Source organism: Pelophylax lessonae, assembly GCF_965119305.1.
Source record: "Pelophylax lessonae genome assembly, chromosome: 1".
Lineage (NCBI taxonomy): Eukaryota > Metazoa > Chordata > Amphibia > Anura > Ranidae > Pelophylax > Pelophylax lessonae.
The window spans coordinates 566166234-566454591 of record NC_138768.1 but is presented as its reverse complement, the minus strand read 5'-3'; the positions used below and the strand labels follow the sequence as shown (position 1 = coordinate 566454591).

The 288358-nt window shown below is 43.3% G+C and overlaps 2 protein-coding genes across 7 annotated transcripts in view; one reads left to right on the top strand and one right to left on the bottom strand.

The window, feature by feature from the left end:
- The first annotated feature begins 96714 nt into the window (after positions 1 to 96714).
- CDS1 (CDP-diacylglycerol synthase 1) lies at positions 96715 to 232240 on the top strand. The gene is made up of 13 exons (XM_082243857.1): positions 96715 to 96981; positions 150789 to 150919; positions 154964 to 155060; positions 167070 to 167167; positions 178081 to 178220; positions 193522 to 193580; positions 209476 to 209558; positions 214451 to 214538; positions 217664 to 217732; positions 220496 to 220648; positions 227521 to 227640; positions 228469 to 228572; positions 231736 to 232240. The coding sequence occupies exons 1-13, from the start codon at positions 96922 to 96924 to the stop codon at positions 231866 to 231868; spliced, it is 1335 nt and encodes a 444-aa protein (XP_082099983.1). The 5' UTR covers positions 96715 to 96921; the 3' UTR covers positions 231869 to 232240.
- Positions 232241 to 281548: 49308 nt separating this feature from the next.
- Positions 281549 to 288358, bottom strand: part of WDFY3 (WD repeat and FYVE domain containing 3) — a 265268-nt gene continuing 258458 nt past the window's right edge. For all 6 annotated transcript variants that reach the window (XM_082259297.1, XM_082259299.1, XM_082259298.1 and 3 more), the window contains 2 exons: positions 286825 to 287022; positions 281549 to 284043 (listed from right to left, as the gene is read on the bottom strand). In XM_082259297.1, the coding sequence (XP_082115423.1) occupies positions 283923 to 284043; positions 286825 to 287022 (319 nt within the window). In that variant the 3' untranslated portion in view covers positions 281549 to 283922. The remainder of the gene's footprint in view (positions 284044 to 286824; positions 287023 to 288358) is intronic.

Below are 288358 nucleotides of genomic sequence, written 5' to 3'. Positions count from 1 at the left end.
TGCAATTTTGACCTGGAGCTGTATCTTGGAAACAGGAGCCAATTAATACTCAGGACTTAATTTTCCATTATTAGTGACCCAATTCTGGTAAAATTTAGCTACTTTCATTTCCAAGGCTTTCACCTTGTAGACCAGTGTATTCACAAGGACAGGGAGAAAAGCCTGTGTATTTAAGAAGCAAAAAATTTTTTTTTGCATCAAAAAGTACAAAATATAAAAAGGCAACAGAAATGATAGAGGAAACAATGAGTATGAAATACTCGCGTGAACGCCCCTAGGTATTTTTATAAGTTATTTGGTGTTATGGAAAAAATATAATATGAGTTTTGAATAAATTATAAATTATAGGATTATAAAAGATAAAAAAAACTTTGAGCTGCTAGTCAAAACAATATAAATTGTGATAAATGCAATACAAGGGGACAGCGCTCAAAATTATAAGGTGAAAAATATTGATATACAATTATCTCAAACTGCGTATTCAATGATATAAAGAAAGTGCTAAAGAGATAAAGTGGCTGTGCTTAAAAAGATTAATGGTATAAATGGTAACAATCCCTTTAAGTGCCAAGTGCAAACAGTAATAATAGTAGCACAATCCTTAGTGAAAATCCAATTTCAATAACAATAATACAGTCCTTAGTGTTGTATTTTGTGAAAAGTGCTGGTGCTCAATAAGGTGCGATTCCACATGCAGACACAAGGAGGAGAATCCGTCACCAGGTGTTCAGCCCACTTACCAGACGACCCCTTGGGGTCTAGCATGGGTAAATGGTCCCTTTTGACGCGTTTTGTCATCAACGATGACATCATACGTTGATGACGAAATGCGTCGGGTCATGTGCTACGCCCTAACGTCACTTCCGCCTTCCGGAACGCAAGCTAGAATGCAAACCGACTCCATTGCTATTTCAATGTACCAGCTGAATATCATGTTCTGTAATGTAAGTGACTTCTTTATTTATTAAAATTACCTATGCATATCACGCTATGAGCCTCCCCATTGTGTTTTATTCTGCTTACTGAGACCACCAGGGTGCCGACGGACACACAGAGGACCCCCACACAGCCCCTCCCATACAGTGGACTGGACCCCTGAATACACATCCTAAAGCCCACAGAGGATTTGTGACCAGCAAAAGGGACCATTTACCCACGCTAGACCCCAAGGGGTCGTCTAGTAAGTGGGCTGAACACCTGGTGATGGAATCTCCTCCTTGTGTCTGCATGTGGAATCACACCTTATTGAGCACCAGCACTTTTCACAAAATACAACACTAAGGACTGTATTATTGTTATTGAAATTTGATTTTCTAGCACCAGCACTTTTTTCACTAAGGATTGTGCTAGTATTATTACTGTTTGCACTTGGCACTTAAAGGGATTGTTACCATTTATACCATTAACAGAAATGATAGCCTGCACTGCTGCTCGCTGTAGCTCACTTCTGTATATACTACTAATGCTGTAAGCTCCACTTACCATCCCCACCAAACGTAGAAAAATGACAGTCTCCAACATAGATCAACTCTTATCCACACAGCTTACTGAATCCTTATACTTGTGTCTCTTCCTACACTGCCTTCTTGCTCCCCCACAGTGAGGATGCTCCCTTTTACACCAGAGAGGATGGAACATCGTTCATTGTCTTTGGCTGGGCCATTGGAGACTACAGGGCATTTTGGAAAACCAAACTACCAATAAACATGCTGAAATGCTGATTCAGACTTTTGCCGTTACATTTTGTTTAATTTAGACTAATTTTAGACTCACCTCTAGGGTTAGGAATGCTGAAGACCTTTATTCATTCCCTTATCCTAAACTAAAGGCTAGTTAAAAAAGAAGTGAACTCAGGTGGAGGGCAAAAAACGTGTCACCAGCATTGCCTGTTGTCTCCCTGCAAGTGATGTTACCCCCTTACAGACTTACCATTGTTACCTTGGTTTGCACTGGGTCTCTGTGCGGAAGCAGCCATTTTGGTTGGATCTGCTTCCTTATGTCAAAGCAGCACAATAGAAACATAACATTCTCACTTCCATCCTAAGACTTGCAGTCAGAGGTAGTAGTGCTGTAAATCTATATACAGTATATACAGCTATGAGGTTGCAGGCACAGGAGTGTCTAGCTACCCTTTTTTATTGTCAATGTTTATAAAGGTTTTACAATAGAAAATAAGAATACAATAGAAAACACAAAGTTACATGGGTGCAAAAAAAGCAACAGGTATCCAATAGTGTAAACAGCGACACAGGTGATATACAACCTTCACATTCTTCTGTCTTTCCCCCCCCCTTTTTTTGAATAAAGGTGAAGGAAAAATAGAGAATTTCCTTTAGGTTGGGGCAAATTGCTCCCTCTTTTGCATGTAAGGCAAGGACCTAAACTTACCCACTCACATTACAATGAGAGCAGAATTAATGCCCCAACCTCCAGTGGGGGTTTAGGGGATTTTGTTAGAAGGGGTGATTTGGAGGGGGGGTTTGTGTTATGAAGGGGGATTTGGGGGGGGGGTGGTTTTGTGCCAATAGGGATGATTGGGTGATTTGTACTAGGAGGGGACATTTGGGGGGATTAGTGCTAGAAGAGGGGATTTGGGGTAATTTGTCCTAGGAATTTGGAGGAGGGGGAGAGAAGACTTATGCTCAGAGAGCACATTTGAGGGGATTGATGCTAGGAGGGGGGTTCTGGGGAGGGAGAGGATTTGCGCTTGGAGAGGGGATTTGTACCGGAAGAGGGGAACTTTTCGTTTGGGGAGAATTTTGGCTTGCAAAGGGACTTTATGCTTAGGGGGTAAGTGTGAAGATTAGAGGGGATGCAGGGGATTTTTGCTGACACATAATGCTCATACATTTTGAGAGACAGGGGGCACCGTTTGGCATCTTTGCCCTGGGCGCCAGATGACCTTTTCCTGGCACTGCTCCTGCTTTGTGTTTGGTGCCAGAATACTAGCTGCATGTCCACTTGTAGGCAGGTGCCCACAGAAGGATTCATGTTTTTTTTTTTTTTTTTTATACTGACCCATGTCCTACAGTTATCTGGGTCAAGTCTGCAGTCTGTCCTGTGAAGTTGTTACCATGTAGCTGTGTGGTGGATCTGAGTTGATGTTCTGGATTTACCCAAAATTCTACAGATCAACATAAAAATGGGCTCTCTAGTGCCCCAAAGAGTTCTACTGAAAACCACTACTGGTTGGTGACCCCTCTGAGGGGCACATGGGGTTCTCTGTGGGCCTGAGAACCTGAGGACTCTTATGGACACTTAAGGAACTCCTATGGACTTTTGCTATCTTTTGTGGATTACTTGCCAATCACGGACTCTGCCTTTCATGGACTCTGAGGATTCTTTGCTGCTACTTAGCTATGATACCCTATGGGTACTAAAGAACCTATGTACAAAAATATACATAAGAAGTTGCCTACAAGAACTGTTCCAGTATGTTTGGCTTGCTTCAGCAAAGTTCCAGTCAACGGATTGATGCCTGGCCTGAAGTTGTGTAATGCATGCCGTCTCTGAAAGAACTGGGCTTGTTTTAATGAGACTTAGATTAGAGTAGACACTACACATAGAGTCCAGCCTGGTGCTGCTGTCTAGTGTAGGCTATAATGCTGAACCTAGGGACAACTATGTTAATGTGTTATTTGCTTAAGGCAGCCAACCAGCCAGGGGATGGTGACTTTGCAAGGAAGACAGTTACTCTGGTGGTGAAGGAGTATTATGCTTGGCCCCTTCACCAGCACCTGGCTACCCTAGTTCAGGGACCAGCTCTGCATCACAGAGTACCTAGAGAACTAGCCTGGGAAGTCACGGGTATGAGGTATAGAGGCCTCTAGGGTAGTACAGGCATGTAATTACAGTTTGGTGTAATGAGTTGCCCTGTATCCAGTAGCAACCAGCTGGCATGTCACTGGGATTGGTGGTGACTGGGACCTGCTCTGCTGTTCAGTCTTTAAACACTGCCCACCTGGGTGTTGGTGTCTCTAACCTTAATGTGGTGGTTATAGTGTTAACCATGAAGATTGTTAGCAATGTGTTGCCAAGGGGTAAGAGTGTTAGTTGTGCGCTCTTGGGCCAGAGTGCCACTTTAAATGAAAGTTTCGCACTCACCCATAGAGCAAGGCATCCTGTAGTTAGGGTATAGACATGAGGTTCCCATTCTGGGTGGTTATGTTCCCAAAACGAGGCATAGTTAGCTAGTGGAAGGTAGAGGGTTAATGGTGAAGTAGCTGCTCGCTCTTTAGCTGAATGGACACTTTAATGTAGACTAATGCATCGGGGAGAAAGGGGGTCAATGACCCCATACACACACTGTGGGCACGTAGATGCTTTGGCGTAGTTAGTAAGAGTAGTCGTTTACAGTCCCTGTACATGCATTGGGCATGAGAAGCCCCGCCCACACACTTGAGGGCGGTAGAAACATCTGGGCCAGTAGCTGAAGGATGCGCTGGAGCCATATTGTGAAGAAGAAGGACCCTGTGAGTGTCCCCCTTTTGGAAGAACTGTTCTTTTGGAACCAATTCCTTTGTCTCTCTTCTTTCCCCAATTGTGCTTCTTTTTAGTCTGACTTCTTTAAAAACGCATTATTTAACAAACTAAATTGTTACATTGCAATAACCCCTTCACCTAGCCAAAAAATGATTGCATTTCTTTATTTGAAGAACAAATATAAAGGAAAAGGAGAAGTGAAAAAAAAATGTTTGGTTTAACAAAAGAACATTTTTTCATTTTACTTATTCATGGTCTTCACAATGTGTAACAGGACTGTATCCTTTTCAAACATACTTTGTATGAAGTTGGGCAGCACAATAATAGTTATATGGATGGTGGAGTCACAAGCCTAGAACTAATATATACAGTATTGTGCAAAAGGTTGTTACACACAGACCTAATATCAGCCAGTTTAACAGAAACCAGCTGACATTCAGCCAGTGTGTATGGCAGCCTGTCTGACAGAAGCCGGCCCAATGTCCAACATCTGTTGAATGGGCATGCTGGAAAACCAGCAGTGAATGGTCATCCGATCAGCGCTCACAGCTAATGGCTGCAAACACTAATCAGTGTGTCCTGGCAGGGTTGTAGTCCCCTTGTCAGAACACAATAGCACAGTGGGGGAGATCACTATACAAACATTGTTTGGGTTAGTATAGAGATCTGTCAGTTTTTTTCATTCAGTGTACCCCGCATTAGGCAGGTATCTGCCTGTATTTCTCAGCATTGAGGACACAACTGATCCTGACCAAATCTCAGAAATGCAGCCCCAAACTTGCAAGGAACCTCCACCATACTTTACTGTTGCCTGCAGACACTCTGTCACAGTCTGGAGTCAGACTCGGAGGCCAGAAACTATAGCAGTGGAGCAGCACAGACATACAGGACATGTACACAAGCCGGTCACCGTGACTGATGACACAGGTTCACCTGAGATGCAGGATCTAAGTACTAATCGGTATTCACCAGAGCTCTTGATGATGGAGATGGAGGTTTTGCTGCGTGTTAGTACCAGGCCACGGTCCTCAGGATCACCCCAGCAGGAGGTGAGCAAGACGGGGTCCAGTAGCAGGCAGGCCGGTAGGGGTCAAGCAGAAGCATTGTCAGTAAACAAGCCAAAGGTCAGTAACGAATAGTTGCAGGTTGGGATTAAGCAGAAGCGTAGTTGAGGAACAAGCCAATGGTAACAAATGGTAGCAAAGATATGGACAGAAGCAGGAGAGACAAGAGCAAGATATTGGCTGGAAAGAGCATAATAATCTGGCAAATAGGAAGTTCAGAGACAAGGCTTAAATCAGGAAGTTCATGAGAGGAGCAAAGAGTTCAAGGTTCAAGACTAACAAAGCTCAAGGCAGGATCATTCAAGTAATTGTCCAGGTAACTGTCCAGGTGTCCAGGTAGCTCAGCAAGGGGAATCATTGTTAAACACAGCAGAGGTCCCAGGTTCAAGTCCAGGCTCTGACACATTCATTATTGTACTGCTCTCCAGCCCTTTACAAACAAACTGCCTTTTGCTACAGCCAAATATTTAAAAATTTTACTCATCAGTCCAAAGCACCCGCTGCCATTTTTCTGCACCACCATTTCTATGTTTTCATGCATAGTTGACTTGCTTAGCCTTGTTTCCATATCTTATGCATGAAAACATAGGAACTGGGGTGCAGAAAAATTGGAGCAGATACTCTGGACTTATGAGTTGCATTTTTGGGGGCTGCATTTCTGCAAATAGAGTTGTAAATTTAGTCAGGATCAATGGTGTTCTCAATGCTGAGAAATCCAGGCAGATACAGTACTTATCCATCATGCCATACCATCAGGGAGGCGAGTGAATGGCCCCAAATGTATTCTAAAGCAGGACAATTAACCCAAACATACAGCCAATGTAATTATGAACTATCTTTAATGTAAAGAAGGAAAAGGAGCCCTGATCCCAGCATTATCAATTCTGTCTGGGATTACATGAAGAGACAGAAAGATTTGAGGCAGCTTACATCCACAGATCTGTGGTTAGTTCTCCAAGATGTTTGGTACTACCTACCTGCCGAGTTGCTTTAAACTGTTTGCAAGTGAATTGAAAGTGAATCACCTAGAAGAATTGAAGAGTTGATGATGGTTTGAAGGCAAAAGGTGGTCACACCAATTATTGATTTGATTTTAATTTCTCTTCTGTTCATTTACTTTCTATTTTGTTAATTCAAAATATTAAACTTTACCACTGCTATGTCTGAAAGCATTCTGAATTTACAGCATTTTTTCACACCTGCCTAAAACTTTTGTACATTACTGTACCTCCCCACTGTCCCTCATTTGTAGGGTCTGTCCCTCTTTTACAACCAAATCCCTCTGTCCCTCTTTCGTTCTCAGTTGTGTCCCTCATTTTGAACAGATATGTAGGCCTCTATAAAAAGTGCAATTCTCAACTACCAAAAATGCACTAGACCTTTATTACAAACCTTATTATCACACTATTATTTTAAAAAGACAGTACAAAAGAAACATAGTGATCAAAAAAGCACTTTTGGGTTTAGTCAATCATTGTTTGTTTATAGTGGCAGGTAAGGTAATATAATATTAGGAGTTCTGACCTTTACTCTGATTTTCCTGATCAGAACTTTATTCTATGTCAGTAACTCAGAAACGATTGAAGTCAAAGACAGAAAACTAGCATTGTCAGAGGTAGGTCAGCAATGGCAGCCTTCATAAACCTATTAGGCTTGAGGTCATTGTAGCCATATTAGTGCACTTGCGACAGAGACAATTGAGTAATGTCCATGATACTTTTTTATTTGCACTAACATACAATTTTTCAGGACGAGCTTTCGGGGTATGTCCCCTTCATCAAGATCCAAGCAGTACTGATACACAAAATGTTTAGCAGAATGGTAAAAAAAAAAACACACAATCTCTAAGCCAAAGGAAAAAAAAGAGAAAACCAAACAAACATAAACAAATGTAACTGGCAATGGTAATAAAACTAGAATAGTTAGTGAGATAAGACAGAGGGAGAGCTGAAGACAGGGGGGAAGGTGGGGGGGATAGTCACAGAGGGGGTCGTAAAACTGTAGGATAATGAGTAAGGAAACCCATATCTAAATTTAAGCCGTTATTGTATGTTAGTGCAAATAAAAAAGTATCACGGACAGTACTCAATTGTCTCTATACCTATTAGCATAGTTTAACTTCAAATTGTATTTGATTTACATTTCTGAACTTGTTGTTTTGCTCCTTGCATTGCCTATTGAATAAGCATTTTAGGGTTTGTTAGTCCTAAAAAACAATCCCTACACAAAAAAATAGAAGCGGCAGGGCGTGTAAACATAAAAGTGGATGCTAATACTTGCTGTGTGATGCACATAAAACCCGTTTTTGAAAATTAGGCAAAGTAATATCAGTCACAGATGAGTTGCAGAGAAATTGAAGGGTTAAAACTGTCCCCACATTCAAAGCAGGGGTGTCAATGCTGTACCTTGTTGGTACAAACCTAAGGTACACTAACCCAAGTGTACTAGATAGTAAGGTTATGAAAATTCATATAAAAAAATAGGCTGTTTATTGGTTGTGAACCATATACCCCAAAAAATGTTGCCAGCATCAATTTAGAGTATAAAAGAATAATCTCAAAGTGTCATAGTCGATCTTGCTTGGCCTTCTAATGGCCGTCAGACAGAAACATTGGAGCTCCTCTTCCACACCAACAATTTTGGAACTCAAAAACGATTTTAGGGCTCTCTTACTCAGCGAAACACTGGACATTTTTTTACAGCCTGACCAATCCTCAAAATGATATGAACTCAGATGGCGCTCCTTTATCAATAAATGTGTTACCCCCACTGAGAGAGAGGAGATACAACCTTCTTCCATCTGATCCTCTGATTTACCCCCTAAAAACCATACCTCTTCTCCCCCCACCCCCTCTTCCCCCTCTCTCAATTAGTATTGTTATTGGTATTTCGCTATTCTACCATAGTCCAGGTTCTCTGGGACCTTGCCATTTATAGGTTAAGTATAAGTAGGTTTTTTTTTTTCTTTTTCTCTCACGGATTAATTGGACGTCCAATGTATATCTAAATGGGCAAAGGCCCCTTAATCACAGCTATACCAGAGTATTTGCAGTCTATTGTTTTATACTGTTTTATTTGATTTATTTTCTTTTCTCTGTGTAAAGAATGCATTGTATTCTATGCTCTGTCTTTTTTTAAAAAAACCCAATAAAAATTAGTTGAAAAAAAAGGTGTCATAGTCTGCGAGGAGTATAATAGTAGTAGATGAGGATTTCAATGGCCAGCTAAAACAGATGTTGTTTCATTTGTATGTGCATTAATCACATATTAAAATCGTCTAGATTCTAGCATGTCTATCATTCTTCATTCAGTAGTCAGGGTTTGACACCTCCACATTCAGCAAAGATGAACACCTGACACATTGCCAAGCCCATGGCATAACATTTTCTATGACCAATCCAGTTTAACCAACTGGTAGTTATACCCAACTTTTTTTACCTCACTTTTTAGGTCTCTTACAATTCCTTCTCTATTATATTTATAATATTCAATGGTAAGCTCAGACAGCAGCTGACCATGCATCAAATAAATCAAATGCTCAATACTATTTTAAAAAACCATAGTATCACAACTTATGCAATTCAGTGTACCATTGAATATTTATAATATTCAATGGTAAGCTCAGACAGCAGCTGACCATGCATCAAATAAATCAAATGCTCAATACTATTTTAAAAACCATAGTATCACAACTTATGCAATTTGGAATTGTGTAATAGAACAATCGCATTGCTATATTACCTTCTGAACACTGGATGGCAGTATAATACTGAATATAACCACAAAAATAAGAAATGATTAGAATGTTTTAACAGCCAGAGTATAATAAAGTAATTTATGTTAAACTAGCCATTATAATATCAGGTAAACAATTGTAACCATTGTAAATGCAAAGTTTTCAAGGCTAAACAACATGTGCATAAAATGTGTGCATTTTATGCAATGGAACTGATTTTACTATTGTTAAATGAACAAGAGCAGGCATAAATCGCTATTGTATGACCAAACCTATCTAGTAAATCATATTATTATTATTTATTTATTACAGGTACTTATACATTTTACTCAGTGCTTTACATATACTGTGTACATTCAAATCAGTCTCTTCCCTCAATACATTATGTATCATACAGGATTTCTATTGTGCCAACGGTTTTGGCAGCATATTACAAACAAAAGGGGGACAGTACAGGTACAATACAATTAAATACAAAAGGGATTAGAGGGCCTGCTGCTTGTGAGAGCTTACAATATAAAAGAGAGGGTAAAGTGATACAAAAGGTAATAACCAAGTAGAGATTATTAGGTGGATGTGGGATAGGCCTCGCTAAAGAAATTAGTTTTCATGTTTCGTCTAAAAGAAGAGAGAGTATGAGATAATTGGACAAATTGGAGTATGGCTTTCCACGGGATGAGAGAGGCTGGGGGAGGAGGTAATAAGGGAGCTAGAGAGGGTGAGGTCTTGGGAGAAGTGAAGAGGAAAGTTTGGGTAATATTTTGAGAATATGGCGGAGTGGTGGTTGGCTAGGTAAGTTGTTAGTATTTTAAATACTATTTGTTGGGCGAGCAGAAGCCAGTAAAGGGATTGGCAGAGAGGATGGTGGACACTGAGCAGTTGATAAGCTGGATAAGTCTTTCACTAGCATTCATGATGCATTGAGGGTGGGGGTAACCTATGTAAAGGTAGGCCAACGGGGAGAGAGTTGCAGTAGTTAAGGCGTGAAATAACCAGGGAGTGAATTAGTAGATTTCTGGTGTCATTAAGAAAGGTCATATTTTGGAAATGTTATGGAGGTTAAGAGTCAAGGAATACACCTAGCATCCTGGCATGGGTGGAGGGATGGATAGTTGTGCCATTGAACTTGATGGAGAAGCCAGCTGCTTATCTGAATCTGCAACAAAGTTTGTTAAAATCCCTACTATCCCTGCCAGAGGGCAATGTTTTTTTTTCTCAATATAAGTGTAGTTACTGTTTAAGTCCTTATGTATAGTCTGCAATTTGTTTACTGATGCAAAATCTAAACATTATACAGATTTCTGCACAAAATTGAATTATTTTTCTAGGAGGCAATTAAAGAGGGAGAGAGCAGGTACACTTCATTTTTTATGACAATTGATGGTTCCTGACGAAGCAACCAATAAGCAATCTGTTCTGTGAAATGTGTTGGCCCGTCCTATTATGTTTCTCAACAGATCAAGCATTTATAGTTTGCACTGATGCTGATGGAATTTATGCTTTAAATACTCTCTCTATGAGGATATATCATAAATAAAATTAGTTTTTTTACCTAATAAATTCTGGTGCTCACTAATTTTTGAAAACTCTACATCCTTTAAAGTCCTGATAACTGGAGTGAGATGTAGGGAGGTCAATTTTGGACTTTCCGTGTCCTCTCCATGCTTTTTATGGTTTTACAGAATAAAAAGATTGTATTCTCCCTGTGTACAAATTACCAGCGCAAAAATTAAAAATGTTGTATAGGCCACAAATTTCAGAGGAGAGTGTGACCAAGTGGTTTCAATTTAAGGAATCACTGTTAATCCATACCACTTAACATAGTGTATATCCCAAAAGATTTGGGATTGTGCCAGCACACTAAAATAGGCCCCAGAGAACTATACAGTGTGATGTAGACTGCATAAAAGTTATAATGGTATAAACTGGATTCAGGAGGATGATCAATCATTAATGGTCCCTCTCTTTGATGCCATGAATTCTGGGGTCCTTTTGTAGGCACTGGAGTATGAAGGAGCACCACACATTAGGCTTGTTGAGGACAGAATTGTCCTCAGCTATCTCCCCAAACCAACCATGTATGAGTCTCATCCTTTACTGTGACCATGGGACTGAGACTGTAGGAATAAAATAAGCCCAGTTGGGGCAAAAAGTGAAAACCCCTCAGCCTAATTTTCCCTTGTGGGGCAGTCAAATAGTGGGTGTGACCAGCAAGTGGGCGTTTCTTCATGGTCTATGGCTTGTAGTGTGACACTTTTTTCCCTTTATATAGACCAAATTTGAACTGGGGTGAACTGACCAGACTGTGGGAATAAAATAAACCCAGTTGTGACTGGAAGTGATAATCCCTCAGCCTACCATTCCCTTTTAAGCGTGGCCAAAAAGTGGGCATGGCCTGTGTGATGGTACTCACCGTCACTGGGAGTGAAAGACAGATACTTAATGGACACTTAATGGAGAAAATGGCTTGGATAACTTCAAATGGGAGAGTAATATTTATCAACAATATCTCTCAAAAAATTTGAAGATTTAATCCCACTTTAAACTGTGAGACCTAGAGCCTGTTGTCATGAAGTCTGTGACTCCTAAATAATCAAAGCAAATGTTAGATGTGTATTCCATGTACTTCAATGTAGGAGACGGACAGACAGGCAGTCTTTTCCTATTGTCTGTCTATTGAGGTGTGATGTGGATTGTGTTACGTCTGTATGTTCCATTGTTAAATGTTAATGACCTCACATTGTTTCTGTCCAGATGGCTAGATAATTGGAAAAAAAGATAATTAGTTCAGGTTAGTTATATTTCTGTATACAATTTCATCTGCATAGGATAATGTAATCAGGCAACACCTGACCTGTGTGTGGTAATCTGATCAGGAGGGGGAGGTCCATGCTGTATGTCAATTCTGTGTGACTGTTCAATAAACTGAGATTCCAGTAGAAGCTAAGTTGTTGGCTAGCTTTGTATGGGGCGGCTGGGAATATTTGATATCTATGTCCACGACTGGGAGGAAGCCGTATAATGACGGAAGTTTACAAGTACAGTGTGGGTAACGGTTCCGTTACAGCCTGAAAGTGGGTGTTTCTTTATGGTCATGTTCCTCAGGGGAATCTGACTACGTGTCTTCCTCTGAGATCCCCCTGAGGAAGACACGTAGACCCTTGTGTCGTCAAGCGTAGGGGAGGGGCCAGGCCAGTGTCAGTGATCGGAGTACTCCACAGTGGCAGGTACGCTGGATCAGATCCCACTACAACTGGTCTGCATTCGATCACTCGTCATTTTATGCAAATATACAATTTGTATATTCCCTGCTTGGATAGATTGGTGTGCTCAAGCACCAAGTACATGTGAGTGATACCTACGTTTTTTAATTAAGCTGATTTTACCATACGTTATTTGCACCATGGATCTATGTTTTTTTCCATATGTGAGAGAGCTGCTGGAGCTATATATCTAGTATTGGGAGCCTGGATTGAAAAGGAAAAAAAGGAGATAATCCACCACTACCCTGTGGGGGTATACCAGCTCCTTTAGACCAGGCTTAATTGCGAGGTCACACTCAGTAAGGTGAGAACCCATCCATTAGGGGGTCACAAGAGTGGAGGTGACACATCTGACAAGCCGTTATATTGTTTCACCTATTTTCCCAGCACTGGTGATTGGAATCATTTATCACTTTCTCATCATTTTTTTTATAATCATTTACTTTGTTTTATTTATACTGTTTATTACTTTTTATTCTTGTTTATGATGATCAATCACATGTGTTTTTATATTTTATGAATTTATCTATCATTGGAAATTTGAATTAGTTTATCAATTACTGTGCAGCACTTTTAATGATTACTTTTGGCTTTTCACAATAACTGATTGGGAAGTGATTAGTGCAGGCTGCAGTTTAAAGACATAGTAGCTCACAGGATCACACCTATATACCCATTGGGATAGAGTCTGGATAAAGTGGGCCCTAAAACACCAGGAAGTTCCCTTCTTCCTCCAGCTTATAAGTGCCTGCCTCAAGTGCCCGTTCTATAATCCCATGCAGTGTCTGCTCTGAGAAGGAACACTACAGGAATGTTGACTCTAATGCCCATATTGTCACAGCTCTCTGTTCTGGCTGCCTCCTCGAATGATGACAATATGGTGCATCTGTCCTGAATTAGCAGTCACTGATGTGGGGAAAAACCCCCAGCTACCCCAAGCCTCTCCCCATGCCATACTGGCAAAGGTAGAGTTCTAACAGGTGGACATTTCAAATATCAGGAGGTTTGTGGGCAGATGGAGTTCATGCTGGGTATTGCCACCTGAAATGGCTACAAGCTCTTCTCACCTGGCTCAGAATATTCTGTAAACCAGGGTACCTAAGCAGAGGATGTGCCAGGCAAGGCATGTGCGTGAAATTATCTGCTGAAGGGCAGACAGCAGGTTGGTGCTGTTGCCACACACAACCTTCCCTGGCACAAGATGGCATGAGGTGAACCACCACTGGGTCTGCCCCTGCAAAACTGACAGAATCTCTGCCTCGGTGTGGCTCTTGTCTCCTGGCCAAACCAGCTGCAAAATGGCATGCCAGCATTTTGCCTGAGCTGTTGCATAGCCTCATGAGTGCTTGGGGACTGATGGTTCTGAGGATGACTCACCAGAAGAGGGCATTGAAAAGAAGTAAAGGCTGGAGGTGACTGATACGTCACTGTCACTAGGTGTCAGGATTGGTGGCGGCACAACCAGCTCCATTTATGTACCCCATTCTGCATTCTTCCCTGCTGCCACCAAAATGACCCAGAGGGCAGGGCCATGTATGTATATACTTGCTGGGCCATGTATGTATGGGTATGTTGGTCAGCTTTCAGCTGAGTGTGTGGACCAGCAATACGGAAACATTACCTTTCATATGATGGTGGAGGGAGGGATAGCCTTACAGATGAGAAAGTGGCCAGGAACTTGCAAGTGTTGTACAGCACAGACCACAAATTCACAGAAAGGGCATACTCAACTAGCTAGAATGGCAGAAGCATAAAAGCAAGCAATTTGAGGAAGCTAGCATTGAGATACATGGCATGGGGTAGCTCGATGCTGCGGCAAAGAAACCTGTCTGATTAGAGCTAAAGCTGGAGATGGCAGAGTGGGGTTAGTAGAATGAGAGCATGATTTCAGCCTACGCTTGCCCCTAATCTGTATTTGTCCATGCTCACCCTCTTCCCCACTGGAAGTGCCATAAAGTAAACCTCTGACACCCTTTGAAATACTTTCTCCACTTCGTCACTGAAAGCTGCAGGGCTCTAATGAGGAAAATGGCAAGATCTGCATCCCTTTAGATTTGATAACCCTTTGGGAGTATCTCATTAAACTGGGAATGTTCAGAATCTGATTTGTAACTTAGTGCAGACTTCTGGGAAAATCAGTATATAAAAGGATCACAGGGACTCTATGATCATTCCAGGGAGAAGAATGGTCAGCTGTGTTTACAACAGCTGACTGTTCTTCTCTCTCAGCGGGGAATGATCTATACTCGTTCTACTCGATCTACACTTGACAAAGTGCATGCACTGAAAAGAAAATCACAAGCTATGCAATGTGACTTGTTTTTTACACATTTTGGCAATTTGTATAAAGCCTTAGCTTTATTTTTATTTTTTTATAAAGTGTATGCTTTCCATTAGATTTTAGCTATATTGTCCTTCTAAAAGCAAATACAAAAAATAATTTGGTCTCCCTCAAACTCCATCAACCCAAGCTGCTTTATAAATATCTGAATGATATTGAAAAAACTTTAATTTTACTGTTCACCACTTGCCGACCAGCCGTCATAGATATACTGCGGCAGGTCGGCTCTGTTACGCGAAACGAGGTACATGTACGTCGCTCCGTGTAGCAGTTAGTGTGGGCTAGAGGGGGAGCCAATCAGTGGGTCCGGCAGCCGCGATGTCCGCTGGGCACCAGCAATCACTTCCCATGGTGACAGAACGGCGGTCTGCTGATGTAAACACGGCAGACCGCTGATCTGTCACTGATGGACACAGGGATTCTATGTTCCTCCTATTTAGGAACACAGGTCTCTGTGTTCATCCAGTGAGCCTATGCCCCACACAGTTAGAAAGCACCCCCTAGGCACACGTTTAACCCTTTGATCACCCCTGGTGTTAACCCCTTCCCTGCCAGTGTCATTAGTACAGTAACAGTGCATATTTTTAGCACTGATTTCTGTAGTAATGTCACAGGTCCCCCCAAAAGTGTCAAAAATGTCAGTTAGGTGTCCAATCTGTTCGCCGCAATGTTGAGGTCCCGCTAAAAATCGCTGATTGCCACCATTACTAGTAAAAAAATAAATACATAAATAAAAATGACATAAATCTTTCCCTAAGTTTGTAGATGCAATAACTTTTGCGCAAACCAATCAATATACACCTATTAGGATTTTGTTTACCAAAAATATGTAGCAGAATACACATTGGCCTAAAAAGAAGAAAAAATTTGATTTTTTTTTTTTTATTGGGAATGATTTATAGCATAAAGTAAAAAATATTGTTATTTTTTTTTTCAGGATTGTCGCTCTTTTTGTTTATAGCGCAAAAAATAAAAAACACAGAGGTGATCAAATACCACCAAAAGAAAGCTCTATTTGTGAAAAAAAAAGGACATCAATTTTTTTGGGGTACAGCGTCGCACGACCACGCAATTGTCAGTTAAAATAATTCAGTGCCGTATCGCAAAAAATGGCCTTGTCATTAAGAGGGGTAAAACCTTCTGGTCCTTAAGTGCTTAAAAAAAACTCAATAATATTATATATTAAAAAAATTAAGAGTCCCTGGGCAGGGATTGAGTACTGTGATGTCAGCACACTGAGAGGAGACTGCTTATAGAGCAGGAAGTTCATTGGTGAGGTCCTCACTTTATGCCTTAGCTACCAGATCCTTAGTGCTGGGCTGGGCACCCTGTTTCTCAATACCTCTGAACTGTTTTTAATGTGATTTTTCAAAAAGAAAATTTTACGCTATAAGCTCTTTCTACTTTTGTATTTTTTTGACTGGAGCCTTCTTTTCATGAGTATTAAAAAGATTGTAGGAACCCTGAGATTTGTAGGCTTTTGAGCAATGTTACCCTGCACTGTTTAATTATTCTGTAACAAGTGGTCAAAAAAATCTGGTGAGTAAGTTATACCACTGGTGTGCATCTTGAAGGGTGTTTAACACAAGCACTTTACCACAGTGAAGACTTGCTATCACATTTCTCAAAAAACAACAGGAAGAACAACATTCTCTAGACTGGTTAAAGGTGATCGACTGAGCCATGGGAATACATCCCCGAATATATTCAATGTAAGCCAGGTGTCAAAGCATCATTGTTAATTGTCCCAAATATAAAAAGTTAAAATCAATATGTAAAATGAACGATACCACGCTGGAAGCTTGTAGGCGTTGGTGGGAAAGAAACATTCCTAGTGGATAATTTAATAGACTAGGGAGAATTTGTTCCAAAATGGAGGACTACACAAGGAGCAACATTGTCACAAAAGTTCTTAGAGAAAGGTTATCCTTCAGGATTGATGCAAGAGGCCTTTAACATGCATATGGATCCTTCTACTAGGAAAAAAGCAAGAGTTACATCACCAGATAGGAATCCAGACAATGACCTACAATGACCAACATAGGTCTATCTCTAAGATTAACAAACATTATAACATCTTAAGGTTGGATCCAGTTCTACCATCAGCTCCTCAGGTCACTTTCAGGAGGGCACACACTATAAAAAACATCTTGATTCTGAATAAATTACAGGCCCCAGACAAATGGCCCAATTCAGATATTAGATCTTATTTGGCAATAGGACAGGGGTGTTCCAGTGTAAGAAAAGAGGATGCCTTACATGTCAACTTAAAACGGGTGGGTGCTCCAAAATCACTGACAGTAAAATTAATGTTTTTCAGAGAAAACTATTTATTACCTGCTCGACCAAATTTGTTATTTATGTTCTCAGGTGCCCTTGAAACCTGCATTATGTGGGGCGCAGGATGCGCACATTGCGGAAACAGGTAGGTAAGCACCACAAATTTTTTCAGAAAGGTTGCGATGAACACAGCGTTCATCACTATTTCCTCCATGCACACAATAAGGACACCAGTTGCTTAGAGGCCATGGCAATCAACTCAGTTACTGATAATGAAAGATTCTCCCTCCTACGTAGGGGGTAAACATTTTGGTTTTAAACGTTTGGATCTTTGTCCCCCAATGGCCTCAATGAGGACCTAGAGATACATATCATCATTTGATTGGAAGATTCTTTTATTGGATTCTTTGATTGGGTATATTAGGGGTCAGTCCATTATGCTTTGTTTTCCATTGTCATACACATTGTTACTCTGGGTTGTTTGTTTTCATAAGCCATTACCTATTCTCTCTATCATTATCAAAAACATTTTAAATTTTTTTTTAGCTATTTTCATCACCTTTTTACAATATACACTACGATTATTTATTATTATTTTTTTTTATCTTTATAATTTTTGTGTTTATTTTATTTAAATTTAGATTTATAATTTATATTATCATGAATAACCAATTGTTCTTTCTTTAGTAAAATATTACCCCCTCCCATCTTTTTTCCCCCTCCCGCTTTAATAATATCATTATTAAATTGTGATTGTTTTCATTATTTATCAAAAGTTTCTTAAAACAATTCAGTAGCATTCATAACACATTGGGTTTAAATGCTCTGTTTGCCATACCTTCCATGACTCGACAATGTGCATGCGTGCGAAACGCATAGTCATGGCCACAGGCCGGTTTAAGTGCCATCCATCTCCGGTCCCAAGCTTCTGTCTTTTGGCCTACGGTGACGTCAATACTTGCGCGCCGGTGGGTCCCAGGGAGTTTATCTCTGTATGCCGGACCTGAGGAGATTAGCCCACCAATGCCTACAAGCTTCCAGCGTGGTATCGTTGATTTTACATATTTATTTTAACTTTTTATATTGTGGACAACAAACTGTGATGCTTTGACACCTGGCTTACATTGCTTTATTTGGGGATGTATTCTCATGGCTCAATGGATCACCATTACCCAGTCTAGAGAGCGCTATCAATCCTGATAATTTTTTGTTCATAGTTTCCTTTGCTATGCATTGTGACAGCTGCATTAGTTCTGGTTCCTCCATACAGTGTGCGGGTTTACATTTTCCAGCGCTTGGGACACATTGTGTTTTTATCACATATTCCACCTTGTGGAATATACTTTATTTACACACCACATGGTTTAACAGACTTTTATTTATTTTATTATATACTAGATTGATTTTGCACAATTCTATTTATTTCTCTTTTTCAATGCATTGTTTGATGGATGAAAAAATAATGTATTGATTTGATGCACCACCATTAATTTGCACATCATTTTTTGTTTTGAAGTATTTTGATTTTTTTTTTTTTTTGATGTATTGATTTAATGCATTCCTTTTTGCTGTAGTTATTGTGGTATGAACTATTCCTTTTTTACTTATTTATTTTTGAGTAGCACTGTAGGTTGTATTTAATTTATTGTTGTTCTGCTTCTACTGCTCAATCCTAACCTATCACTACTACACCCAAAAATCGGTTGTCTTTGCAAAAACTACCTAACAAAGTTTTTTTTGGCATGGAAATCAGTCATAATAGGTTGCTGCTGCTGTATGTAAGTCAATGAATATTGCAAAAGTAAACTAAATGAATGCATATGTAATCTATACGATGCCACAATACAGTGTCACTGATGTCACTCAATATTGTAATGTTCTGTAAAAATATGTACAACTTTAGGGCATCCCCCAAGCATGTTATTTAAAGGAATTGCATATTTTTGATCTTGCCCTACCTGAAAAGACCCTCTACCCCACTAATTGTTTTTTTTTTTTGCTTTGGTACATGTCCCCCTGGGCACTACCCAGGTCCCCGTGCCCTTTGTTTGATATTGCCTTGCCTATTAGCCTAAAAAATGGCCATTATTGACTGCTAAGATATTATATGCTTATATGCAGTACACCACCGCCTACTAGCTCAACAAGATGAGTGCAAAACCACTAAAGCTACAGTAGGCTGCTGGAGGTAGAGGAGGCTGCCAGTTGTTCTGAGATCTTTAGCAAGGATTATCAAAGGGAAGAGGTCAGTCAGGATTCAGTCATTGGAAAGTATAGTTACCCCTTAAAAGCTAATTACTTACTTCTGGTAATGAGGGAAGAGAAAGATAGTCAAGCCAACTGATATAGAACCAAAATTAGTTTCACAGAGCACAATGTAAACTGGTCATGTAAAAGGCTAAACACAGAGGTGAAGCAGAACATAAGACACATAGGGCTCTTTCACAATGGTGGTTATGCCCCACTTGCCTGTTTTTTACCACCCCCTGGCCAGGCCACCTACTGGAATTGTAACATTACAGCCAGAAAGGTCTGTACACGTTCTGCAGCCACGACGCTTTGCTTCGCGGTCAAGGCAGTTTTAACTCTGGCTGCTCACCCATTGAGATCAATTGGGCCACACCACAACCATGAGCTCACTAATGGCTCGTTTCCACTGAGCGGTATGGTACGGTTTGGTTCGGTACGGTACGCTATTTTTTGCCGTTTCCATTGTGAATGGTATCCTAATTCCGAACCGTACCGTACCACTTTTTTGGGACCCTTTTGTTTGGGGTACCAAGCACATTAGTACTGTACCAACAGGGTGGAGCTACACTCTGCAGAACTTTGATTGGTTGACAGAGAATCGTCTATCACAGCTTTCCTGCTAAACCACGCCTATCATGAAAGGGTACTATTGGCAGTGGAAACGCAAGGTGTACTGTTCCGAACCGTACCGTACTGAACCAAACCTTACCGTACCACTCAGTGGAAACGAGGCATTAGCTCACTGTTGAGGCATGGTCCAACAATGTATTAAAATATGAAATAAATACATTTAAAAAAAAAAAGGCAGCAAGATGTGGTAATAGCCCCTTGTGAAAGCCTGACAGCTGCTGCTATCCTGCCCTCTGATTTTTCATATTGCGGTAAGCATTCCTGCCTGACTTATACAGCAATTCATGGCAGACTCCCAAACTTGGAAATTCTTTTTGGTCACATGCCTGGTTTGCCCAGGTGGTGAAATCTCCTCCAGTCACAGAATTCCCTCTCTCATTTTAGCAATGTCCTTCTTTGTTAAGTGTGCCATATTGCAGACATACTGCTTACATTGTCCACAGCAACTTGCACAGTTCCAACCCACTGGTGTACTGCCAGGTTATAGGTCGTGTCCTCTTTAACTCTTCCAGGTACACACCATCTGCCACACATGATGTGCTGTGTTTTTGGCTCCAAATCATCTATGGCCAGCTTTAAGTTAAAGGTAAAGCTTAAAGTATATGTGAGCCCTTACCTTAAAAAACAACCCATTCAGTTTAAAATAGAAATGAAAAGCAAAACATTTGTGAACAGACATACAAAAAAAAAAAAAATTATAAATACTTTTTGTTCTCTTTTTTATAAGTGATCACATACCCTCTGCATAAGGAGCTCAGAGAGCTAGGAGAGGAGAAACAGTGGCACACTGGTCTTCCCAGTGAATGGTTGTGAGGGAAAAGGGGTGTCAGGACAAGTCTGATCATTGAAGGAGAGCAGACTGAGTTCTCAGCACAGCTAGAAAATGGACCATTCCTACCTTTTGTTTTTCTTTTATGTCACTATTTATTCCTCTGTGCCCCTGAGCTGCGTGAGTCTAATGGGAGTGGTTTCAAAATTATTAGTCACCTTTGCACCTGCAGAACACTAATGAGGCAATCTGCTGGGCCTGCATCCCTTTAGATTTCCTATTGGGAGTATCTCACCAAAAATGACATTTTTGTTGCAGGGATGCCAGAAATCTGACTTGTATCTTTAGAGACATGCAAAAATCTAGAATATTGCTGCACTCCTTGGTAACTTTATTGAAGGATCAAAATCACATCACAGGTATGACAGGAACATAAAAGGTAATGTGTTTCGCGTTAAAGTCTGTGCTTACTCAAACCTCATATGACTTATCTTTAGTGTATCTTTAGTGTAGACTTCTGGGAAAATCAGTGAGCCAATCACACAAGCAGGAAATTAGGTGTCTGGGGGGCATTCTGTGTACAAAACAGCTCTAGGTAGCCATATTGCATTGCATTTTCAGAAAATTACAACAGCTGCAGACTGAAAAAGAAAGGTAATTTTTAATTACATTCAATTACAATATGACTTGTGTTGCAATTGTATACGCTATATAATTTTTTCTTTATTTGCTATTTTTTACCCCACGAAAGTGGAGTTATCCTTTAACTAGGCTGTCGCTAGAAGGGAAATAGTTTGTGTCTGTGCATTTACAGACTGACGGACTAAGCAGTGCAGATAGGCAGGAGACTTTTTTTTGTGTTGTGTCTTATGTGATGCTGAAGCCCCTGCATGGTTAAATTCTTAGCACATACCCACTGAATTTTTTCACCGAGTGAATGCTGTTTCACGGTTATCTGCTCACCATTCTGATTAAGCACCAAGAGCACTTTTCAGCAAATTGGACTCTTTTGTGATATAACACTATTGGCACTATTCATAATCACTTTGGACTTTCCACTATCACCTATAAATGTTTGAATATATTTATTGGTCTTTTTTTAATATTGGAATTCATGTATTTATATAATGATCATATTTATTTATTGATTTTTCACATATTGGAGATATTTATATGAATTCATTTATCTTATTTATGGTACATATTGGAGAACTATAGAGGTAGATATTATTTATCACTATCATATTTTTCATATATTTATATATTTTTATATTTATATATATTCATTTATTCATTTATTTACACAAGCAATTGAGTGTGGTCCCTACCATATTCACTATGGTTAAATTCTTGTAATGAACTTTTCTTTTTAATAAAAGTGGGTAAAGAAGCCCTAAAACGAATGTTTGGTGAGTGGGTGAAGTCTTTAGAAGCTGAACCCTCCCAATATCTACATAAATCAAACTGTTATTGAGTCTCAAAGAAGTAAAACTTTTTTTTTTTTTTAACTCTTCTCTTATAGTCTTTATCCAGAGCTACTCAATGGACATTTTTACATGCTAAAAGATAACCTGCAGTATAGTACACCCAACGCAGAACTGTGCACACCCTAGAAGGTACTTGTACTTTTTACTTTAACTTTTTTTATAGCCATACTGTGGGTATAGCAAGTTATATCACCCTGAAGCAATGTGCTTGCCAAAAGTGCAATACGATACAGTACAAAGTTACCCAGATCATAATAAGCCCAGAAGATGCCTAGCAGCAATGTGCAGTAGCCCATAGCAAGAAATCACATTTCACTGTTCCTAATGCTCTGAAATCATTAACGTCCATTATCTGCTAGTATCAGGTGTCGACATTTTCAGTCCTATTGTTGCAGTACTGAAGAATACTGTTTAAACAACCCTTTAAGACTAATTTATTTTCTTACTTCCTATATTCTTGTTGACCCCATCACTATAGCCTCTTAACAGCCTATGTTTAGAATTCCTCGTTCAAGCTGCATCAAAGTCAATAGAAGATGATATCTTTGATATTTTTATTTGTCGTTCCATTGCTTCTTTAGGCTTATCTAAGAAATATCAAGATATCACAACTAAGCCAGCAAAAAATGACAAGTGAGAGCTTGACAGAAATACAAAGTTGAATCAACATGCACCCGAGTTTCAAGTTAACCACTTAAGCCCCGGAAGATTTTACCCCCTTCCTGACCAGGGGGTATTTTGCGATTCGGCACTGCGTGACTTTAACGGACAATTGCGCGGTCGTGCGACGCTGTACCTAAACGAATTTGACGTCCTTTTTTTCCCACAACCAGAGCTTTCTTTTGGTGGTATTTGATCACCTGTGCGATTTTTTGATCACGCGCTATAAACAAAAAAAGAGCGTCAATTTTGCAAAAATAACAATATTTTTCACATTTTTTTATATGAAATTCCCCCAAAAAAAAAGTAAAAATCAAAATTTTTTAAAGTTTTCGGCCAATTTGTTTTATGCTACATATGTTTGGTAAAAAAAAAATCGCAAAAAGCGTATTTTGATTGGTTTGCGCAAAAGTTATCGCGTTTACTAACAAAGAGAAAGATTTTTGTCATTTTTGTTGTTTTTTTTTTAACGCGTAATGGCGGCGATCTGCGATTTTTTTTGCGGTACTGCGACATTGGGGCGGACAGATCGGACCCTTGGCTGACATTTGTGACACTTTTGGGGTTACCAGTGACATTTCTACAGTAATCAGTGCTATATATATGCACTGTTACTGTAAAAATACACTGGTTGTGAAGGGGTTAACTTTATTTGGGAGGGAGGGGCTGTGTGTGTCCCTAGGGGCGTGCTTTCTACTGTGATTGGCTGTGGCTTGAGCTGTATGGACACTGATCAACGGATCTACATTCTAGATCCGTTTGATCAGTGTCTTTACAGCGAGGAGAATGACAGGTGGCTTGTTTACACAAGCTGCCTGACATTCTCCCTCTCCCCCGCCGATCGCCGAGTGACCGGCGGACATCGGGTCCGCTGGTCACACGCGCGGGGGGGTCCGTGACCACGCGGGAGCGGGAGCGCGCCTCCGGGGGCGCGCGCTCGCTCCCTAGACCCTCACAAGCTAGTGACGTAGCCCTACGTCACTTTGCCTGTGAGGGGCTGACTGCCGACGTAGATCGGCGTTAGGCAGTCGGCAAGTGGTTAAAGTGCTAGCCATTATCACTAGAATAAAGTGAAGGATGACCCAGAATTTTAAAATTTTCATTAAAATGGGGGTTGAAGGGAAATCTTTCCATTGGGGCTCCTGTTCCAATGATAATTGTCAGAGGTAAAATGTTTCTGCCCTTGGGGAAATTTCCACTTACAGCTGTATTTCTGGATCAACAAGGGAAAAATATATGGAATTTTACTTTAAGTTTCACATTTTCATATGAGACAATAGATTATGATGACCGAGTGTTAGGCCCCTTTCACATGGGCGGGCTGATTTGGTCCACCTGTCCGTTTTTTAGGCAGACCCGATATGGCCACCCATTGATCTCTATAGAGCGGTAGATTTCAAAGGGACATCTGATCCTATCCGCTAAAAACAGACGGATGGGGGATCTTTTCCCCATTTGTCTGGCAGATCGGATGACAGCTGGCTGGAAACAGACAGGCAGTCCGTTTCCATCCGGCCACCCATAGAGGAAAGCGGATTGTGTCCGTGTCCACTCTGAATCAACGGAATAGACACAGACCTGTCGTCTGCCTGCTTAGCAGGGAACAGCAGATAGATTCCCTGCTGAGCAGGCAGATGCACTAGCGGAGTCTACCCGTCTGAAAGGAGCCTTATCTGCCAAACTGGCAAAAATGTATATTCTCCAGGTCCTATTTTTTTAAAACATAACTCTATAATATATATAATGAGTTAGGCTTTATATCTGACTTCAACATCCACAAACATTTATTTAAAGTACTTTCACTTTATGGCTACATTCACATGGGTATAACATTTTTACTGTTATTATTATGCATGTTTTTTTTTCAAGCAAAAAAGTTCTGCATATTGATCAGTAAATACTTGCAAACAATTGTCCAGTTTTTTTTTTTTTTCAATACCTGCATCTGGCATACATGTATATGTATGTCCTCAGACACATATTTTTGGATTTTGTTTTACAGATTTGAACGCAGTGCATGTTTACGCACCTGTGTGAATGTCTCTACTGTATTAAAAACAATGCAACCGCATTCAGATCCCTAAAAAAAAAAACCTGTGTAAATTCATTTTTTTACAGCCATGTGAATGAAGCTTTACTAGCAATCTGATCTTGCTTAAAGCGGTAGTAAACCATGGGCAAAATAAAAAAGAAAATCAGGCCCTGGGCAGTTTATGCCATAATGTGCTAATATGCACCGCATACCTGAAAACAAAGCCCTCCAGCGGTGCGCTGTCACTGCTGTAAGCACTTTCATCTTCACCCGGTCTTCCTTCCGGGTTCACGGGCTTCAGCCGTATGAATGGCCGAGCCGCGATGACATCACTCCTGCGCATGTGCACGGGAATAACGGCCGCGGCACAGAGTTCTGAATGGATGTCAAAGTCCATTCAGAGCCCAGTGTGCATTCGCAGGTGACATCACCAACGATTTCTAAAGTAAATATCTCCTAAAGGTGGCACCTTTAGGAGATATTTACTGTACCTATAAGTAAGGCTTATTATAGGCTTACCTATAGGTAAAAATCAACAAAAGGAGTTTACTCCCACTTTAACTAAGTGACAAAATCTGAAGGTATAGCTAAATATTCAGAAGGCATTTGCACATAAAATTAATTACAATACTGCCTTTTACACAGCTCTTGATACAAGAGTGCTGATCCTGATTGAGGTGTCTGTTTATGAACCAGAGAAAAGCCTTGATGCTTAGGATCATGGCTGATCTCTTGTGCATCATGGCTGATCTCTTGTGCATACCAGTTTATGTAGCTTAGATTAGGAGCAGAGAACATGTGCTCGGCTTCTCATCACAGCACACAACCATTCTATCACAAATGTCCAGTTTATGAAAGTGAGATCTGAAGATCTCACCGGCTGTTACATTGAAATATCTCCATCCCAGATCTTCCAGCTCCAATGGGTTAAAAATTTATATAAATAATATATATATATATATATATATATATATATACACACACAAACCCGAATCCAAAAAAGTTGGGACACTGTACAAATTGTGAATAAAAACAGAATGCAATGATGTGGAAGTTTCAAATTTCAATATTTTATTCAGAATACAACATAGATGTCATATCAAATGTTTAAACTGAGAAAATGTATAATTTTAAGGGAATAATAAGTTGATTTTAAATTTCATGGCACCAACACATCTCAAAAAAGTTGGGACAAGGCCATGTTTACCACTTACCACTGTGTGGCATCCCCTCTTCTTTTTATAACAGTCTGCAAACGTCTGGGGACTGAGGAGACAAGTTGCTCAAGTTTAGGAACAGGAATGTTGTCCCATTCTTGTCTAATACAGGCTTTTAGTTGCTCAACTGTCTTAGGTCTTCTTTGTCGCATCTTCCTCTTTATGATGCGCCAAATGTTTTCTATGGGTAAAAGATCTGGAATGCAGGCTGGCCATTTCAGTACCTGGATCCTACTTCTACACAGCCATGATGTTGGAATTGATGCAGTATGTGGTCTGGCATTGTCATGTTGGAAAATGCAAGGTCTTCCATGAAAGAGACGACGTCTGGATGGGATCATATGTTGTTCTAGAACTTGGATATACCTTTCAGCATTGATGGTGCCTTTCCAGATGTGTAAGCTGCCCATGCCACGCGCACTCATGCAACCCCATACCATCAGAGATGCCGGCTTCTGAACTGAGCGCTGATGACAACTTGGGTTGTCCTTGTCCTCTAGTGCAGATGACATGGCGTCCCAGTTTTCCAAAAAGAACTTCAAATTTTGATTTGTCTGACCACAGAACAGTTTTCCACTTTGCCACAGTCCATTTTAAATGAGCCTTGGCCCAAAGAAAACACCTGCGCTTCTGGATCATGTTTAGATATGGCTTCTTTTTTGGCCTAATGAGTTTTAGCCGGCAACGGCGAATGGCTCGGTGGATTGTGCTCACCTACAATGTTTTCTGGAAGTATTCCTGAGCCCATGTTGTGATTTCCATTACAGTAGCATTCCTGTATGTGATGCAGTGCCGTCTAAGGGCCCGAAGATCACGGGCATCCAGTATGGTTTTCCGGCCTTGACCCTTACGCACAGAGATTGTTCCACATTCTCTGAATCTTTGGTTGATATTATGCACTGTAGATGATGATAACTTCAAACTCTTTGCAATTTTTCTCTGAGAAACTCCTTTCTGATATTCCTCCACTATTTTTCGCCGCAGCATTGGGGGAATTGGTGATCCTCTGCCCATCTTGACTTCTGAGAGACACTGCCACTCTGAGAGGCTCTTTTTATACCCAATCATGTTGCCAACTGACCTAATACGTTGCAAATTGGTCCTGCAGCTGTTCCTTATATCTACATTTAACTTTTCCAGCCTCCTATTGCTACCTGTCCCAACTTTTTTGGAATGTGTAGCTCTCATGAAATCCAAAATGAGCCAATATTTGACATGACCTTTCAAAATGTCTCACTTTCAACATTTGATATGTTATCTATATTATATTGTGAATAAAATATAATTTTATGAGATTTGTAAATTAGTCCAATCCTTTTTTACTCACAATTTGTACAGTGTCTCAGCTTTTTTGGAATTGGGTTTGTATATACCATACATGTAAGTATGTGTGTGTATATATCTATATATAGAGAGAGAAATCTATCTATCTATCTATCTATCTATCTATCTATCTATCTATCTATCTATCTATCTATCTATCTATCTATCTAGTTATCTTTTGTTTCACTTTTTAAATTCGGCGGCACTGTAATCTCACAATATCTCACGAGATTACAGGCAGCCTACCTCTTTCTATAGAGATCTCAGAAGTTTTTTAGAGGAAAAATGTCTTCTGTTCTCCCTCTGAGAACTGATGTTCTCAGCTTCATAACCGAGAACTGAACTGAGAAAAAACTTCTCAGTTTATAAAAAAAAAACACCTAAGGAGGGGATCACTCCATTGATTCCTGCTGAGCAGGAGGATGACAGGTCCGTCTCCACTCACTGTGCAGAGACGGACCTGTCAGAGTCCAATTCTCCTCTATGGGGAGATTGGATAAAAACGGACAGCCCCGATCGTTCTGATTGTGTGAAAGGGTACTAAGAGTGCAAAACAGTGTTGAAAAATATTGTCATATCTCTAAACAGATCAAAAAACTGTTCCCTGCAATAGAAAGTATACTTACCTGCTGGCCTATGTCTCCTAGCTTCCCTTTATTCTAGTATTGCAGCCCAGCTAGATGATGCACACAGAGGGCTACCCCCTCAATTTGGATTAAACTGCAGCCTTCTCCCTCCCTGGGGTCCTTAGCAATAATGGCAGATCCTCAGTCCCCACACCAGGCAGTACACAGCAGGATGAGGAAACAGGGGTCTCAGTATTTACTGTTTCCCCTCTCTCAGGCCTGTAGCAGCACAACCGCGGACTGGTTGGGAAGCTTGTCCCCTTGCAGCAGCTTAGTCCACGCAGGCAGGTGTGCAGCCTGGGGCCTAATGCCTGCGTTCAATTACCTTTCCTCCAGCAGCTGCCTGTCACAGATCCTCTTGCTTCTCTCCTCCATCCGCAGCACACTCCATATCATGTACCCGCAGCCTCTGTATCCTCACATGTGATGTTTTTTTGTCCACGCGCAGACTCCCAAGTTTCCTCTCCCTCTTGCCCTGTTTCTTAGGCTCCCTGGGTATTGTAATGCCTTTTTCTCATTCCCAGGAGGCACAGCAATCAATATCTTATTTCTCTCTTTTCCCTGGGTGGTGGGCTGAGCTTAAGCAGGCTTACAGGCAGTGACCTCCTTCTCTTCTTCACAGTTGTTCCTGTCCCTCTGTCAGCTGCAGCAAGGAGTGGTGAGAGGGGGAGGGAATAACAGAGACAAAGTAAGCTGAAAGCCCAGTTCCTGCAGTAGCTCCTCAGCTTCCAGTGTGGGGAACATGGTACACATGGAATGGAATGAAGCCTGACCTCAAACACATCCAAATTCAAAATGGAAGCAAAGTATACATACATATTCCAAAAGAAGTGTACAAAATGAGAACCTTGTAATAGGGAAATTATATTTGTCTGCCACAGTTAGCCTCAAAGGCTCAAAAGGATTACAGAATTCTGCATCCAGACACCAATAAGGTAATATTCATCAGAAGTGTAATTATTCATGAAACACCTAATAGACCCAATTTATTCAGTCAGCACCATTTGAACAACAACCTGAGCAAAAATCCCCACCAGTACTACAGGAAAAGGAACAGACAACAACTGAATCTGGTGTCAGTGATTTATTCTTTGAAAAAGAAGAAGCTAAACTACTTGCCATTAAGGGCATGCCAGCTAGACACTTGTCATTTGGTTTGTACAGTGTCACAACCAGAGGCAGCATCATAGGAAGAAATGCAAAAGCTACCTTTTCACGAGGAGAAAATATTTATGTCCATTTGTACATCTTAAAAAAAAAGCAGAGAAAAATATGTTTTACTTAAATGGCTTCTCAGAAAAAAAAAATGACATAATAGTTTGTGGTTATATACTGCATAAATATACAAATATCAGTGTTTTTTGTTTAAAGTCAATACTATCCAGCCTCAGCAACTTTTGCTGGTCACTAGGGTTTTCAGTAAATTGGCAGTTGACACTTGTCAACTGCACTCTGAAAGGTGATACACCATAGATAGCTATTTCTAAAAGGCTGGTGTTAAAAAGGAACATGCAGAATAAGAGGTACCTGATTCAAAACATTATACAAACAAAATAAAAATCAATTAAAAAATGTTAACTATTATTTATGAAACAATTGAAGTTCCATTCTTTGTTCAGCACAAACAGGGAAAAGTCCTAAGGGCATAGATCCATCTCATTTCCCGTTTTGAGATCTCTACCCTAATATGGCTACATCTACAATGTGGAGTAGATTTATCTATGCCATAAAGCGTAGAACAAAAAGGATTTTTAATCTGAGCCCTGGCTTAGTGTTTGGACATACTATGTCCCAGGAGTTCACACTGAATGTTGCCCACATGCTTGCTAAGCCACACCTGCAAGGACCTTGTTGTTCTCCCTATATACTGCAGGCCACAAGGGCACTGCATCATGTAGACTACATTTTTAGATGAACAAGTTATAATAGTTCTAATGATATACACTTGTAATGTTTGTTGGGACTGGAAAATGGTTAGTTTACATTTTTATTAGTTTCCTTTTTATTTAATTTTACAAAGAGTGTTGTTGTACATACGCTTTGTGAAATATTTTGTTTTGCATACCATTTTATTGGGATCCTGGATTCTTTTGGCAGTCCTTAATGCTGAATTATCCTTTAGCTAACATCAAGTGCTTTTTGACCACTCGTAATTAGAGGGTCAACTAATTCTGGTAAGTGGTAAGGTGTGTCATCCTGTATCACATTCAGAAAGTGTTATGATTTGCATGAAATGTTATCATGGACTAAATTTTAAAACATTTATGTTTTTTCTCGCAGTATTTTAATTTTTTTAGTGTTGCACACTGTTTTGGTTTTATGCTTTAAAAGTAATGTAAGTCCTATAGCTCAATATGTTAATTTGTGGTGAAAACATCTATACATCTACAGAAGCTGCAAAAGTGACACTGCTACAACAATTTGACTGCAGAAGGAAATGCATTTCCACTCTCTCATAGGACACGCCTATTTAATGTTTCTATTGGCAAGACATTTACAAAATATTCCACAGGATACTAAGAAAAACAGAAAGCCCAGTCATACTGATATAGGTAGCTGAGAAAAACAGAAAGCCCAGTCATTCTAATATAAGTAGCCTACTTTAAATATGTGATATTATAGTTTGATCATAGTTCTAATTTAAAGCAGAACTCCAGCTTATACATCCCACCACCAGCCTCCACACCTCAAGAAAAAAGGTCCCTCTTCTTCTTCGGCAGCAACAGTGTGTGGTCTCTACCTATTTATCAAACAGCCCACACATTATGACATGTGAGCACCATTCAGTACAGTAGTGTTCAGAGCCCAGGCAGACGTGAACACGCACCCCCAAATATTGGGTTAAATGACACTAGTTGTCATTCAACCTAGAACACGCCGGACCTAGTAACAAGGTAGCATAGATTATTAATGATATGCAAATTGGATTTTAAATTTAAAAATTGAAGATGTGCTATGTCATTCTATTGTGGTATTACACTTCCTGGTATGTACCCACACAATTATAACTGTATTATCTGCAGTGTGAAAACGAAGGCACTGCTGCCGCAGATTTGGTCAAGTCACTGCTTTGCTGTTCACTGTATCAAAGCTGTAAACTCTGAAAAGGGAAATCAAAATCCTGACACTACCAAGATGGTTGTCTCCAAACAGTGCAGAATAAGGGATGGTAAGACAGTAACGGGAAAAGATCAGCTACTGGTGACCAGTCTAGTGCCCTCTTCCTGCCTTTTGTAGGCACAGAGTTTAGTTCCTCTTTAAATAAACTCATAGGTGTTAAACCAAATGTGAACTTGCATGTTTGCAGAAGGATCTTTCATTGGAAAGGTCATTTGGCAGTTGGCTGCTGTTTGATGTTTTTAGGCGGCTTGAAGCCAACAAATATTAGTCCAGAGCAAGATGATCCCCGGCTGAAGTGAAATTAAACCTTTTTCAGTGTTTTAACAAATTCTATTTTCTAAGGTAGAGGAGTGAGATAATCAGCTTTTTTTTTTATTGGATTTAGTGTACTGGCAGTCTTGCCGTCTGCCTATATATGTCTATAATAATCTTCAAATTAAAATAGGATGTTTGTGTAACTGCAGTAAAAACAGGGCTGATAAAAGAAGACTTCGCATAAGAAGAAGTCTAAAGGGTCCATTTTTATGCTGGGAGTTTGAAAACTATGCAGGGGATTTATTAAGACTGAAGCACTCAGAATCTGGTTCAGCAGTGCATGGTAGCCAATCAGTTTCTAACTTCAAACTGTTCAGTTAAGCATTGACAATAGAACCTGGAAGCTGATTGTTTTTTTTATGCAGAGCTGCACCAGATTTTGTACTCTCCAGTTTTAGTAAATCTCCCCCAATGAGTGGGCATCTTCTGAAATCAATAGGGGAAAAAGCTGTAGTCTGCATATTGCTTACTCTCGACTCACAAAACCACAGAGATGGAAACTCTACCGCTGAATAGTATGCATCCACATTTTCTAAGATTAGCAAGGGGGACACCTTTTAGTACAAAACATTTAAAGCAACACTGTTGCTTCCCCCTTAGACTGACTTACCAGTGGGTGGTGTGTTTGGGCTGTTAGCAAATACAAAACCAAAGTCTTTGGCATTACACATTTTTGGGAGTGTTGAAAGCCTGAGCCCCCCCCCCCATTTCACTCAATAGTTCTTTCCACTGACCTCTAGGTCAGTACTGTGTCTTTTAATAAAGAAGGGGCAGACAGGAGAAACTAAATGGTACAAGGGAGCATGTAGGAATTCAACGCTCCAAGAAGTTGAAGACAGAGAAGTTTGGGCTTGCCGGGACAGAGTTGCTTTACAGCTGAACTCCAAGTATAGATTTTATAGCTGCCCTGCTACATAGTAATACCAGGGGGTCGCTACCTTGGCATGGGCACCATTCACAGAACCCCTTGCTTTTTCTCAATGAGTACAAGAGATTCTCTGATTATATGAGATGGGGCAGTGATGTCACGCTCTCCATCCCGTCCAATTGGTGTTCTTTGAGCGGCACCTGTATCAAGCCAGTGATCTCTTGGGTGATAGTTGTGATAGTCGGAAGACAGCAGTGATCACTGCAATAGCACTGACTACTATAGTGATTCTTCCCTTTCACAGCATCCTCTATGTATGGCATATGCATACATAGAAGTGAAAGTGGATAGTAATGCGCTTCAATAGTAAACCAACAATATTAATGTGTGAAACAATCAAATCTTGTAGGTGCAAAAATAGTGCACAAAATTGGAGGACTTCAGAATCATGTGTAAACAAAATACAGTTCATCAATTAAAGTCCATAATCAAACATGTGCAAATAATATGTTCAGTGGTGAGTGCACATTTAAATGGTGACTGTGTTCAAATTCCAACGTAGTGAATAGCCTCTTACCATGTGTTAGACAAAACAGAGCCTCCAAATAAACTTGACAATGTGATAATAAAATAACGCCCAGTGATAAAGATGGACTCTTACCAGAGATGATGGAGGTAAAAACTTCAAGCAAAGTAGGTAGATGATCCCGTGTTAGCAGGACTGAAGAGGTGGAGCACTCTCCTTGAGGATCCTCCAGATCACATCCACCCACAGCATCCAGAAAAAAACTTGGTGCGGCTCAAGATGAAATGGCCAAAAGATGCATTCCCAAAAGAAAGAAAGGGACTAATAGTGCATTATCCTTTAAAACCAAATTTAATAAAGGCAAATACACTTACAGCAATCCAAGTTAAAAAGATGCAACAAGCTGAAGAATGTCACGGCCATCTGCAGACCGGTATCGTGACAAAATGACAGCGCGACCAGCTCCTTCCGACAAGTTTCCACACAAGGGGTCGTCTACTGGGACTGGAGCATAAAGGCGCGCTGTCAACCTCCATGTTTAAACAGCCGCATGTAATGTGCAAATCTGGTCCAGCTGCGGCGTTCCGGAAGTCTGATGACATCACTTCCGGTTTCATGAACCGGATGTACTCATACCACTTCCGGTTTAGCGATCCAGGATATCAACACTGACTTTAACCCAGGAAGAGAAACGTCAGCACATTGTTGGAGAACACCCCTAGTGTCTGCAAGATGTTAAATATGAAAACCTTTAGGGTGCATAAATGTTCAGCCACACTTGCCACATCAAGAATATCCTGGTGTAAAAAAAGGGGGGGGGCAAACTTCAATTATGAATATGCTTATTATCAAAACAATTGCCAAATATATACATTTAAAGGGCTGAACGTGGCTTCCTGTACCATGAACCGGAAGTGCTCATACTCCTCCATGAACCGGAAGTGCTCACACTACTTCCTGTGCCATGAACAGGAAGTGCTCCTACTCCTCTATGAACTGGAAGTGCTCACACTACTTCCGGTTTAGCGATCAAAGCTGTCAGCAGGAAAAATGACATGAGCAGGATATTAGGAACCCTTAAATGCCCGCAAGATATTAAAATAAAAAAGCATTTATGGCTGGAAATACCCAGTCACATCAGTCCCATTATAGCAATCTGATGCAAAGGGGATATATATACGTATGTGGAACAAATGTCACACAAATCAAAAAATTATATGTAGATAGCCAGACCGGAAGTGGACATATTGTATCAGGCATGTATACATTTAAAAAAATATTAAACATATGTATAAATTATAAGTGTATCATATTAAAAATGCACATAAAAACATATTATATAAAATATATACAACATATACTAAAATATTAAAATATTTAAAATGAGAAAATTTCTAAATAGGAAAAGAGGAAGAAATAGTAAAGGAATTAGAGGAAAGAGGTCTGTTTAACCCTCTAAAACGGAATTCACTGATTATTAATGTGGGCATTTATATCCCATTCAACATTCATACCATGAGGCTGGTAGCATTTCAGTTCGTGGATCCAAAAGGTTTCTCTTCTTGAAATGCTACGCTTCATGTCACTACCTCTCCAAAGGGGGGAATAGCTCTCAATGGCAATAACCTCCAATTGGGAATAGTTTCTCCTATGGCATCTGTCATGGTGTAATGACACACTGTGCTTAGGGAAACCTGTTTTGATATTATTCAGGTGTTCCCCTATTCTTATGCTGGATGTTCTTATCGTTCTGCCCACATATTTTAAGCCGCAACTACAGGTAAGGAGATAAACCACCCCTTTGGTATGGCATGTAATGCAGCTCTTTATATTATACTTCCGTTTCGTGACTGTTGAACAGAAGGTTTTGGTTCTGATGGTATTCGTTTCTCGACACACCCGGCAGCTTTTACAAGCAAAGAAACCCTTTAGGTCGCCAAACATATTTGGGACTACAGGTTTTTCTATAGGATTTGGCGCTATCCAGTCCTTAAGATTCCTGGTCCTTTTGAAGATGATTTGGGGCTTATCCGGAAGGGTAGGGCCTAATATCTTATCCCCTTTTAATACGTCCCAATATTTGTGAAAGGTGTTATTAATCCACTTATATCCATTGGAAAAGGATGTGACAAAAGCATACTCAAACTTGGAAAAGATGCCTCTGTCTTGTTTCACTTTGGTAACAATTAGATCCCTTTGTTGTAGAGAACTTGTTGTTTGGATGTCTTCCTCCAAAGATTTCTTATCAAAATCCTTTTCAAGAAATCTTTTCTTCAGAACCTCACTTTGTTTCCAAAAGACCTCAGTGTCAGTACAGTTGCGTCTGAATTGGCTCTTGGGGACAGAGGAAATCCACCTGGGATGAAGACAACTGTCCGTCGAGATGAAACCGTTTTTATCTGTCGGCTTGAAATAAGTGGCCGTACAAAAACTAGACCCTCTTCTCGAGATAGTCACATCAAGAAAATGAATGGACTCCTTGCTGAATTCATATGTAAGGCATATCCCCCAGTCATTACAGTTCAGCCTTTCCATAAAACGGTGTAAAGAGTCCACATCCCCTTTCCATACTATCAACACGTCATCTACGTATCTTCTCCATAGAAATACCTCCTTCTCCATATTTGCAAAGATATTACGGTCTTCCCACAAGGCCATAAACAAGTTTGCGAGGCTAGGGGCGAATTTCGCACCCATAGCTACTCCGTTTTTTTGCAAATAGAAGTTGCCACCATAATAAAAATAATTGTGTTCCATTCCGAACCTAAGAAGCTCAAGGATGAAACACTTTTGTTGTAAGGGAAGGTCATGACTTTGGTCTAAAAAGATACTGACAGCTTCGTAACCCATATGGTGGGGTATGCTAGTATAAAGGGAAGAGACGTCAGCCGTCACTAGTAACAGCTCACCTTCCACTTCCAACTGTGTCACATCTCATATACATTGGGAAGTGTCCTTTAAAAATGCAGGTGTGTCTTGAACTAGGGGTTGGGGGAAAAAATCCACATACTTGCCGATTCTGACGTAACGGAATCAATTCCGCTTACGATCGGTCTTCCAGGGGGCTTGACCAGGCTCTTATGAATTTTCGGCAAGTAGTAGATCCTAGGTATTCTGGGGGCCAAAGGTACCAAATATTGTTTTCCTTTTTTTATCCAGAATGCCTTCCTCATGTGCCTCATTAATTAGACCTTCAAGTTTCTTTTTGTAGGCGGACGTCGGATCTTTCGGGAGAGTTTGGTATGTCTTTGTATCCGAGAGAAGGTTTTCCATCTCCTCGAGTTAATCTTCTTTTTTGAGAAGAACTACACCTCCTCCTTTGTCGGCGGGTCGTATAATGAAATCCTTCCGCTGGCAAAGCGACTTAACCCCACGCATAAGGTCTTGTTAAGGTTGAAAACGAAATTCCGCTTCTTCCAAGTCTTTAAGAACAAGATCTCAAAAGACAGTGATGTTACTACTCTTCACACCGGAAGGGTTGAACAAAGAAGCGTTTCTTAAATCTGAATGTGTGTAGGGTGAGACTTTATAAGAAGTATAATTTCTATAATTTGCCTTCGACAGGAAATGTCTCTTGACGTTCAGTTTCCTAATAAATTTATGAACGTCTATAAACGTCTCAAATTTATTAATCGCTCTTTTCGGTGCAAATTTCAAACCTTTGTCCAAAAACGTGTTTCTCAGGTTCTGTAAACTTGACTCCACTCAGGTTAAAGATACCCTGACCTTTTACCTTTTTTTTTTCCTCGAGTTGCCTCCTCTACACCCCCTTGTTTTTTTCTTTTGCCTTTGTTGTGTCCCTTCCCTAAAAAACCCCTCTGCTTGGAGCTGATCGGGGTTCTGGGGTGGTTTTCTTGTTGTGGTCTATAATCGTCATCCTCACTCTCCTCATCACTGTAGTATAAAGATTCATATCTATTCTGACCAGTGATTTGTCTAACATCCACTTGACGAGAAGGGCCTAGGTAATTACCCTCGTAGTCTAATGAGACCCTTCTGGGAGACTTGTACATAGACGGATCTTGTTGTCTGCCAGAAGGTGGATGGGCTGAGGAATTTTTCCCCCTCAGATTCTTATCTTTGGTGTGTTGTCGATTAGACTCCTTTTTTCCAGGGGCATTCTTCCCCTTCTGATGTATCGGTGGTGGAGGATTCTCCCTCAAGGGTTTGAACTTCTGTTGTGAGCCCCTAGGTCCAGAGCTCAAAGGGCCTACTGGTTTAGGATATGATCCTCTGGGGTTCAAGGGCTGAGCTTGAGAAGTATCCATCCCTTCTCTACTGTCAAAAGTCTCCCCTGTGTGAGAATCTACAACTCCTTCACTTTGTTGTGGGGTGTCCACCGTATTTAATTGCCATTTAAACACGTATGTGGACTTGTAATCTTCTAAGTCACGAAAATATTTTTTCCTCTTTTTCCTTTTTTGTTCTTCCTCTTCCATAGCTAAAATTTCTTTAAGTTCCTGGGTGTACACCTTGTAAGCCTCCTCTTGAGTACAAGGTGACAACTTATCTTTAATTTCCAGGATTTCCTTATTCAGCCTTATAATCTTTCGTCTTTTCTTTTTTTTTTTCAAATACGAAATTTTATTGAAATAGACAAGAAAGAAATAACAACATGGTACATATAGCACAACCATAGTAGACAGTTTTTCCATAAGGTTAGGCAGAATGGTAGAAGATACAACACCATCAGGCAAGCAACCACATAACTGAGTCGTTTGTTAGGTATAAGAAGAGCAGTTAACGTGGGTCCCACCACAGTGGGCCGGAAAACGTAGGACCTGAGAGCAGATTACATGGTCAATGATATGTCAGAGTAAAACAATAAAACCAAGGTTGTATGCAAACGGTAGGACATGGGGAGGAAGCAATCCCTCCACAGTTGGTGCACATGGAATGTTACTCGGTGTCGGAAAAACCATAGCAGACAACAGAAGACAGGGAAACATGAGAGTACCATAGCGAGGACACAAAAAAGGAGCAGAGAAAAACAGGAGAACGAGGAGGGGGGGAGGAGGACAAGAAGAACAGGGGGAGGAAGGGGAGACAGGCGGGGAGGGGGTGACAAGGGGGGGGGGGGGAGGGTAGGGGGGAAAGCGGACACAGTACCAGGACAAACCCCCCAATCAAGGGCGGCCATATAGCAGAGTTAAGGGCACATCAGGGCTTTCCCCCTATCAGAGACGAGAAACACATTCCAGTATCCCCAAGTTTTTTCATATCTGTCTCGTTTGTGAAGTGCCAAGAGGGTGAGGTCTTCCATCTTGTTGATGTCCTCCACCCTGCGCATACAATCACTGATGGAGGGCGATCGAGTGGTTTTCCAATAAAGTGGAATGCAAGACCTCGCTGCGGATAGCACATGCGGTACAATAGATTTCTTATACTTCCGCATCGGAATACTCGACAGTTGCAAAATGTAAAAGGCCGGGGTGTCAGGTATGGTGTGGTCTGTGAGGTCCCGTAAGAGAGAACCCACCGCCAACCAGAAGTCACGGAGTTTAGAGCAGGACCAAAAAATGTGAAGGATAGTGCCACGTTCCTCCCGGCACCGCCAGCACAAATCAGATGTCCCCGGGAACATCTTACTCAGGAGAGATGGAACCCTATACCATCGAGTCAGTACCTTATAATTAGATTCCTGCAACTTCGTACAGGTCGGGGTTTTCAGAGCACTGGTGTAGAGGTTAGATCGTTGGGTCGGCGAAAGGGTCAGCTGAAGATCCCGTTCCCACTTAGAGACAAAAGCAGGGGCAAAGTCCTCCGCAGGAGTCACCAGCAGGGTATAAGTCTGCGAAAGGGCGTGGGGAAGGGTCCCCTCTCCAGAACACAACGTCTCGTATGTTGTGAGCTCCCTACTAAACTTATCAGGTGCAGGCAAGGAGTGCAAGAAGTGGCGAAGTTGCGCCGCCTGCCAGAGATTCAATGCATTGGGACCGGTAGGATCCGTCAAGTCCGCGATAGAGGGCCAACCGTCCGCGCGTAGAAAATGTGTAACCGCGCCCCGGTTCCGAGCCAACAAGGTCTGAAATGGTCGGTCCGAGATACCGGGTTTAAAAGCCGGGTTACCCAGTACTGGGAACAAAGGTGAGGTGGGGGTGGACGCGGTCGGATTCGAAAGGAGGGAGGCTGTGACAGCCAAAGTAACACCAATGGTCGGATGGGATTTAAGCGACAAGGGGCAGGAGTCCCGACACCAAGGCGTGCCTCCCAGCGGGATCGGCGACTGTGCTTGTTCCAGCTTGACCCACAGTTTATTATCTCCATGGCGCCTCCAATCTAACAAACGGCTGAGATGGACCGCTTGATAGTACTTAACCACATTGGGGAGAGCAATGCCGCCGTATTGCTTGGGAAGGGATAGGAGGGAACGAGCTATACGTGGCGAACCGGAGCGCCAGATGTAACGTACTAACATGGAGTGGAGTTGTCGGAAAAACGGTGGAGGTAGCCTGATTGGTAGGGCCTGGAGGAGGTATAAAACCTTGGGAAGAAGTGACATTTTTACAAGGTTACACCTCCCGAACCAAGAGTGAATACCCTTGGACCAAGTCGAGAGAAGCTGGCGGGTGGTAACTAGAAGTGGGGAGAAACTGAGTGCGTATATTTTGGAGAGGTCGGGGGCTATGCGGGTACCCAGATACGTCAACGCCGTCGAGGTCCAGCGGAACGGCAGGGACGCCGTTACCTGTGCCAAGAGAGCCGGCGGCATCGCCACCCTCATCGCCTCAGACTTACCCAGATTTATCTTCAAGTTGGAGCAGGAGCCGTAAAGGTCCATTTCTCTAAGGAGGTTGGGAGCGGATATCACCGGGTTGGAGATGGAAAACAACATATCGTCCGCATACGCCGACACCTTGCACTCTACATCTCCAACCCGTAACCCCGTGATATCGGGATTGGCCCTGACCCTGCAAAGGAAGGGCTCCAAGGAGAGCGTGTATAGTAGGGGGGAGAGCGGGCAGCCCTGTCGGGTGCCGTTGGTGATAGAGAAGGACCCCGACAGTATCCCGTTGCACTTTACTTGAGCGGTGGGGTTGGAGTAAATGTGGCTAATCCAAGACAACATGGAGGAGCCAAGACCAATCGACCTCAACGTCGCCGTCATGAACCGCCAGCTGACGCGATCGAAGGCCTTCTCCGCGTCGGTGTTCAAGAGAACGCAGGGCACGTGTGACGTCTGTGCAAGGTGGATAATGTTAAGCACCTTGAAGGTGTTATCTCGCGCTTCGCGGGAGGAGATAAACCCCGCCTGATCCAGGTGAATGAGGCGCGGCATCAAAGGCCCTATGCGGTTCGCGATAATTTTGGAGAAGACCTTCAGATCGACGTTCAGCAACGAAATCGGGCGGTAGCTACTGCAGAGAGCCGGGTCTTTCCCCTCTTTCGGGATAAGCGAGATATGGGCTCTCAGCGAGTCAGTCGGGAAGGCAGATTTGTTAGAACCAAGGAGATTCAGCCAAGCCAGCCAATGGGGGACCAAGGTCTGAAAAAAGGTGGTATAATAAGGGAGGGTAAAGCCATCCGGGCCCGGAGCCTTACCCACCTTAAAGGAACCCATCGCTCCCTGTAGTTCCAACAGGGAGATCGGCGCCTCCAGTTGCTCCCTCTCTTCCGGTGAAAGACATGGCAGACGTGCCGAAGCCACATAGTCATCAATTTGTGTCGGGGAGGCAGCCTGGGGCGGCAGATTATAAAGATCAGAGTAGAACGCCCTAAACTCCTCAGCAATCAACCTGGGTAAGGCTACCCTCTGGCCACCATTCGTTAGAACGTGAGGAATGTAGTTTGCAGTACGTTGAGCGCGAACAGAGGTAGCCAGTAGGCGGCCACATTTTTCGCCAGAGGAGTAGAAGGCCTGACGTGAACGCTGGAGATCTGCCTTGGCCTTCGCAAAGAGAAGGTCCTTCACCTTCTGTCTGAGGGCGAAAAGTTCCCTCTCATCGTCCCTGGTCAGCGAGCGCTTGTGTTTAGCTTCCAGAGTGTGGATGTCCGCTAGCAATTTATTCAGGAGCAATAAGCGATCCTTCTTAAGGCGCGAGCCATGTTTAATAAAGAGGCCGTGAATCACGGTCTTGTGCGCCTCCCAGACCATGCCAGGGTCACAGTCTTCAGTAGCGTTTTCGCGAAAGTAGTTTGCAAGTTCCCGAAGGACCTCAGCATTCACCTCGGGGTTTTGCAGCAGGGAGTCACTGAGACGCCATACCTTGGTCCCCCCATCGCCACCATCCGCCAGATTATACATCAAGGAGATCGGCGCATGATCCGAAAAAGTGATCGAACCGATCTCCGAGTCACGTACTGCATGGAGTTGGCGGTGGGGTAGGAGGAAGTAGTCAATACGCGAGTATGCTTTGTGGGGCGAGGAGAAGAATGTGTAATCACGCTCACCGCCATGTTGTACACGCCAGGCGTCCACCAATTGGGCACCGTGTAGCGCCTGCAAGAACCGCTTCCGCACGCCATGGGGGATCGAGGAGACCCCCGGAGGAGGTATCCACTGACGGGACTAGGGGGATATTGAAATCTCCCCCCATAATCAATTGGCCCTCCTGGAACCCAGTGAGCTTGTCCAGAACCCCTGTCAAGAAGGCATCTTGGCCCTCGTTGGGGGCATATATACATGCAAAAGTAAGGTGGAATGACCCAATAGATCCTTTGAGGAAAAGAAAACGCCCACCCGGGTCCAGCAGGGAGGCCTCACACTTCCACGGGATCCGAGCCGACAACAAGATGGAGACTCCCTTAGATTTCACAACCGGATTGGTAGCGTGATATGAAAACGGGTAAAACCGGTTCTTGAGGAACGGAAGGCGATCATCCCTGAAATGGGTCTCCTGAATGAAGGCCACATCTGCACGAGCGCGATGCAATTCATTAAGGAGTACCTTGCGTTTTTCTGGTACGTTGAGCCCTTTAGCGTTCAGGGAGTATAGCCTGAGAGCATCCATCGCCCGCCACTGCACCCGCCTCACCCACCTATAAGGGAGGGAGAGGAGGAGGGAGAAGGAACTAGGAGGGAAGGGGGGGGTAGATAGGGGAGGACGAAGGGAGAAGTAAGGTAGAAAGGAGGTGAAGCACAGCTAAGAGGGAGTAGATAAGGGGGAGACACACCAGCGGAGGGTGGAAGTGAAACAAATCGGGAGAAGAACAGACAAAGAGAGGGAAGAGAGGGTGAAACCCAAAGACACTAACAAAGCAGGAATGCTGCACTAGCACAGGGGCGAAACCAGCACCCCGTGTGCTATCCTACGGGGGGTCGAGGTTGGAAACGACTCAACTAGGTAGGCCCGAGTCCGGCAGCCCGGCCCCCCCAGCTCATAGTGAAATAGTGAGAGATTAAAGAGGGGAAGAGTGTGGGAGCAGCGTAAGGAGAGTTGACCAACAGAGGGGGTACTCGAGGTAAGTCAGTAGTATCAGGATGTAATGCATCCAGGTGAGACATGGGGGTCCGGGGTCCACGGGATAACAACATACAGAAACATAGAAAAGGACTTACCAGAACCCCCCAGCTGGGACATCTGGACTAGAACGTCAAAACCAGGACACAGACAGGGCCATTCAGACTCAGGCAGGTAGAAAGAAAGAACAGGGAACAATAATATGCACATCAAGACTCACACAGTGTAGCATGCCCCGTTGAGGACGTATGGCAAAACCAGCCATCCCTCACGGGGAAATCGCACCGCGGAGACCACCCAACAGGGCACAACAGAACAGTAGATGCATAAAAAAAAACGTGCAACAGTAAGTCAAGGTTCCCCCGGCTAACCACCATGCCCGGACCCACTAGTGACCATGGATAGCTGGATAATCGGCCATGCGACAGCAGGCAGCCGGGGGAGGGACTCACTCTCCCCATCCCGAGTATGGATACCACCCGGAGGCAAAACAGTGTATAACCCACAGCCTCCCCTCCCAACCATGTGAGCTGGTCCCAACAAGTCAAGTTCCAATAGACCCACACCCAGCAAACGACCCCCCTCCATCCCAGCCACCCATCCACCCCGATCCCAAGAGCAATGATAATGTCCCCCATGTACTTCAGTCTTACGGGGAAGGAACAGAAGTGGGGTCCAACGTCCTATAGACCAGAGCAGGTAGTTCCGGGCAGAACAAAGTCACGGGGCAGCATACAGCCACAGCTGTGAGTTCTGGATGCAGAAGAGGGGGGGGCGCTGCCATGGGGACCCACAGAGCACAAAACATCAGAGTCCGCGAGGGCCACACCAATGGAGCGCGGGGGGGCAAATTAGAGAAAGACTGGGGGTCAAGTCACAGGGGGGGACTCAGCAGGGGGGGAAGCTACAGATCAGCGTCTACTCGGGAGGTCATCCAAGCCGAAACAGGGGGTGGACTAATAGGTAATAAGGCCTCACCGGTGGTAGCAGCAGGATAGAGCCACGTCAAGGGACAAAGCCGTCAGGAAGGGGACATCGAAGGTCAAGGCATCTAGCAGAACTCATTGTTCCCTGGGGGTCTCCGCTGAGCGCGGCCTAGAGCCACGGCGGGACCGTTGCGGGCGGGGAGAGCCAGACAGGCCACCAGCAGTAGCAGCACGGCGGTCCGAGGGACGGGGTAGCAAGACGAGCCAGTCCGGTACCTGGATGGGCTCCGTTCCCAGGAAGGCGAACAGGGCCGGGAGGTCTGCTTGTGAACGAAGGGTGAAGAAGGAGTTAGTGTTCCGGAATGTGACAGATAGGGGATAACCCCATCTATAGGCGACTCCAGTCCTCCTGGCCAGATCCAGCAACGGGCGTAAGAGTGCCCTACGGTAGAGGGTGGCACAGGATAAGTCTGGCAGCAACTTTAGAGGGGCACCATCAAAATCGAGTGTACCAGTGTCCCAGGCCTTCCTTATAATCATCTCCCGATGAGAGAATCTGTGCAGGCGACATATCACATCCCTGGGCCTCTCCGGGTCTGGTGATCGCGGACCTAGGGCCCTGTGAACACGATCAAATTCCATGCTAGCAGGCATCGATTCTCCCAGGAGTTGGGCAAAGATAGCTGACACAGTATCAGGGAGATCCTCGGGGCCAGTCGCTTCAGGGAGACCTTTGAGCCTCACATTGTTTCGCCTGCTGCGGTCTTCAATGTCCTCCATATGCAGCTGCATGGCAGTAGTGGAGGCCGCCTGAGCCTGGTGGGCAGTTTCTAGGGCACCAATGCGGCGATCTATGGCTGTAAGTGCAGTTTCACCAGCCGCCACTCTCACCGTGACCTGCTGGACTTCTGTGCGGACCTCCTGCAGGGCTCGCTGATGTGCTGCCTCGAGGCGGCCTACCATGGCCTCAATGTCCGCCTTACTAGGTAAGGCACGCAACAGGGAGCGCAGTTCTTCGTCCATCACGATCCGTTGCGACAGTGAAGCGGGTTCGGGATCACCCGAGCGGAGGACTGCAGGGGTGTTCGTAAGGACATCTGAAGCGGCCGAGGGTGTCGGGGATGCCGGGAGCAGGTCCGCGGTATCGTGCGGTGAGGAGCCAGGCGCCGCCATATTGGCTGAGGTGGCGGGAGTATGAGAAGGGGAGAAAAATTGACTGATTTCGCCTCTCACCGGCGCCCTGCGGGGTGTGGAAGAAGTCCCTGCCGTTCCCCTAGTCTTCCGGCGCTTCACCGACTGCATCCCCTCCGTCAGCAGGTAACATAGGCTGGGTTAGGCACGGGCAGGCACGGAGCTCAGCAGAAACACAGCCTCAGCCGGCCATGTCCAGACCACGCCCCCCTTACGTCTTTTCTTATCGATAAGGAAATTCAATAGACCAAGGCCAGCACCATTGAAGTATTGGAACCATTCCAGAATATCTGGATCTCCCTGATCTGGACTGATGTTCCACCTGAGGCTTCTAGGTACCATTTTTTCCTCAATGTATTTTTCAAGGAATACTACGTCCCATGCAGCGTGCAATTCCACTACCATGATGTTTTTCAGGCGCATAAATATTCCACTCATATCTGAAGTTTCAGATGATGTCCTAACAAAGACATCCTCAACCGTTAACTTGCGGGAGCTATGATATCCAAAGATATCCATCTAATAGAAATGCCGCTACCCGAAATAATAATAAAGTGATGAAAAGTCAAAAAAAGGTGCGCAAATCAATAAGTAGAAGCAGCACTAGAGAAATATGTAAATGAAGTGAAAGTGGATAGTAATGCGCTTCAATAGTAAACCAACAATATTAATGTGTAAAACAATCAAATCTTGTAGATGCAAAAATAGTGCACAAAATTGGAGGACTTTAGAATCATGTGTAAACAAAATACAGTTCATCAATTAAAGTCCATAATCAAACATGTGCAAATAATATGTTCAGTGGTGAGTCCACATTTAAATGGTGACTGTGTTCAAATTCCAACGTAGTGAATAGCCTCTTACCATGTGTTAGACAAAACAGAGCCTCCAAATAAACTTGACAATGTGATAATAAAATAACGCCCAGTGATAAAGATGGACTCTTACCAGAGATGATGGATGTAAAAACTTCAAGCAAAGTAGGTAGATGATCCCGTGTTAGCAGGACTGAAGAGGTGGAGCACTCTCCTTGAGGATCCTCCAGATCACATCCACCCACAGCATCCAGAAAAAAACTTGGTGTGGCTCAAGATGAAATGGCCCAAAGATGCATTCCCAAAAGAAAGAAAGGGACTAATAGTGCATTATTCTTTAAAACCAAATTTAATAAAGGCAAATACACTTACAGCAATCCAAGTTAAAAAAATGCAACAAGCTGAAGAACGTCACGGCCGTCTGCAGACCGGTATCATGACAAAATGACAGCGCGACCAGCTCCTTCCGACGCGTTTCCACACAAGGGGTCATCTACTGGGACTGGAGCATAAAGGCGCTCTGTCAACCTCCATGTTTAAATAGCCGCATGTAATGTGCAAATCTGGTCCAGCTGCGGCGTTCCGAAAGTCTGATGACATCACGTCCGGTTTCATGAACCGGATGTACTCATTCCACTTCCGGTTTAGCGATCCAGGATATCAACATTGACTTTAACCCAGGAAGGGAAATGTCTGCAAATTGTTGGAGAACACCCCTAGTGTCTGCAAGATGTTAAATATGAAAACCTCTAGGGTGCAAAAATGTTCAGCCACACTTGCCACATCAAGAATATCCCGGTGTAAAAAAAAAAGGGGGGGCAAACTTCAATTATGAATATGCTTATTATCAAAACAATTGCCAAATATATACATTTAAAGGGCTGAACGTGGCTTCCTGTACCATGAACCGGAAGTGCTCATACTCCTCCATGAACCGGAAGTGCTCACACTACTTCCTTAGCCATGAACAGGAAGTGCTCATACTCCTCCATGAACTGGAAGTGCTCACACTACTTCCGGTTTAGCGATCAAAGCTGTCAGCAGGAAAAATTACATGAGCAGGATATTAGGAAACCTCAAATGCCCGCAAGATATTAAAATACAAAAGCATTTATGGCTGGAAATACCCAGTCACATCAGTCTCATGTGTGTTTGGGCTGTTAGCAAATACAAAACCAAAGTCTTTGGCATTAAACATTTTTGGGAGTGTTGAAAGCCTGAGCCCCCCCCCATTTCACTCAATGGTTCTTTCCACTGACCTCTAGGTCAGTACTGTGTCTTTTAATAAAGAAGGAGCAGACAGGAGAAACTAAATGGTACAAGGGAGCATGTAGGAATTCAACGCTCCAAGAAGTTGAAGCCAGAGAAGTTTGGGCTTGCCGGGACAGAGTTGCTTTAAAGCTGAACTCCAAGTATAGATTTTATAGCTTCCCTGCTGCATAGTAATACCAGGGGGTCGCTACTAGGGATGATCAAACGGTTTGGGTCGACCATGGGTTCGACCCGAACATTGGCTGTTCAAAGTTCGGCCGAAGTTTGGAATTCGGGAACCAGAACTGACCAAAATGCAATGGTTCAGGAAATGGGCTTTAAAAGCCCGTGATTGGACCAGAACCATCAGTAAAAGCCAATTGAGGGGGGCAGGAGAATGCTAGGAATGTGATTGGAGTGACTAGGGGGTCCATAGTCCAATCATTAATGAATACGCCCCCCAGTATATAAGATAGCCCCCGCCAAATTCCTAGCATTGTTATACAGGGACATGGAAGAGAGTGGAAGCAGTTTTCTGTTACTTCTGCTTCAAAGTGTCATTTAGCAATTTTTAGTGTGAGGAAAGGGATATCTAGTGTAGTTAGGGTGCTATTTTCCACTATAGTTAGCTTTAATTATTCAGTTTCTGTAGGGAAAGTGTTAAGTGTAAGGGGACCGTAGTGTAGTGTAGGGTTAACTGACTCTGACTGCTATGGCAGGGTGACAAAACCCTTCCATATCAGGGTGACCGCTATAGAGAAAAGATTGTTTCTCTTATGTCACTTTCAGAGCACTGATATGGCTTCTCACCGGTCAGCTTGCTTTTTGGCTGCAGGCGTTTATAGGGCTTTTTTGAGGATATGTTTGGAGTCAGGCATGACATCTGAACATCTGTGTAGGTGTATATATACATACACCCATGTCTGTATATATACACATAGGTGTGAAAGTAGCAGAAACATATGCTTGCGCTAATTAAATAATTAACAGGCATATGGCTCCGCTCCTATAACACCTATATGTGTGTATGTGTATAAATATATACAAGTGTGTGTGTATATATATATATAACCCTATACAGAAGTTCAGATGTTTTGCCTGCCTCCAAAGACCCCAAAAAAAATGCCCAAAAAAAATGCCTGCGCCAAAAAAAAATGCCCAGGTGTGTTCTTGCAGGCGTTTTTTTTTTGGGCATTTTTTTGGGGTCTTTGGAGGCAGGCAAAACATCTGAACTTCTGTACAGGGTTATATATACACACACACTTATATGTATTTTACACATACACATATATAGGTGTTATAGGAGAGAAGCCATATTAGTGTGAATTAGCGCAAGCATAGATTTCTGCTATTTTCACACCTATATATGTGTATGCGTATATATACATACATGGGTGTATATACCCCTACACAGAAGTTCAGATGTTTTGCCTGCCTCCAAAGTCCCCCAAAAAATGCCCAAAAAAATGCTTGCTACTAAACCGGCAAGGTGTGAAAATAGCGGAGCCATATCCCTGTTCTATAAGTGACCTAATACAAACAATCTTTTTTTTTTTATGGTTCTGGACATGCTACAGAGCTGAAACTTCACAGGTACACTTTTTAGACCCCCAGAAACTCAGAGTCGCAGGATCTAAGGAGCCACTTGGTTTCACCAGAGCCACTGGAGGTGTGGATGTTGTGATACAAGGCAGACCCGCAGGTTGCAGCTCTTTTACACACCCGGGCAGGCACAGTAGCAGCAGATAGCACACAGGATGGACTAAGGGTACACACAGGATACAAGGACCAAGGGAAAGACTAGGGCAGCTAGCAAGGAGAGACTCTAGGGGGAGGACCCAGGGAGAGAGGTGGAAGCTGGGCAATAGTGCAGAGAGAGATGAAGACAGCAAGCAGGAATGAGGGGCAAAGCAAAATGGCAAGAAACAATGCTGTGAAGAGCACCCACAGCAACAGAAAATTAAGGGATACATGGACAGAAACTGAAGGAAAACAAGAGCGTAGCAAGAGGGAAAACACTGAAAACCACGTTGTTCGAACACTAACCCATAGGAGCAAATACTTAATAATACCTAAGATTGACAGAAACCTGAGCAGCTCAGACAGGGGGGGAAACCCCGCGCTGGACGAAACTGACACCTGGAAGTTCACCTGCAGCTAAAAGAATCCATTTTGGGGTCCCAGCTTTTGCCTTTGGCCTAGCCTCCTGAAGATTGCAGAGAGCTTATCTAAGGATCCAGGACACAGGCAATCCATGTACAGAAACGAACTGATACTGCCGGCAGCTACACAGTATTCAGTAAACAGTGAGTACCAGTCTTCTGAATCTAAAGACTTTCTTTGGTCTTTTGTGGGAGAGCTTTACCTTTGTACATTCAATCAGGACTATATGTCTCTGAGGAGTCCCTGTTTAGTATCAGTTTACCTTCACTTTAAAGGGGGTGCCTTCAACCTGAGGGGTTAGTTCAGATTACGTGTCCTCTACTGCAAGTTGCTAAAGTATCCCTAGACTCACCCTTACCCTGCCCCAACTCCCAAACAAAATAGAAAAAAACAGCCTGTTCTCTAACTCGGATGATTGGGAAATGCTATGTGCCTGGCTGATGGAAAAACTCTACCGGATGCTATATTCCAAGCAGATAACAGCGCTTGCTTATATATACAAAGCACCATCAGCCTAGGCCATATATAGCAAACATGTCAAATAAAATTAACTGTGCAACATATCAAATAAAAATATCTCTGCAACACCATGCACTTCTATAGTGCATAAAGAATCCAATAAAGGAAGTTCAGGTGAATGATAGGAAGAAAAAAAACAACCCCACAAGAAGAGAACCCCCTCCGTGTCCTTTCAAAACAGTGTGTTCCTCTTATCATGCTGGATCAGTGTATCCCAATCATGGATGGATGGATGGATGCAGGGAGCCAGGTGCACGACGTACCTATCCGTAGGTGGAACGCGCTCCGATCTCTACTTGGCTCCCTGTGATTAATGCAGTAGCCTACAAGGGAGTCCTATATAAGACCATTTTATTGCATAAAGTTTTTAGCCTTGTTAGGATTTTTTTATATACAAATAAAGACTACCTTACATTATTATACAAAGTAGAGCTTGCTCTCCATTTTTTTATATCTTTCCTGCAAAACCATCCCTGGAACTTGGATCCCTTGAGGCAGAGGAGGAAGCTTCGCAGGATATGCCATTCGGGTCACAGCGACCAAACAAGCCCGTTTTGATCCTATTGCCGTAAGGTAAGGAGGATCAACACCATCCGGTGAGTGGGAATTCTTACACTCACTAAACACACTGGGTGGCACCTGGCTCCCTGCATCCACCCATCCATGGTTGGGATACACTGATCTAGAACGATAAGAGGAATACACTGTTTTGAAAGGACACGGAGGGGGTTCTCTCCTTTGTGGGTTTTTTTTTTTTTCTATCATTCACCTGGATTTCCTTTATTGGATTCTTTATGCACTATAGAAGTGTATAGTGTTGCAGAGATATTTTTATTTGATATGTTTGCTATATACAGTATCTCACAAAAGTGAGTACACCCCTCACATTTTTGTACATTTTTTATTATATCTTTTCATGTGACACCACTGGAAAAATGACACTTTGCTACAATGTAAAGTAGTGAGTGTACAGATTGTATAACAGTGTAGGCCCAATTCGCCTTTTTTCCTCCCCGGTGTCATGTGACTCATTAGTGTTACAAGTTCTCAGGTGTGAATAGGGAGCAGGTGTGTTAAATTTGGTGTTACCGCTCTCACTCTCTCATATTGGTCACTGGAAGTTCAACATGGCACCTCATGGCAAAGAACTCTCTGAGGATCTGAAAAAAAGAATGTTTTCTCTATATAAAGATGGCCTAGGGCCTAGGCAATAAGTAGATTGCCAAGACCCCGAAACTGGGCTGCAGCATGGTGGCAAAGACCATACAGCAGTTTAACAGGACAGGTTCCACTCAGAGCAGTCCTTGCCATGGTCGACCAAAGAGGTTGAGTGCATGTGCTCAGCGTGATATCCAGAGGCTGTCTTTAGGAAATAGACGTACGAGTGCTGCCAGCATTTCTGCAGAGGTTGAAGGGGTGGGGGGGTGGGGGGGTCAGCCATTCAGTGCTCAGACCATACGCCACACACTGCATCAAATTGGTCTGTATTGCTGTTGTCCCAGAAGGAAGCCTCTTCTAAAGATGATGCACAATAAAGCCCGCAGACAGTTTGCTGAAGACAAGCAGACTAAAGGCCCGTACACACGTGCAGATTGTCGGCCGAAAAGCTTCGGCCGACGACCGATCGGCCGATTGTAGGCTTGTTAGTATGATGCTTCCGACAGCCGACAGCGCACTTTCGGCCGAACAGAATCTGTCGTGCAAGCATTAAAATTTTTGTATGCCGACACCAGAGCGGCCGATTGTTCGCCAGTCAATAAAGAATTCGGCCGACAGACAGCAGATTTGCAAGACTGGGCATGCTCAGAAAAGAAAAAACATAGGGAAAGTTAACCATCACATGACATCACTTCTGCAGTCGGCTGTTGTCGGCGGACAAAATTCTTGTGCAGTCTTTTGCACTTTTCAACAGACACGACAGCCCGGGGACAAAAGACGGCCGATCGTTCGGCCGACGATCTGCACGTGTGTACGGGGCATAAGGATATGGATTACTGGAACCATGTTCTCTGGTCTGATGAGACCAAGATAAACTTATTTGGTTTAGATGGTGTCAAGTGTGTGTGTGGTGGCAACCAGGTGAGGAGTACAAAGACAAGTGTGTCTTGCCTACAGTCAAGCATGGAGGTGGGAGTGTCATGGTCTGGGGCTGCATGAGTGCTACCAGCACTGGGGAGCTACAGTTCATTGTGGGAACCATGAATGCCAACATGTACTGTGACATACTGAATCAAAGCATGATCCCCTCCCTTCGGAGACTGGCCGTAGGGCAATATTCCAACATGATACCGACCCCAAACACACCTCCAAGATGACCACTGTCTTGCTAAAGAAGCTGAGGGTAAAGGTGATGGACTAGCCAAGCATGTCTCCAGACCTAAACCCTATTGAGCATCTGTGGGGCATCCTCAAACATAAGGTGGAGGAGCGCGAAGTCTCTAACATCCACCAGCTCCGTGATGTCATCATGGAGGAGTGAAAGCAACCTGTGAAGCTCTGGTCAACTCCATGCCCAAGAGGGTTGAGGCAGTGCTGGAAAAATATTGGGGGCCACAAAAATTTTTGACACTATAGGCCCAATTTTGACATGTTCACTCAGGAGGGTACTCACTTTTGTTGCCAGCAGTTTAGACATTAATGGCTGTGTGTTGAGTTTTATTGAGGGGACAGTAGATTTACACTGTTATACAAGCTGTATACTAACTTCTTTACATTGTAGCAAAGTGTAATTTCTTCAGTGTTGTCACATGGAAAGATACATTGTAGCAAAGCGTAATTTCTTCAGTGTTGTCACATGGAAAGATACATTGTAGCAAAGTCTAATTTCTTCAGTGTTGTCACATGGAAAGATATAATAAAATATTTACAAAAATATGACAATTTGTACTCACTTTTGTGAGATACTGTGTGGCTTAGGCTGATTGTGCACTGTATATATAAGCAAGCACTGTTATCTGCTTGGAATATAGCATCCGGTAGAGTTTTTCCATCATCACTTTCCTATTGGTTGACACAGCAGCTGATTATTACACTAATATTATTGTTTATTACACGGTTTGGCACGAGTGGGTATATACTATCAGTATATACAAATTTTTCTGTATATGTGTCTGGCTGCTGTGTGGCTATCAGGGAGTGGAACCTGGGACCAAACAGCCAGACCAGTCCCGGTTCTGCGCTACAGTGTTTGGAATGGACCAATGCAATATTCTGAAGCGTGAATTAAATGTATTGAGTAGAAATACACCCTACACCAGAGCTAAAATAGAGACATTTGAGGAAGTTTAAATAAGAAACCGAGGGACTGTCTACCCCAGGGCTAAAGGAGGGACATCTAAATATAAGGGACAGGGGGCATTATTTGCACTGTAGCTTAAAGTGGGATATTTAAAGCGGAGTTCCAACCAAAAATGGAACTTTCACTTTAAGCACTCCTCACCCCCTTACATGCCACATTTGGCATGTAATTATTTTGAGGGGGAGTGGGTACCTAGATTCGACAGGTACCTGCTCCCACTTCTGCTCGTGCCGCCTATAACTGCATAATGCCGTTATACAGTGGCAAAGTGGCTCTCCTGTACTGGATCACATACCTAGTGAAAGAAGTAGTTCTCCTCTCCCCCTCCATCCCTGCAATCTTCTGGGACACGTGACAGATCCCAGAGGACTGCCCGGCCACTAAGGGAGCACAGCACGACTCGCACATGCGCAGTGAGCACCCGGCTGAGAAGCCGCAAGCTGTCACAGCTGGGTGCTCACACTTGTGATGCTGGCGCCGGGGGAGGCGAGAGAGAGGAGCCGCATCGCTGGATCGTGGGACAGGTGAATGCATGTTTATTAAATTTCAGTAGCTACACTTTTTGTAGCTGCTGACATTTAATAAACCTAAAAACGATTGCAACTCCGCTTTGAAGATAAATGAGGGACAGAGGGATTCTGTATACAAGAACTAAGAGAAGAACGTTTGAGGAGGAATGAGACACAGAGGGTTTCTGTGCACAAGAACTAAGAGAAGAATGTTTGAGGAGGAACAAGGAACATAGAGATTCCATATACAAGAACCAAGAGTAGGACGTTTGAGGAGGAAAGAGGAACAGAGGGGATTCTGTATACAAGAACTAAGAGAAAGATGTTTTAGAAGGAATGAGACACAGAGGGATTCTGTGCACAAGAACTAAGAGAAGAATGTTTGAGGAGGAACAGAGGGATTCTGTATACAAGAACTAAGAGAAGGATGTTTGAGTAGGAATGAGACACAAAGGGATTCAGGGCCGGCGCTCCCGCTAGGCAAACTAGGCAGCCGCCTAGGGCTCGCTGTTGCCTAGGGTAGAGTTACCAGTCCCCAGTTTTGTCCCCGCTTTGCAGGGCCGATCCTGGGTGGGTGCACTGTGAGCTGGGGCAGAGGGGGCGCGCCCAAGGCCGGCCCTGCCATAGGTTCCTTGGGCTGCCTTCAGAAGGGAAGGGGGAGGGGCGAAAGCGAGCACCTCATGATTAAACAGAGCAGGGTTCTTCTGCTTACCCAGCGTGGCCCCTGTAATGTGAAGTCCCGCCTCCTGGACCGCCGCCAACCTATGATAGACTGCACACTGCTAACGTCTATCATAGGTGCCAGTCCAGGAAGCGGGACTTTACATTACAACGGCCGCCCCGGGTAAGCAGAAGAACCCTGATGGGGGCACACTGGTCACTCTGCATTGATGGGGGCATACTGGTCACTCTGTATTGATGGGGGCACACTGGTCACTCTGTATTAATGGGGGCACACTGGTCACTGATCACTCTGCATTGATGCGGGCACTGGTCACTCTGCATTGATGGGGGCACTGGTCACTGATCACTCTGCATGGATGGGGCACTGGTCACTGGTCACTCTGCATTGATAGGGGCACTGATCACTCTGCATTGATAGGGTCACTGGTCACTCTGCATTGATGGAGCCACTGGTCACTCTGCATTGATGGGGGCACTGGTCACTCTGCATTGGTGACTGGTCACTCTGCATTGATGGGGGCACTGGTCACTCTGCATTGGTGACTGGTCACTCTGCATTGATGGGGGCACTGGTCACTGGTTACTCTGCATTGATGGGGGCACTGGTCACTGGTCACTCTGCATTGATGGGGGCACTTGCCACTCTGCATTAATGGAGCACTGGTCACCCCCCTCTCTGACACACTGCTCCCCCTTCTCTGACACATTGCTCCCCCACCCTGACACACTGCTCCCCCCTCTGAAACACTGAGAGTGATGCAAGTATAGGGGGAGTATGGGGAATGCATGGGGTGTGCTGTGAGTATAGGGAAATAAGGAAATTTATTTTTTTTTTAATTTATTGGTGGGGGGGGGGGGGGGGCGCAATTAGCTGGTCTTGCCTAGTGCCCAAAATAGTCTAGCACCGGCCCTGAAGGGATTCTGTGCACAAGAACTAAGAGAAGAATATTTGAGGAGGAACTGAGGGATTCTGTGCACAAGAACTAAGAGAAGAATATTTGAGGAGGAACTGAGGGATTCTGTGCACAAGAACTAAGAGAAGAATGTTTGAGGAGGAACGAGGAACTGAGGGATACTGTACACAAGAACTAAGAGAAGGATGTTTAAGGAGGAACAGGGAACAGAGGGATTTTGTACACAAGAACTAAGAGAAGGATGTTTGAGGAGGAACGAGGAACTGAGGGATTATGTACACAGGAACAGTGTGCACGCTGCTTGTACTGTGATTAGTAAGATCACAAGCCAATCAGCGGGTGCTGGCCAATGGATGACCGCTGGCACCGGCTGATCAGTGAGAAGTAGGGATGAGCTGAACACCCCCCTGTTCGGTTCGCACCAGAACACCGCAAACAGGGGAAAAGTTAGTTAGAACAAACAAACTCCATTAAAGTCTATGGGACTCGAACGTCAAAAATCAAAAGTCCTAATTTTGAAGGATTAAATGCAAGTTATTACCCAAAAAAAGTGTATGGGGGTCCAGGTACTGACCTGGGGAAAATGTACCAATTCAAATTTTTTTTTAAAAACGATCGTTTTTTAAAGGAGCAGTGATTCACTGATTTTAATGAGGCTTAAAGTGAAACTATAAAAATGAAAAATTCTGTTAAATCTCATGCCTGGGGGTCCCCTTAATGTGCCTGTAAAGTAGCACATCTGTATGATTTCTTCAGCCTGCTGCAGCAATACTGACATTTCTAAAGGAAAAAACGTCATATACAAATATACATACAAAATTTCAAATCGCATGTACTTGTCATACAGGTGCAGAAAAATTGGGCCTTGGTTGTTGGTGGTGCCTGAACACCGCAACCACTCAAAGTTACTCTTGCTGGGCACAGGAATGGGACCTGCTGGTAAGAATTCCATACAAATTTGAAATCGCATGTACTTGTCATAGAGGTGCATAAAAATTGGGCCTTGGGTGTTGGTGGTGCCTGAACACCGTAACCCCTCACAGTTACTTTTGCTTGGCGCAGGAACGGGCCCTGCTGTTAAAAATTCCATACAAATCTCAAATCGCATGTACTTGTCATACAGGTGCAGAAAAATTGGGCCTTGGTTGTTGGTGGTGCCTGAACACCGCAACCCCTCGCAGTTACTCTTGCTGGGCGCAGGAACAGGACCTGCTGGTAAGAATTCCATACAAATTTGAAATCGCATGTACTTGTCATAGAGGTGCATAAAAATTGGGCCTTGGATGTTGGTGGAGCCTGAACACCGTAACCCCTCACAGTTACTTTTGCTGGGCACAGGGACATGCCCTGCTGTTAGAAATTAGATCCGAAATTGAAATCGCATGAACTTGTCATACAGGTGCAGAAAAATTGGGCCTTGGTTGTTGGTGGTGCCTGGACACCGTAACCCCTCGCAGTTACTTTTGCTGGGCGTAGGAACGGGACCTGCTGGTAAGAATTCCATACAAATTTGAAATCGCATGTACTTGTCATAGAGGTGCATAAAAATTGGGCCTTGGGTGTTGGTGGTGACTGAACACCGTAACCCCTCACAGTTACTCTTGCTGGGCGCAGGGCACAGGGACAAGGCCTGCTGTTAAAAATTACATAATAAATTTAAATTGTATCCACCTGTCATACAAGTGCAGAAAAATTAGGCCTTGGGGGTTGGGGGCAGTGTTGGTCATGTAACTTAAAAAAAGTAATTAGTTATAGTTACTAGTTACTTCTCCCAAAAAGTAACTGAGTTAGTGACTGAGTTACTTTTTTACTGATGTAACTCAATTACCAGGGAAAGTAACTATCGCGTTACTTTATAAAAATAATCAAATATGTCAAATAACTTGTATGCCCCTTGTATGTGTGGTATTTGCTTAGTGGTACCTGCATGGTATTTGCTGAGTGGTACCTGCGTGGTATTTTCTTAGTGGTAACTGCGTGGTACACTGGTACGGTGCCTGAGTGGTATTTGCTGAGTGGTACTGGCTGGCTGCGTGGTACACTGGTACCTGAGTGGTATTTGCTGAGTGGTACCTGCGTCTGCTGCCTGGAGTGTATGGCTGCTGGTAGTGGCTGGTGGTGGTGTGGCACACTGGTGGTGGGGGTCTGAGTCCCGAGCCCTCCTGTCCTGACTGTGAGTAACCGTATTTTTTTTTTTTTGTACCTGTGCTGCTGCTGCAGTGCTGCCTGGCTGGCTGCTGGTGGCTGCTGCTGGAGGTGGCGGTGGCTGGCTGCTGCTGCTGGTGGCTGCTGCTGCTGGTGGTGGTGGCTGGCTGCTGCTGCTGGTGATGGTGGTGGCTGGCTGCTGCTGCTGGTGATGGTGGTGGCTGGCGGCTGCTGCTGCTGGTGGTGATGGTGGTGGCTGGCTGGGGATGGTGGTGGCTGGCTGCTGCTGGTGGTTGGCTGGGGATGATGGTGGTGGCTGGCTGGGGATGATGGTGGTGGCTGGCTGGGGATGATGGCGGTGGCTGGCTGGGGATGATGGCGGTGGCTGGCTGGGGATGATGGCGGTGGCTGGCTGGGGATGATGGCGGTGGCTGGCTGGGGATGATGATGGTGGTGGCTGGCTGGGGATGATGATGGTGGTGGCTGGCTGGGGATGATGATGGTGGTGGCTGGCTGGGGATGATGGTGGTGGTGGTGGCTGGCTGGGGATGATGGTGGTGGTGGTGGCTGGCTGGGGATGATGGTGGTGGTGGCTGGCTGGGGATGATGGTGGTGGTGGCTGGCTGGGGATGATGGTGGTGGTGGCTGGCTGGGGATGATGGTGGTGGTGGCTGGCTGGGGATGATGGCGGTGGTGGCTGGCTGGGGATGATGGTGGTGCTGGCTAGGGATGATGGTGGTGCTGGCTGTGGATGATGGTGGCTGGGGATGATGGTGGTGGTGGCTGGGGATGATGGTGGTGGTGGCTGGGGATGATGGTGGTGGTGGCTGGGGATGATGGTGGTGGTTGCTGGGGATGATGGTGGTGGTGGGTGGCTGGGGATGATGGTGGTGGCTGGGGATGATGGTGGTGGCTGGGGATGATGGTGGTGGCTGGGGATGATGGTGGTGGCTGGGGACGATGGTGGTGGTGGCTGGGGATGATGGTGGTGGTTGCTGGGGATGATGGTGGTGGTTGCTGGGGATGATGGTGGTGGTGGCTGGAGATGATGGTGGTGGTGGCTGGAGATGATGGTGGTGGTGGCTGGAGATGATGGTGGTGGTGGCTGGGGATGATGGTGGTGGCTGGGGATGATGTTGGTGGTTGCTGGGGATGATGGTGGTGGTGGGTGGCTGGGGATGATGGTGGTGGCTGGCTGGGGATGATGGTGGTGGTGGCTGGGGATGATGGTGGTGGTGGCTGGCTGGGGATGATGGTGGTGGTGGCTGGGGATGATGGTGGTGGTGGCCGGCTGGGGATGATGGTGGTGGTGGCTGGGGATGATGGTGGTGGCTGGCTGCTGCTGGGCTTGGCGTGCTGTACTCACTCAGTCCGGAGTCCGCGCTCGTCCTCTCTGCTCACTCACAGTCTCCTCCTCCTCCTCCTCTCTCGTCCTCGGTCATAGAGGAGAGGGGGAATTACAATTACATCTACTGCCATCTAGTGGCGGTAGATGTAATTGCGGTAACGCAACCGAAAGTACCGGCAGCGGCGTTACAATGAGAGAACGAGTAATCTGATAAATTACTCGTTACCCTCAAAAGTAACTGCGTTAAGTAACGCCGTTTACTTAAACGCAGTTACTACCAACACTGGTTGGGGGTGACCTAAACCAAAAACATTGTTGGAAGCTAGCAGAATCAAGGTTGAGGAATAGGATAGGCAGTATATGCAGTCTTCAAGGGATGGCAGACCCCTAGCAAATTCAATCAGTTACATCAGCATCAGGGGCTTGATAGCTGCTGTTGATCCAGGACTGATTCATTTTGATAAAAGTCATCTGGTCTTTTGTCTGTCACAAAACCTCCAGCAGCACTGAACGTCTGTTCAGAAAGCATGCTGGAAGCAGGACAGGCCAGTAGCTCCACTGCATATTGAGCAAGTTCTGGCCAGTGGTCCATCCTCAAGACCCAGTAAGGGCTCTTTCACACGGTCCGCTCCGTAGGCGGATCCGTGTTGCTCAGCGGGGATCGATCCGCGATCCCCACTGAGCCGGGCGGATGACAGCTCCGTCTCCGCTTGCAGAGCGGAGAGGGAGGTGTCTAAGCCCCCGCTGCCCTCTATGGGGGATCGGATGAGAGCGGACCGCTTGTCGGCTCTCATCAGATCCAATCCGCTCCGATTACTGAACGGATGGAAAAATAGGGTTTCCATCCGTCCAGATTTCAAGCACAGGATCAGATGCGGATGCAGCGGGTGTCAGCGGAGATGTCTCCGCTGACGCCCGCTGTCCCATAGAGCTGCATGGAGGATCCGATCAGATCCGCCTAAAAAACTGACAGGCGGATCTGATCGGATCGCCCGTGTGAAAGAGCCCTTACCCAGTGAATGCTCAGTTGAAAAGGTCTCCAAGTCTGCTCTTGCCACTATATAATCATGTGCCATATGATGGAGACGCTGGCAATGGTTGAATAAACCTAACAGCCCTAGGTGCTGCTGAGGACTAAAGAACTGTTTAAAGGCATTGGTCAGGCGGCCGCCTTCTCCACCACTCTTTGGCTGAACGATGCCTCAGAAACACGTCCAGAGAATGTTAACCTCCCAGTGTCTTTCCTGGACACATACGTATACAAGGATGATGAAGGGAACTTAATGACAACTCTATATAGAAAGGAAACGGCGGGTAATACTATACTCCAAACAGTGGCGTAGCGTGGGTTGTCAGCGCCCGGGGCAAGGCAAGTAAATTGCGCCCCCCCACCTGTGGAAGTCCCGCCCCGAGGGACGTAACGCATGCGGAAGGGAGGGAGGAGAGTCTGACGCCACCCGCAGTCAATAAGGAAGCGGAACAGCGGCGCTTGGACGCCGATTGCATTGTATTTTATGCTGGAATATGTCTTTTATCAATAAATGTGAAAGTTCATACAGTATCACACTATGGTCGGTCCCTTCTTATTCCATTTGGGGGATTGGAGATGACCACAGTGTGCAGTGGAGAGAGGTGCTTTGAGTCCATACCTTCTTCCCAGTGACGGCTTATATCCCTGGAGGTTGCCTGATGGATTTATATGCTCATAGACACACTCCTCAGGTGAGAGGCTGGTACATCTGGTGGAGGATCACAGCACTGTGTGTGGGCACAATTACTCAAGGTGTCATTGGGATTTTGCACGGAGCACTTTTCAAGCACAAGCAATACTGCATGGACTATATTTTATTGCTCATTTTATATGCACCCAGACCTGCCCTGCTGCCTGATCCAAGGCCGAGCTCAGCAGTGCACCATTTGGCTGCTTCCAAATGGCAACAAGTGGATTTTCTCCTCTCTGTGGATGGTTGCCAACACAGCCACTGATTGAGTGGATTTTTACCAACATGTCTGTTCAACAGAAGTCCATTGTTAGATTGACTTCCATTGAGCGGCAGTGGGGACACATGGAACACATACAGTATGCACACACAGACACAGTATACATACAGTATGTACACATACACAGTATACATAGACACACAATATACATACATACAGTATACACACGCATACACAGTATACATACAGTATACACACGCATACACACACACAGTATACATACAGTATACACATACACTATACACACAGTATATATACACAGTATACACATACATTATACACACAGTATATATACACATACATTATACACACAGTATATATACACAGTATACACATACACTATACACACAGTATATATACACAGTATACACATACACTATACACACAGTATATATAAAGTATACACATACACTATACACTATATACACAGTATACACATACATTATACACACAGTATACACATACATTATACACACAGTATATATACACAGTATACACATACATTATACACACAGTATACACATACATTATACACACAGTATACACATACATTATACACACACAGTATACACATACATTATACACACACACAGTATACACATACATTATACACACACACAGTATACACATACATTATACACACAGTATACACATACATTATACACACACACACAGTATACACATACATTATACACACAGTATACACATACATTATACACACAGTATATATACACAGTATACACACACATTATACACACAGTATACACATACATTATACACACACACAGTATATATACACAGTATACACATACACACAGTATATATAAAGTATACACATACACTATACACACAGTATATATAAAATATACACACAGTACACATAAAGTACACACACCATCTAAATATCAGCCTGATTGAACACACTGCTGCTGCCCCCATTTCCTGGCATGCTGGTACTTGTAGTGCTCCAGCAGCTCACAGACATTGGATATGGTAATGCAGAAGAGGAGGGGGTGGGCAGGTAATGAGTAGGGAGATGTAGCAGGGATTGGGGGAGAAGTTTAGGGCATGTCCTTCCTCCAGAAGCAGTGCACTGCTACTCACATGAAATCTATCGATCAGGCTCAGAGACAGGAGGAGCCCTGCAAGAGGAAACACAGCCTCTGCCCTTCCTCCTCCTCAGCAGGGTAAATACTGACAAGAAAACATTTGGTTTATCTTCCCGAGCTCACCTTCTTCTATAAGGCTGCAGCCTGTCCTCTCCTCTCTTCTCCAGCTGTCCACGTCTTCTGCTCCGTTATCAAACAAGGCGCGCTGGGGAAGGGGGCGTGTACACTGTGATCCCATAGGCTGAGAAGGCAGTGGAGAGGCGGAGCAGCTATAGACTGAATCTTCACAGTGAAAGGACGTCGGTAACTGACATTTCAGGGACAGCACAGCCGCCCTAACTGCGCCCCCCTGAATATTGCGCCCGGGGCGGCCCGCACCGGCAGCACCCCCCACGCTACGCCACTGACTCCAAAAGATCTATTCCATATAGTCAATTCCTCAGACTAAAAAGGAACTGCACAAATTAATCGGAATTTCAAAAAAGAAGTGGATGATTTGAACATCAGACTACAAGAAAGAGGTTATACAAAAACATGCCTCAGAAAAGCTTTCAACAAAGTGCAAAAGAGGGACAGACAAGACATACTCTTCAAAAAAGACACCCCAAGGGACAACGCGACCAAGCAACAACCAACAAGAATAATAATGCGGTTCTCAAATGAACACCGGCAAATTAAGAATATCGCAAAAACAGAGGGGATTGTGGGACTTTGAATGAGTACAGCTAGATATGTATGTATGTATGTATGTATGATTGTATTTATGTCATGGATGACCTATGAAATACCAAGTCGGGGACCCATAATGAACTGACATTAGATATATCATTCATGATTAATAAAATAGCATAAATGGATATAAATGATACATTGTATATATAATTGATATAGGTAAGAATAAATGCAGTAAAAATATATTCAAAATCATTATTAATAAATAACAGATTTATTGTGACAACTAAATCTCTGTAGGTACACAATCTTACAAATATACATCAATTATTATGACCCAGAAAATGGGGACCTACAGAGGGCTGACACATAGTTCACATATTAAATTCAAAATTCATAACCTAAAATATAACATATATCGATACCAATAACAGGTCATATATATAAAATTCACATAGACAAAAAACACATTGGTAACATCTCCAAAATGATTCTTCATATGAAGCAGATGAAATATGAGAATGTATTCTTTGTAGATACATAATCCTTAATAGGAGCGGGCTTAAATATGATGGCTGAGTAATTGTAGGCTCAACGCGTTTCGTGGACCTCCGTCCACTCATCAGGAGCATAAAAATTAGATTGTATGTCTGGAAATGTAAATTTGAATTGTATCAAGATAATGATATGAACAAGGGGAAAGAAAGAGAAAAAAAAAAGAAAAAAATAAAAAAATAAAAAATAATAAAAATATATCATAGTATGCATGGAGTGAACGCTACCTTGAGTAGTGTCATTTATCCAAAAGTCCAATCCTAGAAAGGAGGCACCGGGCTGAGCCGAGAGATGCCTGACCCGGGGCTGAGGCATGGACGGCATCCAATAGAATGGGGATAAGCAGCAAAAAAGTATAAGCCCCATGTGAGAGTGAAAAGACAGTGGATGACCAAGGAATTCGTCAAGGAATGAGATAGTGAATACTTCAATACCAGTAAATTCTGAAATTATATGATATAATAGACTTTGTTTAATTTTATTTTTCTGATATAATAGAGATATAACTGGTAGTAATAAAAAGGAGAGAAGAGAGTATGTCCAGATGTAGAAAATTCTATATATGGTAGATGAAGGTCAATAAACCACCAAAGAAAGTACCGCCAATATGGAGATACCAGAGAGTTAACCAAGAAGAAAGTGTCAAGCATAATAGTGAACAAATGATATTAATGTGAGAATTAAGGGGACAAGTGAGAGTGAAAAAATTATTGTGATGACAGGTTGTATTGGAAGTGATCCCAAGATAAAAATGAGATTCAGAAGAGAAATGAGAAAGAAATACAAATGAAGACCAGAGCCGTGATGAAATAAAGAACCCCAGTGAAGTGCATATATGTCCCAAACAGCAGGTGAATAATACACAACCAGAAAAAAGCATGCCGTGACTAGAAGGAGTAGTATAGCGTATTGAAAACCAAATTACCACACAACAAATGTGCAGGGATTCGCCAATATGGACTGAGAAGATGAAAGCTGAAATTGTAACCGAACTGCATTTCCCCAACTATAGATGTAATCCACGCCAACGCCATGTCGGCGTCGGATATATATGGACGGAAAACAGACCCACCCACATCCGGTCAAAGACCGAATGCTGGTCGGAGAGGACCGCCTCCGATGCGGATGGATGACAGTAACCATAGCGTTGCAGCGTCAGAAGGACGCCGCACCGCTCGCCCACTGTGCATGGCGCCGATGGTGGTAGCAGCCACGCCCCCAGCCTGGATGTAACACACAGAGACAGGCAAGAGGAAGCGGCAGCTGTGTACCATCGCAGCCCCGAAGCAGGAAACCCGGACCAAAGCTCTGACCTCACTTATCTGCATAGGACTATATGATAATTATGGAGCTGAGAGGTGTAAAAAATACTAGCAATAAAAGGAACGGGATATTTGTATATAAATAGTATAATAGATAATATTGAGGGGTTATTAATAAATTTCTATATAGATTACCAAAAAAAAAAAAAACCCCAAAAAAGTAATTGTATATAAATGTAAAAGGAAAAAGGTAAATGTGGCAGACCTAGAAAGACGGGTGTCTTCCACCCAAAATACACTAGGACAAGCAGAGAGAATAGATCTGCCACATCAATAAAGTATCTAGCTGTCTCCATCCCTAATGAAATATGGCAAAAACAGAGGGGATTGTGGGACTTTGAATGAGTACAGCTAGATATGTATGTATGTATGTATGTATGTATGATTGTATTTATGTCATGGATGACCTATGAAATACCAAGTCGGGGACCCATAATGAACTGACATTAGATATATCATTCATGATTAATAAAATAGCATAAATGGATATAAATGATACATTGTATATATAAATGATATAGGTAAGAATAAATGCAGTAAAAATATATTCAAAATCATTATTAATAAATAACAGATTTATTGTGACAACTAAATCTCTGTAGGTACACAATCTTACAAATATACATCAATTATTATGACCCAGAAAATGGGGACCTACAGAGGGCTGACACATAGTTCACATATTAAATTCAAAATTCATAACCTAAAATATAACATATATATCGATACCAATAACAGGTCATATATATAAAATTCACATAGACAAAAAACACATTGGTAACATCTCCAAAATGATTCTTCATATGAAGCAGATGAAATATGAGAATGTATTCTTTGTAGATACATAATCCTTAATAGGAGCGGGCTTAAATATGATGGCTGAGTAATTGTAGGCTCAACGCGTTTCGTGGACCTCCGTCCACTCATCAGGAGCATAAAAATTAGATTGTATGTCTGGAAATGTAAATTTGAATTGTATCAAGATAATGATATGAACAAGGGGAAAGAAAGAGAAAAAAAAAATAAAAAAAGAAAAAAATAAAAAATAATAAAAATATATCATAGTATGCATGGAGTGAACGCTACCTTGAGTAGTGTCATTTATCCAAAAGTCCAATCCTAGAAAGGAGGCACCGGGCTGAGCCGAGAGATGCCTGACCCGGGGCTGAGGCATGGACGGCATCCAATAGAATGGGGATAAGCAGCAAAAAAGTATAAGCCCCATGTGAGAGTGAAAAGACAGTGGATGACCAAGGAATTCGTCAAGGAATGAGATAGTGAATACTTCAATACCAGTAAATTCTGAAATTATATGATATAATAGACTTTGTTTAATTTTATTTTTCTGATATAATAGAGATATAACTGGTAGTAATAAAAAGGAGAGAAGAGAGTATGTCCAGATGTAGAAAATTCTATATATGGTAGATGAAGGTCAATAAACCACCAAAGAAAGTACCGCCAATATGGAGATACCAGAGAGTTAACCAAGAAGAAAGTGTCAAGCATAATAGTGAACAAATTATATTAATGTGAGAATTAAGGGGACAAGTGAGAGTGAAAAAATTATTGTGATGACAGGTTGTATTGGAAGTGATCCCAAGATAAAAATGAGATTCAGAAGAGAAATGAGAAAGAAATACAAATGAAGACCAGAGCCGTGATGAAATAAAGAACCCCAGTGAAGTGCATATATGTCCCAAACAGCAGGTGAATAATACACAACCAGAAAAAAGCATGCCGTGACTAGAAGGAGTAGTATAGCGTATTGAAAACCAAATTACCACACAACAAATGTGCAGGGATTCGCCAATATGGACTGAGAAGATGAAAGCTGAAATTGTAACCGAACTGCATTTCCCCAACTATAGATGTAATCCACGCCAACGCCATGTCGGCGTCGGATATATATGGACGGAAAACAGACCCACCCACATCCGGTCAAAGACCGAATGCTGGTCGGAGAGGACCGCCTCCGATGCGGATGGATGACAGTAACCATAGCGTTGCAGCGTCAGAAGGACGCCGCACCGCTCGCCCACTGTGCATGGCGCCGATGGTGGTAGCAGCCACGCCCCCAGCCTGGATGTAACACACAGAGACAGGCAAGAGGAAGCGGCAGCTGTGTACCATCGCAGCCCCGAAGCAGGAAACCCGGACCAAAGCTCTGACCTCACTTATCTGCATAGGACTATATGATAATTATGGAGCTGAGAGGTGTAAAAAATACTAGCAATAAAAGGAACGGGATATTTGTATATAAATAGTATAATAGATAATATTGAGGGGTTATTAATAAATTTCTATATAGATTACCAAAAAAAAAACCCAAAAAAGTAATTGTATATAAATGTAAAAGGAAAAAGGTAAATGTGGCAGACCTAGAAAGACGGGTGTCTTCCACCCAAAATACACTAGGACAAGCAGAGAGAAGGGACATGGCTGCTACCACCATCGGCGCCATGCACAGTGGGCGAGCGGTGCGGCGTCCTTCTGACGCTGCATCGCTATGGTTACTGTCATCCATCCGCATCGGAGGCGGTCCTCTCCGACCAGCATCCGGTCTTTGACCGGATGTGGGTGGGTCTGTTTTCCGTCCATATATATCCGACGCCGACATGGCGTTGGCGTGGATTACATCTATAGTTGGGGAAATGCAGTTCGGTTACAATTTCAGCTTTCATCTTCTCAGTCCATATTGGCGAATCCCTGCACATTTGTTGTGTGGTAATTTGGTTTTCAATACGCTATACTACTCCTTCTAGTCACGGCATGCTTTTTTCTGGTTGTGTATTATTCACCTGCTGTTTGGGACATATATGCACTTCACTGGGGTTCTTTATTTCATCACGGCTCTGGTCTTCATTTGTATTTCTTTCTCATTTCTCTTCTGAATCTCATTTTTATCTTGGGATCACTTCCAATACAACCTGTCATCACAATATTTTTTTCACTCTCACTTGTCCCCTTAATTCTCACATTAATATCATTTGTTCACTATTATGCTTGACACTTTCTTCTTGGTTAACTCTCTGGTATCTCCATATTGGCGGTACTTTCTTTGGTGGTTTATTGACCTTCATCTACCATATATAGAATTTTCTACATCTGGACATACTCTCTTCTCTCCTTTTTATTACTACCAGTTATATCTCTATTATATCAGAAAAATAAAATTAAACAAAGTCTATTATATCATATAATTTCAGAATTTACTGGTATTGAAGTATTCACTATCTCATTCCTTGACGAATTCCTTGGTCATCCACTGTCTTTTCACTCTCACATGGGGCTTATACTTTTTTGCTGCTTATCCCAATTCTATTGGATGCCGTCCATGCCTCAGCCCCGGGTCAGGCATCTCTCGGCTCAGCCCGGTGCCTCCTTTCTAGGATTGGACTTTTGGATAAATGACACTACTCAAGGTAGCGTTCACTCCATGCATACTTTGATATATTTTTATTATTTTTTATTTTTTTCTTTTTTTATTTTTTTTTTCCTCTTTCTTTCCCCTTGTTCATATCATTATCTTGATACAATTCAAATTTACATTTCCAGACATACAATCTAATTTTTATGCTCCTGATGAGTGGACGGAGGTCCACGAAACGCGTCGAGCCTACAATTACTCAGCCATCATATTTAAGCCCGCTCCTATTAAGGATTATGTATCTACAAAGAATACATTCTCATATTTCATCTGCTTCATATGAAGAATCATTTTGGAGATGTTACCAATGTGTTTTTTGTCTATGTGAATTTTATATATATGACCTGTTATTGGTATCGATATATGTTATATTTTAGGTTATGAATTTTGAATTTAATATGTGAACTATGTGTCAGCCCTCTGTAGGTCCCCATTTTCTGGGTCATAATAATTGATGTATATTTGTAAGATTGTGTACCTACAGAGATTTAGTTGTCACAATAAATCTGTTATTTATTAATAATGATTTTGAATATATTTTTACTGCATTTATTCTTACCTATATCATTTATATATACAATGTATCATTTATATCCATTTATGCTATTTTATTAATCATGAATGATATATCTAATGTCAGTTCATTATGGGTCCCCGACTTGGTATTTCATAGGTCATCCATGACATAAATACAATCATACATACATACATACATACATACATATCTAGCTGTACTCATTCAAAGTCCCACAATCCCCTCTGTTTTTGCCATATTTCATTAGGGATGGAGACAGCTAGATACTTTATTGATGTGGCAGATCTATTCTCTCTGCTTGTCCTAGTGTATTTTGGGTGGAAGACACCCGTCTTTCTAGGTCTGCCACATTTACCTTTTTCCTTTTACATTTATATACAATTACTTTTTTGGGGTTTTTTTTTTTTTGGTAATCTATATAGAAATTTATTAATAACCCCTCAATATTATCTATTATACTATTTATATACAAATATCCCGTTCCTTTTATTGCTAGTATTTTTTACACCTCTCAGCTCCATAATTATCATATAGTCCTATGCAGATAAGTGAGGTCAGAGCTTTGGTCCGGGTTTCCTGCTTCGGGGCTGCGATGGTACACAGCTGCCGCTTCCTCTTGCCTGTCTCTGTGTGTTACATCCAGGCTGGGGGCGTGGCTGCTACCACCATCGGCGCCATGCACAGTGGGCGAGCGGTGCGGCGTCCTTCTGACGCTGCAACGCTATGGTTACTGTCATCCATCCGCATCGGAGGCGGTCCTCTCCGACCAGCATTCGGTCTTTGACCGGATGTGGGTGGGTCTGTTTTCCGTCCATATATATCCGACGCCGACATGGCGTTGGCATGGATTACATCTATAGTTGGGGAAATGCAGTTCGGTTACAATTTCAGCTTTCATCTTCTCAGTCCATATTGGCGAATCCCTGCACATTTGTTGTGTGGTAATTTGGTTTTCAATACGCTATACTACTCCTTCTAGTCACGGCATGCTTTTTTCTGGTTGTGTATTATTCACCTGCTGTTTGGGACATATATGCACTTCACTGGGGTTCTTTATTTCATCACGGCTCTGGTCTTCATTTGTATTTCTTTCTCATTTCTCTTCTGAATCTCATTTTTATCTTGGGATCACTTCCAATACAACCTGTCATCACAATAATTTTTTCACTCTCACTTGTCCCCTTAATTCTCACATTAATATCATTTGTTCACTATTATGCTTGACACTTTCTTCTTGGTTAACTCTCTGGTATCTCCATATTGGCGGTACTTTCTTTGGTGGTTTATTGACCTTCATCTACTATATATAGAATTTTCTACATCTGGACATACTCTCTTCTCTCTCCTGCCTCCTTTCTAGGATTGGACTTTTGGATAAATGACACTACTCAAGGTAGCGTTCACTCCATGCATACTTTGATATATTTTTATTATTTTTTTTTTTTTTTATTTTTTTATTTTTTTTTTCCTCTTTCTTTCCCCTTGTTCATATCATTATCTTGATACAATTCAAATTTACATTTCCAGACATACAATCTAATTTTTATGCTCCTGATGAGTGGACGGAGGTCCACGAAACGCGTCGAGCCTACAATTACTCAGCCATCATATTTAAGCCCGCTCCTATTAAGGATTATGTATCTACAAAGAATACATTCTCATATTTCATCTGCTTCATATGAAGAATCATTTTGGAGATGTTACCAATGTGTTTTTTGTCTATGTGAATTTTATATATATGACCTGTTATTGGTATCGATATATGTTATATTTTAGGTTATGAATTTTGAATTTAATATGTGAACTATGTGTCAGCCCTCTGTAGGTCCCCATTTTCTGGGTCATAATAATTGATGTATATTTGTAAGATTGTGTACCTACAGAGATTTAGTTGTCACAATAAATCTGTTATTTATTAATCATGATTTTGAATATATTTTTACTGCATTTATTCTTACCTATATCAATTATATATACAATGTATCATTTATATCCATTTATGCTATTTTATTAATCATGAATGATATATCTAATGTCAGTTCATTATGGGTCCCCGACTTGGTATTTCATAGGTCATCCATGACATAAATACAATCATACATACATACATACATACATATCTAGCTGTACTCATTCAAAGTCCCACAATCCCCTCTGTTTTTGCCATATTTCATTAGGGATGGAGACAGCTAGATACTTTATTGATGTGGCAGATCTATTCTCTCTGCTTGTCCAAATTAAGAATATCCTACAAAAGAACTGGTCAACACTCACGGAAGACCCCACTATAAAGGACCTGGTACCACAGAACCCCATGATCACCTACAGGAAAACCCATTCCTTACAACAAACACTGGTCCACAGTGAACTAAAACCCAGAAAGGACCCCTGTAAGACTAAGGGCACATTTCCATGTGGGTCCTGCGCACAGTGCGCAGTAATCCAGAAGTCTACTTACAAGATACTACCAAATTTCCCTTACCCCTTCACCCCCAAACATTTTGCCAACTGTAAGACCAAAGGTGTGGTCTACCTAATGGAATGCGAGTGTGGAGCCTTCTATGTCGTCAAGACACGCCAAGAGCTGAGTCTCAGAGTAAATAAACACCTTCACAGCATGTCCATAGGTAATTTCTATCTCCCACTAGGCTGTCACGTCACCAATTACCATAAATATAGGATGCCCAAGGTTAAATTTTCAATACTGGATAGAATACATGTCCCCCCTAGAGGGGAGGATTGGAATAAATCCCTCCTCCAGATGGAGATGTGCTGGATTAAAAAACAGAACGCGGCCCAGCCGCCAAGTCTAAATGAAAATGTGAGTTACCGCCCATTTTTGGAGGGCTTCTCCTCAGGCAAAACCGACTGAGACATACATTTGTATGAGCCATAACGGCATCTCAGACCTCCCAATAGCACTCATGCTATTTTCTGCTATTCTTTGATCGATACCTGACTTAGGGGATAAACCAAATATTGGACCCCTGACCCAAAGACCCAGGGACCCGTTGCACCTCATGGAACCATGCATAAAACCCCCACCAGGGATACACACACTCACTATATGCCATGCCAATACCTCCGGTTGTTATCCCAATCCTACCTGTATATATGTATATATTGCTGCAAAAAAGTTATTTATATCATCAGATGGTATATATTGCATGTCCCTTTATTATCTCTAAATACTTATGAGGCGGCTATTTGCCAGTCTCAAAAAGAAATCCTTCCACTTTCTTTCATTATATATTTTTATTTATTTTATTTATTATGCATCAAAATATAAACTCCAAGCCTGCTTCTGCTTTATAATACACATCCGGCACGGGTGATCCCGGTAAAGCTAAAACCGGGGGCTATAGGAGGAAGTGGAAGATGCTGCTCTCTACTGATGATCCCCCTGTGGGATCTCTCCTTCATCCCAGTGTCGGCGGCCGCTCTGTTCGTAACTTCGAAAAATCGGACAGGATGCGCGCGCACACGCGCTACATCATCCGCACCAAACCGGAAGTCGGCATATGCCACGTCAATGCGCACATCTGCGAATGCGCAAGGGGTATATAAGGCCGGAAATCAGAACAGGGCGCCACTTCCCTCAAGCAGAGGGACTGAGAGGACGCCCGGACCTGCTGCATGGACCAATACCCTAATGGACACCTCGGATACCAGTTAACTGTGAGTAACCACAATGCTATTTAAATGCTATTTAAATGCATTGATGGTCTCCCTCCTTGAATACTAAACAAAGTTTCCCCTTTCTCTATCCTTGATAGAACAAACGGGATCAGTTTTTGACTAGCACCCCCTAGTGGGTCTTTTTGGAACTACAACCAAAACAGTCTAAGTAAGTTAACATTGTGGACATAAATCTTACTATAAATATGCAATCAGGTCATCCGACCCAAACAAGTACTAATTCACGTTCTTGTCAAATATAGATTGGACCAGGATTGGGACTGCGTCCCCTATTCTTGACGGCCCAATAACACTATATGGATACAAGTACCTTAAGGCACAAGCTACTAGTAACACCAAATATCGTCCAAAATATTTACTATCATCACATATTGTATACCCCAGCAGCAGTGTCCAATACCTAATTCTTATTTGGAAATAAAGGACCAGAAGCAAGGCTTAGGAGCAGAACTCTTACTAACAAGTATGTATCTCACTATGTGACCAATATGAAAAAAATGTTTCAATTGGTAAACATAATATATACTTAACCCTATCACCTACTATACCCACAGATATGGTGGACATAACATCCTTGATAAAGGAATCACGCCGAAACATGTAGGAAAACAAAGGATACTCTCCCTATAGATCCAACGCTAAACAAGAAGCGTGGACAGATAGAGAGACATACCACTGTCACCATATCACCATGTCACCAAACTTCTTACTTTGATTCACTATCACTTATGGGTCTATAACCCATACACCTAATGTATATACTCTCCCTCTCTTATATATATTTATATATGCTTGCATGTTGTTAAACCTTTCAAATAAATTGTACAAAACCAACAACTGTGTATTAGCCCATAAAGTCCCAAAACTTTTGGCCTGAGGCACCAATCTCTCCTTCAAATACTTTCTCGGGATGATGGCTAAACCAAATTAAAAATTTTTTTGGGAATCGCACACCTACAACAACCTCCCAGTGTCTGGAAAGGTGTTACACAATTTTTTTTCAAGGCCTCCTCACGATGTTTCATCCTCTGCTCCCTCTGCGAAGGCAGGATGAGCTCTGCAACTTTCGCCTTGTAACGTGGATCAAGAAGGGTTGCCAGTAATTATCCCTCTCCTTGATAGCATGAATCCTCGGGGCCTTTGCAGAATTAGGGAGCCCATGCAACATAAGTTTGAGGAGGCATGAGCTTCTGAGTCCTCTGGGTCACTAAGGATGACATTGTCAGGAGCAACCTCTCCCCAACCATGTACAACTCCTGGGGTTTCTGGGGAATGAAAACTATCCCTTGAAGACTGCTGTATGCTATCCTCTACATCCATTCTGCCACAATCATCCTCCTCCTCTTCCTCTTTCTCCTGTGTGTTTTGTGTCCCTGCAGGCAAGATATCTGCATAAAGGGGGCCTTGTGAGAAAAGGAAGTCCTCCTCTTCCTCCCGCTGTTCTGCCTCAAGTGCCCTGTCCATGATTCCACGAATAGTGTCACTGATGCATGCATCGTCCTGGCTCACCATCCTTGTGGCCTCCTCAAATGGTGACAGGACGGTGCATGCATCCTTTATCAAAAGCCACTGGCACGGCAATAAAAAGCCAAGCTCCCCTGAGCCTGTCCTTGTGCCATACTCACACAGGTACTCATTGATGACCCTCTGCTGTGTGTGCAGCTGCTGCAGCATTGCCAATGTTGAGTTCCTCCTGGTGGGCATGTCACAAATAAGGCGGTTTGTGGGCAGGTTGAATTCCCATTCAATGTCAAATAGGCAAGCACTGGCATTGTATGAATGCCGGAAATGGCCACAGACTTTTCTGGCCTGCCTCAGGAGATCTTGGAAGTCCGGGTATCTGGTCAAGAAACGCTGCACCACCAGATTCAGGAAATGTGCCAAGCATGGAACATGTGTCAAGTGTTCCCTGTAGGAGGGCAGAGAGAAGGCTGGTGCCATTGTCACTACAACCTTTCCTGGCTCAAGCTGTCGTGGCGTCAACCATCTCTGAGCCTGCCCCTGCAGGACTGACAGAATCTCTACCCCGATGTGACTCCTATCCCCTAGACAGACCAACTGAAGCACTGCATGGCATCTTTTAGCCTGACTGCTTGCGTAGCCCCTTGAATGCTTAGGGAGCACTGCTGCTTCAGAGGACAATTCAGCAGAAGAGGACATGGAGGAAGAAGAAGAGGAGGAAGAGGTGGTGGAGTAGCCAGCACAAGCTTTTTGGAGGCGTAGTGGCAAAACAAGCTGCAGCACTGAACCCTGTCCTGCATCCATCCCAGCTGCCAGCAGAGTTACCCAGTGCGCCGTGAAGGAAATGTAACGTCCCTGTCCATGCCTGCTGGACCAAGAGTCAGCAGAAATGTGAACCTTCCTGCTGACTTTTCTGTCCAACGAGGCCAAAACACTACCTCCCACATGACGGTAGAGAGCCTGAATGGCCTTATGCGAAAAGAAATGTATTTTTGGAACCTGCCACTGTGGTACAGCACATTCCACAAATTCGTGAAAGGGAGCAGAGTCTACCAGATGAAAAGACAGCAATTGTAGTGCTAGCAAATTGACCAAGCCAGCATTAGGACACTGAGCATGTGGATGGCTGGGACAGTATTTCTTTCTACGGTTCAGCAACTGGGGTAATTAAATTTCCTGCTGCTCAAATAAAGCAGTGGTGTACTGCTAGCAGATTGGGTGCAAGTCCTTTTGGCACTCATTACTATACTATCATTCCTCTCAATGCAGGTTTTTGAGAAGACATGAGGTATAGTAGGGTTAGACATCCCAGATGAGGACCAAGGTGAAGTATGCTTGTTTTTATCTTGTGGCTCTTTCATGTGCTGTTGCCAATGGACTGCATGGCAGGTCTTCATATGTCTTGTCAAGTATGTGGTGCCCAAGCAGCTGGTGTTCTGGCTACGCTTGATCCGCTTCAGACAGATGTTGCAAACAGCAACACTGTGATCTACTGCACATGTGCTTAAAAAAAGGCGCACACTAATGAACTTTTGGAAGTCCGTAGGGAGTTTGCAGCACCCGGCACCTGTGGAGCTCTGTGCTGTGATGCAATAGGTTGGCTACTCCTATGGCAGCCCCTGGAGCACATTCTGCCTCGTTGGAGTTGTGCCTCCTCCCCCTCACTTTCCTCCTCTATCCTGTCAGGCACCTACTGTAAGAACAGTCAGTGACCTCATCATCCCCTCCCTACTCATCACTGGAGCAAACTTGGCAGTTTTTCATTATTCCCTTCATCAACCTGGGAACCAACATCACAGCATTCAAATTGCTGTGCATTCTCCAGCAGCATGTCACTGACACTATGATAGAATAGTTCAGGTGACTCCTTTGTGCATGATGGTGGGGTGACAGAAGGGGTAGCTGTGGAGAAGGAGCATGTGGAACGGGCCGCTTTGGCAGCTACAGTGGAAGGCAAACTAGTATGAGCGTGGGTGTCAGAGGACAGGGAGGATGAGGACGGCTCATTTATCCACTCCACCAACTCTCCTGCATGTTGTGGCTGAATAACAGGGGACAGCACCGGAAAAAAAGGATGGGCGTGCCCTGCCTGCAGAGGATGCGCTATGTCTGTGACCACCACTTTTCACTGGACACAGAGGCTGCTTGCCCTCTTTTCCTGGCCTATGAGCATCTGCCTCTTCTTGTCGGCCTTTCGGACAAGATATGGATTTTGGGGGGGTTTTATTAATGGTTGATCAATATATAATCTATATATAATGCACTGCTTATATGTACTGAACTAACCGATAGATACTGAAGGGTCTGATATATACTCAAGTGGCCTATATACAGTATATATATATATATATATATATCAATATATGCTCTATACTGAACTGACCGATAGATACTCAATGACCTAATATTTACTCAATTGTCCGATAGATAGATAGATAGATAGATAGATAGATAGATAGATAGATAGATAGATAGATAGATAGATAGATAGATAGATAGATAGATAGATAGATAGATATCAATGTATGCTCTATACTGAACTGATCGATAGATACTCAATGGCCTAATATATAATGAATTGTCCTATATATATGTAGCACCACCCCCGCAGGAGCTGCTGATTAGATTATTGGGTCTACGTCCTGCCTACCAACCCCTAAAATTGGCTCGAACCCTCCCTAGGCACAACTGACACGAAATGGGACTATAATACCAAATGGCTACAGGAGAACACAATTCAGGATATATCACCCCAATAAGTAATAATAACTTATTACCTTTCTCCAGCCGCAGTCCCTCTGGGTGACACAAGGTGCAACACACAGACTTTTGCTTAACCAAAGTAGCTTTACTGAGAGTTAAAGTACAAGTTGACTCCAAAAGACATCACAAGAGTCAACTAAGAAAGATAAAGTTATTGACACAATAATAAACAATATGATTAAGATAGCTATTTTTGTATACTTATGCAACTAAAAGATAACTCATAGGCTTTCTTTTACCCAATTCAGGCTATACTTTACACACGTCTAGTCTCTTGTATCAGGTAGGCAGAACCTATTTGAATCCCACACACAGTTCCTTCCTTTTGGTTTGGAATCTTCGCTAGCAATCGTTGGTGCACAAGCTATTTGTAATCCAAAAGTAAGGATATATATTCAAAAAGGGTGAGAAAAAAAAAGGTTACAATCACCCGCAATGTTACTGCGTAATTGGGCGTATGAATCTTCTTAGTGGTGCATATATAGGCCCCTGACACCTTATGTACTTGTATTTAAATGCTTAGTCTCCTGGAAGGTGCACTAGGCCGCTGAGTGTACTGCGTACTATCTGAAGTGTAGTTAGCACCGGCTAAAGTTACTTTCTTCCAAGCGAGAATCAGATTTGGGCATGTGCCCTGCTCACCAAACAGCCTCTTTCTTCAGGAGCTCTCCACCTCCGATTTCTGTCACCAGCTGCGCTTGTGGTTAGATGTGGGCAACACCAGTCTCTGCAGAGCATCAATGGGTTCTCTGGGAAGGCTCCTTTACTGAAGATGAAATGCTTCCACTCAGTCACTTCAGGCCCAGGCTTCAGGACTAGTCCACAGCATCAGCCCACAGCACTTGCTTCCTTCTAGCTGTTGTGTGTGGAGACAAGAGAGAGAGCCTGGCTCCTCCCTTCCTTTATAAAGCTTCCCCCAAAAGGCTGTGCGGTGAAGCAATGCACCCTGGTGTTCCAACTGAATTGTGGGTATCGTAGTATCTGATGAAAATCATCAAGCTGCAGTGTGGCAGTTTGGCCACTAGATGGAGCCGAGTTCCTTCAAAATGTTATACAGTCATTCTAATGAACAATTGTAAAGGGGAGAATGCCTGCTACACACTCCCCCACTTTAGAAACTTTGGTCCCCAAAGATAACGACAGTATGTATCCTGTCACATACGTTGGAAAGAAAAAACAATTAACTCATGCACAACGGTAAACCATGTCCCTTATCAGAAGCAGAGTTCAAACCCAACAACTGCACATTAAAACACAGGGCCGACAGCGGAACCTCCCACCAATTGTTGGGGAAGGGAAGGTGGTTCTGTTCACAAACCCCCGACACTTGAGTGGCTTTTACAGATGTGCCTGGGGGTGAGCTAGGGTTGTCCTCCACTAAATCTGCAGTGGAACAACTAGGCTGATCAAGAGTTCTCTTAGAAGTAAGGACAGCTTCTTCCGAGCATTCCCCCAATTGGTCGTAAGTTAGTCTTTTGGGTGGGTGAATGACTCTTCTTTCCCTCTGTTCTTTGGGAGTCACAATCTTAGAAGTGCTGGAACCAGCTGCTCCTGGGGATTCTTCAAGAGCTTCCTCCTCTTGTCCCAACGCATTGGACTCTGGGGTTTCAGAAGCAGTTAATTCTTCTTCAGAGAAAGGTGCAACCTCCTCCTCAGGATCTTCACCATCAGCTACTTCTTCTGTAAGCATGTGGAAAGGCACAAATTCAGGAGCTTCTGCCCGAAGGGTTCCTCTTTCAACCAGTTCGGATGAAGACAGGTACGCAGTCGTGGGTTCTGGTAACTGAGATGACCACATCCAATCAGGTACCTCCTCTTCATCTTCCAGATCTTCAATTGGAGAATCTCCATCCCTCACATCTGGAAATGCTGTTTGAGATCTGGTAACTGGCCTGTGCCCTTGAGACGTTGAAGGGACTTCATGTGAGACTGGGTCAGGAGGTAGGCAAACTGCTTCTGAGAGAGGTAATAGGTGGTTCCTATGCCAAGTCTTCAGTGGGCCCACTCTCCCTTCCGGCCTAATCTGATACACAGGAAGGTTTGGCAGCTGCTTACAGATGACATAGGGCTGGGATTTCCAATGGTCAGCCAACTTGTGTTTCCCAGGGATACCTAAGTTCCTCAACAACACTTTATCCCCTGGCTGCAAATCCTGGATCCTAACTTTCAGGTCAAAGTTTCTTTTATTTCTCAGCCCCCGTTGATCAGATGAGACTTGGGCTTTTTCGTAGGCAGTTTTTAGGCTCTTCCTCAACCGGTCCACATACCCCTTGTGAGATGCTGCTGAGGTGTGATCAGGTGATATGCCGAAAGCCAAGTCCACTGGCAGCCGAGCCTCCCGCCCGAACATTAATCGGTATGGGGAGTATCCTGTAACATCACTGACAGTACTATTGTAGGCATGTCCGATGGCAGCTACATGTTTACTCCAGTGTTGTTTCTTTTCTGAGCTCAGGGTCCCCAACATGTTCAAAAGAGTCCGGTTAAACCGTTCAGGCTGAGCATCCCCTTGTGGGTGGTAGGGAGTAGTCCTAGTCTTTTGGATGCCTAACAAGTCAAGCAACTTCTTAATCAGCCGGCTTTTAAAGTCTCTTCCCTGATGTGAATGGAGGCGTTGCGGTAAACCATAGTGCACAAAGAACTTTTCCACTAATACTTTGGCCACTGTTGTGGCTTTCTGGTCTTTTGTTGGAAACGCCTGGGCGTATCTGGTGAAATGATCTGTTACCACAAGGACATTCCCTTGACCACTCAAGTCAGGCTCCAGGCAAAGGAAATCAATGCACACCAGTTCCATAGGCCCCTGACTTTGCAGATGGCCCATTGGGGCTGCTTGACGTGGCAAAGTTTTCCTCTGGATGCAGCGAGCACAAGAACGACAGTATCCTTCAACTTCACCCCGCATACAGGGCCAGAAAAAACCTGTCTCTCACAAGTTGAAAAGTCCTTTCAGGCCCCAGATGACCATGATTGTCATGGAGAGCAGCCAAGACTCCTTCCCTGAATTTAGCTGGTAGGAACAGTTGCCACTTCTCTTCCAGATCATCAGAAGGGCCCCTTCGGTAGACCACCCCTTGGCGTATCTGTAGCCGGTCCCATTCTTTATGCAACAATCGAGCTTCCCGAGGGGAGTCTGTTAGAAGCAGCTCAGGGCGCTGAGTCTCCATGGCCTTCAGCAAAAGTTTCCCCAAAGGGTCTATTAACTGTTCCTTCCTCAAGTCCCCTTTTGATAGCCTAGGCAAACCTTCTTCTTCAACCTGGGTCACCCTGCAATAACACCTGGGTACTCCAGCAGCTAAGACCCCAATCTCTTCGGCTCTTGCTCCTCCACTGGATCGAAATTCCGTTCCCTGACATAGGGCGCGCACTCCCTCCGAGGTCAAGTGGGCCCATTCTTCAGTAGGATCGTTGGGGGCATGAGACCTTCTGGAGAGGGCGTCTGCATCCCTATTCCCAACTCCTGGTCGGTATTTTAAACTGAACATAAAGCTAGAGAGAGAGGCTAACCACCTATGTCCTGTAGCGTCCAGTTTGGCAGTGGTCAGCAGGTAGGTAAGTGGATTATTATCCGTTTTGACTATGAATTCTGCTCCATATAAGTAATCTCTCAGTTTGTCTACTACAGCCCACTTCAAGGCCAGAAATTCGAGCTTGTGTGTGGGGTAATTTCTCTCGGAAGGTATCAGACTTCTGCTCACATAAGCAACGGGCCGCAGGTGACAACACCCCACCTAGCCCATCTCTGCTGGCATCGACATGTAGTTCGTAGGGTTTTGAGGGGTCTGCGTAGGCCAACACAGGGGCAGTAGTCAGGCTCTTCTTTAACTGAATGAAGGCTTCCTCACATTTCGAGGTCCACTGATCCTGAATAGATTCCTTAGGCTTTCTAGGCCCAATGGCGGGTTTCACTGGTTTTACTGGTTCTGGAACATCATCTTCCCCTTCGATTCTGAGTAATTCAATGAGGGGTCAGGCAATTTTGGCAAACCCTTCCACAAATCTCCTGTAATAGGAGCAGAAACCCAGGAATGATCGGAGCTCAGTCACATTTGTGGGCCTCGGCCAAGAAGTAACAGCATCCAGCTTCTCTGGGTCGGTGGACACTCCTTCTGCAGACACAATGTGACCCAGGTAATGGACCGAGGACTGGTAAAACTGGCACTTCTCCGGAGAAAGTTTCAGGCCTTCTTCATATAACCTCTTTAGGACCTTTTCCAACCTCTCTTCATGCTCTTCTAGGGTTCTGCCGAACACAATAATATCGTCCAAGTATACCAGTACCTCTATCAGGTTCATATCCCCAACAGTTCTCTCCATCAGTCTTTGGAAGGTGGCTGGGGCTCCTGACAACCCTTGAGGCATGCGGTTAAACTCAAAGAACCCCACGGGGGTGATGAAGGCTGTCTTCTCCCTATCCTCAGGGTTCATGGGGATCTGGTAGTATCCGCTCTTCAAGTCCATCACACTGAACCACTTGGCCCCTGACAAACTTTGTAAAGCGTCTTCAATCCGGGGGGTGGTATACTGGTCTGGAATAGTCCTTCTGTTCAGTGTTTGGTAGTCGATACAGAGCCTCAGGGTGAAAAGGAAGTTATCACAATAGTGATAACTATAGCGCTTGCAGTGTCCCCTAGTGGGAAAAATAACTTACAATAGTGCTAAACTTATATATATATATATATATATATATATATATATATATATATATATATATATATATATATATATATATAAGATGCTCTCAAATAAATACACTAATAAATAGGTAGTAGATAAATAAGCAGATACATGAATAAACCACTTATAAATATTGTCCTTCACAGTGTGCAGTGATAAAAAAACTTTCAATGTGCCAAAAAAATAAAATATTAAATCAAAAAAGTCCAAAAAGGTTAAGATGACTAAAGTGCTGGTGCTTGTTGCTTGATTTCTTGGTGCTTCCTTCACCGTGAAAAATAAATGAAATGCCCACTCACCAGATGCTGTGGGTTCTATATGTCTTACGACATTAGAACCATCTCTGCTTAATACGAGATCCTTCCCGGTTCGGATAGCTCTCCCTGGGTCTTTGCAGCCACTGCGGGTTAGACTTCCACCTTCGGGTATGTCTCCTCCAGCCACGATCCCAACCTTGGAATGTGCCCCACCTGCAAGTCACCTCCAATCACAAGCCGTGACGGGGAAATAAAAAGCGGATAGTGTGGTATTGTTTCCAATGTTTTATTCACACACCCCATGCACTACAATGGTAAAATCCATAAAAATTCCAACAGGTGATTCAAAAAGGTGGCATGCTCATCCAAAGTTCAAATAAACAGCAAAAATTGTGAGGTAAAAACGTGGTCAATCCAAACAATACAGACAAACGGATAGGACCGTCATACGTATGGACTCAGGAAGTGGAGAGCGGTAGTTCCGGTTTGCGTTCCACTCGAGTGCGTATGACGTCACGACGTGCGTTCCACCTAACGCGTTTCGTCATTGGCTAGACGTCTTCAGAGGTGGAGTCACACATCTAGCACGGGTCTTAAATACCCGGGCTGCCGCTCTACACTCCGCCCATCTCCGCCCTAAAGAATCTACCCGGAAACCGGAAGTAACTCCGTGTCCCCGCAGTGTTAATATGCATTTCAAAATATACAATCTATTTTGCGGAACTCAAGTTTTTATAATCATACTCCTCTATCTTTTTAGCAATTACCTTCTCATATCATATATAAATACTTTATGCTATATTATGGAAAATAAATAAGGCACATATATAAATATATTCATGCTTTCAATAATAAATTTTATTTAATGAAATAATTAAAATTATTTTAAAATTTAATCAATATTAGTGTTGAGTAGCATGAATATATTTCATTAAATAAAATGTATTATTGAAAGCATGAATATATTTATATATGTGCCTTTTATTTTCCATAATATAGCATAAAGTATTTATATATGATATGAGAAGGTAATTGCTAAAAAGATAGAGTATGATTATAAAAACTTGAGTTCCGCAAAATAGATTGTATATTTTGAAATGCATATTAACACTGCGGGGACACGGAGTTACTTCCGGTTTCCGGGTAGATTCTTTAGGGCGGAGATGGGCGGAGTGTAGAGCGGCAGCCCGGGTATTTAAGACCCGTGCTAGATGTGTGACTCCACCTCTGAAGACGTCTAGCCAATGACGAAACGCGTTAGGTGGAACGCACGTCGTGACGTCATACGCACTCGAGTGGAACGCAAACCGGAACTACCGCTCTCCACTTCCTGAGTCCATACGTATGACGGTCCTATCCATTTGTCTGTATTGTTTGGATTGACCACGTTTTTACCTCACAATTTTTGCTGTTTATTTGAACTTTGGATGAGCATGCCACCTTTTTGAATCACCTGTTGGAATTTTTATGGATTTTACCATTGTAGTGCATGGGGTGTGTGAATAAAACATTGGAAACAATACCACACTATCTGCTTTTTATTTCCCCGTCACGGCTTGTGATTGGAGGTGACTTGCAGGTGGGGCACATTCCAAGGTTGGGATCGTGGCTGGAGGAGACATACCCGAAGGTGGAAGTCTAACCCGCAGTGGCTGCAAAGACCCAGGGAGAGCTATCCGAACCGGGAAGGATCTCGTATTAAGCAGAGATGGTTCTAATGTCGTAAGACATATAGAACCCACAGCATCTGGTGAGTGGGCATTTCATTTATTTTTCACGGTGAAGGAAGCACCAAGAAATCAAGCAACAAGCCCCAGCACTTTAGTCATCTTAACCTTTTTGGACTTTTTTGATTTAATATTTTATTTTTTTGGCACATTGAAAGTTTTTTTTATCACTGCACACTGTGAAGGACAATATTTATAAGTGGTTTATTCATTTATCTGCTTATTTATCTACTACCTATTTATTAGTGTATTTATTTGAGAGCATCTTATATATATATATATATATATATATATATAAGTTTAGCACTATTGTAAGTTATTTTTCCCACTAGGGGACACTGCAAGCGCTATAGTTATCACTATTGTGATCACTTCCTTTTCATCATTAGCACCCGCACTTTACATAGCAGCTGCAATTAATTTATTAATTTAATTTAATTTATTAATTTAATAATCACTTTATTTATCCACACTTATATTTATTTATTTATACGAGATTCTGTTTTAATCTCCTTGGCGCGCTAATATATACAAATTGTATATATTTCTTTCCCACAGAGCCTCAGGGACCCAGTTTTCTTCCGGACTACCACTATTGGAGAAGCGTACGGGCTCCTGGATTCTCGAATAATCCCTGTTCTCTTGAGTTCCCCCAACTGCTCCCGTAGATCTTCTAAGTCACCCAAGGGAACCCGTCGGACTCTCTCCCGAAAGGGTTTATCTTCATGTAGGCGGATATTATGGGTGGCACTCTTTGCACACCCCACATCGAATTCATCTCTACAGAATATTTCTTTCCATTGAATCAGTTGGGCCCTGGCTCTCTTCTTCCATTCCGGTGGGAGGGCCGTATTTCCAGAGCAGAGCTCCTCTATGGTGATTTCGCCCCCGTCTTCCCTCTTCAAATCCGATGGGGCAACTGGGGTGGCCGGGTTCACCTGGCCCAACAGCACCCTGGCCGGCACCTTCACCGGAGTAGTAGCAGTATTTCTGACACTCACCAAAACCTTCCCATTACTTTTCTGTAATGCCTTCAATGGGATCACTTCGGGGATCACTTCTATCCCTTTCTGTGCCTCCGATGGGCCTCATTCAAGAACCATGAAAGGGCCTGGCTGCTTCCAAGTGAGCTTGAGAGAAGCCCTCAAGCAGGTCACCTCTCCCAGCTGCAAAACCTTCTCTGTTTTATCCAGCTTCCAGATCTTTCCAACTCCTTCGGCAGGGGCCTTCTGTTCCAGTCCTAGACGTTGATAGGCCTGCCTTAACATTGGATGAACTTTCAGAGTTGGGGCATCCTGTCCCTGGACTAGTTGTGTCAGCAATCGCCTGACTAGGTCAGTGTTGGTCCCTATAATGAGGGAACTCTTATTGGCCCCTGGTGGGCAAGGGCATACCACTGCTAAAGTATCGAAGGTTTCAGCTTTGCCGGCCAAGGAGGGGTCAAAAGTTAATTTGATTGGCAAATACCCGTCATGGGGAAAACTTTGTGTTCCAATACCCCATATCTCCAGGTCTTCCAGCCTCTGCAGGGGCAGATGTTTGAGGTGTCTATCGTAGAAATCCCTATACTGGAGAGTCACCTGGGCTCCTGTGTCCAGTAAAGCCTTTGTATAAATTCCTTCCACTTGGATTGAGACTACAGGGGAAGGCCCCACTAGCTTGACAGGAAATTCTTTTGGAGTAGCCCTTCTGCCGGGCTCAGCTACCTGCACCCGTACTCCTTTCCTTTTTGAGTTTCTACTGGGCCTCATCTCCTCCTGGGCCTGGTGTGCATTGATTCCCCGCCTCTTATTGGCCCAAGTCGTGGAATGAGAGGCATTTAAAGAGGGCCTTACTCCCTGACTGTGGCTCTTAAATTTAAGGGATCTCTTGGAGTCCATTAAAACTGTTGGGCGCCCGGTTGACTCCTTCAACGGAGCCCTCTGAAGTTTTCCGCCAGCTTGCGGTGTTTGAAGGCAGCCTCCTCTGGACTGGGTCATACTCCTCTGACATGCCCTACCCCTCCAGTCTTTAAGAGCTCAACTTGTGAGTCGCCTTCTTCCGCACTTATCACTCTAACTCGGGCGGTTGTTTCCCGTTCTTGGCTCTTCCTTTTGTTATCTAACACGACCTCTTCTTCCCAGACCATCCTGATCAGATCAGGGTACTCCAGGATGCCACCGTCCTGGCGAGTTCGCAACAGTATAGCAATAGGGTCTAGAGGTTAAGCTCCCCTCAGCACCTGTTGTGCTCGAGTCTCATCCACCTTCCGGGGATCCAACCCCTTTTTTAACAGAATCTGATGTATGATCCTATCCAGACGCCCGATGAATTCAGACAGTTTTTCTCCTTCCTTCTGGTAACAGTGCTCCAGTTGGTAAAGAAGTTCGGTAACCTTTTCTGTCCGGCCAAACACATCTTGTAGAATATCCAGATAGTCTTGTGCAGTACAATCCTTCTTGCTTAGCTTGAGGTTGCGTACGGCCTCCAATGCAGACCCCTTCAAACTCTCTGTGATTCGCTGCTTCTTATGCTGTTCTGGTATCTCCCACTCCTCCAAGGCCTGAGTAGCGTTATCTAGCCACTCCTCGAATCCATCTTCCACTGAAGGTACAGGTTGCTTCCCAGAAAAAGTCCTGAGCTTCCTGTATCCAGCCATCAGATAGTTTGGAGGATCCTTGTTACATTTGGCTACTATTTCCCCCCAGGACAGCGCATAGTTCTGAGCTAAGGGTAGTCAAAGGTGGTGCACTGAATCCCTCCTTTTTGGCACTTTCTTCTGTGCTCAGTCCCCCTGTAGTAGTGGGTATAGGGTCTTCCTCTGAACCTTCTGGATGTATCAGGAATAACTCTACTTGATCTATAGTTTTTATGCTGGTGCCCTTGAAGTGATCTGGAACCCCCTTCTTCCATTCACACAATGCGTAGGTGCGTTGATTGGTGGTATCTGTCCTCATGTCCATCACCCAAAGTTTCCTGTCCTTGGAGTATGTTCTCAGAACTGAGAGTAGCTGTTCCTCTGTCCAGTTCTCTCCTTTGATTCCAATCACCAGACCATGGCCGATAAGGACATTTTCTTCTCTGCACCACCGGGCTGCAGCGGCAGGGTCCATTTCTGTGCGAACAGCGATTTTGTCAATGAGAGGGAACTGTTGCAGGACCGTAGATATCCCGGACGAGCCCCCACGTGTAGCACCACCCCCGCAGGAGCTGCTGATTAGATTATTGGGTCTACGTCCTGCCTACCAAACCCTGAAATTGGCTCGAACCCTCCCTAGGCACAACTGACACGAAATGGGACTATAATACCAAATGGCTACAGGAGAACACAATTCAGGATATATCACCCCAATAAGTAATAATAACTTGTTACCTTTCTCCAGCCGCAGTCCCTCTGGGTGACACAAGGTGCAACACACAGACTTTTGCTTAACCAAAGTAGCTTTACTGAGAGTTAAAGCACAAGTTGATTCCAAAAGACATCACAAGAGTCAACTAAGAAAGATAAAGTTATTGACACAATAATAAACAATATGATTAAGATAGCTATTTTTGTATACTTATGCAACTAAAAGATAACTCATAGGCTTTCTTTTACCCAATTCAGGCTATACTTTACACACGTCTAGTCTCTTGTATCAGGTAGGCAGAACCTATTTGAATCCCACACACAGTTCCTTCCTTTTGGTTTGGAATCTTCGCTAGCAATCGTTGGTGCACAAGCTATTTGTAATCCAAAAGTAAGGATATATATTCAAAAAGGGTGAGAAAAAAAAAGGTTACAATCACCCGCAATGTTACTGCGTAATTGGGCGTATGAATCTTCTTAGTGGTGCATATATAGGCCCCTGACACCTTATGTACTTGTATTTAAATGCTTAGTCTCCTGGAAGGTGCACTAGGCCGCTGAGTGTACTGCGTACTATCTGAAGTGTAGTTAGCACCGGCAAAAGTTACTTTCTTCCAAGCAAGAATCAGATTTGGGCATGTGCCCTGCTCACCAAACAGCCTCTTTCTTCAGGAGCTCTCCACCTCCGATTTCTGTCACCCGCTGCGCTTGTGGTTAGATGTGGGTAACACCAGTCTCTGCAGAGCATCAATGGGTTCTCTGGGAAGGCTCCTTTACTGAAGATGAAATGCTTCCACTCAGTCACTTCAGGCCCAGGCTTCAGGCCTAGTCCACAGCATCAGCCCACAGCACTTGCTTCCTTCTAGCTGTTGTGTATGGAGACAAGAGAGAGAGCCTGGCTCCTCCCTTCCTTTATAAAGCTTCCCCCAAAAGGCTGTGCGGTGAAGCAATGCACCCTGGTGTTCCAACTGAATTGTGGGTATCGTAGTATCTGATGAAAATCATCAAGCTGCAGTGTGGCAGTTTGGCCACTAGATGGAGCCGAGTTCCTTCAAAATGTTATACAGTCATTCTAATGAACAATTGTAAAGGGGAGAATGCCTGCTACATACATATATATATATATATATATATATATATATATATATATATATATATATATATATATATATATATATATTATATATATATATTGTGAGGGATTAGCTCGGTGGCGGGTGTGGATGACCCCTTGGGGGGTGCGTTTTCCCAGAGAGGTAGCCGACAAGTGCTTGCAAACAAACAGTGTGGTTTATTAAATGGTGTTTTCTTCACCAGGCTGTATGCAGCAAAACATCCAAAATAAAATAAAACAGAAAATAAATCCTTGCCTCTGTGGGCGGCTACCTTCTCACAACTGGAACCTGCCTAAGTGTCTGTCTCCAACCTACCGTCGGGCAGACTTCCTTGTCCTACAGCGGACACTCAATAGTCCTTTTATAATAGCTTCACAGGGCAACACAGTCCTTTGTTTCTTTCACATCAACAGTTCGTCTTCTCACCTTTGAGACGTATTCACCCTTGGTTACCGTCCCGGGCACACATCACTCCGGGGGGTCTTCTCCCAGGCCCACACATCCTGTCGGGAGGCACACGCTGACTGTCCTCCTGCTCCCAGCCCACATGGCTTCAGGACACAGCTTCTGGAGGCAGCAAACAATAGGAATTTCTCTGAACAAATTATAGAGCCTTAACTCCCTCATTCTGAACAGGTGAAGGCCTTTCAACTTCCTGCTGGCTAGCTCTGTAGCCAACACCCTAAATTAATTAATGGACTTTCTAAATCAGGTAGAAATGTATCTCCTTCCTGTGACTACATTCCCAGATTTAGCTGACTTCCTGTTACATACCCCCCCCTCTTGTTTCAACCCTAGGGTTGGGACACAGATTTCCAGGCACGCATGTGTCAAGCACTGCTGACTCACTGATAAGCCTCCTATTATCCTCAAGCTTCCGGATGAAACTGTTTTGTCATCTTCATTGACGGATTTCTCATAAATGCCACACAGTTTGTCTCTCATCTCGTATACACATTCTTCAACTGCATTTTTGGCATCATTTCGCTCCTTCTCGTTTCTGTCATCTTCATTGACAGCTTTCTCATAAATGTCAGACAGCTTGTCCCTCATAACCGTCTGTCCAATCCACCATGGAGGACCGTGATCCATAGGCAACTCAATTGGGCTAGTCTTAATGTCTTCAACATTCTTAAGACGCCTCTCTCTGCAATCCATAAATGTTTTCCACAAAACTTTGAGAACCTTTGCTTCACTAAGCTTTGTTCCAAGTAGGGACTCTTGACATCCCTCTGTGACTTGAGTTGCCTCTCCATACAGCTGTACACAATCATTGACTTTTTGTTGTAAAAGGGAATGATCTTCCTTCTTGAGCTTTGCTTGCTCTAAGATGCTGTGCAGAGGATTTTCCAATTGAGACAACAGGCTGTCACACATTTCTTCAAAGTGACCCCTGTTCCTTTTCCCAGAGATATCAATATCATTCACCAAACATTTCATATTCATAGGCAGATCTGAAGCATTTGCACTCATCAACTTCTTAAACTTTTCGCCCTCCTGAGCGAGTCGCAGTAAAGGCCTACTATTTGATTTGATATTCAGTTTATATTTCTTGCCAAACTCTTCACAGAAGTAGCCAACCAGAACCTCATCAACTTTCCTTCCACCAACATAGGGGTCAAAGGCAACAACACAGTTGAACCCAGCGATCTGGGTGGTATCCATTATAGACCTCCTCTCTGCATCAGTGAAGAAGCATGGAACTGCAACACATTCTTTTACAGGTTTCTTCAATGCACTTTCTGCTGAACTATTTGACCGCTCAAGGTCACCTAGTTCTTTTTCTCTATCTGAATTCCACATGGAATGCATCTCAAGATCACGATCAAACTTCTGCCACCCGTCTTTCACCAGTTCCATTTTGGAAACACTCCCTGAAAGGCACTTATTCATTTGCTTCACGTTTTCACCAACAGCCTTAGTTTTCTCCACTAGGTTTTCAGCCTGAACTGAGAAATCACCACATTTCTTACTCAGCTCCTTTGTTTGCTGAAGTTCTAATGATACATTTTCCAATGCTTGAAGTTTTTGAAGGAACGGTTTATTCCAAAGGGGTGATTCAAGCCACATGTCGTCACATTTCTGAGGCTCACTCAGGACAGACCCCAAAACACTGATCCTTTTAAAAACTGCATCAGGCCCACTATCCCCTCTTTGGGACAGATCCTCTGTTGCCTGGAATTCCTCTTCCAGTTCCTGCAACGGAATCTTCATCTCTTCTACTTGCTGTTCTAAGGCTCGCTTAGACTTTTCTAGCTCCTGAACGCTTTTCACAACATCATCCTTGGAGCTGACCAATTCTTCCATTTCTGTACGCAGCTGTTTAACACTTTCTAGTTCAGCCTTACACTCTAGAGCTTCCTCCAAAGAGCGAGCCAAGAACAGGGCTTTGCTCTCGTTATCACGCACCTCCGTTTCTGCACGTGCGCGTTCTTCTGCATATTTTGCAGACACAGTCTTCTCTTCACCAAGCATCTGATCAAACTTCTTTTTCACATCTTCAACACACTGTAATGAACCAACGCTTTCTTCCATGCGTTTTTTCATATCCGCTATCTGAGCTTGCAATGTTGCGACTTGCTCTGATAGGTTTTTCTTTGCTTCCGCCTCCTCTTTTAATTGTTCCAGGAAGCCATTTTTCTCATCTTCCATTTGTTTGAGCTTTGTGCTAAAACTCAGCCTTTGACACCTCTCTTCCTGTAAGAGTTCCTGCGTGTCTTGCAGCTGCGATTCCAAGATAGAAAAATCTTCCGCAATTTCTCTAGATTTGCTGTCTGCTTGAGAAAGCTGATTTGTAACATTGTCCAACTCAACCTGCAGTCGGTTTGCCTTCTCTGACAGCTTAGCACACAATCGGTCACCTTCTGACACCTTGACTTGCGATTCCAGAAGCTGTGCCTCTACTTTTTCCCTCTTATGTTCACAATCTCCTTTTCCCTGCATAAGAGCCTTCACCTCATTGGCTAGTTTCTGGGAATGAGACTGTAATTCTGCCACACAGGCTTCTTTCTCCTTTAACTGCTGCTGGACACGTTGGGCTTCCCCTTTCCAACTTTCACAGTCCGCACGCCATTCATCTACCACATTGCTTAAAGTAGTGAGCTCATACACAGTACTCAGTAATTTAGCCTCTCTTTCACTTTTCTCTTTGTCGCTGAGAGACAATGTCGCTTCCAGAGCAACATTCTGTTCCTGCGACTCCTGCAGGTCTATTTTTGTAGCTCCCAAAGACTGAAGACTTTTTTCCAGCTGATTACGCAACTCCAACATATCAGCCATACTTTGCTTCTGCAAAGTCTGAATTTCACTTTCCTTTTCCATGAGGATGGTATCTTTCTCCATTATAGTCTCTCTGCTTTTTTGCAACTCGACCAAAAGAAGAGCAGTGGATTCTTCCCACTGTAACACATGAGACTTGAGTAGTTCATTCATTTCCTGCAAGTTTCTATGCTCCATTTTAAGCAATTCCAAGGCTTGTTCCTTTTCTTCCATTTTCCGTTGCAAGGCATCCAACTCAGCCCTGCACACATACTCGGTTTCCTCCAAACCGATGGCCTCCATTGGCTGCTGGCGTCTCTGTTTCCAGCCTGCCATGCTCTCTTGATGAGCCTTTTGTTGAGCTGCAAAGCTCTGCTGAAAATCCGCATTTGCCTGCTGTTGAGCTGCATTTGCTTGCTGTTGAGCTGCATTTGATATAATCAGATGTTTCAACATCTCCTCCATTTTGAGTTTACTTTTTATCTGAGCACACTGCGTCTCCATAGCGGTTTCATCAGTGTTGCTAGGGACAACAACCTTCCTCTTTAGTAGACTCTCTTTAGGCATGGATGGGGCTGGTTCAGACGGCAACATCCCCTCCATCCATAGAATCCGGTCTCTCATTTCATCTATCTTTGCATTCTTCAGGCGTTTTGAACGCCCCATCTTCAATAACTCCACAAACAAATTTTTCACAGTCCAGCAAAAATTTTTCAGACCACTGTCTCTTCAACACATGTAGTTTTTCTCTCTCTCTTGCAAGATCTCTTTTCCTGCACACACAGTTTGTGCAGTCACTTGCACCAGACACAACAAAGTTCATCAAATAATTTTGAGACCGCTGTCTCTTTAAAACACTTTTTTTTTCTGTCAGGATCTTCTCTCCTGCACACATAGATTGTGCAATCTCATGCACCAGATAAAGTTCATCAAACATATGCACTTCCTTGCAGGGATCTCTGCTTATGCCCACTGCATACCTCCACCATATGTGAGGGATTAGCTCGGTGGCGGGTGTGGATGACCCCTTGGGGGGTGCGTTTTCCCAGAGAGGTAGCCGACAAGTGCTTGCAAACAAACAGTGTGGTTTATTAAATGGTGTTTTCTTCACCAGGCTGTATGCAGCAAAACATCCAAAATAAAATAAAACAGAAAATAAATCCTTGCCTCTGTGGGCGGCTACCTTCTCACAACTGGAACCTGCCTAAGTGTCTGTCTCCAACCTACCGTCGGGCAGACTTCCTTGTCCTACAGCGGACACTCAATAGTCCTTTTATAATAGCTTCACAGGGCAACACAGTCCTTTGTTTCTTTCACATCAACAGTTCGTCTTCTCACCTTTGAGACGTATTCACCCTTGGTTACCGTCCCGGGCACACATCACTCCGGGGGGTCTTCTCCCAGGCCCACACATCCTGTCGGGAGGCACACGCTGACTGTCCTCCTGCTCCCAGCCCACATGGCTTCAGGACACAGCTTCTGGAGGCAGCAAACAATAGGAATTTCTCTGAACAAATTATAGAGCCTTAACTCCCTCATTCTGAACAGGTGAAGGCCTTTCAACTTCCTGCTGGCTAGCTCTGTAGCCAACACCCTAAATTAATTAATGGACTTTCTAAATCAGGTAGAAATGTATCTCCTTCCTGTGACTACATTCCCAGATTTAGCTGACTTCCTGTTACAATATGTATATGTATATATATATATATATATATATATATATATATATATAGATATCAATGTATGCTCTATACGGAGCTGACCCTTGGAGATAATACTCCTTGCTGGGAAAGATGTGCAAATGCACTACAGGGGACTCCTCCTATATCCACTTGATAGTGGACACTGATAGAGTACAGGTGTGTGTGGGGGGTGGGATGGGTCCCCTGTAGTGCATTTGCACATCTTTCCCAGCAAGGAGTATTATCTCCAAGGGTTAGAAAGGCTGGATTCATCTCTTTTTCATGGATAGTGTAGGACCCACTGATAATGGGGTACTTTGGCGTAGTGGTGGGCTTGAGCACTATATGGCCATATGGTGGGACCAAATCCCCATTTTTATTTATGGATTGTCTTCAAATTTGGTAGTAATTTCTTTTGCATGTGTGCGCTTTTCTTTTTTAATATACATGTCTTTTGGTTCATAGCTGCACCAGCTTCAGAAATACATGGGTATGCTCCCCCAAATGTTTTGCTTCTTTATATATACAAACCCAATTCCAAAAATGTTGGGACACTGTACAAATTGTGAGTAAAAAAGGAATGGACTAATTTACAAATCTCATAAACTTATATTTTTTTTCACAATATAATATAGATAACATATCAAATGTTGAAAGTGAGACATTTTGAAATGTCATGCCAAATATTGGCTCATTTCGCATTTCATGAGAGCTACACATTCCAAAAATGTTGGGACAGGTAGCAATAAGAGGCTGGAAAAGTTAAATGTACATATAAAGAACAGATGGAGGACCAATTTGCAACCTATTAGTTCGCTTGGCAACATGACTGGGTATAAAAAGAGCCTCTCAGAGTGGCAGTGTCTCTCAGAAGTCAAGATGTGCAGAGGATCACCAATTCCCCCAATGCTGCGGCGAAAAATAGTGGAGCAATATCAGAAAGGAAGTAAGCATATAAAAAGGTTGTAGTAGCGCCAAACACTAAATGATAAAATATCAATAAGAATCAATAAAATATCAATGTAAGGTGTCCACAGAAAGTCCTAAAAGTCCACAAGATGGAGGAATAGTGAAGACAAATTCCCAACTTCCGACTGTGCAGATGATAAAGAGCCAACACCCAAACGTGTAGTAACACCAACTGCTTACCAGATGACAATGGATACAGGGCGGTGAAACAAGCTCAGAGTATACCATCAGACAAGGGATAGTTCAAATCGTGTAGTCACATCAACTCCAATATACCTCGATAAAAAAGCAGGACAATAGTGTAGACTGTATGGACACTTGTTTATTTAAAATAGCAGAAACATACTCACACATTGGTGGATAAGTAAAAGCATCATAGGATAAAAACCGCGGTATAAGGTGGCGTGCTGCTCGTTTCCAGGTCGCCTGCCGCGTGTCGTCAAAGTAATGACATCATCAGAGGCGGACCTGGCTCAAACGGCAGCACGCTTATGAAGAGCTGAACCGGAAATGACAGAGGCGGAAACTAACCGCTAGTGCGTTCCACTCGATCGTACCCCGGAACCGGAAGTGACGCAGGCGGAACAGCCCGACCATGCGTCCGCCTCTGATGATGTCATTACTTTGACGACACGCGTCAGGCGACCTGGAAATGAGCAGCACGCCACCTTATACCGCGGTTTTTATCCTATGATGCTTTTACTTATCCACCAATGTGTGAGTATGTTTCTGCTATTTTAAATAAACAAGTGTCCATACAGTCTACACTATTGTCCTGCTTTTTTATCGAGGTATATTGGAGTTGATGTGACTACACGATTTGAATTATCCCTTGTCTGATGGTATACTCTGAGCTTGTTTCACCGCCCTGTATCCATTGTCATCTTGTAAGCAGTTGGTGTTACTACACGTTTGGGTGTTGGCTCTTTATCATCTGCACAGTCGGAAGTTGGGAATTTGTCTTCACGATTCCTCCATCTTGTGGACTTTTGGGACTTTCTGTGGACACCTTACATTGATATTTTATTGATTCTTATTGATATTTTATCATTTAGTGTTTGGCGCTACTACAACCTTTTTATATGCTTACTTAGTTTGTAATCCACTATTTAGTTGGCTGCCTTCACTTATATGTGTTTTTGTGATCTTTCATTTGATTCTTATTGTGTTTTGCTGTCCGAGCGCAGATTCTTCCATTTTTTTTACAATATCAGAAAAGAGTTTCTCAGAGAAAAATTGCAAAGAGTTTGATGTTATCAACATCTACAGTGCATAATATCATCCAAAGGTTCAGAGAATCTGGAACACTCTCTGTGCGTAAGGGTCAAGGCCGGAAAAACCATACTGGATGCCCGTGATCTTCGGGTCCTTAGAGGGCACTGCATCACATACAGGAATGCTACTGTAATGGAAATCACAACATGGGCTCAAGAATACTTCCAGAAAACATTGTCGGTGAACACAATCCACCGTGCCATTTACAGTTGCTGGCTAAAACTCTATAGGCCAAAAAAGAAGCCATATCTAAACATGCGCAGGCGTTATCTCTGGGCCAAGGCTCATTTAAAATGGACTGTGGTAAAGTAGAAAACTGTTCTGTGGTCAGATAAATCAAAATTTGAAGTTCTTTTTGGAAAACTGGTATGCCATGTCATCCAGACTAAAGAGGACAAGGACAACCCAAGTTGTTATCAGCGCTCAGTTCAGAAGTCTGCATCTCTGATGGTATGGGGTTGCATGAGTGCATCTGGCATGGGCAGCTTACACATCTGGAAAGGCACCATCAATGCTGAAAGGTATATCCAAGTTCTAGAACAACATATGCTCCCATCCAGACGTCGTCTCTTTCAGGGAAGACCTTGGATTTTCCAACATGATAATGATAGACCAATTACAACATCATGGCTGTGTAGAAGAAGGAAGTGAGTACTGAAATGGCCAGCCTGCAGTCCAGATCTTTCACCCATAGAAAAATGTGGCACATCATAAAGAGGAAGATGCGACAAAGAAGACCTTAGACAGTTGAGAAACTAGAAGCCTGTATTAGACAAGAATGGGACAACATTCCTATTCCTAAACTTGAGCAACTTGTCTCCTCAGTCCCCAGTTTGTAGTCTGTTATAAAAAGACGAGGGGATGCCACACAGTGGTAAACATGGCCTTGTCCCAACTTTTTTGAGATGTGTTGATCAGTGTGGGTAACTGTGGGTGCTCTGACCTTTCTGTGTTTATATCAACTGTTTTGGTAATGGTTACAGAGGCAGTATCTTTAATATTGGTGACATAAAAGATTGTGCTGACCACCATTGGACCTGATGCGACCCTTGATTAATGCTCAGCATTCATGAGAATTAGGGACCGGTCAGCGACCAGAAATGGTTAACCTCTGGAGGAGATTGGTAGATAGTCACCAGTGCTGGATATGTTTATAATCAATGATCAGGGGAGGACTGGGCCAGGGGGCAGGGGGGCATTTGCCCCCTGGGCCGCTCTGATGTCCCATAAAAAGGCTGCACCGCTTCTGCCACAGACATTCCTAAAGGATTCCTGGTTAAGAAAAGTAAAAAGTCCCCACTGCTGACCTACTGAGTGAGGGATGAAGACAAGGACAGAGCGCAGGCCTCCCCCAGCATGGATGGTGTAAACTGTGTCTTAGCAGAGGCCGGTTCCATGCCCCACTGGAGACTCTTCTCCCTGGCCAAACCCAACCCCAAGCTGTCCCAGCTCCCCCCAACCGCCCCATGCTGGCCAGGTCGGGAACCCAGATTCAGCTGGTAAGTAGAGTACCTGGAGCAGGGCTTCAGCCTGGAATGGGGGTCAGGAGGATGGAAAGAGGGAGAGTGGGAGGGGGGCCGAGTTGCTTCCCCATGGGCCTCTGGTTTTTACTTGCCCCCTGGGCCGAAAGTTGCCAGTCTGCCCCTGTCAATGATCTCCCATGAAGTGCATATTGCTCCTTGCCGGCTATGATGGCTTGCCTGTGTGTCGGCTGTAGGGGTTGATGGCGCGGAGAGGAGAGAGAGATAAGTATCGGTGTCCGTGCCGTGTGCCCACACCCTCCATAGAAGTACTTGATGATAAAACGCGTAAGGGCTTGAGCACGCGGTCACCATGACGGCGAGACGCCGAGCGGCTGATAAGCGCCTTTCCGGGAACCTCCGAAGAGCCGAATACTACCGAGCAGCGGAGGGTGAGAGGCTGATGCCGCACTGGCACTCTGAGTCACTGCTTTATCTGTTTCAATTGGATCGGAAGATCTGATGAGTTGGTACATATCTGAGGAGAGTACTGGCAGAAATCGAGGGGTGTCAGTATCACCTCTGGAGATTGATGTACTGTCTCATCAGTAATTATCTGTGATATTTTAAGAGACTGCACATCTGCCTGATTATTACTATTTTAAACCTGGCTGTGGGTTTCAGCAAAGACTTTAATAAGCGCTGCTAGTGTGACTCACTTTTCAGGAGGAACATGTATTGGATCTGAGCTGTGTAACACATATGTTTGTTAAGTGGAAATAATGGTGTTGTCATTTGTAGGAATAGTGCCCCAGGGACCTGATGGAAGGCAATCAAAGTGGCTCAGTTTGGAGGTCACTGGTCTAGGTGTTCTTATTCCCCATCATGCAGTGCTTGTAGTCTCTTGTAGCAGTAAGAAGTCGCTGAGTATGAGCTGCCCCTAGGTGGCGCTCTTGTGTACAGTCACCATATAGAAGAGTCATTAGAATACAATAATGGCTGTAAGGTCTCTCGGAGTGGATGAACAATGTCGGGGAAGGTGAGAGTGAAGCGTACATTCCATTGCTCGGTGTCGTCACGTGCTCTCCCTCAGCTCATGTATTGTATACTGCAGTTCACTCTGTTGTGTATTGCTGAGCGCTGTGTTGTTTATGATGCGCCGTGGCCCCTCCCTCTGTCTCTGACACGCACACTCCCCGTAAGATGTGAATGGTCGGTGCCCCCCTCCTCACTGAGCTCGCCCCGCCCTTCTGTCAGAGGGGAAGGTACAGCTCACCGTCACCTCCAGAACAACCCGCAGTAGCAGGGAAGCCACTGGTGTCCCTTGGTAACGGGGCTGGGGGGAGGACAGAGCTGAGAGAAGACGAGTCCACACTTCTTCCGGGAGTGCTGGGAGCCGCCCCCTCCCCTCTGATCCCTCCATCCACTTACCTGCTGCTAATCCTCAGCCCTCATCACCGCACATACACCGACATGACTGAGGTCCGGAGGAGAGGCCCGGGGGAGCCCGAGCACGACAACAGCAGTGACAGGGTGAGTGTGAGCGGACACTGGCTGGGAATGGGAGCAGGTCACCTGTCTGCATGGAGTGTGCAGGGCCTGGCTACTGGGGGCACTACCTTCATCAGTGGGGGCACTACCTTCATCAGTGGGGGCACTACCTTCATCAGTGGGGGCACTACCTTCATCAGTGGGGGCACTACCTTCATCAGTGGGGGCACTACCTTCATCAGTGGGGGCACTACCTTCATCAGTGGGGGCATTACCTTCATTTGTGGGGGCACTACCGTCATCAGTGGGGGCACTACCGTCATCAGTGGGGGCATTACCTTTATCTGTGTGGGCACTACCGTCATCAGTGGGGGCATTACCTTTACCTGTGTGGGCACTACCTTCATCTGTGGGGGCACTACCTTCATCAGTGGGGGCACTACCTTCATCTGTGGGGGCACTACCTTCATCAGTGGGGGCATTACCTTCATCTGTGGGGGCATTACCTTCATCAGTGGGGGCATTACCTTCATCTGTAAGGGCATTACCTTCATCTGTGGGGGCACTACCGTCATCAGTGGGGGCATTACCTTTATCTGTGTGGGCACTACCTTCATCTGTGGGGGCACTACCTTCATCTGTGGGGGCACTACCTTCATCAGTGGGGGCACTACCTTCATCAGTGGGGGCACTACCTTCATCAGTGGGGGCACTACCTTCATCTGTGGGGGCACTACCTTCATCTGTGGGGGCACTACCTTCATCAGTGGGGGCATTACCTTCATTTGTGGGGGCACTACCGTCATCAGTGGGGGCATTACCTTTATCTGTGTGGGCACTACCGTCATCAGTGGGGGCATTACCTTTACCTGTGTGGGCACTACCTTCATCTGTGGGGGCACTACCTTCATCAGTGGGGGCACTACCTTCATCTGTGGGGGCACTACCTTCATCAGTGGGGGCATTACCTTCATCTGTGGGGGCATTACCTTCATCAGTGGGGGCATTACCTTCATCTGTAAGGGCATTACCTTCATCTGTGGGGGCACTACCGTCATCAGTGGGGGCATTACCTTTATCTGTGTGGGCACTACCTTCATCTGTGGGGGCACTACCTTCATCTGTGGGGGCACTACCTTCATCAGTGGGGGCACTACCTTCATCAGTGGGGGGCACTACCTTCATCAGTGGGGGGCACTACCTTCATCAGTGGGGGGCACTACCTTCATCAGTGGGGGGCACTACCTTCATCAGTGGGGGCACTACATTCATCAGTGGGGGCACTACCTTCATCTGTGGGGGCACTACCTTCATCTGTGGGGGCACTACCTTCATCTGTGGGGGCACTACCTTCATCTGTGGGGGCACTACCTTCATCAGTGGGGGCATTACCTTCATCAGTGGGGGCATTACCTTCATTTGTGGGGGCACTACCGTCATCAGTGGGGGCATTACCTTTATCTGTGTGGGCACTACCGTCATCAGTGGGGGCATTACCTTTACCTGTGTGGGCACTACCTTCATCTGTGGGGGCACTACCTTCATCAGTGGGGGCACTACCTTCATCAGTGGGGGCACTACCTTCATCAGTGGGGGCATTACCTTCATCTGTGGGGGCACTACCTTCATCAGTGGGGGCACTACCTTCATCAGTGGGGGGCACTACCTTCATCAGTGGGGGGCACTACCTTCATCAGTGGGGGGCACTACCTTCATCAGTGGGGGCACTATCTTCATCTGTAAGGGCACTACATTCATCTGTGGGGGCACTATCTTCATCTGTAAGGGCACTACCTTCATCAGTGGGGGCACTACCTTCATCTGTGGGGGACACTATCTTCATCTGTGGGGGGCACTATCTTCATCTGTAAGGGCACTACCTTCATCAGTGGGGGGCACTACCTTCATCAGTGGGGGCACTACCTTCATCAGTGGGGGGCACTACCTTCATCAGTGAGGGGCACTACCTTCATCAGTGAGGGGCACTACCTTCATCAGTGGGGGGCACTACCTTCATCAGTGGGGGGCACTACCTTCATCAGTGGGGGGCACTACCTTCATCAGTGGGGGGCACTATCTTCATCTGTAAGGGCACTACATTCATCTGTGGGGGCACTATCTTCATCAGTGGGGGCACTACCTTCATCTGTGGGGGACACTATCTTCATCTGTGGGGGACACTATCTTCATCTGTGGGGGACACTATCTTCATCTGTGGGGGGCACTATCTTCATCTGTGGGGGCACTACCTTCATCAGTGGGGGGCACTACCTTCATCTGTAAGGGCACTACCTTCATCTGTGGGGGCACTACCTTCATCTGTAAGGGCACTACTACCTTCATCAGTGGGGGCACTACCTTCATCTGTAAGGGCACTACCTTCATCAGTGGGGCACTACCTTCATCTGTGGGGGCACTATCTTCATCTGTAAGGGCACTAGCTTCATCTGTGGGGGCACTAGCTTCATCTGTGGGGGCACTATCTTCATCTGTAAGGGCACTAGCTTCATCTGTGGGGGCACTAGCTTCATCTGTGGGGGCACTAGCTTCATCTGTGGGGGCACTAGCTTCATCTGTGGGGGCACTAGCTTCATCTGTGGGGGCACTAGCTTCATCTGTGGGGGCACTAGCTTCATCTGTGGGGGCACTAGCTTCATCTGTGGGGGCACTAGCTTCATCTGTGGGGGCACTAGCTTCATCTGTAGGGGCACTACCTTCATCCGTAAGGGTACTACCTTCATCAGTGGGCGCACTAGCTTCATCTGTGGGGGCACTAGCTTCATCTGTGGGGGCACTACCTTCATCTGTGGGGGCACTACCTTCATCTGTGGGGGCACTACCTTCATCTGTGGGGGCACTACCTTCATCTGTGGGGGCACTACCTTCATCTGTGCTTCATCAGTGGGGTTACTACTTTCATCTGTGGGGTTACTACTTTCATCTGTGGGGGCACTACCTTTCATTCTCTGGGGGCACTACCTTTTTTTCTCTGGGGGCACTACCTTTTACTCTCTGGGGGCACTACCTTTTATTCTCTGGGGGCACTACCTTTTATTCTCTGGGGGCACTACCTTTTATTCTCTGGGGGCACTACCTTTTACTCTCTGGGGGCACTACCTTTTACTCTCTGGGGGCACTACCTTTCATTCTCTGGGGGCACTACCTTTCATTCTCTGGGGGCACTACCTTTTATTCTCTGGTGGCACTACCCTTCATTCTCTGGTGGCACTACCTTTTATTCTCTGGTGGCACTACCTTTTATTCTCTGGTGGCACTACCTTTTATTCTTTGGGGGCACTACCTTTTATTCTCTGGGGGCACTACCTTTTATTCTCTGGGGGCACTCCTTTTTATTCTCTGGGGGCACTACCTTTTATTCTCTGGGGGCACTACCTTTTACTCTCTGGGGGCACTACCTTTTACTCTCTGGGGGCACTACCTTTTACTCTCTGGGGGCACTACCTTTTGTGTTTCAATGATTTTTATTGAAAGTTTTCACAAAAATAGTGCAAGATATACACACATAATAAAAAATCAGTGCATAATAAACGTAAACAGTGGTATAGCCATAGCAAACATTAGATAATACTTCTATAAAAGGTCGAAACTATAACGTGGCAAGGGCTAGCATCTCAAAACACAAAAAACAGGAGCCTCAAGGTATCTAGAGGGACCTTCACCGAGGGTAAACAGGGCCAACCACCCCGAGCATTTAATCACACTGTGCGTACTACACAGGATAAGTGGCTAGATCGTGATCCCACAGAACTTTGCCCCAGCCTGGGCTGGGGACATGGGGTACTAAGCCCTTAGAATACAGTACCACTGTTAACCCCATATCGTAAACTGAGACAAATCGTAGAAAGAGAGAAAGAGAAAGGACAATAGAGCCACAAGAAAAGAAGAGAAAAGGGAAAAGAGAGAAGAGAAAAGATTTGTAAGATTGGACCCGACCCCGCCCCCGCACCCCACCCCCAGACCTTCCCGAGTCCATCAGGTACCCCCAGTGAGGTAGTTAATCCACGATCCCCATACCCTGTCAAACACACGCAATTTGTCCTCCAGTTGAGCCGTCAGGCGCTCATTAACCATAATCCAATTCAGTTTGTGCCTAAGCAGCTCAAATGGTATCGTAGGAGACTTCCAGGATCTCGCTATTGTTATTTTTGCTGCAGTAAATATGAACGTTATGAGCCGCCTCTGCGCTCTATTGGCTGTATCCACCTTTTTGCCCAATAGTGCCTGCTGAGGAGACTTGAGTAGGTTTATTTGCGTGAGGGTGTAGATGAAATTGTACACTCTAATCCAAAAGCGTCGGGCCTTCGGGCATTGCCACCAAACATGAAACATCGTACCCTCTTGGCCACACCCCCGGAAACACCGCGAGGATGCTCCTGGCACAAAGGATGCTATCCCAACTGGTACCATGTACCAGCGCAGGAGCACTTTGTAGTTGGCCTCGATGATTGAAGTGTTAACTAGAGACCTGGAAGCCTCTCGAGCCATGTCGTGCCAGTCCGCCAACCCCACAACCTCCCCGACATCCGCCTCCCATCGTTCCATGTATGGAAGCTTCAGGGGCGAGTCCATAAGCATATTATAAATCATGGAAATATACCCCCGTAATTTATCGTATTTGCGGCACAAAAATTCCATGGAGGTCATGGTAGTCAGATCGGACAGGCGAGACAGGGATCGCAGGTAATGATCAATGGGGCACTACCTTTTATTCTCTGGGGGCACTACCTTTTATTCTCTGGGGGCACTACCTTTTACTTTCTGGGGGCACTACCTTTTACTCTCTGGGGGCACTACCTTTCATTCTCTGGGGGCACTACCTTTCATTCTCTGGGGGCACTACCTTTCATTCTCTGGTGGCACTACCTTTTATTCTCTGGTGGCACTACCTTTCATTCTCTGGTGGCACTACCTTTTCATTCTCTGGGGGCACTACCTTTTATTCTCTGGTGGCACTACCCTTCATTCTCTGGTGGCACTACCTTTTATTCTCTGGTGGCACTACCTTTTATTCTTTGGGGGCACTACCTTTTATTCTCTGGGGGCACTACCTTTTATTCTCTGGGGGCACTACCTTTTACTCTCTGGGGGCACTACCTTTTATTCTCTGGGGGCACTACATTTTACTCTCTGGGGGCACTACCTTTTACTCTCTGGGGGCACTACCTTTTACTCTCTGGGGGCACTACCTTTTACTCTCTGGGGGCACTACCTTTTATTCTCTGGGGGCACTACCTTTTACTTTCTGGGGGCACTACCTTTTACTCTCTGGGGGCACTACCTTTCATTCTCTGGGGGCACTACCTTTCATTCTCTGGGGGCACTACCTTTCATTCTCTGGTGGCACTACCTTTTATTCTCTGGTGGCGCTACCTTTCATTCTCTGGGGGCACTACCTTTCATTCTCTGGGGGCACTACCTTTCATTCTCTGGGGGCACTACCTTTCATTCTCCGGGGGCACTACCTTTCATTCTCCGGGGGCACTACCTTTTATTCTCTGGTGGCACTACCTTTCATTCTCTGGTGGCACTACCTTTCATTCTCTGGGGGCACTACCTTTTATTCTCTGGTGGCACTACCTTTCATTCTCTGGTGGCACTACCTTTCATTCTCTGGGGGCACTACCTTTTTATTCTCTGTGTGCACTACATTCATCTGTGTGCTCACTACTTTCATCTGTAAGGGTCACTACTTTCATCTGTGGGGGCACTACCGTTTTACTCTCTGGGGGCACTACCCTAATTTTCTGGGGGCACTACCTTCATTCTTTCGGGGCACTACTTTTATTCTCTGGGGGAACTACCTTTATTCTCTGGGGGCACTACCTTCAATTCTCTGGGGGCACTGCCTTCATCTCTGAGGGTAGGTCCTGGCTTCTGTGGATTGGGGAGAGATCATATATTCATTTCCACAGCGGATTTTAATCGGATCTAGTCTACTCCTGTTTCTCTGACTTTACTAAGCTCTCCACACGTTAAATGTGGGTTCACATTAGCTCTAAAATTATCAGGGTGTGGCAAAGCAGCCCCTGTCAGAGATTCAGGAAGCGATCCTGCTGCCTCATGAATGCCATTGAGATGAATGCACCACAAGCCCCATTCACTTGACTTTGACAGGTCACCTGTCAACTTCTTTATTACAGGTACTTATAATGCTCCATCAACTTGACTTGCCACGTTAAATTTGCAATGAAGCTAAGCCTTGTGACACTGGCATGTAAACAGCCCTTTCTGGCTGTATTGTAGACTTTAGGTAGGTGGGTAGTTGGGTTGATGATAAAACTGTAGCTCAGTTACCAGGCCTTGGCCACACATGTAAAGAAGTCCTTGAATTTTGTGACAGGTGTTCACTATACCCTGTGAGTAGAGCCTGCCTTCTGAATTACAGAGGTGCTGAGAGGAGGAATTTTAGGAGGCGGGGTCAGTATTGTCAGGCAGCAAGGTACCCTGGGATATGTAGTCCTTAGAATTACAAACTAAAGCGGAGCTCCACCCAAAAGGGGAAGCTTCACTTGTTGGCACCCTCCCCTCTCCACTGCCACATTTTGCACTTTTTTGGGAGGAGCAGGTTCCTGGTTTTGACAAGTACCCACTCCCACTTCAAGGTAAGATTGCCAATCAGTGATCTACAAAATTTCCGGCCCCTCCTCCTTCCCTCCCACTGCCTTCTGGGACACACACAGGTCTCAGAAGACGGCAGGACCATTCAGAAAGTGCAGCGTGACTCGTGCATGCGCAGTAGGAAACTGGCTTCACTGCTGATTTTTCCCTTACAATGCCAGTGCCTGCACCCGAAGCCGATTAATGAATCGGTTTGGGGTGCCGAAATCCAGGGATCCCTGGAAAGGTAAGTTGTCTTTTATATTAAAAGTCAGCAGCTACAGTATTTGTCGCTGCTGGCTTTTCATTTTTTACAGACTGGAGCTTCTCTTTAGAAAAAAAAGGTTCTTTAGTCTGTTTGAAAAAATATATAAAAGACAGCAGCTATAAATACTTTAATTAACCACTTAAGCCCCGGAGGATTTGGCTGCTAAAGGACCAGACCCCTTTTTTCAACTTGGCACTTCGTGACTTTAACTGATAATTGCTCGGTCATGCAATGCTGTACCTAAACGAAATTTACGTCCTTTTTTTCCCACAAACAGAGCTTTCTTTTGGTGGCATTTGATCACCTCTGCGCTTTTTATTTTTTGCGATATTAATAAAAAAAGAGCGAAAATTTTGCAAAAAAATGACATTTTCAACTTTGTCTTTTAAAAAATATCCAATATACTCAATTTATGTCATTTTTTTTGGCCAAAATATATTTAGCTACATGTCTTTGACAAAAAAAAAATCAATGAGCGTATTTTTATTGGTTTGCGCAAAAGTTATAGCGTCTACAAACTATGGTGTAAATACTGAAATTTACGAAGCTTTAATTTCTGACTGCCTATCTCATTTCATGAAGTGCTAAAATGGCGGGGCAGTACAAAACCCCCCCAAACTACCACTTTTTGGAAAGTAGACATCCTAAGGAATGTTCTGAGAGGCATGTTGAGCTCATTGAATATTTTATTTTTTTGTCACAGGTGTTTGAAAAATGACTAAAAAAATTTTTTTTTTTTTTTTTACACAAAGTTGTCATTGAAATGATATATTGCTCACACATGCCATGGGTATATGTGTAATTACACCCCAAAATATATTCTGCTGCTTCTCCTGAGTACAGGGATACCACATATGTGAGACTTTTTGGGAGCGTAGCTGTGTACGGGAGCCGGAAAACAAATCACCACCATCAGAATTTCAAAGGGCGTACATTTTTCATTGCATTTTCTCACTACCTATAACGGTTTAGGAGGCCCTGAAATGACAAGATGCCACAAAACCCCCCCAAATGACCCCATTTTGGAAAGTAGACACCCCAAGCTGTTTGCTGAGAGGCATGGTGAGTCCATGGAATATTTTATATTTTGCCACAAGTTTCGGGAAAATTACAATTTTTTTTTTTAATTTTTTTTTTTTACACAACGTTGTCACTAAAAGATAAATTTCTCACACATGACATGGGTATATGTGGAATGACACCCCAAAATACATTCTGCCGCTTCTCCTGAGTATGGGGATGCCCCATGTGTGAGACTTTTTGGGAGCCTAGCTGTGTACAGGACCGCGAAAACCAATCAACACTCTCAGGTTTTCTAATGGCGTAAATTGTTCATGTCACCTCTGCACTACCTGTCGCAGTTTCGGAGGCCCTAAAATTCCAAGATAGCACAAAACCCCCCCAAATGACCCCATTTTGGAAAGTAGACACCCCAAGCTATTTGCTGAGAGGCATGGTGAGTCCATGGAATATTTTATATTTTGCCACAAGTTCCGGGAAATATATATATATATATATTTTTTTTTTTTTTTTACACAAAGCTGTCAGTAAATGATATATTGCTCACACATGCCATGGGTATATGTGAAATGACACCCCAAAATACATTCTGCTGCTTCTCCTGAGTACAGGGATACCCCATGTGTGAGACTTTTTTGCAGTCTAGCCGAGTACAGGACCCCGAAAACCAACCTCCACTTTCAGGCTTTCCAAAGGCGTAAATTGTTGATTTCACTCCTGACTACCTATCACAGTTTCGGAGGCCCTAAAATTCCAAGATAGCACAAAACCCCCCCAAATGACCCCATTTTGGAAAGTAGACACCCCAAGCTGTTTGCTGAGAGGCATGGTGAGTCCATGGAATATTTTATATTTTGCCACAAGTTCCGGGAAATATATATATATATATATATTTTTTTTTTTTTTACACAAAGCTGTCAGTAAATGATATATTGCTCACACATGCCATGGGTATATGTGAAATGACACCCCAAAATACATTCTGCTGCTTCTCCTGAGTACAGGGATACCCCATGTGTGAGACTTTTTTGCAGTCTAGCCGAGTACAGGACCCCGAAAACCAACCTCCACTTTCAGGCTTTCCAAAGGCGTAAATTGTTGATTTCACTCCTGACTACCTATCACAGTTTCGGAGGCCCTAAAATTCCAAGATAGCACAAAACCCCCCCAAATGACCCCATTTTGGAAAGTAGACACCCCAAGCTGTTTGCTGAGAGGCATGGTGAGTCCATGGAATATTTTATATTTTGCCACAAGTTCCGGGAAATATATATATATATATATTTTTTTTTTTTTTTTACACAAAGCTGTCAGTAAATGATATATTGCTCACACATGCCATGGGTATATGTGAAATGACACCCCAAAATACATTCTGCTGCTTCTCCTGAGTACAGGGATACCCCATGTGTGAGACTTTTTTGCAGTCTAGCCGAGTACAGGACCCCGAAAACCAACCTCCACTTTCAGGCTTTCCAAGGGCGTAAATTGTTGATTTCACTCCTGACTACCTATCACAGTTTCGGAGGCCCTAAAATTCCAAGATAGCACAAAACCCCCCCAAATGACCCCATTTTGGAAAGTAGACACCCTGAGCTATTTGCAGAGAGGCATGTTGAGTGTTTTGCAGATCTCACTTTTTGTCACAAAGTTTTGGAAATTGAAAAAAGAGGAAAAAAAATGCATTTTCCTGTTTTTTCTTCATTTTCCAAAAAAAATGAGAGCTGCAAAATACTCACCATGCCTCTCAGCAAATAGATTGGAGTGTCTACTTTGCAAAATTGGGTCATTTGGGGGGGTTTTGTGCTATCTTGGAATTTTAGGGCCTCCGAAACTGTGATAGGTAGTCAGGAGTGAAATCAACAATTTACGCCCTTGGAAAGCCTGAAAGTGGAGGTTGGTTTTCGGGGTCCTGTACTCGGCTAGACTGCAAAAAAGTCTCACACATGGGGTATCCCTGTACTCAGGAGAAGCAGCAGAATGTATTTTGGGGTGTCATTTCACATATACCCATGGCATGCGTGAGCATTATATCATTTACTGACAACTTTGTGTTAAAAAAAAAAAAAAAATTATTTTCCCGAAACTTGTGGCAAAATATAAACTATTCCATGGACTCACCATGCTTCTCAGCCAATAGCTTGGAGTGTCTACTTTGCAAAATGGGGTCATTTGGGGGGGTTTTGTGCTATCTTGAAATTTCAGGGCCTCTGAAACTGTGACAGGTAGTCAGGGGTAAAATCAGCAATTTACGCCATTAGAAAACCTGAAGATGTGGATTGGTTTTCGGGGGCGCGTACACAGCTACGCTGCCAAAAAGTCTCACACATGGGGTATCCCTGTACTCAGGAGAAGCAGCAGAATGTATTTTGGGGTGTCATTTCACATATACACATGGCATGTGTGAGCAATATATCATTTAGTGACAACTTTCTGTAAAAAAACAACAAAAAAAAAAGAAATAATAATTTTCCCGACACTTGTAGCAAAATATAAAATATTCCATGGACTCACCATGCCTCTCAGCAAATAGCTTTGGGTGTCTACTTTTCAAAAAGGGGTCATTTGGGGGGTGTTTGAACTGTCCCGGCATTTTATGCTCAATCTTATCCACACATCACCCACTCTTCTAACCACTTGAAAACCAAGCCTTTTCTGTGCCTTTTTGTTTACATGAAAAAATATTTTTTTTTTACTAGAAAATTACTTTGAACCCCCAAACATTATATATTTCTTTAAAGCAGAGGCCCTATAGAATAAAATGGGGGATGTTGCAAATTTTTTTGTCACACGGTATTTGCGCACAGATTTTCCAAACGCAATTTTTGCGAAAAAAATACATTTTTTTTTAATTTATTTCACAAATACACTATATAATTCCAATTTTTTTGGTAAAATTTAAAAGATGATCTTATGCCGAGTTCATAGACACCTGACATGACATGCTTTAAAAATTGCGCACGCCTGCGCAGCGGCAACAACGTACGTACATTTTTAAAAACTTTAAAAGTCTCTACAGGTTACCACTTTAGACTTACAGAGGAGGTCTACTGCAAAAATTACTGCACTCGATCTGGCGATCGCGGCGATACCTCACATGCATGCTGAAATTGCGGTTTACATATGACACTAGACCAACGCTTGCGTGTGCCATTGCGTGCAAGCACGGGGGGAAAGGGGGGGGGCTCAATTTTTTTTTTTTTTTTTTTTGCTTTTTTATGTTATTTTGACACCTTTCCTTTAATTTTTTTTTTTTAAATCATTTTTATTGTTATCACAGTGAATTTAGATATCCCCTATGATAGCAATCGGTAGTGACAGGTACTCTTTTTTAAAAAAATTGGGGTCTTTTATACTCTAGATCTCTCCTCTGACCTTAATGTATCTGACCACGCCAAAATTGGTGTGATAAAATACTTTCCCAATTTCCCAATGGCCCTGTTTATTTCTGGCGAAAAAGAAGTCATGAAATGCTCGTAGCCTCCGGCATCTTAGGCCATAGAGATGATTGGAGCCATTCTAATCTTCAATTAGCTCTATGGTTAGATAACTGAACCACCGGCTGCACTCTCGGGTTAACCGGTGGGACAGGAGAGCCCGAGAAAAACCACGGAAGGCTTCGGAAGGCGGCGGTGGGGGGGGGGGGAGACCCCTCCCACTGCATGTAAAAGCAGTCTAGCGGCCAATTACCTGCTAGGATTGCTTTTACATGTTAGCCGACCGCTGGCTGTAAAAAACGATACCAAGATGATGCCTAAATCTGCAGGCATCATCCTGGTACAACCACTCAAAGTCCAGCAACGTACCAGTACATTGCTGGTCCTTGTTTGGCATATAGGTTTTTTTTTTTTCATGCAGCCTGTGGGCTGAACGGAAAAAAAGAGAACCTATCAGAAATCAGCACAGGAATAATGCGTAGTATTACTCATCATTAACCGCCCAAACAACCACCCACTGAATTTAATGATGGGTATACACGACACTATCCACGTATACCAAAATAGGATTTTAACTGCAGTGCTGAAATCAGAAAATCACCACAGCTGCTATCAGCAAAGGTATCCATATATGCTGAGCGCAAACACTGTTTGTGTCAGAATATATAAAATCAATGCGTGGTAGCCGACGAGGGACCTGCAAGAGAAACAGGTCACAAAAGAATGAAAAAACAAACAAAGTACATTAAAAAAAGTACATTAGGAAGAGTAGGACATATAAAATGACTGACACAACAAAAGTTTTTGGATTCTCATCATTAACCGCCCAAACAACCACCCACTGAATTTAATGATGGGTATACACGGCGCTATCCACGTATACCAAAATAAGATTTTAACTGCAGTGCTGAAATCAGAAAATCACCACAGCTGCTATCAGCAAAGGTATCCATATATGCTGAGCGCAAACGCTGTTTGTGTCAGAATATATAAAATCAATGCGTGGTAGCCGACAATTACCTGCAAGAGAAACAGGTCACAAAAGAATGAAAAAACAAACAAAGGACATTGAAAAAAGTATAGTAGGAAGGAGTAGAAGGACATATAAAATTACTGACACCACAACAGTTTTTGGATCCTTTTATTTTACTTTCTAACTGTTCCTTTATTTCTTGATTTGGGAGGGAGTGCGATCTTCTGCGATCTTCTCTTCCAGCTTGGGTCTCTCAAAATGTCGATGGACATCCAACATCCTTCGAGACCCTGTGTTTATGTGCCCTACACTGTGTCGTGCTGTACCCTACACTAATACTCCACTAGTGTATGGTAGCGCTCAAAACATTCCCCGATGCAGAGACCAGGATGGTCAGGACATTTGGGACAATAATAACGGGTGTCACGCCTAAATCCGCGCTTGCTACAGACACGACATCGTCTTTGGGGTCGTATTTGGGTAGGGGTACTCGGGAGGGCATAAGGAAAATGCCTCTCATGCAGCCGGCTCACTGCATCTGGAAGGGGAAGTTGGGCAGGCATGCCTCCTGGGTACAGGTAGGCAAGGATGACCGCTTCCTGGAATTCCCGGAAGGGTCCAGTTCGTCCTGACGCCTTGTATAGGACAAAGGCGTTCAGCATAGCCAATTGGAAAAGGTAAACAGACACTTTTTTGTACCAGCGTCTGGCTTTACGGGCAACTAAATACGGCGCCAAAAGCTGGTCGTTAAGGTCCACCCCTCCCATGTTAAGGTTATATTCGTGGACACAGAGGGGTTTCTCCATAACGCCAGTTGCCGTAGGGATTTGGACTGTCGTGTCTGCGTGAAGGGAGGACAGAACATAAACATCCCGTGTATCCTTCCACTTCACCGCAAGTAATTTGTCCGTTTTCAAGCAGGCTCTCGCCCCCCGACTAAGACGGGAATTAACAAGCCGTTGGGGGAAGCCCCGGCGATTAGGTCGCACGGTGCCACATGCGCCAATTTGTAAATCAAGCAGGTGACTAAATAGTGGCACGCTTGTGTAAAAATTGTCCACGTACAAATGGTACCCCTTTCCGGATAAGGGTGACACCAAGTCCCAAACAATCTTACCGCTGCTCCCTATGTAGTCTGGGCAGTTCGGGGGCTCCACAGTGCTATCTTTTCCCTCATAGACACGGAAATTAACTGTATAGCCTGTGGCCCTGTCACAGAGCTTATACAACTTGACCCCGTATCTGGCACGCTTGCTGGGGAGGTACTGTTTGATAGCAAGACGGCCAGTAAATTTAATCAGGGACTCGTCAATGCAGACAACTTGTTCGGGGGTAAACAAGGCTGCAAACCGCTGATTGAAGTGGTCTATGAGGGGCCGAATTTTGTGGAGCCGATCGTATGCAGGGTCTCCCCGAGGACGACAGATTTCATTGTCGCTGAAATGCATAAATCGCAGAATTTGCTCGTATCTCCCCCTGGACATGGAGGCAGAGTACATGCGCATATGGTGAGCTGGGCTAGTGGACCAATATAGCCGCAATTCACTTTGTTTAGTTATGCCCATGTGGAGGGAAAGGCCCAGAAAGATCTTAAATTCGGAAACCGTTATAGGATTCCAGCCGAATCGTCTGGCAAGGTGCGAATTTGGGTTGGCGGCGATAAATTGTTGAGCATATAAATTTGATTGATCCACAATAGATCTGAAAAGATCTTCCGTGAAGAACAGCTCAAAAAAGTTCAGGGGCGTAAAACCAGCTGTCTCCACGTGGATTCCAGGTTGGGCGGTGAATGGGGGAAGTACTGGCGCTGTAGAATCAGTGGGTTGCCAATTGGGATATGCCAGCGCATCAGGTAGGGCACTATGGGCTCTACGGGCCTGTCTTCGAATACGCGGTGGCTGCGGGCCACTACTTGTGCTAGCCACCGCACCAGCTTCAACTGCACTTAGGGGACTCGCCACGTCACCAGGTCTTACTGCAGTGCTGGTTGTACTAGGTCCAGGTTGTACTAGGCCGCTGGCGCTTGCCAGGTCGCCAGAAGGATGAGCGGCACTAGTACCCACACTCTGCTCCATACGAGCACCCTGCGATTCCTGCATTTCAACAACACCAGAATGGGGTCGGGTACGCCTGGGTCTAACAGGGACCCATCTGTCGTCGGAGCTGTCTGTCAGGGAGCCGCTGCCGTCATCTGGTTCGTATAATGACCCTGATTCTGCCGGTGAGGCTTCCCCATCGCTCTCACCTGACATGGACATTATACTGTAAATAGCTTCATCACTGTACGAACGTTTAGACATTTTGGTAACTAAATTTACCCGTACAGTGATGCGACTCACAGGTAATAAAAGCACCTGGTTGTCGAAGACTATTTCAAGCGCTACCAAAAAAACTGCTAATGCTAGCAGGGATCAGGCCTGACTCTGCTAACACAGCGGTTTTGTGTCTTGTGTTTTTTGTAAGTGACAGTAATCTATTGATTACTACACTTACCTGGGTGAAAGGGTTAAACGCAGGTGCTGGCCGGAATCAGTGCTGATCGTGCAAACACCGCGTTTTGGGAACCCTAAACTATGGGGGCGCTAGTATAGCTCTGATCAGATCAGATATTGATCTGTTCAAACACTATACTAGAAATGGAAGTGTAGGTGCGTGCGTGCGTGTGTGGTGATCAAGGGGTTACTTCTAAACTATGCGCCGGGGATCTGGGGGGGGGTGGCGGGGACCCTAAACCTCCTTTGGGAAAGAAACTAGCTAGCTAGAGCAACCTCAAGTCACAATGACACCAATACAAAAATACAGTAAAAACAGTATATTATGTGTGTATTAGTGCTAATGTGACAGAGGGTGTAGGGGTTAACGGGATGTGATCAGGGGGGGATCAGGGGTTTAAATCTTTATTGGAAGGGGCTGGCGGGTATCCTAAGGATAAAAGGAACGGTGGCAAGCGCTAAACCTGGTCACAAGTCACACTTATACGGGTATATAGAAAATGCTATATACTGTATACAGTGTGCGTTGTGGCAGGGGGTGTAGGGGTGATCAGGAGGGGATCAGGGGATTAAATCTTTATTGGGCGGGTGGGGGGGACCCTAAACCTGCTTGGGACACAAACTTAGTCGCCTGCGCTAATTCTGATCACAATGACACTAATACAAAAATACAAAAACACAGTATATTACGTTTGTATTAGTGCTGATGTGACAGAGGGTGTAGGGGTTAACTAGCGGTGATCAGGGGGGGATCAGGTGGGATCAGGGGCTTAAATCTTTATTAGGGGGGGGTGGCGGGTAATTCAAGTGGAAAAAGGGGGGTCGCAAGCGCTAGACCTGACCACAAATCACACTTATACGGGTATATAGCAAAATGCTATATACTGTATACGGTGTGTGTTATGGCAGGGGGTGTAGGGGTGATCAGGGGGGGGTCAGGGGCTTAAATCTTTATTGGGCGGGTGGCGGGGACCCTAAACCTTCTTGGGACAGAAACTTAGTCGCCTGCGCTAATTCTGATCACAATGACACTAATACAAAAATACAATAACACCGTATATTGCGTTTGTATTAGTGCTGATGTGACAGAGGGTGTAGGGGTTAACGGCGGTGATCAGGGGGGGTTCAGGGGGGATCAGTGGGTTAAATCTTTATTAGGGGGGGGTGGGGGGTAATTTGAGTGGAAAAGGGGGGGTCGCAAGGGCTACACCTGTTCACAAATCACACTTATACAGGTATATAGGTATATGCTATATGCTGTATATAGTGTGTGTTGTGTCAGGTGCTGTAGGGGTTAATTGGGGGGGCGATCGGGGGTGAAATGTGCCTATCTAACTGTGTATGTACGTGCTTGGTGCTGTACTTACAATTAGATGTGCTCTCCTCTCACGCTGGATCCAAAAAGACCGTTGGGAGGGGAGGGCACATCTCCTCTAAGCCTGTGTTTACATTTCACAGGCTTAGAGGGAGATCTGATTGGGCAGGACCGATCAACAGGTCCAGACCAAAAATGATTGGCCTGGACCTGATGACTGATCGGTTCTGAACCCAATCGAGTCATCGGCGGGACCGCGGGTGCGCGCGCGCGCGCGCCAGAGCGGCGAAGGCTAGTGACGTACCGCTACGTCACTCTGCCTGGCCGGGGCTGACCGCCGCAGTATATAGTCGTGCGGCGGTCGGCAACCGGTTAATAAAGGGACACTTATTTATCCAGGGGTCAATAAAGGGACACTTATTTATCCAGGGGTCAATAAAGGGACACTTATTTATCCAGGGGTCAATAAAGGGACACTTATTTATCCAGGGCTCAATAAAGGGACACTTATTTATCCAGGGGTCCAGTGCTGTGCTTACCCTAAACCAGTTCTTCATCAGTCTTCTGGTCCCCGGCACTGTCAAATTTACAGTGGGCAGACAGAGGGGACCGCATGTGGCTTCACAGCCAGCTGCCTGCTGTGCCTTGTCATTTGGACCTGTGACGTGTTCCAGAAGGTTGCGGGCAGGGAGGGGAGGCAAGAGAACCTCTAGTGAACCCACCATGGTACCGGCAGGTATCCCCTTACCCCCACTAAAAAAAAAAAGTACCAAACCTGGGGGGGGGGGCATAAAGTTGAACCTCCTCTTAAGGTCGAAGTTCCACTTTAAACATCAGAGAAGAAGCTCCACAGAGAGGAAGTTGTGGAAAGAGATCACCAGCAGACAGGCACCATTCATAACTAGGGATGAGCTCAGGTTAGAGCTGCACGATTCTGGCCAAAATGAGAATCACGATTTTTTAGCTTGGAATAAAGATCACGATTCTCTGTGTAGCAAAAAAAAAATTGGGATAACTTTACTGTTTGTTTTTTTTTTTTATTCATTAAAGTCTATTAATTGCGTTTGAAAGACTGCTGCGCAAATACAGTGTGACATAAAATATTACAACAATCGCCATTTTATTCTGTAGGGTCTCTGCTAAAAAAATTTATAAAATGTTTGGGGGTTCTAAGTACTTTTCTAGCAAAAAAAAAATGATTTTAAATTGCAAGCAACAAGTGTCAGAAAAAGATCCAGTCTTTAAGAGGTTAAACTTCCTTTCTCCCTGGCAGAGGGAAGGAAAAGATACAATGTAATCATTTTGTTTATAGTTACTGGGAGACTAAAGGCCCGTACACACGTACCGATCGTCGGCATACAAACGTCGGTGGACGAAGGATCTGCCGATTGTACGCGTGTTAGTATGGTGCCTCCGACAGATGTCTGCGCACAATCCGCGGACAAAAGTCTTTCGTGCAAACATGAAAATATTTGTATGCCGACACCAGAACGGACGATTGTTCGCCTGTCAGTACACAATTCGGCCGACAGACCGCAGATTTGCAAGACTGGGCATGCTCAGAAAATAGAAAACACAGGGAAAGTTAACCATTACATGACATCACTTCTGCAGTCGGCGGACAAAATTCTTGTGCTGTCCTTGTGCTGTCTTTGCACTTTTCAGCAGACACCGACATCCCGGGGAGAAAAGAGGAACATTTGTAAGCCGACCATCGGTACGTGTGTACGGGGCTTAAGGCTTCTTTCACACGGTCCGCCTCCGCAGGCGAATCCGTGTTGCTCAGCGGGGATCGATCTGCGATCCCCGCTGAGCCGGGCGGATGACAGCTCCGTCTCCGCTTGCAGAGCGGAGATGGAGGTGTCTCAGCACCCGCTGCCCTCTATGGGGGATCGGAGGAGAGCGGACCGCTTGTCCGCTCTCATCAGATCCGCTCCGCTCCGATTACTGAACGGATGGAAAAATAGGGTTTCCATCCGTCCAGATTTCAGCACAGGATCGGATGCGGATGGCAGCGGGTGTCAGCGGAGGTGACCTCCGCTGACACCCGCTGCCCCATAGAGCTGCATGGAGGATCTGATCAGATCCGCCTAAAAAACTGACAGGCGGATCTGATCGGACCGCCCGTGTGAAAGAGCCCTAAGGGCTCTTTCACACGGGCGTTCCTTTTTTTTCGATCAGGTCCTTTTTTTTTTTTTTTTGTAACGGACACGGATGACACTTGTGTCATCCGGTCCGTATGTCCGTTTTTCATCCCATCCGTTTGCGGATGAAAAACTGACATAATGCATGTCTATGTAAATAGGGATGTCTGCGGATGACACCACTGACATCCATTTTTGCTTCCGTTCCGTTTTTTGAAAGGAAGAAAAAATAGGGTTCTCCTCCGTTCAAAAAAACTGAACTGAACTGACAAAAAACGGATGTCAGCGGATGATCATCCGATGACATCCGTATTTACATAGAGATTTTTACATAGAGATTTACATAGAGATACAGATTATGTCCATTTTTCATCCGCAAACGGATGGGATGAAAAACGGACATACGGAACTCCCGTGTGAAAGAGCCCTAATGCTGATAGGCGTTTGTTTGGGGGAGGCTTTTTTTTTTTTTTCCACAGCTGTTCTCTCTGCTATGCAAAGAATCGAGCAAATGTCAGGTTTAGATCGTCAGGGGGGGTGAATCGAGATCGCGATTTTCATACGATTAATCGTGCAGCTCTAGCTCAGGTGTGTTTGAATCCTAGCCTGAACCCATGAGAGCAAGCCCTCCAGGAAGTTGTCACTGTAATGGGCCAATCATCCCCACACCTACAAATATACAATAGCAGAATTGTGTTGTTAGTATTAATCTTTGCAATAAAGGAGCTCCTTTTATTTCTTTATGGCTGGATTGAATATTGCCTGAGGGAAGCATATAGCGGAACCCACACCTGCCCTACTCACACAGTGGAGATAGTTCCCGAGTATAGCAGGAGAGTGGGGCGACGAAAGTCTGATAGAATACCGGGACCTTCCTGGAGTCATCACTTACCTACACTAGATCCCAAGGGGTCATCTGGTAAGCGAGTGGGACATCTGGTGGTGGATTCCTCTTTCTTCCCACATTTTTTTCTGCATGGAGGATATATACAATTTGCATGGAGGATGCATTTTCTGAACACTTAATATTTCAGTCACTTTGATTTGTTTGTTGCACAGCGCATTTGCACTTTTATTCAAAGACTGTATTTTTGGACTTATTTATATTTGCACAGTCACTTTATGCCATTTTGATCTGTTTGTTGCACAGCACATTTGTACTTTCATTGGACTGTATTTTTGGATTTAGTTATAGTTGCACAGTCACTTTATATTTAATCTATATTTGTCACCTGTGGCTAATTTATTATCAGTGTGGAGTTTTTTGCACAGATTATATTGAGCGCTGTCCTCTTTGTTCTTATGTTTACAAAACACATTATTGTTGTTTTTTAGACTAGCAGCTCAATTTATCATTTTTAATTAAATAATAATTATAATAATACACTAAAATTGAGCACATTTTTAGTCCTAGGCGCGATCACGTGAGTGACATTAGTCACCACCCCCTTTTTTTTTCAAGGGTTCCTCTGTGTTGAAAAGGTTGAGAAAGGCTGATCTAAGTAATGATCTCTACATATGCATTGCACTTAGATGTTAAGATTAAAGTGTTATTAAATTGTTATTAAACCCTAACATTTAAAGTGGAACTTTACCCATAACAACTAATAAATAAAAATAATGTTCTTTAGCAAGGAACATACATTTTATGGCAATAATATAATTTCTACCAAAATTAGTGTGTGCTGTAAATTGCCTCCAGCATTGCTCCTGTTTCTTCTTGCTGGAGGTGCCGTTTTGCTAAAGCCAAGAGCTCCTAAACTTTCCTACCTTTTACAGTCAAGAAAGCTGCTTCTGTTTGATCTGTAACTGCCATGGTGCTGCACACGTAATCAGTTATGACACCAGCCATTTGATGGTTTGACAGTTTGGTTGAGGACACAAGAAAATGTGACAGTTAGCAATCATAAAGTGGAATTAAACCCATCGATTTAACAGCTTCAAAAAAAAGTTCCATCCCTGGAATAATAGGAATGCTAACTGTCACATTTGCTTGTGTCCTCAACCAAACTGTCAAACTATCAAATGACTGTTGTCATAACTTATCACATGTGCAGCACTATGGCAGTTACAGATCAAACAGAAGCAGATTTCTTGGCTGTAAAGAATAGGAGGGTTTCATTCTGCTCTAAGGCTGTCAGCAGATTGACCTCTATAAACTTGTCAGTTTGTGTAGTACGGCGGCCATTTTGCAGTGGTTTGTCATTGAAAATAGCGACGGCCATGACAGTGGATTCTTCTGGGTGGCGATTTGGGCGCTGGGAGCCCCTCTACATCCCTTGATCCTTTAGTTACCTGATCGCCGCTCGGGCAGTGGAGCTTCTCCTGGTGGCTGCAGTGCCTGGTTTCTGAGGGGTGGTGAGTCTCCTTCTCTGCTGAGGATTGATTGGTGCTCTGTGACTGGCAACCGGGTGGTGCTGCCAGAGCGGTGGGGGTTGTCCCCTTAGCAGTTTTTAACACTTTTTTGTGGGGTCCCCCTGGTGACTCATGGAGTCTTTGGAGCACATCTCCCCACCTGATCCCCTCTCTGGGGCTGTGGGGCTCTCCGGGTCCCATCCATCGATGCACTGACAGCGGTCCTGGAGTCCCTTGTGTCCCGGGTGGAGGTGGCTTTTAGAGGACAGGCTGGCATAAAGCTCCCCCCACCTTCCCCTGCCTTATCTATCTCCTCAGATCCTGAATTTGATTTGGCTGCCGCAGAGGTGGGTCACCCTGCTGGGTCTGCGACCACGCGCTCTGAATCCTCAGATATTGAGGATAATTCCTCCACTTCACCAGTGCCTTTTCACACGCAGTTGCAGTTGTATCTGTGGTTGAGACTTAAAGTTGGAGGACGCAGCTGCAGCGGCAACGGAGGCGCAGGTTTCTTTTGGCACTCAAAAGCCATCCAGAGCTGCAAAGATGTTCCCTTTGCCCTTCTATTTTGAAAGAGTGGGGACGACCAAAGGGGGGAAGAGTACCTGTTTTCCGCAGGCTACTAAGGGCAAGGACCCTCTTTGTAGACGTGGGCCCTCCTTCTCGGCTCACTAGAAGTTTTTTCGTCCCTCAGGGTTTCTCCAGACCCACGGACAAGGCCCCTTCAGCAGGAAGGTGCGCCTTACCTGTATCTGGGGAGGGGGGATGTCTTCGCTGGCTCCCAGACCCGTGGACTTTCCTGGTACAAGACAAGTGGGTCCACAAGGTCTTACGGTCCGGCTACAAGATTGAGTTTCATTCTTACCCTCCGGTAAGGTTCTTACTTCCAATGTACGGTCCGCTTACAGGCTCTTTTTGGGGGCAGTGCAAAACCTTTTACTTCGAAGGGTGATTGTCCTGGTTCTGACATCTGAACATTTTCAGGAGTTTTTACTCAAACCTGTTTACAGTCCCCAGGAAGGAAGGCAAGGTGCGTCTAATTCTGGACCTACAAGGTGTTGAACTGCTTTGTGCGGGCACAGAAGTTCAGATTGGAGGTCGCATGGTGGTAGCTTCCCTGCATCAGGGGGATTTTGTCGCCTCCATCGACATCAAGGACCCTTATCTTCAAATTCCAATATGTGTTGGTCACCAGCGCTTCCTCTGCTTTGCCGTGGGAGAGGAGCATTATCAGTTTCTGGCGTTAATCTTTGGTCTTGCCTCCTCTCCTTGGGTCTTCACGAAAGTGTTGGCCCCGATGCTAGGATTGTTACGCCAATGGGGGATCACGGTACTGGGCTACTTGGACAACCTCCTTTCTGCGAGTGGAGTCTCCTACTGCTCTGGTGGAAAACCTGGAAATCTCTATACAACCTTTTGAGGAAGTTTGGCTGGATTCTAAATTTTCAGAAGTCTGCTCTGGTTCCGTCCACAAAGTTGGACTATCTGGGTCTGACTCGGGACTCGGCCTTAGCCAGAGTGCTCCTTCCTCTGGACAAACTCCAGAAACTGCAGGCTGCAATTCGTCTTCTGCTGTCCAGCAGATGGTCATCCCTCCAGACTTGCATACGGGTGCTGGGCCTGATAGTGTATACCTTAGAGGCGGTTCCGTTTGCACAGTTCCATACGTGGTCCCTGCAAGGGGGATTCTGGCCAAATGGGACAAGAATCTGCAGTCTCTGGATTATCGGATCCTGCTAAGCTGGGGAACGAAAGAGTCCCTGATATGGTGGCTTTGTTCTCCAGCGCTTCGGCTGGGCAAAATCCTTCCTCCCCTTGTATTGGACAGTGGTCACGAATGCAGTCTGTCCAGCTAGGGAGGCGTCCTCTTCAAAACATTCTGCTCACGGGATCTGGACACTTGAAGAGTCCAGACTACCGATCAATGTCATGGAATTCCGAGCGATCAGACAGTGTCTGGAAAATTGGATGAATCCTCTTCATGGATGTCCAGTGCACATTCAATCAGATAATGCCATGGCTGTGGTCTATGTCAATTACCAGGAGGGCACAAGAAGTGTTCTTGCAGTTCTGGAGGTTGCCGGCATTCTAAGGTGGGCAGAATGGTTCGTTCCAGCCCTCTCCGCCGTGCACATTCCAGGAGTGGAAAACTGGCAGGCAGATTACCTCAGTCGGCAGGCGTTGGACCAAGGGGAGTGGTCCCTTTCATCCGGAGGTGTTTCATCAGTTGTGTCTCCAGTGGGGCATCCCCGAGGTGGATCTGTTGGCATCTCGGCTCAACAAAAAAGTGCAGAGGTTTGTAGCTCGGTCACGGGATCCTCTGGCGGACACCACAGCTGCGCTGGTGGCCCATGGGGCTAGTATCATCTGATTCACGACTTCCCTTCTCTCAAGCTTCTGCCAAGACTTCTATGCAGGCTTGGTACGCTGATCTGGTGCGGCTAGTCGCCGACGTTCCTTGAAAGCTTCCTATTAGGGAGGATCTGCTGTCCCAAGGGCCAATCTTCCATCCTGCTTTACAGTCGCTTGCTTTGACAGCTTGGTTTTGAATACCAAGTGCTGATGGATAGAGGTTTTGTCTCAGTCGGTGATTCCAATGCTGTTTAAAAGCTAGGAAATCGACTTCTAGGAAGATCTACCATCGTACATGGAAGATGTACATTGCGTGGTGTAAGTCTCTTGGGATTCATCTTCGCTCTTTTTCAGGGGCTCGGATCTTGACCTTCCTTCAATGGTGGGTTGAGCAGAAACTGGCCTTGAGTACTATTAAGGGACTATTAGGGGTCTTCTTTCAACGACACTTGCCCACATACTTCCTGGTACGTACTTTTCTTCAGGGAGTTAGACACTTGACCCCTCCAGTGCGGTCTCTGTTGCCGCCTTGGGACCTCAATTTGGTGCTCTCAGTCTTCCAGAAGCCTCTTTTATAGAATCTTTGGGAGATTCCCCTTCTTATGCTGACCCAGAAGGTGCTGCTTTTGGTGGCTAACACGCAGGGTTTCAGAATTGGCGGCGTTATCCTGTCGTTCCCCTCACTTGGTAGTTCACAGAGATAAGGTGGTTTTTCGCCTCTGTCCGTCGTTCCTTCCTCAGGTTGTCTCTGATCTTCATTTCATTGAAGACATTGTGTTGCCTTCCCTGCGTCCCAGGCCAAAACACTTGAAGGAAATTGCTTTGCATGCCTTGCATGTGGTATAGACAATTAGGGTGTACCTGGCAGCAACGGAGTCTTTTAGGAAGTCAGACTCGCTATTTGTGGTTAAGGATGGGCCTCGGAAAGGGTTGTCCGCTTCCACTGCGACCATTTCCAGACGTTTTAGGTCTATTCCATGCAGGGTCAGGTTCCCTGTCAAGGAGCATTCTACTCGGGCGCTCAGTGCCTCCTGGGCCTTCCATCATCAGGCGTCAGTGACGCAGGTTTGCAAGGCAGCCTCCTGGTTGTCGGTGCACACTTTCACAAAGTTCTATAAAGTGGATGTGTTGGCATCTGCGAAAGCTTCCTTTTGGCTGCAAGGTTTTTGCAGGCTGCTGTTTAGAGGACCTGGTCCTCTTTGAGGGTGTATTGTTTTTTTTTTCATGTGAGCTCCAGTTGTTTTGGTTGAGCTTGGTAGGCTATAGTTAGCCTTGGGAGTTTATTTTTCGCTGTTCCCAACCACTCATGTTTTACACTGCTTTGGGACGTCTCAATGGTTAAGAACATCAGGAGCTGTGTCTGTCAATGAACAAAAGAGAAAATGGTATTTTTTGACTTACCGTAAAATCTATTTCTCTGATGTTCATTGACGGACACAGCACCCACCCCTCTGTGGAGTTGTAATTCTTCTGACACTGCTTGTACCAAAACTATGTACTTATAGCAGAGAGAGGGAGTATACCCCCTGGGACTGCCCATAGATAGATAGACTTTATTTCTGCCTTGTGTCCTACTCCTGTAGGGGGCAGTATATTCAGTGGTTGAGAAGATCAGGAGCTGTGTCTGCCAATGAACATCAGAGAAATAGATTTTATGGTAAATCAAAAATCCAATTTTTCACAGGCTGGAACTCCACTTTAAAGTGGCTGTAAAGGCTGAAGATTTTTTTAAACTTCATCTATTTAATGCATTAAGGTAAAAAAAAACTGTCAATCACAGCCATGAGGCAATGAGGAGCTTTGGCTCTATGGGCCTTTTGGGCACATATGGCAGCAACTCGGGAGCGAGCACACAGCGGTGCCCCCATGGAGAACGGCTTTCTCTGGGCCACTGCTCAAGGGGGAGGAGCCAAGAGCGCTGGCAAAGGACTTGAAAAGAAGAAGAAGATCTGGGCTGCTCCATGCAAAACCACTGCACAGAGCAGGTGTGTATAATATGTTGTTTTTTTTTTTTTTTTTTTTTTTTAAATACCAAGCTTTATTATCACTTTAATTTTCTGACTAAAGTTCCACTTTAAATACAAAATAGTGCCGCTGACCTCCACATATAGATTGTTTGTTGCTTGCTCTTCTTTCAAAGGTTGCCTTCCTGACAATTTTACGCTACCAAAGTTTGCTGCCCCAACCTTTCAATTTAATATATTTTTTTTTATTTTGTCCAGTGCTAAACTGGTGAAAAGAAACATATTGCTTTGAAAACTGTGAGAACTAAAGTATGAGTAAAAGTAAAACTTTTTTTTTTTCTGATTGTTGGATATAACAAAGAGGGGTTTAGAACACCTGTCGGTTTTTATTTCTGTCTGTGTTCCCATTTGAAAGATTAACCCTCTCTATTTGTCCTGTTTACCATTAACACAGAGTGAAAACAGAAAGAAAATCCCCCATTTTGGGTTGTCCCCTGAACAGAAATAGAGGGGAAATGTTCCAATGGGAACACTACTTTTGGTGACAACCAGGGATATTGTCACTTTGGAGGGATTTCCTCTAACTTCCTGTTTTTGCTTTGGGACAAGAAGTGAAGCGAAATCTCCCCTGGGACACAGAGGGCAAAAAAACCTGACTGGTTAATACCCTCCCTTTCTCTACAGCAAGGGTCTCTAAACGTTCTAAATAAAGGCCAGTTTACTGTACACCAAACTTTAGGGGGGCCGGACTGTAGCAATTGGGAGATGAAATTGTCCTGGCGTCGGGGAGTAAACAGTGGACCTTTAGCATTATAGTGCCCCATTGTTGGTGTCATTGGGAGGAATAGTGCCACATCGTTGGTGTCCTTGGAAGGAATAGTGCCGCATCGTTGGTGTCCTTGGGAGGAATAGTGCCGCATTCTTGGTGTCGGGAGGAATAGTGCCACATCGTTGGTATTTTTGGGAGGAATAGTGCCCCATTGTTGGTGTCATTGGGAGGAATAGTGCTGCATTGTTGGTGTCTTTGGGAGGAATAGTGCCGCATCGTTGATGTCATTGGGAGGAATAGTGCTGCATTGTTGGTGTCATTGGGAGGAATAGTGCTGCATCGTTGGTGTCATTGGGAGGAATAGTGCTGCATTGTTGGTGTCATTGGGAGGAATAGTGCCGCATCGTTGATGTCATTGGGAGGAATAGTGCCGCATCGTTGGTGTCATTGGGAGGAATAGTGCCGCATCGTTGGTGTCATTGGCAGAAATAGTGCCCCATCATTGGCGTCAGTGGGAGGAATTGGGCCTCATCGTTGGTTTCTCTGTGGAGAGTAGTGCCCCATCATTGCTGTCAGTGGGAAGAATCGTGCCCCACAAATTAATCTAAGGCCTCTGCGTTTTAGGCATACAGGCATTTTTTTTTTTTTTTTTATGGATCCAAATGATGCCCATTCTTTCCATTGTGCCTGTAAACGCAGGCGTTTAAACATGGCAAAACAGGAAATGAGAGGAACTCCCTCTAAAGTGATGGAAATCCTTTGTAGTCACCAAAACTATTGTTCCCGTTGGAAAATAGAAACATACATAGAAACATAGAATGTTTCGGCAGATAAGAACCATTTGGCCCATCTAGTCTGCCCAATATATCTGAATCCTATGAATAGTCCCTGGCCCTATCTTGTATGAAGGATAGCCTTATGCCTATCCCATGCATGCTTAAACTCCTTCACTGTATTTGCAGCTACCACTTCTGCAGGAAGGTTATTCCATGCATCCACTACTCTCTCAGTGAAGTAATACTTCCTCATATTACTTTTAAACCTTTGCCCCTCTAATTTAAAACTGTGTCCTCTTGTGGTAGTTTTTCTTCTTTTAAATATGCTCTCCTCCTTTACCGAGTTGATTCCCTTTATGTATTTAAAAGTTTCTATCATATCCCCTCTGTCTCTTCTTTCTTCCAAGCTATACATGTTAAGGTCCTTTAACCTTTCCTGGTAAGTTTTTTCCTGCAATCCATGTACTAGTTTAGTAGCTCTTCTCTGAACTCTCTCTAGAGTATCTATATCCTTCTGGAGATATGGCCTCCAGTACTGCGCACAATACTCCAAGTGAGGTCTCACCAGTGTTCTGTACAGCGGCATAAGCACTTCTCTCTTTCTACTGCTTATACCTCTCCCTATACATCCAAGCATTCTGCTGGCATTTCGTGCTGCTCTATTACATTGTCTTCCCACCTTTAAGTCTTCTGAAATAATTACTCCTAAATCCCTTTCCTCAGATACTGAGGTCAGGACTGTGTCAAATATTCTATATTCTGCCCTTGGGTTTTTACGTCCCAGGTGCATTATCTTGCACTTATCCACATTAAATTTCAGTTGCCAGAGTTCTGACCATTCTTCTAATTTTCCTAAATCCTTTTCCATTTGGCGTTTCCCTCCAGGAACATCAACCCTGTTACATATCTTTGTAAAATCCCCTCTCTATTTTAGTTCTGGCGAGTGCCCATAGTATGGAATTTAAGAAATATCAGACCGATGTCAGATTTTCACTTCTGCTGCTAGTGAAAAAGGAGCATTGGTAAGATCGCTTATGCCAGCAGAAAGATTGCCAGGAGGCTTGTCTGTCTTTCCTTTTGGAATAGGTCTCTCTCTAGCTAAGGCAGCCAGATGTCACCCCCATTGCTAGGGATCAAGATTCAGCAGAGTTCAAGCCAGTGACGGAGTGACCTCTTTCTACTTAAGCTACAGCAGCTACTTAGGCTGGCCATACTTTATACAATTTATTTTCTGATTAATCTCTTCCAATAGGAATAATTGATTTCTAGCTGACAAACCATTTATGGGACAGACCGGCAAGTGAACTTTGGTTGATAGTTAAAGTGGTTGTAAACCTTTGCATATACCTAGTGAAGTTACTGGCCTCAGGTGATACACAGAGAGGAAACAAATCCTCCTAAATACATTTTACTTGTTTATCTACAATCTCCTCTTCTCTACATCCACGTGCTGATTACTGCTGATGATACTGTTGACTTTAGCAAATTCTTGGATATAGTCCCTTTATCATCCCTTACAGTAATTTGCATACTATTGACGTCAGGCTGACCATCCTATAATTTCCCGGGATATGCCTCTGCCCTTTTTTGAATATTGGTATCATGTCAGCTTTCCTCCAGTCACCTGGTACAGTTCCTGTCAAAATACTATCTGCAAGGATCAGGAACAGTGGTCTAGATATAACCTTACTGAGTTCTTTGAGTACTCTTGGATGTACACCATCCGGTCCTGGTGATTTTTTTGTGTTAATGTTATCAAGCCTTTCCCTGATTTCACCCTCTGTTAGCCATAGCGGCATGTCTTGTGAAGTACTGCTAACCATACAGTCATGGTCAGTGTACCCCTACTTTTCCTATGTAAAGACTGAGGAGAAGAAAGCATTTAGCACAGTTGCCTTCTCTGTGTCCTCTGTAACCATCCTTCCATCTTCCCTCCCATATTTGATTGTGAATGTGGTCAGCTTACACATTGAAGGGGTAATACAATCAAATAGTATATGGCCACCTCTTGGGAGACCTGAGACGTAATCGTTTTGTGGTTATGATGTGATCCACTACCTGTAGTCAGCTTGTGAATCCAGATAGTGACACTCCCCATACGGATGAGTGGAAAATCTCATATTTATACCAGGAAGTGACTCAGAAGCTTGCATTTAGACCTTATTCGTCATAATCACACCAAAGACATGAATATTGTTTTTAAGACTGCTTAAAGGTAATCTTGTGGTTCACAAAGCAAGCAATGTGCTTAAGCCAATACTTTTATTATCCTCCAAAATGGTATTGTGTGTGTAGAAATATAATTAGTCCAGCTCTTTCTGTAATTGGGGAGACTTCTGATGTTTCAGACAGAGGTTATCCCGGGTAATGTCATGTTTTATGTCCCATCAACATTAGTGTATTGTGACAAATCATTCAAAATTGTACATTTTTGTTTTTTTCATGCGTTCATATAATGCACAAAAAAACCACTAAATGCTCCTACTAATAAAAGTGGGTTCTTGCGTACGTAAAACGTAAAAGAGAGCAATACTGAAAGTGCAGAATAAGCAAAGCTGAAAATGAAACATGAACATCTTTGCTGCGTTTGTCGTGCTGAAGACTGCCTATTGAAATTAATGGGTTGTCTTACTCACGAAATGTGACTGTGCCAAAAAAGTGCCTATTCGCAACACCAGATATTGTGCTACACTAGTGTAAAGTTACCTTAAATTGGAACTAAACTCCCTCAATCCCCCAATATGCTGTTTGCATTTTTAAATAGATAGGAAGATATATTCTATTTATTTGTTTTAAAACTTTTTTTTTTACATTTTGTTCGTTACTTTCTAGTTTCTGGCCTAGGCCAAAATGATGTCCTGCATCCCAGGAGCCTTCATTGGCTTTTTTATTTCTCCAGAAGGAGAGGAGGTGGAGTTTTCTTTTAGTAAATAAATAGGAAAGTATATATACATATTTACTTGTTTTTAACCTTTTTTTTTTTTTTTTTTTTTTTTTTTTTTACATTTGTTCAGTTACATCCTGATTTCCAGGCATATACATCCCAGGAGTCTTCAGGAGGAGAGGAGGAGTTTTCTTAGCTAAGCACACTCTACTGCCTGCATGCCTGAGCTAATGGCAGATTGATTCCAGGAGCTAAATGCCACATGAATCATCTCCCCTTACTTAAGGTGGCCATGGCTAGAAATGCTAGGGGGTGATTTTTAAAGTAATTTCTCAACAAAACAAACCATAAAGACATGGATGGATGGGCGAGTTTTCTTTGAATATTAAAAATTATTGAAATAGCATTTTTAGTTTGCGGTGCTCAGAGACATTGGGATAGATTTACTAAAGGCAAAAATACTGTGTACTTTGCAAGTGCAGTTGCTTCAGAGCTTAGTAAATTAGAGGAAGCTTAATTTTGCAAAGAATACAAAGCACATGCGAGGAAAATAAAAAAAAAACGCATTCGTGCTTGCACACGATTGGATAATAGCAGAGCTTCCCCTCATTTACTAAGCTCTGCAGCAACTGCACTTGCAAGATGCACTGTTTGCCTTTTAGGAAATGAACCCAAATATACTTCAATGCAGAGTATGGGCCATTAACACCATATACATTGAGCATAGATGTGAAGAAAGAAGAGTCTTATAAGCTGCACATCACAACTAAACCCTCTATGTGAAAACAGCCTTAGCCCGGGCTCCATCCAGGCCACACTCCCCCAATGCGTTTCGCCCCACCCACGGGGCTTAATGCCTAACACAGTCCCAGTGCTTAGAGAACGCTATTTTTTGCTATAATTTGCCTTGTGTTCAGTTCATTCCAAGTTGCTGCCTTGGTTGTCATGCACTACACAGCATCGTAGAAAGCTGCAGTGCATAGAAATGAATGAAATAAATGATAAATAGTACAGTTCATTGTACTAAGGCATCCCTTCTCCCTTAGACAATGTACACCATTGAACGCACATTATACAGAGCAGGAAGGAATGGGCCCTTAGGGCCTTATTATAGGTGTGTAATAGTAGTGGTACTTGTTTTAAAATGATTAAAATTTCATTATCACTTGTTTCACCTATATTTTATATAAGAACAGTGTCTAGCTGCTATATGGCATTATAACAATTAGAATTAGTTTGGTATCTGTCATTTGATCAAAATGGGGTCAGACAAAGCCCCATAGTTGGTATCAAATGTTAAAATCTGTGCTCCAAGTGTAGGCTGTCATGGCTAATTGCTCTAAAAATGTTGTCCTGTAACAATGATGGTTGCAGTATTTCAATCACCCTTTCTGTTGCCACTTCTTCAAGATTCCACAGCAATCATCCTCTGCCATTGGGTGGCCACAGATGATGTATGTGTACAGAAATTACATTCCTTTGAATTCATAGAGAGTGTCGTAGACATCTGAATATGGGTGTAACATGATATAGTTACACCAGTTCCTGCTCCCCCCGATTCCCCGTTGTGACAGCAATCGGGGGGATCTTCTACCCCCTATTTGCTGTCACAATTTAAAAAAGAAGCGGCCATGTGAGGCTCAGGCCACCCAGCTGTGTCATTCATTCACAGAGTTTTGTGAATGTGAGAACTACAAGTACCGATAGCATTTGCAGCTGTCGGCTTATAGTTCTTAATGAACTACCGGGGCGCTGTTGAGTATTCTAGGTAGTTAATTTATGCTTTCTGTCAGTGTATAACTGCCTGCCCATATAAGGTACAAGCAGACAGCTTTCACGGTCAGTCTGCAAGAGACCTGCATTGCACCTACGACCTGCTAACTGCTGAAGCAATGCTTTACAGGCTTCTAGTAAATAAATAAATGCACATTTTTTTTTAACCTGCAAAAAGATGTGCATTTATTTTTTTTAGAAAAGTTAACTTCTCTAATAATTCCCTCAGGGGCGTAACTACAGGGGTTGCAGGGGTTGCAATCGCTACCGGGCCCCATGCTCCAGGGGGCCCGGTAGCAAACCAGTGGGTGAACTTTCAGGATCGCAAAGGTCACACTTGCGACCGGACCCTGGCATTGCACCACTGTGGGGAGGCCCCAAGATTGTAGGAAGGGGGCCCACTGCAGAACTTGTGAAAGAATCCTGCTGCGGGACTGAAATAAAAGGCCATACAACGAGTGTAAAGAGCCCCAGGATTAGTGGGAAGAGCCCTGGGCTTGAAGGTAAGGGCCCCGGCCAGGGGTCTGGGGGGCCCTTCATGGTTTCTTGCATCAGGGCCCTGAAGGTTCTAGTTACGCCTCTGAATTCCCTCCATTGTCTTCCGTAGTGATAAGCTACGTTCTACAGGCTGCAGCTGCAAAAAGGATTGGTGGGGCTGTAAAACTGACTATGGAAGTTATAGGTAATTCATGAGTTTGCACAGTATCCTGTATCTTCTAGCAGCAATCCCAAACCAACTATTCCAACATGAATCTGCAAAAAAGGGGAGTTGAAGACCGCAACCAATGGGAACAGGCAGGATCACTAGGGTTTTAGCTGCAACATATGTAATACAGATTTTAAAGACTATATTTAATAAGTGTTATAAACACATACAGGCGGCCCCTGGGTTACAAACAAGACCGGGGCTGTAAGTTTGTTCTGAAGTCTAATTTGTGTGCAAGTCGGAACAGGTACATTTTTTAAGTCTAGCCCCAGCCAAAAGAATAATTTTTACTTTTTTTGGATAGAATAAGGAAGGGTTAACACCCATGTACCATTTGTTTTGCTGTCTGTACCCCTGTTCAGAAGATTTCACCTCACTTTCTGTCACTATGACAACTGGATTTTGAAAAGTGTTGGTTGTTGGGGAAACGGGGATTAATGATAAAGTTTCAGTGGAGACACCATTTTCCCATGACTTACAGGAGTGAATTTCCCTTCCTAGGGAGAGATTTCTCCTCACTTCCTGTTGTCTCTCTCCGTTTGTAAGTCGGATGTTTGTAACCCAGGGGCTGCCTGTATAAAGAATGTTAATTTTTAGGGAAGTGTACTCTTTAAATAGGAACTGAACAATAAATCGACTTTGCCAGGCCTAGAAGCAAGCAAGAATATAAAGGCCACTTCAAGGGGAAGTGGTCCTGAAAACCTGAAGTCAAGGACAGTTATTAAATAAAAACTCAGGTGTTTTTCACACTGAGGTTCACACTGAGGCGACACGACTCCTTACTACTTTGGGGGTGACTTGTGCATTACATTGCACCACGACTTCGGAGCAACTTGCAGGGACTTCACATAATGGAAGTCTATGCAAGTCGCTCAGAGGTCGCCCCGAAATAGTACAGGACCCTTTTTCTAAGTCGGATCGACTTGTGTCGCTCCTATTAGAACGGGTCCTGTAGCGGTCAATGGACCGCGAGGGAGCGCGACTTGTAAGGCTGACAAGTCGCGCTAATGTGAACCGGCTCTTAGTATGATGTGCATGAACTTGATACAGTAAAGGCTTATGGGACAACACAGTGAGGCCCTGTACACCAAAGAAGCATGTGAACGCCAATGTAGATGCCTGCTGTGCATTCGGCGAATTTGCTGAGTGTTCCCGGTTGCCAGGGCTGAAATGAATGGAACAACTAGAAGTCTTTACTTGCTAATGGAAATCTCCTTTAGCAGATTGGAAAGTACAGTAGTCTAGAAGTGGCCATTGTGGCGTATAAATGAAATTCAGCCCCAGGCATGACATGCAGTAACCTTCTGTATCACTGGTTAAGCAAAAGATTTGAGCAAAGTCTTCAGAAAGGACTTTGGATGGTGATGTGTTTTAAACTGAAATTGATGGACTGGGCATGATTTCCTGTGTGTGGATGATTGATAAATATGAATGAACAGCTCTCTGAAAAAAAAAAAAACTGCTGCTGTATTCCCAGGAAAAAGCTCATCGCCAACTTGTATTTCACAATGGATTTGCTTTGAAACTTTATTACTTAATATTTTTTGTCACTTTTGCATCAGACTTCCTAAGGCTATAGGTAAAAAGAGAACTAGCTAAAGAATAAAAAAAAAGGAACTTGCTACCTAGCTAAAACCACAATATATTACACAATTTCTTGGTAAACAATAAAAAATTAGGTTTCGCCAAGTAAATAGATACACAACATGTCAAGCTTTAAATTTGTGCGAAATGACGACGGACTATGATACGTTCAATTATTCATAGGCTCTTTAAAAGCCCCTACATGTAATCAGTATAGAGTTAAAGTTAAACTCTGTTACACCACTTGCACCTACAAGCAAGCCTATATTAAGGCTTACCTGTAGGTACTGTGAATATCTCCTAAACTTTCACAGTTTAGAATATATTCAGAGTGCACACAACCGACATAATCAGCGCATGCGCTCTGAAGGTCCAGCTTACAGTGCCGGACCTTCAGAGACCGTGCCAAAAATGGCAGTTCCAATGCACATGGGCCAGAGTGACATCATCGTGCCCCCAAGCCTCATAAGCGCTGGTTTTGTGTGTAGGCGCCCCTGACAGGGGCGTTTGCATTTGTGGAGGTGGGGCAGGCTCAAAGTTTTTGGGGGGCTTAAGTGCTTGAGTGTAACTTTTTTATTTTATTTTTTACTTTATTTCACTAAAAATGTATTTATATCAAAATAATATATTCCCTATGTGATACAATATTTTAAGACTAAGGTTCTATTTAAAGAAACATCAGGGGTCATGTTATTTCACAAAAAGTTTTATTGGGTTTTGAGATTACATATAGCGAACCTTAGCATAACGCCTGATACACATGATGAGATTATCTTTTTTGCATGCTAGTCTCCATATGGACAATTAAGAGGTTACTAAAGTAAAATTTTCGTACGACAGAATAAAAATTCAGAAGTGATGTACTATGTTGTATTGTATTTTTGGACAAAAACTATACTAATTAAACAAAAATCGTACAAGCTGGTATACATGGTTAATTTGGTTGAAAAAAGACAAAAGTCCATCTCATTCATCTAATAAACCTTGGCACCCCAGATGTTTTGGAACTACATATCCCATGATGCTTATGCACTCTGCAGTGTAGTTGAGTATTATGAGAAATTTAGTTCCAAAACATTTGGGGTGCCAAGGTTCACCAACACTGCTATATACACAATCTGATCCAGAGGAAGGCGAAAAACCCCAATAAAGCATGATCTAACTTGCTCCAGCAGGGGAAAAAGGATTCCTTCCTGATCCCCCGAGAGGCAATGGGATATTCCCTGGATCAACTTTACCTAATAAATGTTAGTAACGTACAAGAAAAATGTTCATTTTTTGTTCCTTCGGATAATTTCGGACAAATTTCGGACACTCAGATTATCGTACAGTTGCTTCGAAATCTGTATTTTTCGTCTGGTTTTCTTAACTTGTGTATGGGCCTTTAGACAGGGCTATGTGTGTGATATATAATATAAAAGACAAAAGGGAAGCATTAGGGAGTACCCAATGTCTACACCAGAAAGCAAATACAGAAACTAACGCAGTAACATCTCTAGAGGATATGCAAGACTATGTAAAAGTATAGTAAACATTGAACATAAAGTCTTATGGGAAATCCCCATTTACAGAGCCTATGGATTTCCCTGTGCAAAGGAGAGGAGTGAGTTTGCAGCAGGGGTCATGTTGGATGTGTAAACCATATCTGGCACACATCTGGTTAGCAAGGTTACATGGGTAAAGCTAACAATAGATGAAACAGGTTTCTGTCTTAACTTTGAGTAATGTATGTCATTATAACATAGGGGGAGATTTACTAAAACTGGAGCCCACAAAATCTGTTGCCGCTGTGCATAGTAACCAGTCCGTTACTAGAAGTTAGCCCTGGTGTAACGTTAAAAAACCCTACCTCGTGAAAATTCCGTACCCTCGTCACTTCCTGTGCACATAGGTCATGGAACAGCTGAGCAGCTTCCCACTGCGCATGCACATAGCTGCGGAGGGTAGGGGATTTTCACGGGGTAGTGTTTTGTAACGTTACACCGCATCAGCTGTTGCCACGGGTACATTAATTCATCTCGGCTCCAACCCCTGTGACTTCCCTGATCACGGCTACTAAATGTAAAAGCAGCGGGTGTATGAAAATATAAATCACTGAGATCTCGGCTCCGTGAGTTATATTTTCATACACCCGCCGCCGCCGCTTTTATATTTTGGAGCCGAGATCAGGGAAGTCAGAGGGGTTGGAGCAGAGATGATTTAATGTACCCGTGGCAACAGCTGATGCGGTGTAACGTTAACAAACACTACGGAGCCGACCGCGAAAATTCCCTACCCTCCGGAGCTGTGAGCATGCGCATTGGTAAGCTGCTCAGCTGTTCAATGACGTAGGTGCAATCCTCCGGAGCTGTGAGCATGCGCAGTGGTAAGCTGCTCAGCTGTTCAATGACGTAGGTGCACAGGAAGTGACGAGGGTAGGGAATTTTCACGGGAAGGGTTTTTTCACGGAACACCGGTTCACACTGATGTGACATGCGCTCCAACTTTGAGAGCACATGTCGCATGAAAAGTTGCGCCCCATTTAGTGCAGTGGACTGTTCTAATAGGAGCTCTGACTTAATAAAAGGTTCCTGCACTACTTTTGGTCCGAGTTGGCACTACTTGCATTGACTTCTGTTAAAGAAGTTGTATGCAAATTGTGCCAAAGTCACGCTGGGATGTCAGCTTTGAGGTTGCAGACGTGTGAACTGGTCCTTCATTAAACAAACTGAATTTTGAAGGTGATTGGTTAATATGAACAGCTGCAACAGATTCTGTGGGCTGCAGTTTTAGTAAATCTCCCCCATAGTGTCTTATGTTGTGACTTTTTTCATGACTTTTGTGGTACCAAATCAATTTTCCCATTAAAAGTATTCTTAGGGCTCTTTCACATATGGAGTCCGCCAGACGGACTCCGTTTTTCTCAGCGAGGGATCGATCCGCCGATCCCCCGCTGAGCAGGCGGATGACAGCTGTGTCTCCGCGCTGTGTGCGGAGACACAGCTGTCAGGTCCCCATTCATCTCTATGGGGGAATCGGATGGGAACGGACCGTCTGTCCGTTCTCATCCAATCCGATCAGCCAGACAGATGGAAAATAGGGTTTCCATCCGTCCGGTTTTGACGGATCGGATCGGATGTCAGCGGACATGTCTCCACTGACATCTGATGCCCCATAGGGATGCATGGGGCGTCCGTTCAGATCACCAAAAAACTGACAGGCGGATCTGAACGGTCTGCCTGTGTGAAAGGAGCCTTAGAATTATCACCATAAAGGGAATCCTAAATGGATCATTCACTGTGATTTTGCAACATGGCTGATAACTTGGTGCCCCTCTGCTATACATTTATTTCTAGAAGTGCCCACTCAGTTCACTATAGTACCTGTGAAGATTGTGGCCCCCTTAACAGGTTGTATCAAATAAGCCAGCCTTTTTTCAACCAGCATCCTTGGGGTGCCTTGAGGTTTCTTCAGGGGTAGGCAAAATGGCAAAAAATTGTCCAAAAACTGTATACAAGCTGGCGTGTGGATGAAGCTTGCCTTTTAGTTACACAAAGCCACAGGTTTTCATTGTACACCTTTACAACCTTCTAGTTGCCAGCATCCTAAGGACAAATGGCATCACCTGTTGAAATGGAGGATGTCATATCTTGCTTGTTTGACCCTCCCTTTCCACTCTCCATCAGGGTCTCATTAGCTTAGTGAGGGAGAAGAGAAACATTGGAATACTAGTCAGTACCAGTTGTATTTGCTTTGGAAGAAGAAATCCCCTCTAACGATGGATGTCCTACGTGTGTGGATGATGCTGCATTATGTACAACTATTAGAATAGTTTTTACACTTTAGAATGGGGTGCCTCGAGACCATCATTTTTAAAGGGTGCCTTGACTGAAAAAAGGTTGAGAAACACTGCTATAAGCAGTAGGTTTGTTTCAGCAAGCCATCTGTCAGATTCAATAAAAATGTACAAGCTACGTTATAGGATAGTGAGGGGGAAATGGACCATACTGGATCTTGCAAAGTGGTAGGTGGTATTAGGTGGGCATATAGTGAGGACCTTTGGTAGATGCTGTTGTAAGGAGGCCATCTAATAGGCATATATCTGCAAATTTCAGGCTAGTGGAGCCAAATTGCGATCTCATCGCGTGACGCAATGGCAGATACTGGTAGAAGGTATGTTTCCCTAGAGTCAATTTGGATTGTAAACATTGAAATTATTTTAAGTTGCTAGCTGTGAAGAGCCATGGGAGGGTAAGTACAAACCTTCCTATTGTGGAATCCCTGTAATTAAAGATACAGTGCCTTGCGAAAGTATTCGGCCCCCTTGAACTTTTCGACCTTTTGCTACATTTCAGGCTTCAAACATAAAGATATAAAACTGTAATTTTTTGTGAAGAATCAACAAGTGGGACACAATCATGAAGTTTTAGTTTTTTATAAAATTCAGTGAAGTGTATTTTTTCCAAAATAATTGCATTTGAGAGACCGCTGCGGAAATGCCCTGTGACATAAAATTTTGCAACGATCGCCATTTTATTCTCCAGAGTCTTTGTTAAAAAAAACCATCTATAACGTTTGGGGGTTCTAAGTAATTTTCTAGCAAAAAATACTGATTCTAACTTGTAAGCAACAATTGTCAGAAATAGGCTTGGTCCTTAAGTGGTTACATTAAACTCATTCCCATGCCTGTTTTGGTTGAACTCTCCATTCAGGTGTAAATAACTGCTATATATTGGCCATACATTTGGACCATTCACATCTGAGCATCTCGGTGGTGCAGTGGTGCGAGGTCTGTGGACTGTGGGTGCGCTCCATCCTCAGTTTGTTGGACCTTTGGAATGCCATCTATGGTTTTAAAATGTTTATTCAGTGGCTGTACATGTATATCCTTTATGCACCTATAGTTTATCATATAGATCTGCTTGGGGCACCTGTGAAGAAGGTGGCTTTGAAACGCGTCAGATGCCTTTGCGCCACTGTATAATCTCTCATGGATATGCAATATTGGAATTTACTATATGTGCAACCAGCTATACTCTAGCTGCTCTTGTTTTTATCATTTTTGTACAATCAAGTAATTATTTTAGCTTGAATTTGTATTATGTGTCATCCAGTAGCCCTTGCAGTCCCACCTATGATAGTTAGAGGGTATCCACTATATTGTAAAAATTAGAGGGTGTGTTGTTTTCTCCTTAGGAGCACGGCAGATGTATATTGGCTGTGCAGTTTATACTGATTGGTTTAACAGAGAAGTCTTGTTTGAGCACATGGCTTTATGCCCTAGGTAAACAAAGGAGTGGGGATTTACAAGCATTGTGCGTTGGGGCACAGTATCACGCTGTATCACTGTCAAGTCAATGCTTCCTTCTCACATTGGACTTTTTACCTTCTTTGCCAGGAAACCTTTTATCAGTGTCAATGTAACACTGCAATTCTTTTAAATGTTAGAATGAAGCATTTGCTATAACCACAACTGATCTAAATAATGAATTATTTCTGAGAACTGCAATAATCATTAAAGGTACCTTTTCTACTTTTTTTTAAAAAGTCACAGTACCACAGACCCAAGCAAATCTGTATCTAGTCATCCAATAAAACAAGTATTCATGGGCATTAGGATACAGGTGGTCCCCGGGTTACAAACAAGATAGGGACTGTAGGTTTGTTATTAAGTAGAATTTGTAAGTCGGAAAAGGTACATTTTTTTTTTTTTTTTTTTGTTCCATAAAGTTTTATTGAATAAAAACAAAAAGTTATACAAGCATAAAAATTTCATACAATGGCTAGTAGTACATTTTTAAGGAAAGCAAACATATAGTAAACAGCAGTCAAAGGACATGTGTTATCAATAGAGCAATGTTTAACAATGTCCACATGGATCGTCATCAACATATCAACAAAGAGGGTAGCAGAACACATCGATTGTGGATGATCAGGGCTCGTTATTGTAAGTTTGTGTAAACTTGTATGTTGATAAAATGTTTGTGATAGGGGAATGGAAACAAAATTAAAAACCAAAGGGAGTTGATCCCCTCTATGTTAAAAACATGAGGTCATTTATTTATTAGGGGGTATAAAGAAGGGGGGGGGGAGAAAAATAATAAAAGGAAAAGTAAAGGGCTAAAGGATAGGATTATACGTGTTGGAAATCTCCCCTCACATCCCTTGTTTAGGGAGGGGAGGTTCCATTTTTTCATTGTGGTGGTTAAGAATAAAACACGTTACATGGGATTCACATAGGAGTAGTGTGGCATTTATCACAATTATGAATCAAGTTGTTTAAGAGGAAGGTCTAGTCAGAAGATCCGAATATTGTGTGGTAGTTCGGAAATGTATCCAGCCCGCCCAGATTTAATAAAATGTGGTTGGAACATCTTTGTCAATATGTATAAGTTCCTCCATTTCTGCAATTTTGTTTACTCTTTTTAACCAATCTGATATAGAGGGTTTGCGATCAGACTTCCATAGAGAAGGAATACAAAGTTTGGCCGCATTGAGTAGATGGAAAGGAAGAGACTTTCGATATTGCGCTAGAGGAACATTGGAGTGATGAAGTAAAAAATTGTGCTGGATTAAAAAATCAATTGGATAGGTAGATATGGATAAGATGATCTGGTGTATTTGTACCCAAAATGGTTGTATGTGAGCACATTCCCACCATATGTGGAGCATTGTACATTTTCTAGGGATCAGCGCCAACGTATGTCTGATGATGAAGAGTTATAATGATGGGTAATATGGGGAGTCCTGTACCATCGGGTTGAAATTTTATAATTATTTTCTTAATATAATTTTCTTGACATTACTTGAACCTTTGTGAGTGATGGTAAAGATTTTTTCCCAATCCTGTTCTGTCAGTTGTACACCCAATTCATGTTCCCAAGAATTGCAGGCCCTGTTAGATTTGTGAGAGGATTTCTCGAAAAACAGGGTGTGAATGGTAGATATCGCATGTCTTTGGGGTAATTTAGCTGTACAGAGGGATTCAAAGCTAGATGGGGGACGAGAGATTTGATTATCTCAATTAATACTTTGTAACCAACGGTTCAGATGTTGATAAAACTCGGGTGGTAAAGATTTCTCTACTATTCATGCCGCGATATCAGGAGGTTTCAGGGGGGAGTCTTTGTCAAAAAAGTGTTGGTCTGTCATCCGGTCATGAGGCGAAGTTTTGAGTATAGAAGTCAGGCGTTGACCAGGTGCAAAGGAGGGATTGTTGTTTATAGGTGTAAGAGGACCAAGGTTAGAAGATAAGCTGAATTTGGAGCATATGTGACAAAAAGTTTTTAGGGTTGGTCCAATTAATGGGTGCTCTTTTAATATTTTCGATATAGGTTTGGGTAGGATCCATGAAACGGATCTGAGTTCCAGAAGGCTAAAGGTTGATTCCAGAGTGATCCAATCTTTCAAGTCACCATGTACATTCCAATCCACGATTCTATTCAGATGGCATGCCCAGTAATAGCGTTGTATATCTGGGAGCCCAATCCCCCTTTATGTTTGGGTTTAATTAGTTGATCATAACTAATTCTAGGCCTTTTTTGGTTCCACAAAAATTTAATGCAATGATCTTTTTAGATTCTTGAAAAAAGCGTTCGGAAAAGCAATTGGTATTGCTTGAAGGAGATATAAGATACGTGGGAGGACGTTCATTTTCAACAGGGCCGCTCTTCCAAACCAACAGAAGAAACATTCCATTTTTGGAGATCTTCCAAAATGGATTTTGAGATGGGAGGGAAGTTCGCATCAAATAGATCTGTCAGTTTAGTTGGGAGAGATATACCAAGATATTGGATTGCGTGAGGTTCCCATTTGAAAGGAAAATTGGCCTGACATTGGGATACCACTGATTGGGGAAGAGATATGTTCAAAGCCAGGGATTTCCTAAAATTAATTTTAATACAGGAAAGTTTATCAAAGAGTTCGAAATTTTTGAGTAGGTTAGGAATCTAAATCAGTGGTTGTTGGAGGAAGAGAAGGATATCATCTGCAAAAGCCGCTAGCTTATATGGATGGGAATTTACAGTGATTCCTTTGATGTTTTGGTTGGACCTAATACAATTCAGCATAGGTTACAGGAGTATGAATAGTATTGGGGAGAGGGGGCAACCCTGTCTGGTCCCGTTGCTTATAGAGAAGGCATCTGACAGGTGGCTGTTAACTCTCACTCTTCCCGAGGGCGTATTGTATAGTGACATTATAAATGAGAGCATTCGTTGACTCCAACCCAGATTTTGCAATACTGCTGTCAGATAATCCCAGGCCAACCTGTCAAACGCCTTCTCCGCATCGAGTGACAAAAAAAACCCTGGAACCTTATTGAAGGTCAACCAATAGTGATGATTTATGGCTTTGATAGTATTGTCACGGACCTCCCTGCCTTGGACAAAGCCTACTTGGTCTTTCGAGATTAGAGTAGTCAGAAATGGTTGGATACGATTCGCTAAAATTTTGGCAAAAATTTTAATATCAACATTCAAGAGGGAGATTGGTCTGTAATTTGAGGCATCAGTGTGGAATCCTTTCCTTCCTTTGGGATCACAACAATATGAGCATCCAACAATCTATGTGGATGTGAGGGAGGGGATGAAAGGGTGTTAAATGCTTTTAAGAAACGGGGAACACAGGAATGTAGGAAGGTTTTATAATAGGATGTAGTAAATCCATCCGGGCCCGGACTTATCCCTGTTTTAAGTTGTTTCACCGCTTGTTGTAAATCGAGTTCAGTCAATGGGCTTTCAAGAAAAGTTGCGTCGGTACGGGAAAGTTGTTTAAGACAGTCTTGGTCAAGGAAGGAGCGAATAAGTCGTGTACGCTTGGGGCTTGTATTAGAAGGTTTAATGTCAGGATGTAGATTGTAAAGATCTGAATAGTATTTTTGGAATTGAGCAGCTATGTCTTGGGTTTTAACATGAGCCTTACCCCTGGAATCTTTTATACAGTGAATTGTGAAGTTGAGTCGTTTATTTTGAATGCATCTAGCTAAGAACCTCCCACATTTGTTAGTCTGCTTGTAAAAAAGTTTATGAGATAACATCGTCTTGCGCTTATATTTAATGTCTAAAAGGTTGCGTAAGGAAGTTCTCGCTTCAGTGAGATCTTTATAGGTTTGAGACACTCTGGTTCGTTTATGTAAGGATTCCAGGGATTTAATTTTACTTATAAGGTTAGCCATTTCTTGTTGTTGGGATTTGTTTCTATCTGCTTTCAGTTTCAAAAATAGGCCCCTAATTGTGTATTTATGAGCTTCCCATTGGGAAATTGCTGATGTGTCTGGGGTATCATTGATCGCAAAGTATTCCTGTATATGGAGTTTAATGTGATTTATGTCATGTTCATTGGTCAGTAGGGAGGAGTCTAAACGCCAAATTTTTGTAGGTGTATCTAAATCAGGGAAGGAAAGGGCTAAGGTAATTGGGTGGTGGTCTGAAATAGTCATAGGTTCAATAGTCGTCGCATGAATGAAGGGAAGGTCTCTTTGTGATAAGAAAATTTAATCAATCCTAGTATATAGGTTGTGTGGTGGTGAAAAATAGGTAAAATCTTTCTCAGCTGGGTTTAAAGTACGCCAAGAGTCATGTAGTTGAAGGGATTGTAAGGACTTTCTAATTTGTGAGATTGCTCTATAAGGGCTCTTTCACACGTAGTGGACCGTATTGCGATCCGCTCCGGCACTTTTTTTTTTTCACGGACACGGATGACACTTGTGTCATCCGGTCCGTATGTCCGCATATCATCCCATCCGTTTGCGGATGATATACGGACATAATGTATGTCTATGGGCATTGCGGATGCCAGCGGATGACACCGCTGACATCCGATTTTGCGTCCTTTCCGTTTTTTAAACGGAACAAAAATAGGGTTCTGTTCCGTTCCAAAAAACGGAACAGAACTGAAAGGACAAAAATCGGATGTCAGCGGATGGTCATCCGATTTTTGTCCTTTCAGTTCTGTTCCGTTTTTTGGAACGGAACAGAACCCTATTTTTGTTCCGTTTAAAAAACGGAAAGGACGCAAAATCGGATGTCAGCGGTGTCATCCGCTGGCATCCGCAATGCCCATAGACATACATTATGTCCGTATATCATCCGCAAGCGGATGGGGTGATATGCGGACATACGGAACGTCCGTGTGAAAGAGCCCTAAGGCAAGGAAAAGTTACCAGATGAGGTGTCCAATGTGGGATCTAGCGCTACATTAAAATCTCCCCCAAGAATAGTGATTCCTTGTTGGGAAAACCGTTAAAAGTTGTGAAACTTCCCTAAAGAAGCTCACTTGTGATTTATTGGGGCTATAGATATTAGCGAGGGTGAAAATACGTCCTTTTATCTGACCTTTAAGGAATATATATCGACCCTCTGTATCAACTTGGGAATCTACATATTGCCAATGTGTGTTTTTTGACAGGAGGATAGAGACCCCAAATTATTGGTTGCATGAAAAAAGGTTGGGTAGAAATTATTCGATAATTTGGGGATCGCGTCAGAACGGAAATGTGTTTCCTGTACAAATAATATGTCAGCCTTAAGTTTGCGTGCCAGAGATAGAGTGTGTGTTCTTTTTTCCGGGATGTTAAGTCCTTTAATATTAAGGGAACGTATTTTGAGATTGTAAGTGGACTGCAAAAACATTCTTGTGGACATTACTGCAGTTAAGAGGATTACAACAGACAGGATATGAGAAAGGCCCTAAAAATAGTAATAAAAAAAAAAAAAAACCCTTTACTTTCAATGTATGAAGCTCTGTAGTTTAAGGTTAGAAAATTGTAATTAAATTTCAAAACCGGAGGAACAGGTGAAATTTTATCAACCTGTCCTTGAATAATGTGTACCGGTATTGGTCAGCAGTAGATCAGAGAAATCCCGCTGAGACGTGAAGACGTCGAAGGACTGAGCAGTGAGAGAAAAAAAAAAAAAAAAATACTCCAATCCTTTTGAAGTCTACCTGGGTATAGTTTGTAGAGGACAATAGCTATAAAATGAAAGGTATGAGTGGAGGGGTTGTAAGCTCAACAGAACAGATCTCAGTATCTATGGTAACAGTTGTAATTCACCAAAAAGAAAACTTATTTCAACATATAATTCAATAGATTCATAAAATGTTTGTAGAGACATAGATCCAATATATGTAAAGAACAAGCTACAGTTTTACCCTTTTTTTTTTTTTTTTTTTTTCTTTTTTTTTTTTTTTTGTCCCTTTCTCCCCTTTTTCTCCCTCCCTTTCTCCCCTTTTTCTCCCTATGTCCCCGCACATCCGTGAACATATATAACATTTTTATTTATTATTTTTTCTCCCTATCTGACTGAAGGGGTGATAGGTGAGGGATGGAGGGAATCCAATCTTCACAAGGAGTTGAGATTTTTTGGAAAAAAGAGTCATGCCTTAACCTGGTTAAAACTAGATAATGAAAACAAACAATCTGAATGGATCAGCATGTGTTGTGAGATAAGGTATCAGGGTATTGCTGACAGAGCTACTAGTATCTTCTTGCATATTGTAGTGTGGGAACAAAAACGTGCGGGGAGGGCATATCAGTGAAATGCAGCGGAATAATAACTGATAACAAATGCTGATACCTCCATCCCTCATCATCCCAGCATAATACCCTTGTTATCGAGATAACAAAGTAAGGCTGGCCATACATGATACAACCTTCCTACAATCTTCTGTATAATTTTCTTGAAATTCACCTTCAACTATGTAGTACAAAGGTCTGCCTAATTGGATACAAGTTAAAGTGTTGTTTAGCTTTGACCTCCTACTATGTGGTTTGTGGTAAATCTAACAGAAAATCGCACAACAAAAATTGAACATGCATGGCCAGCCTAAATGGTATCTAGCTTGTCTGTACTTTATACTGATAAATTGACTGGGCTTTCAGAAGCAAGCAATCATTATGTGCAATGAGGGTATATTCAGGAGGAATAAATAGTTAATAGGGGCAGAATTATTATGAGAAATGCTTACCGCAGTCTGTTACAATTGCAAATCAGGTATATATCAGTAAGGATAAACACTTTAGGGGATAATTTTGATGTTGTTTCACAATGTCTTTTGGGGACTGGTATATTAAAGCCGGAGGTGCAGGGGACATCGGAGAGGTTTAAAAAAACAAAAACAAAACCTTACACATAATACATTATAGCTGCAGGAGAAAGGGCAGCCTTTACCAATGTAATGCTTGTTATTGAGTATCTAGTAATGAGGTCTCCGATGAACTGGAGGGGCTGTGGGGCTATATCTTCTATGTGGATGTGGAGTCAGGGAATGAGTAGACCTTGGTGAAGGAGATCTCCGTCTTCTTAGTTGATGATCTTCATTCTCCGGGATAGTGTCCATTGAAATGGAGCGGTGGATGGTAGGTGAATTATGTGGGTTTTCCCAGTCAGGGAGTTCAATTATCAGGAGATTGAGAGAATCACAGAAGGACCGGAGATCAGCAGGTGTGCGCAAAGAGGCTGACCGACCTTGATGGGATGCAAATAGACAGAACGGAAATTTCCATCTGTATATGATGGTTCTGGAACGCAGCAGCTCCAATAGGGTTCTGAGGTTTCTCCTCTTTTGGAGAGTAATTGGTGAGAGATCTTGAAATATTTTTACTTAAAATCCATGCAATGTAATTTCTCTTCTGTCGTGGGCTCTTCTCAATATATCTTCCTTAAAGCTAATCAAGCAACAGACCACATCTCTCGGAGGGTCAGTCTCCCTGCCCTTAGGTCTGAGCGCTCTGTGAAGTCTCTCAAAATCAATAGCGGAGTCAGGGGGTGTTCCCAGAATATCGTTAAAAATATTGCTTGTGGTTTGTAAAAGCTGGCTTTGTTCAACACTTTCTGGTATAACTCTGACTCTTAAATTGTGTCTGCGGCCCCTGTTATCTAAATCCTTGAGGTGTCTCTGCATCTCTCTCATTTGAGTGGAGTGTGCTGTTGCTGTTCTTTTTGTGAGGAGAATGTAAGCTTCATGGCGGGAGGTAGTTTCTTCAAGTTCATCCATCCGAAGGCACATAGTTTGAATATTATGCTTTAAGTCAGCAATTGCCGCAGCCAGGGTATCCTTAATGTCGGAAGCCACTGCTCTTAAGACTCCTACACTGACAGGTTGGTCGTTCAGAGTCCCTACTTCTGAAAAAGGAGTCAAGGCAGAGTCTGAGGTAATAGGGGGGAGAGAGGGATGTGCATCGTGAGGTAATACCTGTGAGGCCGCAGGTAGTTCTCTCTCTCTTGAGCTCTATTAAGCTCCGGAATACTTTGGTTATCCTGAGAATTAGAATGTCTGGGAGAGTGAGACCGAGAAGGGGAACGGTTTCCTGAAATTTTCCCCATGTTTGAGAGTAGTTGTCCTCTGATATTCTGATAGCTAAACTTCAGCCGGAGAGAGCTGAGGTATCAAGCGGCCATCACTGTCCAGCACCAAGCCACGCCCCCAGGTACATTTTTTAAGTTTAGCTAAAGCCAAAATAATATTTAAGTTTTTTGGATAGCATAGGGAAGGGTTAACACCCTGTACCATTTGTTTTGATGTCTGTACCCCTGTTTAGAAGATTTCACCTCACTTTCTGTCCCTATGACAACTGGATTTTGAAGATTTTGGGTTGTTGTGGAACAAGGATTGGTGATAAAGCTTCAGTGGAGACACCTTTTTCCCATGAGAGCTCTTACAGGAGTATATTTCCCTTCCTAGGGGCGGATTACTCCTCACTTCCTGTTGTCTCCCTCCGTTTGTAAGTAGGAGTCGTTTGTAAGTTGGATGTTTGTAACCCGGGGACCGCCTGTAATTACCTGATTCTGACAAATTCATCAAGATCTGGGGGATAAGCAACATTTGAGCACCTTCAGTCTTCAAAAGACTTCTCTAGCTAGTAGAATCAGGGAAGATGTCTATAGGTCAGATAGGATATAGAGCGACTTGCATTGACTTCTGTTTAAGATGTCTTTTGCAAGCCGTGATGAAGTCACTCTGTGCGGCGCGGCTTCAGAGTTGGGCGGCTTTGAAGCTGCGCTAGTGTGAACTGAGACTTAAAGTGGTTGTTAGCCCACTATTGTATAGGCATGCCACCCCCGCTGTTATATAACGCTATGTGTCCCTGTGCTGTATATATAAAAAAAAAATGCATAAAAAAAAATGCTAGGACCTTAGAAGAACTTGGTAGGCCCCAAGGGCTTGTCTTGAAAATTAGTGCAAATAAAAAAAGTATCACGGAAAGTATTCAAATATATTGTTGCAATTCGGCTGCACCAATACGGCTGCAATCACCTTACGTATAACCTAGTGGCCAATTTTTAATAGATAATGGATTTCGCTATCCACTCCACATTATACTCTGCAATATTGCTCAACATTGCCAGTCTGTTCTTTTAGATTAAGGGGGAGGAAGGAGCAGTTGAGTGACTTGCCATTATGGGCTCTGTGTTTGTATTATACACACAGTGTAAAGAAACTCCACTCTAGTCCCTCCATGCAAGAAGGCTCCATTGGAGACTGCAAGAGAAAGGAGCCACCCTGAAACCTGGGGCAGTGATCATGGCACCAGCTTAAATAGGGACATAGGTAAGGATTAAAGGGTAAAGATTACTAAAGAATCTGCATACTCAGTAAGTAATTAAACCAGTATTTCACATGCTGCTCCAGAGTCCAGACGAGATCAGGATCCACACTCCAAAATCATTATCTCAGGTGCTTGCTTGGCTTGTCTCCACAGAAGCAATCAACTGTATCAGGAAAATGAATACCGCACAGCAAGATTCAAAATAATCTTTTTTTAATATTAAAATAGTCAGCAGGAACAAATTTTATTCTGACACGTTCTGCACTAGGCACTACCTTCTTTGGGAAAGCACTGTGTCTAGCACGAAACATGTCAGAATAAAATTTGTTCCTGCTGGCTATTTTAGTAAAGGAAGATAATTCTAAACCTTGGTGTGTGGTATTCCTGTTGTTAATTAATGTTGTCTGGTACAAGGCTAATCCACCTGTTCCTCTACTGCATTTGACTTTTGCTAGGAGCTAAATTGAAGAATTTACGATGAAGCTTCTAGCAGGGTAAAACACGTGACTCTACAATTGAAGTGGAACTTCACCCAAAAGGGGAAATTCTGCTTTAAGGCCAGCTCCTCTTTAACGTTTGGCACATTTTTTTTAGGGGAATGAGAGTGGGTACCTATTTTTGACAGATACCTGCTCCAACTTCCGCTCAGATCGCCTAGCCCTAGGGGGATATGAGTGGAAGTTCTCTCGCCCCTCAGTCTTCTTGGATATGTCACAGGTCCCAGGAGACTGTGGGATCATTCACAATGTGTAGTGCGGCTCGCGTATGCACAGTGGGCAGCCAACTGAAACCAGAAGCTGTCACAGACGGGTGCCCACGGTTAAGATGCTGGCGCCAAGAACCAAAACCGGTGGAAAAACAGCCCGGGTGAGCACAGTGATGGGTCCCTGGGACAGGGACAGGTAAAAGTCAGCAGCTACAGTTTTTGTAGCTGCTGACTTTAAAGTGGAGTTCCAGCCATTTCTGTGTTTATTAAAAGTCAGCAGCTACAAAAAGTGTAGCTGCTGACCTTTAATAAACACACTCGCCTGTCCCACGATCCAGCGATGCGGCTGCCTGTTCTTTCCCGCGGCTCTCCCCAACGCCAGCATCACTAGTGTGGGCGCCTGGCTGTGACAGCTTGCGGCTTCACACCCAGGTGCGCACTGCACATGCGCGAGTCGCACTGCACATCCTGAACGCCCAGGCAATCTTCTGAGACCTGTGACGTGTCCCAGAAGATTGCAGGGAGGGAGAGAAAGCAGAAGTGGGAGCTGGTACCTGTCAAAACTAGGTACCCGCTCCCCCCCCCCCCCAAAAAATGACATGCCAAATGTGGCTAGTCAGGGGGTCAAGAGTCCTTAAAGCAGAACTTTCACTTTTGGATGGAACTCCACTTTATATTTTCAGAAATATGACTGGAGCTCCTCTTTAAGCCCCTAGCAGGGAGGAACAGGTGGATTGGCCTTGTACTGGACAACGTTGATTAAAAAATATTTTGGGCTTTTAGAAGGAGAACGACTTTTCTTTTTTTAGTTTGCTTGGATATTGTGAACAGGTCAAGAACCGTTTGGAGCCAGCACACATCAGTCTATGGAGCAGGGGGTTGAGAGGCTTGAGCAAAATGATTGGAGTTGTTAGTATCTGAATTTTGGCAGGTGAAGACAAATTGTTGTTTTCCCTGTTATAAGTCTGACAAATTAAAAGTGGAGTTTGCCACAATAGTTATTTGGTAATGAAAGGCATTGAAATTGCAGTAAAATCAAATTGTATCTTGTAAATAAGGCAAAAAAGGTGAAAGAAAAGTGATGAAATGATCTGGCATATCTTTATCCACCCTTGGCATGCTCTTTGATCTTGAGTCATGTGATCAGGGTAACATTAAGTCTTCAGCAGTGTTGGCATCAAACTTGATATTTGCACAGGTCAGATTAGAATCTAAACTTGACATTACAATGCTTAGCAGCTCTTCTCAAGTTCTAATCAGACTGTCCTGATTAGCAGTATTGTTTTTCAAATGCCTTTAGTGTAATGGGAAGCTGTGCTCAGTTGTCTGCAAGCAAAGCTCTTTTAATGCTGAGTACTCCTACTGCATTTTACTCTTTCTTCCAGCAATTCAGTTTGATGATCACAGTGATGGTGCATTTTGACATTAACCATTAGCAATCTTTTGACAGTGAGAATTTTCTGCATCAGTGGAAATTTAAAAATGTTAAAGAGGAACTGGTCTTTGATCACTCAGTTCTCAGTCTTAGGAGCAGTGGAGGACAGATGCGGCATCTGACTGATTCTGCATCTACCTGGGTGATTCTTCAGTCTGCAGAGAGCCAGTGACTGTCAGTCAGTGGCTCTCTGCTCTCCCCTCCAGTGCTCACTGGAGCACCAGGCTGTGTAGAGGGCGGAAGCAGGTGGCTCAGTCTTCCAGCAGCTCGCTGAGCCAGCTTCTGATCCATGTATCTGGGTGGATCCTGACTGTTAAGTAGGGATCGATCTAAAGCCTGGACTTGCTCTGTGACATCAGCCAACAGCAGGCCACAGGAGTGCACAATGTACTGCACTCCTGTGATCCATAGACGGAGGCCCAAAAAAGCTTTGGCCATACTTCTCCTTTTTAAATCTCTATCTGTAATATAAATATGATTCTGGCATGCAGAGAGGTTTTACCACTTTGTGACTGAAAGTGGTTTAATAACACAAATCCTAAGTAGATTATAAAAAAATAATTCTTAGTAACAACTTAGTTGAAGTTTTGGCTGGTAGCTCATACTGTATAAAAAAACAAAGCTGGAGTGTTGACTGTAATTTGTGCTGATGGTTATTGAAGATGTTGTTGTCCATCATTCATAATAATGTAGGGAAGAGGTCCCCAAACTTTCTAAGCAAAGGGCCAATTTACTGTCCTTCAGGCTTTAGGGGGGGGGGGTCGGACTGTGGCCAGTGGGAGTAAAAATTGCCCCAGCATTAGTGCCCCATCATGGCTTAATGGGAGGCATAAGGCCCTATTGTAGGTATCAATGGGAAGAGTAGTGTCCCATTGATGGTGTCAGTAGGGAAATGGTGCCCTATTATTGGTGACAATTTATGGAATAGTGCCCCAAGGGCCAGATAATGGCAAGCAAAGGGCCACAATTTGGAGACCACTGGCGTAAGGAATTTTATACTAGGGGAGAGAGATGGAGGAGGCTATTGAAGTAGACATTAATGAAGTTGCATGAAACTTGAAGCAAACCTTTGGGTATGTACACAAACAAAATTCAAATGCCCACAGGACATTATATGAGGTATAGCACAGACAACGAAATCTACTATATACACTATATATATATATATATATATATATATATATACACATTTTTTTTATAGTAGGTCCGCTAGTTTATTTCACTGAGGCATGTTTTCATAATTATTAGTTTATGAAGCCTTTTTTCTTATTGTTGTCTGTTCTGTACCTCATAAAGTCATGTGGGCATTTGAATTTGTATTGTAAATGATTGATTTGGGATGGAGGTACACCACTTCAGGCACTGGTTCACCTATACAATTATTGGAACCTTTGGGCTTGGGCTAATAAGCTGCTCTTCTGGATAGATGGTACCCCCAGCTTTTTCGGCCTGAGTACTTCAGTCCTTAGACCCTGGGCTACCCTATATAGGAAAACTGCAATCAAGGCCTGCATGGTCTCTATGTAGCTTTTTGTACACTTCTCCATCTCCGTATAAACTTCTTTGATTGATGAGCAGGCAGGTTACACTAGAATTAGTGGAGTTTTCCATGGTGTTCATGCATAAATAATAAAAGTGGTTAAACAGAATGGACCAATCTCTTGGAAGGAAATGCGGTTTACATCTCAGTATTTCATGTCTTTTTGCCTTTAGGCCACTTGAAGCACCTGTGTACTATTCCTCTATGGCTACACTGCTATTGCATCTGTGCATACCTGAAATGCTGTCTGCTGATGCATAGGACATTTCATACCTCTCTTGAACCTCTTCCATTTTTACTAAGCTCCTTCCAATGTTATTAGTGTGTTAAAGTAGAAACAATTAACATGTATTGCAGATATAGATACTGGTACTCTTAACTGAGCAATGGTATGATGAAATATTTCAGATCTGCTCCCATGTATACATAGTAGGGTTTATTTACTAAAGCTAGAGAGGGCACAATTAGTCACAATTCTGCAGATAAACCAATCCCCTTTCAGGTTTTTTTTTGCTAAAGCTTAATTAAACAAGCTGAGTTTGGAATGGAATTCTCTGCAGAATTGTTGCTAATTTTGCGCTCTCTAGCTTTGGTAAATAAACCCCAATGCTATAATGGGGCTTTCTGAAAATGGTTTGCAGATGCATGGTGTACTAGCTACTTATAGATTTATCATTTCAGTTACTAAGTTAATAAGGCAGAATAAAACCCCCTATACTGTACAGTGAAGGAAGCTGCCATATTGACCTTCATTTGTTCTACAGTTGACATGGTGCTACGCATGTGATCAGTTTTGACACCAGCCATTTGATGACTTGACAGATCGGTTAAGAGCACAAGTCAGTTTTTTTAACCCCCATGTATTCTATTCTAAAATAAAACCTTCAGTATACAGCCCCCCCCCCCCCCAATACTTACCTAAGCCCGATCTCTATCTAGCTATGTGCACAAAAGCAGATGCTCTCCTCTCTCTCTCTCCTCATTGGCTCCTGCTGCTGTCAATTAAAGTCAGTGAGCAGGGAGTGGAGGGCGGGGCTGAGTATCTTATGGATAGGGGTGGGGAAGCCAGGAGCGTCGGTAAGGGATATGAGAAAACCAAGACCATTGCACAGAGCAGGTAAGTATTACTATTTTTTTTTAAATAACAAATATGTATCACTTTAAGTACAGTAAGTATAACAATGTTTGTTGTGTATATCAGTTTCAGAGACCATGCAATAATTTTCAATGTAACCGCCACATATAAAAATGTGTTTACTAAAGTTGCCCATAGAAGATAGATGACCTTTCTGTGATGATCTGTGTCAAGATCAATGTTCATAAGGATGTTTGTGGGTAACCACAAATACCATCAGTAGATTTTAGCAGTTGGCATAAAGACCTTCAGCCAGGTTGATTGATGGCTTACAGATTTAATGATATTGTTCCAATTTTTGAAACTAAGAATGAAGGATTTTCTATCTAGACCAGTATTTCCTAAACTATGGTTCGGGACCCAATTCTGGTAGTGGGTGTGTTTGTGTTACATTTGTGAGCACTCTGATTGGCCATCACAATGTCGGAACCCAGGGTACCTTGCAGGAGAAATTTGAGGCACATGCCCAGCCCTAGCAACACCCCTGGCCTGTCCTCAATGGACAAGCCAGAGGTGTTGCTAGCGCTGGGCATGTGCCCCGAATTGGCCAGGTGCTCCGATCAGGGAGCATAGCCTATGCTAGTGACCTCAGTTTTGTCCACTGTTATTAAGCATACAGCTTAGTCTCAGACTTACTTCTAGCTTGCTGATTGGAGAGTGAGCGAAAAGGTAGGTATCAAACTAAGAATGTTCTGTCCTCCCCTCATGTCAGCAAGCTTATAATATTAGATTAGTAGCAATGAATAGTAAAGTAGAAACGAATTAGCTAACAGCGAAATCCCTGCCCCTCTCCAAATGTGGGTCCCATTAAGCATGGTATTACAGAAAACTAATATAGAAACAGATATAGCTACCTATGCTAGCTGTATTTCTAAATATATTTAAAAAAAAATTAATGGATGTGTTACCTGGGTAAATAGCTGTATTTTATGTTTACCTGGAATTCCCACTAAAAAATGGATATATTTTTGAAATAAGTAATAGCGCCATATGGGCTACTGCAGATGTGTGGTTGTTATTTTTCATTTATCAATGCATTGTGTTACTTTTATTAAGCCAGAATTCTAATTCTACAGGAAGCAGCAGAGGAGAAAAATGCAGAGGTCGATGCAGACTCTGGATTTGAGGCAGATACTCCAGATGTTCCACCAGCTACCGACAGCACACCGCAGGTGCTCAGCAATGCTCTGTCTGGCTTGTCATCCAGGTAATGAGGTTTCTTTTACTTTTGTGACTTAGGCTGGCCATACACCGTGCAAATTTCTTTCCTGCAGCCATGGGTTGCAGGAAAGAAATTCGCACAATTCCCCCATCAACACAGATAGTGTTGATATGACAATCAGCAATTGTCTTCTCCCAGCGGGAGGGCGGGGGAAACTATAGGAGACACTAGCAATAATCGCAAGAGAATTGTTGAGATTTTTTTTACTAAAATAGTAGGCTGAACGAAAAAAAAAAAAACCTCACAGATTCCTGCATCAACATATTTAATGTAAATGCAGAGATCTCTTCCGCTGAACTATTGTATTTTGACTGAGGGGACCTGCATCAGAATGCACAGATCAGCGCTGCAGCTATGGACTGCAGTGCGGATTGAATGCTGGCTTTCCAGCATGACTGTTTGACAGAAGACAGTCCTTAGACCGCCTTCTGTTGAACAGAGAGAGGAGTACACACGTACTGAATCCCGATATGTGTATACCCAGCTTAAAGTGGTAGTATACTCCACTTTTTACCTTTTACCTACAGGTAAGCCTATAATAAGGCTTACCTGCAGGTATAATTAATCTCTCCTAAACCTGCAAGGTTTAGGAGATATTTGTCCTGCATGCAGCCAAAACCATCGGCGCATGCGCTCTGAAGCTTCAGCGGACCTTTAGAGCTCTTTGCCAGATCCTTGCCGGAAAGTAACTCCCGCGCGCATGCACGGGAGTGACATCATCGCGGCTCCCTCAGAGGTGATCGGGTGACTGTGTCGGGGCTTTGTTTTAAGGTAAGTATTTCATAATGAGCTAGTATGCGATGCATACTAGCTCATTATGGCTTTCTCCTGCAGGGTTTTTTCTTTTTTTTTTTAGTGAGTATACAACCGCTTTAACTGGCCAGATCACCAGGTGAAAATAAAAGAAAGAAGGCCTAAAAATAAAACTAATACAGCCACCACGTTTTAGAATGTGTAAGCTGCAATATAATGTTTTCTTTTGGGTTTGGCTTTAAAGATATTTTATTTTACATTCTACTAAGATGTACAGTACCTAAGGTCAATGTTTGCACCTGTAATTGGATTATTATAAAAAAAAAAAAAAAATCATAATTTGAAGGTTGTTTATATGTATTAACATTGTTTGTTATTTTTGGGTGTCAGTTGGTGCAGTTAACTTGAAAATGTTTTGGTGGTTGCTGCAGTGCACAGATAACATATAAGCCGTGTAAGAATTTTTAGCAGCTTGCCAGGTCTGGAAAGCTTTAGTTTAATAAGACGCTGTTTGTGCATTAGCAAGGAAAGATGCATTAGTCTACGTTTCCACTATTGCGGCTACAAAGTCGCACGACTTTGTAGTGCGACTTGTTTGCGGCTACTTCTGGGGACTTTAGTTCTTCCTTCTGTGAGGGACAAGTCGCACTGAAGTTGCCCAAAAAGTATTGCAAAACCCTTTTTTCAAGTCATTGCGACTCAAGTCGCAGAAGTTAGAACGGACCTCATTGTAAACAATGGGTTTTGACTTGTCATGCGACTTGACATGTGTCACAAGACGCCGCAATCGTGGAAACTGAGTCTTATGCCTCGTACACATGCATCGATTATTGGCCAGGAATTTTAGGCCAACGTCCGATCGGCCAATTTTCGGCTTGTTAGTATGATGCTTTCGACAACCAACTCCGACTTTTCGGCCGAAAAAAATCTGGTGTGCAGGCTATAAAATTTTTGTCCTCCGTCAAAACACGGCCGATTTTCGTGCAGTCAGTACAGATTTCGGCAGACAAAAATCTGATGAGCAAGACTGGGCATGCTCAGAGAAGAAAAAACACACGGAAAGTAAACTAGCACATGACATCACTTCTGAAGTGGATTTTTGTTGGCCTAGAAAATTTGTGTGCAGTCTAGAGCACATTCCAACCAACAAAACAAAACTCTGGACAAAAGTCGGACGATCAGTCGGCCGATAATCGTTGCGTGTGTACGAGGCATTAGGCTTGATTTACTAAAACTGGAGAGTGCAGAATTTGGTGCAGCTCTGCGCAGAAACCAATCAGCTTCCAGGTTTTTTTTTTGTTTTTGCAACACGTAATTGAACAAGCTGAAGTTAGAAGCTGATTGGCTACAACTGCACCAGAGTTTGCACTCTCCAGTTTTAATGAATAAACTCCTTTTTTTCAGCTCGGCATCCTCTTTATTAGCCCCCGTTCACATCAGCGCAATTTGACAGGTCAAATCGCAGTCTATTGCTGGCAATGGGAGAGTCTCAATCGTTGTGACGCCGACTTTGCGGCACCGCACTGATTTCCAAAAGTAGTTCCTGCACTACTTTTAGCGACTTCAGGGGCGTTTTTCAATAGACATCTGTGCATGAAGCTGCACAGATGTCTTTCAGGTTGCCCCCAAAGTCGGACTGAAATGCGGCTTTGAAGTCGTAAAAGTTCAGATGAACTTATACGATTTCAAAGCCGCGTTTTAATGTGAACCAGGGCTTAGGGAGTGGTGGCAAGTAGCCAAGTACATATGTGCAATAACCTATTCAGAGTTCTGCCTTGGTGTACTGGAGACATACTCCCGATGCTTGTTCTGCGATGGCACCCAGGGCCTGGTGCAAAGAAAGGGGGCAGGGGTTTGGTAGAAGGGGGGCTGCGCTGAGTGCTGTTGTCTCACGTTGAATTTCAGAAAATGGGTCAAAGGATATGTAAACCCTAACTTCTCTCCTTTCCTTCATTTTGGTCTGATATACCTTTGAAAGTGTTAAATTTATTTGTTATATCTGTATGTTATTGGGAAAAAAAGTCATTTAAATGTGCCAGAAATCATGTCCGCTGGAAACCTCCTGTGCCCCTTACCTGTCTCTCTAAAAACTCCAGAAGCGCTCCCCCTAAGGGCTCTTTCACACGGGCTTTCCGTATGTCCGCAAATCATCCTATTTTTTTGCGGATGATTTGCGGACATAATGTAAGTCTATGGCATTGCGGATGTCAGCGGATGACCATCCGCTGACATCCGATTTTCTTCCTTTCAGTTCTGTTCCGTTTTTTCGAACAGAACAGAACCCTATTTTTCCTCAGTTCAAAAAACGGAAAGGAAGGAAAATCGGATGTCAGCGGTGTCATCCGCTGACATCCGCAATCTCCATAGACTTACATTAGGTCCGCATATCATCCGCAAACGGATGGGATGATATGCGGACCTACGGAGCGGATGACAGAAATGTCATCCACTCCGTGAAAAAAAAAAAAAAAGGAGCGGAGCTCTCACACGGAGCGGCCGTGTGAAAGAGCCCTGAGGCTTGGTTCTGCAGAAACGCTCCTACAGTTCATTTAGCATAGTTTCCTATGGGACACATTCACATCTATGCTTTTATAAGCCGCTGTGTTTATGGAAAGGGTCAGGGACTTTTTTAAATGCAAAACTGTGCTTTTTGTGCTTTTTCGGTTCAATAGACTTCAATAGAGAAGCTGCAGTAGTGAGTTTTTGTCATAATTTTACTTTGATTTTTGCCATGATTTGCGTATTTTAAACTGCTCAACAACAAATTGTTTTTAAAAAAAACATTAACAAATGCAAAACCTGAATCGTGGCAAAATCGCATGTGCAAAGATGCAAAATGCACAGCAAAAAGCACTGCAGAAACACATAAGCAAATGGCATAGGTGTAAACCAAGCTGTAATAATGGAGATGAGGAGAAGGAGAGGTGTTCTGAAGACTTGCCCTAGCAGTGATGGTGAACCTTGGCACCCCCAGATGTTTTGAAACTACATTTCCCATGATGCTCTCACTGCATAGTACTTGAGCATCATGGGAAATGTAGTTCCAAAACATCTGGGGGTGCCAAGGTTCACCATCACTGGTCTAGAGTGACAACTTAAACATAGGGCAGAAAGTGTGCCAGAACCAGTGACAATAAAGAGAAAAAAGCCTAAAAAGTAAACTTAGCAGCCATACTAACTAAGAGTTGGTAAGCTGCAATACATTACATTTTTGTTCTTGGGTTTCAATATGCTTTATTATTTTTAATTGTGGTATAAAATATTTTTATCTTTCAGATGGAAGAATTGGTGGATACGTGGCATTTTTAGTTTAACAATGATTACATTGTTTTTTATGATTATTTATATGGGGCCAATAATGATTATTATTTTGGTAAGTTCAAAGACTTTTCTCATTTTTTTTTTTTTTTTTTATCTCATTTAAAAAAATAGCCCTTGCTATTCCATACTTCACCTTCTTTATTCTGATTAACCATGCTTCTCACAAATATGAATAGTTTATTCTGTGTTCTATCTATCCTGAAGAAAACAGTTTTTAGTTGTAGTGATACTTCAATCCAAAGTCAAATACTCCACAATATTAAGGGGAGCTTGGTGATCCAGCATAAAAGTCTTGTATACTCTTTGAGCAGCTGACCACAAATCCTCAAAAAGGAATATGTACAAGAAAACCAAATAAACCAAAAGCAGAGCACATCCAAGAGTATCAGCAAATAGACAGGCTTAAGGACCGAAAGGTTTTACCCCCTTAATGACCAGGCCATTTTTTGCGATTCGGCACTGTTCCTTTAACGGACAATTGCGCAGTTGTTGCAACGCTGTACCCAAATACAATTGATGTCCTTTTTTTCCCCACAAATAGAGCTTCTTTTGGTGGTAATTGATCACCTCTGCGGTTTTTATTTTTTGCGCTATAAACAAAAAAAGAGCGACAATTCTGAAAAAAAAAAAAAAAAAATATATATATATATATATATATATATATATATATATATATTTTTTTTTTTTTTTTTACTTTCTGCTGTAAAACATTCCCAATAAAATTAAAAAATCTATTTTTTTATCAAGTCAGGCCAATATGTATTCTGCCACATATTTTTGGTAAACAAAGTCCCAATAAGTGTATATTGATTGGTTTGCACAAAAGCTATCACATCTACAAACTCATTTTTATTTATTTATTTTACAAGTAAAGGCGGCGATTAGCAATTTTTAGCGGGACTGCGACATTATGGTGAACAGATCAGACACCTAACTGACACTTTTGAGGGGACCAGTGACATTACTACAGTAATTAGTGCTAAAAATATGCACTGTTACTGTACACTATACACTGGCAGGGAAGGGGTTAACATCAGGGGCGATCAAAGGGTTAAGTGTGCTCCTAGGGAGTGCTTTCTAACTGTATGGTGGTTGTACTCACTGGAGGAACACCGAGACCAGTGTTCCTAAATAGGAGGAACACCTGATCCCTGTGTTCATATCTGATAGAACAGCAGTCTGCCTTGTTTACATCGGCAGACCGCTGTTCTGTCTCTATGGGGAACGATTGTGGGTGCCCGGTGGCACGCACCCCCACTACCTGTTACACTAAGCGACGTACAGGTACATCGTTTCACGCAACAGAGCCGACCTGCTGCAGTAAAACTATAGCGGCTGGTCGGCAAGTAGTTAAATATCAGGAATCCATAGTAAACTTCCAAGAGGTCTTCAAAAAACACATTGCAATATTGGCTGTACCACATTCAGTATTAGAGCTGCTGGATATTAGGAGTCCGCAAGGTGCAGAGCAAGGAGGCGAATCAAGACCATATCAGATAAACAAAAATCCCAGATTTGTTAAAATGAATAACACTCAGTGGGGTTGATTTACTAAGACTGGAGTGCACAATCTGGTGCAGCTTTACATAGTAACCAATCAGCTTCCAGCTTTGTTTTTGTCAAAGCTTAACCACTTAAGCCCGGGAAGATTTTACCCCCTTCCTGACCAGGGCCTATTTTGCGATTCGGCACTGCGTGACTTTAACGGACAATTGCGCGGTCGTGCGACGCTGTACCTAAACAAATTTTTTCCCACAAACAGAGCTTTCTTATGGTGGTATTTGATCACCTGTGCGATTTTTTTGATCATGCGCTATAAACAAAAAAAGAGTGTCAATTTTGCAAAAATAGCAATATTTTTCACATTTTTTTATATGAAATTCCCCCAAAAAATTTAAAAATCTAAATTTTTTAACATTTTCGGCCAATTTGTTTTATGCTACATATGTTTGGTAAAAAAAAAATCGCAAAAAGCCTATTTTGATTGGTTTGCGCAAAAGTTGTCGCGTTTACTAACAAAGGGAAAGATTTTTGTCATTTTTGTTGTTTTTTTTAACGCGTAATGGCGGCGATCTGCGATTTTTTTTTTTTTCTTGCGGTACTGCAACATTGCAGCGGACAGATCGGACCCTTGACTGACTTTTTTGACACTTTTGGGGTTACCAGTGACATTTCTACAGTAATCAGTGCTATACATATGCACTGTTACTGTAAAATTACACTGGCAGTGAAGGGGTTAACTTTTTTTGAGAGGGAGGGGCGGTGTGTGTCCCTAGGGGCGTGATTCTAACTGTGATTGGCTGTGGCTTGAGCTGTAGGAACAGTGATCAACGGTCCTACATAGTAGAACCGTATGATAACTGTTTCTACACAGGGGAGAATGATGTAAACAAGCCGCCTGCCTTTCTCCCTCTGCAGCGACGATCGCCGAGTGACCGGCGGGGGGGTCCGTGACCGCGCGGGAGCGCGCCTCCGGCGGCGCGCGCTCGCTCCCTAGACCCTCACAGGCTAGCGACGTAGATCTACGTCACTCTGCCTGTGAGGGGCTGACTGCCAACGTAAATAGTTGTGCGGCAGTCGGCAAGTGGTTAAAGTGATTGTAAAGTCTCATTTAAGAAAAAAACAAACATGTTATACTTACCTGCTCTGTGCAGTGGATTTGCACAGAGTGGCCCGGCTCCTCCTCTTCTCGTGTCCCTCTTCCCTACTCCTGTTCCCTTCCTCCCTGTCAAGTGCCCCCACAACAAGCAGCTTGCTATGGGGTCACCTGAGCCAAACTGCAGCTCCAGGTATTTATTCAGATATGGAGCTGTGGTTCGGCCCTGCTCCCCTCTCTCTCCTGATTGAGGAATCAGGAGGGAGAGACCTGGACGGCCAAGAGACTCGTTGACATGGCTGGATAGAGATGAGGCTCCAGTAAGTATTAGGGGGGCTGAGGGGGGCTGCTACACACAGAAGGCTTTTTATCCTAATGCATAGAGTGAACCTTCTGACTTTAATAAAACAAGCTGAAGTTAGGAACTGATTGGCTACCATGCACAGCTGCAGCAGATTTTGCACTCTCTGTTTTTAGTAAAGCAACCACACTGCATTTCGGAGACCAAGCATTGCTCCCTCATCGGAAGTTCTTTGTGTTTGAAAGCTCCACACATTACCTATCTAGGGCTTACATGGCATCATTCTTTCAACAACACAATATAATTCTGACCTTTTGTGAAGTGCACACATTATTTCTAAAGCTGCATGCGGAGCTCAGATCACAGCTCATTGTGGCCACACAGGCCATCTTATTTTTCTAATAATTTTAATTTCATTCTGTATTATACTAAACCTATTCACACTTGAAGATTCAGATTTTTCAAATCACCTCTGTCTACTGTCAAGTAGATAGAAGAGGATTCATCCAAATTAATTATTTCTCTTTCGTTCATCAACTGACGCAGCGCTCCATAAATCAAAACTACTGGGTTATATTGCCTCCTCCAGGAGTAGGACTAGGCAGAACTAAAAACACCTGGCTACACCCATGGGCTGTCCTCAGCTGGTATATAACCCCCCTCTCTGCTCTAGGTAGTGTTTTAATCTGTCTAGTCAGGAGCAAGGACCTAGGCTCCCGGCTGGGATCTCTGGTCCTAGCAATTTTATTCTCCTTCCTTACATCTTTTTTGTTTTTTCTCTCGGGAGATCTACAATCAACTGCCGGGCTGGGCGACGGGCTGGATAATCTAGATCAAGTGGTCCCCCCAGCCCAGCGAGTGCATGCAGACCGCAGCTACACTCTAGGTCGGCCGCTACATAGCCTCACGGACAGAGGCTGGCCCGCGAGTTAAACATCTTGCAGGGTCGCATACAACCGGGCTTGGGTCTGAGTCGCAGCAGTCCATTGGCCGACAGCTCCCCTACTTCAGTGACACGGATTCTGTCTGGAGCATTACCCATACCATAGAAGGGTAACTACAGTCCCCCCTCTCCCCTTTTTGGCATTCTTTTTTGGAGTGGACGTGGGTAACCTCCAGGGACGGTTGGACCTGCCTGCAGGTTCCCTCTTCCCATCTTTAAAAATCCCTCAGTGAGCTTGGCTTCTCCCACTCCCTTTCCCCCCTGTCCTGACCTGGAGTCTGGTGGGGGTCCCAGGGCAGAGGATGCAGCGGAGACCCCTGGGGTCTGCCCCGCTATCCCCACTATGTAAGAGGCCTGGGATAGTGTGTCCTGCCCTGGTAGTCTGGAGGGGTCCCAGTGTAGGAGACCCTTAGGTGCATGCCCCACTGTTTGCTGTGTGGGAGAGGGGGGTCCCAGTACAGAGACCGGTGCAGAGTGCACAGCGGAGTCTGCCCTAACGTGTGTCCTACCTTCAGGAGGGGGTCCCCTTGAAGAGGTTGCAGCGTTGCAGAGGGCACAGGGAAGATCCTGGCAGTATGCTCTAGTTCAGCCTTTCTCAATCTTTTCAACACAGAGGAACCCTTAAAATATATTTCTGGTCTCGGGAACCCCTGCTAAAAATTTAAAATCTACAACTCAAAGCACATTAGTATGACAGTCCGTGGGAAGAATTCTCCTTACTCTTGTCATCATTGGGAAGAATTATCTCTTACAGATAGCCAAAAGGAACAATGGTGTCATTGAGAACATATCAGAGAGGCAGAAATTGTCCATTGCTCAATGAACCCCTAGCAACCTCAGGAGGAACCTTGGTTGAGAAACCCTGCTCTAGCTGATGGCGGACATTTTTCCTTAGTCTGGCTGATCTCCGGTTGGTGGCCATGTTTGTGTAGCCCGATGATGTCACGGGGGCTATTTTCCCTTAGTCTGGCTGGTCTCCGTTTTGCGGCCATGTTTTTGTAGCCCAATGATGTCACAGGGGCCATTTTCCCTTAGTCTGGCTCGTCTCAAGCTGACGGCCATGTTTGTGTAGCCCGATAATGTCAAGGGGGCCATTTTCCCTTAGTTGGGGAGACGATGGAGGTGACCGAAGCCTCCTGGGGATGCTGAAGCTTCCCTCTTCACCCTTAGATTCCTCTTCCTGTGCCCAGACATATGAACAGGGATAGCGTCCATGGTGATGCTTGGTCCGAATTCTCAGTGCTCCTCCGATCGGTAGGGTGAGTCCTTGGGGGACCCTGTTATCTCTCTCTCTGCTAATAGGTACCCTGAGCCTTTGGGTGGGTTTCTTTAGTGGTGCCAAAAGATCATTTTTGTACTGCAAGGTCTTCCTTTCCTTATGGAGCCTCAGGGGCACATCTACCCCACTAAAAATTCCCCAGATGATATCAATCTAGTTTTATACACCCCAATTCCGACTACACATATATCTTCAAAACAAAAAATGTAAAAGTTCAAATCTTATAAGAAACAAAAAACTTGTAAAGACTCCACCTTTATGAAGCAAGGCTAAAAAAAGCGACGTTAACCAATTCAATATAAGTTAGGAAAAAAGATACCAGCCTCCTGGGAAATCTATATAAATTGCACACACAAATAGTTCATACACTTCCCTGAGAAGTGTTGACAAAACCTCCTATAGTAAAGATGTAATACTAAAAATTATTGTGCAATAAGGGAAAAATATCCAGCGTACTGGAAAATTAGCTTCCAGGTTGAAATTAGCTGATTGGCTACCATGCATAGCTGCACCAGATTTTACACTCTCTAGTTTTAGTAAGCCAACCCCAATGTGAAGGGCAATAATTATGAGTATAGTTGTTTTCACTTTTATAGCTAGATAAGCTAATAGATCGTTTCTGATCTATTGCTATGAATAAGTGCAATGTGCTCTTTATTATTGCTTTTTCATGCATCTTACTAAATATGTGAAATGTACACATTTTCACCCGTCCCAATGTTGCATACAATTATAATGATGCGTTCATTGTTGGTTCTTGACCTGTGCCTTATTTATTCCTTTCTATAGTTCCCTATTTTATTCTTAGCTACCCTTTTTTTTTTTTCTTATTATAGCTACTCCTGTTTGTAAGTAATTCAAGCTGTAATAAAACTCTGATAAGTGAAAAGTAACATACTGAACTTAGAACAATAACTGAGGTTGTGTAAGGCCGTCTTTATTGCATCGTTTTTAACTGGTTAATCACTCAAGGTAAAGTCCTATTGTGATCTATAGACACACACACAGGTTGACCCAGGCCAAAGTCTGTGCGGTATTTAATACACTTCCATTCTAAAGGAATCCTTTATATTTTATTCTGTTTGATCACAGGAAGTTTCTTTTTTCTTCTCTAAAGTCTATATGAAGCTACCTGCTATAATTACAGTGCAGTGTTTCTATAGACTGGGAATCATTCCCGTGCTCCTATAGACACTATCATAGGCGGATCTAGAACATTTGTTATATATAACGCATCAGTGCGGCAACATAGTCATTTCAGCTACTTTTATCCTTATTGTATTTGAACAAAGAAAGGTTATGCATTTTCAAGCCTTACAGGTTATTTTCTTTGACCGTAAATTTTTTTAAGGTAATTGTTAATTATAGAAACTGTGATAAACGACTGAAGATATTTTTTATATGCTGGAGCATTTCCGATAAATAATACACTATATACTTATACAAAAATTTCATGTATGTGAAAAAAATGAGAATGGCAAACAGGAATATGAAGATCAATAACTGAATGGTCCAGATACGGAGGCGAAAATATTGGGGTCCCAATGGGCCAACATCAGAACTGAATGGTCCAGATACAGAGGCCAAAATACTGGGGTCCCAATGGGCCAACATCAGAACTGAATGGTCCAGATACAGAGGCCAAAATACTGGGGTCCCAATGAACCAACATCAGAACTGAATGGTCCGGATACAGAGGCCAAAATACTGGGGTCCCAATGGACCAACATCAGAACTGAATGGTCCGGATACAGAGGCCAAAATACTGGGGTCCCAATGAACCAACATCAGAACTGAATGGTCCAGATACAGAGGCCAAAATACTGGGGTCCCAATGGGCCAACATCAGAACTGAATGGTCCAGATACAGAGGCCAAAATACTGGGGTCCCAATGAACCAACATCAGAACTGAATGGTCCAGATACAGAGGCCAAAATACTGGGGTCCCAATGGACCAACATCAGAACTGAATGGTCCAGATACAGAGGCCAAAATACTGGGGTCCCAATGGACTATATATATATATATATATATATGGTATATAAAATGTGTGTGTAGTATTTACTTTTCGGCTTGTTAGTATGATGCTTCCGACAACCGACTGCGACTTTTCGGCCGCAAAAAATCTGGTGTGCATGCTATAAAATTTTTGTTGGCCGTCACCAGAACGACCGATTGTTCCTCAGTCAGTACAGATTTCGGGCCGACAAAAATGTGATGATCAAGACTGGGCATGCTCAGAGAAGAAAAAACACACGAAAAGTAGACCAGAACATGATATCAAAACACAAAATTTGTGTGCAGTCTAGAGTACATTTCAACCAACACAACAACACTGGACAAAAGACGGCCGATCGGTCGGCCAACAATCGGTGCAGGTGTACGAGGCTTTACCCTCTGTGCCCAACTATTTCAGAAGGTGTTTAACCACTTAAGCCCCGGAGGATTTGGCTGCTAAAGGACCAGGGGTTTTTTTGCGATTTTTTTACTGCGTGACTTTAACGGACAATTGCGCGGTCGTGCGACGCTGTACCTAAACGAATTTGACGTCCTTTTTTTCCCACAAACAGAGCTTTCTTTTGGTGGTATTTGATCACCTGTGCGATTTTTTGATCACGCGCTATAAACAAAAAAAGAGCGTAAATTTTGCAAAAATAACAATATTTTTCACATTTTTTTATATGAAATTCCCCAAAAAAAAAAGTAAAAATCAAAATTTTTTAACATTTTTCGGCCAATTTGTTTTATGCTACCTATGTTTGGTAAAAAAAATCGCAAAAAGCGTATTTTGATTGGTTTGCGCAAAAGTTATCGCGTTTACTAACAAAGAGAAAGATTTTTGTCATTTTTGGTGTTTTTTTTTTTAACGCGTAATGGCGGCGATCTGCGATTTTTTTTTCGGTACTGCGACATTGCGGCGGACAGATCGGACCCTTGACTGACATTTTTGACACTTTTGGGGTTACCAGTGACATTACTGCAGTAATCAGTGCTATATATATGCACTGTTACTGCAAAAATGACACTGGCAGGGAAGGGGTTAACTTTATTGGGAAGGGAGGGGTTAAGTGTGTCCTAGGGGCGTGCTTTCTACTGTGTAGGGACATTGCTATTGGTGTAAAAGCAAAGATCAACCGTTCTACATAGTAGAACGGTCAGATCTTTACTTTTACACAGGGAGAACTGACAGGCAGCTTGTTTACACAAGCTGCTCTGTCTTTCTCCCTTCACAGGAGCGATCGTAGTGTGGCCGGCGGACATCGAGTCCGCCGGTCACACGCACTGACTTGCCTGTGAACGAGCCGCGGCGGGCGCGCGCCTCGGCGGGCGCGCGCCCGCTCGCTATAGGCTCGCAAGTCAGTGACAGGCGAGTGACGTACCGATACGTCACTCTGCCTGGCCGGGGCTGACCGCCGCAGTATATAGTCGTGCGGCGGTCGGCAACCGGTTAAAGCGGTATTAAACCCAAAACCAAAAATGTCATCTATTGCAGCTTACCAATCATTAGAAGTGGTGGCTGCATTCGTTTTATCTTATTAAGTATTGTTCCCTCCGTTTTCACCTGGTGATCTGGCCAGTAACACACCTCGTGTGTTAGGGCCAGTTCATACCACAGAAACATAGTCCAGATGCTTTTCTGCATACGTGTTTTTGCTGTGTCTTCAGTGTTTTTTTTTTGGTTTTTTTTTGCTGTAATGTGATTTTGCGGTGTTCCAATACAGTTCAGTGCAGAAAAAATGCACAATGTTTTTTTTTTTTTTGAACGCACTGGAATGCATTGCAGTGGGGTCAGCTATGCCATTGGAACCCATATAACCCACTGTCCACGCATTTTTGATGCAGGATAAAAAAAACGCACTGGACTGCATCTGGTCTGCATCCATAGGGGGCACATTTGGATTTACCCAAATTTGGATTGTTAATCTGGAGGGAGGGGAGTGTTAGGTGTACTAGCAGAATCAAGCTGAACATCCGGTGGAATTGCCAAGCAATCCAAGTTGGAGCAGGTGCATACAAAAACTGGGTACAAAACTAGGCAACCCCCCCCACCAAAACACGCCAAAAAAAAAAAGTCCAATAAAAAGCAGAGGGGCTGGGGGAGGAGAACATAAAGCGAACTTACCCCTTAGGGTGAAGTTCTGCATTAGGAACTTTTATTTCATTTTGACTTTAGTTTAGGATTATGTTTATGATTAGCCCCCATTCACACTGGGGCAACGCTACTTCGCACCGCGACCTCCGAGGTCGCGGTGCGAGCAGCGCGCCGCTACCTCGGAGCGGCCGCCACGGACTTCGTAACATTGAAGTCTATGGCGGTCGCCTCCTGGTCGCCCCAAAGAAGCTCCGGACCCTTTTTCTGAGTCGGAGCGACTTGTGTCGCTCCTATCAGAACGGGTCCGCAGCTTCCCTATGGGAGGCGACCTGCGGCGACCTGTGAGGCGACCAGGTCGCCTCACAGGTCGCCCCAGTGTGAACGGGGGCTCAGGGTTATTGTTTTTTATTATTTTTCCCTCTAAAGCTGAATTCCATTCATGCAGATCAGTAGATAGTTGAGATAGCTATATGGGAACTGACAAATGATCTGTAATTCCTTGCAGCTAGGTTTATGATCCAGGCAGGATGCCACACAGCACAGGTAGATCAGCAAACTCCACTGATGAAAAGTGCTTCTTTTCAGGGGACATCAGAGGGTTGATATGAAGATATGTTTAGGTACTTACGCTGGCTGTGTTTAGAAATGCATTTGATGACTTTAAATGAATAGATAATTAAATGTCTTTTTTACATCTGCGTGCAGTTCAGCTCTAAGGATACATGAAGCCATTAATGATTATAAATTATGAAAACACTGGCTTAAAAACTGCATAAGCCATGGAAATTACTTGGACATTAAGGGCCATAATACAACATACCTCAATTCCTTAAAGTGGAACTAAACCTATTGATTTAATGTTTAAAAATAAATAGTCAATGCAAGTTGCTCTGAAGTCACCCCCAAGTAGTCCAGGAACCTTTTTGTAAGTCAGAGCAATTTGAGTCGCTCTGATTAGAATGGTTCTATTGCACTGAATGGGGCGTGACTTGTCAGGGGACTAAGTCGTCTGACAGGTCACCCTAGTGTGAACCGAGCCTTAAGCCTAGTACACACGCAACGATTATCGGCCGACCGATCGTCCGTCTTTTGTCCAGAGTAGTGTTTTGTTGGTTGGAATGTGCCTAGACTGCACACAAATTTTTTCGCCCGACAAAATTCTGCTTCAGAAGTGATGTCATGTGTTGGTTTGCTTTCTTTGTGTTCTTTCTTCTCTGAGCATGCCCAGTCTTGCTCATAAGATTTTTCCCTGTTGAAATCTGTATTGACTGCACGAAAATCGGACGTGTTTTGACGGCGGACAAAAATTTTATAGCCTGCACACCAGATTTTTTTCGGCCGAAAAGTCGGAGTCGGTTGTCGGAAGCATCATACTAACAAGCCCGAAAATCGACAGATCGGTTGTCGGACGAAAATTCCCTGCCGATTTTCGATGCGTGTGTACGAAGCTTTAGCTCTGGAAAATATGCCCTTGCAGAATGCAAGGTCAACTTCAAAGTGCACAGTCTGTTTGCCTTTTTAAAATTTGCCCCAATGAAAAGGGGGCACAATTTAGGACCCACACACATGGGATAGTGGATGCCTAGTGTTATAAATGAGATTTAGAATAAAATGTATTCATTTAATTTGTTGGATAATTTAAGGCTGTGGCCCCTTTAAGAGCGCAGTTCTCATTTATGGCGGGCAGATTAGATGCACGCGCATCTTTCCAGAAGTTTCCTGGCTACCTTATATAAAGGGCTGTCCAGTCAGAGGCTGCTCACACCTGACTGGACAATTGATGAGCTCCCCTCCCCCCCACCCCCTCGCAGGCACTCTTATGTGGTTTGTCACCCTTGATGCAAGGGGGGACTTTTTTCATAATTGCTTTGATTAGAGCCGGTCCACACTAGCGTGACTTGTCAGCCTGACAAGTCGTGCTCCCTCACGGTCCATTGACCGCTACAGGACCCGTTCTAATAGGAGCGACACAAGTCGCTCCGACTTAGAAAAAGGGTCCTGTACTATTTCGGTGCGACCTTGGAGCGACTTGCATAGACTTCCATTATGTGAAGTCCCTGCAAGTCGCTCCGAAGTCTTGGTGCATAGGAATGCACAAGTCGCCCCCGAAGTAGTACAGAGTCGTGTCGCCTCAGTGTGAACCGACTCTTAGATTTGGCTTGAGTCCTTTGACTAAGCTGTGTTTTGGTATTAATTGATTTATGTATTTAATTATTTGATGTTTAATGGATTTAATAAACTTCTTTTCATTCTAAACCAATAAAGTGCCGCGGCCATTTCTATGCCAATTAATAAATTGTCTTATTTATGTCATAGTAAATATGTTTATTTTAATTTACTGAGAAATGCATCCTGCTATCCCATGTTTTGTTGTGAAATCACAACCTGGTTAAGAAAATTGAAAGGTAGATGGGCCTGCTATTCATTTCTGTTGGCCAGGCATCATGTGCTTGCACTATACGATACGTCGTACATGCTCGTTTTAAGGACCAATCACAGTCCAGAATTTCTCAGGCCAGAGCATCTAAAGTGTATATGGCATTCGACTTTGTTTTGTACTGTATGAGTAGCATAGGTGATTTGTGTGGCCAATAGAGCCAAATATCTGGGAATACAGTATTTTAGCTCAGACTGGGGTTTTCTTTACTGTTTCTAATATTGTCCATACCCAACAAACCTATTGCACTAAATAACTGATGGGTTAAACACACATTTTCTCACATATTTTCACATTAGGGCCACAGGTCAATCTCAATTACAGGAACTAATACTTGACCTTACCCTAGTCCCAGAACTTTAATTATGTAAAATATTGAAAGTGTTTTCCTTTCATCTCTCTGTGTTGCAGGTATCTGCTATACAGGTGAAATGTTTCCATGAAATAATTTCAATTGGCCACAATGTATATCGCTCCTATGAGTTGCCATGGTTCAGAACTCTGAGCTGGTAAGTAGTCCGATGTTAACTCTACCATGTATCATGTCTACAATTCTTATGTACATATCAAAAATGGTAAATGGTGAGTAATAACTAGTGAAAGCGTTGGCGTTGCGCTACTGGCAATAAGAGTATTAACCCTAAGAGCCCATTCACACTAGCACGACTTGTCAGCCTGGCAAGTCGCGGTATGTCGCGGTCCATTGAGTAGTACAGGACCCGTTCTAATAGAAGCGACACAAGTCGCTCCGACTTAGAAAAAGGGTCCTGTACTACTTTGGGACGATCTCGGAGCGACTTGCATAGACTTCCATTATGTGAACTCTCTGTAAGTCGCACCGAATTCGCGGTGCACGCAACTTCACAGGTCGCCCCCGAAGTGGATCGCCTCAGTGTGAACCGGCTCTAAAAAAGTACTAAAAAATATTTTTGTGCATTCATTTATATACTTAAAAATAAATGTGTACCAAACAAATCAATGTGTTTGCGTAAACATCACGTATAACATTATCCGTGCTATTAAAGAAATCAGTCCATGAATCCTTTATAAAGTCCTCCACATAAATATCTTCAGATATATAACTGTATATAAAAAAAGAAATGTGCATTAACAAAACTGAGTTTTAAATCAAATAAAATAGGTCACCATGAAGTGAGCTCAGGAGCTCCTGATGATGCGCGTGGCACAAAACGGCTGTAAAGCTTGACCTATATGCCAGAGGTCCCGCTGCCATTCTGAGCTCAGTTTGGCGGCATACTATGTAGGTTTATGTGCCTAATGTTTTCTTATGCACTTTATGGGGACTGCTTGCACCCTTAGTTGCAGAGTCCAAACATAATTTCCTGCTGTTTGTGGTTTGGTGGTCTTTTTAATTTGTTTATGTTTTTTTTTTTTTTTCATATTTTTTTTTTTTCCATCAAATAAAATTTATTGAGAAGAAAAATTGCAGTAGAACATAAACAAATGTCAAACAAAGAACAGTATCACACAGTGAATGCAATATATCCAGGAAATCTGAGCACCACATATATCAGGGACATAAAAGCAGAAGAAAGACTGTGAAGAGCAACATTTGGATGGTCGCCACTGCCATAGATCAACAAAGATATAACTACAGTAAATGTGGCGTGATCAGGGCAATAGGATCAATGTTTTTTTTTTCATATTTTAACCACTTAAAGCGGAGTTCCACCCAAAAGTGGAACTTCCGCTTTAGGGAGTCCTGACCCCCCGACATGCCACATTTGGCATGTCATTTTTTAGGGGGGGGAGCGGGTACCTAGTTTTGACAGGTACACGCTCCCACTTCCGCTCGGAGCGTCGCGGCGCCCTGAGCGGAAGAGTTCTCCTCTCCCCCTCCCTCCCTGCAATCTTCTGGGACACGTCAGAGGTCCCAGAAGATTGCCGGCCAATCACGGCGCGCAGCGCGACTCACGCATGCGCAGTGGGTACCCGGCTGTGAAGCCGCAAACTGTAACAGCCGGGTGCCCACAGCAGTGATGCCGGCGCCGAGGGAGAGGATCGAGGCTTCCGGCGGCCGCATCGCTGGACCGTTGGACAGGTGAGTAAATGGCTGGAACTCCGCTTTAAGCCCCGGAGGATTTGGCTGCTAAACGACCAGGGGGTATTTTGCGATTCGGCACTGCGTGACTTTAACGGACAATTGCGCGGTCGTGCGACGCTGTACCTAAACGAATTTGGCGTCCTTTTTTTCCCACAAACAGAGCTTTCTTTTGGCGGTATTTGATCACCTGTGCAATTTTTTGATCACGCGCTATAAACAAAAAAAGAGCGTAAATTTTGCAAAAATAGCAATATTTTCCACTTTTTTTTATATGAAATTCCCCCCCCAAAAAAATGTAAAAATCAAAATTTTTTAACATTTTCGGCCAATGTGTTTTATGCTACCTATGTTTGGTAAAAAAAATCGCAAAAAGCGTATTTTGATTGGTTTGCGCAAAAGTTATTGCGTTTACTAACTAAGGGAAAGATTTTTGTCATTTTTGTTGTTTTTTTTTTTAACGCGTAATGGCGGCGATCTGCGATTTTTTTTTTGCGGTACTGCGACATTGCGGCGGACAGATCGGACACTTTTGGGGTTACCAGTGACATTTCTACAGTAATCAGTGCTATATATATGCACTGTTACTGTAAAAATACACTGGTAGTGAAGGGGTTAACTTTATTTGAGAGGGAGGGGCTGTGTGTGTCCCTAGGGGCGTGATTCTTACTGTGATTGGCTGTGGCTTCAGCTGTATGCAGAGTGATCAACGGATCTACATAGTAGATCCGTATGATCATCTCTCATACAGAGGGGAGAATGACAAGTGGCTTGTTTACACAAGCTGCCTGACTTTCTCCCTCTCCCCCGCCGATCGCAGAGTGGCCGGCGGACATCGGGTCCGCCGGTCACACGCGCGGGGGGGTCCGTGACCACGCGGGAGCGCGCCTCCAGCGGCGCGCGCTCGCTCCCTAGACCCTCACAAGCTAGTGACGTAGCCCTACGTCACTTTGCCTGTGAGGGGCTGACCGCCGCCGTAGATAGTCGTGCGGCGGTCGGCAAGTGGTTAATAAATACTACACTATTTTTTTCTGGCATTTGTGATCCTTTTGTCTGGCTTGATGAGGTTAAGCAGTTTTTCTGATGACTTCACCTGTGAGGTTGGAAGATCGACCACATCCATAGAGTATCAGATGTATCTTCATAAGGAAGTCCATTGAATACTGTGCTTTAGCTGTCCTATAACTTCAACAGCAACTGGTTTTTGGAGGAGGCAACACACAGACGGTGATTCACTGAAATTGTGGAGTAATAACACTGGAAATATTTATTTTATACTTATGAACTTTTATTCTCTTTAGACCTCGTTCACACTGGGGCGACCTGTCAGGTGACCTGGTCGCCTGACAGGTCGCCTGCCATAGAGAAGCTGTGGACCCATTCTAATAGGAGCGACACAAGTCGCTCCGACTTAGAAAAAGGGTCCGGAGCTTCTTTGGGGCGACCTGCATTGACTTCAATGCAAGTAGCGTCGCCCCAGTGTGAACGGGGTCTCATTGTGACCTATTTTGTTTAATTTAAAACTCAGTTTTGTTTATGCACATTTTGTATACTTGTATCACTATTTTTCATACAGCGCTGCTTTTTTCTTTTTTATGTACTTTTTGTGTTTGTATACTCACACATATTGCACGCTGCTTTTTCTAGACCACTTTAGCGCTGACAGCTGACTTTTTTGATTTTTTTTTTTAATATATAACTTTATATACAACTTAAATTATTTCCCACACCAGCATAGGATTGACAATCAAGCTTTTACATAAACACTACGTGCCACCTTAAGGGCTCGTTCACACTATACCTGCATGAAAACTGATGGGAAAATCGCGTGATTTCACATGCAGAGACATTTCACATCAGTTTACATGCGCCTTTCAGGCAGTTTTTCTAGACATTGACCATCAGTTTGATCGTGCATCAGTTATGTGCCCTGTTCATACCAATGTTGATGTCCTGTCTGTTTTGTTTTTTTATTTTTTTCTGTGCAGAAAACTGCATACATGTTGCAGATTCCTGCTCAGAAAAAATCTGCATGTTGTGGTGTGAACAGGGCGCATAGAGAACAATTGTGGTTTTTTTTGTGCCCTTGCAGAACGCATACCAAAACTGACGTCTCTGCACCATGGTGTGAATGAAGCCTAAAGCCTAGTACACACGCAACGATTATCGGCCGACCGATCGGATGTCTTTTGTCCAGTGTTGTTGTGTTGGTTGGAATGTGCTCTAGACTGCACACGAATTTTCTCGGCCAACAAAAACCAACTTCAGAAGTGATGTCATGTGCTGGTTTACTTTCCGTGTGTTTTTTCTTCTCTGAGCATGCCCAGTCTTGCTCATTAGATTTTTCCCTGTTGAAATCTGTACTGACTGCACGAAAATCAGCCGTGTTTTGACGGCGGACAAAAATTTTATAGCCTGCACACCAGATTTTTTCGGCCGAAAAGTCGGAGTCGGTTGTCGAAAGCATCATACTAACAAGCCGAAAATCGGCAGATCGGTCGTCGGACGAAAATTCCCTGCCGATTTTCGACGCATGTGTACGAGGCTTTAGGCTACCAGAACTCACGCCTCAGAAATGAGCATATATACCAGACACCATGGATTCTCCACTCCTTGGAATAGGACCACTTTAACCTCCTGTACACTTGGGTCTCCCTTAGTAAAATTCCCGTTATCTCCCAAATTCAAGCGGGGGGGAAGGGGGGTTCCTTTAAGGCCTTTTGGTGTTCATGTGGCCAGACTGTTAGACTCAAATTCAAATAAGCAAATATAGAAAGCTCCTATAGTGTAGTAAATTGTATAAAGCCATTCAATTTAATATTAAAATTGCACTCACATAATATAAAGATAGAAAACACTTTAAAACCATGCAGAAACCAAATACCAGACTTCCTATTGTGTCACTTACGGCCTGTGTATACCTCCGCTCCTACTCTACGCATTACGTGACTCATTGTCTTTATATACAGTTTTGGATCCTACACTGGTGTGATAAATAATCACAGAAGATTTAGGTTGTATATGAAGTTATATATCTGAAGATATTTATGTGAAGGACTTTATGAAGGATTCATGGACTGATTGCTTTAGGCTGCATTCACACTTGAGCGTAGCGATTTTACCACGATTTTTACCGCGATTTTACCGAGATTTTTCAGGCGTTTTTCATTGACATCTATCAAAAACGCTGGTAATCAGCCCAAAAAAGAAGCTCATGTACTTTTTTCAGCTACAGGCGTTTTGCAAAACGCTCAGATGTGAACAGGGGCCATTTAAATGAATGGGGTTTTACTTGTTGGGCGTTTTGGAAGCGTTTCTTTTGAGCGTTTTTGGAGCTGAAAACGCCCAGGTGTGAATGGAGCCTAATACCTCGGATAATGTTGATTTGTTTAGTACACATTTATTTTGAAGTATGTAATTGAATGCACACTTCACGAAAATATATTTTTTGGTACTTTATTAGGGTTAACAGTCCTTATTGCCAGTATCGCAACACTTTGGCTACTTGTGGGAACACAAATTGGTGGTAGCAGCTGCTGGTTATTAACATTTATTTATTGATTTTATTTGTTCACAGTTATCATTGTTAGCGTAGGGATTACTTCTAAATATTGGTTTTCAAATTGGCCACACAACAAAAATATACTAGAAAAACAGATTTTTTTTTTTTTTATTGTAAAAAAATATGTATGTATATATACAGTATCTCACAAAAGTGAGTACACCCCTTACATTTTTGTAAATATTTTATTACATCTTTTCATGTGACAACACTGAAGAAATTACACTTTGCTACAATGTAAAGTAGTGAGTGTACAGCTTGTATAAGAGCCGGTTCACATATGAGCGACTCGACTTGCCGGGGCGACCTGTGAAGTCACGGTGCGCAGCTCGCACCGCGACCTCGGAGCGGCCGGCACGGACTTCATATCATTGAAGTCAATGCAGGTCGCTCCAGGTCGCCCCAAAGAAGCTCAGGACCCTTTTTCTAAGTCGGAGCGACTTGTGTCGCTCCTATTAGAACGGGTCCTGTGCTACTCTATGGCAGGCGACCCACTGCGACTTGTCAGGCGACCAAGTCGCCTGGCAAGTCGCCCCAGTGTAAACCGGCTCTTATTGTGACCTATTTTGTTTAATTTAAAACTCAGTTTTGTTTATGCACATTTTGTATACTTGTATCACTATTTTTCTTATTTTTTTGTCGCCTGACAAGTCGCCCCAGTGTGAACGGGGTCAGACAGTATAAATTTGCTGTTCCTTCAAAATAACTCAACACACAGCCAATAATGTCTAAACCTCTGTCAACAAAAGTGAGTACACCCCTAAGGGAAAATGTTAAGTTTGGCCCAAAGTGTCAATATTTGTGGCCACCATTATTTTCCAGCACTGCCTTAACCCTCTTGGGCATGGAGTTCACCAGAGCTTCACAGGTTGCCACTGGAGTCATCTTCCACTCCTCCATAACGACATCACGGAGCTGGTGGATGTTAGAGACCTTGCTCTCCTCCACCTTCCGTTTGAAGATGCCCCACAGATGCTCAATAGGGTTTAGGTCTGGAGACATGCTTGGCCAGTCCATCACCTTTTACCCTCAGCTTCTTTAGCAAGTCAGTGGTCATCTGGGAGGTTTGTTTTAGGTCATTATCATGTTGGAATATTGCCCTGCAGCCCAGTCTCCGAAGGGAGGGGATCATGCTCTGCTTCAGTATGTCACAGTACATATTGGCATTCATGGTTCCCTCAATGAACTGCAGCACTCATGCAGCCCCAGACCATGACACTCCCACCACCATGCTTGACTGTAAGCAAGACACTCCTCACTTGGTTGCCGCCACACACGCTTGACACCATCTGAACCAAACAAGTTTATCTTTGTCTCATCAGACCACAGGACATGGTTCCAGTAATCCATGTTCTTAGTCTGCTTATGTTCAGCAAACTATTTGCGGACTTTCATGTGCATCATCTTTGGGGGTTGACAGCCACGCAGACCTATTTGATGCAGTGTGTGGCGTATGGTCTGAGCACTGACAGGCTGACCCCCCCACCCCTTCAACCTCTGCAGCAATGCTGGCAGCACTCATACATGCATTTCCCAAGGACAACCTCTGCATATGACGCTGAGCACTTGTACTCAACTTCTTTGGTTGACCATGGTGAGGTCTGTTCTGAGTGGAACCTGTCCTCGTAAACCGTTGTATGCAGTGATGTATTTAGGTTTTGTGCTGCCCTAGGCCTGACTAAGTTTGTGCACCTCCTAATTTAAATATGACCTAAAACCTTCCTGTAAAGGCCACACCCCTTCCTGTTTATGACCCGCCCTGTCATCTGTACACCACAGACCACAACCACAGTCTATCTGTGCCCATCAGCATAGCCTCATCAGTTCCCATAAGTTCAGCCTCATCAGTGCCCATCAGTGCTGCCTCATTACTGCCCATCAGTGCAGCCTCATCAGAGCAGCATATCAGTGTGGCCTCATAAGTGCAGCATATCAGTGTGGCCTCATAAGTGCAGCATATCAGTGTGGCCTCATAAGTGCAGCATATCAGTGTGGCCTCATAAGTGCAGCATATCAGTGTGGCCTCATAAGTGCAGCATATCAGTGTGGCCTCATCAGTGCAGTATATCAGTGTGGCCTCATCAGTGGCCCTTAGTACAGCCCCATTAGTGCCCATTAGTGCAGCCTATCATATCGGCAGGAAGCAGTATGACTGCTTTATGGGGGTGCCAGACTGATTTGCCTCCTGGACCCTGCCCTCTGGCCCAATTCGCCCCATAATACAGCACTAAAATAAAAGTGTAGCAAAAGCCAGGGGGGACCCCCAGTTTTTTTTTTTTCATGCGGCGTGCAGCTTTTTTTTGCTGCCCCCCTGCAAAGTGCTGCCCTAGGCCTGGGCCTTGTGGGCCTAGGCCAAGATACAGCAAAGGTTGTATGGTCTTGGTCACCGCGCTGCAGCTCAGTTTCAGGGTCTTGGCAATCTTCTTATAACCTTAGCCATCTTTATGTAGAGCAACAGTTCTTTTTTCAAGATCCTCTGAGAGTTCTTTTCCATGAGGTGCCATATTGAACTTCCAGTGACCAGTATGAGAGAGTGAAAGTGATAACACCAAATTTAATACATCTGCTCCCCATTCACACCTGAGACCTTGTAACACTAACGAGTTACATGACATTGAGGAGGAAAAATGGCTAATTGGGCCCAATTTGGACATTTTCACTTAGGGGTGTACTCACTTTTGTTGCCAGTGGTTTTAACATTAATGGCTGAGTGTTGAGTTGTTTTGAGGGGACAGCAAATTTACACTGTTATACAAGCTGTACACTCACTGCTTTACATTGTAGCAAAGTGTTATTTCTTCAGTGTTGTCACATGAAAAGATAGAATAAAATATTTACAAAAATGTGAGGGGTGTATTTCACAAAAGTGAGTACACCCCTCACATGTTTGTAAATGTTTTATTATATCTTTATATATATATGTATATGTGTGTGTATAATATATATATATATATATATATATATACACACACACACACACACATATATATATGTATATATATATATATATATATATATATATATATATATATATATATATATATATATATATATATATGGATATAATAAAATATTTAAAAACATGTGAGGGATGTATTTCACAAAAGTGAGTACACCCCTCACATGTTTTTGTAAATGTTTTATTATATCTTTATATATATATATATATATATATATGTATATGTGTGTGTGTATGTAATATATATATATATATATATAAAATAATTTTACATCTATCTATCTAATCTATCTTATGGCCTTAGTTTCTATACCACAGCTTTTATATTCCAGCAGATGGGCTTCTGGCTTTGTTTTTCTGTGTTTTAAGCCGTTGACTCTGCTTTAAAGGAGAGAAATACTTCATCCTGCTCCCTTATTTTACTTCAGGATTAAAATAGGCCACAGCACAGTATGGTTTAGACAGAAACTTTAAAGAGTTACATGAAAATCCTGTTTTTCTTCTCCTGTTTGGGTGAGACTTGGCACTGCCTTCATTTACTAGGAGGCAAAAAAAAGGAAAGTAATTGGATTCAGGTTGGGTTTGAGCTTTCTTCTGAGGGTTACCAACACAGCGTGGAACTCACCTGTATTTCTCCTATTTCTAAACTCTTAGAAGAGAAATTCTGTTTAAAAAAAAAAAAAATGAACGTATTGTTTGTAAAACAGTGGTAAAAAAACTGGTAATTATGAACAGCTATTACTTTGCCATGATGAAACAGTGGTATATTTTATCACATGGCTTTGTTTTATTTTTTAACTGCACCGTTGTTATGTATTTGATTCTTGCTTAATGTTATGATTATCATCTTTTATGACAATCTTTCATAATGCAGAATAGAATTTCTGCTTACTCCAGCTGACAGACCTCACTGGGAAAATATTAAAACTGAATTCCAGGCGTACAGCCAAACTTTAGAAGAGTTGTCTCTCACCTGCCAAAGGGTCTTCGTATTGGAACACACACCTGCACCCACGCGGATGTCATATTTGGGCACAGCGGTTGTGTCCGTGCAGCTACTTTGTCCCAATTGACATCAACAGGACTGCTTGCACGGGGATGCACGGAATACCTTTGCATCCCTGTGTGAGTAAACCTTTCCTGTACAGGGTATGTTATAGTACGCTGTGAATAAATTAGGCCTAAAGGAACAGTGACATGCAAAACAGAGTGCACTGTATAATGCTGTAAAACTCCTTTTATTAAGTGGGATAATAAAAAGTGCATTTACAAACAATGGCTTGGATCAGGGCATAAAACGAGGAGCAACCTCCTTCTCCAGTTCACCGCAACCATTGCTACATCAATTCTCACTTGGTACCTGGCATCCAGTAGTGCCTTGGCAGCTTGTGGATGGAAGCAGGGTACTGAGGCATCCAACATACGTGGGTGCCTGCATTTACTGCCTGAGTCCCTGCCCCAAGGACCAGTAAGTATTATTGAATTTTAATTGCAGGATGGCTTGTTTTAAGGAAAAAATACTAGGTGGCTTTTGAGATGCTTTGAGGCTCCGTTCACATGTAGGAGTTTTGGGGCGTTTTTGGGGAGTTTTTCTGCTCTAGGATCAGCTCTCAAAACGCCCAACAAGACAAATCCTATTCATTTCAATGGCCCCTGTGCACATCTGAGCGTTTTGACGCTGTGAGCAAAACGCCCAACGCTCAAAAAAGTACATGAGCTTCTTTTTGGGCAGATTACAGGCATTTTCCATTGGTCTCTATTCAATCTAAAAATGCCTGCACAAAAAACGCCTGTAAAAACGCCTGTAAATCGCGGTAAAATGGCGGTAAAAAAACGTGCGAAAACGCTACGCTCAGGTGTGAATGTAGCCTTAATGATTTTTTTCAACCACTTCAGCACCAGAAGATTTACCCCCTGCCTGACCAGGCCTTATTTTTTCTATATGGTGCTGCGTTTCTTTAATGACAATTGGATGGTCATGCAACACTGTACCCAAATAAAATGTATGTCCCACAATTTTCCCACAAATAGAGATTTCTTTTGGTGGTATTTGATCACCTCTGCGTTTTTTTTATTTTTTTGTGCAAAAAACAAAAAATGGCCGACAATTTTGAAAAAAAAAAAACAATATTTTTTACTTTCTGCTATAAAACATATCCCAGAAAAAATTGGAAAAAATCTAATTTCTTCATAAGTTTAGGCCGATATGTATTCTGCTACGTATTTTTGGTAAAAAAAAAAATCCCAATAAGCGTATATTCATTGGTTTGTGCAAAAGTTACTTTTTTAAAAAATTTTTTTTACTAGTAATGGCGGCAATCAGCGACTTATAGAAGGACTTCGATATTGGGGCGAACAAATTGGACAGTTTTGACACAGTTTTTGGGGCCAGTGACACGAATACAGTGATCAGTGCTAAAAAAAAAAGCACTGTCACTGTGCGAATGACACTGGCTGGGAAGGAGTTAACATCAGGGGCGATCAAAGGGTTAACTGTTTGCCTAGCTGGTGTTTTACCATAGTGGGGAGGTGCTTGTACTAGGGGAAGGCATAAATCCAAGTTCCTGCTTTGTTGGAACACAGGATTAATTACAGAACGGCGATCTGCGTTGTTTACATAAGCAGATCGCTGTTCTGCCTGTGTACTGAACACTCAGCGGGTGTTGTCAGACATCCGGTAAAACTGCTATAGGGCAGTCGGCAAGTGGTTAATAAAATATAACTGTATTCTTTGTTTTTTTTGTTTTTTTAACTCTAATTGCCATTTTTTTGCGTGCGGTGATATTTTTTATATGCAAGTATGAATAATTCATTGTAAGCAGTTTTGCTTCACTTACAGGTACTTTCTCTTGTGTGTTAATTACTTTTTCTATGGGGAGACATTGGCAGACTATTTTGCTACATCGGTTCAGAGAGAAGACGTTCTTCAGTTCCTCATTCGGTATCACCGTTTCATATCGTTTGCACTTTATGTTATAGGTAAGTTTGAAACCCATGCCTCTCGCACTCCCCTAGCAGAAAAGAGAATGCTAGCTGTCTTAATTAGGTGTCTAGAGAGGTTGCCAAAAAGCATGACTGTAATGCAGGGCTTTCTTATTAACAGGCAAGGAAGCTTTGCAGATTGACTATTTTAGAGCCTATTCACAAAATTGTTCTGCATTAGTGCATGTGCATTAATGGGCGCTAACGCACGTTGCGTTAAAGAAGCCCATTCTTTTGCACTTCGATGGCAAGGTGCACTGTTGTGCCATGCACTATTAAAAAATTAGGTTTGCTTGCATTTACCTTTTAATTGCTTTATCTTTTAAATAAACAATCCCACAATTAGAGCCGGTTCACACTGGGGCGACTTGTCAGGGGACTTGGTCACCTGACAAGTCGCCGTGGGTCGCCTGCCATAGATTAGCACAGGACCCGTTCTAATAGGAGCGACACAAGTCGCTCCGACTTAGAAAAAGGGTCCTGTACTACTTTGGGGCGACCTGAAGCGACCTGCATTGACTTCAATGATATGAAGTCCGTGCATGTCTCTCCGAGGTCGCGGTGCGCGCTGTGCACCGCGACTTCACAGGTCGCCCTGGCAAGTCGGGTCGCCTGTATGTGAACCGGCTCTTATTGGTGGTCACTGGCAATTTAGCCCACAAACATTTGTGGGCTAAAAAGGGGAGCTTTCTCTGTTGTGAATGGGCTGAATGTTTGTAAACACTGCTAGTTTACACATGTGATGGCTGTAATTGATTCACAGCAATCACAAGGTACAGAGCCAATTTGATTGACTCTGTACATCATGAGTGTAATCTTAGCTGACCATTGACAGTATGGATTAGTCATTCATGGGCACAGAGCCTGTCTTGAGTGTTTTTTTCTGAAGCACTGTTTGTAAATATCACTTGAGAAATATGTCTCCACCATTTGTTTTACAATAACAGTGATACGAAGGTGGATAAAGAACCATTTGAGATGCATGAAAGTGTGGAGCCAAGCTTGACTTTTGCTTGACTTTCACAGGAAATCTAAATTTGTATTCATCTTCCACTGCCTATATATACTCTCTAGATCATGAGTCTTCAAACTTTCTAATGAAAGGGCCAGTTTAGACTTTAATGGGGTCGGACTGTGCCCAGTGGGAGTAATCAATGCCCGATCTTTGGTGTTAGAGGGAGAAATAGTTGGTGTGCTCCATTTTTGTTGTCATTGTAAGGAATTTTGCCTCTTCTTTGGTGTCAGTGGAAGGAATAGTGCCCCATTGTGGGTGTCATTGGCAAGAATTATGCCCTATTTTGGTTGTCAGTGGCATAATAATAATGCTTTAAGGGACAGATAAAGGCAAGCAAAGGCCAAACCCCGTCGCAGATTGGAGACTACTGCTCTAGATCTAATAATTGTCCTAGGGTGTGTGTTTTTACTAAAAGTAAGTATGCTTATGCATGTGTGCACTGCATGCTTCATTTTAAGAATCTCACATTTGTCACAACTCTACTTGAACATTAAAGCAGAGTTCCATCCAAAAGTGGAACCTCCGACTTAAGTATTCCTGACCCCCTGACATGCCACGTTTGGCATGCTTTTTTTTTTTTTTTTTTGGGGGGGGGGGGGAGCGGGTACCTAGTTTTGACAAGTTTTCCTCTCCCCCTCCCTTCCTGAAATCTTCTGGGACACGTCACAGGTCCCAGAAGATTGCCTGGCAATTCAGGACGCACAGCGCAACTCGCACATTGGGCAGTGTGCACCCGGCTGTAAAGCCGAAAGCTGTCACAGCCGGGTGCCCACACTAGTGATTCCAGCGCCGAGGAAAGGGAGAGGAGCGAGACTTCGGGTGGCCGCATCGCTGGACCATGGGACAGGTGGGTGTGTGTTTATTAAGTCAGCAGCTACACTTTTTTTTTTGTAGCTGCTGACTTTTAATAAACTCAGAAAAGGCTGGAACTCCGCTTTTAACAACATAATATCTTAGTTATAGCAAGATTGATCATTATTCAGTATTATCGTGTACTAAAATAGGCCCCCACCTCTGACACACTGAGAGTACTTAAAGCGGAGTTCCGGGCGCAAAAACTATATTTTTTTTTTGTGCCCCTCCGCTAGGTAGACCTCACCTGAAAAGGAATTGGATAGTTATTTTTTTTTTTTTATTTACTTACCTTGTAATTGGAGATCGAAGATACTCACCTCAGAGTACTTCCTCCCTCGGAGCCGCGGCTCACCCCGTCACTTCCTGTCTCGCTATGATTCCTGGGAGCTGAATGTCATAGCTCCCAGCAATCAATGCAACGGCACCGGCCCGGCTCGTCATTTCCGGGCGATGCCGCATTCCCCTGCTAAACAGCTTCTGGGCATGCCCAGAAGCTGTGGAGGAATGCAGCGCCGCACCGGAAGTGACGAGAGGGGCCGGTGCGGCGCATTCTGGGACAAGAAGACGCGGAAGAAGACACAGAAGAGGACCGCGCCGGCTTCAGCTGCCCACAAGAGAGATGGAAACGCTGTGGAAGAAATTTTATAAGTAAGTATTTCTTCTAAAAGGTAAGTGCGAACCGGGACAGATCAGAGGCTAGCCATTGTGGAATGTGCTAGCCCTGACTGTCCCGGGGGTATGTTTAGTAAAAAATGACTTCTGTGCCCGGAACTCCGCTTTAACTCTTCTCGCCCGCCCTAATATCCCTTTAAACAGATCTGAACACTCTGGGAAAGGATCGGTGATCATGTGACCACTGTCACAGTGGTCACATGATTTGGAGCCATGACTGGTGGCTACCGATCTTTAGTCCAGACAAGAGATGCCTTTGACAGCTCAGACTTTGTGCTGGGAGCTTGGCAAGATCTTGGCAAATAATGATCAAATGCCCAGAGACTCATGTGCAATGTGTGGGTGTTAAAACCCTTTTGCACATATGTGTGTTGGGCTGTCATAAAGGGGTTAATGATAGAACATAATTCTGTTTTCAAGTTTTAATATTTCATGCAGACCTTGTTTTCTTGCACACTGTTAGAAAAAATAAATAAGATGAAAAATATCAGAACATTCAAATGGTGCTAGAAGTAGATATGATTATCCAGACATATTTGCTTAAATGATTGTTGTAGTAGTAGTAGCAGCCTATCTTTTGAAATGAAAGTGCTTTCTCTGTATATTTTTGCAGCAGTTTTCGTTTTCACATTGTTCATTTGCAGAACTTAATGTGCAAGCACTTGCAGTTTGTACAGTGTGAAGCACATTGTTCTCAGTAAGTGTTTGTATTGCAGTCATTTTATTGATTTTTTTTTTTTTTGGGCTTGGCTCAAGCATGTCCTCAGAGCAGGAGTCTCTCATTGCTGCAATATAAAAGTAAATATTGTTACTGTTCTAGTCCCACGTAACTGGCACAGGCTTAACAATTGTTCGCATGTTTTACTTGTTAGGCTTGGTTCACACTCCTGTGACTTAGGATCCTACCGGTTAGACCAAAGTCACAGGACATGTGAAATGCCATGTATATTTATGAGAGCCGTTCCAATTGACAAAGTCACATCAAATTTTGATCTCATCAAAGTGGCACTGAAAATCGTGCGACTTTGGAGTTGGCTAGTGGAGATGCACCGAAATTTTGGCTGCTGAAAAATATCGGCCAAAAAGGGTGTTATTGGCATTTTGCGGATACGAGAAAAAAGTGCCAGTATTGGCGCCGAAAATGCACTAGATTTTGCCGTGATTCTACAGCGAATTTGCCGATTTTGCGACAATTTATTTTACCGCAGATTTGCTGAGATTTTACCGCAAATCCGATTTTACTGTGCTTATGGTTCATTTTTCATAGGTCATGTGACACAAAAACCGCATCAAAAATGTGACAGGGATGTGTTAATGATGCATTCTTGCTGCATTTTCAAGGTATTTCAATAGGGGGGGGGGGGGGTGCGTTTTTTTTTTTAACTGACCAGAAATGCAGCAAGCAGGTTTTTAACACCACAACGGAAGCGCAACGGACCAGTGTGAAGACATCCATAGAATTTAAAGGGAATATATTTTTCTTGAGCTTTTTTTGCGCTAAAGGTGCCAGTAACAACCAACAATAAATTCATATTCATTTAAATTGATGATATTAATTAACCACTTGCCTACTAGGCACTTTTACCCCCTTCCTGCCCTGGCCAATTTTCAGCTTTCAGCGCTGTCACGCTTTGAATGACAATTGCGCGGTAATTTACACTGTACCCATATGACATTTTTATCATTTTTTTCACACAAATAGAGCTTTCTTTTGGTGGTATTTAATTTAAAAAGACAGAAAATTTTGAAAAAAAAAAGTTTTTCTTATTTTCTGAGTAAATTTTGAAAATAAATACATTTTTCTCCTTCACTGATGTGCGCTGATGAGGCGGCACTGATGGGCACTGATAGGCTGCACTGATGGGCACTGATGAGGTGGCACTTATGGGCACTGATGAGGTGGCACTTATGGGCACTGATGAGGTGGCACTGATGAGGAGGTACTAATATTCCGCACTCATGAGCACTGATAGGTGGCACTGCTGGGCACTGAGAGGTGGCACTGCTGGGCACTGAGAGGTGGCACTGCTGGGCACTGAGAGGCTGCACTGACTGGCACTGAGAGGCAGCACTGATGGGCACTGAGAGGCGGCACTGATGGACACTGATGGGTGGCACTGATGGACACTGACAGGTGGCACTGATGGGCGGCACTGATGAGCACTGATGGGCAGCTCCATCAGTGCCCACACTCAGTGCCCATAGTGCTGCTAGTCAGTGCCCATCAGTGCCTAGATGAGCAGGCACTGATGGGCACTGACTGGCAGCACTATGGGCACTGATTGTGGGCACTGATGGGGGCACTGATGGCGGGCACTGTGGGCAGTTATGGCATTTTTTTCCCCTCTTGTGTAATCAGGGCACTGGTGATCAGTGCCCTGATTACATTCCTCTGTGTCCCCTTACCGCTGATCGCCTCTCCTCTTCCTCACACTGCAGTCTCTGTGTGAGAAAGGAGAGCTGGCGATGAGAGATGATCTCATATGTTTACATATGAGATCATCCCTCATTGCATGGTCTGATCACGTGGTAAATGGCTGCTGTGATTGGCCATTTACCACGATCTGTGATTGGCTGTGTCCAAGGGACACGGCCAACACAGGTTTTCCCTGATGCGCTTTCGGCTATAGCGCGGGCGGAAGGAGGTTAAATAGTTGAATATAATACAATTTTATATATATATATATATATATATATATATGCACTGCTCAAAAAAATTAAAGGAACACTTTGAAAACACATCAGTTCTCAATGGGAAAAAATATCATGCTGGATATCTATACTAATATGGGCTGGGTAATGTGTTCGGAACTAAAGAATGTCACATCATTTGATGGAAATTAAAATTACCAACCTACAGAGGGCTGAATTCAAAGACACCCCAAAAATCAAAGTGAAAAAATTATGCAGCAGGCTAGTGGATTTTGCTGAAATTTCATTGCATCAACTCAAAATGGTACTCAGTAGCTTGTATGGCCCCCCTGTGCTTGTATGCATGCCTGACAATGTCTGGGCATACTCCAAATGAGACAACGGATGGTGTCCTGAGGAATTTCCTCCCAGATCTGGACCAGGCCATCACTGAGCTTCTGAGCAGTCTGAGGTGCAACCTGGCAGCATTGGGTGAACCAAAACATATTGTCCCAGAGGTTTTCTATTGGATTTAGGTCAGGCGAGCGTGGGGACCATTCAATGGTATCAATTTCTTCATCCTCCAGGAACTGGCTGCATACTCTCACCACATGAGGTTGGGCATTGTCATGCACCAGGAGGAACCCAGTACCCACTGCACCAGCATAGGGTCTGACAATGAGTCTAAGGATTTTATCCCAATACCTAATGGCAGTCAGGGTGCCATTGTCTAGCCTGTAGAGCTCAGTGCGTCCCTCCATGGATATGCCTCCCCATAGCATCACTGACCCTCCACCAAACCGGTCATGCTGAATGATGTTACAGGCAGCATAACATTCTCCACGGCTTCTCCAGACCCTTTCACATCTGTCCCATGTGCTCAGGGTGAACCTGCTCTCATCTGTGAAAAGCACAGGGCGCCAGTGGCGGACCTGCCAATTCTGGTGTTTAATGACAAATGCTAATCGAGGTCCACGTGCCATGCCGGGGCCCTCAGGCCACCCTCATGAAGTCTGTTTCTGATTGTTTGATCAAAGATATTCACATAGCTTCCAACTGTCACCAACTGTCACAAATTTTGAGGAACTGCCTGATTTGGAACAAAGTCCCTCTGTCTCTCTTTCCTCCAAATTTGTCCCTCATTTTGGTCTGATCTATATAGTTGTATATAAACTCTTTCAAAAAGTGTGTCCCAGTGCTAAAGCTTTTATCCAATGACTAAATTGCTGAATTTGTAAATTTTTAAAGCCAGTGTAAAGGAATAGTAGTAGTAAAAAAAGCACTTGTGGGTTTAACTATGCTTTTTTTTTTCTTGCATAATTCTCCTTTCAGGGGAGCATGGCAGGGGGTGTGTCCTATGTTTACATACTTTTGTTAATAGGTGTCCCTCGTTTCCATCTCTAAAAGTTGGGAGGTATGCATTCACACCAGTGGCCTGCTGGAGGTTATTTTGTACGGCTCTGGCAGTGCTTATCCTGTTCCTCCTTACACAAAGGAGCAGATACCGGTCCTGCTGATGGGTTAAGGACCTTCTATAGCCTTTTCCAGCTCCCCTAAAGTAACTACCTATGTCCTGGAATCTCCTCCATGCTCTTGAGACACAGCAAACCTTCTAGCAATGGTAAGTATTGATGTGCCATCTGGAGGAGTTGGACTGCCTGTGCAACTTCTATAGGGTCCAGGTATCGCCGTATGCTACCAGTAGTGACACTGATGAAAAATAGTCAGAAAAGACGTGTAGGGAAAACAAATATCAGTGGCCTCCGTCTGTAAAACCATTCTGTTTTGGAGTTTCTCATTGTTGCCCATCTAATGTGCCTGTTGTTGATTTCATTAACACCAAAGCAGCTGAAACAAATTAACAACCCCCTCTGCTACTTAACTGACCAGATCAATATCCCATGAGTGTAATTGACTTGATTTTATACACTTTATTTTTTTAAAACAGTCGGTTTAAAAATGTTCGGTTTCAGTTATCAGCCAAGTGCATCCTGCATTTTTGGTTTTGGCACCAAAATTTCCATTTAGTGTGCCTCTATCGGCTAGTGTGAACTGAGCCTTACTCTAAGGTGTATCTAAACTCAAAAAACAAAAATGTAATATATTGCAGCTTAGCAGTTCCTCAGATGTGGTGGCTGCCTTCCATTTCTTTTTTCAGGATTGTTTTTGTGTCACACAGAGGGCAGCCTTTTTACTTCAGTGGGCTCCCCCTATACGTGTTTGTCACCCAAAAGAAGCTCCTGCTCCTTTTTGGGCATCAAGCTTCACAAGACTTTTAAATGTGAGTTTTGCTGCGACTGCAGCTTGATTTTGTGGTATGACAATCACAGCAAAATCACGTTTAGGGTGCGATTTAGAATAAATGGAACCCAAACGATTTGGAATAGTGGGCAGAATTGCAGTGATTCCGCCTAGGATTCCAAATCGCCAAGTGTGAATGGGGCCTTGTTTTCATTGGTTATTATGCTGGTAACACACGTGCAGTCCTAGGATGTCAACACTCAATACTTCTCTTTGAAGACAAAAGAAACCTATGCTTCTCCTATTCTCTATTACATAAAGGGTGCAGTTGTATAATCCTCAGAGCTAGCTAAGAGCAGTGTAACTGATAATTCTCAGCACAGGAATTTATCAGCTCACAAGAATTCTGGTAAGATAAACAGGTGTTTTTTTGAACTTCTCAAACATAGGTAACAAAACACTTCCAATGGTATAATTAACAGAACAAAAGGGACAAAATAAGAGAAATTCAATGTTCGGGATATGCTTTCATGATTGTGTACCATTTTTTCACATGAGAGGTAATTCTATATATAGAACTGGAACACATGTTTATCGATTAGTATGCTTCTGTGTTTTTTAATTTTTATTGACCAAAACCCTTCATCTGTATATATTTTACCTTCCCATTTGGAACATTTAAAGTGATACCAAACACACACTGTTTAATTTGCATTGCCCCTTCTCTTTCTGCATATGGATGATGGCACTGTAATTATTTTAATGAAAAAAATCCCATTTAAGTACCTTTTTCCTGAACAATATACAGCTGTCACATGACCAAGCTCTTTCCCAGCCTATCTGCAGGGAAACATAAGCAGGAGGAGCTTCTAGTCCTCTGCTGCTGGTCATGTGTTCAAAATAATAACAAAAAGCCTTTGGAATAAAGAGTAAAAAATATTAATTAAAATCAATCAACTGTTGTATTCATACAAATATATATTTAAAATTATTTTTTTTTTATAACATTGTGTGGGCATATACAGTGGGTACGGAAAGTATTCAGACCCCCTTAAATTTTTCACTCTTTGTTATATTGCAGCCATTTGCTAAAATCATTTAAGTTCATTCTTCTTCCTCATGAATGTACACATAGCACCCCATACTGACAGAAAAACACAGAATTGTTGACATTGTTGCAGATTTATTAAAAAAGAAAAACTGAAATATCACATGTTCCTATGTATTCAGACCCTTTGCTGTGGCACTCATATATTTAACTCAGGTGCTTTCCATTTCTTCTGATCATCCTTGAGATGGTTCTACACCTTCATTGGAGTCCAGCTGTGTTTGATTATACTGATTGGACTTGATTAGGAAAGCCACACACCTGTCTATATAAGACCTTCCAGATCACAATGCATGTCAGAGCAAATGAGAATCATGAGGTCAAAGGAACTGCCTGAAGAGCTCAGAGACAGAATTGTGGCAAGGCACAGATCTGGCCAAGGTTACAAAAAGATTTCTGCTGCACTTAAGGTTCCTAAGAGCACAGTGGCCTCCATAATCCTCAAATGGAAGACGTTTGGGACAACCAGAACCCTTCCTAGAGCTGGCCGTCCAGCCAAACTGAGCTATCGGGGGAGAAGAGCCTTGGTGAGAGAGGTAAAGAAGAACCCAAAGATCACTGTGGCTGAGCTCCAGAGATGCAGTCAGGAGATGGGAGAAAGTTGTAGAAAGTCAACCATCACTGCAGCCCTCCACCAGTCGGGGCTTTATGGCAGAGTGACCCGACGGAAGCCTTTCCTCAATGTAAGACACATGAAAGCCCGCATGGAGTTTGCTAAAAAACACCTGAAGGACTCCAAGATGGTGAGAAATAAGATTCTCTGGTCTGATGAGACCAAAATAGAACTTTTTGGCCTTAATTCTAAGCGGTATGTGTGGAGAAAACCAGGCACTGCTCATCACCTGTCCAATACAGTCCCAACAGTGAAGCATGGTGGTGGCAGCATCATGCTGTGGGGGTGTTTTTTCAGCTGCAGGGACAGGACGACTGGTTGCAATCGAGGGAAAGATGAATGCGGCCAAGTACAGGGATATCCTGGACAAAAACCTTCTCCAGAGTGCTCTGGACCTCAGACTGGGCTGAAGGTTTACCTTCCAACAAGACAATGACCCTAAGCACACAGCTAAAATAACGAAGGAGTGGCTTCACAACAACTCCGTGACTGTTCTTAAATGGCCCAGCCAGAGCCCTGACTTAAACCCAATTGAGCATCTCTGGAGAGACCTAAAAATGGCTGTCCACCAACGTTTACCATCCAACCTGACAGAACTGGAGAGGATCTGCAAGGAGGAATGGCAGAGGATCCCAAAATCCAGGTGTGAAAGACTTGTTGCATCTTTCCCCAAAAGACTCCTGGCTGTATTAGATCAAAAGGGGGCTTCTACTAAATACTGAGCAAAGGGTCTGAATACTTAGGACCATGTGATATTTCAGTTTTTCTTTTTTAATAAATCTGCAACAATGTCAACAATTCTGTGTTTTTCTGTCAGTATGGGGTGCAATGTGTACATTCATGAGGAAGAAGAATGAACTTAAATGATTTTAGCAAATGGCTGCAATATAACAAAGAGTGAAAAATGTAAGGGGGTCTGAATACTTTCCGTACCCACTGTATCTGCCAGTCACAGCTGTGTCACCCCCCTCCAGTCTGTGTCTTAGAATAAGAGGGAGGTGATGCCTCCATCAATCTACATGTAATATCCCACCCCCATTGTGTTTAACTGGTTATTGGGCATAGAGAAGGAGGGAGGGAGTAGACTGCCATTTACCACTGTGTAAACGCCCACATGCGCGACTCTATAGTCACATGTACTGCACAGATGTGATAGAGAGAAAAAGCTCAGCACAGAAACTCACTGAAAACTGAGCATGTGCAGAGCTGTCAATACTGCTCTGCAAAAACCCTGTCTGAATTGGGGACATGGACAGAAGAGGAAGATAGAGAGCAGCAGGATCAACCAGGTTTTTTTTTTGCAGAATACAGAAAATGAATCTCATAGTGACTGAGTAAGTATGAACAGCATGTATTACACCATGTATTTATGTTTTATTTATGATGTGGGTTTAGTGACACTTTAAGTCTTATGTAAAATCAAGAAACCAATAGCTGAGCTGCTACAGAGAAATCAGATACACTGATGATTAATATATGTTTGTATTACAGAAACATAGAGCTAATGTCTCATTGGCCAAATAAAAAGGAAGTGTATACTTGGGCATTTTCTGTGTGTCTTTGTTCATTAGCCATTGGCTCTACTGTACAGAAATTGGAGTTCAATGTCTGTAGGGTTTGTCAAATCCTACAGGAATCTGTACAGTGGCATTCAGAGACCGCACAGATAACAAACCAAGAGAAGATTTTTTTTTTTTGTAAATGTAAATTGAGGTTAGTGCAATGCAAAAGCATGCATATATGCTTGAAATTAAATTCACAATTTATAACACAAAAGGTTCTGTCACTTTAAAAACAATAGTATTGTTAGCAAGTATAAAGTGTGCGTACCTCTACCGAAAGCAGATTTCATTGCCCCCACTATTCCTAGGCTGTTTTGATTGGACAAAGCACCGGTATTTTCTATGTAAACCAATTCATTTCTAGAAGGTTTTACCCCCTTCTAGAGCTAAAACCATTTTTTGCTACTGTGCTGCTTTAGCTGAAAATTGTGCGGTCATGCAACGCTCTACTAAACAAAATTTATATTGTTTTTCACAGAAATAGAGATTTATTTGGTGGTATTTGATCACCTCTGGGTTTTTTATTACATAAACGATAAACAACTGACAATTTTGAAAAATAAACAATATTTTTTACTTTCTGCTATAAAACATATCCAATGAAAAAAATCAAATCTCTTAATACCTTTTGGCCAAAATGTATATTGCTACATGTCTTTGGTAAAAAGAAAAAAAGTCCCAGTAAGTGTATATTGATTGGTTTGGGTTAATGTTATAGGGTTTACAAACTATGGGATATATACTGGAATATTATATATTTTTTTTTTTTTTTTTACTAATGGTGGCGGTGATCAGTGACTTGTAGGGGGACGGTGGACAATACGACCAATACAAGGAGGCAAATAAGAAAAGTAAACACGAAATCAAGATGGCTAAAATCAACTTTGAGAGACAAATAGCGGAGGATAGTAAAAAAAACCCAAAGAAATTCTTTAAATATATCAACAGCAAAAAAACTAGGGCAGAGCATATTGCACACATAATCAACGATGATGGGAGGATGGTTACAGAGGACACTGAAAAAGCAACCGCGCTGAATGCTTTTTTTCTCGTCAGTCTTTACTCAGGAAACGGAGGGGTACACTGACCATGACTGTATGGTTAGTAGTAATACACAGGACTTGCCGCTATGGATAACAGAGGGTGAAATCAGGGATAGGCTGGATAAACTTAACACAAACAAATCACCAGGCCCGGATGGCGTACATCCGAGAGTACTCAAGGAACTCAGTAAGGTTATATCTAGACCACTGTTCCTGATCTTTGCTGACAATATTAGGACAGGAGATGTACCAGGGGATTGGAGGAAAGCTAACGTGATTCCGATATTCAAAAAGGGGCAGAGGCATATCCCGGGAAATTATAGGCCTGTCAGTTTGACATCAATAGTATGTAAACTTCTGGAGGGGATGATAAGGGACTATATCGTAGAGTTTGCTAAAGACAACAACATCATCAGCAGTAACCAGCACGGGTTTACAAATGGGCGTTCTTGTCAAACCAATCTCTTAGCATTCTACGAGGAGGTGAGCTGTGAGTTAGATAGGGGCAGACCAGTAGATGTGGTGTACTTAGATTTTGCTAAGGCGTTTGATACAGTTCCCCATAAGCGCTTCATTTATAAAATCAGGTCTGCAGGTATCGACAGCAGGGTTTGCTCTTGGATACGGAACTGGCTAAAAGGGCGTGTCCAAAGGGTGGTAATAAACAGCGCATACTCAGACTGGTCTGAGGTGGCAAGCGGGGTGCCCCAGGGCTCAGTCCTGGGACCAACCTTGTTCAATTTATTCATAAACAGCATTGAGGACGGGATCAGTAGTTCGATATCAGTTTTTGCAGATGACACAAAATTGGACAGGGCAATAACTGCACAGCATGAAGCAGATATCCTACAGAATGACCTGGACAAAATAACGAAATGGGCAACGACTTGGCAAATGAGGTTTAACGTGGAGAAGTGTAAGGTTTTGCACTTGGGGACTGGAAACATAAAAGCACAATACACGTTAGAGGGGGAACCCTTGGGGGAATCAAAAATGGAGAAAGATCTGGGAGTCCTTGGTTGATGATAGATTAGGCAACAGCATTGCAATGTCAAGCGGCAGCTGCCAAGGCTAGCAGAATATTAGCATGCATAAAGAAAGGGATGTATTCCAGAGATAAGACTATAATCCTTCCACTTTATAAAACTCTGGTCCGACCGCATCTGGAGTATTCTGTCCAGTTCTGGTCGCCAGTCCTCAGGAGGGATGTGTTGGAGCTGAAGAGAGTCCAGAGAAGGGCAACTAAACTAATTAGGGGATTGGAGGACCTTAATTATGAAGAGCGGCTGCAATCGCTCGATTTATTCTCCCTGGAGAAGAGGCGTCTGAGGGGGGACATGATAGCAATTTTTAAATATATCAATGGGGATCTCAGCTTAGAAAAAAAGCTGTTCAGTAGAAGGGATTGCATGAGGACTTGAGGGTATACAATGAGATTAGAGGAGAAGCGTTTTAACCTCAGGCAACGTGGGGGGTTCTTTACTGTTAGGGCTACAAGATTGTGGAATTCTCTACCACAAGAGGTGGTTTCTGCGGGGAGTATGGTGGCTTTCAAAAGACTATTGGACGTGCATCTCAAGGATCAGAACATTCAGGGCTATGTGAGATGATTACAGCCACACACACCTACACAGGTTGAACTGGATGGACTATTGTCTTTATTTAACCTCACCTACTATGTAACTATGTAATATGACACTAACTGACATGTTGTGAGAACTGCCACTGACATCACCAGTGACACTAATACAGTGACCAGTGCTAATATTATGCACTGTCACTAATATTAGTCACTGTGTACTAATGACACTGGCTGGGAAGTGGTTTCCATCAGGGGCGATCAAAGAGTTAACCGTGTGCCTAGCTGGTGTTGTACAGTAGTGGAGAGGTGCTTGTACTAGGGGAAGGCATAGATCCAAGTCCCTGCTTTGTAGGAACACAGGATTAATGACAAAGGTTTTTACATCTAGGGCGATCAAAGGGTTAAATATGTGCCTAACAAATGTTGATGTGTGTACTGTGTGCTGCTTTTACCGGGGATCTAGTTGCTAAGCAGGGAATGAAAAAAACAAGTAAATCCCCTGTCACTGAAAACAGCCCTGTGCTTTTTACACTCGCATAGCTATATTCTGTGAAGCTCAGAGCTGGATGCTGGGTGCTTTCGGTCAATCAGTGGCCGGGACCCAGTGATCGGCATGTGCTATGATAAATGAAAGCCAGGCGGGTGCACATGCGCCCCCTACCTGAAAATTCACAATCACGTATTTATACGTGATTCTGCGCATTTGGCACACACTGTCACAGTATATGTATAGTGCACGGTTGACATATGGCTAAAAGCCCTCCCCCCATGCACACACACATTATTATTGGCCCATTACTGTATTGGACTGCCTTACTGGCAAGAGGAGGGGTGGGCAAGCTCTTAAGGTTCTTGATTTTACATAAGACTTAACTGTTCCAAACGGGAAGGTATAAGATATACAAGGGAAAGGTTTTGGTTATTGAAATTAAATAACACAGAAGCATACTAATAAACAAATTGTTTCAGCTCTGTATACAGCAGGGGTGTGAAACTCCATGTCATTGCAGGCTGCATCAGCATTATGGTTGCCCTCAAAGGGCCGGTTGTATCTGTAAGACTAGATGTCCAGAGCACCCCACCCCTCTTACATCAGATGTCAAGAGATCCCCACCCTTTACATCGCTGTGTACATTGTGCTGATACAGTAAGAAGCTGGGGGCAGAGATGGGAAGCAGAAAGTGCAGGGTCTGGAGGAGGACCAGAAGATTGCTGGAGTCAACTGCCACAGTCTTCTGAATGCTGAGACCAGGGGAAGTGGCCTTAAGGAGGTACTGCGGCTGCACAGGGAGACACAGAATCTATAGGAGGAGTACTGTCCTCCTCTCTGCTGCCAACTGCTGAGATGGAGGGGTGGCAGAAATGAGCCTCTCTGAGACTGCATGGAGAAGCGCAGGATCTGGTGGAGGAGTTCTGTCCTCCTATCTGCTGCCAACTACTGGTGGGGGCGGGGGGCAGGAGACTAGGGGGGTAGGGGTGGGGGCGGAGACTAGGGGGGTGCAACAGCCACATATAATAGCCTGATGGTTCTGATTTGTGTTTGACATGTTATTTAGGCAGTCACTTTTACTCTGTCAGTCTGTGAAAGTAAGGTGAAATGTAACCTTTTACAGTTATCATGTAGGAGATGTAAAGAGGATAATTCCATATGGCTGCCTGATCATTCAGGTATTCTGATCAGTGGTAGCTGCCCTCAACCCTAGCAGTTTTATTACCTAGAGGAGTCTGAAATTAGGCTGGAATCTCCATTAACATGCACTGTGTGCAAGCTCCTATATTATTCATAACCTTTTGATATGCCTATGTACATGTTTTCTTGTCATTTATTATCTGAAGATTTGTGCCAGTGGCATTCTAAGTTGCAAGCACTGTTTAATCCCTTTGTCTATTTAATTTAAGTGTCCCACCTCCTATGTGTTAACTTTCAATGAGCACACTAAAGCCTTTTTGCATGTTTTTGTTTTTCTGTCATACAGGTTTCTGCATGTTTGTGTTGAGTTTAGTGAAGAAGCAGTACCGTCTTCAGTTTTACATGGTGTGTATTAATCATCCTCTCAATATATTTTCATATACATACATTACAAGATCAGTAGTGACTACCTGATACTGTAAACCTATCACAAACCTGGACAATCCCAGCTGAGCATAAACTGTAGAAGCAGAGGTTAGCTTTGGGCTTCTTTCACATGGATGGTGGACTTTACTGCCCCTTTTTAAAGTTTTCCCCATTGGCGATGCCTACTAAATTCTTGTTTTTTTGTTTTTTTAATCCTCGTGGGGATTTTTCCCCTGAAACACTGTGCCGCAATGACCTTCATGGTTATGTTTGGCAAGTGGAATGCCTACCAAATACATAATTGAGTAATAAAATTGTCACACCCCAAAACAAAGAATCGCTGGCAATGTGAACAGATCTTCGCAGCCACCATGTTAGGTAGGCAGTTAAGGGGGGTAAAAAACCGGGATCATCCACCCATTCCCTTAATTTAGGCCTTTAGTGAAACCGGTTTGTCAAAAATAGGCAGCATATCCAGAAAAGGTGGCAGAAATTATATACAAGCCTCGACTCCATTCACAAGGTTTTACACAAGGATAACAATCTTTCTTTTTGATTGGATGGCTGTCGTTTTCAGATCTCATTGGTTGAAAATTACAGTACTGTTTTTGGAAGGAAGGATCCTTATCCTAGTGTTTTAAGCCTAGTAAATGAAATCTTATGCCAGCAAAAGTTGAGATCGTCCTTACTCCAACTAGTCCCATTGATTACCCTAGTCCAGTGATGGCGAACCTTGGCACCCCAGATGTTTTGGAACTACATTTCCCATGATGCTCATGCACTCTGCAGTGTAGTTGAGCATCATGGGAAATGTAGTTCCAAAACATCTGGGGTGCCAAGGTTTGCCATCACTGCCCTAGTCAATGGCTTTCTCACAGACCAATAGGGAGGTTTAAAAGGTGGATAGGACAGTGCCAAGCTCAAACTTGAATTGTCCAAACTCTTGATAGATTTACTTTAACCTGTACCAATGCCTACAACTAAAACACTGTAACCCTAACATGTATGCATACTGTTATATGTCCATGGGTGAAGTACATTTCCTGGAAATTGCTTACAGGCTAATGTTAGGAACACTAATATGTCTATATTGTACTACATAAAGGGCCTAATATATATTATTGTGCCAGAAAGTAAAGACCCTGTGCTGATAATAGCCACCAGTATGAATATACCAGTACGTTTTCTATGAAAAGGTTATAAAACGAAACAAAGAAATCTGATACAATGGCATTTTCTCTTTCAAATGCAATGTATATTTGATATTAGAAACAAACCAAACAAGGAGCCATTGGGAGGCACATTGCACACTTGTTAACCCTAATCTACAGCAGTGCCACCTCCCAAAAGATTATATATACAGTATCTCACAAAAGTGAGTACACCCCTCACATTTCTGTAAATATTTTATTATATAATTTCCTGTCACAACACTGAAGAAATGAAACTTTGCTACAATGTAAAGTAGTGAGTGTACAGCTTGTATAACAATGTAAATTTGCTGTCCCCTCAAAACAACTCAACACACAGCCATTAATGTCTAAACCGCTGACAACAAAAGTGAGTACACCCCTAAGTGAAAATGTCCAAATTTGACCCAAAGTGTCAATATTTTGTGTGGCCACAATTATTTTCCAGCACTGCCTTAACCCTCTTGGGCATGGAGTTCTACCAGAGCTTCACAGGTTGCCACTGGAGTCCTCTTCCACTCCAATATCACAGAGCTGGTGGATGTTAGAGAACTTGCGCTCCTCCACCTTCCATTTGAGGATGCCCAACAGATGTTCCAATAGGGTTTAGGTCTGGAGACATGCTTGGCTAGTCCATCACCTTTACATAGAAACATAGAATGTGTTCGCAGATAAGAACCATTTGGCCCATCTAGTCTGCCCAATATATCTGAATCCTATGAATAGTCCCTGGCCCTATCTTATATGAAGGATAGCCTTATGCCTATCCCATGCATGCTTAAACTCCTTCACTGTATTTGCAGCTACCACTTCTGCAGGAAGGTTATTCCATGCATCCACTACTCTCTCAGTAAAGTAATACTTCCTCATATTACTTTTAAACCTTTGCCCCTCTAATTTAAAACTGTGTCCTCTTGTGGTAGTTTTTCTTCTTTTAAATATGCTCTCCTCCTTTACCGAGTTGATTCCCTTTATGTATTTAAAAGTTTCTATCATATCCCCTCTGTCTCTTCTTTCTTCCAAGCTATACATGTTAAGGTCCTTTAACCTTTCCTGGTAAGTTTTTTCCTGCAATCCATGTACTAGTTTAGTAGCTCTTCTCTGAACTCTCTCTAGAGTATCTATATCCTTCTGGAGATCTGGCCTCCAGTACTGCGCACAATACTCCAAGTGAGGTCTCACCAGTGTTCTGTACAGCGGCATAAGCACTTCTCTCTTTCTACTGCTTATACCTCTCCCTATACATCCAAGCATTCTGCTGGCATTTCGTGCTGCTCTATTACATTGTCTTCCCACCTTTAAGTCTTCTGAAATAATTACTCCTAAATCCCTTTCCTCAGATACTGAGGTCAGGACTGTGTCAAATATTCTATATACTGCCCTTGGGTTTTTACGCCCCAGGTGCATTATCTTGCACTTATCCACATTAAATTTCAGTTGCCAGAGTTCTGACCATTCTTCTAGTTTTCCTAAATCCTTTTCCATTTGGCGTTTCCTTCCAGGAACATCAACCCTGTTACATATCTTTGTGTCATCAGCAAAAAGACAAACCTTACCATCGAGGCCTTTTGCAATATCACTTATGAAGATATTAAACAAAATTGGTCCCAGTACAGATCCCTGAGGTACCCCACTGGTAACATGACCTTGTTCTGAATGTTCTCCATTGACTACAACCCTCTGTTGTCTGTCACTCAGCCACTGCCTAATCCACTCAACAATATGGGAGTCCATGCTCAATGACTGCAGTTTATTGATAAGTCTTCTATGTGGGACAGTGTCAAAAGCCTTACTAAAATCTAGATATGCAATGTCTACTGCACCTCCACTGTCTATTATTTTAGTCACCCAGTCAAAAAAATCTATAAGATTTGTTTGACATGATCTCCCTGAAGTAAACCCATGTTGTTTTTCATCTTGCAATCCATGGGATTTAAGATGTTCCACAATCCTATCCTTTAATAGGGTTTCCATTAATTTGCCTACTATTGATGTCAGACTCACTGGTCTATAGTTGCTCGATTCCTCCCTACTACCTTTCTTGTGAATGGGCACGACATTTGCCAATTTCCAATCTTCCGGGATGACTCCTGTTACTAATGATTGGTTAAATAAATCTGTTAATGGTTTTGCCAGCTCACCACTAAGCTCTTTTAATAATTTTGGGTGTATCTCATCAGGACCCTGTGACTTATTTGTCTTCACTTTAGACAGCAATCTTAGAACGTCTTCCTCTGTAAAGACACATGCATCAAACGATTCATTAGTCATCCTTTCAAGTGGAGGTCCTTCTCCTTCTTTTTCGTCTGTAAAAACTGAACAGAAGTATTCATTAAGGCAGTCGCCTAGCCCTTTATTCTCTTCTACATACCTTCTGTCCTTTGTTTTTAATTTAGTTATTCCTTGTTTTAATTTCCTTTTTTTATTTATATATCTGAAGAATGTCTTATCCCCCATTTTCATAGACTGAGCTAGTTTTTCTTCTGCCTGCGCTTTAGAAGTTCTTATAACTTGCTTGGCCTCTTTCTGCCTAATCTTGTAGATTTCCTTATCTTCATTGCTCTGGGTTTTTTTATAATTACAAAATGCTAGCTTTTTATTTTTAATGATTTGGGCCACTTCTGCTGAGTACCACAGTGGTCTCTTCCTTTTTTTGCTTTTACTGACAAGTCTAATGCAATTTTCTGTTGCCTTCAATAATGCACCTTTTAAGTAGTCCCATTTCTCCTGGACTCCATGTAATCCGTTCCAGTCTGATAAGGACTCATTTATGACTAATTTCATTTTTGAAAAGTCTGTTTTTCTAAAATCTAAAACTTTTGTTTTTGTGTGGTGGGACTCTTTCACAGTTCTTATATTAAACCACACTGACTGGTGATCACTAGATCCCAAGGTTTCGCCTACAATGACATCATATACCGAATCCCCATTTGTGAATACCAAATCCAAAATGGCCTCCCTCCGGGTTGGCTCCTCAACCACTTGTTGCAGAGACAACCCCAGTAGGGAATTTAGAATATCTGTACTCCTGGTAGAACTTGCTATTTTGGTTTTCCAGTTTATATCTGGAAGATTGAAATCTCCCATAATGATAACTTCTCCTTTCATTGTCATTTTAGCTATTTCTTCAACTAGTAGATCATCTAGTTCTTTAACTTGACCAGGTGGTCTATATATCACACCTACACGAGTTACTGCATGATTAGCAAACTGCAACGTAACCCAAACTGACTCTATGTTGGCCTCACCAACTTGTATTAGGTTAGATTTAATGCTATCTTTCACATACAGGGAAACTCCTCCTCCTTTCTTGCCTTCTCTGTCTCTTCTGTATAAAGAGTACCCTGGTATGGTTATGTCCCAGTCATTTCTTTCATTAAACCATGTCTCCGTAACAGCCACTAAATCTACATTCTCAGATGCCATTATTGACCCAAGGTCATTGATTTTTTTACCTAAACTGCGAGCATTTGTAGACAGGACTCTGAGCTTATCATTTCTTAACCTCTGTGCTTCTGACCTGTTCTGGCATTGTTTCGGGGGGCAATTGGACTCTTGTATTTCCACTCTTTTGCCCCCCATTCCTAGTTTTTTACCCTCAGCTTTTTTAGCAAGGCAGTGGTCGTCTTGGAGGTGTGTTTTGGGTCATTATCATGTTGGAATACTTCCCTGCAGCCCAGTCTCTGAAGGGAGGGCATCATACTCTGTTTCAGTATGTCACAGTACATGTTGGCATTCATGGTCCCTCAATGAACTGTAGTTCCCCAGTGCCGGAAGCACTCATGCAGCCTCAGACCATGACACTTCCACCACCATGCTTGACGGTAGGCAAGACACACTTGTCTTTGCCGCTACACATGCTTGACACCATCTGAACCAAATAAGTTTATCTTGGTCTTCAGATCACAGGACATGGTTCCAGTAATCCATGTCCTTAGTCTGCTTGCCTTCAGCAAACTGTTCGCAGGCTTTCTTGTGTATCATCTTTAGAAGAGGCTTCCTTCTGGGACAACAGCCATGCAGACCAATTTAATGCAGTGTGCGGCATATGGTCTGAGCACTGACAGGCTGACCCACCACCCCTTTAACCTCTGCAGCAATGCTGACAGCACTCATAAGTGAATTTCCCAAAGATAACCCCTGGATATGAAGCTGAGCAGATGCACTCAGCTTCTTTGGTCGACCATGGCGAGGCCGGTTCTGAGTGGAACCTGTCCTGTTAAACCGCTGTATGGTCTTGGCCACCATGCTGCATTTCAATTTTAGGGTCTTGGCAATCTTATTATAGCCAGGGCCATCTTTATGTAGAGCAACAATTATTTTTTTCCAGATCCTCAGAGAGTTCTTTGCCATGAGGTGCTATGTTGAACTTCCAGCAACCAGTATGAGAGAGTGAGAGCGATAACACCAAATTTAACACACCTGCTGCCTATTCACACCTGAGACCTTTTAACACAAACGAGTCACATGACATCACGGAGGGAAAATGGCTAATTGGGCCCAATTTGGACATTTTCACTTAGGGTGTACTCACTTTTGTTGCCAGCGGTTTAGATATTAATGGCTGTGTGTTGAGTTATTTTGAGGGGACAGCAAATTTACACTGTTATACAAGCTGTACACTCACTACTTTACATTGTAACAAAGTGTCATTTCTTCAGTGTTGTCACATGTAAAGATATAATCAAATATTTACAAAAATATGAGGGGTGTATTCACTTTTGGGAGATGTGTGTGTGTGTATGTATGTATGTGTGTGTGTATATATATATATAAGTGTGAGGGATGCTTGAACTGCAGTTAATGGACTTTATGGGCACAACCACATCAAATAAGATAAAATACAAATGAGATTACATACAATGGGATTCGGTGGGGGACCCCTTACAGAGAGTACATTTTTTTTTTTTTTTTTCTAATTGAGCCATGCCTTTTGGCCTGTCAGTAACTGTGCCTTTGGAGGCCCCCTTTATTGGCTCTACAAAGTTGTTTGAGGATAAGCCAGTCACTTCTTTTCCTTCCTCCTCCATTTCTGTATAATTATTTGTGGCTTTCAGGGGACAAGCTGTGATGTGTGTCAGGTTGTCAAGTGCTTTGGAATTATTGAAGTTAAAGGATTTATTATGAGGGCCACTTCTTCTACCTTTAGATCAATTATACACTTATCGGATATTTTACTTTATTTGCACCCTGGCCCTTTGTTAATGTGTGGCACGTTGTACCTGAGTTATTGCCTCCGACCGATGTTACTGTAGCATGTCTATTTTTTTTTTAGCACCCCTTGCTCCTGAAAAGCGGAATACGTGAAACATGTTAGGCTTTATGTGAAGAGGTGGTGGAGCTCTTTACTAGTTTGGATTCCTAGTCTGTAACTCAGTTGTGCATATTATACACTACAGTGTATTATAGTCCTCTGTAGTCCTCCACTAAGACCACCACCCTTAGTGACCTATGGTGTAGATTGTTACTCTTTTTTTAACTTGAATGGTTTTAAGTTTTTACTGTGCATCAGTAAAGTTTTGTATTTTATCTTATTTGTTGTAGTTGTGCCCATAAAGTCTATGACAGCGATCCTCAAACTACGGCCCCCCAGCTGTTGTCGAACTACACATCCCATGAGGCATTGTGAAACTCTGACATTCACAGACATGTCTAGGCATGATGGGAATTGTAGTTCCCGAACAACTGGAGGGCCATAGTTTGAAGACCACTGGTCTATGAACTACAGTTCCAATATTCCTCGGATATACAGTGCCTTGCGAAAGTATTCGGCCCCCTTGAACTTTGCGACCTTTTGCCACATTTCAGGCTTCAAACATAAAGATATAAAACTGTAATTTTTTGTGAAGAATCAACAACAAGTGGGACACAATCATGAAGTGGAACGAAATTTATTGGATATTTTAAACTTTGTTAACAAATAAAAAACTGAAAAATTGGGCGTGCAAAATTATTCAGCCCCTTTACTTTCAGTGCAGCAAACTCTCTCCAGAAGTTCAGTGAGGATCTCTGAATGATCCAATGTTGACCTAAATGACTAATGATGATAAATAGAATCCACCTGTGTGTAATCAAGTCTCCGTATAAATGCACCTGCACTGTGATAGTCTCAGAGGTCCGTTTAAAGCGCAGAGAGCATCATGAAGAACAAGGAACACACCAGGCAGGTCCGAGATACTGTTGTGGAGAAGTTTAAAGCCGGATTTGGATACAAAAAGATTTCCCAAGCTTTAAACATCCCAAGGAGCACTGTGCAAGCGATAATATTGAAATGGAAGGAGTATCAGACCACTGCAAATCTACGAAGACCTGGCCGTCCCTCTAAACTTTCAGCTCATACAAGGAGAAGACTGATCAGAGATGCAGCCAAGAGGCCCATGATCACTCTGGATGAACTGCAGAGATCTACAGCTGAGGTAGGAGACTCTGTCCATAGGACAACAGTCAGTCGTATACTGCACAAATCTGGTCTTTATGGAAGAGTGGCAAGAAGAAAGCCATTTCTTAAAGATATCCATAAAAAGTGTCGTTTAAATTTTGCCACAAGCCACCTGGGGAGACACACCAAACATGTGGAAGAAGGTGCTCTGGTCAGATGAAACCAAAATCAAACTTTTTGGCAACAATGCAAAACGTTATGTTCGGCGTAAAAGCAACACAGCTCATCACCCTGAACACACCATCCCCACTGTCAAACATGGTGGTGGCAGCATCATGGTTTGGACCTGCTTTTCTTCAGCAGGGACAGGGAAGATGGTTAAAATTGATGGGAAGATGGATGGAGCCAAATACAGGACCATTCTGGAAGAAAACCTGATGGAGTCTGCAAAAGACCTAAGACTGGGACGGAGATTTGTCTTCCAACAAGACAATGATCCAAAACATAAAGCAAAATCTACAATGGAATGGTTCACAAATAAACATACCCAGGTGTTAGAATGGCCAAGTCAAAGTCCAGACCTGAATCCAATTGAGAATCTGTGGAAAGAACTAAAAACTGCTGTTCACAAACGCTCTCCATCCAACCTCACTGAGCTCAAGCTGTTTTGCAAGGAGGAATGGGCAAAAATTTCAGTCTCTCGATGTGCAAAACTGATAGAGACATACCCCAAGCGACTTACAGCTGTAATTGCAGCAAAAGGTGGCGCTACAAAGTATTAACTTAAGGGGGCTGAATAATTTTGCACACCCAATTTTTCAGTTTTTTTATTTGTTAAAAAAGTTTAAAATATCCAATAAATTTCGTTCCACTTCATGATTGTGTCCCACTTGTTGATTCTTCACAAAAAATTACAGTTTTATATCTTTATGTTTGAAGCCTGAAATGTGGCAAAAGGTTGAAAAGTTCAAGGGGGCCGAATACTTTCGCAACGCACTGTGTATATATATATATATATATATATATATATATATATATATATATATATATATATATATATAAAAACGTATATTTGATATTTTCAGCCATTTGTAGCTGTATTGATAACAACATTGTTAATAATCATGGTAACAAACCTTAAAGTGGACCTTTCAGTAACTTTACAAACCCATACAAATATATTCCTGACATATCATAACATGAACAAATGTCTACACAGTAAAAGTTCCATCCTGTACCCTTAAAAAGTCTTCCTTTAGGTCCCTTTCACACTTGTACGACCTGAAATTTGCGCTACTTTAAGCAATGCCTGTGTAATCTTGAGGTCTATGGACCTCAAGTCAAACCAAAGTAGTGCAGGGGGACTAGTTTGAAGCCGCTGTGAATTGAAGTCGCACAAATATGAATGGTACTCATTGGAAATCATGGGTTACGATTTGTCATACGACTTGGCAGTCCCACGTCACAGGACAAGTCGCTCAAGTGTGAAAGGGGCCTTCGCTCGAGTCCAGTGATTGTTGCCTAGCCTGAGACAATGTAAGCAGTCTGCTGAAGGCGAGAAGATTATTTTCTGTCTCTCCTCCATTGATCAGACTTCAACATTTTGTTTTTTGGAAAATCACAAGGAGAGAGGCTGCAGCAGGGGCTGAACTTGAAAGCAGCCAAGAACTACACAAACACCAGAATTTACATAATTGTGTCCTCTCTGAGCCAGCATCCCAGCATAGGAAGTAGATGCTGACCATGAATAGTGTCCTCACTTTGCAGAGAAAATGAGGTTAATGTGATCTCTTTGAGAGAAAATAAATACCTAATAAATAAAATAGGCTTTCACGTACTCATTACATAGCATGAATACACTGAATAATGAAAATGTATCCGATGCTAGGGCCACTTCAGCATCCACCAGGTATATTCCTATGTCAGACTCAATAGTCATGTTCTGTGAATGCTATTTATTTATCTCTAACTAGCCCCTATCACATGATACAGATGCATAGTGAAACTCCCTTCTTCTCTATTCTTGTGACCGTACCACAATCAAGCCCCTCTTTCCACATTCATGCATTCTTTAGCAATCTATTCAGTAGTCTCATGGCATCCCCACTATGTATCAACATGTCCTGTACTTTTCCTAATATAATATTATTCAATATGCACCATTTCATGTTAAAGATCTTTGTTTTAATGCTTTATCCTTAGGTCATATACAGTAAAGTTTTTTTCTTTTTATGTGTTGTGTTCAAAAAGTAACTGAAATGTATTAGAATGTTTGATTTAGTGTCAGATTAGATAAGCATAATGTCTGCTGACAGCGTTCAGCCTATCAAAGTTAAGTGCAATGCTGTACAGACATGTCAAAAGCTCCATAAATTATGATAAAAAAAATCTCCTTTCTAGCACACAATATAAGGACTCCTGCACATAGGCGTATAGTATGCTGCACACAGTAGTATTGCATGCTGTAGGCCCCATCACATAGCTCTGTTTTGGTCCGTGGTCTTTAGCTGCATGAGTCAAAACAAGAAAATTCTGATTGCACTGCTCAATTTGGAACGTATTTTTAAGCTGTACAAATGTAAGCATTTCTGCAAATGCATACAGGATAATAGTTTATTAACCTAAATTAGTGCAGCACTACTGATCAACATGAGCAAAAATTCACTCAAAATTAAAATGTATCAATAACAATCATAATAACAATAGTGCATCAATTATCATGATCACAATTGATCACACCGATCCGTAATCAAATAGTATAATTAACTATATAGACCTAAATAGTGCAACAAAGATAAAAGTTCTAAAAGATCATAAAAGTGAATAAAAAAAAGCTGTGTAATCGGTGTAATACAGTGGGTACGGAAAGTATTCAGACCCCCTTAAATTTTTCACTCTTTGTTATATTGCAGCCAATTGCTAAAATCATTTAAGTTCATTCTTCTTCCTCATGAATGTACACATAGCACCCCATACTGACAGAAAAACACAGAATTGTTGACATTGTTGCAGATTTATTAAAAAAGAAAAATTGAAATATCACATGGTCCGAAGTATTCAGACCCTTTGCTCAGTATTTAGTAGAAGCCCCCTTTTGATCTAATACAGCCAGGAGTCTTTTTGGGAAAGATGCAACAAGTCTTTCACACCTGGATTTGGGGATCCTCTGCCATTCCTCCTTGCAGATCCTCTCCAGTTCTGTCAGGTTGGATGGTAAACGTTGGTGGACAGCCATTTTTAGGTCTCTCCAGAGATGCTCAATTGGGTTTAAGTCAGGGCTCTGGCTGGGCCATTCAAGAACAGTCACGGAGTTGTTGTGAAGCCACTCCTTCGTTATTTTAGCTGTGTGCTTAGGGTCATTGTCTTGTTGGAAGGTAAACCTTCGGCCCAGTCAGAGGTCCAGAGCACTCTGGAGAAGGTTTTTGTCCAGGATATCCCTGTACGTGGCCGCATTCATCTTTCCCTTGATTGCAACCAGTCGCCCTGTCCCTGCAGCTGAAAAACACCCCCACAGCATGATGCTGCCACCACCATGCTTCACTGTTGGGACTGTATTGGACAGGTGATGAGCAGTGCCTGGTTTTCTCCACACATACCGCTTAGAATTAAGGCCGAAAAGTTCTATTTTGGTCTCATCAGACCAGAGAATCTAATTTCTCACCATCTTGGAGTCCTTCAGGTGTTTTTTTAGCAAACTCCATGCGGGCTTTCATGTGTCTTACACTGAGGAGAGGCTTCCGTCGGGCCACTCTGCCATAAAGCCCCGACTGGTGGAGGGCTGCAGTGATGGTTGACTTTCTACAACTTTCACCCATCTCCTGACTGCATCTCTGGAGCTCAGCCACAGTGATCTTTGGGTTCTTCTTTACCTCTCTCACCAAGGCTCTTCTCCCCCGATAGCTCAGTTTGGCCGGACGGCCAGCTCTAGGAAGGGTTCTGGTCGTCCCAAAAGTCTTCCATTTGAGGATTATGGAGGCCACTGTGCTCTTAGGAACCTTAAGTGCAGCAGAAATCTTTTTGTAACCTTGGCCAGATCTGTGCCTTGCCACAATTCTGTCTCTGAGCTCTTCAGGCAGTTCCTTTGACCTCATGATTCTCATTTGCTCTGACACGCATTGTGATCTGGAAGGTCTTATATAGACAGGTGTGTGGCTTTCCTAATCAAGTCCAATCAGTATAATCAAACACAGCTGGACTCAAATGAAGGTGTAGAACCATCTCAAGGATGATCAGAAGAAATGGAAAGCACCTGAGTTAAATATATGAGTGTCACAGCAAAGGGTCTGAATACTTAGGACCATGTGATATTTCAGTTTTTCTTTTTTAATAAATCTGCAACAATGTCAACAATTCTGTGTTTTTCTGTCAGTATGGGGTGCTATGTGTACATTCATGAGGAAGAAGAATGAACTTAAATGATTTTAGCAAATGGCTGCAATATAACAAAGAGTGAAAAATTTAAGGGGGTCTGAATACTTTCCGTACCCACTGTACTTGTGATCCTCTTCATACATGCGTACACCCTGTGCACCTAAATCAAGCCGCTCACCTTGTATTAACCACCTGCCAACCCACCAACAGCACATTTACTACTAGCTGGCAGCACAGCCAGGCACTGCGACATACCTGTATGTCGCGGTGTACTTCCTAGTATAGAGGCACGCATGCGCGCGCTCCCTACTGACTTACTGTAATTGAACACAGCAGAAGTTTGTCAGCAGGGGACAGCCAATCATTTAGGCTGTATACCTGCTGATTTGGCTGTGGCCAATCATAGCACAGATCTGTGTGTTTGTAAACACAGGATCTGGCTGGACTTCTCCCTGCCATTTAGAACTGAAAGCAAGGCCAGAAACCCCCAAAAAAACAATAAGACCCCATTCACACTAGCGCGACTTGTCAGGCGACTTGGTCGCCTGACAAGTCGCGGTGGGTCGCCCGCCATTGAATAGTACAGGACCCGTTCTAATAGGAGCGACACAAGTCGCTCTGACTTAGAAAAAGGGTCCTGTACTACTTTGGGGCGACCTGGAGGCGACTTGCATTGACTTCAATGATATGAAGTCCGTGCATGTCGCTCCGAGGTCACACACACACACACACACCCTGGAGATCCCTACCCCCACCCAACTCCTAACCCGTCTTTAACTCTCCCAGTATCTCATTTTTTGTGGGTTTTACGTAAGGAGAGAAACCCATCCAGAGATGTGAGTAAAAGCAGCACACATACACTTGTTAAGCACACAGTTATCTCCTTGTTCAGAGTAATTTTCTACCAAAATAATGATGATTTTTCCATGTAGGTGAGGTGTGCCAGAATTGACGTGGGCTGGAAGTGGTTAAAATAGTATCCATCTTAAAGTGGTTGTAATCCTGAGACATGAAATATGAACAAACCATATAACTCTATAGCCTGTACTTGTCTCTATCCAGAGCACTAAGTGTCATTTCCGTCCACTGCCCCATTGCTCTGCTATCCGCATGAGTCACTTCTGACAAGTTTTCCTGACACCAAGAGAAAAATGGTGACAGGGGAGGGAGCTCCAGCTGATTGAAGTTCCTGTGTACTGTGTGAAGGGGTGTGTGTCCCTTTCCTCCAATCAGCTCTCAGAGCTCTCCTCACTGAAGTAATGCCAGCTCTCTGCCCCCTTCTTTTCAGAGTTTAGAGATCCTGTGAAAAAATTCTGCACTTTAAATGTATGTAGAGGAAAGATGGCTGTAGATAAACATGTACAACTTGTATAGGAGGATTTGTTTCATCTCTGTGTATCAGCTGAGGCCAGTGACTTCACTAGGTATATGTGAGGGTTTACTACCATATTAACTCATAGAGACATAGGTGCATGTGTCTATTGCCTCATTTCCACTGAGTGGTACAGTTCAGTACGGTTCAGAATGGTGCACTTTGACCAGGCTTGCGTTTCCACCGCCAACAGTACCTTAGCTCAACAATACCTCAACAGTGTAGCTCCACCCTGTTGGTACGGTACTAATGTGCTTGGTACCCCAACGAAAGGGTCCCAAAAAAGTGGTACAGTTCGGAATTAGGGTACCATTCACAACTTTTGACCATGGAAACGGCAAAAACTGCGTACCGTACTGAACCAAACCGAACCGTACTGCTCAGTGAAAAAGAGGCATAAATGGGTTAAAATGCAGTAAAGATCACTTATTCTGCAGGATCCTGCTGCCAGCAAGATTCTGCATAATTTTATACAACTGTGTGCACTGGGACTAACTTTTTACTTTTTTAAATGTCATTTGTAGATCTTTAGATTTTCTTTCCTATCTGACATCACTACCCAACAAGAAAGCTTCTTTTTATGTATACTCCATGTTTTTTTCACATATAAAAACAAAGGAGATTTCTGTTTCCCTTCCATGAAGTACGTTCTGTTTGTTTTCCTCTAGAGAATCCAGTAAAGGCTGATGACACTCTCTGGCTCCCTACTGGATTTTCTTTAGGAATATGTAAAGAATGCAGTCTCTAGAGAGGAATCGGGAAGCTCAGCTTAGAGCATGTCCTGGTGGTCAGCAGGGCAAGAAGTGAAGGGAACTCTCTCCAACGAGGACACAGCAATAAAAATCTGACAGTATACAGAGCCCTTCCCTATTCTATCCAAACTTTAAAAAACATTAGTTGTACTATATATAGGTACCCTGTTGAAGATTGTTAGATCTCAGCAATGTAACTAAAGATACAATAGTAAAATCCCAGTTTAACTAAATCTGATCATTTGCAGATAATGAGTATGTTGATAGCAGCTGTTAAAGTGACAAGTTTGTGAAATTATGTAATACAACTAATATGTGCTGTGCAAGTCATGCAATGCATAGAAGGAAGTAGATACTTCTTTCCTTCCCTGATACTTACACAATGTCAGCATGTACAGACATTTTTCATGAAATCCAAAATAGCCAAGAAATCAATCATGTTGAAAGAGGTAGAGAAAGAATAGCACACAAGGCACATGTTCCCAATTTATATATAAGTTTGTTGTCAACACTGTGGTCTGCCTATAAACCATACATAAAATGCTGTGTAGATGTGTACGTGACGATAGGATGGATCAATTGAATATTGTCTGCTGGTGATCAATGATACACTATATTACCAAAAGTCTTGGGACGCCTGCCTTTACATGCACATGAACTTTACATGGCATCCCAGTCTTATGGGCCATACACACTATAAGATTTTCTGAAGACTTTTTCCTTTAGACTTACCATAACCATATAATATGAGGTCAAACCTAAACACTTTCAATTTGTATGCAATCTGGCAGGCCCTTGCACTACATAGAAAAGGTAAATCTGAAGGAAATCTACCAACAAAAGTTGGATAGTGTGTATCCAGCTTAAGTCCGTAGGCTTCAATATTAAGTTGGCCCAACCTTTGCAGCTTCAACTCTTCTGGGAAGGTTGTCCACAAGGTTTAGGAGTGTGTCTATGGGAATGTTTGACCATTCTTCCAGAAGCGAATTAGTGAGGTCAGGCACTGCTGTTGGCTCGAAGTCTCCGCTCTATATCATCCCATAGGTGTTCTGTCGGGTTGAGGTCAGGCCAGTCAAGTTCCTCCACCCCAAACTTGCTCATCCATGTCTTTATGGACCTTGCTTTGTGCACTGGTGTGCAGTCATGTTGGAACAGGAAGAGGCCATCCCCAAACTGTTCCCACAAAGTTGGGAGCATTAAATTGTCCAAAATGTCTTAATATGTTGACGCCCCTAAAAGTTCCCTTCACTGGAAGAGGTCAAGCCCAACCCCTGAAAAACAACCCCACGCCATAATCCCCCCTCCACCAAATGATTTGGATCAGTGCACAAAGCAAGGTCCATCAAGACGTGGAGGAACTTGATTGGCCTGCACAATCTCAACCCAATAGAACACCGTTGGGATGAATTAGCGCAGACTACGAGCCAGGCCTTCTCGTCTAACATCAGTGCCTCACCTCACAAATGCGCTTCTGGATGAATGGTCAAACATTCCCATAGACACTCCTAAACCTTGTGTACAGCCTTCCCAGAAGAGTTGAAGCTGTTATAGTTGCAAAGGGTGGGTCAACTCCATATTGAACCCTACAGACTAAGACTGGGATGCCATTAAAGTTAATGTGCGTGTAAAGGCAGGCGTCCCAATACTTATAGTAATATAGTGTATATACCTATTTATTAAACCTAACTTACAATTTGGCCTAATGAATACAAAGGCTTTTGCTGTTCCACCATGTATAATTCACAGATCATGATTTTAGTCATATGTTTTGTTATTGCTTGTGCTCATTGTGGTATTGTTGTTCCCATAGTTTGGATGGACTCATGTCACTTTGCTGATCACTGTCACTCAGTCTCATCTTGTCATCCAAAATCTTTTTGAAGGGCTGATCTGGTAAGGGTCCACATAAATTCGCTGCATGCTGTGTTTCCATTGATTCATAATCATGTTTGTTGTGTTCTTTTTGCCTTTGCTGCTTTGACAATAAACATGATTTTCAGTTTTATTTAAAATTCCCTGTCTGCTTGGGCTTGATACTATGTTAAGAAGTCTCCACTTGTTAAACCCCATCGTAAACTGGATCCTCATTGCATTAATTTAATTTAACCCAGTGCCAGGATAAGGTCATCAAGAGCCCAGGGCAAACATGCGAAACCGCGCCCCTCTAAGATGTGTGCGCATTATGTTTCAGCAAAAACCTCCCATCAAATACATTAAACATCTGCATGCTTACTCCCTGAGCGTAAATTCACCCTCTTCCCAGTACAAATCCGCCCTCCTGAAGAAATCCCCCATCTAAGCACAAATCCTTGCCCCCCCCCAGAAAAAAACACCCCTCCTAGCACAAATCCTCAACCCCTAAAATTCCCCTCCTAGAACACATCTTCACTACCACACTTTAAATCCCCAGCACAAATTCCCCACAAATCCCTCCCACCTAGCACAAGTCCCCCTGCCCAATCCCCCCCAAAACAAATCTCCCTAAATCACTCTTAGCAACCCCCCCACACACACACACAATGTCCCCTCCTAGAATAATACCCCCTGCAGCACCCAAATTACCCCCTTCCAACACAAATCCTCTTCCCCCAATCTTTTTGTGGCACCTCCCACCTTAACTGATATCACAGTGCCCAGGTCAGACGTCCCTTCTGCCCACCCCTGGTCCTGGGCGCTGATTCAATCATTCACTGCACTGCTAAATTTTGCAAAAAGGCAGTGTCATCTGTAATTACAGCTCCTGGTCCCAGTCGCTCTCCAGGGGTGGCAGGGGAATCCTCTGTTTTTATTATTACAGCAATTTATATAGTATTAATAGAATAATGATATAATATTTTAATCTTTGAGCCTATGATGTTCATCTAGATTTGCAGAAAAACTATTTTTGTGGAAATACTGTTAAACCATTGGCACTCTGTAGCCCACCGCAATCAGTCAAAGAATAACTTTTCATGAAAGGCCAAATATCATGTGTAAATAGAACTAGCTGCTAAGTTTTTTTTTTTTTTTTTTGTTTTTTTTTTATTAAAAAAAAAAAAAAAAAAAAAAAAGCTAGCTGCTTGGAATTACCTAAAATGTAAAACTGTATAGCTTGCCTTGACTTTTTATTTTTCTTCCTTTCTTCTCCCTTCTTCTTTCTTCTTCTTCTTTCGTCATCTTTCTTCTTCTTCTTTCATCATCTTTCTTCTTCTTCTTTCATCATCTTTCTTCTTCTCCCTCCTTCTTTCTTTCTTCTTCTCCCTCCTTCTTTCTTCTTCTTCTTCTTTCTTCTCCCTTCTTTCTTTTTCTTCTCCCTTCTTCTTTTTTTTCTTCTCTCTTCTTTTTTTTTCCTTCTACCTTCTTCTTTCTTCTTCTTCCCCCTTCTTCTTTCTTCTTCTTCTTCTTCTCCCTTCATCTTTCTTCTTCTCCTCTCTTCTTCTCCCTCCTTCTTTCTGCTTCTTCTTTCTTTTTCTTCTCCTTTCTTCATCTTTCTTCTCCTCCCTCATTCTTTCTTCTTCTTTCTTTTTCTTCTCCCGTCTTTCTTCTTCTTCCCCCTTCTTCTTCCCCCTTCTTCTTCCCCCTTCTTCTTCCCTCTTCTTTCTCCTTCTTCTTCCCCCGTCTTTCTCCTTCTTCTTCCCCCGTCTTTCTCCTTCTTCTTCCCCTTCTTCTTCTTCTTCCCCTTCTTCTTCTTCTTCTTCTTCCCCTTCTTCTTCTTCTTCTTCTTCTTCCCCTTCTTCTCCTTCTTCTTCCCCCTTCTTCTTCCTCCTTCTTCTCCATTCTTCTTCCCCCTTCTTCTTCTCCCTTCTTCTTCTCCCTTCTTCTTCTCCCTTCTTCTTCTCCCTTCTTCTTCTCCCTTCTTCTTCCCCCTTCTTCTTCCCCCTTCTTCTCCCTTTTTCTTCCCCCTTCTTTCTCCTTCTTCTTCCCCCGTCTTTCTCCTTCTTCTTCTCCTTCTTCTTCCCCCGTCTTTCTCCTTCTTCTTCTCCTTCTTCTTCCCCGTCTTTCTCCTTCTTCTTTCTCCTTCTTCTTCTCCTTCTTCTTCCCCCGTCTTTCTTCTTCTCCTTCTTCTTCCCCCTTCTTCTTCCTTCTTATTTCTCCTTCTTCTTTCTTCTTCTTCTTCTTCTTTCTTTCTTCTTTCACCCTCCCTATCTTGGCACCCTGCTTGTCACTGAAACAGGAAGTAAGGCAGAACCTGTTCTGGTGACAACTCTCTCTAAAATGAGATTTTCCCTTATTTTGGGAAGATTTTCTTCTCACTTTCTGTTTTGGTTCCTTGACTGGAAATGACAAAGTCTCCCTAAAAGGACACACACAGAAAAAAATATAAAATGCTGTAAAGGGCTGAGGTAAATGTGCTATGTGTTGATGACAGGGCCACCTTTAATATAATGTATCTTTCTTTATACCTTTGAAGTATTTTGACTGTGCAGTAATGTTAATCTGGGTTATTTGATTTTGTGGATACTGCAGAATCCCAAAATAACAAACAGACATGGGATCTGCTTATTATAGTAAACACTATACCATATATTTGCAGAGGCTGCAGTTTTGTTTAGCTTGGGCATAGGGACACATGCAGACTATACATTTTCTTGTCCAGGTGTTTGCTCAGTTAAAGTGCATTTTTAATTCTTCAAACAGAAACACAGTTATAACTAAGGGGCTATAAATCCATAAAGTCCCATTGACCTTTCATTGAATAAAGATGAATTTTGTTCCATTTCATTCTTTTATTAAATGTTCCACATAGAGGAGACAACAATAGTTGGTATCGCCATCACTTCAAATATTCTAAGTCTTTTATTCATCAGTTTTCCAACTACTGTAGATTGTCAGTTTGAGTTTTTTTTAAAAACATTTCAACATTTTTTTGCTGTTTGCCTATCGATTGGGAATATTTACCACTCTGTACTGGTGACCATTGTCCTATTCCAAGGGGGACACCTGTTCCAGGGACAACGGTCCAAAGGACCCTCTTTTTTGGAGGTTTCTTCTAACTTTTCTGCTGCATCTCTGGAACAGGAAGTGAAGGGAAATTTCCCCAATGATATACCGACACAAAAAGTAAACAGGCAGGGGTTTTAACCCTTCCTTACTCTTTCCGAAATTAAAAAAAGACAAGTTTTGGCTATATACTGTAAACACAATGCGGTTAAAGTGAAAGTACTGCATATAGACTGCAATCATATCCAATAATGTATACAAAAAAAAAAAAAATGGACACTATAAGAATGTATACAACTAAATACTTACATACTGCAACCATTACTATGTCTACATGTCTGTCTTAATAAAAATCTCAAAGAAAACCAGAGCAGTTGCCTATAGTCTGGTTACTATGGGTTACTACCTCTTATAGCCACCTTCATTTCCACACTTTTGTTCCCCTGGAATTGAAACTTGCATTAGGATTGCAGTAAGACAATAAATAATTAGTTATCTATATCTGAATTATTTTACATGTGATTCACACAACCTTCACCCAAGATTCAACCATTCTTTTCTAATTGAATTTGACTGAAAATGTGTAAGTCTTGGTGAAGGTTGTGTGAAAACATTTATAAATAGAACCCCTACCTTGAAGGACAACTATTACTTTAAGGCTCGGTTTCCACTAGTGCGACTTGCGGTGCGACTTGACACATGTCAAGTCGCAAAGCAAGTCAAAACCCATTGTTTTCAATGGGGCCCGTTTCCACTGCCGCGGCTTCAGTTGTGGCGACTTCAAAAGTAGATCGTGCACTACTTTTGAGCCGTCTTCAGTGCGACTTCCCTCTATATATGAGGGAAAAGTCTCACTGAAGCCGCAGTTTACTTTCGCTACGAAGTCGTGCTAGAAGTAGCACGACTTCGTAGCCGCACTAGTGGAAACCGAGCCTTAACTATACTTTCCCCCATGCAACCCTTCAATGTCTTGACAATATGGCAGGATACCCAAACCTCTTCTTTAGGGGCTTTCTACCATATAGTCTAAAGAATTGCTTGTGCTTTTATATATTTTCCCTAATGCTAGGTTTGCAATTCATCGTCATTGTATGGCAGGATTTGAATGGCAGAAAGTGAAAGCACTTTTTTTTTTACCAAATTAAATCTGATACTGAAGTAGATGGGTAAGAATAAGCTATACAAAGGATTTAACCTACAGTGATGGCGAACCTTGGCACCCCAGATGTTTTAGAACTACATTTCCATGATGCTCATGCACTCTTCAGTGTAGTTGAGCATCATGGGAAATGTAGTTCCAAAACATCTGGGGTGCAAAGGTTCGCCATCACTGACCTAGGATATCGGATTGGTAAATTTTCTCCTCCCATCTACACAGTTTCAGTTTTCAAACTGACTGTACCATAAATTGTGTTACCTGTATCTTCAAATTGAATTGATAGACACATTGAAACATACTTTATGTAGTTTTGAATGAGATTTTATTAACATGGTAGAGGCAAATTTAAGATTTTCGGCATTGCTACATCTTGGAAGTAACCAAAAATACAATCAAATTCGGAATATAGCTCAAGCTACGAGTAGTTAGAGCTATATTCCAATTTTGATTGTATTTTTGGATTCTAAGCTTCTGTGGATGGCTCCTACTCCACAATAATATACTTCCACCTGTTTCAAGAATTTGTTGACCTGGTAGGATACCTCCTTTTTTTTATTTATTTTTTATACACGTCTTGGAAGTAACCGATTAGTGTACCTGTCATTTAAATCAGAGCATTAGTTGCAGAAACAAAGTAAGACTGGCAAATGTTTATAAAGATAGAGTCTGTGTCATTGTCTAACCTTTTATATTTGCTGTTTTCTAGGTTTTTAGTTCCAGTGTCTATCGTCATCTGTAATGATATAATGGCTTATCTGTTTGGGTTCTTCTTTGGCAAGACACCATTAATAAAGGTAAGCAGAAAAAATCAGCAGTGACTATTCTACAGCACAATACAAGCTAGTACTTTTACATACTGTATATTGTTGGGGGTGTAAAGTGTATGTCAGAGCAAAAAAAAAAAAACATTTTCAGTACATCTCTGCAATGCATGCACATTTCCCAATGGTTTATTCCATTAAAAATGCTGAAAACACCAAAAAATACCCTAGACCTGCCAGAAATGCACTTGGCTCCGAATTCATGTTGTGGCTGACAATACACAGTATTTTGTGTATTACAAATACATTGTTCACTTTGCAAGGGAATTTGCAAGGGGGTTTTCCCCAGAGCTTCCTTCATCCAACGATATACAAGAAAAAATGTTGTCTTTTAATTTTCTTTGCATGTGATTGGGTGTTCTTTGTAAAGTGAAATACCGCCACCATCACTCAACTCTGGGGATTTTATTTATTTTTTTTAAATGCACAGCCTTTAGGAAATCAACCCCATAGTGTCAGCCCTGCCCAGTTGTCTTTTGCTATTATAGTACTGAATCCCTCCTCCTCTCCTCGTCTCCACAACATATTGAATAAGTGTTCTGTGATCCAAGATATATAGACTCTTTGATACAAAAAGTTTAGAAAATTCTAGGGTATGGAACTTTTAAGGTACCTTAAAAGTTCCATACCCTAGAATTTTCTAAACTTTTTGCATTTTTCAGGGATGTTGGTACTCCATTAAATTTGCTGATTGCCCCTCCCACTTTCTTTCAGCATCTTTGATACAACACAGAAGTGGGCAATGGGCAGCTCTGAATTTTTATGATCAATAGGTATTTTATACTGTTGTCAAACAGATGTAACAAAGCTCTTTCAATTGCATATTAAACAAACCAAAGAGCGAATAGGAGAAGTTGGGATTGTTAGCTTACATGCATTTCAAGCAGCTTCAGTCTCTACAGCTTAACTACTTTCTATTCATTTGAATGCTGTTTAGACTGTGATTGGCTTGTTTTATCCCTCTAATTTGCAAATCGTATTCTTTTTTTTGTTTGTAGATAACTTTAAGAGTTGCTTAACATTGTTTGTATTGACAGCAACTGTCCAGAAACTGTCATTTTTTTTTTAATCTGAAGAATTTAAAGCTGGGCTCCAGCCAACACTGTTTTTCAGATTTGAATAGAGTGGGAAAGATATAGTACCCATGTCAGGTTTTTATTGTGGTCTGTGTATTCCTGTCCTGGTAACAACTACTACTGTCAGTGCTTGTACTGCTATCACAGGAACGGGAAGTGACCCTCCAATGAGGTCACTTATACCTTTTTAAAAAATTTTAAAGAAAACTTTTCCAAGTGTATTTATTTAGCATGTTCGAAAATTGAGAATATTTTGCAAGCATATATTAGGTATGAATCTTAGTAAATCTCTACCTTTTTAACTTTTAAATAGAGTAGGTAATGCCTAAATCCCACTAAATGTTGATTTTTTTTTTTTTTGCCATCTGTGTACTATTGGGGGGGGGGGTTTCACTTCACTTTCTGTCTCATAAGACATAACAGGAGTTAAGAAAAAAATCTCTTAAATAAGGGAAATCCTCCTTGACCATAATCGCTTGCAAAAGTGCCCCATTGGAAGTTTTTTTTTTTTTTTATATATTTCAATCAAGCACAACTGATGGACACTAAGACAAATAGAGTAAATCTAGACACAAAATCTAGAAAATCTAGACACAAAGACAGCAAGAAAAGCCTTGCTGGGCTTCCAAACATTCCATACGTCCGAAGCTGAAAGAAAAATAATTGTCTTTGGGTGCACTTTTGTATAAATCAGTCACTACCCCAGACAAATCACACTAACCTTTGAAAAGAAGACTAGGCTTATCCATTTTTTTTAGGCACCTTTGATTTTCCAAGGTGGTACAATAGGGTGCACCTTGAGCCTGCAAAAGTATGCAGATTCTGGATGCAGAGGCTGGTGCTGAGATGTGCTCCACAATACATTGTGGGATGTGGTGGGGGATTGCCTCAATGCCAGGAGCCAGATGGAAATGTGCTGGTATTGGTTTTTTGTGGGCTGTCAGGTCCCTGGAAATGTTTTGGCAAATATCAAAGGTTAGTTTTGTTTAGTGAGCGGTAGTGATTGGTTTGTTTTTGAAGTAAATGTACCACTATAAAATTCAAGACATCACATTGTGCCAAAACATAACATTGGCTTGTAAATGTGCCTCCAAGGGTGCTCTAGGACAGTGGTTGCCAACCTTTTGGACCACTAGGCTCCCAATTTTGAATCCTGTGTACCGCTAACATGAATGGTGTATGCCTTATACACACAATGCTCCACCTCTCTGCCCCCTCACCCTGGATCACACTGCTGTCTTATACACAATGCTCCTGCTTTCTGCCCCCCGCCCCCGCCCACCACTCTGCATCACACTGCTACCTTAAACAGACTCATAATTGGATCGCATTTATATATCCAGCCATGTGTTTTGAGCTCCATGCTCCCTCCCATTGTGATCAGTGCTGCCATTGGACGTCCCTTACTTCTTCACCTCCCATTCTTTGCACTTCTCCCCGTCCCTGCCTCTTAGTTCACAGGAGTCGGAACTACAGAGAAGGCATTGGGTATCAATGCGCACTGACAGTATTGACTGTCAGCGCGCATTAAGGACAAAACTGGAAACAACCATGGGCGGTATACATCCACGGACCACTGGTTGGCGGCAGCTGCTCCAGGAGACTCTGAATTCAGGGAGTGCATAGTATGCAGTAAGCTGATTGGGATAATTTGTATATATTCTTTAGAAAAGATTTACTAGATAGAACACAGTTTTTATCCACCTGGAAAGTAAATTCCAATATAAATTGTAATTGGAGGACTGAGGAGAGGGAAAGTTGGCATTTTACTAAATAAAAAGGATATGGGGCATTGGGGACCAAGGAAGGAACAGACACCATAAAAGAAGCAGCAATCTTTCAGCTGGTTGCATATAGAAAATTAAACACTTTCCTTTGGCCAAATTATTCTATTTTACACTTTTCTATATGTCAGTATTCTACTGCTACCTGTTTTTCAAAATTCATGATTAAGCAGAACATTTATACTGTTAACTTAATTTACATATTAACACTAATATTGGTTGTACTTTTTCCAACTAGTTGTCACCCAAAAAGACTTGGGAAGGTTTTATTGGTGGATTCTTCCTAACCATAATCTTTGGATTAATTGTAAGTAGCTGTTGTTTTTTTCCTTTCTTTTCTTACCAAAACTTTTTGTCAAATGCAGGAAGTTGTTGCAACATCTACCAAACCAAAATTACTTAAAGTTCAAATATTATGTAATAAACCTTTTTGTTTACTTTTTTTTTAGTTAGTTAGTTTTACTTTATTTCGAACATGTAAAAAAAAAAAGGAAAAATCCTTAATAAAAGAAGTAATCATTCAGTAGTAGACAATCACAAAAAATACTAGTTACAAAAGAAGACAAAAAGATATTTTAGTTTAGTTTACAAATCCAAAAAGGAATGGGAAGTAGTACAAACATATCTAATCCCACCCCTTCTCCATAATTAATAATAAACTATTCAATGTTAAACCTTCTACAACAGATGGTCAATTTACATCCCTCATTCATTTTTTTTAGATAATGTGCAGTTGTATACATTTTTTTTTTTTTTAGCAAATGTATGATTATTTTATCACTGACAGAAGTTAAGTATGGTTCTTAACTGTAATTTTTTAAGCTCTATTGTGTTTTTTTATTGTGATATGGTAATGAGTGTTGTGCTACCATTGTTGGCAATATTAAGGAATGTTAATATTGTTACAGTTAATAAAATAAGATCAGTTAATAAAATAAGATCAGAAGGAGTATCATAGTCCTTGCTGAGATGCCACTGTTTGCATAATGAATGTTCAGTAAAGAGTTATTTTATATTTAAGTGCGAAGCCAATTTTAAGCCAATTTTAATTTAATGTTTCTAGAGTCACAGGAAAAAAAAAGGGTTAAATGGTTAAAGAGCTCAAAGTGACTCTGTCAACTCTTGCTTCTCTATCCCCCATCCGCTGCAAGCATTTGATCATTGGATGAGTTGAAAACTTTCTTGCCCCGCAGGCCACTGTGGTTCCTCACCCTGGCTCATACATCACTATACTACCAACAGAAGGGGTAATGGTGAGGGGTGAGGTTCTTCAGAGGCATTGAATGCAGAGACTTGTAGAGCACAGAAGATTGCCTACTGTGTACTCGTTAGCAATGATGCAAGCAACCGTTTTGGCTAATTTTAAAATTAAGGTAGGCAAACCTTGGCAAGTTTTTTTTTTTTTTTTTTTTCTGAGCCCTCCCTATAACATGGTATTATTATGACATATACTGTATGTGTGTGTGTGTGTATATACATTAAAAAAAAAAAAAAACATACACTATAGGGTGCAGCAATGACAAATGGATTACTAAAACACTATGGTTTTTCTAAAGAAAGAGTAGAGCAGAAGTTTTTTCATTTCAGACACTCTGTCCCTGTTTAGTGAGAAAAAAAAAGAGTTGGTGGGGTCACTGCTGTGACTTATTCTCTTGTGATTGTAAATTTCACCTTGAGCTATTGAGCTCTGTAAACGGGGTAAGGATACCCTGGAAAAAAGCAGCCCATATTGTCTACATACAAAAATTCATAATATTCATATGTAATATTTCATATTAACTAAATTAAAAAGAGAGAAATTACATATTAAACACAGATGCATAAAGCTGGCCATAAATGGTTAGAAATTCAGCCAGTTCAGCAGGGACTGAACACATTTTGATTCATGTATGGGCACAGTGGTAGAAAAGAATTTGATCAACCGATTGATTTCTGTACAACCAGCCTGTTTGATTTTTCCCAATCATTCTATAGCTGGCGGCACTGACCATTGTATTCTGACAGTGGAAATGATGAATGTATGGGCTGCCTAAGCTTTTCACTGTCACTGGCATATGCCATATGTCAGCAGCAGAGGGGGCATTTACACACATTTCTGGCTGCTATAGCAGCCGGAAATTTGTGCAACTCTGACAAGCTGACTGTTGACTTTTAGATGGAAGTGATCGGGTGACTGTAGATTTGCCCCCACCTGCCGGTCTAGGAATTGCATGGTGGATGCTGCCTAGTAAGAGGAGGGAGACCAGTAAACATCTTCTGGTCTTCCCTATCTAATAGGAACCCAGAGGTGTTTTGTATTTTTTGCTTCTGGGTTCGGCTGCCACTTTCCCGGCTGTTGTGGCCAGGGAGGAAGATAATATAGCATGAATTGTGCTCCATTAGCTTCAATAAAGGGCAGATGAGACATCAGGAGTCCCATCAAAGAGGATCTATAATAATAAAATAGTATCATGTAGGGGACTTTGGACCTCTATGTGAAAAAAAATTAGAGCCGACCCTCACATACAGTACATACATTTACAAATGTAACATAGAGGTCAGAGGCTCCTAGGTACCTAAACGTTGATTGCGTTACACATGACATATCACCATTTATGCTGTAGTGGGAGCAATACTTCTTACCCTATAGGGGTTTTTAAAGAATCTCCTGTCGAACATTTAGGGTACCAAAAATTGTTGCTGTTTTAAGGCTGGACATCTTCCGTATCTTTTTACTCAACGCAACCTCATCTTTAATATTTTACTTAAAATTGGGTAATCTATTGTGCTTGATAAACCATTGCCCTAATATCGTATGATTTAAAAAATTGGAACCTCCGTTATTTTTTTTTCCAGGGTGTCTGCTTTCAGAAAATGTAAAATGTTTTGGGGGTTTTAAGTAATCTTCATACCTCCCTGTATCCTGCTTGTAAAAATCTTCTTTGCACTGGCTGAACATAGGCAGTCGATCCACATAGACTTCTATGGGGCCGTCTCCCAAGAGATCTGTTTTCCCAACCATTTGTTAAGAATGACTTAACTAGTTTACATTTTTTTTACCCACTGTCATTGCTGCATTTTTCCTTTGCAGTTTTCCTACATCTTATCACAGTTCCAGTACTTTGTATGCCCTGTGGAATACATCAGTGAATCGAATAGCTTTTCTACCGGCTGTGAACCACCTGAGATCTTCAAGATACATGACTATGCTGTACCTTCATTTCTACAGTCAATACTGGGATGGGTAGGTATTCTGTGGTTTCAAACAAGCAAAAACAAAGTAGAAAACAATAAGAAGCAAAGGCGTACCCGGGTGAACGTTGCCTCACTGTAGCATCATGTTCATGAAATCCAGTTCAGTAACTTTGACTCTTTTAGGTGATATCATCATTCCTACCTTGTTATATAAATAGACTTTTTCGCTCATTTGTACCAGGATTTTTAGAAGCCTGTGACCTTTTTTAAATATGTCTTTTCAGTAAACCCTTTTACATGCTTTCTCATTATTAGTGTTTACAGAATGTAAGAATGCCACTACAAATATGTCCGTTGACATCCGCCACACCATAGATGGTCCGATCAGGCCCACCTGTCAGTGGCCTATTTAAATCGTATCCAAACACAAAACCATTATTGTATTTTTCTCTTTCATTCATTGACAGACACAGATCCTCATCTTCATGACCGTAGGGTTATGCTGCCCCCTACAGGAGTAGGACACTAGGCAGAGAAAAGCTTGAGCATGCCTATGGGGCAGTCCCTGGGGGTATACTCCCACTTAGGCTATAGGTATTCCGTTTTTTTTCTGCCTAGTCAGGAGTAAAGACCTAGTTCCTTGCTGAGATCTCTGGTCCTAGCTATTTTTTTCTTTTTAACTGGAATTTTTTCCTTCTTTTAATATTTTGTTCCTGTGAGAATCTACTATTAACTGCCAGACTGGGCGACGAACTGCATAATCTAGATCCTTAGGGTCCCCCCAGTCCGGCCAGCAAGCGCGTGCAGACCGCAGCTCTGTGCTAGGTCAGCCACAACATAGCCATACTGGATGGGGGCTGAGCTGTTAGTTAAGGGTCTCACAAGGGCGCATATGAACTGGCTTCAGCCTTCTGGGCGACAGCACCCACATTACGATGGAGAGGTGTCCTGTCCGGAGAGGTGCCCACCCTGTTCTTGGTGTGCTAAGTAGCTACTTCTACCCCTGGTGGGTTTTGGGGCGGATGTGCGCCCCTCCCTGAGATGGTCGGACCCCCGGGTTCCCCTCCTTCCCAAACTTTACTCCCCTACCTCCAGTGGTCTATGTGGCCTGTGGCCCCCATCTGCTTACCCCCCCCCTTGGGGCGGACATACCTTTTTGAGGTGTGGCACTGGCAAAGGGGGGTGGGGGGAGCGCACCGTGGCGCCCAAAACTATCGTTTCTTGAGGGGGATGGGCCTGGTGGGGGCGCCTGTCTGGGCCCCCCTCCCTTTTGGGACCATTTTTTTCAGCCCTGGGACCCCTAGGAGCTGCGTGGCTCCACCATTTTCTTGTAGCCTGGTTAGCTACTGCTCAGCGGCCATGTTTGTGTAGCCTCAGGGACCATTTTCCTTTAGTTTCCAATTGAAAACAGCGGTGGCCATGTTTTTCGAGCTCAGATGGGCGGTAATTCGACGGTGGGAAGTCCTGAGCCTCTAGTGCTTATAGTCAGACATGCCTTTTACTGATCGCCGGGCGCTGTGCAGAAGCTTACTGTTAGCTGTCTGGTGGTGGTGAGTGCCTGGGGCTCCCTCTCCCTCTTGCTGCTATACAGCGGTAGTGCTGTGCTGGGCCTTGTGGTGCAGACAGCGCAGTGGGGTGTCCTTTTACAGTGTGTTTTTTCACTTGTGGTTCAGATTCCATCTCCATTAATGGAGTCACTGAAACATGTTTCACCACCTGATCCACTCCCAGAGGACCCTGGACCCTCCTGAGCCCACAACTGGCTGCACTGATGGCAGTCCTGGAGTCCTGGGTGTCCAAAGTGGATTTGAACCTGGGTGAAAGGATTACCAAAAAGTGTCCCCCGCCTTCACCTGCTTCCTCTGTCTCTTCAGATCCAGGGTCTGAATCGGCAGCTGCGGATGCCAGTTACCCTTTGGGGGTCTGCGTCCATGCACCCCGCATGCACAGATAGTGAGGATGATTCCTCTGTTCCTCTAGCCGCACATGACATGAAAAGGCGCTAGTGGATGCACCGATTGTGTCGGTGTGGGAAACCTTACATTTGGAAGATGCGGCTAATGCGGCCTCATTGGCGCTGGCCACTTTTGGCACCCACAGGTCCTCCAAAGCAATGAGGTTGTTCCCCTTTCCCTCTTTCTTTGACGATAGGGTCCCACATCAGTGGGGGTCCCCAAAACGCACCTTTGCAATCCCTAAGTGTTTTGCAATGCAGTACCCTTATGGGCGGTACCCTCCTATATTGGATTTCCGGTTGAATAAAGCCATGGTTATACCGGTAGAAGAGTCTCCGGTCTTCTCTGATCTAGCTGATAGGATGTCAGAGGCCTTGACCTGCCATATGTTCACTGTGGCTGGGTTGGCACTTAGGCCAGTGTTTACTATTACCCTGGTGTCACAAGCTATGACTGAATGGGCAAAAGTTTTACGCCGGGACCTGGAGGAGAAACGGCTCCCTCCTGAGTTTGTGGAGCTGGCAGATCAATTGGTCCAAGGGCTACAGTTCGTCTGTGACGCCTCTTTGGATGCCGCTCCCTTGCTTTCTAGTCTGTCTGTCTCTGCGGTCGTCCTGCGGCGCATTATCTGGCTAAAATGCTGGTCCGCGGACCAAGCTTTTAAGAAGGCCTTGTCCGATCTTCCATTCGTGGTAGATCGCCTGTTTGGTGCTTCCTTGGATGACATTATCAAAGGTCCACAGAGGGAAAGAGTACTCTTCTTCCTCAGGCTTCCAAGGGTAAGGAGTTCTGTCGCAGAAGGGGACCCTCCTTTTCTGCTCACAATCTGCCTTTTCGTTCCTCAGGATCTCAGGAAAAGGGATCTAAACCCTTCAGGGCCTCCAATGGGGGTTCTAAGAAGTATTGGTCGGGCAAACCAAGAGCTGGGTCTGCCAGGCCTGCAGACAAAAACTCCTCCACATGAAGGGGCGCCCTCACCCGTATCTGGGGCAGGGGACGTCTTCGCCGTTTTCCGGACCCATGCACCTTTCTACTTTAGGACAAATGGGTCTAGGAAGTCATTAGATCTTGCTACAAGATGGAGTTTCGATCATACCCACCGGCAAGGTCCTTTCATTCCAACCTACACTTATCCCCAGATCGCCTTACAGGATCTCTATGGGGCAGTGCGAAACTTGTTGTCTCAAGGAGTAAATGTCCCGGTTCCAAAGTAGGAATGCTTTTAAGGTTTCTATTCAAACCTGTTTACGGTTCCCAGGAAGGAGAGCAGGGTGCATTCAATTTTGGACCTCAAGGCACTGAACTGCTTGGTGTGGGTTCAGAAGTTTCAAATGGAGTCCATTCACATGGTGGTAGCATCCCTACATCCGGGGGACTTTCTCGCATCCATCGACATCAAGGACGCTTACCTTCACATTCCCATTTGTATCGCTCATCAGCGTTTCCTCCCCTTTGCCATGGGCGAGGAGCATTATCAATTTGTGGCGTTACCCTTTGGTCTCACCTCTGCTCCTCGGGTCTTCACAAAAGTGTTGGCCCCGGTTCTAGCATTACTGCCTCAGTGGGGGATCACGATACTGGGGTACCTGGACGGTCTGCTTTTGTGAGCAGAGTCTTCGACTGCCCTGTTGGCCAACTTGGAGATCACTCTGCAAACGCTGAGGGAGTTTGGTTGGATTCTGAGTCCTCAGAAGTCTGCTCTGGTCCCATCCACGAGCCTGGAATATTTGGAACTGACTCTGGACTCGGCCTCGGCAAGAGTGTTTCTCCCTCTGGAAAAACTTCAGAAATTGCATGAGGCGATTTGGCTTCTGCTGTCCAGCAGACGGTCATCTCTTCGGACTTGCATGCGGGTGCTGGGCCTGATGGTGTCTATCTTCGAGGTGGTTCCGTTTTCACAGTTCCACACAAGATCTCTGCAAAAGGAGATTCTAGTGAAGTGGAACAAGGATCCTCAGTCTCTGGACAATCTAATCATGTTGAGCCAGACAACAAGAGGGTCCCAGGTTTGGTGGCTTCACTCTCTCAACACTTCTTCAGGGAAAATCCTTTCTTCCCCTGTAGTGGACGGTTGTCCCCACGGATGCCAGCCTATCCGGGTGGGGAGGCGTCCTCTACACGGATTGTGTTTAAGGGGTCTGGACTCTGGAAGAGACTTCCAGACTTCCGATCAATGTACTGGAGCCCAGAGTGATCAGGTTTTGCCTGGATCATTGGACAGTTCGTCTCCAGGGATGTCCGGTACGGATTCAATCGGACAATGCCAGAGCCTTGGCCTATGTCAATCACCAAGGGGGCATGAGAAGTGTTCTGGTGGCTCGAGAAGTAGCCGGTATACTAAAGTGGGCAGAACGGTTCGTTCCAGCCCTCTCTGCTGTACACATTCCAGGGGTGGAAAATTGGCAGGCGGACTATCTCAGTCGACAGGCATTGGACCAGGGAAAATAGTCACTTCATCCGGAGGTGTTCAGTCTGTTGGGGATTCCCGAGTTGGACCTGTTGGCCTCTCACCTCAACAGGAAAGTTCAGAGGTTTGTTGCACGGTCTCGGGACCCTTTAGCCGATGCCACAGATGCCCTAGAGGCTCCATGGAGTCAATATCGTACGCCGATCTGGTACGGCTGGTCACCGATGTTCCTTGGAGACTCCCTCTCAGGGAAGATCTGCTGTCTCAAGGCCAGATGTTCCATCCTGCTTTACAGTCGCTGGCTTTGACACCTGGCTGTTGAAAGCCAGGTGCTGTAAGATAAATGCTTGTCTGATTCGGTGATTCCTACGCTTTTAACCACTTTAAGACCGGAAGATTTTCCTGCTTAATGACCAGGCCCTATTTTGCGATTCGGCACTGCGTTACTTTAACGGACAATTGTGCGGTCATGCGACACTGTACCCAAATTTAAATTCGACGTCCTTTTTTCCCCACAAATAGAGCTTTCTTTTTGTGGTATTTGATCACCTGTGCGATTTTTTTATTTTTTTGCGCTATAAACAAAAAAGAGCGACAATTTTGAAAAAAAAAAAACAATATTTTTCACAATCTGCTATATAACATTCACAAAAAAAAATGTAAAAATCTAATTTTTTTAACATTTTAGGCTAATTTGTTTTCTGCTACATACTTTTGATAAAAAAGATCGCAATAAGCGTATGTTGATTGGTTTGCGCAAAAGTTATTGCATCTACTAACTACGGGAAAGCTTTATGTAATTTTTATTGTTTTTATTTTTTTATTTACTAGTAATGGCAGCGATCTGCGATTTTTTGCGGGACTGCGACATTGCGGCTGACAGATCGGTCCCCTAACTGACATTTTTTACACTTTTGGGGGTACCAGTGACATTACTACAGCAATCAGTGCTAAAAAATATGCACTGTTACTGTAATAATGCCATTGGCAGGGAAGTGGTTAACAGTGTTTGTGATCAATGGGTTAAATGTGACTCTAGGGAAGTGATGCTAACTGTGGGGGGGGGGGGGGGGGTTGGGCTTGTGAGATGACCATAGAGACATGCGATCCTATATAGCAGGATCACATAGTCTCTGTGATCACCTCAGGGAGAAGGACGGATGGCTGTGTTTACATCAGAGTTTTCCTGGCAGCTACAGAGTGGTTTCCAAAGTCAGACTCACTGTTTGTCCTCACGGATGGACTTCTCAAGGGGCTGGCTGCTTCTGCTGTGACCATCTCCAGATGGATCAGGTAGACTGTGGTTCAGGCTTAAACTGTTAAGGGTCAGGTTCCTCCTTTCCCTGTCTACTCTGGGGCTTAGTGCCTCCTGGGCCTTCCGTCATCAGGCGTCAGTGGTGCAAGTTTGCAAAGTGGCCACTTGGTCGTCTGTGCATACATTCACAAAGTTTTCTAAAATGAATGTGTTGGCATCTGCGGATGCTTCTTTTGACTGCAAAGTTTTTTGCAGGCTGTTGTTTAGAGGATTTGTCTTCTTTGAGGGTGTTTTTTTTTCACGTGAGCTCCAGTTGTGCTCAGTTGAGCTCCATGTTACCTGGTTGGCTATGTTTAGCCTTTGGGTAGTTTGTTTTCTGCTGTTCCCACCCCTCATGTTTAACACTGCTTTGGGACATCCGTATGGTCATGAAGATGAGGAGCTGTGTCCGTTAATGAACGAAAGAGAAAATGGGATTTTTGACTTACCGTAAAATCGGTTTCTCTGATGTTCATTGACGGACACAGCACCTGCCCTTCTTTGGAGTTGGGTTTTTTCTTCTGACACTGCTGGTTACAAAACTGAATACCTATAGCAGGAAGTGGGAGTATACCCTCTGGGACTGCCCAATAGGCGTGCTCAAGCTTTTCTCTGTCTAGTGTCTTTCTTCTGTAGGGGGAGGCATAACCCTACGGTTATGAACATGAGGAGCTGTGTCCGTCAATGAACATCAGAGAAATGGATTTTACAGTAGGTTAAAAATCCCATTATTGAAGCTTACCAGTTCTTGGCTGTAGTGGCTGCATTTGTTTTTTTTCCCCTGAATTTTAAGCTGGTAATCCCGCAAATAACACACTTTTTGTCCCTTGATGGTTATGTTTACTCCTTTACTCTATCTATGGAAGGAGCCATGGTTGTCAACAGGCTAGACTTCAAACATTGTAAAAATTCCATCCAGCACCACCCCCTTTTGTTTCCCTTTGTCAGGCTTGGCTAACATTGACACCATCAACCACAAATAGAAGAGAGAGGCAGGGCTCTGTCTATCGACCTCAAATGTCTAATTAGGTCAGACTGTGAATAACCTTAGTGCAGTCAAATACAATCTAACATGAAAAAAAAAGAGCCCTGTGTGCTGGATGCCTGTAAATGTTTCACTGTATGGACAGAATGTGTTCAAAACTCTGGAACCAGAAGTTATCACTAGGCCACCACCTAGTCTTGTAGTTTCACCTTTTATCATTTCCTGTTTTTAGCAGCAGCATATAGAAATAGTCGGTGAATTATTAATGTCTGTCTTCTAGAAAACAGTCCAGATGTATCCATTCCAGTTTCATAGCATTGCTCTCTCCACATTTGGATCATTGATTGGGCCATTTGGAGGATTCTTTGCCAGTGGCTTTAAAAGAGCTTTTAAAATTAAGGTAAGCCCTGCGCGGAAATGTCATTATTAATAGCTGCCATTTTAAAACACCTCTTCTTCATTACTAGGTACTATTATTTCTTCGGCTTTCCTATTAGGTGATAATGGATTACCATATACAAAACCAAGGACTAGTACCATTGTATTATTAATATGTAGTGTTTATAATAGTGTCATCGCATCATACTTTGGGCTTGTGTTGATAGCATCAGTTTGACATCCGTTTGAGATGCTTCTGAGAACATTCAGAATTCATTGACAGGTGTATTTCACCTGCAGTTGACCTCCTTTTTAATAGGCATTAAACCTGATTGAGGCAAATAAAAGTTCATTGACACAAGCCTTCAGCTGAATCTGGTTTGGGTCAAGGGGCTGACTAAGCTCATTTTCAGTTTGCATGAGAACAATTTCTTGTTTAGTAGCTTCTTGTGGGCTATATAATTCTTAAACCTGTTCCGGATTAGCTTTAGCACCACACCATCCCTACCTCTGGCATACTAATAATAATTGCCATCCCTACCCCTAAACTAATAATTTCAGGTATAGTTTGAAGCACTCTGGATGACTATACTATACGTCTTTCTTAGTATTCCTTGGCATCAGAATACATGATATCACAAGCGTTGCATTGACAAGCATTGGCATGAATTCTAGATGTGTTGTGTTGTGATTTGAAAAACTCCATTGGGGTCAACTGGTGAAAGGTTATTGGGTACGAATGGCTATTGTTAAAATAGACTTTTTCATTTTCATAAATAGTGGATCTTTATTTTTCAATGTTCACTAAAGTCAACAGGTTGCAGTTCGATAATATATATTACTTTTACAGGATTTTGCTGACACCATTCCTGGACATGGTGGAATTATGGATCGCTTTGACTGCCAGTACCTGATGGCAACCTTTGTGCATGTTTACATTGCCAGCTTCATAAGGTAGTTTATCGCTATAACAAATTTTACCTTATACCCAGCCCTTGCTTTATACAAAGATATTTAATTGCTAATCGTGATAATAAACTGTGTTCGATAAAAAAAAAAAATATTAAACACAAAAGTAATGTTTATAAATGGCCAACAGCATATAATGCTAGGAAATGTGTACAATATCAATAGAATTAAGTATCTCTAGGATACAAGTCCCTAATGTCATCCCTTAACACCTAAACTTCCCCCTCAAACATATTATTTAGTAAGTTATGAAAATCTGTAACATATAGATGACACTGATTCTTCATAATGCCGAGTACTACCTATGATAAGGGTCTCCAAATTTTTCAAACAGGGGGCCAGTTTACTGTCCCTCAGACTTGAAAGCAGTAGTAAAGTCCACTTTGTGATTTCTACCTACAAGTAAGCCTGCAACAATGCTTACCTGTAGGTAAAATGAATATCTCCTAAATGTGCTCCCGCTTAGGAGCTATTCACCCTGCGTGCAGCCAGCGACATTACTGACGCATGCGCTCTGAAGGTCCGGCATGCACGCGGGAGTGATGTCATCGCAGCTCCGGCAAATTACACAGCCAGAGTGCGCAAACCCAGAAGAAAGGACAGGGGGAGATATCATTCCTCTCAGATGTGACAGCGCTACGCTGGAGGGCTTCGATCTAAGGTAAGTATTTCATAATGTGCTAGTATTTGATGCATACTAGCATATTTTACTATAGTCTTACAGGTGTGTTTTTTTTTTTTAAACCAGCTTCAGTTTACAGCCGCTTTAAAAGGACTAGACCATTTACAGTAGAAAATGTCCAGCATCAATGGGAGTAAACAATGTCTCAGACTAGGTGGTCAGTGGGAATAAAACAAATAACACCGCACCTTTGGTCAGTAGGAGAAGTGCCCAATCATTGGTATATTTGGCGGATTAGTGCACCGGCATTGGTATTATTTGGAGAAATAGTTCCCTATCATTTCTGTCAGTGAGAAAAATAGTGCCCTATTTTTGGTGTCAGTGGAAGTAAAAATTCCCCATTGTTCATGTCAGTGGGAGGAATAATGCCCAAAAGGCCAGATAAAAGCAAGTCGCAGTTTTGACAACACTGACCTATGATATTAGATCCTAAGTTTACTAGTCTGTTTAGGTTTGTCCATTGAGATAGCAGAGTGGTCAGCTGTGATAAAAAATTGGATGGAATATATTGCTTTCGAACTGTGTTGTCATTTAGAGCAGCCTCTCTCACTATAAACGCACCAATAAGCAGATATGAATTCACCACAACAGTGACAAGCTCTGGAACCCATGGGGACCACCAGTGGAACTTTTGTTGAGAAACTCTAACTAATAGAATAATATATTTAAACCTCTGCTCCAGCAAAAATGTATACTGCATTGGGTAAAGCGAAGAAGAGTTACAGCTTTGGATTTTTATTGCAGTTTGTTTTTTTTGTTTTTTTTAGTAGATTTGCCCTCACTTCCTGTCAGGACTGGATGTGAATGGACATTTCCCCAAAAGGGGGCACAGAAAAAAATAGATTTTTAGGAAAGAGAGGAAGAGTTGGAGAGAAAATTTTCCCAATGAGGAACAAAAATAAAAAATAAGCTTCCCCACTGTTAAAATAATGTTTTAGCTGGATGTAAACTTTCATGTGTCCAATGAAAAATTACGCTGAGTATGGATCATTTTACAGATTCTATCTAGGGTCAGAAATCAGCAGTGCTGGCCTACCTGTGGAGGAACAGTCGTAATCAGACAAGGTTCCTGTTCAGTTCATCATATTCCCCTGAACAGTTGGCCCAGGGGTCATTTTCTATATGGGACCCTGCACAACCAAAAATGTCACAACTCTTTAAAAAAAGAAAGTAGTCTTTCTATGGAATATTGGTGTGCTGATGATCTATGTTGCAGAACTTAACTAGATAAAGAAATGTCCTGTGATCTGCATAGTTCAATAGACAGGATATAGTCTTGGCAGGCAGTGTGGGATAATTAACATTGATGGTACAGACTGTGTGTGTGGAGGACAGCATGTAGTGGGATAGAGTAGAAGAGTTGAGCGAAGACTGCTGGTGGTAAGTAAACAAGGCTCCAGAATGACTTAAAGCGGTGTTCCAGCTGGGGAGAAAAAAACTAAGTCCGCAGCTACAGTATTATCTAATAAATAGACACCTGTCCAGGGAACCTGCGATGTCAGCCCCCCAGCAGATTTTCGGATCGGCTGCCGGGTGCTGTCGCCGCGTTCGTTGTAAGGGAAACCGGCAGTACAGCCTTTAGGCTTCACAGCCGGTTCCCTACTGCGTATACACAAAGCATTCTGCTTTTTTTAAATTGGACGGTGGCAGGGGAAGGAGGAGGGGGGCCGAACTTCTGAACTTCCGAGGGACTGCGTTGCGGCGCCATCTTCCGAAAGTGGGGAAGGGTACCTGTCAAAAACTGGTACCCATTTCACCTCCCCCCTGAAAGGTGCCAAATGTGGCACCGGAGGGCGGGCGAGGAATTGGATCAGTGTAAGTTCCACTTTTGGGTGGAACTCCACTTTAATCAAGGACTGTGGGGTTGATTTACTAAAACTGGATTGTGCAAAAATCTGGTGCAGCTCTGCATAGTAACCAGTCAGCTTACAGGTTTTTTGGCAATGCTTAATTGAACAAGCTGAAGTTAGAAGCTGATTGGCTACCATGCACATCTGTACCAGATTTTGCACTCACCAGTTTAGTCAATCAACCCCTGTATGTCTTCTGTGGGGTGCAGTGCATAGAACTTAAGATGTGTGTCAATAACCTATAAGATGCACAGCAAGTGGTTATAACCCTTAGACAAGCCTGTACGGTTGTCATAGTTCTGTGGTCTTAGAGGTGGCTGTTTCATGGGTAAACTTATAACCGTACAATTGGTACGCGAACATTGTAAAGTTTGTATACTATTACCTGACTTTCCATATTCAGGGAAATAATAATCATGAGACATGCTAGTATATAATAAAGAATGGGGCAATAATGGATAGCCAGGTTAAAATAATTCCCTCCTCATTTGCTATTAATTATTTGAATGTCAATGTACATTTTACAGTTTTAAGTCCGTTTGATTGGCCTTCCTAACATAATCTTTTTCCTAAAGCTACTTAATTTACAGCATCTGTTTTCTTTTTCCATCTGTAGAGGTCCTAATCCCAGCAAAGTCTTGCAGCAACTTCTCGCGCTACAACCCGAACAGCAACTTAGCATCTACAAAGCATTTAAGGCACATTTAATTGAGAAAGGAGTAATTCCAGCATCACTTTCTGACCTGTAACCTAAATCTATGTCAGATACCAAAACTAAATCACACCAGACTTATTGCACTGAGTGAAGAGCTTTCAACCAAAGACTCTACTTTTTCCTCTACCTGGATAGTCTCAGACTCTTCAACTAAGGCACAGAGCTGCCTTATTTTCTGTAAATGTATAGACACAGATGGGGAAAATGGTTGAAATGGGATCTTTCCAGACCAACGTATAAATACGTATTAGCCCTGTAGGTTTTAATCCTTCATATGTATATTGAAGAACTGGATCAAGTTATTGCTTGTTGTATTGGACAGTCCTACATCTATTACTGCATAAACTTTGTACAGTATATCATTCTTCTGTTAAGTAAAGGGATCCAGGCCTCCCATTTATTTCTACAGCTTTTATAGATTAGATTTTATGACTTGTACGCTTTAAATGGGCACTTAAAAATAAGATATTTTTTTTACACTTTCTTTTGAACAAATACATTTTGCAACTACGCTTTCTAGTGAAATGCGCAGTAGACACGATGATCGTTAGCTGTTCAGTTTATGAACAGTGAAATGGTTACTGCATAATATGTGGTCGTTACATGATGTGATGGGTCTTTAATGTTTTGTAGTAATCGCTTGAAAAGGATAAGAGAGCATAATTGAAATGTCCTTAGGAAAAAATTTGGGATAAGGATTGCAATACATAAAACACTGTTGGAATAATTGGAACAATTATTATTTTAAAGGAATACTCATTTTTTTTAGAAAAAAAAAAAAAGAAAATAGAGGAAAGAAAGTTGATCACATGAACTCCTATAATCAGTCATTGTCCACCTCCTATACAAGTAAACTAACTTTTGGAATTTGGTAGCTATGGCAATACTTGTCTGTTGGCCTTACTGAAACCAATACAAAAGACCCCTCCCATACCCACTTAGTATGAGATCTACAGCACAAAGAAACATGGTGACATCAGAATTAATTTTGGCACTTTAGACAACTGTTGTATTTCTCCTACTACAGATCATATTTATATAAGCACAAAGCTGAACTAAAATATTGTATTCTAACAAACTGTGTTACATTATAGGGATAGAATTGATTGATGATGATGATTTTAGGAGTAAACTGGATAAAAATAGCCTGCGAACATGGAGGCCCAAAGCGAGGGGGGGGGGGCATAATATATTTGGACACTGGTAAACAAAAACTGTTGGCCAGCCAGGTATAAACCCTTCCAGCATGCTTCAGTTTTTTGCTTTTGATCCAGGAGGACATATTTTCGCTACTGAGAACGGTTTAGCTATTTTACAAGTCATTTTCTAGTTTTTTTTTTTCTTCATTCAAGACTTCATGTACATGCTGCTGTGCTGGGCTCTGTATGCAGCAGTCTGGATTAGTGTAGGAATAGCTTTGGAGGCTGTACCTGGACCACGTTGGGCTGAAGACTTTGGGGCCTAACTAGAATGTGACCTTCAGGCACTGAACTCTGCTTGTGGTTCTTTTAAGATCTTTGTGTACGGTGTTAGTTAATCGCAAAGTGCTTTTTCAGGTCCATAGCTCTTTTATAAATATGCTGTGTGGGCCCAGTATCAGGAGCTACTACATTTATTAATACCATTTAGCGCCATTATTACCCATTTTTTCTGTTGCTTCTAGGGTTAAAATGCTGGGAAATTTAGTAGCTGGAGCTTCACATCCGCACACTCTATGCTCTGTTCTCACCTTTTCAGCGTAAGTTAGCACCTTCCCGACATTGCTCCTACTTGCAAGACACCCATGACTAAGCCCCATGGGTGGGGCAAAACACGTCGGGAGCGTGGCCTGGATGGAGTTAGCCTGAGACTGCTTTCACTTATCACACACTGCGCTTGTATGGTTTGTGGTGGCTTTTTTTCTTTATTTGTTCTGTGAATTACATGGAGTCAGGGAGGACTCCTATCCTGAACTGCACCCTCAGTAAAAAAAACACACCGAATGAAGGGACGTAGATGCCAGAGTGAGGAGTCTAATGTCGGTGTAGCTTCCTATTTGCAAGAGGCGCAATTACACCTTAGTTAGTCTTTGCTGCCACCTTCATTCACCAAGCCACCTCCAGCCATTAAAAACTCTTCTGCTTTCAACAGCTGGTTTGTGAGTACCTACAGTTTTAACCTGGTGTTATCAAATAAGCTGTTTTTATTAAACTGTGCAACATGTCAGATCCCAATGTCTGACATACCTGCAGCTACAGCAGCCTCTGGCCCTTCTGCTGTGGAGGTTCTATCTGAGAGTCTTACAAATCTTTGGTGGAATGTGTTACGGAGCAGCTGCATGCAGTAGCCATAGCTCTCGCAGTTGCCATATCGGTTCTTATTGACACAGTGTGTGCCACCTTAAATAGAACAGCCTGTAGCTTCTACTGATGCTGTTTCTAGTCTGGGATTCATTAAAAGTCCCAGACTAAAAAATAATTTCCAGTACACTCCTTACTTCTATATCTTGGGCTACAGTCCTTCCTTCCCTTGGTTTACTCTGCATTGCCTGCCAAAACTGAGGACACACAGAGTGCAGTAGAATTAACAGGGAAGGCACCCAGTAGGCATGTCCTTAAAAGCTTGCCAATGTACGAACACCTGAAAGTGCAAGCCTATAAGGAATGGTGTATGAATATGCAGCCTATCTCTTGTAGATAGAATACATTTGGATGTGGAATTTACAGGTAAATCTAACATCCTTTTTTTCTAAATTGAGGCACGCTATGAGATCTGCAGTTTGGGGTGACGAGACTGCAGTTTTTTGTAAATGTTCTTTGGTATAACTGTCGAAAGCTTTCTTTATCAGAATCTCCAGTAGCAATTATGAACCACTCTTCACTGACAATAAAGCAGGCACATTAAAGCCCCATACACATGAGTCGAAAATCTCGTCGAATTTTCATCCAACGACCGATCTGCCGATTTTCTGCTTGTTAGTATGCTGCTTCCGACAACCGACTCCGACTTTTCGGCCGAAAAAATTCTGGGGTGCAGGCTATATAATTTTTGTGGACCATCAAAACACGTTGGATTTTCGTCTCATTAGTACAGATTTCGATGGGGAAAAATCTTATGAGCAAGACTAGGCATGCTCAGAGATGAAAGAACACAAAGAAAGAAATCCAACACATGACATCACTTCTGAAGTAGAATTCTGTCGAGCGGGAAAATTCGTGTGCAGTCTAGAGCAGCGTTTCTCAACTCCGGTCCTCGGGGCACACTAACAGGCCAGATTTTAAGTATTACCTTGGGGAGATGCAGACTAGAATACTGCAATCACGGAGCAGCAAATGATATCACCTGTGATGTATTTCACTTTTCTTGCAAATCTGGCCTGTTAGTGTGCCCCGAGGACCGGAGTTGAGAAACACTGGTCTAGAGCACATTCCAACCAACAGACACGACTCTGGACAAAAGACGGACGACCGGTCGGCGGAAATTCGTTGCGTGTGTACGAGGCTTTAGTCTATATTTCTTGGCTTTGAAATGGACATAATGGGGGCACAGCCAAGAATTTGGTGTGTACATATTGCCACCAAAGACATAAGATGCTAAATGGCTGTGAACCCACGTTGGTTTCCACTTATAAAAGATCACGTTTAAGTGTCTGAATTCTTTAAAATACTTGTATTTTACTTTTTACCATTAGATAGCTGAGAAAACAATACTGCGCCACATCTGTGTAGTGCCTGGAAGAACAGATTTCAATGTTTGCCTCCTTAGTTTGTCAGCTTCTCTCTTTCCTGTTTCTAGTTAAGTTTAGAAATTGAAATGTAGAAGCTGAATGGCTATTGGGAGCAGGAACAAAGATGCTATTTCAAAGTCCATTAGGCTTAATATATTCAACTGCAGAAATTGGGGAATTGTCATTGCTGACTTCATTTTTTTAAAGAAACAAGTTCCGACTTGTCATTGTCCTTTATGCATCTTTCACACTGCATTCCGATCAGGTCCACCTGTCAGTTTTTCTGGCGGATCTGATCTGAAAGGTCCATAAAGCCCTAAGGACAGACAGATGTAAATGGACTGGTGTCCGTTTATTCCCCCTACCTCTGGGTCCGATCAGATCTGGTAAAAAAAAAAAAATGGAAAAGCTTTGGAGGATTAAGGTAGCCTGATTTAAATGGACAGCAGAGTCTGTTTACACCCAGCTTCCCACAGAGCTCAGCAGTGTCTGTCCACATCTGCTCTGCATGAACTGAGAAGGCACTGATGTCATCCGTCCCCCTAGGCTCCAGTCAGCAGGGGATCTGCTCACAGATCCCTTGCTGATCAAAGTGGGCTCCCATCTGTGTAAAAGGGGCCTACGTTTTATCTGGATGCTGGATCCTGCATCCTTTAGGTAAAGCACAGTGCATAAATGTGGATCTATCCTCCAGAACTCCATTCTTTAAAATATATGAAGATTTCTGATTAGTTGCTATCGGCACTTTAAAATGGAACTTTAGTCAGAAAATGAATTTTTGCTATCTGACTTCAGTCTGGCCCCTTTTGCAGATATAGCTATGTAAAACATTAAAAATAAGTGTCTATACTGTTTAAAACCCAGTAATACACTGTCTAACCCTGCTCTGCAAATGCTCGGTTTCTCTGCATTTTTGCCACTGCCGATTTTGTAGAAGCCAATCTGCAGACAGCCTTAAAGCAGAATTAAACCCTCCTATCCTTTACAGCCAAGTAAGCTTCTGTTTGATCTGCAACTGCTATGGTGCTGCACATGTGATCAGTTATGACCCCAGCCATTTGATGGTTTAAAAGTTTGGTTGAGGACACAAACAACTGTGACGGTTAGCAATCTCGGCACTACAGGAATGTATCTGTTTTTTGAAACGGTTAAATCGATGGGTTTAGTTCTGCTTTATGATTTACTGCTGTTCAGGGGATCTGGGCTTCAGCAAAATGGCAGCCTATGGCAAGAGGAAACGGGAACGATGCTGGAGGCAATTTAAAGCACATGCTAATTTTCTAGCATACTATTATTTTTCTTTTCAAGTTGTTATGGGTAAAGTTCCGCTTTAACTGTTTCTGTACCTGCAATTTTTAGACTTTGTGTTCTGTGTAAAGCTGGCAATACACTGAGTGAATTTGAGGCAGTTCCTAATGAAAGCGCTGGGTGGAAAATATTGGGCTGAACAGCACCTGCATGTACTGTTGGTATTCTGACAGCTGGTTCCACCAGCTATCACAGTACAGTAGCTGCAGCAGTAGATTTGTTCATCTACTCTGTTTAGCGTGGATAACGATATCTGTTAAACTCCTACAGTCCTCAGGCTGAAAAAAATAAAAAAGAAATCGGTGTATGAGGTATGACTGTTGGACAGGCTAAAGCCATTCATTGTCTACCCTTGGCTAAGCAACTGTGACTTGAATACATTTCTATAAATAGAAGATTCAAGTTTTTGACAGTTAGTGAGCAAACAAACCTGTGTTACAAATGGCCATAGCTACGCTAAAGGTGCCTGAAGGGAACGTTCACCTAATTCAGCCTTTTACTTATCCGAGAATGTTTATAGGTTTGTAGGCTTTTCCTGACATCTCCTGCTTTTGTCCCCCTGGGAAAACAAAGGCTACTTACTTTCTGGTGAGAGATCAGCTTCTACAGTACCTCTCCCTCCTCTCTTTATTGCCACAAACAAGTTCACTTGATGCAAAATGACATGTTTAATCAACAATTGTTTGTACAAACCAACTGCCATCTAACGTCTGTATGCAACTAAAATGTAAAAACGTCACAATATCTGTTATTGATTTAATTATGTTTAATCCTTTACCTGACCTAATGGACCCCTGTTATGAAAGAAAGACTTTGGCTGCTGCAGACCTCCTGAAAATGCTACTTTCCTGGCTGTTTCTGGCTTTAGAGTTACTGACCTAGAAAAAGAACTTCCGACATACATACAGGTATACAACCCCTCTGAAAGTATTAAGGATTTTGAATCCACAGGACAGCCTGGTAACTAGCATGTTCAGGATGTGATTAAGAATTGCAGCCCCCACACATTGTTAAAAACTGGTTTATTTTCAGATTGATGCACTGTAATGGTTGGGGACCAAAAATCCATGGGCAAACAGTACATAGTACTATTGTTTCTAAGAGGCCAGGATAGCTTAAATGAAACTGATAACATGTAAGTTACAGTGTGTATAATATAAGGCTTGAAAAGCAACTGTAGATGGCTGCTCTAGATGGTAAGCTAAAAAAACGTCATCTGCTGCTGTAAACGAGATATAAATATATATATATGTGTGTGTGTGTGTGTGTGTATATATCTATATATATATATATATATATATATATATATATATATGTGTGTGTGTATATATATATCTATAGCTATATATATACATATATATATATATGTGTGTGTGTGTGTATATATATATATATATATATATATATATATGTATATATATATATATATATATATATATATATATATATACACACACACATATACTTTTTTTTTTAAAGAATTGTAAAGTCATTCTGACATTCGGGCCTCTTGCACACAAGAGTAAAAATCAACACTTTTTTTACTGATCGGAACACAGGTGCATTGTTGTCTATGGAGCTGCATAAAGATCAGTAATACAGTGATGAGTATAGAATCCTAGAATAAAAATAGAAAATTTTAGGTTTGAGTGCAGTACGTCATACGTAGAAGTGTGTACATTGCAACACTGGTAACTAGAAGAGGATGAAGAAGAATTTTTCACATGTATACACATGTGCACGTTTATGTGTATATACGCAAGGTCTTTTTAGAACATTGTACTCAGGATCTTTCTGTCAACAAGATCCTGAGTATAAACATCAGTAAGTTATTACTTCCGGGAGGCCTAATGCACCTTAAGTAAAAACAGTCTATACAATATAAGAAATGCAGATGACCTAATTAACCACTTGAGCTCAAACTGCGGCAGGCAGCCACTCCTGGTCAAAGCAACGTTATACTAAGTCGCTTGCTCAGGAGACTCTAGGGGGCGATTGCACGCCGCCTGCAGTGCGCTCCTGCCCCTGCTCGTTAGCTGGGGAGCTAGTGCGTGTGGCAGGCGGCTCCGATGGCCGCTGGCCACTCGCAATCTCCCGGAGCTGAGAGAGGAGGACAGACGGCTGATGTAAACACAGCCGTCTGTCATTCTCCCTGAAGTGATCACAGAGGCTATGTGATCCTGCTATATAGGATTGCATGTCTCTGTGATTACTTCACAAGCCACGCCCCCTGACAGTTAGAATCACGCCCCTAGGGACACATTAACCCCTTAATCACCCATACGGTTTTCTCCTTCCCTGCCAGTGTCATTTTTACAGTAAGAGTGCATATTTTTAGCACTGATTACTGCAGTAATGTCACTGGTACCCCCAAAAGTTTCAAAAATGTCAGTTAGGGGTCCGATCTGTCCGCCGCAATGTCGCAGTCCTGCAAAAAAAATTGCAGATTGCCGCCATTACTAGTAAAAAAAACAAAAATGACATAAATCTTTCCCGTAGTTAGTCAACGCAATAACTTTTGCGCAAACCAATCAAAATACGCTTATTGCTATTTTTTTTTTACCAAAAATATGTAGCAGAAAACAAATTGTTTAAAATAAAATTGCCTAAAATGTTAAAAATTTAGATTTTTACTTTTTGTTTAAAATAAAATTGCCTAAAATGTTAAAAATTTTGATTTTTACTTTTTTTTTTTTTGAGAATTTCATATAAAGAAATGTGAAAAATATTGTAATTTTATCAAAATTGTCGCTCTTTTTTTGTTTATAGCGCAAAAAATAAAAATCACACAGGTGATCAAATACCACCAAAAGAAAGTTCTATTTGTGATGAAAAAAAGGACATCAATTTTGTTTGGGTACAGCATCGCACGACCGGGCAATTGTCCATTAAAATAACGCAGTGCCGAATGAGCAGCCAAATCCTCCGGGGCTAAAGTGGTTAAGAAAGTTCCCATTCTATGCAGTTTTTAAAGAGCACTTATAATGTTCTACATTAGTAAGTGGACTTCTCTTGTGCACTTCTTTAGGAAACCTGTACATAGAAAGACACATAGGCTGCTATTGCTGACCTTTTTGTGAAAACGTTATTTTTCAATTCATTCCGAGTCACTGACCTAGGACAATCTCAGTCCTACCTTCCTGAACGATGCACTTTATCCTAGTCAGTGGTTCAGCCTCATTTACATCTTTGTGGTGCAGAGCCACATGTTGCGTTAGGAAACCTATTTATTTATATAGGACATCTAACACAACAAAATGCACCTAAAACAGTGCATATAGCATTTTCGGCAGTTCATCACTACACTGCTAAGCACAGATATAATAATGTTGCTCTAGGTGGGTGACCGAATCTCACATGTGGTGAATTGGAACCCAGGGTGCTGCACAGCCTATCTGTGAGATTCAGTAACATGCACAAATCAGGAATATTGCTGCACCCCTTGGTATCTTTATTGAAGCATTAAAAATCCCAAGACAGGAATGTAACGCATTTTGCGCTAAATTCAGCGCTTACACAAGTCTGACTTTAACACATTAACTTTTATGTTCCTGTCATACCTGTGATGTGATTTTAATACTTCAATAAAAATACCAAGGAGTGCAGCAATATTCCAGATCTGTGCATGTTACTGAATCACACTGCTACGCACATTTATTGGCAAGGTACGTTAGTATGTCGCTAAAGTCTTACTAAACCCACAGCCGTAAAATCAGTCTGTATGTGCAGTAAAGTATGCTTGTTAGACTCACTGTGGTTAATCCTCTGCATTGTGTAAAAAAGCTGTTTGATCCTGTTTTCTCTGATCTTCGCCTTCTGTCCCCAATCCATCTCCTGATAACAAAGAGCCTTTGGAGTCACTCTGCACATGCTCAGTTTGGTGTGTATTGCTAGAGACTTATTTTTTCTTGGGATAGTGCATGTGATCAGCACAGGGCCAATCGGTACTGTCCAGACAGAAGGTCAGGGGACCTGCAGCCTCATAGGACAGTCTGAGGAGAATGAAAACACTTCCTACAAGCAGACACTGATAGAAGTCACAAGACTGCTACATACTGCTGATGAGAAAAGGTATTTATCAGTTTATATTTACTAAAATAATTGCATGTGCGTAGACTGTGTACTGTGGGAGACCAGATCTAGTGAATGCAGGCTCCTGGGTTTAGTAACACTTTAAGAACTAATGGCACTGCAGCGCACCAACAATCATAATGTGAAAAGTGCTGAAGGGTGTTTATTAGACAGGCCTGGCAATGGGCATTTTAAAAAAAAGCTAAGACAGCATTGGCAGCCTGCATATTTCTATCAGCACAGGCTTCTTTTAAAGGGGTTGTTAACCTCTGCCAGGATAACATGTAGTATAGATTGTATGCCATTTTGTAAAATTCATCTTCTAAATACTTTATTTTTTTTTTCCCCGATCAGTGGTCACGTGGCCGCCTGTCGCTCTCTTTCTCAGATGTATGCACTACGGAGGGAGGGGTCGAGATCTCCTTCTGACATTTTCCAGGTGGTCACGTGACCTCCTTCTGTAGTGCATAGGGAAGGAAAGAGAGCGGCGGGCGGTCACGTGACCTCCCTCTGTAGTGCATAGGGAAGGAAAGAGAGCGACGGGTGGTCACATGAGCGCTGATCGAGGATGAAGAAATATGGTATTTAGAAGATGAATATTACAAAACAGCATACAGTGTATATTACAGTTTATTCTAGCAAAGGGGCTGGCAGTGATTGGCAACAGTAATGCTTGCACTGCTCGGAACAGTGCTAGAAGGGGAGGGAAGAGGCGGCTCACACCCACAGCTGACAGACAGGGAGGGGGGGAGGACACAGGAGAGAAGAGGGCTGCGGGTGACGGAGGCAGGTAAACTGACCACGGTGTCAGGGCTCAGCAGCCATGATAAACCGTGGTCAGTTTACAGAGGGGAGGGCAGGAATCGACAGGATCAACCAGTTATTAAAGGTGATAGAAGGGACCAAATTACACAGCACAAGTACTGTGCTGTTATTCATGCTTTAAAGGAACAGAATCCTTTTTATGTTTTTCAAATAGTGGCTGGCCAACTTCTTCCTATGTCATGACCTAAAGTCTGACCAGGAAGTAAGGTAGACGTTATCGAGCAGTGTGTTTAAACAGCTATGAAGAGAGTGCGGTAAGCCGGTGTAGAATTACTAGAAAGTGGTTTTATGTTTGCAACATAAGTTTATTAATGCTATATTGGTAGATAGGGGAGCTGGAATTTAGAAAAAAAAAGGTGAACTTCGCCTTTTAAGTTATAGAGCAGCATCTTTTCTTCACAAACGACATCACTGAAAAACACTGCAGTCTGCATTTTATGATTTATTTATAAAATGCAGATTATAGTATGGAGCCTTCAATATCCTGCAGATAGGAGAGCCCTGTCCCAAGACCTGCCAAAGTCATTGTGACCGGTTTCCTACTCCCACCCACATGCACTTTTTTCCCTGTACATATAAATGAATGGTGCTTTGCGTTCATATTTGTAAGGCGCACAGTTCTTTACAAATGTGTTAGAAGATGTCTTTGTGCAAAAACAGCAGTATGACTGCATTTAGCTCATGTCGCTGCTTTATAAATGAGCCTCTTAGTTTTATTTTGAGATAAGGTACTATTGAATGTACCTGCTTTTTACAGGCATGGACAAATCTGTTGGTACCCTTACAGCTCATTGAAAATAATGGCAAATAGACTGTGCACTTTGTAAATGCAGTTGCACTCGTTTTCCCCAGAGCTTAGTGAATGTAGTGAAGCTCTGCTGATTTCCATCATCCAATCATGTGCAAGAAAAAAAAAATCAGTTTTTTTTTTTCCTTGCACCTGATTGGGGATTTTTTACAAGGTGAAGCTTTACCACATTTAAATTTACTAAAGAAAGTAGTGCAACTGCACTTGCAGATTGCAACCGCTCTTGCAAAGTGCACAGTCCAGTTGCCAATAGTAAATCTACCCAAATGCTTCATTCCTCCTGAAGTGTTAAATGTCTTATATATACCTGCGTGCCTTTGGTATGTCATAGAGCAAAGAAAGTGTTTAAAAAGCTTGCGTATATTACAAAGATAATGTAAAAGAGCCTGGACAAATTTGTTTGTACCCCCAGAAAAGATGATGAATTGGATTATAGTGATATTTCAAACGGTTTTCGGTAAGTAGTATCACACGTTTTCAATCTTGTAATCAGTCAATTTAAATGGAAAAAAACTAGTCAGACTGCTGTTTGGTGTCATTGTATGCACCACACTAAACAGGGTCCTGAGAAAGCATAGAAAGAATTGTCTAAGGACATCAGAAAAAAAAAATGAATAGACCACCATGTCAAAGGTAAAGGCTATTAGACAATCCCCAAGCACCTGTTCCTGTGACCACAGATGCAAATCTTAAAAGAGAGGTATGGGTTTGTTTGTTTTTGGGGGGGGGGGGAGATCATACTTACCTAGGTCGATGGAGCATTGGGCCCCCACCAGCTTGAACACTGAGAATTGAGCGATCAAAAACCGCTGATCGCTCGTTTCTCAGAGCTTCCTGAGCAGAAAGCTGGTGACTGTCAGTCACCGACGCTCTGCTCTGCCCCTCCCTGTGCTCACTGGAGCACTGGGCTGTGGAGGGGGTGGTACTAGCCATCTCCGGCTCTTAGCTGCTGGCTGAGCCTCTCTAGGCATGTTGGCAGATCCCAACCATATGGTCCTGATCTTTCCCGAGCCTGGACCGGCTCTGTAATGTCAGCTGACAGCGGGCTTCAGTCTGCTGAAACTGGGTCACAGGAGTGCAGAACAAACTGCACTCTTGTGATCAGCAGGAGAATTACAGCCAAATGAGCTTTGGCTGTCCTCATTTTAAGATCCATGGAAGTGTAGCCAACCTCCCTCGATGTGGCAGCAGGAGGAAAATCAATCCTAGGTTGTACAGAAAGAGTGAATTGTAGACAAATAGCCAGGGAAAACTGTCAGAAAGATACAGGCTGAACTCTAAAGTCTAGGTACATCAGTGTCTAATGTTGAGTGACAGTGGCCTCAAAGGAATGCTAGACTGGAATATACCAAAATGCATATTGACAAGCCACAAACCTTCTGGGAGATGGGTGTCCTGTTAACAAATCAGACACAAATGGAACTCCTTGGCATATCTCACCAGCTATATGTTCACAGACAAAACAAATTAAGCTTTAAATAGAAAAGTACACAATATATTCTGTCTACCAAGAAGGAGGCTTGGATATGTTTTTGGGCAGCTTTGATGCGTCTGGCGTATCTCGAACCTGTGAAGACAAAACCAAAGAAATTTCCAAGCTCACCTCACCTTACCAACCAGCCTGCGATCAACCAAACTGACCTATCTAAAAATATGCACTAAAAACAGAGGTTAATTCTGCACACATTTGCAAATACATGTGTAAGCTGCATGCCCCGTCAAGGCACCCTGTTTTCTGTAGTCCTAACTCTAACTTCTGAGCATCTCCACAGTGGAAGCATGTGCATTTTTAGGGATAGGCAGAGGGCAGGTGAGCCTGGAGGGAGCCCACCCCTCCTTAAAGCACGCTGAACACCCAGCTCATAGCATTGTGCCAGCAAAGATGTCAGTGCTTTGCCTGACCAATATATTCAAAGTACAAACAAGTGGCCACTGTCCCCACCTCTAACTGGTCTCTGCAGTTAGGACTACAGAAAATAGGGTAACTTGACAGGGCCTGTAGCTTACACATATATTTGCAAGTGTGCAGACTAACCCCCTCTTTTTATGCATAATGTTAGGCAGGTCAATTCGGTTGGTCGCAGGCTGGTTTGTAAGTTGCGCTTGGAAATTTCTCCAGTTTTGACATCCGTCGCCCTTCCATTGCAAAGACTAGGTATAGGTGGGGGCAGTGGCTCCTAGTTTGTATTTTGAATCTGTACAGGGCACAATAAAATCTCAAGACCATCAATGAACTCTGCATTAAACCTACTGCCCAGTACCTGTCCCAATCTTATGGGTCCTCCAACAGGATAATGACCCAAAACATTGAACTATCCAAAAAGTGGCCTTTCTATGAGCCCTGATCTGAATCCTATTGAATATCTAAGGAAAGAGCTGAAACATGCAATCTTGAAGCCACCCTTCAAACCTGAGACCAGCTGGAGCAAATTGCTCAAAAAGAGTGGGCCGACCTACCTGTTGGCAGATGCAGAGGTCTCATTTAGCACTACAGAAATCTCTTGCTTGCAGTGATTGACTTTAAAGGTTGAGCAGTAAAGTATGAGGTTAAGGGTTTCGTCATTTTTGTGCACTCATTTTTGATTTGTTTATATATATATATATATATATATATATATATATATATATATATATATATATATATTTTTTTTTTTTAATAAATATGTAATGGACATTGGTGGATGCCAATATCTTTTGTCAGCTTCACAATATGGGGCTTTTTTTTTGTGGAAGGGTACCAACAAATGTATCCATGTATGTAAATCAGGCCTATGTAGCACGGCAAAAGCAAACCTGGACCTTCACTTCGTAAAAGCTCAAAACTAGTAACCCAAATTAAAACACAGGTCCTCAGAGGTGCTCACATGTACTTTTAAACAGCTTCATAGGCTAAGAACCCAACTGCTTGTTGACTGATCTCCCAAAATTCCTATAACAATGTGAAAGCGGCTCTAATAGGTGCAGTTTTACAAAAAGAAGAACATATATCCGTCCAGGTCATAAAGAATAATGGCCATTACCATAAACACTCTAAAAACCATCCTTATTTCCTGTAATCAGACCCAGCATAAGCACAGCACTTCAAAGCCATAGTGCCCACAAGATATAAAAGCAACGCAGCCGGCCATGGCAGTGAGAATGTCACCATCCCTTTTAACTGTTGGGAGGAATGTGGACTTTTTGTAAAAATGCACCTGGCCTTTAACATGTAACCAGTTTTATAGTTAAACAATAACCATTTTTATAGTGCTTCCAAAATGACAGGTTCACGTTTATGCACAAGTAGAGAATATACCGCCTTGACAGAACAGCTTTGCATTTCTCACGTTATGCATGGTAGCTGATGGCTACTAATACAATTCATTAAGAAGTATATCTATTTTCACCCACTTTTCACACAAAATTCCAGCAGAAATTGTTATTCTTGGGTGAAAGTTGTGTGAATCTACAGTTTTCCTTTAAAAGGTAAAATTGCTGCTTAATGGTGCCAGATGTGTAATATGTATGCAAACAAATTTAAAGAAACTTGAATTTTTTAAAGTTTTAATCCTTGAAGTGTATATATTTATTTTCCTTGTTTATTATCAAATAAACTGAATAAAATATAATATACTGAAAAAAATATTGTCCTGTGAAATCTTTATAGGAGATGCGTATGTGTGCCCTTCTGGTTGAATGGCAAATAGTAAAAGAGGACAATGAAATGTGCCAATTTCTCTCAACACCTACACACCCTCTTTTATTTGTTTACACGCTTTTTCCTTTTCAGCAGTGTGATGTTCCTGTGGCCTAATCCACGGTACAACTGTGCCTCTGCAAATATTACTGCTCTTCCCTGTTAAATTTAGATTGTGACCACATTTCTGGTGCAGCCATGCCTCTGAAAATATTGTTGCACCCTCCTATCTCAAAGGATGATATTAATATACCTTACATACAATGCCAAACAAATATGGACAGCTATTCCCAATTTAATTTGAAATTTAATGTCCATCCCACTTACTTCACTCACACCATATCCAAGGACCCACCACCATATTTAAAGTGTACATAAAGTCACATGTCAGTTGTCAGGAGCATGTAGCCCTCCTGCTCCTTGATAGCTGCTGGTCTCATTCCTGGTTTTAGCTGTGATGCATCCTGCCTATCCATCTGCAAAGTGGTTGATGTAGCCAGTCTCTGGGTGGAAACCAAACCTGATTTAAGCCAGCCAAGCCTGCAGTCTCATGCTTGTGATATTGTTTGTAACACATGCTCCAAGCTCCTTGTATGTCTTCCCTGCTCTGCTGTTTGGATTCCCCTGATGGGGTCTTGGATTGGAATTCAGATGATTCCTTAAACTCTGTCTGCCTTTTTGACCACAGATTTGACCCTGACTATTCTGAACCTTGCCTTCCTTGTACCTGTACTGTTATTGAACCACTCTGCCTGTCTACCAACCACAAGTACTTGTTTGCTGTGCTCAGGTCACGCCTGCCCCAGTGTGGTAGCCAGGCACTATAGAACTGTGTATAAGACCTGGGGACAACCGAGTACCAGTAGGCCTACTTGCCTTATGGGAAAGGAGGCTGCTATAGGTGAAGAACACAGAAACCAGCTATAACACCTGACTACCTACGCTAGGGTTAAGCATGACATCAGTATTACCAAATCACATTTCTGTCCTATTTAATAAGCAAATATTAAAATATTCTTAATAGAAATGGTAAAAAATACTGCTTTCATAACCTAATGTCTAGAAGATCACATGGTTTTCAGTTACCAGGCACATTTTTGGTGTTTGACATTAGCAATTGCTGAGGGTATTTTGTTTACAATTAGAGAGACCTTGTCTGGTAAACTTGCATTGAGATAGTAAATCAATAAAGCACAGCCATGATGCAGAGAATCAGGAGCATATTTATAATTGGCAGTGCAATAGTCTGGTTATAACAACCAAAATCACCACACTGCGCCTGCATGTAGTGCCTCCTTTATAAAAATGCAGTGAGCAGCTTCTGATATCCAGCCATGTTTTCACCTGATGCAATGCTTACCCTGAGGAGATTGTTGAGGTTAGATTGTACAGTAACATATCTAAACTCAAAACCAAAAACATATTCTATTGTGGTTTATGAATAGTTTTATTTTCAATCACTGTAGTAAGCACCGCTGCTGTGCCAAGTGGCAAGGCTGAGATGGAGATTCACTTACGGTCTCCAAAAACAGTGTGTTATTTTGGAGATAGGAATTCTGGGGTTTCAGTGCAGAGAATAAGCATTAAAAAACTTTTTAAATGCATTTAAAGCATGAACAAAAATTCAAAGTGGGTCTAAAGGCAAAGGGATTTTTACCTTTTAGGCTCCTTCCCAACAGGACGTGCTCCATTGGCGTTCCCCTGCCCAGCAGGGAATCTGTCTGCTGATCCCCACTGGGCAGGCAGATGGCTGGTCCGTATACACTCCGCTTATGCAGAGCAGACACAGCCCACTCTACTCTATGGGTGGTTGGATGTACACAGACCATGCCTGTTTGTTTACACCTGACTGCCATCCAATTCGCCAGTCGGATGGCAAACAGATCCCCATTAGTCTGCTTTTAGCAGATAGGATTGGATAGATTCGGTGGGTGTCAATGAACACAAATCTGTTAACACCCACTGCTCCAAAGAGGAGACTGGAGAGTCTGATCAGGTCCGCCTGTCAGTTTTTCAGTCTGCCAGTGTGCAAAGGCCTAACGCATTCTCTGCAATAGGGTAAAAAAAACTTTTAATAGCAAGTCCCCACCGTGCCCCCTAATAAACACCTACCTGAGCTTTCTCTTAATTCAGTGTTGTCCAGTCAGCAGCAGCTCTTCTCTCCCCCCCCCCTCTTCTCACCCTCTTGGTCCTGCTGCTGTCAATCCAATCCTTTGAGGATAGAGTGGGGGCGGGGCCAAGCTACGCTGTGTGTGTCTATGAACACACACAGCCTGGCTCAGGAGCATGCCAACCCAAGTGCCCCCATAACAACTGGCTTGCTATGGGGGCACTCAAGGAGAAAAATAAAAGAGAAAAGTAGAAGAGGAAAGTGCCGGTGGGGGACACGAGAAAATAGATAAGGTACTCCTCTGTGCAACACTATCGCACATATCAGGTAAGCATAAACCTCTTTTTTAGTTTAAGAGAAAAAAAAATGAAAGGTTAACAACCGCTATAACACAACCTAATAAATGAGCCCTTGCGTATGTAATAGTAAAATATGTTGTAAGATACTGTATTTGTAACCCATACTAATTATTTAGAACAAGATGATTTATTTTATGTGTATTTCTAAAAATAAAACCACACCGTCTCTATATGGGCTACTGTAAACATGACCTTTTATTGAATTGAAGTTCAAAATTGCCTTACTTGGCTGTGCTGCAGATGTCATGCATGGCAACTATCCTCCTTCCCAAAAAAATAAACAAATTTGATTTTGCGATAATCTGTCAGATATTGGTATCTGAAAGGGGCTGACATTCTGTCTAGTGAAAAACTACGCTAAAGAGGGATTGTATGCGTCCACAACCAAGTCCAGTTTGCGATTTTATTAATATTTTTATATCTTAATTGAAATTAAGGTAAGTAAAGGTATTAAACATAATACAAAGGCATAGCGGGAGTCTTTATTTACAACATGGATTTATAAATATATATATATATATATATAATTTTAAAAGAACTGGATATGAGAAAATATGTAGGCGTCTGATAGTATCATTGAATTGCGTCAGTCTTTATTAACACTAGTACTTATGTACTGAACCTTATAGTCTGCTCTTCAAACAATAGTTGGTCTAAAAGTGTACTAAATCAGCAGAAAAACACAGATAATTGGTGTTTTCTGAATAAATTAAAAGTGTTTATGCTCAATCAAGCGATAAAGAATTTAAAAAAAAGTCAATGTTAGATGACAAAGGTTTATTTTTAAATGAGCCTGTCTCTGTTATAATTATTCCAAATAAGCAGCTTTACTATCCAAGATGGACAACATGGATCCTTTAACCCAATATAATTGGAGTGGTTCTTTAGATAAAATGAAAACAGCAAATTAATGTTTGAGGGGGACACATGTTTATGACTTGAAGAAGAGTCAGAAGACATTGGTAATTGGAACAAAATTGTTGTTTGGGGTATTTTTTAATCTGAAGTTTGACGATGCAAATAAATATAATGGCTCTTTTACATGGAGCGGGGTCCACATCAATCAGTAAGGGATCCTTGAATAAATTCCCTGCTGAATCTGAGAAGAACAAGACACATGTCAGTTTTTTTTACATCCTTGTCCATTCAGTTTTTGTTTTCCATCTACATCAGGTTACCTTCGATCTGTCATGTTTAGCTTTTCCTTTATTTCCTCTGGACCTGGACAGACTTGGGGGTTTGTAAGTGTAAACGGGCACAAGTCCACCTATCCGCAGAGCTGCATGGAGCTGTCGATCAGGTTTGCCTGAAAAACTGATAGACAGACCTGATTGGAAAACCCACGTGAAAGGGTTTTAAATGATTACACTAGCCCAAAATGCAACCATTCCATTCCCTTACACCTCCATTTATCACTGGCAGAGGAAGAGTTAGGTTGTCCACAGTTAGGGCTTATGTAACCTTTTTACGAAGGGTTCTCTTTTAATGGTGTATTAAATTCAGAAATAGTATAATGGATTTACTGTTCTTTCCTATATTTAATAATTATGAGTTTATTAAAATGCAAAATAGGCTTTTGAAGATCGAAGGGAGAGGATTCCATTTCTAACCCCTTTCATGGTAGATATGAGGAATTAAAGTCTAGCTGTAGCCAAAACAATTTTCTTACTTTTGGATAAAGTGGGAGTGGGTTAGGATCCTCATTTTTTTGTTCTGAGGACAACCTCTTACCAGACAGGAAGTGATAGCAAATCTGCAACAGGGTAACAGACATCAATACAAATCTGACAGAGGTTCTAGCTTTCGCCTACTAAACTTTGAAAAAAGCATGAAAAACCTGAATGTGGTCCTAATCTTTCTCCAACCTATCCAAAACTAGAGAAAAAAAAAACTGAAAATTGGATGACAAATACTTACCATAATTTTCCTTTTCTGACGCGCTCCATGGCAGCACAGCTGGGTATTTCTCAACTCTGGCTAAAAACAGAAGCCAGGATGCCTCTACCAAACTCAACTGTCATTAAGGATACTTCTATACAGTAATGAGCCATGAATGTATATTTATTTTGATGCCTATGTAGCTGCCTTGCAGATTGTCTCTGGGACATTTGGCCTGCTGCTACTCTCAAGGTCAAGACCCTTCTAGTGAAGAGTACCGTGATTCCTCTTGCACAGCCAACCCTTTCAACTTGTAGGCCAAGGAGAGGAGCTTCACCAACCAAGAGGCAATAATCTTGTTGAAAGCTGTGTTTTCCCATTCCACATGGAATGACAAACAGATGCTCTGACTTCCTGATGCCAGAAATTGCCTTAATTAAACATTTTAAAGCTTGGTCCACATCCAATGGGCTAATTTCTTGGGTACTCCCCAAAAGGAATGTAGGAAGGACACCTCTTGTGTGATATCGACTATGAAGGTCACTTCAGGCATAAATTCGAGCATTGGCCTGTGTACCACCCTGTCCAGGAATAACGTGAATATGGGTTCTTTAAACACTAGGCCGCCCATACTGACTCTCTTCTGGCTGATGTAATTGCCACTAGGAAAGTGGTTTTCAGTGAAAGGTACCACAGGGTGAGAAGGCATCTGATGCAAAAACGTCCAACACCAATGGGAGATCCCATTTCGGAAACAATTCAAGTTTTCAACCAACTTTCATCTTGAAAAACAGTATAATTAAGTGTTGAATGTCCACTGTATGCCTGTGAAGGCAGAGAAAGCCGAAATATGTGGCTATAGCATACTTACACAGAGCTAAATCAAACCCCTGCCTGCAGAAACTTCAGAATGTGACAGACTTCTTAAATCCAGTGTAAAACCTTGATCAGCAGTAATCCTGTGAATTTATGGCATATTCTACGATAGGCACTGTTAGCGCTGTCCTTTCTGGTTTTCGTAAGAGTAGTCACAACCTTTACAGAGCATTCAAGATCCATTAGCCTTTGCCTATCAAGACGCAAGCCATCAGCCTGAGCCTGTCAGATGCTGGACCAATGGAACTTTAGAGAAGATTTGATCTTACAGTCAGAGGGAGTCGATCCTTGACACTCATTAGGAGGAGGCACCTCCTACCAAGGCCCCTTCAGCCAATCTGGGATTATCACCAGAACTGTCACCTTCCCCTGCCACAGACTCACCTGGAAGCTGAGAATCAAAGAGAGCAGCAGAGAGGCATAAGCCATCATGGAGATCCACTCTGCGATCAGCACCTCCACCCCGATTGCTTGCAGATTCTGGACCCTGGAATAAGACTTCAGCAACTTGGTGTTGACTGGGCATGAAGAGTCCGAAGAAGATTGTTTGCCTGGAAGGCTAGGAGACTGCTCACTGATAGAAAAGATAACCCTTTAGAGGGTGGGTGGAAACACTCATTTGGCGTGTATTAGCCTCATGTGATAATCTGTTAGGTGTCTTATTTATGGTTGCTTGGACAAAGCAGTATTCATGCAATCGAATCTATTCGGAAACTCAGAAAATGGGCTAATTCGCCTGGTATGGCTAGGCGGCTTCTTATTGCCAGAACAGATAACCCTTTTAAATAGTGAGCAGAAACTACTCCTTTAGAGTGTATTGACAACGTGCTAATTGAATGTCACATCCTATTATTTGTCATCTCTATCCCTGGCTGCTTGTGCCAGTAGTATACATACTGTCATGCCCATCCGCATCTTCCTCTTATAGCATCTAAAGAGGGATGGTTTGCTTGGGAAAGTTGGGAAAGCTTTGAGACTGCTTGTTGCCTTCACATGGTAAGTGGAAATAACTCTTTTGAGTTCATGGGCCACTTGTTTACTGAATAAGACAACCTGTTTGGTATTATCATCCTCATCTCTGGTTGCCTAAAAAAAGCAAGATTCATCCAATCATGTTCCTCCACATCTTCCCCTTTGGAGAGCCTGAAGAGGCTGTTTTTCCTGGAAAGACTATGAGACTAGTCATTGTCAGAACAAATAACCCCTTCACAGGGTGAGTGGAAACACTCCTTTGGAGTGTATTGGCCACTTGTTTAATGAATGTGACAACTTGTTCGGTATCATCACCCTCATCTCTAGTTGCTTGAGCAAAGCAAGATTCATACAGTCATGTTTATCAGTGTCTGTATTGAAGAGCCTGAAGAAGGCTGTTTTGCTTTGGAAAGCTCTGAGACTGCTCATTAGCAATATAGATACCCTAATGACAGGATCTTGCATGCCACTTAACAAAGCAGCCCACAAAAATAATTAAATGCAGTAAAATAGTTTGCTTAGTAAAAAACCCTAAATGGTTAACAACTGCTAGAGGGTGACTGAAGCTTCTATCTACAGCCCTGATTCACCAAGTGGTTCTAAGCTAATGAACTAAACCTTGCCCTGCCGGAATCAGGTCATAAAAAATCAGTAGTGATTAGAACAGCAACAAAAAGGTAGAAAATTTCAACAGAATTACAATAATATTCTGCAATCTACACAAACCACCCAAGTGAAATGTAGACTTCATAAAAGCATGCTTCTCCCCCTTTCTTTTGTGAAAAACTGGAGAGCACAAAGAAATATAAAAGGATGTCCTAGATTTCAAAAAGCAATAGCTGGCTACAGTAGTCCACAGGTGACTCCTCTACCTTCTCTGGGAATGCTGGTCTTTTGAGGGGGTTGGCACAATGGCACAATAGTAAAGCAAACATGAGAAGCCACCAACCAGTAAATGTCAAGCTGTGCTGACATGGAGCTGTCAGGAAAGTGGCCATAGAAACATCTTATGGCAAATAAAAGGGGGCTAATATGTAAATGTCTCACCCTGACACCATTGATATTCACTGTGTTGCAAAGCTTGCTGAACAATTGTCAACATCCAACACACCTAGTAATGTTGTATCTTGCAGATTCCTTAGTTGGCGCTTTCTCTTCACTACAGCTGGGACTGGTGACACAGGCAGGGGAAGAGAGGAGTATTAAAATGCAAAATTGTTGTCAGAAAAGATCACTTCAGGTTAGCCCCTTTTGCAGGTATACCTATGTAAAACATTAGATAGTTGTCCTGTATTCTTGCCACAGTGCCAATAATCAGTGAGTCACCAGAGGCGTAAAATGTTACTGCTGCTGAGTGGGGGAGGAAACAAATTCAAGGGCCCCTATCTATAATATTCTTGCAGAAGTTATTGCAACTTAGAAATGCTGTTTTGGGAATCTAGGCTTTTTGAGGGAGTAGTTATGGTGAACATTAAAGCATTGTGAAGACAAGAATTCTAGCATAGTGGGAGGTCCTATTTAGGATTTTACAGTTTCCTTGGTGGTTTGAGGTGTTAAATTTACTCAAAAAACTGTATAATCAGCTTTTAAATGGCCAACTGTTGCCCAGAGAATGCAGTAAGGGCTGAAATCTGAACTTTAAAGGAATTTAGGCTAAGCCCTATGTCCACTCCCTTCTACAGAACAGCTAAGACATTCTTTTTCTATGATTCTTGTACCAAAAAATGTAAAGAATATCTTGCTTATATTCTTTCTTTTTGGTGCCTGGTCTTCTGGAGGAGAATAACCATGACTGTAAACCTTTCTCTCAAAAGACTCAGGCTGTCAGTTGTAACCAGGACAGCATCGATGTTGAGCCATGCCATGTATCAGGAGGTCAGAGAAAAAAAAAGAACGTATCCCTTTAAAATTAGCAAATGTCAGAGAGGGAATCAGAGCCTCCTGGGCCTAAATGGAATGATGGCCAATATCAGTACTTTCTCTACTAACAGTCTCTTGAGGAATTTAAAAACAATGGGAACAGGGGGAAAGGAATACTAAGGGTAAGTTAGGACTTTGACCACTATGACCTGGTAACACTTTTCCAATGATGAAATAACTTAGGTTGTTGTTTTTTAGAGGGAGAAAACTTTAGTTCTAGAACAAGTCCCAGGCTTAGCAACCACTTGAATGTCTCTGGTTTTAATGACCACTCCAGACATGAGGAGAGCAAGTCTGCCAAAGAGTTCTGACCCTGGGTATTTAGACCCAAGATCACTCTAAAAGGAACAGTCTACAGAGGCATGCAGATATGCATCTTCCAAATCAACAGAAATAAGTGTAGCCCTGCCCCCTTGGGGGTGGCTTGTTGCATTGGTGTCCTCTTCACTTCTTGCGCCCTGATCCTGCTCCAACCCATCTGACACTATTAGTTTTGTCATTGTGAATAACTGAGACCACAAGTGTTACAGTGAATAAACAATTTACTGCTTTTGACTTTTTATGTAAAAAAAGAATATGCAAACAGAATCAGAAATAACACAGTTGTTGCTAAAGGGATCGATCCTGATTTCCCAACCAAGGATTTAGGCCTTTTAGTTCAGCACTCAGGATCCAGAATGCAGGCCACACATACCTATGCACAAACAAATGTGTATGTATTCTAGAGGATTGCGCTAAGCACGATAAACAATACTTAAAATAAGCTGAAGTAATTAGAGAGTGACCACAGATAAGAATGACTACACTTAGTAACTTGAATGCAAAGTAAGCAATGTATCAATATTGGAACAACTATCAGAGTGTACTCTGTGTACTAACGGGGGCCTCCTTTATGATGAACTGCAAGAGTATCCTGAAAAATGAGGCCTCACTTGTCTTCACCGGCAAGGAATTCCCAACAATTCGAGGAAAGAATTTGTAATGCAATAGGGGTAGAAATGATGAACTGTATTCCCCAAAGCAATCAATAGTTGTAATCCACAGAGAAGCAAATGTAACAATTCCTAATGCATCACAACAGGTTGACAGCCTAGGACTGGATTTAGGGCTTAAGGCCACCAACTAAATGTCGATATGGCCTTTATAAAGAACACAGTCTATTTGTCCTTCACTGGAATCAATCTAGGTCTGTATTTAATAGAGATGTAAATACTGGATGTCTCTCACCCAAACCGGGAGATCAGCTTCCCTCTGCAACCAGGCTCTGCTTTGCTCAGCGTCTCTGTCCCCCTGTCATCAACCTTCCACTCGGTAATGCCACCAAGACTTCTCCACACACTCACACCGCCGGCTTCACTCCGGTGTCCACCACTAGGCCTCGGCCTAAGTTTCTGTGATCCGCAGCAGCTTTTCCCCTTCTGTCCAGTGCGCTGTCCTCGAGGCAAGAGAGTGAAGCAAAGTCCCGCCTCCCTTTATATACCCACTCCCAGCAAGCTCCGCGCATCCTGTTGCTCCCTGGGAGAAAGGTCTCTCTGTCTCAGCAGTCTATGATCCTGGCTCCTCCCAGACTACATATCCCATAATGCCAATTCACTATCTTGCAGAACTTTAATAACAGTAACAATAACAATACCAGCCATGTGACACGGCTACATCAGCTTTTGTTGAACAGCTGCCATAGGGAGACTCTATTTTCAATATTTAGACATGTATGGCTGTGTTCAGTGCTTTAAAGCGGAGTTCCAGCCATTTACTCACCTGTCCAACGGTCCAGCGATGCGGCCGCCGGAAGCCTCGATCCTCTCCCTCGGCGCCGGCATCACTGCTGTGGGCACCCGGCTGTTACAGTTTGCGGCTTCACAGCCGGGTACCCACTGCGCATGCGCGAGTCGCGCTGCGCGCCGTGATTGGCCGGCAATCTTCTGGGACCTCTGACGTGTCCCAGAAGATTGCAGGGAGGGAGGGGGAGAGGAGAACTTCCGCTCAGGGCGCCGCGGCGCTCCGAGCGGAAGTGGGAGCGGGTACCTGTCAAAACTAGGTACCCGCTCCCCCCCCCCCAAAAAATGACATGCCAAATGTGGCATGTCGGGGGGTCAGGACTCCCTAAAGCGGAAGTTCCACTTTTGGGTGGAACTCCGCTTTAAATGAACCAACGACCTCCAGTCTCCTGCATTTTTTTGGACCCTGAAGAGCAGTGAATACATGCTGTTAAATCTTTTTCCGACTGGTTTTGGCTCTGGGCCAACAAGTTAGCTATGCACTTGAGAAGAACCTGCTTCTGACAGTATACATTTTTCTTGGTAGGCATGAACTTTAAGGCTAATGAATTTTCCAGCATGCACCTTTGAAAACTTTCCTTAGGACCCATGGATCTTTTTTTGCGATCGGCTTAAATGTGCGAGAAGAGGTGTAAACAAGCCCCCATCCAACCAGTTTAAGGGATGCTCCCTCAAAATTTTCTGTCCTCCAGAGGTAGAGGATTTTGTGATAAGAAGCCTAATTCCTTTTCCATTTTCTTTTGGTAATTTCTGCACAGCCGGTATATATGGGCTTCCCTGGCATGGTTCTGATTCTGTCTTTTAGGCTGGAACTTTCTCTGCCTGAATGGTGCTTGCTCTGTGGAAAGAATCCTGGTTGGACTATGGCTGCATCCAACTTATTTCCAAAAGGGGGACCGCCACTCAATGAGAATTTTTGCACCATCCTTGTTGGAATGTTGGATCTCTTCGCCAGAGGGTCAAAGCATAAATCCTGTTGCTATGTGCACTACATCGATTGCTACTTCACGTGACCACTGGTGCAATTCTATTTACGGCACTAAAGCAGAGCAGAAGTCACACTATAGAGAGGAAGTGTGTCAGGACCTTGATCACCTGCTGGTAGCACTGTGGTTTCCTAGGCAGAGGCTTGTAATTCCAGTGTCCACCAGTGGGTGTCTTCCAGCAGCCAGCAGATTCAGGCAATCAGCTTCCAACTGATGCTGACTGCAGGGAGGGTATTTAGGTCCCCCCTACTAATGCCTTATGCTGCAGTGTTTTGCTTTGCTATCGTATACTGAATGTCAATTATTCTGGTCCTGACCCTGATCTTGTGCCTGTCCTGCATCCTGTACCCTGCTGCCTCTTATCTACTCTCCTTGTGGCTGATCTCAGTCCTGGTTACCCCTTTCCATCTGCTCCCTGCACTCCAGTTTACCTCTTGATCTGTGTTCCCTTTTTTGTATATAGTTAGGCTTTTGTCAGTCATTCAGGTTTTTAGTAAGCTATTTGTCATTAGGTTTTTGGTTCCCGTATACTAAGATTTGCTGTGTACTCTGGTGTTTGGATGGATTTTGTTTCACTGTAGAAAATATCTCACTTAAAGCATAAACAGTCTATTCCTAGTTTCCTGAGTGTAGCTACACAGATTTGGCCATATCTGCTGCTGATTCCTGACAAAGTGTCTGTAGCTGTGAACCCCATTCCCAATTGCTTGTGCACTTTTTGTATATAGTACTCTAGTGCAGTGGTCCTCAACCTTAGTCCTCAGGGCCCACTAACAGGCCAGGTTTGCAAGATAACTGAAATACATCCCAGGTGATATAATTTGCTGCTCAGTGATTGCAGTATTCTAGTGTGCATCTCCCCAAGGTAATACTTAAAATCTGGCCTGTTAGTGGGCCCTGAGGACCAGAGTTGAGGACCACTGCTCTAGTGAATGAGAGGAGCCCTATGAAAGGGAACTGTTTCACAATAAGAAGAGCCTTCTCTGGGCAATGTTATATAGGATAAACCATGCTAATAGAGGAAGAGGTAGGATTGCTAATGGCACATGAAGTCCCTGACTAATGGCAAAAAGGACAGAGTGCAGAGTGCCTGGAAAAGAGTTCCATAGTGAACACAACACACTCCGTTAGAGGAAGAGAAAATGATCAGACATCTGTTTTGGCATCATTACTGGATGTGTGCCTACATCACCCATTGTTGTCTTTTACTGCAGCTGTCTGTACATTGGACTGCAATTCAAAAGAACAGATAACAGTGATGCCAGTGTTTATGCTAACTGTCCTATAAGATTGTGAAAGATCACCATTTGTGTAACTTCATTTGTTACTGAAAACACCATGATAAAGGTTCTTAGGTAATTCTGTGGCCATCTATATATAGATTTGTACACATTTTACAAAACAGGTTATCCTTGTTGCCTACATTTGCAGCCTCCTGTATCCTCTTGTCCACACTTTTATGGCCTTGGCCAGAGTTGTAAGTGTACATGTGGGTTTTCATATTGGCTTTTTTTGAGATCCAAATCAATGACCACACTCTAATGCATCTTCGTGAGACAACTCATCCTCCAAGGTATGCCTTGCTGCCCTCATCATGTGCCAGTGGAGGTGTGGAAAAGCATACAACTTTGAGCCTTTCCCCATATCTTTAATTTCCTTGAAGAGAGGAAAGGTTCTACATTATTTTACAGCTGCTTGTAATACTTGGGCTGCTAGGAAGGAGATTTGATTGGGTTCTCCCACTGCTAAATGTTTCTGTAGCCTGCATAAAAAGAGATAATAGGGCAAAATCAAAGCCCATGGAAAACCCTGACATTGTTTTGAGCCCCCTGAAAGATGAGTTTTACTTCCCTAGGAGATGTTGAGCCAGCTGGTATTGGATTTTGCTGTATTGTTTGCACAACCCACCCAGCACTTTCTAAACCACTTGCCTAATTTGAGAGAATACTCTCTTTTCTCCTGCATCATCTATAAGGCTCCGTTCACATGTAGGCGTTTTGGGGCGTTTTTCTGCTCTAGGATCAGCTCTCAAAACGCCCAACAAGACAAATCCTATTCATTTCAATGGCCCCTGTTCACATCTGAGCGTTTTGACGCTGTAAGCAAAACGCCCAACGCTCAAAAAAGTACATGAGCTTCTTTTTGGGCAGATTACAAGCGTTTTCCATGGTCTCTATTCAATCTAAAAACGCCTGTAAATTGCGGTAAAAATCGTGGTAAAAAACACACGAAAACGCTACGCTCAGGTGTGAATGTAGCCTTAAGCAGGATTTGCACAGGGACTTGCCAGCAAGGGCATGACTACTACATGCACTGCAAATATCCAACTTGTGTCCATACTGCCACTGAGAGGACAGGACTCTAGGAACCAGTGAAGGGGATTTGGATGCCTAGAATCCAATGTTGACCTTGAACTTGATCAAGATGATGAAAACACCTTTCCTTCTAGTTTTGGAGCGATATTGATGGTGAGAAGACTTACCTGGGTTAATAAAAGAAAAAAAAAAAAAACTAATAGCAGTGGAAGGTTTAAAAGGTACATCGGGGTGGGGGGTGTTTGTTGATGGGATATTCACTGAATCGTTCCTCAGCCCCCCTTCACACCACAACCCTCCCTTCATCACAGTCCCCCCTTTATATCAGTGTTCTCAGTTCCTCTTCACATCACAGCCCCCCTTAACATTATAGTGCCTCCTTACAGTGCAGTCCCCTTTACATCACAGTACCCCTTTACAGTAATGTAATGATGACTGCACTGTAAAGGGGGGCTGTACTGTAAAGGAGAACTGTGATATAAAGGGAACTGCACTGTAATGTAATAGAGGGACTGTGATGTGAAGGGGACTGCATTGTAAAGGGATACTTTGATATAAAGGGGACTGTACTGTAATAATTTTAGTTCCCCTTTACAGTGAAGTCCCCTCTACATCATAGCCCCCCTAATCACAATGGCCCTTGCAGCCATGCCCCCCCCCCTTTTTCTCTCCAACATCACTGTGCCTCCTTTCACTCTCTGCCTCCCCTGCACAGCCCTACCTTTGACAGGGCAGAGGCAGGATTCAGCCTGTGTCGCTTCTCTGGGGTCTCCTGTTTAGGAGCTGCAGATCTGGACAGAGAGTGAGAGCTGCCCAACTTTATCATGTTAACCAGTGGGTGATTACCTGCTTATTAATATGAAAGACTCCCGCCCCCTGCCCTGCTGATTGGATGACATCCTCGGCGGCCACACAGGCATGGCCGCACAGCAGGAGTTGATTGGCGACCATGGTCTGTGATGGCCCTGTACAGACTGCAGTCACCACTCACCTTCTGCTGTGCAGCCCAATCATCGACAGGCCATGCACTGGAACCTTTCCGTGGCCCGGGGGTTAGGGACCCCTGGCTTAGACCATCCTATGAAAAGGAATTGAAAAGGAGAACTCTTTGGCCTTTATTTATTGAGAAGGGATCCTATGTTTTAGTAGAGGGATGGGGACTATCCATATTTGTGCTGCAACTGGGTAGGTGAGAAATTGTCTCCTTTCTAGGGAGCATTTTATTTTATATATTTATATTATCAACAAAGTCAACTTAATTGTCTTTATATTTTAAAGTCAAAATATAATATATTTTGACTTTAGCATATTTAACCACTTCAGCCCCGAAAAGATTTTACCCCCTTCCTGACCAGGCCCTATTTTCGATTCGGCACTGCGTTCCTTTAACGGACAATTGTGCGGCCCTGCGATGCTGTATGCAAACGAAATTTACATAATTTTTTTCTCACAAATAGAGCTTTCTTTTGTGGTATTTGATCACCTGTGCGATTTTTATTTTTTGCGCTATAAACAAAAAAAGAGAGACAATTTAAAAAAAAATAAATAATTTTTCACATCCTTTTATATGACATTCTCTCTCTCAAAAAAAGTAAAAATCAAAATTTTTTAACATTTTAGGCCAAATTTGTTATCTGCTACATATTTTTGGTAAAAAAAAAAACAAAAATCACAATAAGCGTATTTCGATTGGTTTGCGCAAAAGTTATTGCGTCTACTAACTACGGGATTTATGTAATTTTTATTGTTTATTTTTTTACTAGTAATGGCTGCAATCTGCGATTATTTGCGGGACTGCGACATTGCGGCGGACAGATCGGACCCCTGACTGACATTTTTGACACTTTTGGGGGTACCAGTGATATTACTACAGTAATCAGTGCTAAAAAAATATGCACTGTTACTGTAATAATGCCATTGGCAGGGAAGGGGTTAATACTGTTGATGATCAAGGGGTTAAATGTAAGCCTAGGGGAGTGATTCTAACTGTGGGGGGGGGCGTGGCTTGTGAGATGATCACAGAGACATGTGATCCTATATAGCAGGATCACATGGTCTCTGTGATCATCCCAGGGAGAAGGACGGACGGCTGGGTTTACATCAGCCGACCGTCCTTCTCTCTCATCGGGAAGAGATGGAGGATGTCAGGCGGCAATCGGAGCACTGGCTTCCCCGCTAACGACCGAGGGTGGGAGCGCGACGCGTGCTCGCCCCCTAGACTCCCCAGAGTGAGCGTCGTACATGTACGGTGATTTGCCTGGGAGCGGCTGCCTGCCGCAGTACATCTGCGGCGAGCAGTCGGCAAACTGTTAAACAACCAAACATATTTGAATAGGCAAACATAAGCCCCTAATGACATCCCATATGGTGAAACACATCAGGTGGAGCTCGGAAGTAATGACATCACCATTCACACTGGCTAACAGATCAGATATTTTAGACTGGAATATTGTTTATCCCACAGTATGAGCAGTGCGAATATAACTGTAAAAAAGGACATCTCTTATCTTTGGTCTTACCCCCTTACTGACCAGGCCATTTTTCGCGATTCGGCACTGCATTATTTTAACCGCTTGCCGACCGCCGCAAGTACATATACTGCGGTGGTCAGCCCCGTACAGGCAAAGTGACGTATGGGTACGTCACTCGCCTGCGAGCCAATAGGGGGCGGGCACGCTCCCGCCCCCGCTCGCTCACTGTGGTCCCGGTGCGTGTGACCGGCAGACCCAATGTCCGCCGGTCACTCGCTATCGTCAGTTACAGAGGGAGAAAGGCAGACGGCTAATGTAAACAAAGCCGCCTGTCATTCTCCCTTGTGTAACAGCAGAGATCATACGGTCCTGCTATGTAGGACCATAGATCTCTGCTGTTACATGAAAAGCCTCACCCAATCACAGTTAGAAACACGCCCCTAGGGACACACTTAACCCCTCCTTCTCCAATAAAGTTAACCCCTTCCCTGCCAGTGTCATTTTTACAGTAACAGTGCATATGTACAGCACTGATTACTGTAGTAATGTCACTGGTACCCCCAAAAGTGTCAAAAATGTCAGTCAAGGGTCCAATCTGTCCGCCGCAATGTCGCAGTCCCGCAAAAAAATCGCAGATTGCAGCCATTACTAGTAAAAAAATAAACAAAAATTACATAAATCCCGTAGTTAGTAGACGCAATAACTTTTGCTCAAACCAATCGAAATACACTTATTGTGATTTTTTTTTTTATTTAAAAATTGGGTTTTCTTTTTCATAATTGTCGCTCTTTTTTGTTTATAGCGCAAAATCGTAAAAACTGCAGCGGTGATCAAAAACCACCAAAAGACAGCTCTATCTGTGGGAAAAAAAAAGGACATCAAATTTACTTGGGTACAGCGTAGCACGACCGCCAATTGATTTTACCCCCTTCCTGACCAGGGGGTATTTTGCGATTCGGCACTGCGTAAATTTAACGGACAATTGCGCGGTCGTGCGACGCTGTACCCAAATGAAATTGACGTCCTTTTTTTCCCCCACAAACAGAGCTTTCTTTTGGTGGTATTTGATCACCTGTGCGATTTTTGATCATGCACTATAAACAAAGCCTAGTCATGTCTGTGAATGTCAGAGTTATACAATGCCCCATGGGATGTGTAGTTCCACAACAGCTGGAGGGCCATAGTTTGAGGATCCCTGCTATAGAGGGATATGCTTTGTTCACATTTTATGCCTCAGGTTTACAACCAATTTAAATATTGTAGTTGGACTGACAAGTAATAAAACCACATATTAGAGGAAGACAATCCTCCCTCATCAAGAGGTCATTAGAGGGTACTTTGCATCTAGCCTGACCACACTTGCACTAATTCACAAAACAAAGTGTCAATGATATTAACCACTTTACCCCTGCCCGCCGCAGTTTTACTGCGGCATGCAGGCGCTCCTGGGCAAAGTGACGTAATACTACGTCGCTCGCACAGAAGGCTGTAGGGGGCAAGCTCGCCGCCGCCGCCACGCTCCTGCCCCCGCTCGTTAGCCAGCGCGTGTGACCAGCGGCTCTGATGGCCGCCAGCCACTCGCTATATCCCACAGGTGGGAGGCACTGATGGCAGGCAGCCACTCCTGGTCAAAGCAACGTTATACTAAGTCGCTTGCTCAGGAGACTCTAGGGGGCGATCGCGCGCCACCTGCGGTGCGCTCCTGCCCCTGCTCGTTAGCTGGGGAGCTAGTGCGTGTGGCAGGCGGCTCCGATGGCCGCTGGCCACTCGCAATCTCCCGGAGCTGAGAGAGGACAGATGGCTGATGTAAACACAGCCCTGTCATTCTCCCTGAAGTGATCACAGAGGCTATGGGATCCTGCTATATAGGATTGCATGTCTCTGTGATTACTTCACAAGCCACGCCCCCTGACAGTTAGAATCACGCCCCTAGGGACACACTTAACCCCTTCCCTGCCAGTGTCATTTTTACAGTAACCGTGCATATTTATAGCACTGATTACTGTAGTAATGTCACTGGTACCCCCAAAAGTGTCAAAAATGTCAGTTAGGGGTCTGATCTGTCCGCCGCAATGTCACAGTCCTGCAAAAAAAAAAAAAAAAAAATCGCAGATCGCCATTACTGGTTTTAAAAAAAGATAGAAATAAAAATGACACAAATCTTTCCGTAGTTAGTAAACGCAATAACTTTTGTGCAAACCAATCAAAATACGCTTATTGCGATTTTTTTTATCAAAAATATGTAGCAGAAAGCAAATTGGCCTAAAATGTATAAAAAAATATGAAAAAAATGGATTTTTGTAAGATCTTACCGTAAAATCCTTTTCTCTTAGCTCATTGACAGACGTAGTCCTCGGTGATACACCACCTTCGGGTTATGTTGCCTCCACAGGAGCAGGACTAGACAGGAAATTAAAAAGCTCTGGCCACACCCTAGGGGCAGTCCCAGAGGGTATATCCTCTCTCTCTCTGCCTCAGCAAATCAGTTATGTGAAAAAGCAGTCTTTAGAGATTTAACCCAACCCAACTCAAAAAACAGAGGGGCGGGGACTACGTCTGTCAATGAGCTAAGAGAAAAGGATTTTACGGTAAGATCTTACAAAAATCCATTTTTCTCTAGCGCTCATTGACAGACGTAGTCCTCGGTGATACACCACCTTCGGGACGTCCCAGAGCAGTATCACAACTGAGGGGTGGGAAAATGAAATCAAATCCCAATCTAGAAGGCCCAACCGGTGCCAACTAGAAGTTTACAATGCTCATCCTTAATGATGAGACTCAACAAAAAAGAGAAAAAACATTTTTTTTTTTTTTTTTTTTTCAAACAGAAAAAAACCCTCGAGGTAGACCACCGGTCTCCTCAAATTGCGGCCTGCAAAACCTTGCGGCCAAATGAGGCATCCGCCGATGCCGTCACATCCATTTTATAGAATTTTGTAAAGGTATGTACCGACGACCAGGTGGCCGCCTTACATACCTGGACCACTGACGCCTGATGGCGAAAGGCCCAGGAAGTACTGAGCGCTCGAGTGGAGTGCGCCCTAACAGGGAACGGAGGACTCTGACCCTTAATAGAATAAGCCTGTACCACCGTTTGTCTAATCCATTTGGCAATGGTCGCGGCAGATGCAGGCAAACCCTTTCTGGGGCCATCCGTGATCACAAAAAGTGAATCCGTCTTACGGAATGATTCCGTAGCTTTCAGGTATACCCTGATTGCCCGAACCACATCTAAGGAATGCAACGCATGTTCCCGATGATGCTTGGGCTGAGGACACAAGGAAGGTAGTACAATATCTTCATTCAGATGAAAATCTGAAACCACCTTAGGAAGAAAAGATGGCTTAGGATGAAGTACTACCTTATCCCTATGAATCACTAGGTATGGGGACTGGCATGATAATGCAGCCAGTTCTGACACCCTGCGAGCAGAAGTAATAGCCACCAAGAAGGCCACCTTCTGGGATAAAGTAAGCAAGGGAATCTCCCTGATGTTTTCAAAGGGAGGTTTCTGTAGAACCGACAAAACCAAATTAAGATCCCAGGGCGGTAAGGGCGCGCGGACTGGTGGAGCCAGGTGCCGCACCCCCTGGATGAAATTCCGCACCAAGGACTTGGTAGCTAAAGGTTTCTGAAAGAAGATTGCTAATGCTGAAACTTGACCCTTGATGGTGCTCAAGGCTAGCTTCTGCTCAACCCCTTGTTGCAAAAAGGCCAATATTCGAGTCACCGAATAGGTACGTGGAGGAAATCCTAAAGATTCGCACCACGCAATATAAGTCTTCCATGTGTGATAATAGACCTTGCTGGAAGTCGCTTTCCTTGCTTTAATAAGGGTAGGAATGACTGAAGTAGACAAACCTCTGTCCTTCAGTACTTGGGTCTCAATGGCCAGGCCATTAAACCCAGCGACTGTAAAGCATGATGGTAAATTGGTCCTTGAGACCACAGACACTCCCTGAGACGAAGTTCCCACGGAACGTCTGCGACTAGCATGTCCAAGTCGGCCAGGCCGGCTTGAGGAGGCCAGCCTAGAATTTCTAGGACCACTGGCGCTGATAGAATCTGAACCAGGCGTCCCTAGAGGTATCTGGCCCCGACCATCCGAGAAAGTCTGGTCGTTTTCTGTTCCCACACATTTATCAGATACCTGATTGTTATCAGGAAGGGTGATCTTTTCTGGTTGAACCTCAGGGACCGAAGTCACCCGACTAGAGGCTACTTGGCCTATCTGGTCAACCAGATCCGATTCCTGTGAGGTATAGGGACTAATCTTAGGAAAAGGTAAAGGAAAAGATCTATTCAGGGAACGGTAACTACCGCTTCCTGTAGTACTTAAATGTTGGAAGGGAAGAATCGCACCGGTAGTAGTGGTTGATGCTCGATCTAATGTCCTGAATACCGGTGAAAACGTCCCCCCACCCTGAAACCGGGTGGGGGCGCACCTTCAGGCTGTGTACTCCTTTGCTTCGGGTTTGGCTGGGTTGGTCCTCTGCTTGTCCGACCAGCCCTTCTTGAACCCTCCTGGAGGAGTCTTGCCTTTCCCGCTAGTACCAGCCGGGCGCCCTTTATGGGCGGTAAAGAAAGGTCCTCGCTTGTTGCGAGGTCCCTTAGCTTTTGCAGCCTGTGGCAAAAAAGTGCTCTTGCCCCCAGTGGCATCCTTAATGATTTCATCTAGGTTGGCCCCAAATAGACGATTCCCCTGAAAAGGGAGATTTGTCAAGGTCTTCTTGGAACCTAGGTCAGCTGACCAGCATTTTAACCACAGCACACGTCTGAGGATCACCGCTGACATAGATGCATGCCCTAATAAGGGAGTAGTGTCCAAGGCTGAGTCACAGATAAACTGTAGCCCTTGTATAATCTGTTCCATCAAATCAGATGTCTCCTGGGGAATATCCTTTCCCCTAAGGTCTTGGCGTACCATTTTCGCCCATTCCGTAAGTGTCTGGGAAACTAGACCAATAACAATTACTGGTCTAAATGCTGACCCTATCAGAGAGAAGATGGTGCGGGACTCTGCTTCCATCTTTCGATCCACCGGATCCTTAAAGGACGAAGTGTCCTCCACTGGGATAACCGTGGCTTTATTCAGCCTGGAAATAGGTGGATCCACCACTGGTGGTACCGTCCATTTCTTAATGATGGATTCCTCAAACGGATAGCGTCTAGCAATACGCTTGGAAATAGTAAAGGTACGTTTAGAATGCTCCCATTCTCCTTTAATCTGATTACCGAAACATTTGGGTACAGGAAAAACCTTCACCGTTTTGATGGGCTTATTAGTACCAAAAGGAATCTCTGTTTCAGTTGCCTCTGCCGGTAAAGCCTCAAGTTTTAAGGTTTCCTGCACTGCCACAACTAGTGCGTCCACCAATGCTTCTTCCTGAATTATAGCAGGAGAAGAAGCGTCCTCCTCACTGTCTGAGGGGGCTTTACCTGGGATAACAGCCCTTGCAGAGGAACCTGCAACTGCAGTGACCATCTCTGAATCTGAGTCAGAGGTGTCAGATAGTATAGGGGTAGGCGGGGGTCGCTTCCTTGACCCCCGTCCCTGACAGGCCGCCTCCACCCGAGCCACCATAGACTCCAAAATTGCTGTAAATGACTCTACACTCTGTGCACCGGCGGGTCCCGTGGCCCCCTCGAGGGAAACAGGTGGGGGAATATGTGTGGCAGGGTCCATGATAATTCCAGTCACTTCCTGGATAATATAATTCAAAAATAAAAAAACTTCTTTTTTTTTTTTTTTTTTTCAGACCCCCAGCGCCACAAAAAGCCCCTTAGTGTTACCTGCTAGGGATCCCTATCGATCGAGAGAGAGAGAGAGAGATAGACCCCCAGGCTCACCACTTGATGCTCAGAGTTTAACTGCAACAGGTTACAGCGCTGTCTTGACAAACAGGAAGTCTTTTGGCTGGCTGCCCAGGAAGAAAGGAGGCGGCTCCCCAAGCTCCACGAGGTGTTTGGATCACCTCAAACATGGCCGCCCCCATGCTGGAGACACGAGGCTACGCCAAAATGGCAGCTCGTGCGATCCAGCAAAAAAAATGGCGGCGGCCTGTACTGAATAGCGGTGTGCTGCAGGGCACACAACACTCTCTCTGCATGGGGATTTGGCGTGGTTGGCGGTACCGGCCCTGGCGGACCGCATGGCCATTCGGGAGGCCTGCTAATAGCTGGAGATCTGATTAGGAAGGCAGTCTACATGTCCGTGGCTTCTGACTGGTAGGTAGCTTATTCTTATCACCGTAAGATTCCCAGAATGCCACAGATTACATCTTTTTAACATGTATACAATTAGATTGTTAGCTCCCAAACCAAGCCTCCTGGCTTTTTTGCACATAAAATCACACTCAAAATAGGAGGATCTGTGTCATGTTATAGGATAGAGAGGGACTCTATCTTACCATACAGAGAGGGGCCCGCGTTCACCACAAGACCCGTCAGGGGAAAAGGGGGAACATACTACTCACCATACCGGAACCAGGCGGGCACCAACTCCTGACAGTACCCCTCTCCACCGGGGCGGGAGGGCTGTCGACCGATACGGACGCCGTGACTCATGGTCTTTGGCGTTTCAGCGAGACGTTTAACTCGCGGGGTCAGTCCTTTAATGGGACTTTGTCGCGGCCGACCCAGCGCGGAGCTATGGCCTGCACGCGCTCGTAGGCTGAACTGGGGTGACCACCGGATCTCAACATCCAGCCCGTCGCCCAGTTCAGCTTTCTTGCTTGAAGATCTCACAGGAACACTGGAGAAAAAAAGCTGTCTAAAAAATCCTTTAAGAAAAAATTCTTGCCAGGACCTAAGATCCCAGCAAGGTATCTAGGTCCTTACTCCTAACTAGACAGAAAATAACTGATTTGCTGAGGCAGAGAGAGAGAGGATATACCCTCTGGGACTGCCCCTAGGGTGTGGCCAGAGCTTTTTAATTTCCTGTCTAGTCCTGCTCCTGTGGAGGCAACATAACCCGAAGGTGGTGTATCACCGAGGACTACGTCTGTCAATGAGCGCTAGAGAAATATTGTTATTTTTTTCAAAATTGTTGCTATTTTTTTTATAGCGCAAAAAATAAAAATCGCACAGGTGATCAAATACCACCAAAAGAAAGCCCCGTTTGTGGGAAATAAAGGACGTCAATTTCGTTTGGGTTCAGCGTCGCACGACCGTGCAATTGTCCGTTAAAGTCACGCAGTGCCGAATCGCAAAATAGGGCCTGGTCATTAAGCAGCCAAATCCTCCGGTCTGAAAGTGGTTAAACCAATATTTCAGTATCCACATAGGGACAGCATGTCATTTGTATAGTAGTTGGGGGAAACCAAATCATTTTGATGCAACCAACCATGAACAATGGCAAACACCGCTCTTACATTTTGTCCACAGCCTGCCAATTATGGCTAACAATTTCGGGTCCGTGTACTTCTTGGGCTGTCTATGTTTGTTTTCATTTCATTTAGTTTGTTTTCAGCTGCGCCTGAGACTTCTGCATGTGACCCTATACTTGTACTTTTGTCCTGAATTAAGATTAAAAAAAAAAAAAAAAAACACATTCAACAACCCAAGAGCTGTCTTAGGTCAGCAATAAGAAGGATGCTGAATGATACTAACTTTCCACTGCAGTAGTACACTCCCTGACTCTGTAGATTATGATGCGGAAAAAAGATGTCCACTCTAATTCCATACATTTGGGATGTAAGGCCCTTCATTTTCATCCTGGGCAGAGGGCAAAGGCACAGTATTTGTACTTATGCTGTCTACAGTCAATTCTATGAGATTCACCCCCACCATTCAACCCAGTAGCAGGACAGGTTCTCTTCAGTCCCAGCAACATTTCTCGTGGAGGCAGAACAAGGAGTTATTTTTGCTTGTCTCATCTGTCAGGGAAAAGCACTCCAATCAGAGCTTTGCCTCTCATGTTTTCTTTTTTGCTGCTATTTGGCATTTCACCTCCTTGTAGCAGCCCCTCCATCCACCTAGTGAACAAACAACCCCCTCGCCCTTTTGGTTCTTAGGCCTCATGTACACTGCTACTTGTAAACGGACGTTTAGGAGCAGTTGGGTGTTTTTTTTTAGAAGCCCCTGAACTCTCCTCTATGTTATCTTATCTGTCCATGTACACTGAGACGTTTACAGTCATTTACAGGCAGTTGAGTTCAGTGATGTTTTTTGGAAAGCAATTATTTGCATTCAGGAGGTTCAGAACGTGTATTTACCGGTGTTTCAAATGCAAAACACGACCAAACGCGATCACCAGCGTTTAGTGCTTGCGTTTTTACTGTTAAAAGGGGAATGATTTTTTGAACTCTAAAAACGGATCTGAGCGCAAACGCCTGCTAAACACGGCTGCAAACGCAACACAATGGATGTTTTAAACGTCCTTTACATAGCTGTTAAATTCCAGCGTTCAAAGGACTTTTTAAAACGTCCCGTGTACATTTAGCCTAAGGCATCATGCCTGTAATGAAAATGTACTTCACTGGAGTGTGGGAAGGAGATGAAGAGGGTACATAGCAGATACCTTGCAATTACCAGAGCAGTATGCTAGGATAAACAGGAGCTTCTGTAAAGTGCATCTGCTCACATAGACAGCAAGTTACAGGTTGTTCAAAAAATGGATTTTTGTAAAATCTTACCGTAAAATCCTTTTCTCTTAGCTCATTGACAGACGTAGTCCTCGGTGATACACCACCTTCGGGTTATGTTGCCTCCACAGGAGCAGGACTAGACAGGAAATTAAAAAGCTCTGGCCACACCCTAGGGGCAGTCCCAGAGGGTATATCCTCTCTCTCTCTGCCTCAGCAAATCAGTTATGTGAAAAAGCAGTCTTTAGAGATTTTAACCCAACAAAAAAGGGGCGGGGACTACGTCTGTCAATGAGCTAAGAGAAAAGGATTTTACGGTAAGATTTTACAAAAATCCATTTTTCTCTAGCGCTCATTGACAGACGTAGTCCTCGGTGATACACCACCTTCGGGACGTCCCAGAGCAGTATCACAACTGAGGGGTGGGAAAATGAAAACAAATCCCAATCTAGAAGGCCCAACCGGTGCCAACTAGAAGTTTACAATGCTCATCCTTAATGATGAGACTCAACAAAAGAGAGAAAAAAATTTTTCTTTTTTTTTTTTTTTTTTTTCAAACAGAAAAAACCCTCGAGGTAGACCACCGGTCTCCTCAAATTGCGGCCTGCAAAACCTTGCGGCCAAATGAGGCATCCGCCGATGCCGTCACATCAATTTTATAGAATTTTGTAAAGGTATGTACCGACGACCAGGTGGCCGCCTTACATACCTGGACCACTGACGCCTGATGGCGAAAGGCCCAGGAAGTACTGAGCGCTCGAGTGGAGTGCGCCCTAACAGGGAACGGAGGACTCTGACCCTTAATAGAATAAGCCTGTACCACCGTTTGTCTAATCCATTTGGCAATGGTCGCGGCAGATGCAGGCAAACCCTTTCTGGGGCCATCCGTGATCACAAAAAGTGAATCCGTCTTACGGAATGATTCCGTAGCTTTCAGGTATACCCTGATTGCCCGAACCACATCTAAGGAATGCAACGCATGTTCCCGATGATGCTTGGGCTGAGGACACAAGGAAGGTAGTACAATATCTTAGGAAAAGGTAAAGGAAAAGATCTTTTCAGGGAACGGTAACTACCGCTTCCTGTGGTACTTAAATGTTGGAAGGGAAGAATCGCACCGGTAGTAGTGGTTAATGCTCGATCTAATGTCCTGAATACCGGTGAAAACGTCCCCCCACCCTGAAACCGGGTGGGGGCGCACCTTCAGGCTGTGTACTCCTTTACTTCGGGTTTGGCTGGGTTGGTCCTCTGCTTGTCCGACCAGCCCTTCTTGAACCCTCCTGGAGGAGTCTTGCCTTTCCCGCTAGTACCAGCCGGGCGCCCTTTATGGGCGGTAAAGAAAGGTCCTCGCTTGTTGCGAGGTCCCTTAGCTTTTGCAGCCTGTGGCAAAAAAGTGCTCTTGCCCCCAGTGGCATCCTTAATGATTTCATCTAGGTTGGCCCCAAATAGACGATTCCCCTGAAAAGGGAGATTGGTCAAGGTCTTTTTGGAACCTAGGTCAGCTGACCAGCATTTTAACCACAGCACACGTCTGAGGATCACTGCTAACTTAGATGCATGCCCTAATAGGGGAGTAGTGTCCAAGGCTGCGTCACAGATAAACCGTAGCCCTTGTATGATCTGTTCCATCAAATCAGATGTCTCCTGGGGAATATCTTTTCCCCTAAGATCTTGGCGTACCATTTTCGCCCATTCCGTAAGTGTCTGGGAAACTAGACCAATAACGATTACTGGTCTAAATGCTGACCCTATCAGAGAAAAGATAGTGCGGGACTCTGCTTCTATCTTTCGATCCACCGGATCCTTAAAGGACGAAGTGTCCTCCACTGGAATAACCGTGGCTTTATTCAGCCTGGAAATAGGCGGATCCACGATTGGTGGTACCGTCCATTTCTTAATGATGGATTCCTCAAACGGATAGCGTCTAGCAATACGCTTGGAAATAGTAAAGGTACGCTTAGAATGCTCCCATTCTCCTTTAATCTGATTACCAAAACATTTAGGTACAGGAAAAGCCTTCGCCGTCTTGATGGGCTTATTAGTACCAAAAGGCATCTCTGTTTCAGTTGCCTCTGCCGGTAAAGCCTCAAGTTTTAAGGTTTCTTGCACTGCCACAACTAGTGCGTCCACCAATGCTTCTTCCTGAATAATAGCAAGAGAAGAAGCGTCCTCCTCACTTTCTGAGGGGGCTTTACCTGGGATAGCAGCCCTTGCAGAGGAACCTGCAACTGCCGTGACCATCTCTGAATCTGAGTCAGAGGTGTCAGATAGTATAGGGGTAGGCGGGGGTCGCTTCCTTGACCCCCGTCCCTGACAGGCCGCCTCCACCCGAGCCACCATAGACTCCAAAATTGCTGTAAATGACTCTATACTCTGTGCACCGGCGGGTCCCGAGGCCCCCTCGAGGGAAACAGGTGGGGGAATATGTGTGGCAGGGTCCATGATAACTCCAGTTACTTCCTGGATAATATAATTCAAAAGTAAAGAAAAAAACTTTTTTTTTTTTTTTTTCTGACCCCCAGCGCCACAAAAAGCCCCTTAGTGTTACCTGCTAGCTATCGATCGAGAGAGAGAGAGATAGACCCCCAGGCTCACCACTTGATGCTCAGAGTTAAACTGCAACAGCTTACAGCGCTGTCTTGACAAACAGGAAGTCTTTTGGCTGGCTGCCCAGGAAGAAAGGAGGCGGCTCCGCCCCTCTGCACGCCTTCCGGCGCCTCCCCCAAGCTCCACGAGGTGTAGGATCACCTCAAACATGGCCGCCCCCATGCTGGAGACACGAGGCTACGCCAAAATGGCGGCTCGTGCGATCCTGCAAGAAAAAATGGCGGCGGCCTGCTGAATGGCGGTGTGCTGCAGGGCACACAACACTGTCTCTGCCTGGGGATATGGCGTGGTTGGCGGTATCGGCCCTGGCGGACCGCATGGCCGTTCGGGAGGCCTGCTAATAGCTGGAGATCTGATTTGGAAGGCAGTCTACATGTCCGTGGCTTCTGACTGGTAGGTAGCTTATACTTAACCCATAAGATTCCCAGAATGCCACAGATTACATCTTTTAAACATGTATACAATAGATTGTTAGCTCCCAAACCAAGCCTCCTGGCTTTTTGTACACAAAAAATCACACTCAAAGTAGGAGGATCTGTGACATGTTATAGGATAGAAAGGACTCTTTCTTACCATACAGAGAGGGGCCCGCGTTCACCACAAAACTCGTCAGGGAAAAAGGGGGAACATACTACTCACCATACCGGAACCAGGCGGGCACCAACTCCTGACAGTACCCCTCTCCACCGGGGCGGGAGGGCTGTCGACCGATACGAACGCCGTGACTCATGGTCTTTGGCGTTTCAGCGAGACGTTTAACTCGCGGGTTCAGTCCTTTTAATGGGACTTTGTCGCGGCCGACCCAGCGCGGAGCTATGGCCTGCACGCGCTCGTAGGCTGAACTGGGGTGACCACCGGATCTCAACATCCAGCCCGTCGCCCAGTTCAGCTTTCTTGCTTGAAGATCTCACAGGAACACTGGAGAAAAAAAGCTGTCTAAAAATCCTTTAAGAAAAAAATTCTTGCCAGGACCTAAGATCCCAGCAAGGTATCTAGGTCCTTACTCCTAACTAGACAGAAAATAACTGATTTGCTGAGGCAGAGAGAGAGAGGATATACCCTCTGGGACTGCCCCTAGGGTGTGGCCAGAGCTTTTTAATTTCCTGTCTAGTCCTGCTCCTGTGGAGGCAACATAACCCAAAGGTGGTGTATCACCGAGGACTACGTCTGTCAATGAGCGCTAGAGAAAAAAGTTTTAACTATTTTTGCATAAAAAAAAAAAAAAAAACTGAATTTTTATAAAATCTTACCTGTAAAATTCCTTTCTCTGAGTCCTCCGACAGTCGCCGCCTCTTCATATTCGTCACTAATGGGGTTATTGACCTTCGCTCCGTAGGAGTAGCTAGGCAACAGAATATATGAATATCAAAGCTTTTAACATATCCCACCCCCAGGGGGTGGTCCCCTCAGTCAATACCTCCCTGCTTCCTGCATACCAACTCAGTTTCAGTAGAATAGCAGTAGAGTACATAAACCCCAAAAGAGGGGCGGGGGCGGCGACTGTCGGAGGACTCAGAGAAAGGAATTTTACAGGTAAGATTTTACAAAAATTCAGTTTTCTCTTACGTCCTCCGACAGTCGCCGCCTCTTCATATTCGTCACTAATGGGGACGTCCCATAGCAGTGTAGACATGAGGGGTGGGAAAAAAAGCAGCCGCGCCTAAAGCAACGCAGTACCCACATCAGAGAAAGGAACCTTACCAAGTAAGAGAACCAACTGGACAACAGGAAAAAACGTGCTCAACAGGAGCAACAACCCAGGAAAAAACAAGTAACCTAGGGGTAACAACACCCCAACAGCCAAGGACCCAAACAAGGGACCCTAAGGCACTGCCGCAATAAGAACTTTGCGGCCAAAAGAAGCATCTGCCGATGCCTGAACATCCACCTTGTAAAATTTTGAGAAAGTGTGAACGGACGACCAAGTCGCCGCCTTACACACCTGGGCCACAGAAGCCTGATGACGATAGGCCCAAGCCGTACTCAGAGACCTGGTAGAGTGCGCCTTCACAGGGAAGGGAGGAACCTTCCCCTTCAAAGCATAGGCTTGCACAGTGGTCTGTCTGATCCATTTGGCGATGGTAGCAGCCGACGCCGCCATGCCCTTCCGAGGTCCCTCAGGAAGGACAAAGAGAGAATCCGACTTGCGAAAGGATTTTGTTGATGACAGATAAACCCTGATCGCCCGAACAACATCCAAGGAATGCAAAGCCACCTCCTTCGGATGCTTAGGCTTTGCGCAAAGCGAAGGCAGAACAATATCCTCATTGAGGTGAAATTCCGAGATCCTCTTCGGAAGAAAAGACGGGTTAGGTCGCAAAACCACCTTATCCAAGTGAATCACCAAATACGGAGATTTGCAGGACAAGGCCGCCAGCTCTGACACCCTGCGAGCCGAAGTGATCGCCACTAAGAAGGCAACCTTCTTGGACAACAAAGACAACGAGATCTCCCTGATATTTTCAAAAGGAGCATGTTGCAACACGGACAGAACAAGGTTCAAATCCCATGGAGGCAAAGGCTCCCTCCTAGGAGGGACCAAATGTCGCACCCCTTGAACAAAGGTGCTAACCAAAGAGTTAGACGCCACAGGGCATTGAAAGAGAACGGCCAGCGCAGAAATCTGACCCTTAATCGTGGCCAACGCCAAACGCTGGTCCACGCCCGTTTGAAGGAAAGCCAACACTCTCGAAACCGAGTATGAGCGAGGGGAATACCCCCTGGACTCACACCAGGCAAAGTAAGCCTTCCAAGTACGGTAGTAAATCTTCCCTGAAGAGGCCTTCCTAGCCTTGATCAAAGTGGGAATGACCTCGGGGGAAAGACCCCTATCCTTCAGGACCTGGCTTTCAACAGCCAGGTCGTTAAAGCCAGCGACTGTAAAGCAGGATGGAATATCGGTCCTTGAGACAGGAGATCTTCTCGAAGTGGCAGACGCCACGGAACGTCGACCGCCAGATTCACGAGGTCTGCATACCAAGACCGGCGAGGCCAGTCTGGTGCCACCAGAATCACCGTTTTCGGTTCCGAGGCCAACCTGCGAAGGAACCTGGACAGCAGCTGAATCGGTGGAAAGGCATACATCAGGCGATACTGATGCCAGGGCGTCACTAGCGCGTCCGAGGCGTCTGCCCGAGGATCGCGCATCCTTGCCACGAACCTTTCCACCTTGTTGTTTAGAGGAGACGCGAACAGGTCCACATCTGGGGACCCCCACTTCGCGCACAACATCTGAAAGACATCTGGGTGAAGGGACCATTCTCCCTGGTCCAGGGTCTGGCGGCTCAGATAATCCGCCTGCCAGTTTTCCACCCCCGGAATGTGAACTGCCGATATCGCCAGGACGTGCGTCTCGGCCCAAGACAGAGTGTCGGCTACTTCCCGAGCCGCTCGGGCACTCCTGGTGCCCCCTCGGTGGTTGATGTAGGCCACCGCTGTGGCATTGTCCGTCTGCATCCGAACTGGACGGCCCTGAAGCCTGTCCGTCCAACGCAGAAGAGATTTATCGCTCGCAATTCCAGAATGTTGATCGAAAGGGAGGATTCCTCCTCCGACCAAGTTCCCTGGGCGGACAGAACGCCCAGAACACCACCCCAGCCCGACAGGCTGGCATCTGTGGTGATCACCGTCCACGACAAAGGACGAAAGGACTTGCCCCCCGACACCGCCGGGGACTGGAGCCACCACAAAAGACCCCTTCGGGTGAGATGGCTCAACGACAGTCACAGATCCAGAGATTGCGGACGCCCGTCCCACTTGGCCAGGACCTCCGCCTGAAGCTCCCCTGTGTGAAACTGGGCGAAGGGGATCGCCTCGAAAGCCGAAACCATCAACCCCAGACACCTCATACACGTCCGGAGGGACGAGCACTGATTGTCCCTGAGGGACCTGACTTCGCACTGAAGTGTCTGAAGCTTGTCTTCTGGCAGGAAGACCTTCGCCTGAACAGAGTCCAGAATCATTCCCAGGTAGGGAAGACGAACCGACGGACACAACGTCGATTTTGGAAAATTTATCGTCCAGCCGAATTCCTGCAGAGTCCTTATCGTGATGGACAGGTCGTTCACCAGGCCCTGACTGGTCGCGGACCGAATCAGGATATCGTCCAGATACCCCAGGACAGAAATGCCCTGGGCCCTCAGTAAGGCCAGAACCGGCGCAAGCACCTTGGTGAAAACCAGCGGAGCCGAGGCGAGACCAAAGGGTAACGCCACGAATTGATAATGATCCTCCGCAATGGCAAATCGAAGGTACCTCTGGTGACCCTCGAAAATGGGAATGTGAAGGTATGCATCCTTCAAGTCGATGGAGGCCATGAATTCCCCCAGAACCAGGGCAGCCACCACCGAGCGCAGGGATTCCATGCGAAACTTGCGAACCCGCACAAAGCGGTTCAGAGCTTTCAAGTCCAGAATCGGACGTACCTTGCCCTCCTTTCTGGGCACAGTGAACAGATTGGAATAGAACCCCCGAAATCTGTCCCGATGAGGCACCGGAACCACCACTCCCTGGGCCCGCAGGTCCCACACCGCCAGGTGCAGACCCTGCAAGCGCTCCGGAGACAGCTGAAGATTTGAGGGGAAAAATCTGCCCGCCGGCCGAGAGAGAAACTCGATTTTGTATCCAGATCGAACGATTTCCTGAACCCACCTGTCCCGAACGCGGTCCAGCCAGGGTTGAAAAACGTCCCCCCACCCCAGAAACGGGTGAGGGCGCCCCTTCAGGCCGCATTGTTATGGGCAGCGGATCCGGACTGGCCGGACTTCTGCTTACCCGCCCACGGCTTCTTCTGGGAGCCTTGGCCTTTGAAGGGCTTGCCCTTATAGTGCGACCGAAAGGCACGAAAGGACCCCTGAGAGGGCCTAAACAAAGCATTCTTCTTACCACGAACAAACTTATTCTTGTGAGATTGGGGCAAGAGAGTGCTCTTACCCCCAGAAATACCCTTTATCAGAGTATCCAAAGAGTCGCCAAAAAGGCGAGATCCCGCGTAGGGCAAATTTGCCAGAGTCTTGCGAGAAGATTGGTCAACCGACCAACATTTCAGCCATATCAGGCGACGGTTCAAGACCGCCACACTAGAAAGGCGCGCAGCCAAAGGGACTAAATCCAAGTCCGCATCACACAAATACATGACACCCTGATGAATCTGATCCACCATAGCCAAAGTTGTCGGCGGGGCAGAGTCAGCCACCAGAGTGCGCTTGAGCACCTGCGTCCAATCCGCAATAGCCTGGGCTGCCATAATGGAAGCAAAAATAGGCTTCAGCATAGAGCCAGCAACCGTATAGGCATGACGGGCTAGAGATTCCAATCTCCTGTCCGTCGGGTCCCGGAACACCGGGGTATCCTCAGCAGGGATCGCAGTTGATTTATTCAAAATCGCCACCGCGTGATCCACCTGAGGCGGCACACACCACGCTCATCAGTAGCTGGTGTAAAGGGATAACGCAGTTTGAAACTACTCGGTACAGCAAAAGGCTTCTTTAAATTGCACCATTGCTCATCAACCGCGCGCTGAAATTCCATAGAGCAAGGAAAAACCTGCGATGTTCTGCGTTTCCTCTGTGTCCCATAAGAGGACAGCAAAGCAGGAGGACATGGTTCATCCTGCAAATGCAGCGTTTGCTTGATAGAAGCAACCAACTCATCCATGAGTGCAAGCTCTTCAGACGAGCCAGGGGGAGAATTATCAACCCCTTCCACCTCAGCCTCCCCGTCAGACCCCACAAGGTCTAGGGATGAGTGAGACCCAGAGAAGGGCACTCCAGCCATTGCAGCCCCATCGCCCTCTGAATCAGAGGAAATAGACACCCTGGGCCGTTTTGTGTATCGATCAGCCACCAGCATCTGCACCTGAGCAGCTAAGTTAGCCACAATAGTGGCCAGATCAGCCCCCTCGGGGGAAGCAGCAGCCCCTTGGCCCCCCACCAGGGTGGGAGGAAACTTGCAATCCTGAGAATCCATGCCCCAGCAAATTAATAAAGGGTACTGCCCCTTTAAGATCGCGGCGAGCGTCGCCCACCGCACCCACTGAACACACTGACCCCCACAGGGACAAGAAACTGGGCAAGGAATACAGGAAAAAAGGAGATATAAAACCTGGAGAGATCACACAGGCTGCTGCATCGATCGCTGTCCCAGAGGAAAAGGAAGTGATGCAAGACTGACCGCCCCTATGAAGCCTATGCAAGGCTACAAAAACATGGCCGCTGGCTGAGAAATCTTAGGGCAAATAGAACATGGCGCCGACATGTGGCCTGATCGATCGCCGCTCAAAATGGCGGCGTTTGGCGCCAAAACGCTGTGCAGTACCGCACAGAACCTGCCACCATGATTTTTGCCCCAAAAAAATGGCGGATCGCCACATCGATCGCCGCACAGCATGCCTAAAATCTGACTGCTACACTATGACATCCAGCAGAGCGGGATAGCCCCCCCTTCACAGCCCACACACAGGCAGCAAGTCCACACAGGACTGACAGGGAGCACAGCAGCCACACAGACATGCAGGGTCACACAGTCCCAGACTGACACCCAAATAGACAGGTCCCCACATAGAGTCACACTTACCAGTCCGGATGGCATGGGGAGCCTGCTCCAGCGACCAAACCGCTGCACTGAGGACAGGGAGTGTCGCAAGCATGACGCAGTGGAGTTGCGGTGCGAAACCGCAATGGCGTCCAGTGAGGTAGCCACCTCACCGATAGCATCCCTGCAGCGAACAGGGATGGGTCGTTCAATGTGCCAGGGCAAAACCTAAGCTGAACGCTCGATGGCAGGCTGGGAAGCCCCTGGCCCTGAGCCCTGGGATCCAGGGTGGCCAGACTGAGACCCAGCGCCGCACGATCATCTTCATCAGAAGAAACTAATGCTGAAAATAAACAGCTAAGTAAAAGAAAGAGAAAAAACTTCAAATAAAATCAAAAGAGACAAAGAGCCCCAGCACAGGAACAGCCTGCATACTCCTGAGCTAGGCATATGAAACTGAGTTGGTATGCAGGAAGCAGGGAGGTATTGACTGAGGGGACCACCCCCTGGGGGAGGGATATGTTAAAAGCTTTGATATTAATATATTCTGTTGCCTAGCTACTCCTACGGAGCAAAGGTCAATAACCCCATTAGTGATGAATATGAAGAGGCGGCGACTGTCGGAGGACGTAAGAGAAAAAAAGTTTTGTTTATATCAGGTAAAGGAGGTTTGGGTATTATTGCATGGTGATCTCTTGTATATAGGGACAGCTTTGAGAAAAAAATGGATGATATGGTGACATTTAAACAAGTGTCCTTTCAGTAGAGACAGTTGACGTGTGTATAAAAGCTTTAATCCTCCCGGTTTCTCCTACTCTATGACTATGTCTCAGCAAAGGATAAAACGTATCAGCGAAGGACATGTTTAGGCCTCTTTCACACGGCCGCTCCGGTTTTTTTGTCCGCTTTTTTTTTTTTACGGACACGGATGACGCTTGTGTCATCCGGTCCGTATGTCCGCATATCATCCCATCCGTTTGCGGATGATATACGGACATAATGTTAGTCTATGGGGATTGCGGATGTCAGTGGATGACACCGCTGACATCCGATTTTGCATCAGTTACGTTTTTTTAACAGAGGAAAAATAGGGTTCTGTTCCGTTCCAAAAAACGGAACAGAACTGAAAGGACACAAATCGGATGTCAGCGGATGGTCATCCACTGACATCCACAATCCCATTGACAAGCATTATGTCCGTATATCACCCGCAAACAGATGGGGTGATATACGGACATACGGAACGTCCGTGTGAAAAAGCCCTTAGAGTGTCTGTGTGCTGCTTGTGCAATAAAGCTTTGATTATTTGAGGGAGTGCAGTCTGCGACTCTTAAATTGTTTGAATCGTTAAAAAAGGACAACACAGCAGGAAAATGTGAAATGTTCACAACCACACATTTCAAACTCCATACACAGTTTCTAAAAATCATAATTTCATAAAAAATAAAAAAAAAAAGAAGATAGTCACTTTGTTGGTGGTAAATAGCAGGTATTTTATTTGTAATGAAAAAGAATTAACTTAAGTACCTGACCTATTGCATTTAGTCATGTATTGTAATTGTGTTACTCTACTTTTTGCATCGGAGACAAATATACAATGAACATTCAGATATTACAGATTGCACGCTAGATAAGATTTTCTTCCAGGCCGTGAACATTTAACCACCAAAAAAACATACTGTAATACAGTACAAAATTCCACACTCCAGCCTCAGCCAGTTATTATCAAACTTCTGCTGCCATGTAAATCAATGGCTGTGTTTATGGGCGTACAAATTAATAACAGGACAAAAAGAAATATACATCGCACTGACACAAAAAGTCAGCTTTGTTAATTACTCATGCAACAAGTAACAAAACTTGCTGAAATGAAAAATACTTTCTAAAAACTTTTTTTTTTTTTTTTTGCTTTCTTTTGACTGCATAAATATTTTATACACAGCTTTTTTTTTAATGTTACTGAAATCAAATGAATTTCAAAATAATACAGAACAAAAATAAAATTTGGCTGCTACTGCTATTTTACATAAAGGTGCAAAATAATTTATTGGTAGTGTTCTGCTAGTTGGACCTCCCATACAAAGCCTGTTCTATTGGTAAGCATGACGATACAACTAGAGTACATCTTACAGGTACACTAGAAAGCACATGGGTGCTTGTGACGAGCTGCAAGGCAGAACAAAGTGGCAATGAAATTCATAACAGACAAAAGATTGTTCAAATGTCCTGGTGCAAACTGCCTTGAGAAGGTCAGCACATACAGTACAGACTCCAATAATAAGCCCCACCCAATCTGCCCAAATTTAGGCAAGACACACCAACCTTTGCCAAGTCATAGGGGTGTAAAAAGCAGGACTTGTGTCCGGTTTGAAAAAAAGGGGGGCATGCATATGCTTTGTTTTCTGTACAGAAAAAAGGGCCATACCCTGCCCAATTTTGTTCCCTGCCCTTATTTTTGTGCCTTGTACACGGACAGCACAACGAGGAAATCCTACACTTAATGGGAAAGCGAATAACACTTCCAAGCTATAAGCCTTTCGGAAACAGTAGGAAATGACCACTCCGCCTAATAATCTGAAAGCTAGTGACACACCTGGTAAGACCTGCACTGCAAGATTATCCAGAACTGCAGAACAGAGGTGTGGAAAATAAATGCTGCGGAGCTCCTGCCAAGTCATTTGTGTATTTGAAGGCCAACATTCTTACATGTGCTCTGCCACCCACTAGTGATAGTTAATGGCATTTGTTCTCACTAAGGCAGATCTCAGATCTCCCTTATAAAATCCTGAAAGCTTTCCCACTTGCCCCTCTCCTAAATATATGTGGAGTGAAATGGTGACCTTATTTTTGTTAAAAAGAAATTATTCTATACATTTAAAATGTCAGTGTAATGAAAAATAATAAATAATGGCTAAAATACAAAGCTAATTATGTTAATTCCCAATATATTGCTTTTTTGGTGTACTGAAGCTCGTTTATTTTAATTTCATAAGAGTTAGATAAAGCCCTTTTAAAATTGTTAAATATGGCAACGCTTTGCCACAGTCCAGTTTGATTTAAAATTGTACACAATACACTGAACTACTGCATTCAACAATGGCTTGTGTTGCATAACACACACACATGATCCTAAAATGAGCTGTATTGGCTAAAGAAAAACAGTAGTAAAATGTTTGTGGTCCAAAGCTGCACTATAGGGGAGCAAAGGGCAGAATTTTGCATTTATGGGACATATTACAGAGAAACCCTCATCAGCCACTCACATGAAATACGGCTTTTGCTGAAGAAAAAAAATCTATTAAACACAAAAACAAAAACAGCACTGCTTCTTGTGGACAAATCCATACTTTGCACTGTGTGTTCATTCAAGGCATTTAAATCCTCATTTTTTTTTTATTTCATGCAAACAAGATTGGGCTGTGTGTCCTGTGAAGAGGGAACTTACAATACTGGTAAATTCAGAGTCCCTATATTTCACAGGTATTATACATATACAGATAAAAACATGTGAGGGTGTATTATCTCATTCAGTGCGCAGCCCGAAAACCAAACACATGCACAGACTGAGCTTTTGTAACCATACGCATGTACTCAGAGTTTTACTAAAGCTGAATCTAACTTTACACTGTTTCTTTGACATTCACAGTGCAGGCTAGTTATGTATTGGTACCAAGACTTTAGTAAATTACCCCTAATGCTCGACACCAGGCTGGGCCACAGGAGGGGGCATATAGAAAAGCTTGGAAACATGTACATGTTTAAGGAAGTTCAATAAAACAAGGGTACAGACAAAGGTATATCGGTGATATATTTCTTGTGTTTATCAATTTTAGTCCCATGTAACAGGCAATTTTGCAATTTCAATAAAAAGGCCAATATTTTATTTACAATAATCTGTACATGACTGCAAGTCTTTTTTTTTTTTTCTTCGTAAGCGGCTTATTTGTCCAAAGAAAGCTATCTAAGAGATTACTTGAGAGGATGGGCGGCCCAATGAAACAAACACAAGAAATTATAGGAACTGTTGGTTGGATGCTTTCTTCAGCCAGCAGACATAGCAGCAGAACTATATATATATTTATAGATGTCTGAAAGCTCACCATTGTCCTCAAAAGTCCACTCTTCAGTGACTTAAAATACAATTTGTATGTGAGCCGAGTGATCCCTTTTTACTTGCAGTGTTTAAAACATGATTCAAGGTTGCATGTAAACTTTTTTTTTTTTAAACGTTCAAAGTTTCATTTCATAATGTTGATAATAGCACAAGGAAGGGCTCCATGTGGTAATCAAGATGGCCAAAGGTGTTCTAGTTCCTTGAAGACTCTTCAGAGCCCCGTTCATGCTGTAAATTATAATAACAGTTCTGACACACTCGCACTGGTGAAGAAATCTTCAGGCGTTTAATCTCAGATTGGAACCGGCTGCACCTATAAAAAGGATACAATTTTTTTTTTTTAATTGGCCATTGTTTGTGGTAGTTCATTGGGCACATCACATTACCAGTTAGAAAAATTGAGCCAACTGCGCAACAGAAATTTAAGTGGTACAAAAGTCAAAAACGTTTTTTTTTTTTTTACCTTACTGCATTCTATGCATTAACCACTTGTCGACCGCCCCACATACATATACTGAGAGGCCACTGCTCTTCTGTGTGAAATTACATACCTGTACGTCATCTCATGCTTCCGGGTGTGATTGGACACAGCGGGAGCCAATCAGCAGGTCCAGCCGACCCGATTTCAGTTGGCACTTGCCAATTGTCCCTGAGAGAGGCAGAACGCGGTCTGCCTATGTAAACAAGGCAGATCACCATTCTATGACAAGGGAAGCCATAGTTCCTATGTTCATGCTAAGCAGGAACACGGATCTCTGTCTTCCCACAGTACAAGCACCCCCCCCCACACACAGTTAGAAAGTACTCCCTAGGGACATGTTTAACCCTTTGATCACCCCTGATGTTAACTCCTTCCCTGCCAGTGTCATTAGTACAGTGACAGTGCATATTTTTTTAGCACTGATCACTGTATTGGTGTCACTGGTCCCCAAAACTGTTACTTAATTATCAGATCTCTCCGCCGCAATGTCACAGTCCTGTTAGAAGACGCTGATCGCCGCCGTTACAAGTAAAAAAAAAAAAAAAAATTCAATAAAAATATCCCATAGTTTGTAGACACTATAACTTTCAATACCAATCAATATACGCTTATTTGGATTTTTTTTTTTACCAAAAATATGTAGCACAATACATATTGGCGTAAAAATATGAAGAAATTAGATAGTTTACATTTTTTTATTGGATGTGTTCTATAGCGGAAAGTAAAAAATATTTTTTTCAAAATTGTCTGTCTTTTTGTTTATAGTGCAAAAAAATAAAAACCGCAGAGGTGATCAAATATCACCAAAAGAAAGCTCTATTTGTGGGAATAAAGGACATACATTTTATTTGTGTACAACATCACACAATTGTCAGTTAAAGTAACACAGTGCCATATTGCAAAAAGTGGCCTGGTCATAAAGGGGGATAAACCTTCCGGAGCGAAAGTGGTTAAGGTAAAAATCGCCCAGTTGCTGTTCCTCTATCCCTCATTCCTAAATACTTACTTAAATCCTGCATCAATCCAGAGCTGTGCCTACCTGCAGGTTTTCTGTCCTCCAACTCCCCCCTTTCATAAGCCATTGGCTCCAGCTGCTGTCAGTCAAATCCTTTGAGCAGAGAGCAGGGGGCGGGGCCAAGCCATGCTGTGTGTTTATGGATGCACACAGCCCGGCTCAGGATGGAGCCCAACAACGTGTCCACATAAGAAGTGGTTTGCCATGGTGGCACACGGAGTTGGAGCCAAGAGCTCCAGCGGGGGAACCCCAAAAGAGGATGTACGGGGCCACTCTGTGCAATACCATTGCACAGAGTAGGTAAGTATAACATGTTTATTATATTAGTATGAAAAAGACCTTACAACCGCTTTAATCAGAAATGGCAGTGAATACTTCATTACATAGTTGGGGAAAATATGAATTGCTACCCATTCTTGATATATTTTCATTCAAGTGAAAGACATAAGCTGAACAACATGTTCTGGATTTACAGTGCATAGTACGCCATCTATTGGGTTTACAATCTGAGCCAATAGCCTGGTACAATATGTACCTCATTCAGTAGAGTTTTCACTCCTATTTCCTCTCCAAATCCACTTTAAGAGCTGCCACATTAGAGGAGACTTGTTTGTCAGAGGGAGTTCAACAATACAGAAGACTTATGGTAGAGACTGTTGCCAAGTTACAGGAGGCTGCTAGAGGCAACTCACTGTAGGGATCCATGGGGAAGGGGGGGGTGCTAGGTGTAGGGAGCACTGCTTATTGGGGGTTGCTAGGAGGTGGAGGGAGCACTGCTAATTGGGGAGTGCTAGGAGGTAGAGGGAGCACTGTGTATAAGAAAGTGCTAGGAGGTGTGGGGGAGCATGTGTATTGGGGGTGCTAGGAAGTAGTGGGGAGCACTGTGTATTTTGGGTGCTAGGTGGTGGGGGTAGCACTGTGTATTGCGGGTGCTGGTAGGTGGTGAAGCTAAATGGTGGGGTGAAGTTGTGTATTGGGAGGCTAAGAGATGGGAGAGATCTGTGTATTGGGGGGCTAGGAGGTGGGGGAAGCTGTGTTTATTGGGGAATACTAGGAGGTGGGGGGAGATCTGTGTACTGGGGGTGCGGGAGATCTGTGTATTGGGGGGGGGGGGTGTTGGGAGGTGCTGGAGATCTGTGTATTGGGGGTGCTGCTAGAAGGTTAAGAAAGATTTATGTATTGGGGGGTGCTACGAGTGTGAGGGAGTTCTGTACTGCGGGGAATCCTCTGTTCTTGGGGGGCTAAAGGTTAGGGGAGCTCTGAACAGGGGGGGTTGAGCTTTGTGTACTGGGTGGTAGGAGAAGGGGAGTTCTACATCCAAGTAATGTGGGGAGGGGTGTGCATAGTTTTCCATCCTCGCCCTAGGTACCGGTTCACCTTGTCCTGGCACTTCATTCAGATGCAGCCTTTTAGGAAATCTGTGAAAACACCTCACTGCTACCAAGACTGGTTGGGGTCCAGACAGTTTGGAGATTTTTTTTTTTTTAGGGAAGCATAGAGTATACTGGCTGAAACTTTATGTATTTTACAGAAAAGAAAAAAAAGCAAAGAGTAGTTTAAAAGGTATTTTGCTAACAGATAGAGGAAATATTACTTACTTTTGGCAAAAAAGCTGGCCACAGTTTCTACAGTGATGTCTCCTCTCTGTTAAGGAAAACCTCACTGCACATCCTGAACAGCTGTCCATTCCTTCATCTTTTACCCAGTGGTCAGCAGCAGATCGCCCTGGTTGATCACTTACAGACCAGCTGAACACCCGCCCTCTGCCGTCACCAATCAAAATCCTGCTGTGATCCCTGTAGACACATAACAGAACAATGGGTTAGAAAATTAAGGATTACCAACTGGTTGCACATCATGTTTTGGCCATCTACCCCTAATGCCAGCTCTTTTCCTAATAAAAATATATTTTTCAGGGGGGGGGGGGGGCTTAAGTCCAGGTAGGGAGGAACTTGCCCTAGAATGGGTGCCACTATGCATGAAACAGTAGCAGTGTCAAATAGAGGATGCTAGTGAGATGACCATTATCGAGGTAAACACAGCACCTATATTTCCCCATTTTATTTACCTAAACGTGCAAAAATACACCTTTTAAATACGCTACTCAAGTCGGTTAAGTAGCAAAGGGGGTTGTTAATCAGTTTCAGCTGCTTTGGTGGTAATTAAACTAACAACAGGTGCACTAGATGGGCAACAATGAGACAACCTCCAAAACAGGAATGGTTTCACAGGTGGAAGTCACAGACATTTTTTTCCCCTACTCCCCTAATCTTTTCTGACTGTTTTTCACTAAATTGGCATTTGACTAGGGTCAGTGTTACTACTGGGAGCATGAGGCGATACCTGCACCCTATAGAGGTTGCACAGGCATTCCAACTCCTCCAGGATGGCACATCAATACGTGTCATTGCCAGAAGGTTTGCTGTGTCTTCCAGCACAGTCTCAAAAGCATGCAGGGAATTCAATGAGACAGGAAGTTATTCTAGGAGAGCTGGACAGAGCCGTAGAGCCCATCAGGACCAGTATCTGCTCCTTTGTGCAAGGAGGAACAGGATGAGCACTGCCAGAGCCCTACAAAATGAACTCCAGCAGGCCACTGGTTTGAATGTCTCTGACCAATCAGAAACAGACTTCATGAGGGTGGTCTGAGGGGCCAACGTCCTATAGTGGACCCTGTGCTCACTGCCTGGCACCGTGGAGCTCAATTGGCATTTGCCATTAAACACCAGAATTGGCAGGTTCCCCACTGCCACCCTGTGCTTTTCACAGGTGAAAGCAGGTACCCCCTGAGCACTAGTGACAGACGTGAAAGGGTCTGGAGAAGCTGTGGAGAATGTTGTGCTGCCTGTATCATCGTTCAACATGACCGGTTTGGGGGTGGGTCAGTGATGGTCTGGGGAGGCCTATCTATGGAGGGACGCACAGACCTCTACAGGCTAGAAAATGCCACCCTGATTGTCATTAGGTATCGGGATAAAATCCTTGGACCCATGGTCAGACCCTACCGTGGTGTAGTGGGTCCTGGGTTGTTCCTGGTGCACCACAATCCCTGGCTTCATGTGGCAAGAGTATGCAACCAGTTCCTGAAGGATGAAGGAATTGATACCATTGAATGCCCCCCATGCTTGTCTG

Bases quoted from the DNA above. Each gene is read 5' to 3' on its own strand.
- CDS1 (XM_082243857.1), top strand. From the start codon at position 96,922: ATGACTGAGGTCCGGAGGAGAGGCCCGGGGGAGCCCGAGCACGACAAC. The intron at 155,061-167,069 runs GTAAGTTCAAAG...TCTGTGTTGCAG, and splicing joins CAATAATGATTATTATTTTG to GTATCTGCTATACAGGTGAA. The intron at 214,539-217,663 runs GTAAGCAGAAAA...TTTTCCAACTAG, and splicing joins GCAAGACACCATTAATAAAG to TTGTCACCCAAAAAGACTTG.